The 288,358-nt window shown below is 49.6% G+C and overlaps 3 protein-coding genes across 5 annotated transcripts in view; 2 read left to right on the plus strand and 1 right to left on the minus strand.

Annotated features, from left to right (window-relative positions):
- The window catches only part of LOC142251883 (protein transport protein Sec16A-like), a 15,137-nt gene extending 13,730 nt beyond the window's left edge, over positions 1-1,407 (plus strand). Inside the window, exon 9 of the mRNA XM_075324932.1 lies at positions 1,159-1,407. Coding sequence (XP_075181047.1) covers positions 1,159-1,407 — 249 coding nt within the window. The remainder of the gene's footprint in view (positions 1-1,158) is intronic.
- An 18,356-nt stretch (positions 1,408-19,763) lies between these two features.
- On the plus strand, positions 19,764-165,125 carry EGFL7 (EGF like domain multiple 7). 3 transcript variants are annotated; one of them, XM_075324342.1, is made up of 11 exons: positions 19,764-19,781; positions 134,713-134,786; positions 140,133-140,190; positions 147,083-147,314; positions 154,268-154,390; positions 154,599-154,705; positions 156,594-156,689; positions 160,070-160,252; positions 160,896-160,960; positions 162,235-162,394; positions 164,606-165,125. In XM_075324342.1, the coding sequence occupies exons 4-11, from the start codon at positions 147,250-147,252 to the stop codon at positions 164,626-164,628; spliced, it is 822 nt and encodes a 273-aa protein (XP_075180457.1). In that variant the 5' UTR covers positions 19,764-19,781; positions 134,713-134,786; positions 140,133-140,190; positions 147,083-147,249; the 3' UTR covers positions 164,629-165,125. The 3 variants fall into 3 exon arrangements, with proteins under 3 accessions (XP_075180457.1, XP_075180456.1, XP_075180458.1); XM_075324341.1 differs by lacking the exons at positions 19,764-19,781; positions 134,713-134,786 and adding an exon at positions 136,957-137,099; XM_075324343.1 differs by lacking the exons at positions 19,764-19,781; positions 134,713-134,786; positions 140,133-140,190 and adding an exon at positions 143,698-143,718.
- A 1,485-nt stretch (positions 165,126-166,610) lies between these two features.
- Positions 166,611-197,329, minus strand: AGPAT2 (1-acylglycerol-3-phosphate O-acyltransferase 2). Its single transcript, XM_075324340.1, has 6 exons — positions 196,187-197,329; positions 176,016-176,149; positions 171,436-171,611; positions 170,420-170,515; positions 169,841-169,913; positions 166,611-168,492 (listed from the first exon to the last, which is right to left on the minus strand). Exons 1-6 carry the CDS (start codon positions 196,372-196,374, stop codon positions 168,329-168,331), a joined length of 831 nt encoding a protein of 276 aa, XP_075180455.1. The 5' UTR covers positions 196,375-197,329; the 3' UTR covers positions 166,611-168,328.
- Between the last annotated feature and the right edge of the window lie 91,029 nt (positions 197,330-288,358).

Consider the following 288,358-nt stretch of genomic DNA (forward strand, 5'->3'; position numbering starts at 1 on the left):
ATCATCAATTCAATACGAATCGACACCTTGCATACAGAAATGCTACGATATGAAACCCATGACCCCCCCCCAAAACATTGAATGCTGGTCACACATATGGCGCTCATTTAACTTTGATTCTCAGTGGCCCCCGTCAGCTGCAATGCACATCTGGACTCTGCACAGCATACTGTATCTTGCTGCACGCTGTGCAATATGGTAGGTGACACGTTTGCACAAGCGTCTGTGATACGTCGTCGTAGGTCCTGAAATGTTGGTGGAGGGGTCGCATACACCGGCTGTTTGATGTGACCTCACAGAAAGAAGTCCAATGGGGTCAGGTCAGGTGAGCGGAGGCCACTCCACACAGCCACCATACCCAATGACTTGTAGGAAGTTCTCCATGAGGTATCGCTTCACGTCCGCAGCCTTGTGAGTTTTACACGTTCTAATCATAGCATTTCTGTATGCAAGTTGGCGATTCGTATTGAATTGATGATGCCTACAACTTTGTAATTCACTTTTTTGCTCTATCTCGTTCCGTTTTCTAAATAAAAATGCTAACTCCGTTGTTTTCCACCAGGTGGCGCTATAGGTGGTTTCATTGCAAAGCGCATGGCTACTTTACTATACCTAGACACCACTTCTATGCCTATGTTCTCATGTTAATGGCGGTGGACAGGATATGGGTGGACACACTGTATAATTGCATTGAGAGCATGGACATTAGCAGGACTCGGGTTTCTCAGGTTCCTCCAATGCAATAATACGTGGTTTCAGGTGTTGGGCACGACTTTCCGGTGGCTGTGCCGGGCTCCGCATGGTCAGGGCCTGATATCGCCATGCAGGGTGATGGCGATGTCTGTCACCACTACGGGGAAGGCGACTCTTGGGTTATGTGATGGTTACATAAAACCCCGCATAGTCGGCTCTGCTGTGTGGGGCCTCATGTCAGATAACATCCTACAGATAGTAAAGTGCCCATATGTCTGGGGTTTGTCCCTGCATAATACTTTCCCCACCAGTATTTCAGCTCTTGGTGCTTGATCCATGAGACCGGACCCCATGCGTCCTGATAAATGCAAATGTCCGTTCCTTCCCACTGATTTATGACCTTTTTGCTTTCTTGAGCATTTATAGAAAATGTATTGAAAATAAACTGTGAATTCTATTAATAAGTGCGGAGTTGAGGGGGACGGTGAGGGGCACGGCGAGGGGCCCAGCTGTTCTCATGGTGAATGTGAAGTCGCCCTCACAAAGAGACGTCCCATCACAGGACCTGCACCTCGGGATGTCAACTCTTACATCCAAATCACATTCTTCCATGGGAATCTGGCAAATCCTCCACCCTGCTGGAAGCCCCCTTCTCGTTCCCAAGGAGCCAGACCCCATAGCACAGGGAAAAGTGAAGGAAACCAGCAGCTCTGAGACATTCTCTGCTCTTGACCTCGGCCTTGGGTGGATGTGCTGCCAACTTTCCTGGGAAATCTCATGCCAGGGGGCAAACATCTGCAGATCTCGTGTAAGCATGAAATCCTCTGCAGGTAGCAGCATCCAACCAGACACCTGACTGCTGCTTCATTAGGGCAGGATATCGAGTAATGAGGGCTGCAGACCAAAAATGCCCGAAATCCCAGGAGTCTGACGTGGAAGGAGGAGGGAAGTCTCCGAGGTCACTTCATCTACCGTATGTGGAAGGAGAAACATCAGCAGCTTCTGCCCAGTGCGTCTACACTGCCCCAAACCATTGAGAGTAGACGTTTTATCCATCGATTGTCAAGTATCAGGTTGCAGATCACTACAGAAAGCCCGACCTCTGTACCCCCGGATTATCCGTCCATCATTGTGGATAAGGCTGGGCGTCGCTGATCACTGCTCAATATATACAATATCTGATCCTATATATTCACCGTATTATGAATGCATTGCATCTGCCTTCTGGCATAACCCCTTTACAAATGACTTTTTTTATGTTCTTTGATCTTTGGCTGATTTTACTGAGTGTTTTCAGTGTGCTTTTTACTGTTTGGCTTCTTTGGAAACCTGAAACAGTTAAAAGATGCTGAAAAGACTGAAGATCTGAACAGGTCGTTTTGTATAATGTATTAATTTGGGGTCTGTTTTTTCTATTGGGTGTCTAGTCACTTCTTCAGGCAGCTTTCAGTCTGGGCCGTCTCCAGAGAGGACGTAATGTGGATTCCCTCTATTGGGCGTTTCTCAGCTCTTCAGGCAGCTTTCAGTCCGGGCCGTCTCCAGGCAGGACGTTATGTGGATTCCTTCTATTGGGCGTTTCTGAGCACTTTTTCAGGCAGCTTTCAGTCTCAACCGTCTTCAGGCAGGATGTGACATGAATTCCCTCTATTGGGCGTTTCTCAGCACCTCTTCAGGCAGCTTTCAGTCCGTGTCGTCTCCAGGCAGAACGTGACGTGGATTCCCTCTATTGGGCGTTTCTGAGCACTTCTTCAGGCAGCTTTCAGTCTCAGCCGTCTCCAGGCAGGACGTGATGTGGATTCCCTCTATTGGGCGTTTCTCAGTTCTACTTCAGGCAGCTTTCAGTCTGGGCCGTCTCCAGGGAGGATGTGACGTGGATTCCTTCTATTGGGCATTTCTCAGCTCTTCTTCAGGCAGCTTTCAGAGTGCCCGTCTCCGGGCAGAACATGACGTGGATTCCCTCTATTGGGCGTTTCTGAGCACTTCTTCGGGCAGCTTTCAGTCTCAACCGTCTTCAGGCAGGATGTGACATGGATTTCCTCTATTAGGCGTTTCTCAGCACCTCTTCAGGCAGCTTTCAGTCCGGGTCGTCTCCAGGCAGGACATGACATGGATTCCCTCTATTGGGCGTTTCTCAGCTCTTCTTCAGGCTACTTTCAGTCTGGGCCATCTCCAGGCAGGATATGATGTGGATTCCCTCTATTGGGCGTTTCTCAGCTCTTCTTCAGGCAGCTTTCAGTCCGGGCCATCTCCAGGCAGGACGTGGTGTAGATTCCTTCTATTGGGCGTTTCTCAGCTCTTCTTCAGGCAGCTTTCAGTCTGGGCCATCTCCAGGCAGGATGTGACGTGAGCATTGCCTGTATGTTACCTGCTCCTATAAGTGTCGGCCCCTAAACGCTGTCCTGTCGTTCTCAGCAGAGGTTTTTCCCACGTCCATTATTTACCTACGTCGCTATGAAAGGGCCGCATTGTACAACTTGCTTTAGAATATTTTGTTTATTTGCCTTCTGCCGCTTATCTTTGTTTGCGTGAGATAGGTGCTATCATAGTGAACCAGACAAAATGGTGTATCGCCAGGAATGGATTTCATAAACCGCACGCTTTTATTGTAGATGGTGTGCAGGACCCTCTGTAGAGAACATCGGGGGCTGCGATTAGGAGAAATGTGCGGAGACCGTGAGCGATTTGGTCTTGGCAGGACCCGGTCGTCGTCCATACACCGTCAATGGGACCCGGGGTTCAGTGTTGTACGTATACATTATACGAGGGGCGATCCAAAAGTAATTATAATCGGTTATTTCTATTGCACACAGAAATTAAAATAAAATATTTTCTTCTCTCTTAAGGTCCAGTCACACTAAGCAACTTACCAGCGATCCCAACAACGATAGGGATCGCTGGTAAGTTGCTAGGAGGTTGCTGGTGAGATGTCACACTGCGACGCTCCAGCGATCCCACCAGCAACCTGACCTGGCAGGGATCGCTGGAGCGTCGCTACACAAGTTGCTGGTGAGCTCACCAGCAACCAGTGACAAGCCCCCAGCGCCGCGTGGAAGATGCTGCGCTTGGTAACTAAGGTAAATATCGGGTAACCAACCCGATATTTACCTTGGTTACCACCGCACGGAGCTACACGTGCAGAGAGCAGGGAGCAGCGCACACTGAGCGCTGGCTCCCTGCTCTCCTAGTTACAGCACACATCGGGTTAATTACCCGATGTGTGCTGCAGCTAAATGTGCACAGAGCAGGGAGCAGCGCACACTGCTTAGCGCTGGCTCCCTGCTCTCCTAGTTACAGCACACATCGGGTTAATTAACCCGATGTGTGCTGCAGCTACATGTGCACAGAGCAGGGAGCAGCGCACAATGCTTAGCGCTGGCTCCTTGCTCTCCTAGTTACGGCACACATCGGGTTAATTAACCCGATGTGTGCTGCAGCTACATGTGCACAGAGCAGGGAGCAGCGCACAATGCTTAGCGCTGGCTCCTTGCTCTCCTAGTTACGGCACACATCGGGTTAATTAACCCGATGTGTGCTGCAGCTACATGTGCACAGAGCAGGGAGCAGCGCACAATGCTTAGCGCTGGCTCCTTGCTCTCCTAGTTACAGCACACATCGGGTTAATTAACCCGATGTGTGCTGCAGCTACATGTGCACAGAGCAGGAGCCGGCACTGACAGTGAGAGCGGAGGAGGCTGGTAACAAAGGTAAATATCGGGTAACCAAGGACATGGCTTCTTGGTTACCCGATGTTTACATTGGTTACCAGCCTCCGCAGAAGCCGGCTCCTGCTGCCTGCACATTTAGTTGTTGCTGTCTCGCTGTCACACACAGTGATCTGTGCTTCACAGCGGGACAGCAACAACTAAAAAATGGCCCAGGACATTCAGCAACAACCAACGACCTCACAGCAGGGGCCAGGTTGTTGCTGGATGTCACACACAGCAACATCGCTAGCAACGTCACAAAAGTTGTTCGTTAGCAGCGATGTTGCTAGCGATGTTGCTTAGTGTGACGGGGCCTTTAGGTACCCACTAGTCCAGGATAAAAAAATCACTTAAATTGGCCACGATTCCCGGGAGCTACATTCATTTGAATATGAACTGCCGAGGAGTGAACATCAAAATGGAAAAAAAACGAGCTCAGAGCTGTCATCAAATACCTCTGCTTGAAAAAAATGACTACCAAAGACATACACAGCGACTTGGTGGAAACATTGGGGGACTCTTCTCCCCCATATTCCACAGTTGCACGCTGGGCCAAGGAATTTAAGCTGGGAAGAACATCGACAGAAGATGACCATCGTCAAGGACGCCCATCCACGTCCCTCAATGAAGAAAACGTGAAAAAAGTTGAGGACGTTGTATTGGCAGATGGAAGAGTGACTATCAGGCATGTAGCTGAGGTCACAGGGATCTCATATGGCAGTATTCAAAGAATCCTTGCAAAAGAATTGCATATGAGAAAGGTCTCCGTGCGTTGGGTGCCAAAAATGTTAACCGACGAGCAACAGAAGAAACGAGTTAACATTTCAATAGCAAATCTCGAAAAGTTCCAAGCAGACAAGGAGAATTTTTTTGTCACGTTTTTTGACCATGGACGAGACCTGGATCCACCACTGATCCCGAAACTAAACAACAATCGATGACATGGAAACGAGCTGACGAACCGCCGCCGAAGAAATTCAAAGTGTCAAGCTCAGCAGGAAAGGTTATGGCGTCCGGTTTTTGAGACGCTGAAGGAATTATTATGGTGGACTATTTGGAGATGGAAGCCACTATTACGGGTTCCTACTACGCAGAACAAATAAGAAGATAGCGGGAGGCTATCAAGGAGAAAAGGCGCGGCAAAATGCGGGCTGGAGTGCTGTTTCACCAAGATAACGCGCCGGCTCACAAAGCTGCAGTTGCCATGGCAACCAATTCAAGAAGCGGGCTTTGAACTGGTGGAACACCCCCCCCCCCCCCCCCCCCCTCCCTATTTGCCAGATCTAGCCCCCAGTGACTTCTTTCTCTTTCCTCACCTCAAGGAACACCTCCGGGGCAAGAAATTTGACAACAATAGCGACGTGATAACCTCTGTTGGGGATTTTTTTTGAGGGTCAAGATCAAGAATTTTTTTCGAAGGAAATTCTAAGTTTAGCAAAGAGATAGACTAAATGTATAGACTTGTTAGGAGACTATGTAGATATTTTTTTTTTTTTTTTTAATATATTCATTGTGTTTTATTATTGATTATCATTACTTTTGGATCGCCCCTCGTATCTACCGTTAGCTCTGCTGTGTGGGGCATGGTCAGGGGCTCCGGAGCAGTCTGGGTATTGTTGGGTTGGGTTTGGCATTGCCTCCCCTCGGAGGGGGCGCAGCGTAGCCCTCGGTCTCTTCATGTCTCCTCTGCTCCATCATGATGAAATCATGTCAGTGATAACAAGCAAATAAGCCCGAGAATAATTATTTTTGTTGCATCACCAGAAACTGGATTAAGACGACTTCAGGTTTGAACCTGCTCCTTGCGCTTCCAAGAGTGCGTTCCCATGAGTCTCCTACTGTCATCATGACTAACCGAAAAAGCCTGTATGTAAACATGAGATGCCGGGGCTTGTCCCCGAGTCATGTACGGCCGGTGTATAAATCGTCAACAGGTGCCGAGCTCGAGGAGCACTGGAAGGATTCCCTCACATCTCAGGAGAAAAAGCCGGACGATTGTCATCCAGAAAAGTCGTGTGAAATCCGTTTAGTATTCTGTATGTCGTTCGGGTGATAGACCCGTGTACGTGTGTACATGCCCCTGAGCTGCACCTGCCCCCGTACAGAGGGGTCTACATGCCCCTGAGCTGCACCTGCCCCCGTACAGAGGGGTGTACAGGCCCCTGAGCTGCACCTGCCCCCGTACAGAGGGGTGTACATGCCCCTGAGCTGCATCTGCCCCCGTACAGAGGGGTGTACAGGCTCCTGAGCTGCACCTGCCCCCGTACAGAGGGGTGTACAGGCCCCTGAGCTGCACCTGCCCCACGTACAGAGGGGTGTACAGGCCCCTGAGCTGCACTTGCCCCTGTACAGAGGGGTGAACATGCCCCTGAGCTGCATCTGCCCCCGTACAGAGGGGTGTACAGGCTCCTGAGCTGCGCCTGCCCCCGTACAGAGGGGTGTACAGGCCCCTGAGCTGCACTTGCCCCCGTACAGAGGGGTGTACAGGCCCCTGAGCTGCACCTGCCCCCGTACAGAGGGGTGTACAGGCCCCTGAGCTGCACCTGCCCCCGTACAGAGGGGTGTACAGGCCCCTGAGCTGCACCTGCCCCCGTACAGAGGGGTGTACAGGCCCCTGAGCTGCACCTGCCCCCGTACAGAGGGGTGTACAGGCCCCTGAGCTGCACCTGCCCCCGTACAGAGGGGTGTACAGGCCCCTGAGCTGCACCTGCCCCCGTACAGAGGGGTGTACAGGCCCCTGAGCTGCACCTGCCCCCGTACAGAGGGGTGTACAGGCCCCTGAGCTGCACCTGCCCCGTACAGAGGGGTGTACAGGCCCCTGAGCTGCACCTGCCCCCGTACAGAGGGGTGTACAGGCCCCTGAGCTGCACCTGCCCCCGTACAGAGGGGTGTACAGGCCCCTGAGCTGCACCTGCCCCGTACAGAGGGGTGTACAGGCCCCTGAGCTGCACCTGCCCCCGTACAGAGGGGTGTACAGGCCCCTGAGCTGCACCTGCCCCCGTACAGAGGGGTGTACAGGCCCCTGAGCTGCACCTGCCCCGTACAGAGGGGTGTACAGGCCCCTGAGCTGCACCTGCCCCCGTACAGAGGGGTGTACAGGCCCCTGAGCTGCACCTGCCCCCGTACAGAGGGGTCTACATGCCCCTGAGCTGCACCTGCCCCCGTACAGAGGGGTGTACAGGCCCCTGAGCTGCATCTGCCCCCGTACAGAGGGGTGTACAGGCCCCTGAGCTGCACCTGCCCCCGTACAGAGGGGTGTACAGGCCCCTGAGCTGCACCTGCCCCCGTACAGAGGGGTCTACATGCCCCTGAGCTGCACCTGCCCCCGTACAGAGGGGTGTACAGGCCCCTGAGCTGCATCTGCCCCCGTACAGAGGGGTGTACAGGCCCCTGAGCTGCACCTGCCCCCGTACAGAGGGGTGTACAGGCCCCTGAGCTGCACCTGCCCCGTACAGAGGGGTGTACAGGCCCCTGAGCTGCACCTGCCCCCGTACAGAGGGGTGTACAGGCCCCTGAGCTGCACCTGCCCCCGTACAGAGGGGTGTACAGGCCCCTGAGCTGCACCTGCCTCCGTACAGAGGGGTGTACAGGCCCCTGAGCTGCACCTGCCTCCGTACAGAGGGGTGTACAGGCCCCTGAGCTGCACCTGCCTCCGTACAGAGGGGTGTACAGGCCCCTGAGCTGCACCTGCCTCCGTACAGAGGGGTGTACAGGCCCCTGAGCTGCACCTGCCTCCGTACAGAGGGGTGTACAGGCCCCTGAGCTGCACCTGTCTCTGTACAATCCTGTCCTGTGCTCCTCTTATAAGATGCTCCTGACCTGAGCTGTGTGGGTAGTAATAAAGCATTAGATGGAGATTGTCATCAGCGTGTGATTTAGAGTCCTCCACCCAGATGTACAGGTAAAGCCAGAATTGTGGGACTTGGTGCTTCCCATGCTGTGTCACATCTGCTGCTGTCATTGTATGTGATGTAACCCTCATCCTCTGCTCATCCTCTGCTGGATACAGACGTGGGGACAGCGCTGCTCATCCTCTGCTGGATACAGACGTGGGGACAGCGCTGCTCATCCTCTGCCGGATACAGACGTGGGGACAGCGCTGCTCATCCTCTGCTGGATACAGACGTGGGGACAGCGCTGCTCATCCTCTGCTGGATACAGACGTGGGGACAGCGCTGCTCATCCTCTGATGGATACAGACGTGGGGACAGCGCTGCTCATCCTCTGCCGGATACAGACGTGGGGACAGCGCTGCTCATCCTCTGCCGGATACAGACGTGGGGACAGCGCTGCTCATCCTCTGCTGGATACAGACGTGGGGACAGCGCTGCTCATCATCTGCCGGATACAGACGTTGGGACAGCGCTGCTCATCCTCTGCCGGATACAGACGTGGGGACAGCGCTGCTCATCCTCTGCCAGATACAGACGTGGGGACAGCGCTGCTCATCCTCTGCTGGATACAGACGTGGGGACAGCGCTGCTCATCCTCTGCCAGATACAGACGTGGGGACAGCGCTGCTCATCCTCTGCTGGATACAGACGTGGGGACAGCGCTGCTCATCATCTGCCGGATACAGACGTGGGGACAGCGCTGCTCATCCTCTGCCATATGCACCGACTTCACACTCAGGAATATTTTTCTTTGCAAATTGTGATGGAAAGCAGAATCCCAGGACATCATCAGTGGATTCTATCAGCGGCTGAGGACGGTGTTATGGATGGGAATACTTGTGTGCCTGACACCGGCTTGATCTGATGATGCATCTGGATGATGGGACTGCAGACATCCCGGATCTGATTATATGGACCATCTTACTCCGTACCAGTGATGGAGCACCAGAAGATATCTCCTGGATCTGATATATATGGATAGTTATTTATATATATATATATATATATATATATATATATATATATATATATATATATATATATATATATAAATATAAATAAATATACACCTTGTGCTCTGTGAGCAGCAGATACTGAACTCACAGATATTTTGTGCAGCAGAAACTTTCACTGGAAAGTGTATATTTACCGTCCATCACCTGCACAGAGGAGAATGCTACAAATGGTGGGGGACGAGGGCCGGAGACCTTTATCACTGACGTCTCCGGAGGGTCCAGCATCTGTGGCGTTGCTGGATGAGCTGATGTGCACTGTGATCTGTGGAGTGTACATACTGTATATATGTAGAAATGGCAGATATCGTACAAGTGGCTGCCCCTTCTTGTTTGCAATTTTCCCTTGTTTCCACCCTTTGGTGGACGCTGCTTCTGCCACTGTCTTTATGTCACTGTTTTTCGGCAACGTGCGGTGATGGTCGGCTCTGGTGCTTGGCCGGCTGTGGTCTGGTTAGACTCAGCAATCCTGCCGATGTGATATTGTATATACCTTATATATACATTTACTATGTTCTCTGTTCTCCATGGACATTAATCTTGTTTTCTTACTATTTATCTATCTAACCTTTTGCAACTTCCTAAATTTATACATTAACTAGCTGTAGTACCCGGGCGTTGCCCCGGATAGTGACTGTCTCTCTGTCAGTCTCTGTCTGTTTGTCTCTGTGTGTCTGTCTCTGTGTGTCTGTGTCTGTCTCTTTACCTGTCTGTCTCTGTGTGTCTGTGTCTGTCTCTGTCTCTTACCCTGTCTGTCTCTGTCTCTTTCCCTGTTTGTCTGTGTCTATCTTTGTCAGTCTGTCTGTGCCTCTCTGTATCAGTCTCTGTGTCTGTCTGTCTCTCTCTCTGTGTCTGTCTCTCTCTGTGTCTGTCTCTTTCCCAGTCTCTCTTTCATTGTCTCTGTTTCTTTCCTTGTCGCTGTCTCTTTCCCTGTCTCTTTCCCTGTCTCTTTCCCTGTCTCTTTCCCTGTCTCTTTCCCTGTCTCTTTCCCTGTCTCTTTCCCTGTCTCTTTCCCTGTCTCTTTCCCTGTCTCTTTCCCTGTCTCTTTCCCTGTCTCTTTCCCTGTGTCTTTCCCTGTCTCTGTCTTTTTCCCAGTCTGCCCGTCTCTTTCCCTGTCTGTCTGTCTGCCTCTTTCTTTTTGACTGTCTCTCTCTCTCTCTGTCTCTTTCCCTGTCTGTCTGCCTGTGACTGTCTCTTTGACTGTGTGTCTCTCTCTATCCGTCTCCCCACCGACATCATATTACCTCACACAGAAGCTTCTTATACTAACAATTTATTTTGTTCCTATAGCAACCACTATTAGCTGCTATTAATAACCTGTAGCTCGCAGCTCTATTGACTTTAATGTAGGCAGGTTTTTTGGAGAGTAACTGTAAAGCGCAGGGTTATATTTTCCCATCAAAACATAGTCTATGACGTTCCCTGAGTCACACGAGGCGTATGTGCAAAATTTTGTGGTTGTTAATGCGACAATGCGGATTCCTTTAGCAGACATACATATATATATATATATATATATATATATATATATATATATATATATATATATATATATATATATATATATATATATATATATATATATATATATATATATATATATATATATAAACACACACACACACACACACACACACACACACACACACCTTTATAGATTAAATTACTAAAAAATGTTGACTGATTAAGTAAGAGCTATAGACCAACCTAAAGTTATAAGATACTGACATGTCATGTATAATCACAGGACAGGGGGAAAGTAAGTGCACCCATATTTTCCCCCAAACCTTTTCTGTAGCTGAACACGATTTGCACAATGTTATAGAATTTGATCATTTTATTACTTTATGGGGTGCAGCGTCTCTGGAGGGGTCGGGGGCACAGAGTCTCTGGAGGGGTCGGGGGCACAGAGTCTCTGGAGGGGTCGGGGGCACAGAGTCTCTGGAGGGGTCAGGGGCACAGAGTCTCTGGAGGGGTCGGGGGCACAGAGTCTCTGGAGGGGTCGGGGGCACAGAGTCTCTGGAGGGGTCGGGGGCACAGAGTCTCTGGAGGGGTCGGGGGCACAGAGTCTCTGGAGGGGTCGGGGGCACAGAGTCTCTGGAGGGGTCGGGGGCACAGAGTCTCTGAAGGGGTCGGGGGCACAGAGTCTCTGGAGGGGTCGGGGGCACAGAGTCTCTGGAGGGGTCGGGGGCACAGAGTCTCTGTAGGGGTCGGGGGCACAGAGTCTCTGGAGGGGTCGGGGGCACAGAGTCTCTGAAGGGGTCGGGGGCACAGAGTCTCTGGAGGGGTCGGGGGCACAGAGTCTCTGGAGGGGTCGGGGGCACAGAGTCTCCGGAGTGTCATGGTCAGGACTCGGTCAATACAAGGCACAGGTTTTCTTTTCCGTCCGTTCTTTGTGTGTTAGGGCATTGTCTTTTGGATGGTTGTTTTCATAACCTTGTACATTTGTTGTTCCTTCACTGATTTGTCCAATGTTCAGGCCGGTGCCGTCCTCCGCCGGCTCCACATGGAGGGTTGTTTTCTCCTCTGCCCATAGGACATTATCCAGGACTCTGGAGGCCGATGCTCCTTCTTCCCTTAGTCCTGGCTCCTGCAGGTCTCCACGTTGTGTATTTTCCGCGTGTTTTCAGCTGTGAATTCGGATGCTGACGTGACCCTCATGTATTGCAGCTCCTGCAGAGTGGAGGAGAGGTGTAGAAACCTGGCGCCCTCTCTGCAGAAATCACTGTGCGGCGTCCTCCGCAGCCGACCATTCTATTAGGGGATGGGAAGGTCGTGAATCCGCACATGACTTATCCATAAAGTCTTATGAAAACTCGGTAATTGAGAAAATGAGACGCCTCCATGACTAACTAGCTTTATTTGTCAATTGTGGCCTGCACAGATCGGGCTCGGGTGACGGTGGGTGCAGTCTGACACTCACGGACTGACCGATGGGAAACGATGGTGAATCGTTGTTTGTTTTTTTTGTTCTCCACCTCCGAGAAAAACAGACCCCGCTGTGATTAGGACAATCGTTCTTCTCCAGTGCAGAAGATCCGGTCCGGAGAGCCCAGCCCAAGACCAGACGGGCTATGGGGCCACCACAGATGGCCATCGTTCGGGGCGCTACATATCTGGTTTGGCCATAATGGGATCATCTTTCTGCTAATAAGCTGCTGAACAAGTCATTAAAGGGGTATTCCCATCTCCACGATGTAGTAGGTGTAATATTAGCAAATATCTCTAATTAGAAATGTAGTATAGTTCTCCTGATTAGCTATGTCTCTTACCTCATGTGCAGGGCATTGCAGGAGCTTAGGTGTCCATGGTTATGACCACGAGCAACTGACATTATATGAGTGGTCTTAACCTTGATTACCTAAGCTACTGCAATGCCCTGCACATGAGGTAAGAGACATCAGGAGAACTATATTATATATCTAATTGGAGGTATTTGCTAATATTACATATTGATAAGGATAACTGTGGAAAAAAAAGGCGCAAAATAGGGTCTTACCCGGTATGACACGTGGGGGCAAGTGTGGGTTAGTACACTCACCTGAAGGGGTTGTGCAAGTCACAACCCCTATGAAGGCACGTAATAAATGTGGAAGGCAGCGGTCCCGCAGTATAGATGTATTCCAAAAAGGTAGAGCAGAAAGCAGGTTTCAAAGTCCGCGCCAGACCACAAAGAATCTAGATGCTTGTCAGTAAATTCTTTCTTTATTTATTTTTTCACAGGTCTACGCGTTTCGAGGACATATCTGTCCTCATCATCAGGACAAAGTACAAAGAAAGACTATAGTCTTTCTTTGTACTTTGTCCTGATGATGAGGACGGATATGTCCTCGAAACGCGTAGACCTGTGAAAAAATAAATAAAGAAAGAATTTACTGACAAGCATCTGGATTCTTTGTGGTCTGGCGCGGACTTTGAAACCTGCTTTCTGCTCTACCTTTTTGGAATATTATTACATATTGGGAGAGGATCATGGAGATGAGAATAACTCTTTACCCCGAGGGTCACTTCTTTGCCCTCAACTGTAGACGTGTAGTGGATGTGCCCAAGAAAAGTCAGGATTGTACAATTATTATTATTACATTGGTTGCATTAGATTTGTCTGTGGATTGTTACTTAGATGCAATCAGATCCGTTGTATTAGTGATCAATGCAGAAATCCAGCTGATTCCAAAGGGTTCACTTACTTTTCCTAGTACCTGTCCTGCCTGGGATTTGTAGTTTGTGCCTGGGGAGACACCCGGCAGATACAGGCGTGATTCGGCTGGGGGCGCCCCGAGGCCGGAGCTGTCAGAGGTAATGGAGGTGGGATCGTGAGGCTGGAGCTGTCAGTGGTAATGGAGGTTGGATCGTGAGGCCGGAGCTGTCAGTGGTAATGTAGGTCGTATCGCGAGGTCGGGGCTGTCAGAGGTAATGGAGGTGGGATCGTGAGGCTGGAGCTGTCAGAGGTAATGGAGGTGGGATCGTGAGGCTGGAGCTGTCAGAGGTAATGGAGGTCGGATCGTGAGGCCGGAGCTGTCAGTGGTAATGTAGGTCGGATCGCGAGGTCGGGGCTGTCAGAGGTAATGGAGGTCGGATCGTGAGGTCGGAGCTGTCAGTGGTAATGGAGGTCGGATCGTGAGGCCGGAGCTGTCAGTGGTAATGGAGGTCGGATCGTGAGGCTGGAGCTGTCAGATGTAATGGAGGTCGGATCGTGAGGCTGGAGCTGTCGGTGGTAATGGAGGTCGGATCGTGAGGCTGGAGCTGTCGGTGGTAATGGAGGTCGGATCGTGAGGCTGGATCTGTCAGTGGTTATGGAGGTCGGATCGTGAGGCTGGAACTGTCAGTGACTATGGAGGTCGGATCGTGAGGTCGGATCGTGAGGCCGGAGCTGTCAGAGGTAATGGAGGTGGGATCGTGAGGCTGGAGCTGTCAGTGGTAATGGAGGTGGGATCGTGAGGCCGGAGCTGTCAGAGGTAATGGAGGTCGGATCGTGAGGCCGGAGCTGTCAGTGGTAATGGAGGTCGGATCGTGAGGCCGGAGCTGTCAGTGGTAATGGAGGTCGGATCGCGAGGCCGGAGCTGTCAGAGGTAATGGAGGTCGGATCGTGAGGTTGGAGCAGTCAGTGGTAATGGAGGTCGGATCGTGAGGCCGGAGCTGTCAGTGGTAATGGAGGTCGGATCGTGAGGCCGGAGCTGTCAGTGGTAATGGAGGTCGGATCGCGAGGCCGGAGCTGTCAGAGGTAATGGAGGTCGGATCGTGAGGTTGGAGCTGTTGTAGGTAATGGAGGTCGGATCGTGAGGCCGGAGCTGTCAGTGGTAATGGAGGTCGGATCGTGAGGCCGGAGCTGTCGGAGGTAATGGAGGTCGGATCGTGAGGTGGAGGCTGCAGCTGTACAGTCGTTATATGGAGAAATGGGAAAAGTAAAAGTAAAGCCTCACATCTAGATTTCCCTTCAGTTTATGTCTTCATTTATCTGCATTTAGTGGCAGAACATTTGTGACTGCGAGGAATGACAGCGCGGTCACGGCAGCTTTATAATTAGATCAGGCCTGAGGGACGCGGCGTCCTCTGCACCGGTCAAGTAGCGCAGAAATCCAGTGATAAGACGGGTCAGATACTGGGCAGAGCGATAACTGAGGCATCTGGCAGCCGCTGCGTCACTCCGGGATGTAATATATAAGGGACGTGGCATCTGGCAGCCGCTGTGTCATTGCGGGATGTAATATATACGGGACGTGGCATCTGGCAGCCACTGTGTCACTCCGGGATGTAATATATAAGGGACGTGGCATCTGGCAGCCGCTGTGTCATTGCGGGATGTATTATATACGGGACGTGGCATCTGGCAGCCGCTCTGTCACTGCGGGATGTAGTATATAAGGGACGTGGCATCTGGCAGCCGCTGTGTCATTGCGGGATGTAATATATACGGGACGTGGCATCTGGCAGCCGCTCTGTCACTGCGGGATGTAATATATAAGGGGCGTGGCATCTGGCAGCCGCTGTGTCATTGCGGGATGTAATATATACGGGACGTGGCATCTGGCAGCCGCTCTGTCACTGCGGGATGTAATATATAAGGGACGTGGCATCTGGCAGCCACTGTGTCATTGCGGGACATAATATATAAGACGTGGCATCTGGCAGCCACTGTGTCACTCCGGGATGTATTATATAACGGATGTGGCATCTGGCAGCCGCTGTATCACTTTGGTATATAATATATAAGGGACTTGGCATCTGGCAGACCCCCACCATAGTCTGGAGCACACGGTGTGTTGGGAGGGTTGTTACTGTATAGTATAATGAGCACACTCCTCTGTGCCCCTGTTCCATTACTATTGGTGGTGATGAGACCCCCGCCATAGTCTGGAGCACACGGTGTGTTGGGAGGATTGTTACTGTATAGTATAATGAGCACACTCCTCTGTGCCCCTATTCCATTACTTTTGGTGGTGATGAGACCCCCGCCATAGTCTGGAGCACGCGGTGTCTAGGTAGGGTTGTTTTTGTGGACACAAATGTTGCAATCTTTTATTGCTCCATTTATCTCTAACATTCAGAAGCTTGTGGAGAAAGTTGTTGGACTTGTATTTAGATGTAATTGAGATGTGAGCTGTGAAGTGTTTATACATACACAGCAGTAAAGGGACTGGAGCCGGCCGGTTCCTGCCCGCGGATAGCGGCTCCACCGTCATGGCCACGTATAGATCACCTCAATCTGCAGCTGTAATATCCACCAACGAATGTCCCCAGAGAAGGGGATAGTGCCAATGTAATATGGAAGAGCTTATCGTAGTGTCACCTCCAGCAGATATCGTGGGGACCTGACCAGTGCTGCGGTTCTGTCCTCCCAGTGGCTTCACCAGTGCTGCAGTTCGTCTTTCCAGTGCCCTGACCAGTGCTGCCTTCTGTCCTCCCAGTGCCCTGACCAGTGCTGCCTTCTGTCCTCCCAGTGCCCTGACCAGTGCTGCCTTCTGTCCTCCCAGTGCCCTGACCAGTGCTGCCTTCTGTCCTCCCAGTGCCCTGACCAGTGCTGCCTTCTGTCCCCCAGTGTCCTGACCAGTGCTGCCTTCTGTCCTCCCAGTGGCCTGACCAGTGCTGCCTTCTGTTCTCCCAGTGCCCTGACCAGTGCTGCGGTTCTGTCCTCCCAGTGGCCTGACCAGTGCTGCCTTCTGTCCTCCCAGTGCCCTGACCAGTGCTGCGGTTCTGTCCCCCCAGTGTCCTGACCAGTGCTGCCTTCTGTCCTCCCAGTGCCCTGACCAGTGCTGCCTTCTGTCCCCCCAGTGCCCTGACCAGTGCTGCCTTCTGTCCTCCCAGTGCCCTGACCAGTGCTGCGGTTCTGTCCCCCCAGTGTCCTGACCAGTGCTGCCTTCTGTCCTCCCAGTGCCCTGACCAGTGCTGCCTTCTGTCCTCCCAGTGCCCTGACCAGTGCTGCCTTCTGTCCCCCCAGTGCCCTGACCAGTGCTGCCTTCTGTCCTCCCAGTGCCCTGACCAGTGCTGCCTTCTGTCCCCCCAGTGCCCTGACCAGTGCTGCCTTCTGTCCCCCAGTGCCCTGACCAGTGCTGCCTTCTGTCCCCCCAGTGCCCTGACCAGTGCTGCCTTCTGTCCTCCCAGTGCCCTGACCAGTGCTGCCTTCTGTCCCCCCAGTGCCCTGACCAGTGCTGCCTTCTGTCCTCCCAGTGCCCTGACCAGTGCTGCCTTCTGTCCTCCCAGTGCCCTGACCAGTGCTGCCTTCTGTCCCCCAGTGCCCTGACCAGTGCTGCCTTCTGTCCTCCCAGTGCCCTGACCAGTGCCGCGGTTCTGTCCCCCCTGTGCCCTGACCAGTGCTGCCTTCTGTCCTCCCAGTGCCCTGACCAGTGCTGCCTTCTGTCCCCCAGTGCCCTGACCAGTGCTGCCTTCTGTCCCCCCAGTGCCCTGACCAGTGCTGCCTTCTGTCCCCCCAGTGCCCTGACCAGTGCTGCCTTCTGTCCTCCCAGTGCCCTGACCAGTGCTGCCTTCTGTCCCCCCAGTGCCCTGACCAGTGCTGCCTTCTGTCCTCCCAGTGCCCTGACCAGTGCTGCCTTCTGTCCTCCCAGTGCCCTGACCAGTGCTGCCTTCTGTCCCCCAGTGCCCTGACCAGTGCTGCCTTCTGTCCTCCCAGTGCCCTGACCAGTGCCGCGGTTCTGTCCCCCCAGTGCCCTGACCAGTGCTGCCTTCTGTCCTCCCAGTGCCCTGACCAGTGCTGCCTTCTGTCCCCCAGTGCCCTGACCAGTGCTGCCTTCTGTCCTCCCAGTGCCCTGACCAGTGCTGCCTTCTGTCCCCCAGTGTCCTGACCAGTGCCGCGGTTCTGTCCCCCCTGTGCCCTGACCAGTGCTGCCTTCTGTCCTCTCAGTGTCCTGACCAGTGCTGCCTTCTGTCCTCCCAGTGCCCTGACCAGTGCTGCCTTCTGTCCTCCCAGTGCCCTGACCAGTGCTGCCTTCTGTCCTCCCAGTGCCCTGACCAGTGCTGCCTTCTGTCCTCCCAGTGCCCTGACCAGTGCTGCCTTCTGTCCTCCCAGTGCCCTGACCAGTGCTGCCTTCTGTCCTCCCAGTGCCCTGACCAGTGCTGCCTTCTGTCCTCCCAGTGCCCTGACCAGTGCTGCCTTCTGTCCTCCCAGTGCCCTGACCAGTGCTGCCTTCTGTCCTCCCAGTGCCCTGACCAGTGCTGCCTTCTGTCCTCCCAGTGCCCTGACCAGTGCTGCCTTCTGTCCTCCCAGTGCCCTGACCAGTGCTGCCTTCTGTCCTCCCAGTGCCCTGACCAGTGCTGCCTTCTGTCCCCCAGTGCCCTGACCAGTGCTGCCTCCTGTCCTCCCAGTGCCCTGACCAGTGCCGCGGTTCTGTCCCCCCTGTGCCCTGACCAGTGCTGCCTTCTGTCCTCTCAGTGTCCTGACCAGTGCTGCCTTCTGTCCTCCCAGTGCCCTGACCAGTGCTGCCTTCTGTCCCCCCTGTGCCCTGACCAGTGCTGCCTTCTGTCCTCTCAGTGCCCTGACCAGTGCTGCCTTCTGTCCTCCCAGTGCCCTGACCAGTGCTGCCTTCTGTCCTCCCAGTGCCCTGACCAGTGCTGCCTTCTGTCCTCCCAGTGCCCTGACCAGTGCTGCCTTCTGTCCTCCCAGTGCCCTGACCAGTGCTGCCTTCTGTCCTCCCAGTGCCCTGACCAGTGCTGCCTTCTGTCCCCCCTGTGCCCTGACCAGTGCTGCCTTCTGTCCTCCCAGTGGCCTGACCAGTGCTGCCTTCTGTCCTCCCAGTGCCCTGACCAGTGCTGCCTTCTGTCCTCCCAGTGCCCTGACCAGTGCTGCCTTCTGTCCCCCCAGTGCCCTGACCAGTGCTGCCTTCTGTCCTCCCAGTGCCCTGACCAGTGCTGCCTTCTGTCCTCCCAGTGGCCTGACCAGTGCTGCCTTCTGTCCCCCCTGTGCCCTGACCAGTGCTGCCTTCTGTCCTCCCAGTGCCCTGACCAGTGCTGCCTTCTGTCCTCCCAGTGCCCTGACCAGTGCTGCCTTCTGTCCTCCCAGTGGCCTGACCAGTGCTGCCTTCTGTCCTCCCAGTGCCCTGACCAGTGCTGCCTTCTGTCCTCCCAGTGCCCTGACCAGTGCTGCCTTATGTCCCCCCTGTGCCCTGACCAGTGCTGCCTTCTGTCCTCCCAGTGGCCTGACCAGTGCTGCCTTCTGTCCTCCCAGTGCCCTGACCAGTGCTGCCTTCTGTCCTCCCAGTGGCCTGACCAGTGCTGCCTTATGTCCCCCCTGTGCCCTGACCAGTGCTGCCTTATGTCCCCCCTGTGCCCTGACCAGTGCTGCCTTATGTCCTCCCAGTGCCCTGACCAGTGCTGCCTTATGTCCCCCCTGTGCCCTGACCAGTGCTGCCTTCTGTCCTCCCAGTGCCCTGACCAGTGCTGTATAAGAGGATTCACTTTGCTTTTTACTTTTGATCCCGTCTTTCCCTCGTCTCATGGCACGCGCAGAACTTGTTGATGGAAGAGGCCGAGCCTTGTATGTTAATGGGAATTTGAGGAATCCTTTTAGGATCAGTAACACCTGGAGTCCTGAGTATACAGAGGAGGACAAAGCCAGGCATTAAGGCACAACGGAGGGCTAAGCCCTGGTGGCGTTGTCAGCGGCCGTGCCGGGGTCTCCGCACGTGTCCGGTCGTGCCTGCCGATCACACCCGGTCTGCGGGCAGGTGCACCTCCTCAGGTCATGTCAGATCACTTTACGTCACTCTCCAGCCAGAATCCGCTTCACGTAGCGACATGAACGGCAAACACCTTATTTCTAAATTTACTCAACCACATCTGGCAGGAAGATAAAAGATTTGTCCCCTCCGCTCCCGGTGCAGCCAGAGGACAGACGTTTCCCACATTGAAGGTGCTTTTATTACAACAATGGTCCATAGTGTAAATCAAGACTAAGACACTGGGTAATAATCCTTAATAGAAGCTTTTCTGGGGCCGTGGGACGTGGCGGGCTCGTTCCCGCACTGGCGGTGAGTACATTCTCCACTAATGTGATCTAGTGTGTACACACGTGATCTCTACACACAATGCGCTGTGACCACGTCTGCTCTGCCAGGAACACATGGGATTAGCCATCTATTATTATTAAACGCTGCTCACTAGGCCATGACAAGGGTGGTACTCTGGGAGGAGAGGAATGTGCCCCCGACCGATGCCCGCAGCGATGTCTGGGATCGGAGTGGAGATATGGGATTACTGCAAAGCCCGATCGCTGTGCACTGAAAGGGTTAATCAGATCTGTGAATTCTCTTTCCTCTGGTTCTGGATGAGCTGGGAAATGAGCATTATTCTAGGGCAATACCTTGGGGTGCCTAAACTCGTACGGAAACGGGGGAAGGGGAAGATCCCACTCGATAGATGTCACATTTGCAAAGCACAGGTATTAATTAGGGCCTTCAGCTAGGAAAGGCGAATTTTTACATTTCCCGCCTGAAGGTCCGGACTGTATAAGACTGTACACCCCCTTCACTGCGAGTCCACCACAAGGACTACTCAAGATGTCCTGTTTGGATTCTCCATTGCTCAATCTTGGAGTAGATATGTGTGACCATAATTATCCCCTCCTGCAGCCTTTCTGCTGAGCCGCCAGACCAATACCGAGGTCAGTATCTGCACATCCAGTATCCTCCTATACCGAGGTCAGTATCTGCACATCCAGTATCCTCCTATACTATGGTCAGTATCTGCACATCCAGATCTGCTCTTCTCCTTCTGACTGGCAGTATCTTCCTATACTATGGTATCTGCACATCCAGATCTGCTCTTCTCCCTCTGACTGGCAGTAACCTCCTATACTAAGGTCAGTATCTGTACATCCAGATCTGCTCTTCTCCCTGTGACTGGCAGTATCCTCCTATACTATGGTATCTGCACATCCAGATCTGCTCTTCTCCCTCTGACTGGCATTATCCTCCTATACTATGGTATCTGCACATCCAGATCTGCTCTTCTCCCTCTGACTGGCAGTATCCTCCTATACTATGGTATCTGCTCATCCAGATCTGCTCTTCTCCCTCTGACTGGCAGTATCCTCCTATACTAAGGTCAGTATCTGCACATCCAGATCTGCTCTTCTCCCTGTGACTGGCATTATCCTCCTATACTACGGTATCTGCTCATCCAGATCTGCTCTTCTCCCTCTGACTGGCAGTATCCTCCTATACTATGGTATCTGCTCATCCAGATCTGCTCTTCTCCCTCTGACTGGCAGTATCCTCCTATACTAAGGTCAGTATCTGCACATCCAGATCTGCTCTTCTCCCTGTGACTGGCATTATCCTCCTATACTACGGTATCTGCTCATCCAGATCTGCTCTTCTCCCTCTGACTGGCAGTATCCTCCTATACTATGGTATCTGCTCATCCAGATCTGATCTTCTCCCTGTGACTGACAGTATCCTCCTATACTAAGGTCAGTATCTGCACATCCAGATCTGTTCTTCTCCCTGTGACTGGCAGTATCCTCCTATACTATGGTATCTGCTCATCCAGATCTGCTCTTCTCTCTCTGACTGGCAGTATCTTCCTATACTATGGTATCTGCTCATCCAGAGCTGATCTTTTCCCTGTGACTGGCAGTATCCTCCTATACTAAGGTATCTGCACATCCAGATCTGTTCTTCTCCCTCTGACTGGCAGTATCCTCCTATACTATGGTATCTGCACATCCAGATCTGCTCTTCTCCCTCTGACTGGCAGTATCTTCCTATACTATGGTATCTGCTCATCCAGATCTGCTCTTCTCCCTGTGACTGGCAGTATCCTCCTATACTATGGTATCTGCACATCCAGATCTGCTCTTCTCCCTCTGGCAGTATCCTCCTATACTATGGTATCTGCACATCCAGAGCTGCTCTTCTCCCTCTGGCAGTATCCTCCCATACTATGGTATCTGCTCATTCAGATCTGCTCTTCTCCCTCTAGTTTGAGGTATCCTCCTATACTGAGGTCAGTATCTGCACATCCATATCTGCTCTGCATATACATGTAAGGGTTGAATGCCGCGCTGCCGTAGTAAGGAACAATAATGGATTCTTTAGTAGTGATTTTATTGCCTTGCGTTTCAGAGAATCTTTCCCCTTCTTCAGGACACGTTGTGTGACAGGAGAAGACGTCTCCAGGTCCTATCGTCCAGTTCGCAGAATAGCCACTTTCATGTCATGTAGATGGATGAAGTGGAGGAATCTGGCCCTTCTACAAACCAGCGGAGGATGATTGTTCCCGGGATTTGCAGGGAATTTCATTTGTATGTAAAGAGCTTTGTGTAACAGATTTTGTTCCTGGGACATGTCTGGACATAAATCTCCGTGCACTTCTCAATGGAGATGAAGACTGGTGCTGCAGATCTGAATGCTGAGCCGAGGAATGGGGGTCCTGATCACCCCAAATCCTGGTCACCCCTTCTCCAGTCACTTGTTCTTACATACAGCCTGTGAGGGAGGGTACGTCACCCAAAAACAGCAGCGTCGCCTGCAAGTTATGGAAGAACAGGGGGACCGGAACGACTGACAAAAAAGGATGCTGGCCACATTATTGCCTTCCTGATAGCAGGTAGAGATGAGCGAGGTCCAGGCTTCGTCAGCAGTCTGAGCCCCGGTGTACCTGCCGACATCCTAGCGCCGTCCCACAGAAGATCCCTGCAGGTACGAGGGTCCCGTCCGGCAGCCTCATCTTTGGATTCTCTCCTCTCTAATCCAGGGCCATTACCACCCGGCTTACAGGTCATGCCCATGTCACTAGACCGGACGGGCTACTGGGCACCTTCTCCGGTCACCGCTCGTTCTCCTATCACACGACATATGACCATGCTTGTTCACGTTGCGATTAGCCCGTGACATTCTCACGTCTTCAGACGACGCTTTGTCACAATGAACTTTACTGATATTTGCTGCAGAATTTATCATTGACCTTCCTGCTTTGTAACAAGCTGTAAACTCTTAGGCGGGCTTTGCACGTTGCGACATCACAAGCCGATGCTGCGATGTTGCACACGATAGTCCCCGCCCCCGTCGCAGGTATGATATCGTGTGATAGCGTAGCGTAAATTATCGCTACGCCAGCTTCACATGCACTCACCTGCCCTGCGACCGTCGCTCTGGCCGGAGACTCGCCTCCTTCCTAAGGGGGCGGGTCGTGCGGCGTCATAGTGACGTCACATGGCAGGCGGCCAATAGCGGTGGAGGGGCGGAGATAAGCCGGATGTAAACATCTCGCCCACCTCCTTCCTTCCGCATATCCTACGGAAGCCGCGGTGACGCCGGTAGGAGATGTTCCTCGCTCCTGCGACTTCACACACAGCGATGTGTGCTGCCGCAGGAGCGAGGAATAACATCAGACCGTCGCATCAGCGTAATTATGGATTACGCCGACGCTGCACCGATGATACGATTACGACGATTTTGAGCTCATTAATCGTATCATCTAGGCTTTACACACTACGATGTCGCATGCGATGCCGGATGTGCGTCACTTTCAATTTGACCCAACCGACATCGCACCTGCGATGTTGTAGTGTGCAAAGCCCGCCTTAGGTTATGTGCGCACACTGCATTCTGGCTTGACAAATAAATTGCAGGGTTTTGACAACTGTAAACGCTGCATTTGACAAAAAAAAATGCATCCACAACGCATGCATTTTGGATGCATTTTGAATGCGTTTTGAATGGATTTTGGATGCATTTTTGACAGTGCGTTCCCACTCGGCTCTGCTACATCCCCATAGAGCATGGCTGGCTGCGAGACAGAGCCGCGCGATCAGAATGAGCTCGGATGAACTTCACCCGACTTCATTGTCATCTCGCGGCTCTGTCTCTGTGCTGCAGCCTGATTTGCGGTCACCGGTGAAGGACTGACCGGTGACCGCAAATCACCTGAGTGACTGAAGTGAGCCGCACGATCAGCGGTGCTATCACTCATGTTACCCGCAGCCAGCTGGAGTCCTCTACGCAAGACCGCAAATCATCGGAGTGAGAGCACTGCTGATCACTTCAGTCACTTGGACGACTTGCTGTCACAGTTGGAAGATCCAGCGGTGGCCGCATGTAACCTGAATGACGTCACCGCTGACAGAGCGATTCACTTCAGTTGCTCTGTGTAGCTCACAGAGAGCGGTCGTGCTATACGGCCGCTCCTGTCGGCTTCATGTAGCAGAGCTGAAAGTGTCGTGGGACCTCGTGTGGATTACGCCGGACCTGGAGGGCTATTTGGGGGTTAATAAAGTGGTGAAAGAGGGTGATTTTTTTTTGTCTTTTATTCCAAATAAAGGATTTTTTGGGTGTATGTGTTTTATTTTCTTTAACTTACAGGTTAATCATGGAAGTTATCTCGGGGAGACTCCTGCCATGATTAACCTAGGACTTAGTGGCAGCTATGGGCTGCCATTAACTCCTTATTACCCCGATTGCCACCGCACTAGGGCAATTTGGGATGAGCTCGGTAGAGTCCCTGGGCTGTCGCATCTAATGGATGCGGCAATTCCGGGCGGCTGCTGGCTGATATTGTTAGGCTGGGGGGCTCCCCATAACGTGGGGCTCCCAATCCTGAGAATACCAACCTTCAGCCGTGTGGCTTTACCTCGGCTGGTATCAAAATTGGGGGGACCGCACATTGTTGGTTTTTTTTAATTATTTATTTCACTGCACGATATAGACCCGCCCATCGGCAGCTGGGATTGGTTGCAGTGAGACAGCTGTCACTCAGCGTGGAGTCGCGTCTGATTGCAACCAATCATAGGTGCCGGTGGGCGGGGGAAGCAGGGAATACGAGATGGAATAATGAGCGTCCGGCATTTTCAAAGCAGGAGAAGCTGCGGGAGCTTTGTGACAGCCGTGCAGCGCCGCGCTGGTGATCGGTGAGTATGAGAGAGGGAGAGACCGACCGACAGAAAGACCGTCATCTATTTCAATGGGTGGAAAATGCAACCAAAACGCACAAAAGAAGTGACATGCTGCTTTTTTAAACGCGTCGATTTTGTCAAATATTTGGCATCCAAAACGCTGCGTTTAAAAAAGCAACGTGCGGATGGAATTTGCTGATTTCTCATAGACTTTGCTGGGGAAGCAGAACGCATGCATTTACTCTGCAGTTTAAAACGCTGCGTAAACGCATGAAAAACAGCATCGTGCGCACACAGCCTTATTTGTAGCAATTCAGGCTGTTTCCAAAATTGAGAGGAAAAAAAAAGTGTGCCTCCAATTTACAGCTACACTACGGCCCACAGCTTTGTACACGGCCCTGTGACACCAAAGGAAGGGGTTTATATAAGTGGCACCCAGAATTGGGCTATATGAAGGGTCGGGGCAGGACTGAAAAGCCCTTATAAGCATGCATTAACCCCTTCAGTCCCCCAGGTATGTAGGTAGGTTGTAGATAAATGTGTTGTATCCTCTGCGACCCTCTGTGACTTGTGGTTCTGCTGTGCGTTGGCTATGTATGTTAGCGCTATATAAAAATATATAAAAATAAAGATTTATAAGAAATGTGCAGCCGTGTCCCCCCCCCCCCCCCCCGGCAGCTGTCGGGGTGCTGCACCCTGACGTGTAGGAGATCTGTATCTGATCCTTCACGCTCGTGACTGCAGGTTGGTATTTTTCTCACGCTCTTGGTATTGGCACTTGACGGCGCGGCGATGTCTCGACTTGCAGTGAGTGAAATGATTTCCAGCAGTTACAGAGCAGAATTTCGTGTAGAGACAGAGCAGCTCTCATCATAGCGTCATTACAAAACAGGTTGAAGTTCTGCCCCAGGCTTTTTCCCATCGAAAAGAAGAGCATTAAACAGGCTCGTCCTGATGATTAAGAGCAATCCGCGGCCGAGCCAGGCAAGGTGCAATCAAAACTATTCCAGTTACAGTTTTGACCTGAAGTGATACTTCACCATCTAACCCTGGAGAAGCCCTGAATGCGACACTCTGGGTTCATCGCACTGTTGACTTAAAGGGGTTGTTTGATTCCGAAATATATAAAAAAAAACATACTTGCACCATCTTTGTACTTGCACCCTCTTTGTACTTGCACCCTCTTTGTACTTGCACCCTCTTTGTACTTGCACCCTCTTTGTGTTTGCACCATCTTTGTACTTGCACCATCTTTGTACTTGCACCATCTTTGTACTTGCACCATCTTTGTACTTGCTCCATCTTTGTACTTGCTCCATCTTTGTACTTGCTCCATCTTTGTACTTGCTCCATCTTTGTACTTGCACCCTCTTTGTACTTGCTCCATCTTTGTACTTGCACCCTCTTTGTGTTTGCACCATCTTTGTACTTGCACCATCTTTGTACTTGCACCATCTTTGTACTTGCACCATCTTTGTGCTTGCACCATCTTTGTGCTTGCACCATCTTTGTACTTGCTCCATCTTTGTACTTGCACCATCTTTGTACTTGCACCATCTTTGTACTTGCTCCATCTTTGTACTTGCACCATCTTTGTACTTGCACCATCTTTGTGCTTGCACCATCTTTGTACTTGCACCATCTTTGTACTTGCACCATCTTTGTGCTTGCACCATCTTTGTGCTTGCTCCATCTTTGTACTTGCACCATCTTTGTGTTTGCACCATCTTTGTACTTGCTCCATCTTTGTACTTGCACCATCTTTGTACTTGCTCCATCTTTGTATTTGCACCCTCTTTGTGTTTGCACCATCTTTGTACTTGCTCCATCTTTGTACTTGCTCCATCTTTGTACTTGCTCCATCTTTGTACTTGCTCCATCTTTGTACTTGCACCATCTTTGTACTTGCACCATCTTTGTGCTTGCTCCATCTTTGTGCTTGCTCCATCTTTGTGCTTGCTCCATCTCTGTACTTGCACCATCTTTGTACTTGCTCCATCTCTGTACTTGCACCATCTTTGTACTTGCACCATCTTTGTACTTGCACCCTCTTTGTACTTGCACCCTCTTTGTACTTGCTCCATCTTTGTACATTCTCCATCTTTGTACATGCTCCATCTTTGTACATGCTCCATCTTTGTACTTGCTCCATCTTTGTACTTGCACCCTCTTTGTACTTGCACCCTCTTTGTACTTGCACCCTCTTTGTACTTGCACCCTCTCTGTACTTGCACCCTCTTTGTACTTGCACCATCTTTGTACTTGCACCATCTTTGTACTTGCACCATCTTTGTACTTGCTCCATCTTTGTACTTGCACCCTCTTTGTACTTGCACCCTCTCTGTACTTGCACCCTCTCTGTACTTGCACCATCTTTGTACTTGCACCCTCTTTGTACTTGCTCCATCTTTGTACATGCTCCATCTTTGTACTTGCTCCATCTTTGTACATGCTCCATCTTTGTACTTGCTCCATCTTTGTACTTGCACCCTCTTTGTACTTGCACCCTCTTTGTACTTGCACCATCTTTGTACTTGCACCATCTTTGTACTTGCACCATCTTTGTACTTGCACCATCTTTGTACTTGCACCATCTTTGTACTTGCACCATCTTTGTACTTGCACCATCTTTGTACTTGCTCCATCTTTGTACTTGGACCCTCTTTGTACTTGCTCCATCTTTGTACTTGCTCCATCTTTGTACTTGCACCCTCTTTGTACTTGCACCCTCTTTGTACTTGCTCCATCTTTGTACTTGCTCCATCTTTGTACTTGCTCCATCTTTGTACTTGCTCCATCTTTGTACTTGCTCCATCTTTGTACTTGGACCCTCTTTGTACTTGCACCCTCTTTGTACTTGCTCCATCTTTGTACTTGCTCCATCTTTGTACTTGCTCCATCTTTGTACTTGCTCCATCTTTGTACTTGCTCCATCTTTGTACTTGCTCCATCTTTGTACTTGGACCCTCTTTGTACTTGCTCCATCTTTGTACTTGCACCCTCTTTGTACTTGCTCCATCTTTGTACTTGCTCCATCTTTGTACTTGCTCCATCTTTGTACTTGCACCATCTTTGTACTTGCACCATCTTTGTACTTGCTCCATCTTTGTACTTGCTCCATCTTTGTACTTGCTCCATCTTTGTACTTGCTCCATCTTTGTACTTGCTCCATCTTTGTACTTGCTCCATCTTTGTATTTGCACCCTTGTCTTCATGCAATGATTGTGAATTCTTGTCCAATTTTTTCCAAAACCGTAACTGTTGGATACGTTAAAACATGCATACTGTAGATGCTCCACACAAGCGTAGTTATGTCTCTATATACAGGTCACACTTAGAATACAGTGTGCTCCTGTGTATAAGAACAGAGCGGCACTAGAGCCGCCCACAGAAGAGCCACCAGGAGTATTCAGGGAGTAGATAACAGCAGGAGACGGGTTCTCACTCTGCCGGATATTTACTATGGAAAAACAATGGTTTATTACAGGGTACATATACAGTGAGGTTCACAAATCTATGTCCAGTGACCTTATCTTTGTGATTTCAGCTCTGCAGGCCATGATTGTTTTATGTAAAATGAAACCACTGAGATGCAATTGAAACTTTTTGGTTGAAAGGGGTTGTACAAAAGTATCCTGTGAAACGTTTAGGAATTGCAGACAGTTTTCATTTCCCATAAATAAAATGTTAATTTTTAGCCCTTTGTAGAGGATCCTTTGCAGCAATGACTGAAGGCTTTCGGCCATAGACGTCTGTTACATCTCGTGGCTCTCCTGAGGCAAGGACTGAGGCAGTCTCCCATTCCTTGCCTGCCACGAGCACTCCTGCTCAGCAGCGCCGAAGGTCTGCCAGACTGCGCAGTGTGCAGGAGATACCTTCTCAGAGAGGCAGCAGAAGGGTGACACCTAGTGGTTCTCCTGTTACAAGGAGTGAAGCGGTCTCCCATTCCTGGCCTGCCGCAGACTCTCCTGCTCAGCGGCCCCGAAGGTCTGCGAGGCTGCGCAATGTGCAGAGGGTTACTGCTCAGGGAAGCAGTGAGATTCCCGTTATCTCTGCACATTGTGAGACCGAGGATCCCGCCTCTAGTTCCCAGAGGCAGGAGGGTGAGCATGTGCAATGCGTGGTGGGTCCTGATTCGCTCACTGACGTCACACGGTTTGATGACAAGGCTGGTGACGTGGTGAATCCTGACTGGCCAGGCTGGGACGTCGTGGACCCTGATTGGGTCAAGTCCGTCATCTCCGCCTCGCGCCCGCCCTCGGGTGGAGCTGCACCTCCTTAAAAGCTCCCCCTGCCATCATGGCGGCGCGCGACCGTCCTTCTATGTTTGGATGTCTGGCAGCGTGCTGCCACGCCACTGCTCAGGCATTACTGTCTCTTGTGGGCTTGGCCCTTGCTGCTCCGGCAGTACCTCGTTTGCAGGCCGTGTTCCTGCCTTGCTGCTCCGGCAGTACCCCCGTCAACAGGCCGTGTTCCTGTCCCAGGTGAGCTCCTCAAGTCTCCATTGGACTCACCTGGTTATTGAAAGCACACGTGCGTGGGCACCTCTGTGCTACCCTCGTGCCATATTCTCGTGACTTCCACTGGCACACGTGCGCGGGCACCTCTGTGCTTCCCCGTGCAACAGGTACACCGAGCCGTGAGATCTGTGCCATACAACCCTCACGGGTTAGGGCAGATCGGTGTACATAGATCGTCTGTGACATTCCAGACGATCGCTAGCAGCAACCCGCTCACTCTTCACCCACCATAGCGGCGGTCCCTTACACCGCACAGTGGACCTTGACCGGCGGAAGCAGTCCATTTCCCATCTTGGCACGCTTCCCCGGGTCCCCCTCGTAACATTACGGTCGCGCCAAAGGTCTGGCTATGGCTGAAGAGCAGCAGCAGTTGCTGCGTTATGTGCAGCTGTTGGAGTCACGATTGGCAGCAGTGGAGCAGTCTTCCTCCGATAAGACTACTCTGACGACAGTCGCCACCCAGGCGGCTACCCAGGCTGTGCTATTGGGCGGAAGGTCTCCTCGCCTTGCGCTTCCAGAGCGCTTTAGCGGCAACAGCTCTGAGTGCCGTGGGTTTATAAACCAGGTTACCACCTACTTAGAGCTGTCCGCGACTCTTTACGCTACCGAGAAGGCGAAGGTAGCCTTCGTCCAGTCCCTGCTCACAGGGAGAGCGCTGAAGTGGTCCACGCCGTTGTGGGAGCGCGGAGATCGTGTGGTGAATAACTTAGCAGCTTATCTTGGGGCCATGAGAATGGTGTTCCTCGGGCCTCAAGTCACCCACGATTCCGCGCTGCGCCTCCTACGACTTCGGCAAGGGTCTGCTTCAGTCGGGGACTTTGCTGTACACATTAGGACACTGGCCGCAGAGCTGGACTGGCCGGATAAGGTCCTTATCCCTGTGTTTTGGGAGGGCCTGGCAGGGTTTGTCAAAGACGCACTGGCCACACGTGAGGTGCCTGCCACTTTAGAGTCCTTGATTCAGGTTGCCTCTCGCATAGACATCCGCCAGGCGGAGCGAAGGCTCGAGGTCTCTTCAGCACCCACGTCTTCTCGGCCTAAAAAGCGTCTGACTCCCGTCTTCCATCAGACAGGTCCCCCAGCCAGTCCTGTAGGCGACTCCGTGGAGTCAATGGAGGTGTCCAAGGTGGTCTCCTCTGCCCCAGGTTCTCGGTCTTGTGTCATCTGCTTTTCCTGTGGGCAGAGGGGACACATAGCTACCCTATGTCCCAAACCGTCGGGAAAAGACAGCGTCTAGTTTCTATCAGGGGGGGGACTCTAGACGCTACTTCTCCCTCTAGGTTGACTATCAGCGCCCAGTTGCAGTTCGGCACTACTCTCTTCTCTGCCCTGGCTTGCTTGGACTCAGGCGCTGAAGGCAATTTCATCTCGACCTCCCTGGCAACCCGATACTCAGTTCCCCTGGTTCTGTTGCCCAAGCCACTCAGGGTCCGGGTAGTCGACGGGTCCATGCTACTCGATCCTATCACCCAGATCACCATCCCTCTCAGGATGGATGTACCACCGGGACACCATGAGCAGGTGTCCTTCCTGGTGCTTCCAGGGGGGACGGATGAGATCCTACTGGGCCTTCCCTGGTTGAGACAGCATGCTCCTATACTCAACTGGGCAACAGGGGAAATATCATCCTGGGCAGGATCCTGTAGAGAGCACCTCGTGACTACCGAACCACCCGCTACCATTAGGTCGGTTGGGTCCTCAGGGAATACTGAGGGGCCGGGTTTACCGACACCTTATGAGGCCTACAGGGATGTCTTTTCCAAAAGGGCCGCAGATACTCTTCCTCCCCACCGGCCATATGATTGCCGAATAGACCTGAAGCCAGGCTCCGAGCCCCCTAGGGGCAGAGTGTATCCACTCTCTGCTCCAGAGACGGAGGCTATGTCCAAATATATTCAGGACAGCCTGGCGAAGGGGTTCATTCGCAAGTCTATTTCACCGGCTGGTGCAGGGTTCTTTTTTGTGCAGAAGAAGGAAGGGGATCTGCGCCCCTGTATCGATTACAGGGGATTAAATGCAATCACAATCAAGAACAAATACCCTTTGCCCCTCATTACTGAGCTATTTGATCGATTCCGCGGGGCAAAGGTCTTCACAAAGCTGGATCTACGCGGGGCGTATAATCTAGTGCGAGTCCGAGAGGGCGATGAGTGGAAGACCGCCTTTAACACCAGGGACGGTCACTACGAGTATCTAGTAATGCCCTTCGGACTCTGCAATGCCCCCGCCGTATTTCAAGACTTTGTGAATGACATTTTCCGGGATTTGTATCTTTCCGTGGTTGCATACCTGGATGACATTCTTATCTTCTCCCCCGATCTTACCACCCATCGGAGGGATGTCATCCGAGTACTTAAGAGGCTCCGCACCCATTCGTTATATGCTAAGCTGGAAAAGTGTGTTTTTGAACAGGAATCCTTGCCGTTCCTGGGGTACATAGTGTCCAGTCAGGGGTTAGCAATGGATCCGGGGAAGTTGGAGACAGTGATGAACTGGCCTGAGCCCCGCTCGCTGAAGGCGATCCAGCGATTCTTGGGGTTTATCAATTATTATCGCCAGTTCATTCCCAACTTCTCGACAGTGGCAGCACCCATCATTGCCCTTACCCGCAAGGGCGCTAATCCCAAAGCATGGACACGGGAAACGGTAGAGGCATTTCACACTCTCAAAACTCACTTCTCCAGAGCTCCCATCCTTCATCGTCCAGACATCTCCAAACCCTTCCTACTGGAGGTAGACGCCTCTTCGGTCGGTGCAGGTGCAGTCCTGTACCAGAAAAACGAACGAGGAAGGAAACATCCGTGTTTCTTTTTCTCCAAGACCTTTTCTCCGGCCGAGAGGAACTACTCCATAGGGGATAGGGAGTTACTGGCGATGAAACTAGCATTCCAGGAATGGCGGCATCTCCTGGAGGGTGCGAAGCATCCATTTGAGGTTTTTTCTGACCACAAAAACCTCACATACCTCCAGACAGCACAACGCCTGAACCCAAGGCAGGCCCGTTGGTCTTTATTCTTCTCCCGGTTCCGCTTTATTATCCGCCACCTGGCCGGTGAGAAGAACGTACGGGCCGATGCCTTGTCACGTTGTATGGTTGTGTTGGAGGAGGACGAGGAGGAGCCTCATCTTATACTACCCCCGGACAGCTTGAGGATGGTCACTCCCACTTCTTTGGACCAGGTGCCACCTGGCAAAACCCTCGTTCCCCCTGAACTACGGAACGAGGTGCTATCGTGGGCCCATGCCTCCAAGGTCGGGGGTCACTTCGGGGTCAAAAGGACCAGAGACCTGGTGACCAGGCATTATTGGTGGCCGAGACTACCCCAGGACATACAGGAATATGTGGGAGCCTGTATGTCGTGTGCTCGGAATAAGCCGTCCCGGCAGAGACCGGCAGGTCTTCTTCACCCACTGCCAGTGCCGGATCGTCCCTGGGAAGTGGTAGGGATGGACTTCCTGGGAGATCTGCCCAAGTCAGCAGGGCACAAGGTCGTATGGGTCATCACGGACCACTTCTCTAAAATGGTCCACTTGGTGCCTCTCCCACGACTCCCGACGTCACGTGCTCTCGCCACCTTGTTCATTCGGCATGTATTTAGGTTGCATGGCATGCCTGACAAGGTGGTGAGCGACCGGGGTCCCCAGTTCGCGTCTCGCTTCTGGAGAGAGCTCTGTAAGCTCCTGCAGATAGAGCTGAACATCTCCTCCGCATACCATCCCGAGACCAATGGACTAGTGGAGAGGACTAATCAGACCTTGGTAACTTACCTCCGCCATTTTATATCCGCGCACCACGACAACTGGGCTAACCTCCTTCCTTGGGCCGAATTTGCCATTAACAATTCGGTCCATGAATCCTCTGGCCAGACTCCGTTCCTACTCAATAACGGACAACATCCCAGAATCCCGGTTCCGATGCCCATTACGTCACCCGATACTAGAGTGGAGGATTGGGCGACCAAGGCCCGGGAGATCTGGGATGACACCCAAGAGGCTCTTAAAAGGGCTAAAGACCGGATGGTGATAACGGCTGATGTTCGCCGCCGCCCTGCACCATCCTTCGCCCCTGGTGACCTAGTATGGCTGTCCTCTAAGAATGTTAACCTACGGGTACAGGCAGCCAAATTCGCCCCTAGGTATCTGGGTCCATTTAAAGTACTACAGCAGGTAAACCCAGTGGCATATCGACTCCAGCTCCCTCCACGCTGGGCTATAGCCAACACCTTTCACGTGTCCCTCCTGAAACCCGTACGACTTAATAAATTCTCGGGGTCCCTGCCGGCTCAAACCGACTCCCCGTCCGACGACCCTGAGGTGGCAAAACTTGTGGAGACAAAAGTCATACAGGGCAAGAGGTACTACCTCGTCCGGAGCATAGATCCTGGGAGTTGGAGGATCATATCCGCGCCCCGGGTTTGATAGCGGCCTTCGAGCACGGACAGGGGGGGGGGGCCTAGACGGGGGGGTAATGTTACATCTCGTGGCTCTCCTGAGGCAAGGACTGAGGCAGTCTCCCATTCCTTGCCTGCCACGAGCACTCCTGCTCAGCAGCGCCGAAGGTCTGCCAGACTGCGCAGTGTGCAGGAGATACCTTCTCAGAGAGGCAGCAGAAGGGTGACACCTAGTGGTTCTCCTGTTACAAGGAGTGAAGCGGTCTCCCATTCCTGGCCTGCCGCAGACTCTCCTGCTCAGCGGCCCCGAAGGTCTGCGAGGCTGCGCAATGTGCAGAGGGTTACTGCTCAGGGAAGCAGTGAGATTCCCGTTATCTCTGCACATTGTGAGACCGAGGATCCCGCCTCTAGTTCCCAGAGGCAGGAGGGTGAGCATGTGCAATGCGTGGTGGGTCCTGATTCGCTCACTGACGTCACACGGTTTGATGACAAGGCTGGTGACGTGGTGAATCCTGACTGGCCAGGCTGGGACGTCGTGGACCCTGATTGGGTCAAGTCCGTCATCTCCGCCTCGCGCCCGCCCTCGGGTGGAGCTGCACCTCCTTAAAAGCTCCCCCTGCCATCATGGCGGCGCGCGACCGTCCTTCTATGTTTGGATGTCTGGCAGCGTGCTGCCACGCCACTGCTCAGGCATTACTGTCTCTTGTGGGCTTGGCCCTTGCTGCTCCGGCAGTACCTCGTTTGCAGGCCGTGTTCCTGCCTTGCTGCTCCGGCAGTACCCCCGTCAACAGGCCGTGTTCCTGTCCCAGGTGAGCTCCTCAAGTCTCCATTGGACTCACCTGGTTATTGAAAGCACACGTGCGTGGGCACCTCTGTGCTACCCTCGTGCCATATTCTCGTGACTTCCACTGGCACACGTGCGTGGGCACCTCTGTGCTTCCCCGTGCAACAGGTACACCGAGCCGTGAGATCTGTGCCATACAACCCTCACGGGTTAGGGCAGATCGGTGTACATAGATCGTCTGTGACATTCCAGACGATCGCTAGCAGCAACCCGCTCACTCTTCACCCACCATAGCGGCGGTCCCTTACACCGCACAGTGGACCTTGACCGGCGGAAGCAGTCCATTTCCCATCTTGGCACGCTTCCCCGGGTCCCCCTCGTAACAGACGTCTCCATCGCTGGTCTCCTCCGGTCTCAGGCTTTCAAGCATGGACATCTCCATCGCTGGTTTTCTCTTGTGTGAAGCTTCCGATTATGGACGTCTTTTTCGCTGGTGTCCTGTGGTGTGAGACTTTCAGCCATGGACGTCCAAATCTCTGGTCCCCTTTGGTGTGAGGCTTTCGGCCATGAACGTCTCCATCGCTGGTCCTCTTTGGTGTGAGGCTTTCGGCCATGAACGTCTCCATCGCTGGTCCTCTTTGGTGTGAGGCTTTCGGCCATGCACGTCTCCATCGCTGGTCCCCTTTGATGTGAGGCTTTCGGTCATGGACGTCTCAATCGCTGGTTCCCTTTGATGTAAGGCTTTCGGCCATGGATGTTTCCATCGCTGGTCCCCTTTGGTGTGAGGCTTTCGGCTATGGACGTCTCCATCACAGGTCTCCTTCAATGTGAGGCTTTCGGCCATGGACGTCTCCATCGCTGGTCTCTTACCTTGTGGGGCTTTTGGGCATGGATGTCCTCATCGCAGGTCTTCTCCGGTTTGAGGCTTCCGGCCGTGGACATCTCCATCGCTGATCTCCTCCGGTGTGAGACTTTGCCGCCTTTACTGTGGTAATTCAGTTGTTTCTTGCTTGTGGCTCTTTTTGTCTTTACTTTTGTCTTACTCCTGTGAGGTGCAGCTCAATGTTCTGAGATCTTGTGAGGACACAGCTATTGCAGCATACTACACATTTTCTTTTGCAGGATGTTTTGGGTCATTGTCCATCTGTCTGTCCAATCATTGCTGCATTTGATTGAATGTGAGCAGAAAGTCTCATCCTGTGACTTCAGAATTCATTCGGCTCCATCTGTCCTCAGTCCCATCATCAATAACTACTAGTCCCCCAGGGCCATTGTTAGCCCTGCATGCCCGGACAGAAAGACTCCTCCATCATCAATAACCACTAGTAGTGACCCAGGGCCATTTGGAGCCCTGCATGTCCGGCCAGCACACCGCCTCAGTCATCCTTGTGGTGACCCCTCTGTATTTGCCCCTTGTGGTGACCCCTCTGTATTTGCCTCTTGTGGTGACCCCTCTGTATTTGCCCCTTGTGGTGACTCCTCTGTATTTGCTCCTTGTGGTGACCCCTCTGTAGTTGCACCTTGTGGTGACTCCTCTGTATTTGCACCTTGTGGTGACCCCTCTGTATTTGCACCTTGTGGTGACCCCTCTGGATTTTCTCCTTGTGGTGACCCCTCTGTATTTGCCTCTTGTGGTGACCCCTCTGTATTTGCCCCTTGTGGTGACCCCTCTGTATTTGCCTCTTGTGGTGACTCCTCTGTATTTGCCCCTTGTGGTGACTCCTCTGTATTTGCTCCTTGTGGTGACCCCTCTGTAGTTTGACCTTGTGGTGACTCCTCTGTATTTGCACCTTGTGGTGACCCCTCTGTAGTTGCACCTTGTGGTGACCCCTCTGTATTTGCACCTTGTGGTGACCCCTCTGTATTTGCACCTTGTGGTGACCCCTCTGTATTTGATCTCATAATGTCTTCTCTATATGGTTGACTTAGATCCTGAAGCATCGGCCTCCTGAAGAGTGATCTTCACTTGGGGGGATGTTGTGAAGATTTTTCTTCACCATGGAAAGAATTCTGTGATAATCCACCTCTAGTATCTTTCGGGGACGCCCCGGCCTTTCTCAGTTCCCGTCTCACCAGTGCGCTCTGTTTTGCAGGATTTACCAAACTGTTGATTTTGGCCGCTCCTCACTTTTCTGCTCTCTGGTGGATTTCTTCAGCCTAATGGTGGTCGGTTTCTCTTCCTCTGACCACATGTTATGAGTTCACAGCAACATCTCTAATTGTAAATGCTGCACCCGGAATCAGCTCCAGACCTTTCACCTGCTTAATTGATGAGGGAATCGCCCAATAAAAAGCTTCTGAGAGAATTGTCCTACTACTTTAAGTTACTTGAAAAAGTGACATTTTAAAGAACCGTGATTCCTAAACGTTCTTCCAATTAGGATGTGAATCCCTCTAATTAAAGCCGAGAGCCGGCACTTTAAGCCAAGATTGATAGAACTGGATCTGGAATATGCTTCAGTACAAAACTAAAATGCCAAAACTGTGTCACCGTCCAAATATTTCTGGACCTATCTGCATGAGAGCACAATACAGAGGTCTTTGTACTTATAGGTCTGCCAGATGACATAAAGCATCCTCTACATCTAGATGGTGATTCTTTCCTATACCGGCAGTGAGACACTGGATGCTGTACTGTTTGAGCAGTGAGACTGTGGATTCTTTACTGTACGAGCAGTGGGACTATGGGCTCCATAACGAGGGGTTCACTGATGTATTCTCTGGAAGAGGGGTTCCTGCCCTATTCCAGACTACCTATTTGAGCCAAATGTTGGCCGTCATCTATTCATTTATCCATGTGACATGGCCGTTAGGATGTGAACACAATGGGCAGGTAATAATATGTGGGAACGCCGCATCATCAGTCACTTATATGCGGATACAGAAGTCTAATAAATCTGCAGTCACCTCCCCATTATCAGGCAGAGAGGTGACTGATTCAGGCTATTTTCTTCCTTTTATAGCTTCGGCTCTAGGTTTGGGCAGGTTACTTTCGTATTCCGGCTACCCTCGTGCTTTTCTGCGGTCACTCTCTAGGTTTGGGCAGGTTACCCTCGTATTCGGGCTACCCTCGTGCTCTTCTACGGTCTCTCTCTAGGTTTGGGCATGTTACCCTCGTATTCCGGCTACCCTAGTGCTGTTTTGCGGTCACTCTCTAGGTTTGGGCAGGTTACTCTCGTATTCGGGCTACCCTCGTGCTTTTCTGCGGTCACTCTCTAGGTTTGGTCAGGTTACCCTCATATTCCGGCTATCCTCGTGCTGTTCTGTGGTCACTCTCTAGGTTTGGGCAGGTTACTCTCGTATTTCGGCTACCCTCGTGCTGTTTTGCAGTCACTCTCTAGGTTTGGGCAGGTTACTCTCGTATTCGGGCTATCCTCGTGCTGCTTTGCGGTCACTCTCTAGGTTTGGGCAGGTTACTCTCGTATTCGGGCTATCCTCGTGCTGTTCTGCGGTCACTCTCTAGGTTTGGGCAGGTTACCCTTGTATTCCGGCTATCCTCGTGCTGTTCTGCGGTCACTCTCTAGGTTTGGGCAGGTTACCCTTGTATTCTGGCTACCCTCATGCTGTTTTGCGGTCACTCTCTATGTTTGGGCAGGTTACCCTCGTATTCCGGCTACCCTCGTGCTGTTCTGCGGTCTCTCTCTAGGTTTGGGCAGGTTACCCTTGTATTCCGGCTACCCTCGTGCTGTTCTGCGGTCACTACCCTCGTGCTGTTCTGCGGTCACTCTCTAGGTTTGGGCAGGTTACCCTTGTATTCCGGCTACCCTCGTGCTGTTCTGCGGTCATTCTCTAGGTTTGGGCAGGTTACCCTCATATTCCGGCTACCCTTGTGCTGTTCTGCGGTCACTCTCTAGGTTTGGGCAGGTTACCCTCGTATTTCGGTTACCCTCGTGCTGTTCTGCGGTCACTCTCTAGGTTTGGGCAGGTTACCCTCATATTACGGCTACCCTCGTGCTGTACTGCGGTCACTCTCTAGGTTTGGGCAGGTTACCCTTGTATTCCGGCTACCCTCGTGCTGTTTTGCGGTCACTCTCTAGGTTTGGGCAGGTTACCCTCATATTCCAGCTACCCTCGTGCTGTTCTGCGGTCATTCTCTAGGTTTGGGCAGGTTACCCTCATATTCCGGCTACCCTTGTGCTGTTCTGCGGTCACTCTCTAGGTTTGGGCAGGTTACCCTCGTATTACGGCTACCCTCGTGCTGTACTGCGGTCACTCTCTAGGTTTGGGCAGGTTACCCTTGTATTCCGGCTACCCTCGTGCTGTTCTGCGGTCTCTCTCTAGGTTTGGGTAGGTTACCCTTGTATTCCGGCTACCCTTGTGCTGTTCTGCGGTCTCTCCCTAGGTTTGGGCAGGTTACCCTCGTATTCCGGCTACCCTCGTGCTGTTCTGCAGTCACTCTCTAGGTTTGGGCAGGTTACTCTTGTATTCCGGCTACCATCGTGCTGTTCTGCGGTCTCTCTCTAGGTTTGGGCAGGTTACTCTTGTATTCCGGCTACCCTCGTGCTGTTCTGCGGTCTCTCTCTAGGTTTGGGCAGGTTACCCTTGTATTCCGGCTACCCTCGTGCTGTTCTGCAGTCACTCTCTAGGTTTGGGCAGGTTACTCTTGTATTCCGGCTACCCTCGTGCTGTTCTGCGGTCTCTCTCTAGGTTTGGGCAGGTTACCCTTGTATTCCGGCTACCCTCGTGCTGTTCTGCAGTCACTCTCTAGGTTTGGGCAGGTTACCCTTGTATTCCGGCTACCCTCGTGCTGTTCTGTGGTCTCTCTCTAGGTTTGGGTAGGTTACTCTTGTATTCCGGCTACCCTCGTGCTGTTCTGCGGTCACTCTCTAGGTTTGGGCAGGTTACTCTCATATTCCGGCTACCCTCGTCCTGTTCTGCGGTCTCTCTCTAGGTTTGGGTAGGTTACCCTTGTATTCCGGCTACCCTTGTGCTGTTCTGCGGTCTCTCCCTAGGTTTGGGCAGGTTACCCTCGTATTCCGGCTACCCTCGTGCTGTTCTGCAGTCACTCTCTAGGTTTGGGCAGGTTACTCTTGTATTCCAGCTACCATCGTGCTGTTCTGCGGTCTCTCTCTAGGTTTGGGCAGGTTACTCTTGTATTCCGGCTACCCTCGTGCTGTTCTGCGGTCTCTCTCTAGGTTTGGGCAGGTTACCCTCGTATTCCGGCTACCCTCGTGCTGTTCTGCGGTCTCTCTCTAGGTTTGGGCAGGTTACTCTTGTATTCCGGCTACCCTCGTGCTGTTCTGCGGTCTCTCTCTAGGTTTGGGCAGGTTACTCTTGTATTCCGGCTACCCTCGTGCTGTTCTGCGGTCTCTCCCTAGGTTTGGGCAGGTTACCCTCGTATTCCGGCTACCCTCGTGCTGTTCTGCAGTCACTCTCTAGGTTTGGGCAGGTTACCCTCGTATTCCGGCTACCCTCGTCCTGTTCTGCGGTCTCTCTCTAGGTTTGGGTAGGTTACCCTTGTATTCCGGCTACCCTCGTGCTGTTCTGCGGTCACTCTCTAGGTTTGGGCAGGTTACCCTCGTATTCCGGCTACCCTCGTGCTGTTCTGCGGTCTCTCTCTAGGTTTGGGCAGGTTACTCTTGTATTTCGGCTACCCTCGTGCTGTTCTGCGGTCTCTCCCTAGGTTTGGGCAGGTTACCCTCGTATTCCGGCTACCCTCGTGCTGTTCTGCAGTCACTCTCTAGGTTTGGGCAGGTTACCCTCATATTCCGGCTACCCTCGTGCTGTTCTGCGGTCATTCTCTAGGTTTGGGCAGGTTACCCTCATATTCCGGCTACCCTTGTGCTGTTCTGCGGTCACTCTCTAGGTTTGGGCAGGTTACCCTCGTATTTCGGTTACCCTCGTGCTGTTCTGCGGTCACTCTCTAGGTTTGGGCAGGTTACCCTCATATTACGGCTACCCTCGTGCTGTACTGCGGTCACTCTCTAGGTTTGGGCAGGTTACCCTTGTATTCCGGCTACCCTCGTGCTGTTTTGCGGTCACTCTCTAGGTTTGGGCAGGTTACCCTCATATTCCAGCTACCCTCGTGCTGTTCTGCGGTCATTCTCTAGGTTTGGGCAGGTTACCCTCATATTCCGGCTACCCTTGTGCTGTTCTGCGGTCACTCTCTAGGTTTGGGCAGGTTACCCTCGTATTACGGCTACCCTCGTGCTGTACTGCGGTCACTCTCTAGGTTTGGGCAGGTTACCCTTGTATTCCGGCTACCCTCGTGCTGTTCTGCGGTCTCTCTCTAGGTTTGGGTAGGTTACCCTTGTATTCCGGCTACCCTTGTGCTGTTCTGCGGTCTCTCCCTAGGTTTGGGCAGGTTACCCTCGTATTCCGGCTACCCTCGTGCTGTTCTGCAGTCACTCTCTAGGTTTGGGCAGGTTACTCTTGTATTCCGGCTACCATCGTGCTGTTCTGCGGTCTCTCTCTAGGTTTGGGCAGGTTACTCTTGTATTCCGGCTACCCTCGTGCTGTTCTGCGGTCTCTCTCTAGGTTTGGGCAGGTTACCCTTGTATTCCGGCTACCCTCGTGCTGTTCTGCAGTCACTCTCTAGGTTTGGCCAGGTTACCCTTGTATTCCGGCTACCCTCGTGCTGTTCTGCAGTCACTCTCTAGGTTTGGCCAGGTTACTCTTGTATTCCGGCTACCCTCGTGCTGTTCTGCGGTCTCTCTCTAGGTTTGGGCAGGTTACCCTTGTATTCCGGCTACCCTCGTGCTGTTCTGCAGTCACTCTCTAGGTTTGGGCAGGTTACCCTTGTATTCCGGCTACCCTCGTGCTGTTCTGTGGTCTCTCTCTAGGTTTGGGTAGGTTACTCTTGTATTCCGGCTACCCTCGTGCTGTTCTGCGGTCACTCTCTAGGTTTGGGCAGGTTACTCTCATATTCCGGCTACCCTCGTCCTGTTCTGCGGTCTCTCTCTAGGTTTGGGTAGGTTACCCTTGTATTCCGGCTACCCTTGTGCTGTTCTGCGGTCTCTCCCTAGGTTTGGGCAGGTTACCCTCGTATTCCGGCTACCCTCGTGCTGTTCTGCAGTCACTCTCTAGGTTTGGGCAGGTTACTCTTGTATTCCGGCTACCATCGTGCTGTTCTGCGGTCTCTCTCTAGGTTTGGGCAGGTTACTCTTGTATTCCGGCTACCCTCGTGCTGTTCTGCGGTCTCTCTCTAGGTTTGGGCAGGTTACCCTCGTATTCCGGCTACCCTCGTGCTGTTCTGCGGTCTCTCTCTAGGTTTGGGCAGGTTACTCTTGTATTCCGGCTACCCTCGTGCTGTTCTGCGGTCTCTCTCTAGGTTTGGGCAGGTTACTCTTGTATTCCGGCTACCCTCGTGCTGTTCTGCGGTCTCTCCCTAGGTTTGGGCAGGTTACCCTCGTATTCCGGCTACCCTTGTGCTGTTCTGCAGTCACTCTCTAGGTTTGGGCAGGTTACCCTCGTATTCCGGCTACCCTCGTCCTGTTCTGCGATCTCTCTCTAGGTTTGGGCAGGTTACCCTTGTATTCCGGCTACCCTCGTGCTGTTCTGCAGTCACTCTCTAGGTTTGGGCAGGTTACCCTTGTATTCCGGCTACCCTCGTGCTGTTCTGTGGTCTCTCTCTAGGTTTGGGTAGGTTACTCTTGTATTCCGGCTACCCTCGTGCTGTTCTGCGGTCACTCTCTAGGTTTGGGCAGGTTACTCTCATATTCCGGCTACCCTCGTCCTGTTCTGCGGTCTCTCTCTAGGTTTGGGTAGGTTACCCTTGTATTCCGGCTACCCTTGTGCTGTTCTGCGGTCTCTCCCTAGGTTTGGGCAGGTTACCCTCGTATTCCGGCTACCCTCGTGCTGTTCTGCGGTCACTCTCTAGGTTTGGGCAGGTTACTCTCATATTCCGGCTACCCTCGTCCTGTTCTGCGGTCTCTCTCTAGGTTTGGGTAGGTTACCCTTGTATTCCGGCTACCCTTGTGCTGTTCTGCGGTCACTCTCTAGGTTTGGGCAGGTTACTCTTGTATTCCGGCTACCCTCGTGCTGTTCTGCAGTCACTCTCTAGGTTTGGGCAGGTTACTCTTGTATTCCGGCTACCATCGTGCTGTTCTGCGGTCTCTCTCTAGGTTTGGGCAGGTTACCCTCGTATTCCGGCTACCCTCGTGCTGTTCTGCGGTCTCTCTCTAGGTTTGGGCAGGTTACTCTTGTATTCCGGCTACCCTCGTGCTGTTCTGCGGTCTCTCTCTAGGTTTGGGCAGGTTACTCTTGTATTCCGGCTACCCTCGTGCTGTTCTGCGGTCTCTCCCTAGGTTTGGGCAGGTTACCCTCGTATTCCGGCTACCCTTGTGCTGTTCTGCAGTCACTCTCTAGGTTTGGGCAGGTTACCCTCGTATTCCGGCTACCCTCGTCCTGTTCTGCGGTCTCTCTCTAGGTTTGGGCAGGTTACCCTTGTATTCCGGCTACCCTCGTGCTGTTCTGCAGTCACTCTCTAGGTTTGGGCAGGTTACCCTTGTATTCCGGCTACCCTCGTGCTGTTCTGTGGTCTCTCTCTAGGTTTGGGTAGGTTACTCTTGTATTCCGGCTACCCTCGTGCTGTTCTGCGGTCACTCTCTAGGTTTGGGCAGGTTACTCTCATATTCCGGCTACCCTCGTCCTGTTCTGCGGTCTCTCTCTAGGTTTGGGTAGGTTACCCTTGTATTCCGGCTACCCTTGTGCTGTTCTGCGGTCTCTCCCTAGGTTTGGGCAGGTTACCCTCGTATTCCGGCTACCCTCGTGCTGTTCTGCGGTCACTCTCTAGGTTTGGGCAGGTTACTCTCATATTCCGGCTACCCTCGTCCTGTTCTGCGGTCTCTCTCTAGGTTTGGGTAGGTTACCCTTGTATTCCGGCTACCCTTGTGCTGTTCTGCGGTCACTCTCTAGGTTTGGGCAGGTTACTCTTGTATTCCGGCTACCCTCGTGCTGTTCTGCAGTCACTCTCTAGGTTTGGGCAGGTTACTCTTGTATTCCGGCTACCATCGTGCTGTTCTGCGGTCTCTCTCTAGGTTTGGGCAGGTTACTCTTGTATTCCGGCTACCCTCGTGCTGTTCTGCGGTCTCTCTCTAGGTTTGGGCAGGTTACCCTCGTATTCCGGCTACCCTCGTGCTGTTCTGCGGTCTCTCTCTAGGTTTGGGCAGGTTACTCTTGTATTCCGGCTACCCTCGTGCTGTTCTGCGGTCTCTCTCTAGGTTTGGGCAGGTTACTCTTGTATTCCGGCTACCCTCGTGCTGTTCTGCGGTCTCTCCCTAGGTTTGGGCAGGTTACCCTCGTATTCCGGCTACCCTCGTGCTGTTCTGCAGTCACTCTCTAGGTTTGGGCAGGTTACCCTCGTATTCCGGCTACCCTCGTCCTGTTCTGCGGTCTCTCTCTAGGTTTGGGTAGGTTACCCTTGTATTCCGGCTACCCTCGTGCTGTTCTGCGGTCACTCTCTAGGTTTGGGCAGGTTACCCTCGTATTCCGGCTACCCTCGTGCTGTTCTGCGGTCTCTCTCTAGGTTTGGGCAGGTTACTCTTGTATTTCGGCTACCCTCATGCTGTTCTGCGGTCACTCTCTAGGTTTGGGCAGGTTACTCTTGTATTCCGGCTACCCTCGTGCTGTTTTGCGGTCACTCTCTAGGTTTGGGCAGGTTACCCTCGTATTTCGGCTATCCTCGTGCTCTTCTACGGTCACTCTCTAGATTTGGGCAGGTTACTCTTGTATTCCGGCTACCCTCGTGCTGTTCTGCGGTCACTCTCTAGGTTTGGGCAGGTTACTCTTGTATTTCGGCTATCCTCGTGCTGTTCTGTGGTTACTCTCTAGGTTTGGGTAGGTTACTCTTGTATTTCGGCTACCCTCGTGCTGTTCTGCGGTCACTCTCTAGGTTTGGGCAGGTTACTCTTGTATTTCGGCTATCCTCGTGCTGTTCTGTGGTTACTCTCTAGGTTTGGGCAGGTTACTCTTGTATTCCGGCTACCCTCGTGCTGTTCTGCGGTCACCCTCTAGCTTTGGGCAGGTTACTCTCGTATTCCGGCTACCCTCGTGCTGATTTTCCGGGTATCTCCTAGTCCTGGAATTCTCGGTATTTCTCTTTCCATTATGATAGTGGAGATCTGACGGAGACACTTGTGTGATGATCACAGGAGGCCGCTCACCTCCTCCATTGTCCTCTCTGCTATTTAGGCCACATTAGCTCCCACTCATCGTTAGTGTGACACTCGGTGGTGTGTAATAAGTGACCTGTACCATGTACACATGGCGGAGGTGAGCGGCCAGAATCAGGGACTTGTCTATTGCACGTTCCTTGGTCTCGTCGTGTATTACACGGCTGTGTCCCTGCACATCTGTATCCACCGGTCTGTTTCCTACTGGCAGAAGACCACCTCATAGGAAACAATATGGCAGGACCCCTGAGCTGTGGCTCCTGATGTCAGCGCCGTGTGTGGCCGTACCGGATCGCTACTCCCATTGGTCGGCACAAGGGAATGATTTTTCCTTCTGGTGGGGAAGGAGTTATTGTCCAGTGCATTATACTCGGGGGGGGGGGTCAAGTCTTATGGAGATAACTCAGAACTAGTGGGGTCCGTTCTGTGGCTTGTCAGTGGTGAATGGAAACCGTCTCATGTACATCCCGAGTGTGACGACCTGTCCTGATCATGTCCACATCACTCAGCTGCAGGGGTGGTCACAGGGGCAGGTTTCTGGTGGTCGCAGGGGCAGGTTCACACACGGCAGGTTTCTGGTGGTCGCAGGGGCAGGTTCACTCGTGGCAGGTTTCTGGTGGTCGCAGGGGCAGGGTCACATGTGGCAGGTTTCTGGTGGTTACAGGGGCAGGTTCACTCGTGGCAGGTTTCTGGTGGTCGCAGGGGCAGGGTCACACACGGCAGGTTTCTGGTGGTCACAGTTTCAGGTTCACACACGGCAGGTTTCTGGTGGTTACAGGGTCAGGTTCACACGCGGCAGGTTTCTGGTGGTCGCAGGGGCAGGTTCACTCGTGGCAGGTTTCTGGTGGTCGCAGGGGCAGGGTCACATGTGGCAGGTTTCTGGTGGTTACAGGGGCAGGTTCACACGCGGCAGGTTTCTGGTGGTTACAGGGTCAGGTTCACACGCGGCAGGTTTCTGGTGGTTACAGGGGCAGGTTCACACGCGGCAGGTTTCTGGTGGTTACAGGGGCAGGTTCACACGTGGCAGATTTCTGGTGGTCGCAGGGGCAGGGTCACACGCGGCAGGTTTCTGGTGGTCGCAGGGGCAGGTTCACTCGTGGCAGGTTTCTGGTGGTTACAGGGGCAGGGTCACATGTGGCAGGTTTCTGGTGGTTACAGGGGCAGGTTCACTCGTGGCAGGTTTCTGGTGGTCGCAGGGGCAGGGTCACACGCGGCAGGTGTCTGGTGGTGGCAGGGGCAGGGTCACACGCGGCAGGTTTCTGGTGGTGGCAGGGGCAGGGTCACACGCGGCAGGTTTCTGGTGGTGGCAGGGGCAGGGTCACACGCGGCAGGTGTCTGGTGGTGGCAGGGGCAGGGTCACACGCGGCAGGTTTCTGGTGGTGGCAGGGGCAGGGTCACATGTGGCAGGTTTCTGGTGGTTACAGGGGCAGGGTCACACGCGGCAGGTGTCTGGTGGTGGCAGGGGCAGGGTCACACGCGGCAGGTTTCTGGTGGTGGCAGGGGCAGGGTCACACGTGGCAGGTTTCTGGTGGTGGCAGGGGCAGGGTCACACACGGCAGGTTTCTGGTGGTCACAGTTTCAGGTTCACACACGGCAGGTTTCTGGTGGTTACAGGGTCAGGTTCACACACGACAGGTTTCTGGTGGTTACAGGGTCAGGTTCACACACGACAGGTTTCTGGTGGTTACAGGGGCAGGTTCACACGCGGCAGGTTTCTGGTGGTTACAGGGGCAGGTTCACACGCGGCAGGTTTCTGGTGGTTACAGGGGCATTACTTACAGCAAGATGGAATTGCAGCTGTATATTGCTCAGGCCAAAAGACTACTACTACTCCAGCAGGATACAGCTAAACCCCCACTAGGTGGAGCCATTCACACTCACTTCCAAATATGGAGGAGGTGATGGCTGGATGGTAAAACTGCACACTGGTGGCTTGCATAGAGCACTGTTCACACTAGCAGACGCACAGTCACAAACCCGCAGCCTATTAGGTGACGCCCATACTATTAGATCAGGCGGGCTGCCAAGCCGTACCCCCACTGCGCGCTACGTAGGGACAGAAGCTCTAATAGCAAGGCCTAACAAAAAGGGGCCTGGCTGTATCCTGTACAAAAAAGTTTTTGAGGTTTTTTGTTAGCGTTATGGCCATAAGACGTAAGCCTACAACCCTCGTCACGGGAACCTCATGCTTGTAGGTCCCTACACTATATATAATATAAAAAAACAAAAAAGAAAATATCATTACTTACAGCAAGATGGAATTGCAGCTGTATATTGCTCAGGCCAAAAGACTACTACTACTCCAGCAGGATACAGCTAAACCCCCACTAGGTGGAGGCAACACAGGTGCAGGTGGAGCCATTCACATTTGTTTTTTTATATTATATATAGTGTAGGGACCTACAAGCATGAGGTTCCCGTGACGAGGGTTGTAGGCTTACGTCTTATGGCCATAACGCTAACAAAAAACCTCAAAAACTTTTTTGTACAGGATACAGCCAGGCCCCTTTTTGTTAGGCCTTGCTATTAGAGCTTCTGTCCCTACGTAGCGCGCAGTGGGGGTACGGCTTGGCAGCCCGCCTGATCTAATAGTATGGGCGTCACCTAATAGGCTGCGGGTTTGTGACTGTGCGTCTGCTAGTGTGAACAGTGCTCTATGCAAGCCACCAGTGTGCAGTTTTACCATCCAGCCATCACCTCCTCCATATTTGCAAGTGAGTGTGAATGGCTCCACCTGCACCTCCACCTAGTGGGGGTTTAGCTGTATCCTGCTGGAGTAGTAGTAGTCTTTTGGCCTGAGCAATATACAGCTTCAGTTCCATCTTGCTGTAAGTAATGATATTTTCTTTTTTGCTTTTTTATATGGTTACAGGGGCAGGTTCACACGTGGCAGATTTCTGGTGGTCGCAGGGGCAGGGTCATACGCGGCAGGTTTCTGGTGGTCGCAGGGGCAGGTTCACACGCGGCAGGTTTCTGGTGGTCGCAGGGACAGGGTCACACGCGGCAGGTTTCTGGTGGTCGCAGGGGCAGGGTCACACGCGGCAGGTTTGTGGTGGTCGCAGGGGCAGGTTCACACGCGGCAGGTTTCTGGTGGTCGCAGGGACAGGGTCACACGCGGCAGGTTTCTGGTGGTCGCAGGGGCAGGGTCACACGCGGCAGGTTTCTGGTGGTCACAGGGGCAGGTTGACACGCGGCAATTTCTGGTGGTCACAGGGTCACACGTGGTAGGTTTCTGGTGGTCGCAGGGACACACGCGGCAGGTTTCTGGTGGTTACAGGGGCAGGGTCACACGCGGCAGGTTTCTGGTGGTTACAGGGTCAGGTTCACACGCGGCAGGTTTCTGGTGGTTACAGGGGCAGGGTCACATGCGGCAGGTTTCTGGTGGTTACAGGGGCAGGGTCACACGCGGCAGGTTTCTGGTGGTCACAGGGGCAGGGTCACACGCGGCAGGTTTCTGGTGGTCACAGGGGCAGGTTGACACGCGGCAATTTCTGGTGGTCACAGGGTCACACGTGGTAGGTTTCTGGTGGTCGCAGGGACACACGCGGCAGGTTTCTGGTGGTTACAGGGGCAGGGTCACACGCGGCAGGTTTCTGGTGGTTACAGGGGCAGGGTCACATGCGGCAGGTTTCTGGTGGTTACAGGGGCAGGGTCACACGCGGCAGGTTTCTGGTGGTCACAGGGGCAGGGTCACACGCGGCAGGTTTCTGGTGGTTACAGGGGCAGGGTCACACGTGGCAGGTTTCTGGTGGTTACAGGGGCAGGGTCACACGTGGCAGGTTTCTGGTGGTCACAGGGGCAGGTTGACACGCGGCAATTTCTGGTGGTCACAGGGTCACACGTGGTAGGTTTCTGGTGGTCGCAGAGGGAGGGTCACACGTGGCAGATTTCTGACCACCCTGCAACTGTGCGGTGTCCGCGCTGCCATATGTGAGGATTGTTATATTGGATTGAATCCGCCGCTGACGGCCGTGGTTCTTATGTCCGTCCTCCATTATTTCAGGCCAGTGTACATGGACGCAGGTTTGTGTCTGCAGTGTGTTCTATATTTTGTGTGCCCGCTCAGCCAGACGTGGCCTCTTACCTCTGACCTCCCATTGTCCGTGCAGCCAGATGTGGCCTCTTCCCTCTGACGTCCCATTTCACGTGGAGCCAGGCGGGGAGTGGCAGGATGCTGGCTTTGGTGGCTCTTCTACCACTGGTCCGTGGTTTATGTAGCATGTCCGCTGCAGAACAGAAATGTGTGACTTTACCTTCTGGAGACGTTAATCTGAGGATTCACGTGACCGTATTCATGGCTTATTCCCAGGATGTAATCTGACCGCTGGGACCTCCAGAGATCCCAAGGATTAGAGACAGCAGCCCTGTCCTGAAAGGAGCATAAAGCGGCCGTGCTCCACCTCCGCTCTAATCATTGTCTATGGGACTTCTGGAGCAAGGTGAGTGCCGCTATTCCCATAGACAATGAATAGAGCGGAGGCTTTGCGTGGCCGCTCTATGCTCTGCTCAGGACGGGGCTGCTGAGTGCTCGGGGATGGCAATGCTGGTTATGCCCATGGTCTCGCTCATTAGAGGGCCACACACATCGCTGTCCTGTATGTGCCCCCCACGTCATCACCCACCGGGAGCACACCCCAGGACGTGGATCTCGGGGTCCCTGCTCTCAGCCCCGGGTCCCCCATCTGCTCTGTGTCCAGTTTCCATGCTGTGCTCTTGTGATAGGGACGTGTCGCTGGATCCCTCTTCCCGGGAGGCAGAGACCTCCAGTCGAGGATATGCAGTATCTCGCGCTGTCAGAGGCCTAATGTGTTGGGTGAAGCCGCCCGAGCTGCTCTTTGATGCATCATTGGGTCCTGATAACAGTGAATGATCTCATGGCCGCCCCCGGTATCGGACTCTCCGGCCCCCAGCAGCGCGGACACAGGCCCTTGTGGAGGTAATCACCATTACTTGACATGAGGCTGAAGCTTGGAGGCCGGATCCGATATCACAGGAATGGAGGCACAAGTGAGTGTGATGAGCAGACGCCTGCGATGCTGCAAATCCTGCGCCACTTCATCCAGTGATGCCCGGATTAAAGGGACAGTCACACTCTGCCTGCAGGTGAGGGAATTGCACTGCTAGTAATTCCCCTGTCTACGTCTATTACTAATCATATACATTCACATTGCTGCAGTCATCAGAATATAGAGGTTTAAATTCTTCCGTCCCATCTTATATCGTATGTGATATGCTCCCAGAAGACCCCCATACTCCACTGATGTCCTACCAGGGCCCCCTATGCCTGTCACAAAGACTGCACGGGGCTGGGATCCAGTAATAGTCATCACAAGTGACTGAAAATGTGTTTTATCTGGCAGCGGTCAATGAAAAGATAAACATTAGTCTCACAGCTTTATAATGGAGGACTCTGCGCTCGGCGCTCGGGTCTGTAGTCTGCGCTCGGGTCTGTAGTCTGCGCTCGGGTCTGTAGTCTGCGCTCGGGTCTGTAGTCTGCGCTCGGGTCTGTAGTCTGCGCTCGGGTCTGTAGTCTGCGCTCGGGTCTGTAGTCTGCGCTCAGGTCTGTAGTCTGCGCTCGGGTCTGTAGTCTGCGCTCGGGTCTGTGCTCCGCAGGCTTTATCCAAGGTCTGCATTGACCATTCGCCTCCATTAATGATTTTCTCACTGCACTGCTTCTCATGGTCGGCTAATTACTCCCCACCGAGAGCACGGGCCGCGGTCAGGGCCAACTGAACACATTAACCAGAAAGTGTGGCCTATTCTTTACCTGATTGGTCCCATGTAAGCAGCCTGCGGGTATATATATAGATAGATAGATATACATACACACACATATATAATGTGTGAGTGTATATGTGTATATGTATATACATATATATATATATATATATATATATATAATTATATATGTATATACATATATATTATTATATATGTATATACATATATAATTATATATATATATATATATATATATATATATATATATATATATATATATACTGCACAGTACCACTGCACCTGTCCTGTATACTGGGTATAATCCTCAGTACCTGTATTATTCTGTATATATACACTGCACAGTACCACTTCTCGTGTCCTGTATACTGGGTATAATCCTCAGTATCTGTATTATTCTGTATATATGCACTGCACAGTACCACTTCTCCTGTCCTGTATACTGGGTGTAATCCTCAGTATCTGTATTATTCTGTATATATACACTGCACAGTACCACTTCTCCTGTCCTGTATACTGGGTGTAATCCTCAGTATCTGTATTATTCTGTATATATACACTGCACAGTACCACTTCTCCTGTCCTGTATACTGGGTGTAATCCTCAGTATCTGTATTATTCTGTATATATACACTGCACAGTACCACTTCTCCTGTCCTGTATACTGGATATAATCCTCAGTTTCTGTATTATTCTGTATATATACACTGTACCTTACCACTTCTCCTGTCCTGTATACTGGGTGTAATCCTCAGTATCTGCATTATACTGTGTATATATACACTGCACAGTACCACTTCTCCTGTCCTGTATACTGGGTGTAATCCTCAGTATCTGCATTATACTGTGTATATATACACTGCACAGTACCACTTCTCCTGTCCTGTATACTGGGTGTAATCCTCAGTACTTGTATTATTCTGTATATATACACTGCACAGTACCACTTCTCCTGTCCTGTATACTGGGTGTAATCCTCAGTACTTGTATTATTCTGTATATATACACTGCACAGTACCACTTCTCCTGTCCTGTATACTGGGTATAATCCTCAGTATCTGTATTATTCTGTATATATACACTGCACAGTACCACTTCTCCTGTCCTGTATACTGGGTGTAATCCTCAGTATCTGTATTATTCTGTATATATACACTGCACAGTACCACTTCTCCTGTCCTGTATACTGGGTGTAATCCTCAGTATCTGTATTATTCTGTATATATACACTGCACAGTACCACTTCTCCTGTCCTGTATACTGGGTGTAATCCCCAGTATCTGTATTATTCTGTATATATACACTGCACAGTGCCACTTCTCCTGTCCTGTATCCTGGGTGTAATCCTCAGTGTCTGTATTATTCTGTATATATACACTGCACAGTACCCGTTCTCCTGTCCTGTATACTGGATGTAATTCTCAGTATCTGTATTATTCTGTATATATACACTGCACAGTACCACTTCTCCTGTCCTGTATACTGGGTGTAATCCTCAGTATCTGTATTATTCTGTATATATACACTGCACAGTACCACTGCTCCTGTCCTGTATACTGGGTGTAATCCTCAGTATCTGTATTATTCTGTATATATACACTGCACAGTACCACTTCTCCTGTCCTGTATACTGGGTGTAATCCTCAGTATCTGTATTATTCTGTATATATACACTGCACAGTACCACTGCTCCTGTCCTGTATACTGGGTGTAATCCTCAGTATCTGTATTATTCTGTATATATACACTGCACAGTACCACTTCTCCTGTCCTGTATACTGGGTGTAATCCCCAGTATCTGTATTATTCTGTATATATACACTGCACAGTGCCACTTCTCCTGTCCTGTATCCTGGGTGTAATCCTCAGTGTCTGTATTATTCTGTATATATACACTGCACAGTACCCGTTCTCCTGTCCTGTATACTGGATGTAATTCTCAGTATCTGTATTATTCTGTATATATACACTGCACAGTACCACTTCTCCTGTCCTGTATACTGGGTGTAATCCTCAGTATCTGTATTATTCTGTATATATACACTGCACAGTACCACTTCTCCTGTCCTGTATTCCTGTATACTGGGTGTAATCCTCAGTATCTGTATTATTCTGTATATACACTGCACAGTACCACTTCTCCTGTCCTGTATACTGGGTGTAATCCTCAGTACTTGTATTATTCTGTATATATACACTGCACAGTACCACTTCTCCTGTCCTGTATACTGGGTATAATCCTCAGTATCTGTATTATTCTGTATATATACACTGCACAGTACCACTTCTCCTGTCCTGTTTACTGGGTGTAATCCCCAGTACCTGTATTATTCTTTATATATACACTGCACAGTACCACTTCTCCTGTCCTGTATACTGGGTGTAATCCTCAGTATCTGTATTATTCTGTATATATACACTGCACAGTACCACTTCTCCTGTCCTGTATAATGGGTGTAATCCTCAGTATCTGTATTATTCTGTATATATACACTGCACAGTACCACTTCTCCTGTCCTGTATACTGGGTGTAATCCTCAGTATCTGTATTATTCTGTATATATACACTGCACAGTACCACTCCTCCTGTCCTGTATACTGGGTGTAATCCTCAGTACCTGTATTATTATATATACACTGCACAGTACCACTTCTCTTGTCCTGTATACTGGGTGTAATCCCCAGTACCTGTATTATTCTGTATATATACACTGCACAGTACCATTTCCCCTGTCCTGTATACTGGGTGTAATCCCCAGTACCTGTATTATTCTGTATATATACACTGCACAGCACCACTTCTCCTGTCCTGTATACTGGGTGTAATCCTCAGTATCTGTATTATTCTTTATATATATACACTGCACAGTACCACTCCTCCTGTCCTGTATACTGGGTGTAATCCTCAGTACCTGTATTATTCTGTATAAAGACACTGCACAGTACCACTCCTCCTGTCCTGTATACTGGGTGTAATCCTCAGTGTCTGTATTATTCTGTATATATACCCTGCACAGTACCACGTCTCCTGTCCTGTATACTGGGTGTAATCCTCAGTATCTGTATTATTCTGTATATATACACTGCACAGTACCACTTCTCCTGTCCTGTATACTGGATATAATCCTCAGTGTCTGTATTATTCTGTATATATACACTGCACAGTACCACGTCTCCTGTCCTGTATACTGGGTGTAATCCTCAGTACTTGTATTATTCTGTATATATACACTGCACAGTACCACTTCTCCTGTCCTGTATACTGGGTGTAATCCTCAGTACCTGTATTATTCTGTATATATACACACTGCACACTACCACTTCTCCTGTCCTGTATACTGGGTGTAATCCTCAGTACCTGTATTATTCTGTATATATACACAGCACAGTACTACTTCTCCTGTCCTGTATACTGGGTGTAATCCTCAGTATCTGTATTATTCTGTATATATACACTGCACAGTACCACTTCTCCTGTCCTGTATACTGGGTGTAATCCTCAGTATCTGTATTATTCTGTATATATACACTGCACAGTACCACTTCTCCTGTCCTGTATACTGGGTGTAATCCTCAGTATCTGTATTATTCTGTATATATACACTGCACAGTACCACTTCTCCTGTCCTGTATACTGGGTGTAATCCTCAGTATCTGTATTATTCTGTATATATACACTGCACAGTACCATTTCCCCTGTCCTGTATACTGGGTGTAATCCTCAGTACCTGTATTATTCTTTATATTTACACTGCACAGTACCACTTCTCCTGTCCTGTATACTGGGTGTAATCCTCAGTATCTGTATTATTCTGTATATATACACTGCACAGTACCACTTCTCCTGTCCTGTATACTGGGTGTAATCCTCAGTATCTGTATTATTCTGTATATATACATTGCACAATACCACTTCTCCTGTCCTGTATACTGGGTGTAATCCTCAGTATCTGTATTATGCTTTATATATACACTGCACAGTACCACTTCTCCTGTCCTGTATACTGGGTGTAATCCTCAGTATCTGTATTATTCTGTATATATACACTGCACAGTATCACTTCTCCTGTCCTGCATACTGGGTGTAATCCTCAGTATCTGTATTATTCTGTATATATACACTGCACAGTACCACTTCTCCTGTCCTGTATACTGGGTGTAATCCTCAGTATCTGTATTATTCTGTATATATACACTGCACAGTACCACTTCCCCTGTCCTGTATACTGGGTTTAATCCTCAGTATCTGTATTATTCTGTATATATACACTGCACAGTACCACTTCTCCTGTCCTGTATACTGGGTGTAATCCTCAGTATCTGTATACTGTATACATACACTGCACAGTACCACTTCTCCTGTCCTGCAGGGCTGTGGAGTCGGAGTCGGAGTCGTGGAGTCGGAGTCGGAGTCGGAGCTCATTTTGGTGGAGTCGGAGTCGGTATAAAATGCACCGACTCCGACTCCTAAAATATATAATAAATTGGGGACAGGAGTGCAATGCAGAATGTGCTGAATATTTTACTAAATAATAACATTTAGTATAATGCTTATATTTAAGTGAAAAATGTATTGTAGTACAATGTGAACATCAGACATTTAATTGTTTTTATGATACAATAATCAAGATATTTGGATAGAACATAAAATATATTTATTGGAATACAACTTTAGAACACAAAAAACTGTAATAAATTGTAAATATGTAATACACTATGTAATATACAGTAGATTACATATATATCTTGTGTGTGTATATACACTGTATATACATATATATATATATATATACAGTGTATATACAAACACAAGATATATATGTAATCTACTGTATATTACATAGTGTATTACATATTTACAATTTATTACAGTTTTTTGTGTTCTAAAGTTGTATTCCAATAAATATATTTTATGTTCTATCCAAATATCTTGATTATTGTATCATAAAAATTATTAAATGTCTGATGTTCACATACACATATTCATGTACTACAATACATTTTTCACCTAACTATAAGCAATATATGTAGGAGTCGGAGTCGAAGGTTTGGCTTACCGACTCCACAGCCCTGCTGTCCTGTATACTGGGTGTAATCCTCAGTATCTGTATACTGTATATATACACTGCACAGTACCACTTCTCCTGTCCTGTATACTAGGTGTAATCCTCAGTACCTGTATTATTCTGTATATATACACTGCACAGTACCACTTCTCTCCTGTCCTGTATACTGGGTGTAATCCTCAGTACCTGTATTATTCTGTATATATACACTGCACAGTACCACTTCTCCTGTCCTGTATACTGGGTGTAATCCCCGGTACCTGTATTATTCTGTATATATACACTGCACAGTACCATTTCCCCTGTCCTGTATACTGGGTGTAATCCTCAGTATCTGTATTATTCTTTATATATACACTGCACAGTACCACTTCTCCTGTCCTGTATACTGGGTGTAATCATTAGTGTCTGTATTATTCTGTATATATACACTGCACAGTACCACTTCTCCTGTCCTGTATACTAGGTGTAATCCTCAGTACCTGTATTATTCCGTATATATACACTGCACAGTACCACTGCTCCTGTCCTGTATACTGGGTGTAATCCCCGGTACCTGTATTATTCTGTATATATACACTGCACAGTACCATTTCCCCTGTCCTGTATACTGGGTGTATGCCTCAGTATCTGTATTATTCTGTATATATACACTGCACAGTACCACTTCTCCTGTCCTGTATACTGGGTGTAATCCTCAGTATCTGTATTATTCTGTATATATACACTGCACAGTATCACTTCTCCTGTCCTGTATACTGGGTGTAATCCTCAGTATCTGTATTATTCTGTATATATACACTGCACAGTATCACTTCTCCTGTCCTGTATACTGGGTGTAATCCTCAGTATCTGTATTATTCTGTATATATACACTGCACAGTACCACTTCTCCTGTCCTGTATACTGGGTGTAATCCTCAGTATCTGTATTATTCTGTATATATACACTGCACAGTACCACTTCTCCTGTTCTGTATACTGGGTGTAATCCTCAGTATCTGTATTATTCTGTGTATATATACACTGCACAGTACCACTTCTCCTGTCCTGTATACTGGGTGTAATCCTCAGTATCTGTATTATTCTGTATATATACATTGCACAATACCACTTCTCCTGTCCTGTATACTGGGTGTAATCCTCAGTATCTGTATTATTCTGTGTATATATACACTGCACAGTACCACTTCTCCTGTCCTGTATACTGGGTGTAATCCTCAGTATCTGTATTATTCTGTATATATACACTGCACAGTACCACTTCTCCTGTCCTGTATACTGGGTGTAATCCTCAGTACCTGTATTATTCTGTATATATACACACTGCACAGTACCACCCCATCTCCTGTAAGTCTCAGGATCTCTATTATTATTCCAAAGACATACTAATAGGGACTTTAGATTGTGAGCCCCAATGGGGACAGTGTTCCTGATGTATGTATTCGCTGCGGAATATGTTAGCGCTATATAAAAATAAAGATTTTATTTTTTTAATTATATAAATGTATTTGTGTTACTGGTGACTGTACAGAGTTTATGTAGTTAGAGGATCTGCTGACAGCTTTTGTTTAGAGGTCGCACTGCCCCCTGCTGGGGAGGTCACTACAACTGCAGCCTTACTGCTCATACAGCAATGTGTTTCTATTTCTGTGATGTTCAGGAATCTCATCAATTATCAATCAAATAATGCCATTGAACAACTATAGGAAACTTTACAAACAAGTGTTCATCACCTTTTTTTTTATATCCTTTGTAAATGGCAAGTTAACCAATGTTGACTTACATAGTGAATTTTCATGAATCATTTCCATCTCCTGGTGTAGTCTGTGCTGCTCTTGTACATAGCTGTCTGTGCCGCTCTCATACATAGCTGTCTGTGCTGCTGAAGTCTGTGCCGCTCCTGTACATAGCTGTCTGTGCCGCTCTCATACATAGCTGTCTGTGCTGCTGTAGTCTGTGCCGCTCCTGTACATAAATGTTTGTGCTGCTGTAGAATCTGCGCCGCTTTTATACATAGCTGTCTGTGCTGCTGTAGAGTCTGTGCCGCTCTCATACATAGCTGTCTGTGCCGCTCCTGTACATAACTGTCTGTGCTGCTGTAGAGTCTGTGCTGCTCCTGTACATAGCTGTCTGTGATGCTGTAGTCTGTGCTGCTGTAGTCTGTGTCGCTCCTTTACATAGCTGTCTGTGCTGCTGTAGAGTCTATGCCGCTCTCATACATATCTGTCTGTGCTGCTGTAGAGTCTGTGCTGCTCCTGTACATAGCTGTCTGTGCTGCTGTAGTTTGTGCCACTCCAGTACATAATTGCCTGTGCTGCTGTAGAGTCTGTGCCGCTCTCATACATAGCTGTTCCGCTCTCATACATAGCTGTGCCGCTCCAGTACATAACTGTCTGTGCTGCTGTAGAGTTTGTGCCGCTCTCATACATATCTGTCTATGCTGCTGTAGAGTCTGTGCTGCTCCTGTACATAGCTGTCTGTGCTGCTGTAGTCTGTGCCGCTCCTGTACATAAATGTTTGTGCTGCTGTAGAATCTGCGCTGCTCTCATACATAGCTGTTTGTCGCTCCTGTACATAGCTGTCTGTGCTGCTGCTCCTGACATGGCTCTTGCCCCACGCTGCTGATTGTACCCTGTCTCTACTCTCTCCCCTCCATTCTTAGCATGAGAGAGGTTTTGTGCAGCATACCAGAATGTGGAAAAGAAGAAAGCATCCAAGTCCTCAGGGAGGGCAGGTCACACATGCTGTTGATAGAGGGGAAAGTGCATACAAAGCATCTGCAGGAAAGATCACGCAGGCTGTATTTCTATTCAGAAAGTAGAGCCCCCGGAGTAGACTGTGTAGGGGGAATGGGGGGCATAGTCCTCAGCATGGGTGTCTGTGGGCACGGGGCACAGGAGATCCCTCATGGCTGTGAAGGCGGATGATACGTGAGAGTTGGGCAGCCACACCGAGCACACATCCAGCAGTCGTTCACATTGATGTCTGCTCACGCTGTATGGACGACTGAGTAACACCGCAGTGATCTTTAGACCGTGGGCGAGAGCAAGACCCCCTGGTACCCCAAATAACACACCCACGCCGTCCTATACATTGTCACATAACTCACAGTATCACTACATACGCTTAGTGTGATTGTGTATTCCATGTAGACGTGCTGCCCCCTGCTGGCCGCTGGTGGTATTCTTACTGTTATAATTAATGCAGGACATGGGTTAACGCTCGATGTTTGCATCTATGTCTGCCTGATAAATGGTCGTCCTAAGCTTATTGGTGAATGCAGGATGAGCCTACTTGTTGATTGTTTCCAGTTAGAAAAAATATTTTAATTTATATTGCAAAAAGTAAGAAAAACAAACGCAACAACTTCCAATGCAGATATCAGGGGCTTACAGGCACGGTAATGAGGCTGGAGGGGACATTTCTGGACTAAGTAGTGAATATTAATCATAGCTAAGACTGTATACCACCCTGTGACATCGGAGGAGGTCTTCGCTCCGCGGCGCTCATTCTTCTGTGCTTCCTCCTTTATAGCCGGGGTCCCATGATGACTTCTCACCTGCCCATAACATCTGTGGGATTGTCGGAGGACACGTGCTCCTATTAAGGCTCTCTGTCCTCCATGAAATAAGATCAGCCCACCAGTATACATTCCCCGTGTCTCATTTGGTGGCCGCTGTCCTGATCCACGGCATTAACCTGGGGATCGTAATAGGGTGTGGTGCTGGATGGAAGGTACATTTTTCCCAGTAAGTGTCTTTCACACTGGTGAGCAGCAGGGATGGAGGTCACACCTGGCCTGGACCTTCTCTGGTAGTCCGGGTTTTTGGGTCACTGCCCAAGGTGCACAGCTACAGGATTCAGACAGCATAAATGGGCGGCCCTAACTCCTCAGTGTGTGTGTGTGGGTGGTTAGGCAGGAAAGCTAAAGTAGGTTTTGTGGTAATTCATACCTGAATGGACTGGCAGGTCCGGACCTGAATGGACTGGCAGGTCCGGACCTGACGACTGGCAGGTCCGGACCTGAAGGGACTGGCAGGTCCGGACCTGACGACTGGCAGGTCCGCACCTGACGACTGGCCGGTCCAGGACTTTTGCTGTGCTGTCTGACCAGCTGGACTTTTCCTTTGCATGCCTGTCTGCAGTACGACTGTTATTTTTTTTTAATTTATCAGCATCAATAAAACCCTTTTTTTTTTTTTGTTTTTTAATTGTAACTGAAAACCTATGTGCTCCTCTTTACAGCGTCCCTGCCATCGCCTACCAGAGCTCACTCCCTGCATTTGGTGGAGAATGCGGGCACACTCAGTGAGGCTGGCACTAATGTTTTGGGGGCATTGTTGGCTAGGTGCCAGTATACGTCTTGGGTAAAAGGATTGTCGTAAACTCAGTCCAGGATATCTGTGGAGATGGAGGCCGTGGTGAAAGGAGCGAAGAAAACCGGTACAGATCTACCATATTAATTTGCTGAAGCCCTGGAAGGATCACTACCTCAGTGGTGGGGACAATCTGCTCCTGCTCAGTTATCTCCTGAGGTTTTGGGAGAAGCATCCGCCTTAGTAAAATTAGTGGAAACCTTGTCCCTTAAACAGGTTCAGGAGGCCCGGGAGTTTGTTAGTTGGAATACTGATGACTTCTCTGACCTCCCTGGATGTCCGTCCATAATCCAACATGGCATCATCACTGAGCCCCAGGCTAAAGTCCAATTAAAGCCGTATCGAGTACCTGAGGCTCGGTGAGAAGCCGTCCCAGAGGAGGTGAAATCAATGCCACAGCTAGGGGTCATTGGGGAGTCCTGGAGTGAGTGGGCTAGCCCGATAGTCCTCATACCTAAACCAGATGGACGCTACTATTCTGTAATGACTTCCTGAACCTTAATGAAATGTCAGAATTTGATGCCTACCCCATGCCTGGGTGGATAGGTTACGAGAGGTTATGGAAAGCTCAGTACTTTTCGACCCTGGACCTCACAAAGGGGTACTGGCAGGCGCCCCTGACGGAGGCCGCCAAGGAGAAGACGACCTTGGTAACGCCTGAAGGGCTGTATAAGGTATTACGTTTTGGCTTCCATCACGCACCAGCAACAGTTAGTGGATGTCATCCTCTTTCCCCATCACCGATACACCCCAGCATTTCTCCATGACCTTGTGGTATTTAGTGCGGTTTGGGAGACTTACTTACCAGAGGTTCAGGCAGTGGTGGACTCTCTGACAAGCGGGGATAACAAGGTGGAGAAAGCTTGGTACCTTGGGTATGTCATTGGGCGAGGAGTCATCAAACCCCAAGTAAACAAGGTAGAGGCGACTCAGAATTGGCCCCGTCCCCTCAAAAAGAAGCAAGTGAGATCTTTCTTTGGTTTAGATGGTTATTACGGTGGTTTATTCCTGATGTTGCCACACTGTCCGCTACATTGATGGACTGTCTACAGGGGAGGAAGTCCATGATGGTCTTCTGGAATGATGAGGCTGAGGAGGCTTTCATGTCATCAATGTCCGTGTTGTGTGGAGCGCCTGCTCTGATTACACCCGACTCCAAAAGGTCATCGTGCACACAGGCGCATCTGAGGTGGTCTAGGTCTAGTGTGGTCTCAATAGATTAGTGAGGAAGAGCATCCCGTCGTTTTCCTGAGCCAAAAGCCTACCCCAGCCGAAACCAGGTACAGTATAATGGAGAGGCAGCATCTCGTTATTAAGTGGGCACTCCAGTCTCTCCGCTATTATTTACTGGAGGGAATGTTCTGCTTGGTGACCCATCATTCCCCTCATACATGGATGAGTCAAGTCATGGAGAGGAACACTCGGGTCACCAAGTGGTGCCTGTTCCTGCAGAATATCAAGTTTACAGTGGAACATTGGGCAGACGGCTGCGGGGAAATGCAGATGCCCTGTCCCGAGTCCACTGTTTGGCATGTGTCCACCCCCCAGGTTTTAACAAAGGTGGGGGGTATGTAGCATAGTGAAGGGTGTGGTGCTGGATGGAGGGTACATTTCTCCCAGCAAGTGCTTTTCACACTGGTGAGAAGGAGGGAAGGAGGACAAACCTGGCCTGGACCTTCTCTGCTAGTCCGGGTTTTTGGGGGCAACTCTCAAGGTGCACAGCTACAGGATTAGGGCAGAATAAATGGGCAGCCCTAACACCTCAATGTGTGGGTGGTTGGGCTGGAAAGCTGAAGCAGGTTTTGTGGTAAATCATACCTGAATGGACTGACAGGTCCGGACCTTTGCAATGCCTTTGCATGCCTGTCTGCAGTATGACTGTGGTTTTTCCTATTTGTTATCAGGATCAATAAAACACTGACTTTTTTGGACTGATCACCTGTGTGCACCTCTTTACTTACGGTACATCCCTGTCATGGCCTACCAGAGCTCATTCCCTACGGGCTGTAAAGTCCCCTCCGTGCGGTCGCACCAATGAAGACGTCCATGAAAAGGGATTTTCAGTACAATCCGTTATTGGTGCTGTATTTACACAGACAGAGACAATAGTGCATTGTTCTTACCTGGAGTCTAAAGTCACTAAAATACATCCATCTGAATGAGGCCGCGGCTTTGCTATTGTGATAATATCTGCGCATCCAGTCCTATAATATGTGATACAATTTGCTGAGTTTCTGTATCTAATCCCATCATGTGTGATACTGTCTGCTAAGGTGTGTATCTAATCCTGTCGCCATCTTTAAATAGTGGGTACAAATAATGAAATAATCCACCCCCAACCAATAACTCTTTGTGGTGCTAGAGGCGACTCACACCAGATCCATAGAAAAAGGACTGATGTGAAGAAAAACATCCCAAAGAAAAAAAAAAAATCTCAAAAAGAGAATTAATATTTGAATTTATGATACAAAAAAAAATATATTGTTCATCTCTCTCGACAAACCGTCTATACAATATACTGATTCTCAAACGTCCTTAGGCCCCCGTCACACCCACGTGTCTCCAGTACGTGTTAGGGCCATTCCTGCACGTACCGCAGACACGGGCACACGTAGACCCATTAAAATCAATGGGTCTGCGCACACGTGCGTGTTTTGCCATGGAACGTGTGCACGTATGGAGCATATGCGTGTCTGTGTGTTCCACACGTAGACATGTCCTTGTTTTCTCCGGCATCACAGGTGTCACACGTCCCGCATACGGACCACACGGATGTAGTGTGGATGTGGTCCTGTGTGACACGCGCCGGAGAAAACTCACGTGTCATAGTAAAAAAACAAATCTTTACTCACCTTCTCCAGCGCTGCTGTCTCTGCCGCTGCTGTCACTTGCTGCTGACCGCCGCTCATTATGCTCATTTAATATTCACTTCACTGCGGCCGGAAGCAACAGCAGCGGGGAGTCAGCAGGACCGGAGACCGCAGATCAGCACCACGGACAGGTGAGCTGAAAGTTTTCGTTCTCCGTGTGTTATCACGGAGAACACACGTAGTGCCATAAACACGGCTCACGGAGGGGAAAACACACGTTTGACACGTCCGTGATTTTCACGGACGTGTGAAGGGGGCCTTAGACTGCAAAATATACAGTGTGTCCACTGATATCCTGTCCACCGCCATTAACTTGAGAACGGCGGCAGCTATAGGCATAGAAGTGGTGTCTAGGTATAGTAAAGTAGCCATGTTTTACGCAATGAAACCACCTATGGCGCCACCTGGTGGAAAACAACGGAGTTAGCATTTTTATCTCGAAAACGGAACGAGATAGAGAAAAAAAGTGAATTACAAAGTTGTAGGGCATCATCAATTCAATATGAATCGACACCTTGCATACAGAAATGCTATGATATGAAACCCATGCCCACCCCCCCCCAAAAAAAAACATTGAATGCTGGTCAGGCATATGGCACTCATTTAACTTTGATGCTCTTGGTGGCCCCCGTCAGCTGCAATGCACATCCGGCCTCTGCACAGCATACTGTATATTGCTGCACGTTGTGCAATATGGTAGGTGACACGTTTGCACAAGCGTCTGTGATACGTGGGCGTAGGTCCTGCAATGTTGGTGGAGGGGTCGCATACACCTGCTGTTTGATGTGACCTCACAGAAAGAAGTCCAATGGGGTCAGGTCAGGTGAGCGTGGAGGCCACTCCACACAGCCACCATACCCAATGACTTGTAGGAAAGTCTCCATGAGGTAACGCTTCAAGTCCGCAGCCTTGTGAGGTTTACACGTTCTAATCATAGCATTTCTGTATGCAAGGTGTCGATTCGTATTGAATTGATGATGCCCTACAACTTTGTAATTCACTTTTTTGCTCTATCTTGTTCCGTTTTCGAGATAAAAATGCTAACTCCATTGTTTTCCACCAGGTGGCGCTATAGGTGGATTCATTGCGTAGCGCATGGCTACTTTACTATACCTAGACACCACTTCTATGCCTATAGCTGCCGCCGTTCTCAAGTTAATGGCGGACAGGATATGGGTGGACACACTGTATATGGAGAAAGGGCGTGAGCCGCCTGAAGCACATACAGTAATCTATATATTCTAGTGAACAGGAGAAAAACGGCAATCTATAAGTTACTTGTTCTCAATAACCTCTACACATTCGAATATACATGGTCTTCTTTTTCCAATAAATTGATCATATAATTTGCAAATGTAATGCATAAACCACAATAAATATAACTATAACATCCCTTCAAGACCGCAGCTGCGCTTTATAACAAACAGCAATTAATGTCATTTATTATATGGGAAAACCGCCAGGAGCATTATATGTCAGGATCACACTCCTGATAATACAGCAATCTCTCATCATCATCATCACAATGGCCTGGGTCCCTCTTTTTCCACTAATCTGTCTGTAAAAAGTAGTTTTTTAGTCACATTAGTGGAAAAAGGCCAACTAATAATTTGGTAGCAGATCTATCTAGAAAGACTGGCGATAGAAGTAATCTTTACATGTCACTAGTAATCATCCTCCTCCTCTCAGAAAAGCTCCTCCATTTCCTCAGTTTCAGCGAGTCACTCATTGTGTCCAGGGATGAAAGAATAGAGACAAATTTGGATGACGTGGTGTCAAGTATTGTACATCGTGGTTATAGTTGGAAATGATTACAGAAGGAACGTGCTAAACAGTCTTCCTTTAATCCAAATAAACAGGATCTTCAACGGATAACCTTTGTTAATAAATTTCATCCGTGGTCCCAATGCGTTCATCTAATATATAAAGCTGAGTGTATGTGTGTGTGTATGTCCGCTAAAGGAATCCGCACCGTCGCATTTACAATCACAAAATTTTGCGCAGACACCCCATGTGACTCAGGGAATGTCATAGACTATGTTTGGACCGGAAAATTTAACCCCGCGCTTTACAGTTACTCTCCAAAAATCCTGACTCCATTAAAGTCAATGGAGCTGTGAGCTACAGGTTATTAATAGGAGCTGTGAGTGGTTGCTATAGGAACAAAAAACGTTGTTAGTATAAGAAGCTTATGTGTGAGGTAATAAGATGTCGTTGGGGAGACGGATAGAGAGAGACAGACAGAGAGACAGTCAAATAGACAGACAAATCAAAAAGGTCCGTGGAGCCTCTGTTAGGAGTCTCAACACAGAAACCAGCCAGATATCCCTCCGGGAAGCACCCAGCCAAGGAGTGGCTCTTTTTAGGAGACCACCATAATCACCATATTAAGTGGCCCTTTTAGTCAATATCCAACTTTTTGACAAGTTTAAAGATATGACAAGGGAAATACCAAGGCCAGGTATCCATCCACAGACAGCTGTTTTGGGGTATTACCCCTCATTAGTGCGGAGTAGGATTCTGGCTAGGTGGGAGCAATGCCTAGTAGACCAGCAAGACAAAACAATCACTGATCTGGGGGAGACCAGCCAGAAAAAACACTGCCGGCAGCCAGCGAGGGCGCTCAACACAGTGAAATCCTAGGTACATTGCCCCCTGGGAAATATGCAAATCAAAAAAGTCCATGGAGCCTCTGTTAGGAGTCTCAACACAGAAACCAGCCAGATATCCTTCCGGGAAGGACCCAGCCAAGGAGAGACAGACAGACACAGACAAGGAAAGAGACAGCCAGACCGGGAAATAGACAGACAGTCAGACAGGGAAAGAGACAGACAGAGAAAGAGACAGAGACAAGGAAAGAGACAGACAGGGAAAGACAGGCACACAGAGAAAGAGACAGACAGAGAGACAGACAGACTGGGAATGAGACAGAGACAAGGAAAGAGACAGAGACCAGTAACTAGACAGGGAAAGAAACAGAAACAAGTAAAGAGACAATGAAAGAGACAGACTGGGATCGAGACAGAGACTGGGATCGAGACAGAGACTGGGATCGAGACAGAGACTGGGATCGAGACAGAGACTGGGATCGGGACAGAGACTGGGATCGGGACAGAGACTGGGATCGGGACAGAGACTGGGATCGGGACAGAGACTGGGATCGGGACAGAGACTGGGATCGGGACAGAGACGGGGATCGGGACAGAGATGGGGAGTAGACGGGGATCGGCACAGAGACGGGGATCGGCACAGAGACGGGGATCGGCACAGAGACGGGGATCGGCACAGAGACGGGGATCGGGACAGAGACGGGGATCGGGACAGAGACGGGGATCGGGACAGAGACGGGGATCGGGACAGAGACGGGGATCGGGACAGAGACTGGGATCGGGACAGACAGGCAGATAGAGAGAGACAGACAGACACAGAAGGAGAGAAACAGACAGAGAAACTGATACAGACACACAGAGACAGACACACAGAGACAGACAGAAACTTGAAGAGAGACAGACAGTTACTATCCCGGGCAACGCCAGGTACCACAGCTAGTAATATATTATAAATAAACATTGAATTGTTATTAGGTTGTGAGAGTTTCAGCATTATCCGATGTCTTGTTATCAAATTGTACCTGCGGATCTGGGGAGCAGGAGAAACGTGACACAACCGGCACATATGGATGTTGTAATGGCGTGCATTGTTCAGGGGTCGTCCCGGGTGAGTTTTTTCACCATCCTCGCACCAGAGAAAGATTTAGAATCAGGGAATACCTAACGTGTGATAGCGATTTCATGGTGTATATTCTGAAATGTCCACGCGGATTAGTCTGTGTGGGGGGAGACCACTTTGAAAATGAAGGAAAGATTATCCAAACACAAGTATACAATCCGATCACACGATCTCCCGCTCCCCATACACCCGCACAGAAATGCAAACATAATACCGTATATTGCAATTGCGCAAGACATCCAGCCGCGCAGGGGGAATTGTATTGCTATTCTGAAACGCCGGGACACATTCTGGATTGATCGCTTATAATCATTAGAGCCGATGGGACTGAACCGCGGTTTTGATATATCGTTTTTTTTTTTTATAAAATTAGATCTTATGTATGTATTTTCAAATATGTAGCTTTAAATATTGTACTTATTATGTCACTTAATGAGATTTAGATGTAGAAATATAAGGTATGAAATGTATGCCATGTTGATGTACAATATTTATTGATATTTCTTGAAATGATATACAGTACAGACCAAAAGTTTGGACACATCTTCTCATCTCTAGAACAACTGTTAAGAGGAGACTTTGTGCAGCAGCCTTCATGGTAAAATAGCTGCTAGGAAACCACTGCTAAGGACAGGCAACAAGCAGAAGAGACTTGTTTGTGCTAAAGATCACAAGGAATGGTCATTAGACCAGTGGAAATCTGTGCTTTGGTCGGATGAGTCCAAATTTGAGATCTTTGGATCCAACCACCGTGTCTTTGTAAAAAAGGTGAACGGATGGACTCTACATCGCTGGTTCCCACCGTGAAGCATGGAGGAGGAGGTGTGATGGTGTGGGGGGGGGGGGCTTTGCTGGTGACACTGTTGGGGATTTATTCAAAATTGAAGGCATACAGAACCAGCATGGCTACCACAGCATCTTGCAGCGGCGTGCTATTCCATCCGGTTTGCGTTTAGTTGGACCATCATTTATTTTTCAACAGGACAATGACCCCAAACACACCTCCAGGCTGTGTAAAGGCTAGCTGACTAAGAAGGAGAGTGATGGGGTGCTACGCCAGATGACCTGGCCTCCACAGTCACCAGACCTGAACCCAATCGAGATGGTTTGGGGTGAGCTGGACCGCAGAGTGAAGGCAAAAGGGCCAACAAGTGCTAAGCATCTCTGGGAACGCCTTCAAGACTGTTGGAAAACCATTTCCGGTGACTACCTCTTGAAGCTCATCAAGAGAATGCCAAGAGTGTGCAAAGCAGTAATCAGAGCAAAAGGGGGGATACTTTGAAGAACCTAGAATATAAGACAGATTTTCAGTTGTTTCACACTTTTTTGTTAAGTATTTCATTCCACATGTGTTAATTCATAGTTTTGATGCCTTCAATGTGAATCTACAATTTCCAGAGTCCTGAAAATAAAGAAAACTCTTTGAATGAGAAGGTGTGTCCAAACTTTTGATCAGGACTTTTTTTAAAAAAAAAAACCCAAAAACTGTAATGAAACAAATGGAATAAATTCTGCAAAAGGGAACTTTGTGAGCGCCGATCCTTTTTCCTTTCATTGATCCTTTTGTGCCTGATCCGGTCTTCTGATCTGCTGTATCTAATAGTATCACATATGATACTATCTGCTGAGCTGCTGTATCTAATCCCTTCACATGTGATGCAGTTGTGGTGGGAGCGGTACATTCCCCATCATTCTCCTGTTCGTGGTGTATTCTTGGCTTCACCACTAGGTGTCAGTGTGTGCTGTAGTATAATCCGTGGTTCACAGCTTGTAAGTCCTCGGATCAGCATCTGTTGGACGTCACATTGTGAAGCCGCTCTCTCATCACCTGTGACCTCTCTACTTTACATATAAAAACTTGTGTGCTATATAGACTAGATGTGTGAGAAACCCGTATGAGGGGAGTCTGAATCCTCAGATCATCATAGATTCTCAGACCAGATGCACTTTTTCTTTTAGAGCTTCCTTAGCCCGTAATACAGCGTGATCTAGTGGCAAGTGTCCGATCCATTAGCCAGATGTTGGTGAACGTTTCCACTGACAAAACTGTCTATAGCAACCAGACTGTCAGACATGACTGACATCATATGGTACTGACAACAAAGAGGGGAATAAGAGCTTCCAGCAGTCACTACATGCCAGCGTGTGTGTCCTCCAGAACTCGGATCATTAGAAGGTAACTGAGCATGTGTGTCCTTCAGCACTCAGCTCATTAGGAGGAGGTGACTAAGCGTGTGTGTTCTCCAGCACTTGGCTCATTAGGAGGTGGTGACTGAGCGTGTGTGTCCTCCAGGACTTGGCTCATTAGGTGGAGGCGACTGAGCGTGTGTCTCCTCCAGCACTCGGATCATTAGAAGGTGCCTGAGTATGTGTGTTCTCCAGCACTTGGCTCATTAGGGGAAGGTGACTGAGCGTGTGTGTCCTCCAGCACTAGGCTCATTAAGAGAAGGTGACTGAGCGTGTGTGTCCTCCAGCACTTGGCTCATTAGGGGAAGGTGACTGAGTGTGCGTGTCCTCCAGCACTCTGTTCATTAGGTGGAGGTGACTGAGCGTGTGTCTCCTCCAGCACTCGGCTCATTAGGAGGTGGTGACTGAGCGTGTGTGTCCTCCATCACTTAGCTCATTAGGTGGAGGTGGCTGAGCATGTGAGTGGCTGAGCATGTGTGTCCTCCAGCAGTCGGCTCATTTGGTGGATGAGAGTGAGCGTGTGTGTCCTGCAGCACTTGGCTCATTAGGTGGAGGTGACTGAGCGTGTGTGTCTTCCAGCACTCGGCTCATTAGGTGGAGGTGACTGAGTGTGTGTGTCCTCCAGCACTCGGCTCAGTAGGTATGAGCACAGTGCGAAGACCCGGTTGCACCATTCTTTGTGTCAGAACTCAAATTTATGATCTGTCCAATAGAGGTGAGATTTTGTCCTGGGACTGCCCATTTTACATGGACCTGCACATCTCTCAGATGCCGAACTATTGGCAATCTAGTTTTGGTACAATGATTTTTAGTTCTTGTCCGCAGGGAACCTGCAGTTACACCTGAATATTAGGTTTGTGTAGAAATAAAGGATTTCCAGGAGCTGAAGATTAACATCGGCTGTAAAAATTGATTTTCCCTGCGAAATGGAAAACTGTGAATATAAAGTGCAGAATAATTACAGTCAGAATCACCAGACGAGATGGAGATGTATGTACAGAGCCTGGATACACGTATATAATATATACAGGAGATGCCCTGGTTATACCGGCTGTACATATATAATTATATACAGGAGATGCCCGGGTTATACCGGCTGTACATATATAATTATATACAGGAGATGCCCAGGTTATACCAGCTGTACATATATAATTATATTCAGGAGATGCCCAGGTTATACCAGCTGTACATATATAATTATATACAGGAGATGCCCAGGTTATACCAGCTGTACATATATAATTATATTCAGGAGATGCCCAGGTTATACCGGCTGTACATATATAATTATATTCAGGAGATGCCCTGGTTATACCGGCTGTACATATATAATTATATACAGGAGATGCCCAGGTTATACCAGCTGTACATATATAATTATATTCAGGAGATGCCCAGGTTATACCGGCTGTACATATATAATTATATTCAGGAGATGCCCAGGTTATACCAGCTGTACATATATAATTATATACAGGAGATGCCCAGGTTATACCAGCTGTACATATATAATTATATTCATGAGATGCCCAGGTTATACCGGCTGTACATATATAATTATATACAGGAGATGCCCAGGTTATACCAGCTGTACATATATAATTATATACAGAAGCTACCCAGGTTATACCGGCTGTACATATATAATTATATATAGGAGATACCCAGGTTATACCGGCTGTACATATATAATTATATACAGGAGTTGCCGGGGTTATACCGGCTGTACATATATAATTATATACAGGAGATGCCCAGGTTATACCGGCTGTACATATATAATTATATACAGGAGATGCCCAGGTTATACCAGCTGTACATATATAATTATATACAGGAGATGCCCAGGTTATACCAGCTGTACATATATAATTATTTACAGGAGATACCCAGGTTATACCAGCTGTACATATATAATTATATACAGAAGCTACCCAGGTTATACCGGCTGTACATATATAATTATATACAGGAGATGCCCAGGTTATACCAGCTGTACATATATAATTATATACAGAAGCTACCCAGGTTATACCGGCTGTACATATATAATTATATATAGGAGATACCCAGGTTATACCGGCTGTACATATATAATTATATACAGGAGATGCCCGGGTTATACCGGCTGTACATATATAATTATATACAGGAGATGCCCGGGTTATACCGGCTGTACATATATAATTATATACAGGAGATGCCCGGGTTATACCGGCTGTACATATATAATTATATACAGGAGATGCCCGGGTTATACCGGCTGTACATATATAATTATATACAGGAGATGCCCGGGTTATACCGGCTGTACATATATAATTATATACAGGAGATGCCCAGGTTATGCCAGCTGTACATATATAATTATATACAGGAGATACCCAGGTTATACCAGCTGTACATATATAATTATATACAGAAGCTACCCAGGTTATGCCGGCTGTACATATATAATTATATACAGGAGATGCCCAGGTTATACCGGCTGTACATATATAATTATATACAGGAGATGCCCGGGTTATACCGGCTGTACATATATAATTATATACAGGAGATACCCAGGTTATACCAGCTGTACATATATAATTATATACAGAAGATGCCCAGGTTATACCGGCTGTACATATATAATTATATACAGGAGATGCCCAGGTTATACCAGCTGTACATATATAATTATATACAGAAGCTACCCAGGTTATACCGGCTGTACATATATAATTATATACAGGAGATGCCCGGGTTATACCGGCTGTACATATATAATTATATACAGGAGATGCCCGGGTTATACCGGCTGTACATATATAATTATATACAGGAGATGCCCGGGTTATACCAGCTGTACATATATAATTATATACAGGAGATGCTCAGGATATACCGGCTGTACATATATAATTATATACAGGAGATGCCCAGGTTATACCAGCTGTACATCTATAATTATATACAGGAGATGCCCAGGTTATACCGGCTGTACATATATAATTATATACAGGAGATGCCCAGGTTATACCGGCTGTACATATATAATTATATACAGGAGTTGCCGGGGTTATACCGGCTGTACATATATAATTATATACAGAAGATGCCCAATTTATACCGGCTGTACATATATAATTATATACAGGAGATGCCCAGGTTATACCGGCTGTACATATATAATTATATACAGGAGATGCCCAGGTTATACCAGCTGTACATATATAATTATATACAGAAGCTACCCAGGTTATACCGGCTGTACATATATAATTATATATAGGAGATACCCAGGTTATACCGGCTGTACATATATAATTATATACAGGAGATGCCCGGGTTATACCGGCTGTACATATATAATTATATACAGGAGATGCCCGGGTTATACCGGCTGTACATATATAATTATATACAGGAGATGCCCGGGTTATACCGGCTGTACATATATAATTATATACAGGAGATGCCCAGGTTATACCAGCTGTACATATATAATTATATACAGGAGATACCCAGGTTATACCAGCTGTACATATATAATTATATACAGAAGCTACCCAGGTTATACCGGCTGTACATATATAATTATATACAGGAGATACCCAGGTTATACCAGCTGTACATATATAATTATATACAGGAGATGTCCAGGTTATACCGGCTGTACATATATGATTATATACAGAAGATGCCCAGGTTATACCGGCTGTACATATATAATTATATACAGAAGATGCCCAGGTTATACCGGCTGTACATATATAATTATATACAGGAGATGCCCGGGTTATACCAGCTGTACATATATAATTATATACAGGAGATGCTCAGGATATACCGGCTGTACATATATAATTATATACAGGAGATGCTCAGGATATACCGGCTGTACATATATAATTATATACAGGAGATGCCCAGGTTGTACCGGCTGTACATATATAATTATATACAGGAGATGCCCAGGTTATACCGGCTGTACATATATAATTCTATACAGGAGATGCCCAGGTTGTACCGGCTGTACATATATAATTATATACAGGAGATGCCCAGGTTATACCGGCTGTACATATATAATTCTATACAGGAGATGCCCAGGTTATACCGGCTGTACATATATAATTATATACAGGAGATGCCCAGGTTATACCGGCTGTACATCTATAATTATATACAGGAGATACCCAGGTTATACCGGCTGTACATATATAATTATATACAGGAGATGCCCAGGTTATACCGGCTGTACATATATAATTATATACAGGAGTTGCCGGGGTTATACCGGCTGTACATATATAATTATATACAGAAGATGCCCGGGTTATACCGGCTGTACATATATAATTATATACAGGAGTTGCCGGGGTTATACTGGCTGTACATATATAATTATATACAGGAGATGCCCAGGTTATACCTGCTGTACATATATAATTATATACAGGAGATGCCCGGGTTATACCGGCTGTACCTATATAATTATATACAGGAGATGCCCATGTTATACCAGCTGTACATATAGAATTATATACAGGAGATGCCCAGGTTATACCGGCTGTACATATATAATTATATACAGGAGATGCCCAGGTTATACCGGCTGTACATATATAATTATATACAGGAGATGCCCGGGTTATACCGGCTGTACATATATAATTATATACAGGAGATGCCCATGTTATACCAGCTGTACATATATAATTATATACAGGAGATGCCCAGGTTATACCGGCTGTACATATATAATTATATACAGGAGATGCCCAGGTTATACCAGCTGTACATATATAATTATATACAGGAGATGCCCAGGTTATACCGGCTGTACATATATAATTATATACAGGAGATGCCCAGGTTATACCAGCTGTACATATATAATTATATACAGGAGATGCCCAGGTTATACCGGCTGTACATATATAATTATATACAGGAGATGCCCAGGTTATACCGGCTGTACATATATAATTATATACAGGAGATGCCCGGGTTATACCAGTAGCCTGGTGGGTGTTTGGGATAACCCTGGTTCCTCCTGTGTCCGGGCAGTCTGGGATCTGGAGGAGATTGGGGGCTGTCACTGATGGCGGGGGGTGTGATCCTCCGTCTCTTGCACCACGTACTGTTTGCTGCTCTTGCGTGTCACTGGAAAGTCGCAGTGGCGTCACGTGGAGGTGATGTGCTGCCACACACAACATACACAGAACGTGGCTATTTTCCATGACAGGTGCCACACCTAAACGCGCTGCCTGCTCCGCTGGGGACGTGGCGCATCCTCTGACACAGAGCTCCCCACCTCCGTCCTCTGGCCTCCAGCGCTGTGTGCTCCGGATCGCCTTAGTGCAGGACTGGTGCCCGAGGACTGGAGTTGGGGCGCTCTGCTCTGATGACCGGATACAGGATTGATGAGGGCCCATTGTGTTTTGGGGTTTGCTTGGACGCCATGTTGGAGTATGGGGCGCTGCTGCAGTGGTTTTTGTAGGTGAGATATGGCACCTTTTCTACAGGTGGTAAAGAGTAGAGCCCGGATTACATGGACCTGTAGCCACAGTCCAAGGTAAGTGACGTGACCGCACGTTGTGACTTGGTCCATCACATCAGACGTATTATGGACGTTTCCTCTATTGATTACATTAGTTCAGGAGCACAATACAGTGATTATGGCGGCACAACGCTGCCATACTGAGCCATAGGGACTGTGCCACCTGTGTCTCTACCAATACCGCCTACATGAGCACATGTATAAAGACGCTCTTCTATACTCCTGACCCCAGATTTACCTGACAATGTGTAGACAGAATCTTTTTCGGCTGAAGTTCGGGTCTTCTCCGTTACCAGGTAATTACCGGTCGCGGTGATCGGTTTATTAATAAAGGCCTCGTTTACTCCGAGCGTCTCGTTTTGTGTGAGGCTGAGAAGTTTCCTCGGGTCCCAGGAGGCCAGAACATGAAAGCCGACCCTGATCCTGCAATGTAAACCGCGACAACAAGCAGCAGAACCAGGAAATTAAACCTCGCTATTAGCGCTTTTCATCAAAGGGAACGCGGGTTAATTAAATATAACACTTGGCAGCTTTCAATTAGCGGCTTATTAATGGCGAGTAATGAAATTCCTTCAATATCCAGCCAAGGCCCGCAAGAGACAGGCTGGTGAGCGCACAATGGAGATTGGTTATGTGCGGAGCGTTCATGCCCCCGGGGTCTCCAAAGCCTTGTGTGAGGCCGGCACAATCCATGCACTATAGCAATGCACGGAGCAACGGTCCCAGCCCTGAACCAGAGAGGTGGAAAAGCTCTGCATCTCCCATGATGCACTGCAGCAATGTACGGAGCAACGGTCCCAGTCCGGAAACAGAGAAGCAGAAAAGCTCTGTATCTCCCATTATGCACTGCAGCCCTGGTTCTGGGCCTGGGGATTGTTCTACGCCTGGTGTTTGCTCTGGATCTGGACCTGGTGCTTGTTTTGTTTCTTGTCCTGGTGATTGTTCTGGGCCTTATGCTTGGCCTAGTAATTGTTCTGGTCCAGGGCGTGTTGTTTGTTCTGGTCCAGGGCCTGGTGATTGTTCTGGTTCTGGGCCTGATGTTTGTTGTGTTCCTTGTCTTGGTGATTGTTCTGTGTCTTGTGCTTGTTCTGGTCCTTGTCCTGGTGACTTCTCTGGTTGTGCGTCTGGTGATCTGGTTCTTGGCCTAGTCACTTCTTGTCCTTGTGCTTGTCCTTGTCCTAGTGCTTGCTCTGGTTCTTGTCCTGGTGCTTGTTCTGTTCCTTGTCCTGGTGCTTGTTTTGTGACTGGTGCTTGTTCTGTTCCTTGTCCTGGTGCTTGTTCTGGTCCTTGTCCTGGTGCTTTTTCTGTTCCTTGTCCTGGTGCTTATTCTGTTCCTTGTTATGGTCCTTGTGCTTGTTCTGGTCCTTGTCCTGTTGCTTGTTCTGGTGCTTGTTGTGTTCCTTGTCCTGGTGCTTATTTTGTTCTTTGTTTTGGTCCTTGTCCTGGTGGTTGTTCTGGTCCTGGTCCTGGTGCTTGTTCTGTTCCTTGTCCTGGTGCTTGTTCTGTTCCTTGTCCTGGTGCTTGTTCTGGTCCTGGTGCTTGTTCTGTTCCTGGTCCTGGTGCTTGTTCTGTTCCTTGTCCTGGTGCTTGTTCTGTTCCTTGTCCTGGTGCTTGTTCTGTTCCTTGTTCTGGTCCTTGTCCTGGTGCTTGTTCTGGTCCTGGTGCTTGTTCTGGTCCTGGTGCTTGTTCTGTTCCTTGTCCTGGTGCTTATTTTGTTCTTTGTTTTGGTCCTTGTCCTGGTGCTTGTTCTGGTCCTTGTCCTGGTGTTTGTTCTGTTCCTTGTCCTGGTGTTTGTTATGTTCCTTGTCCTGGTGCTTATTTTAATCTTTGTTTTGGTCCTTGTCCTGGTGCTTGTTCTGGTCCTTGCCCTGGTGTTTGTTCTGTTCCTTGTCCTGGTGCTTGTTTTGTGACTGGTGCTTGTTCTGTTCCTTGTCCTGGTGCTTGTTTTGTGACTGGTGCTTGTTCTGTTCCTTGTCCTGGTGCTTGTTCTGGTCCTTGTCCTGGTGCTTTTTCTGTTCCTTGTCCTGGTGCTTATTCTGTTCCTTGTTATGGTCCTTGTGCTTGTTCTGGTCCTTGTCCTGTTGCTTGTTCTGGTGCTTGTTGTGTTCCTTGTCCTGGTGCTTATTTTGTTCTTTGTTTTGGTCCTTGTCCTGGTGGTTGTTCTGGTCCTGGTCCTGGTGCTTGTTCTGTTCCTTGTCCTAGTGCTTGTTCTGTTCCTGGTCCTGGTGCTTGTTCTGTTCCTTGTCCTGGTGCTTGTTCTGTTCCTTGTTCTGGTCCTTGTCCTGGTGCTTGTTCTGGTCCTGGTGCTTGTTCTGTTCCTTGTCCTGGTGCTTATTTTGTTCTTTGTTTTGGTCCTTGTCCTGGTGCTTGTTCTGGTCCTTGTCCTGGTGTTTGTTCTGTTCCTTGTCCTGGTGTTTGTTCTGTTCCTTGTCCTGGTGCTTATTTTGTTCTTTGTTTTGGTCCTTGTCCTGGTGCTTGTTCTGGTCCTTGTCCTGGTGTTTGTTCTGTTCCTTGTCCTGGTGCTTGTTCTGTTCCTTGTCTTGGTGGTTGTCCTTGTCCTGGTGCTTGTTCTGGTCCTTGTCCTGGTGCTTGTTCTGGTCCTTGTCCTGGTCCTTGTCCTGGTCCTTGTCCTGGTGCTTGTTCTGTTCCTTGTCCTGGTGCTTGTTCTGTTCCTTGTCCTGGTGCTTTTTCTGTTCCTTGTTCTGGTCCTTGTCCTGGTGTTTGTTCTGGTCCTTGTCCTGGTACTTGTTCTGGTCCTTGTCCTGGTGCTTGTTCTGTTCCATGTCCTGGTGATTGTTCTTTTCCTTGTCCTGGTGATTGTTCTGGTCCTTGTCCTGGTGATTGTTCTGGTCCTTGTCCTGGTGATTGTTCTGGTCCTTGTCCTGGTGATTGTTCTGGTCCTTGTCCTGGTGCTTGTTTTGGTCCTTGTCCTTGTTCTGTTCCTTGTCCTGGTGCTTGTTCTGTTCCTTGTTATGGTCCTTGTCCTGGTGCTTGTTCTGTTCCATGTCCTGGTGATTGTTCTTTTCCTTGTCCTGGTGATTGTTCTTTTCCTTGTCCTGGTGCTTGTTCTTTTCCTTGTCCTGGGGATTGTTCTGTTTCATGTCCTGGTGCTTGTTGTTTTCCTTGTCCTGGTGATTGTTTTGGTCCTTGTCCTGGTGATTGTTCTGATTTTTGTCCTGGTGATTGCTCTGGTCCTTGTCCTGGTGCTTGTTCTTTTCCTTGTCCTGGTGCTTGTTCTTTTCCTTGTCCTGGGGATTGTTCTGTTTCATGTCCTGGTGCTTGTTGTTTTCCTTGTCCTGGTGATTGTTCTGGTCCTTGTCCTGGTGATTGTTCTGATTTTTGTCCTGGTGATTGCTCTGGTCCTTGTCCTGGTGCTTGTTCTTTTTCTTGTCCTGGTGCTTGTTCTTTTCCTTGTCCTGGTGCTTGTTCTTTTCCTTGTCCTGTTGCTTGTTCTTTTCCTTGTCCTGGTGCTTGTTCTTTTCCTTGTCCTGGGGATTGTTCTGTTTCATGTCCTGGTGCTTGTTGTTTTCCTTGTCCTGGTGATTGTTCTGGTCCTTGTCCTGGTGATTGTTCTGGTCCTTGTCCTGGTGATTGCTCTGGTCCTTGTCCTGGTGCTTGTTCTGGCTGATTTCACAATGTTCTCTGCGGTCATTTCCCACAATATTGTATTACTACATGTATGTGTGCAGTAGGCGTTGGCTTTGTTCACACCGAGATTGAGGGTTTTTTTGTCCAAATCAAAAATGCATGAATATCTCTTCCCGCTCAGTGCCGCGTTCTTTCTCTTTGCTGCCCATTTATTGGTGTTTTGTGCGGTTTTTATCTCTTCAGGTTTTGAAAAATGTCTGATGGGAAAAATAAAGCGCAGGTGACTTTTCTGAGGAGCATTCAGTGTGGAATTGGCTCCAAATTTGACGCATCAAGTCGAGTGAAAAAATGTTTCAGGAAAATAAAAACCCTAGAAATGGGGTTCCTTCCTGAAAACTTTGCACCTCTCAAAAAAATCCCATTATCCTCCACCTCGTCATTCCCTCTGCTCTGCATTTGTGCTCCGCTCTAGTCTGGTCCTTGCAGTCGATCCAGACCGCCTGATTTACATCATTGACAGTGAGAGACCCACAGGCGAGAATAAGACGTCTGCACAGAGCTGCGTACAGGAATGGGATCAATAATTACCGGCTGTAGGGATGATTGACCAGATAGTGAGGACGTCTAGAGCCAAGGAGGGAGAATATGCCCCAAAAAGAGCTGCGGCGCAGCTCTGGGGCACAGCTCTGGTCGCAGCTCTAGGGCACAGATCTGGGCACAGCTCTGGGTATAGCTCTGCGGCACAGCTCTGGGGCGCAGTTCTAGGCACAGCTCTGGGGCACAGTTCTAGGCACAGCTCTGGGGCGCAGTTCTAGGCACAGCTCTGGGGCGCAGCTCTGGGGCACTGCTCTGGGAATAGCTCTGGGGCACAGCTCTGGTTGCAGCTCTGGGCACACCTCTGGGGCACAGCTCTGGACATTGCTCTGGGCACAGCTTTGGGTATAGCTCTGGGGCACAGCTCTGGTCGCAGTTCTGCGGCACAGCTCTGGGGCGCAGTTCTAGGCACAGCTCTGGGGCGCAGCTCTGGGGCACACTTCTGGGCACAGCTCTGGGTATAGCTCTGGGGCACAGCTCTAGGCACAGCTGTGGGGCGCAGTTCTAGGTACAGCTCTGGGGCACAGCTCTGGACACCGCTCTGGGCACAGCTCTGGGTATAGCTCTGGGGCGCAGTTCTAGGCACAGCTCTGGGGCGCAGTTCTAGGCACACCTCTGGGCACAGCTCTGGGTATAGCTCTGGGGCACAGCTCTGGGTATAGCTCTGGGGCACAGCTCTAGGCACAGCTCTGGTGCGCAGTTCTAGGCACAGCTCTGGGGCACAGCTCTGGACACAGCTCTGGGCATAGCTCGGGCACAGCTCTGGTCGCAGTTCTGCGGCACAGCTCTGGGGCGCAGCTCTGGGGCACACCTCTGGGCACAGCTCTGGGTATAGCTCTGGGGCACAGCTCTGGGCACAGCTCTGGGTATAGCTCTGGGGCACAGCTCTGGTTGCAGCTCTGAGGCACAGCTCTGGGTATAGCTCTGGGGCACAGCTCTAGGGGCACAGCTCTGGGGCACAGCTCTGGGTATAGCTCTGGGGTGCAGTTCTCGGCACACCTCTAGGGCACAGCTCTAGGCACAGCTCTAGGCACAGCTCTGGGACGCAGCTCTGGGGCGCAGCTCTGGGTATAGCTCTCGGGCACAGCTCTAGGCACAGCTCTGGGGCGCAACTCTGGGCACAGCTCTGGGGCACAGCTCTGGGTATAGCTTTGGGTATAGCTCTCGGGCACAGCTCTAGGCACAGCTCTGGGGCGCAGCTCTGGGCACAGCTTTGGGGCACAGTTCTGGGGCACAGCTCTGGGGCGCAGCTTGGGGCACAGCTTGGGGCACAGCTCTGGGGCACAGCTCTGGGCACACCTCTAGGCAAAACTCTAGGGGCACAGCTCTGGGTATAGCTCTAGGGGCGCAGCTCTCGGGCAGAGCTCTAGGCACAGCTCTGAGGCACAGCTCTGGACACCGCTCTGGGTATAGCTCTGGGTATAGCTCTGGGGCACAGCTCTGGTCGCAGTTCTAGGCGCAGCTCTGGGGCACACCTCTGGGCATAGCTCTGGGGCACAGCTCTGGGGCACAGCTCTGGGTATAGCTCTGGGGCACAGCTCAAGGCACAGCTGTGGGGCGCAGTTCTCGGCACAGCTCTGGGGCACACCTCTGGGGCACAGCTCTAGGCACAGCTCTGGGCACACCTCTAGGCAAAGCTCTAGGGGCACAGCTCTGGGTATAGCTCTAGGGGCGCAGCTCTCGGGCAGAGCTCTAGGCACAGCTCTGGGCACACCTCTAGGCAAAGCTCTAGGGGCACAGCTCTGGGTATAGCTCTAGGGGCGCAGCTCTCGGGCAGAGCTCTAGGCACAGCTCTGGGCACACCTCTAGGCAAAGCTCTAGGGGCACAGCTCTGGGTATAGCTCTAGGGGCGCAGCTCTCGGGCAGAGCTCTAGGCACAGCTCTGGGTATAGCTCTCGGGCACAGCTCTAGGAACAGCTCTGGGTATAGCTCTCGGGCACAGCTCTGGGTATAGCTCTGAGTATAGCTCTCGGGCACAGCTCTAGGGCGCAGCTCTGGGTATAGCTCTCGGGCACAGCTCTAGGCACAGCTCTGGGGCACAGCTCTGGGTAAAGCTCTAGGCACAGCTCTGGGGCGCAGCTCTGGGGCACAGTTCTGGCGCTCAGCTCTGGGGCACAGCTCTGGCGCTCAGCTCTGGGGCACAGCTCTGGCGCTCAGCTCTGGGGCACAGCTCTGGGGCACAGCTCTGGGACGCAGATCTGGGGCGCAGCTCTGGGTATAGCTCTGGGGCACAGCTCTGGGTATAGCTCTGGGGCACAGCTCTGGGTATAGCTCTGGGGCACAGCTCTGGGGCACAGCTCTGGGTATAGCTCTGGGGCACAGCTCTGGGGCACAGCTCTGGGTATAGCTCTGGGGCACAGCTCTGGGTATAGCTCTGGGGCACAGCTCTGGGGCACAGCTCTGGGTATAGCTCTGGGGCACAGCTCTGGGGCACAGCTCTGGGGCACAGCTCTGGGCAGGTTGGCAGCCGCTCAGCTTTTTCCGTCATGGATATAACTTAAGGTTGAGTTTCTAACAAGCTGATGGAAGCCTGTGGACAGTAGCGGATGAGGGACAGTCTGTGATTGTGCTGCTTGTCCTGTCCTCGTCTCTCCACAGCTGCTCCTTGTCGTTAGTCCTGAGTGATCTGTGATTAATGGGCAGCGGATTCCTCTTCAGAATGGCGGCTTCAGATCCAGGGATGTTTTACAGGAAGAAGAGTCTCGGAGGATGTCTGGCAATAATCACTTTTATCTCCGTGTCTCAGGTTAATGTCTCGCTCACTTCTGGATCACTTAGTGCACTTTACAGGTCTGGATCTGACAGTAATGTAGTGTCCTGTACTCCAGCTGTAACATCCCATAATATAACACCACTACAGCCTGCAGTAACCCTCCGTCCTCCATATCACCGCACGACCATTTCCACCCTCATCTACTGTATCCTCACCCATCCTCTCTAGACTGTGAGCCCTCGCGGGCAGGGTCCTCTCTCCTATTGACTATAAGCTTCGTTGGCAGGGTCCTCTCTCCTCCTGTAGACTGTGAGTCCTCGCAGGCAGGGTCCTCTCTCCTCCTGTAGACTGTGAGCCCTCGTGGGCAGGGTCCTCTCTCCTTCTGTGGACTGTGAGCCCTCGCGGGCAGGGTCCTCTCTCCTCCTGTAGACTGTGAGCCCTCGCGGGCAGGGTCCTCTCTCCTCCTGTGGACTGTGAGTCCTCGCAGGCAGGGTCCTCTCTCCTCCTGTAGACTGTGAGTCCTCGCAGGCAGGGTCCTCTCTCCTCCTGTGGACTGTGAGTCCTCGCAGGCAGGGTCCTCTCTCCTCCTGTAGACTGTGAGCCCTCACGGGCAGAGTCCTCTCTCCTATTGACTATAAGCTTCGTTGGCAGGGTCCTCTCTCCTCCTGTAGACTGTGAGCCCTAGCGGGCAGAGTCCTCTCTTCTCCTATTGACTATAAGCCTCGCAGGCAGGGTCCTCTCTCCTCCTGTAGACTGTGAGTCCTCGCAGGCAGGGTCCTCTCTCCTCCTGTAGACTGTGAGCCCTCGTGGGCAGGGTCCTCTCTCCTCCTGTGGACTGTGAGCCCTCGCGGGCAGGGTCCTCTCTCCTCCTGTAGACTGTGAGCCCTCGCGGGCAGGGTCCTCTCTCCTCCTGTGGACTGTGAGTCCTCGCAGGCAGGGTCCTCTCTCCTCCTGTAGACTGTGAGCCCTCACGGGCAGAGTCCTCTCTCCTATTGACTATAAGCCTCGTGGGCAGGGTCCTCTCTCCTCCTGTAGACTGTGAGCCCTCGCGGGCAGGGTCCTCTCTCCTCCTGTAGACTGTGAGTCCTCGCAGGCAGGGTCCTCTCTCCTCCTGTAGACTGTGAGCCCTCGCGGGCAGGGTCCTCTCTCCTCCTGTAGACTGTGAGCCCTCGTGGGCAGGGTCCTCTCTCCTCCTGTGGACTGTGAGCCCTTGCGGGTAGGGTCCTCTCTCCTCCTGTGGACTGTGAGCCCTCGCAGGCAGGGTCCTCTCTCCTCCTGTAGACTGTGAGCCCTCGTGGGCAGGGTCCTCTCTCCTCTCCTGTAGACTGTGAGCCCTCTTGGGCAGGGTCCTCTCTCCTCTCCTGTAGACTGTGAGCCCTCGTGGGCAGGGTCCTCTCTCCTCTCCTGTAGACTGTGAGCCCTCGCGGGCAGGGTCCTCTCTCCTCTCCTGTAGACTGTGAGCCCTCGCGGGCAGGGTCCTCTCTCCTCCTGTAGACTGTGAGCCCTCGCGGGCAGGGTCCTCTCTCCTCTCCTGTAGACTGTGAGCCCTCGCGGGCAGGGTCCTCTCTCCTCCTGTAGACTGTGAGCCCTCGTGGGCAGGGTCCTCTCTCCTCTCCTGTAGACTGTGAGCCCTCGCGGGCAGGGTCCTCTCTCCTCTCCTGTAGACTGTGAGCCCTCGCGGGCAGGGTCCTCTCTCCTCTCCTGTAGACTGTGAGCCCTCGCGGGCAGGGTCCTCTCTCCTCCTGTACCTGTCTGTTTTTGCAATGTTCATGAGTGTTTTACCTTTCCCTATTATGTATACCCCTTTCACATGTAAAGAGCCATGGAATAAATGAATAAATGGTGCTATAATAATTACACTGTAATCAGACATGAGATCCACGCATATTCTTCCATAGTCCACTACTCATCTGTTACTGCTGACAATCAGCCGGTATATCATATGTGAGAGCTTGTCAGCCCCATCCAGCCCCTCCCCCACAGTATATAACATCTGGCCCATTGCCCACGGTGAATAATATCTAGGTCCTCGCCCCTGGTATATAACAATCTGCCCCTTGTCATGCCGTGGAGTGACGGATCGCACTTCTCTATCTGCATCTGATGGAGGAGTCTGGGTTTGGTGATGGAGGACGTTACCCCCTGACTGCATTGTGGCCGCTGTAGATGGAGGAGGAGGATGATGCTCCGGATGTTATCAGGGGGCGGCCGCGGCCTCTTACACCAGTGAGGGGAAATCGTGATCCTCAGCACAAGACATTGAGGACAATTGTAGCTTCAGCTTTATGGGAACAGTTTGGGGACCGGCCTGTTCTGTTCCCCATGACTGTGCCCAGTGCACAAGGTAAAATAGAAGAGAAAGGTGATACATTGTATAAGGAGAGACCATCAACATGGAAACAAAGGAACGTATCAACGAAGTGTGCAAAAGTGCGTGTCCGAAATGCAGCACCCAAGGATAAAGTGCTGGTGCGGGACCGGTAACCTGCGTGACTGTGACATGGGCGGTGTGCGCCGTGTCTGAGGGCATAATAAGAGGACGTGCAGCACCCAAGGATAAAGTGCTGGTGCCGGGCCGATAATGTCACCTGTGTGACTGTGACATGGGCGGTGTGCACAGTGTCTGCGGGTAGGATAAGAGGACGTGCAGCACCCAAGGATAAAGTGCTGGTGCGGGACCGGTAACCTGCGTGACTGTGACATGGGCGGTGTGCACCGTGTCTGAGGGCATGATAAGAGGACGTGCAGCACCCAAGGATAAAGTGCTGGTGCAGGACCGGTAACCTGTGTGACTGTGACATGGGCGGTGTGCACCGTGTCTGAGGGCATGATAAGAGGACGTGCAGCACCCAAGGATAAAGTGCTGGTGCAGGACCGGTAACCTGTGTGACTGTGACATGGGCGGTGTGCACAGTGTCTGAGGGCATGATAAGAGGACGTGCAGCACCCAAGGATAAAGTGCTGGTGCAGGACCGGTAACCTGTGTGACTGTGACATGGGCGGTGTGCACCGTGTCTGAGGGCATGATAAGAGGACGTGCAGCACCCAAGGATAAAGTGCTGGTGCAGGACCGGTAACCTGTGTGACTGTGACATGGGCGGTGTGCACCGTGTCTGAGGGCATGATAAGAGGACGTGCAGCACCCAAGGATAAAGTGCTGGTGCAGGACCGGTAACCTGTGTGACTGTGACATGGGCGGTGTGCACAGTGTCTGAGGGCATGATAAGAGGACGTGCAGCACCCAAGGATAAAGTGCTGGTGCAGGACCGGTAACCTGCGTGACTGTGACATGGGCGGTGTGCACCGTGTCTGAGGGCATGATAAGAGGACGTGCAGCACCCAAGGATAAAGTGCTGGTGCGGGACCGGTAACCTGTGTGCGCGGTGTCTGAGGGCATGAGAAGAGGACGTGCAGTGATATATTAGAGAGGATAATTTAATGACTGGTAACCAGTATGGATTGATGGGAGATCAGCCGCGTCCCACCATTAGTGTTCCCGGGTCAGTGAGAGGGTTGTGGTGACAGGGCGCAAGGGCTGGGGGATCGGCCATTACACGGTCCACCCTCTGCTGGAATCCTGTCATCAAACACCATTTATAGCCCCTTGTCAGGTTTGTGGTTGTCACATAAGAGGACACATCTGTGCTATGTGATTATGGAGGGAGCGCGCCAGCACTGCCATTGTACGCTGTGCGTCATCTGTAGGGGCGATCGTTGCCCCCCCCCCCCAACACCAGAAAACAGGGTGTATGCCCCAAATATCAGATGTGACTTCATCTCTCTCCGCTTCATTATTGTAATATAAGGCAACCCCATCATCACTGCTCCCCATCATCACTGCTCCCCATCATCACTGCTCCCCAACATCACTGCTCCCCAACATCACTGCTCCCCAACATCACTGCTCCCCATCATCCCTGCTCCCCATCATCACTGCTCCCCATCATCACTGCTCCCCATCATCACTGCTCCCCATCATCACTGCTCCCCAACATCACTGCTCCCCATCATCCCTGCTCCCCATCATCACTGCTCCCCATCATCACTGCTCCCCATCATCCCTGCTCCCCATCATCACTGCTCCCCATCATCCCTGCTCCCCATCATCACTGCTCCCCATCATCACTGCTCCCCAACATCACTGCTCCCCAACATCACTGCTCCCCATCATCCCTGCTCCCCATCATCACTGCTCCCCATCATCCCTGCTCCCCATCATCCCTGCTCCCCATCATCACTGCTCCCCATCATCACTGCTCCCCAACATCACTGCTCCCCAACATCACTGCTCCCCAACATCACTGCTCCCCATCATCACTGCTCCCCATCATCCCTGCTCCACATCATCACTGCTCCCCATCATCACTGCTACCCAACATCACTGCTCCCCATCATCACTGCTCCCCATCATCACTGCTCCCCATCATCACTGCTCCCCAACATCACTGCTCCCCATCATCCCTGCTCCCCATCATCCCTGCTCCCCATCATCCCTGCTCCCCATCATCACTGCTCCCCATCATCCCTGCTCCCCATCATCCCTGCTCCCCAACATCAATGCTCCCCATCATCACTGCTCCCCATCATCACTGCTCCCCATCATCCCTGCTCCCCATCATCCCTGCTCCCCATCATCACTGCTCCCCATCATCCCTGCTCCCCATCATCACTGCTCCCCATCATCACTGCTCCCCATCATCACTGCTCCCCATCATCCCTGCTCCCCATCATCACTGCTCCCCATCATCACTGCTCCCCATCATCACTGCTCCCCATCATCCGTGCTCCCCATCATCACTGCTCCCCATCATCCCTGCTCCCCATCATCCCTGCTCCCCATCATCCCTGCTCCCCAACATCACTGCTCCCCATCATCACTGCTCCCCAACATCACTGCTCCCCAACATCACTGCTCCCCATCATCCGTGCTCCCCATCATCACTGCTCCCCATCATCCCTGCTCCCCATCATCCCTGCTCCCCAACATCACTGCTCCCCATCATCACTGCTCCCCAACATCACTGCTCCCCAACATCACTGCTCCCCATCATCACTGCTCCCCAACATCACTGCTCCCCATCATCCCTGCTCCCCATCATCACTGCTCCCCATCATCCCTGCTCCCCATCATCCCTGCTCCCCATCATCACTGCTCCCCATCATCCCTGCTCCCCATCATCACTGCTCCCCATCATCACTGCTCTCCAACATCCCTGCTCCCCATCATCCCTGCTCCCCATCATCCCTGCTCCCCAACATCACTGCTCCCCAACATCACTGCTCCCCATTATTACTGCTCCCATCATTGTTCCACATCATCACTGCCCCCATCATCACTGCTCCCCATCATCACTGCTCCCCATTACTTCCCCCGATCATTGCTGCCCTCTTGGGTGGGGGATGCCTGTGCCACATCCCTCTGCTCTGGCTGATGGAGGGAATCCCCAGTCGTGTAACATGGGACATAAGGATAGAGGATGCAGGCAGACGTTCCATGTTCTTTATCTGATCTCTGCAGATATCGGGCTTCCTCCTGCGCCGTCACCTCTGCTTCTCACATCTGTTTCCTCGGGGTCACGGCTCGGGGTCCGTCTGCTTTTTGCATTTTGCTTAAGCGTTGCATTTCATTCTCCTAGAATAGATCCTGACCATAGGATATTCCTGCAGATGTTCCTGTGACCTTGTACTGCCATGAAATGAGGGGTCTTCACCCCGGAGGCAGAGACCACTGTCCACCGTGACATTTTTAATCTGTGCAAACCGCAGCATGGCCGAGTCCAGACCTCAGCTATGTTCCCAGCTGTGGATCAGGGTCAGACGATGTGCACATGTGCACGCCCGCCACACCGTGCAGTATCGCCATACAACTGCCTATGCCACATCATGAAGTATCGCCATACAGCTGCCTATGTCACACCGTGCAGTATCGCCATACAACTGCCTATGCCACACCGTGCAGTATCTCCATACAGCTGCCTATGCCACACCGTGCAGTATTGCCATACAGCTGCCTATGCCACATCATGAAGTATCGCCATACAGCTGCCTATGTCACACCGTGCAGTATCGCCATACAACTGCCTATGCCACACCGTGCAGTATCTCCATACAGCTGCCTATGCCACACCGTGCAGTATTGCCATACAGCTGCCTATGCCACACCGTGCAGTATCTCCATACAGCTGCCTATGCCACACCGTGCAGTATCTCCATACAGCTGCCTATGCCACACCGTGCAGTATCGCCACACAGCTGCCTATGCCACACCGTGCAGTATCTCCATACAGCTGCCTATGCCACACCGTGCAGTATCTCCATACAGCTGCCTATGCCACACCGTGCAGTATTGCCATACAGCTGCCTATGCCACACCGTGCAGTATCTCCATACAGCTGCCTATGCCACACCGTGCAGTATCTCCATACAGCTGCCTATGCCACACCGTGCAGTATCTCCATACAGCTGCCTATGCCACACTGTGCAGTATCTCCATACAGCTGCCTATGTCACACCGTGCAGTATCTCCATACAGCTGCCTATGCTATACCGTGCAGTATCTCCATACAGCTGCCTATGCCACACCGTGCAGTATCTCCATACAGCTGCCTATGCCACACCGTGCAGTATCTCCATACAGCTGCCTATGCCACACCGTGCAGTATCGCCATACAGCTGCCTATGCCACACCGTGCAGTATCTCCATACAGCTGCCTATGCCACACCGTGCAGTATCGCCATACAGCTGCCTATGCCACACCGTGCAGTATCTCCATACAGCTGCCTATGCCACACCGTGCAGTATCTCCATACAGCTGCCTATGCTATACCGTGCAGTATCTCCATACAGCTGCCTATGCTATACCGTGCAGTATCTCCATACAGCTGCCTATGCCACACCGTGCAGTATCGCCATACAGCTGCCTATGCCACACCGTGCAGTATCTCCATACAGCTGCCTATGCCACACCGTGCAGTATCTCCATACAGCTGCCTATGCCACACCGTGCAGTATCTCCATACAGCTGCCTATGCTATACCGTGCAGTATCTCCATACAGCTGCCTATGCCACACCGTGCAGTATCTCCATACAGCTGCCTATGCCACACCGTGCAGTATCTCCATACAGCTGCCTATGCCACACCGTGCAGTATCTCCATACAGCTGCCTATGCTATACCGTGCAGTATCTCCATACAGCTGCCTATGTCACACCGTGCAGTATCTCCATACAGCTGCCTATGCCACACCGTGCAGTATCGCCATACAGCTGCCTATGCCACACCGTGCAGTATCGACCATACAGCTGCCTATGCCACACCGTGCAGTATCGCCATACAGCTGCCTATGCCACACCGTGCAGTATTGCCATACAGCTGCCTATGCCACACCCTGCAGTATCGCCATACAGCTGCCTATGCCACACCGTGCAGTATTGCCATACAGCTGCCTATGCCACACCGTGCAGTATTGCCATACAGCTGCCTATGCCACACCGTGCAGTATTGCCATACAGCTGCCTATGCCACACCGTGCAGTATTGCCATACAGCTGCCTATGCCACACCGTGCAGTATCGCCATACAGCTGCCTATGCCACACCGTGCAGTATTGCCATACAGCTGCCTATGCCACACCCTGCAGTATCGCCATACAGCTGCCTATGCCACACCGTGCAGTATTGCCATACAGCTGCCTATGCCACACCGTGCAGTATTGCCATACAGCTGCCTATGCCACACCGTGCAGTATTGCCATACAGCTGCCTATGCCACACCGTGCAGTATCGCCATACAGCTGCCTATGCCACACCGTGCAGTATTGCCATACAGCTGCCTATGCCACACCGTGCAGTATTGCCATACAGCTGCCTATGCCACACCGTGCAGTATCTCCATACAGCTGCCTATGTCACACCGTGCAGTATTGCCATACAGCTGCCTATGCCACACCGTGCAGGGTTGCCATACAGCTGCCTATGCCACACCGTGCAGTATCGCCATACAGCTGCCTATGCCGCACCGTGCAGTATTGCCATACAGCTGCCTATGCCACACCGTGCAGTATCTCCATACAGCTGCCTATGCCACACCGTGCAGGGTTGCCATACAGCTGCCTATGGCACACCGTGCAGTATCTCCATACAGCTGCCTATGCCACACCGTGCAGTATCGCCATACAGCTGCCTATGCCACACCGTGCAGTATCGCCATACAGCTGCCTATGCCACACCGTGCAGTATCGACCATACAGCTGCCTATGCCACACCGTGCAGTATCGCCATACAGCTGCCTATGCCACACCGTGCAGTATTGCCATACAGCTGCCTATGCCACACCGTGCAGTATCTCCATACAGCTGCCTATGCCACACCGTGCAGTATCTCCATACAGCTGCCTATGCCACACCGTGCAGTATCGCCATACAGCTGCCTATGCCACACCGTGCAGTATCTCCATACAGCTGCCTATGCCACACCGTGCAGTATCTCCATACAGCTGCCTATGCCACACCGTGCAGTATCGCCATACAGCTGCCTATGCCACACCGTGTAGTATCGCCATACAGCTGCCTATGTCACACCGTGCAGTATCGCCATACAGCTGCCTATGTCACACCGTGCAGTATCGCCATACAGCTGCCTATGCCACACCGTGCAGTATCGCCATACAGCTGCCTATGCCACACTGTGCAGTATCTCCATACAGCTGCCTATGCCACACCGTGCAGTATCGCCATACAGCTGCCTATGCCACACCGTGCAGTATCGCCATACAGCTGCCTATGCCACACCGTGCAGTATTGCCATACAGCTGCCTATGCCACACCGTGCAGTATCTCCATACAGCTGCCTATGCCACACCGTGCAGTATCGCCATACAGCTGCCTATGCCACACCGTGCAGGGTTGCCATACAGCTGCCTATGCCACACCGTGCAGTATCGCCATACAGCTGCCTATGCCACACCGTGCAGTATTGCCATACAGCTGCCTATGCCACACCGTGCAGTATTGCCATACAGCTGCCTATGCCACACCGTGCAGTATTGCCATACAGCTGCCTATGCCGCACTGTGCGTGAGTGTAAGGATGGAGCAGTGCAGAGAAGGGCACAAAGGTTACCCACCCTGGGGTTACTGGACAATCAGAGATGATCTGATTATAATGTACAAATCCAGCGCTGTGCAAAAGTCCTAGGCGGGGGATAAATGCTGCAAAGTAAGAAGCCACACAGGGGTCTCAAACTCAGCTGGATGTATGGGCTGCATATAGAAGAAAAATCGAGAGGGGACGCATTCTTTGCAGGACAAAGTGACATTTTTAATGAATCCATGTTTTTTTTCTATACATCTTTGCATCACTTTTTTTGAATATTTTTTGCTTGTTTATTAGAACAAACCTGCACTTTTTTGTTTAGTTAAGTTTTTATATATATATAGGCATTTTTAATGTCGCAAAAAAAAAATTCATGCTTTATTTTTTTAATTTGATCATTTTCTTGTAATATTGTTTTAAAATTAGCAGCATCATATAGTAACCTTAGCTAACATATTGTAGTAGTGTGCTCCATCCTCCATCCATTCTGCCTAGTAGTATTCTGCTCATCCTTTTTAATATTGTACCCAGTAGTATTGTGGCCATCCTTTTAATATTGTACCCAGTAGTATTGTGCCCATCCTTTTAATATTGTACCCAGTAGTATTGTGCCCATCCTTTTAATATTGTACCCAGTAGTATTGTGCTCATCCTTGTAGTATTGTGCCCATCCTTGTAATATTGTGCCCAGTAGTATTGTGCCCATCCTTGTAATATTGTGCCCAGTAGTATTGTGCCCATCCTTGTAATATTGTTCCCAGTAATATTGTGTCCATTCTTGTGTCCTGCAGTACTGTGCCCATCCTTGTAGTATTGTGCCCAATAGTATTGTGCCCTTCCTTGTGGCCTGCAGTATTGTGTCCTACAGTACTGTGCCCATCCTTGTAGTATTGTGCCCAGTAGTATTGTGCCCATCCTTGTACTATTGTGCCCTTGCTTGTGGCCTGCAGTATTGTGGCATGCAGTATTGTGTCCTGCAGTACTGTGCCCATCCTTGTAGTATTGTGCCCAATAGTATTGTGCCCTTCCTTGTGGCCTGCAGTATTGTGTCCTACAGTACTGTGCCCAGTAGTATTGTGCCCATCCTTGTAGTATTGTGCCCTTCCTTGTGGCCTGCAGTATTGTGGCATGCAGTATTGTGTCCTGCAGTACTGTGCCCATCCTTGTAGTATTGTGCCCTTCCTTGTGGCCTGCAGTATTGTGTCCTACAGTACTGTGCCCATCCTTGTAGTATTGTGCCCAGTAGTATTGTGCCCATCCTTGTACTATTGTGCCCTTGCTTGTGGCCTGCAGTATTGTGGCATGCAGTATTGTGTCCTGCAGTACTGTGCCCATCCTTGTAGTATTGTGCCCAATAGTATTGTGCCCTTCCTTGTGGCCTGCAGTATTGTGTCCTACAGTACTGTGCCCAGTAGTATTGTGCCCATCCTTGTAGTATTGTGCCCTTCCTTGTGGCCTGCAGTATTGTGGCATGCAGTATTGTGTCCTGCAGTACTGTGCCCATCCTTGTAGTATTGTGCCCTTCCTTGTGGCCTGCAGTATTGTGTCCTACAGTACTGTGCCCATCCTTGTAGTATTGTGCCCAGTAGTATTGTGCCCATCCATGTAGTATTGTGCCCTTCCTTGTGGCCTGCAGTATTGTGGCATGCAGTATTGTGTCCTGCAGTACTGTGCCCATCCTTGTAGTATTGTGCCCTTCCTTGTGGCATGCAGTATTGTGTCCTGCAGTACTGTGCCCATCCTTGTAGTATTGTGCCCTTCCTTGTGTCCTGCAGTACTGTGCCCATCCTTGTAGTATTGTGCCCAATAGTATTGTGCCCTTCCTTGTGGCCTGCAGTATTGTGTCCTACAGTACTGTGCCCATCCTTGTAGTATTGTGCCCAGTAGTATTGTGCCCATCCTTGTACTATTGTGCCCTTGCTTGTGGCCTGCAGTATTGTGGCATGCAGTATTGTGTCCTGCAGTACTGTGCCCATCCTTGTAGTATTGTGCCCAATAGTATTGTGCCCTTCCTTGTGGCCTGCAGTATTGTGTCCTACAGTACTGTGCCCAGTAGTATTGTGCCCATCCTTGTAGTATTGTGCCCTTCCTTGTGGCCTGCAGTATTGTGGCATGCAGTATTGTGTCCTGCAGTACTGTGCCCATCCTTGTAGTATTGTGCCCTTCCTTGTGGCCTGCAGTATTGTGTCCTACAGTACTGTGCCCATCCTTGTAGTATTGTGCCCAGTAGTATTGTGCCCATCCTTGTAGTATTGTGCCCTTCCTTGTGGCCTGCAGTATTGTGGCATGCAGTATTGTGTCCTGCAGTACTGTGCCCATCCTTGTAGTATTGTGCCCTTCCTTGTGGCATGCAGTATTGTGTCCTGCAGTACTGTGCCCATCCTTGTAGTATTGTGCCCTTCCTTGTGGCATGCAGTATTGTGTCCTGCAGTACTGTGCTCATCCTTGTGGAATTGTGCTCATCCTTTAGTAATACGGAAAAAAAAAAAATTCTCCTCCCCTTTCTTCCGTTCCCTGCGTGCCCACGATCAGCGTCCAAAACTCTGCAGTGTACTGTACAAGCAGAGATGGGATTTTTGAAAAATCCCATGCTCACTGTGCGTGTGCGGTCACAAGTGAAAACTGACCTGCTGTGCAGCTTGCAGAGGCCACAGCATGTGAATTTATGCTGTGGAGTTGCTTGCCCTCCCTAGGGAGAACACAGCAAGGAGACCGCAGCGCTCCGAACCCTGACCGTGGGCACGGGCAGATACGGTCTCCTAAGGAAGAGACTAGCGGACGAAGGGGGTCCTGATCGTGAGCACGTACCTGCTTGCTGCGGCCCGTGACGATCGCAGCTCTATGCCTGGGGACCGGCGCCAGCACGAATTTACTACCATTGAATCATTTGATGTGCCGCGCAGAGGAGCTGTCTGCGTTATTACCAATGGCTACAGCCGGCCAATCAGATGGAAGTAAGTGACGTCATACAACGTCACCTCCTATAATATTACAGAGCTGGTCCCTGGCTGCACCCAATATTAAGAATACAGAGGCGATCCCTGGCTGCACCCAATAATGATAATACAGAGCCGGTCCCTGGCTGCACCCAATAATAATAATACAGAGCTGGTCCCTGGCTGCACCCAATAATGATAATACAGAGCCGTTCCCTGGCTTCACCCAATAATAATAATACAGAGCCGGTCCCTGGCTGCACCCAATAATAATAATACAGAGCTGGTCCCTGGCTGCACCCAATAATGATAATACAGAGCCGGTCCCTGGCTGCACCCAATAATAATAATACAGAGCTGGTCCCTGGCTGCACCCAATAATGATAATACAGAGCAGGTCCCCAGCTGTACCCAATAATGATAATACAGAGCCGGTCCCTGGCTTCACCCAATAATGATAATACAGAGCCGGTCCCTGGCTGTACCCAATAATGATAATACAGAGCCGGTCCCTGGCTGCACCCAATAATGATAATACAGAGCCGGTCCCTGGCTGCACCCAATAATGATAATACAGAGCCGGTCCCTGGCTGTACCCAATAATGATAATACAGAGCCGGTCCCTGGCTTCACCCAATAATAATAATACAGAGCCGGTCCCTGGCTGCACCCAATAATAATAATACAGAGCTGGTCCCTGGCTGCACCCAATAATGATAATACAGAGCCGGTCCCTGGTTGCACCCAATAATGATAATACAGAGCCGGTCCCTGGCTGCACCCAATAATGATAATTCAGAGCCGGTCCCTGGCTGCACCCAATAATGATAATACAGAGCCGGTCCCTGGCTGCACCCAATAATGATAATACAGAGCTGGTCCCTGGCTGCACCCAATAATAAGAATACAGAGCCGGTCCCTGGCTGCACCCAATAATAAGAATACAGAGCCGGTCCCTGGCTGCACTTAATAATAATAATACAGAGCTGGTCCCTGGCTGTACCCAATAATAAGAATACAGAGCCGGTCTGTGAGGTAAATCCGGAGATATGACGATAAATCATGATATTCAAGTTATGTCAGGAAGCCCTCTCCTGGTGTCACCCCCCCTTTCCTTCACACAACTTGTTTAGCAACCCATCCCATGGCCATCTCCTGTGATATGGAAATTAGGTGATGTGGGAACAAAGGACACAGGATGACTCCCTGCCGTCACCCTGTAACAAGAGTTGTATCTCATTATAAGGCTCTGGAACTAGCCAGACAGAACGACTCCAGTAAAAAATGGTTCATATCTCGCAAGCCATATTTCCGATAAATACGGCAACCATAAAAATGGTGTTTTCGCATGCGGACGATGCTGGCACACCTTTTTTATGGGAGCGGGAGCTTGGGAAATACCCCAGGCGTGATATCAGCCAATGTGGAACTAGTAGACAAGTCATGAAACCTCTCATTCTGTAGCTAAATTCATAACTGTCACAATGAGAGCATTGGCGTCCGCCTACGACGCTCCCAGGCCAAGTTATGGCCATATTCCATGTTGTGGATTTTGTCCATAACTCCAGCCAGGGGTGGAGCAGTGCTCCCTCTGAGGTCACGAAGGTAGGAGGGGACCTGGATTTGCCCAGGTTGATAACCCTACTTCGGCCATTTTCCAGTGTTCTTTCGCTGGGGGTCACGTGTAGGAAACATCTGTGGGAGTTCCTGGAAACCTGGTCTACAGCGCCCCCCTGTGGCCAGACGCACAAGGTAACTGATTGAATTGCATACCTGTTTGTAAACCATGCTTTATCTGTAACTGTACTCTGACCTATGTATATTCTGTAGATTCCCTATTGTATGTATTGTAGTTTCTAGTGTGGCTTTAGGCTGATTAAATTATATAATTAATCTTGGGCTGTTCTGTTATCTCGATCTTGAATCCCACGTCTGTGTGTTCGGCTAATAGTTACCGTGAAGCGGTTGGTGGCAGCGAGTTGTGCCAAGGATTATTGTGGGGAGGCCAGTGAGATTCGGGGAGATTTTATATATTCCGCCCGCGGAGGTCGGGGGAATATATACCCTACTCTCACCGGGGACCCTTCAATAATCGGCATAAGTAGTACAGCGGCCTCATAATTGGCCTGACTATAAGAGGGGCGCTAGAGAGCGCATCACGTGCTCTGTCGGTCGGGAGGTATAAAGGAGGGGTGACCCCCACTTGTTACCCCCCGATTGTGACGTACTGGTAGCCAGCGCGGGGGATTTCTGAGTGACCCCCCCGGTGGTTCGTGACATATTGGTGGCAAGCGGTGGGATCGAGATAATAGTGTGTGTGAGTGTGAGACCCATACTCCCAGACACTAAAGACTGCCTGCAGCAGCTGTGGCTGCTGGGGTCTTCAGACTAGCTCAACACTAGAGTGTCAGAGTGCAGATACTGTAAGGTGTGTGGAGGCATCAGGTGTCAGTTCTGTGTCAGTGACCAAAAGTCTGCAAGAATGGCTGAGAGCACCAGGAGCAAAGCCAAAGGAATGGCCGATGCTCAGGCCAGAGACGATGAGGAGGTTGTCCACGAGCCCTCCAAGAGCCCGACGCCAGAGAACAGCTCTGCAGAGGACATCGCACAACCTGGCACTGCTGGACAAAATGAGGAGGAGCTCGCCCAAGGGTCCTCAACGAGCCAGATGCCAGCCCTCCGCTCTGCAATGGACAGTGAATCACCAGGCTCCGCAGCGGGCCGCAGATCACCACGTGCCATTCCACCGAGCCTGGGAGGCTCGGATAGCCTTCTTCAAATGGCTATGGCCCTTCTCCAGGCTGGAGACCAGGAGGGCTACAAGGAACTCCTGGCAGAGCGCAGGGCAGAGCGGCAGGCAGCGCGTGACGCTGAGGCTGCGGAGCGGCAAGCAGTGCGTGAGGCTGCGGAGCGGCAGGCAGCACGTGAAGAGCGACAGCAACAGGCCGAGCGTGACTACCAGCTGCAGCTAGCTCAGCTCCGGCCCTCATCAGCCACACGTGACCTTCAAGACACCAAACTTCCAAAGGTCCGTGTTGAGGACTTCCCAGTGCTGGAGAAGGATGGAGACTTGGACTCTTTCTTGACTGCTTTTGAACGGACTTGCTTGCAGCACCATCTGGACAAGGAGCAGTGGGCCAAATACCTGACCCCCCGTTTAAGGGGTAAGGCCCTGGAAATCCTTGGGGACTTGCCTGCTGAGGCAGATCAGGGCTACGACACCATCAAGCGGGCCCTGATCCAACAGTACAACCTCACTCCGGAGTCCTACCGCAAGAAGTTCCGGACCCTGCAGAAGGGACCAAAGGACTCCTGGGCTGACCACCGGCGGGCACTTGCCCGAGCTGCCGACCACTGGACCCAAGGCCTGCAGCTTTCCACCGGACCAGAGATCCTGGACTTGGTCATCACGGAGCAACTCTTGTGGAACTGCCCTGAGGATCTCCGCCAGTTCATCCGAGACCAGAAGCCAAAGGGGTCCACGGCTACAGCTGCCCTGGCCGATGACTACACCAACAATCGGGCTCCTGAAGCCAGGAGAGCAGCCACCAGCAGCACCTGGAGAGGGGGTAAGATGAACTCTGCGACTGCCCCACCTGCCCCTAGACTGCAGGGGGTGTCCCCCTCAACTCCCCTCTCCAGGCCCGTGGCAGAACCAAGACGGTGCCACCAGTGCAACCTACCTGGACACTTCAAGGCCATGTGCCCTCAGCGTCCCAAGGCCCCGGCTCCGTCCCCGTCCCAAGGGCCGCCCAAGGTGTATTGTGTGGGTGGGGGTGGTGGTAGGTCCCTGGACAGCTTCCAACCTGTCACCGTCGGCCGGTCTGTGACCATGGGACTGCGAGACAGCGCCTCGGAGGTGACTCTGGTGCGGCCTGAGATGGTGTCCCCCCAAGACTTGATCCCTGGAAAAACCCTCGCTGTCTCCGGGATTGGAGGCATTGACCCGGCGCTGCCTGTTGCTGACATTTATGTGGACTGGGGCGCAGGGCGAGGGGTGAGGGAGGTGGGGGTAACTGATCGGATCCCCGCAAACGTGCTACTTGGGACAGATTTGGGGCAGATAACCTCCCAGTTTGGGCCCCAACCAAGGGCTGAACCTTCAGCCAGTACTGACATGCCTCCGGACAATGTTAATGTGTTATCTATGAATGATGTAAGGGAGGAGGGAGTGAACTCTGATATTTCTGCTTGCATAGACACCATAGACACACACACAGCTGCAGCTGTGACAGGGGAGGGGGTCAGAGAAAGGTGTGACAATGCCTCTACAAGTAATCAGCCTGTGAGCTGGGATCTGTTGCCCTCTGCAGGGATAAGCAGAGAGCAGGGTGCTGCAGGGGGAGGACCAGTGTGTGGGGTGGGGGCTACCACAGCAAATGTGGGGTCCCCAGAGATTTCACAGCGGGGTTCTGTTGCTGCAGGAGGGGAACAGGCAGGTGAGATTGGGGCCGGTCCAGGAGCGGAAGTGCTCCCAGGTAAGATCTCGGTGCATGGTTCCCCCACAACCGGGGTGTCAGGAAGCCAGGTAGGTCTGCCTGAACCGGCGACTTGGTCAGGAACGGAGGAGGAGCAGGCACGACCCACGGTCGCAGCGGCTGTGGCCGCTGTCACCCGCAGTGGGAGTGCTGGAAGCCAAGGGGCCTCCCGGAGGTCCGATAGCTCTTCCCCTTCTGACCAAGTGGCAGCCGAGTCAGGTGGAGGCCAGGACACAGGTCCCGGGGTACTGACCGAAGATGTGACAGTCTCGTCGATTCTGGCCACATCTAGTCAGGGGTTTCAGGCAGCGTTAGAAGCTGACGACAGCCTGAAAGCTCTTAAGGAGCAGGCGGCCCAGCCTCCCTCGGACTCGGACCCGGAGCGAGTGGTCTGGGACCAAGGACGGCTGTACCGGGCCACGGTCCAGCAGGGTTCACCGGAGGCGTGGCCCAGGGACCGACAGTTGGTGGTACCCTATCCGTTCCGGACGGAGTTGTTGCGGATCGCACATGAGATTCCGATGGCCGGACACCTAGGGATCGCTAAGACCAAGGCCAGGTTAAACCAGCATTTCTACTGGCCAAAAATGGGGGCCGATGTGGCTGCCTACTGCCGTTCGTGTGAAACCTGTCAGAGAGTGGGGAAGGCGGGGCCACACCCCAAAGCCCCACTAGTATCTCTGCCAATCATCGATGAGCCTTTCAGGAGGGTGGCTGTGGATCTGGTCGGCCCGCTGGCCATCCCCAGCAGCTCCGGGAAACGCTTCATACTGACGGTAGTGGACTATGCCACCCGGTACCCAGAAGCAGTGGCCTTGTCGTCCATTCGGGCTGACAAGGTGGCCACCGCCTTGCTGGAGATTTTCTCCCGAGTGGGTTTTCCCCAGGAAATGCTCACTGACCGGGGGACCCAATTCATGTCCCAGCTGATGGAGGCCCTCTGTAAGCAGGTCCAGGTGCGACATCTGGTGGCCAGCCCGTACCATCCACAGACTAATGGCCTGTGCGAGCGGTTCAATGGCACCTTAAAGCAGATGCTTAAGATGTTGGTCGACTCCCATGGGCGTGACTGGGAGCGGTATCTCCCACACCTGTTATTTGCTTACCGGGAGGTTCCACAGGCCTCAACAGGATTCTCACCGTTTGAGCTCCTGTACGGGCGACGTGTGCGGGGCCCCCTGGCTCTGGTGAAAGAGGCTTGGGAAGGGGATTTGGCCACCCCTGGAGTGTCGGTTATCGAGTATGTCATGCGCTTCCGGGACAAAATGCAGGCCTTGACGCAACTGGTACACGACAATATGGCTCAAGCCCAGGCCGATCAGAAGCGTTGGTACGACCAGAACGCTTGTGAGAGGACCTACCAAGTGGGTCAAAAGGTGTGGGTACTGGTCCCCGTACCACAGGACAAGCTTCAGGCAGCCTGGGAAGGCCCATACCTCGTGTACCAGCAGCTCAACCCTGTGACGTACCTGGTCACCCTGGACCCTGCCCGTGGAAGGCGGAAGCCCTTCCATGTGAACATGATGAAGGCACATCATGAGCGGGAGGCATGTGCGCTCCCCGTGTGCAACCTGCCCGAGGAGGGAGAAGCGGAAACCCTCTTGGATATGCTAGCCCAGGTTAGGGCAGGCGGATCCATTGAGGATGTGGAGGTTGGCCACCAGCTCTTGGAGGACCAACGGTCCCAGCTGTGGGCCACCCTACACCCCTTCCGGGGGTTGTTTACCAACCAGCCCGGAAGGACTGACTTGGCTGTCCATCACGTGGACACTGGGGATCATCCCCCGATCCGGCGTTCAGCATATCGGGTCTCCCTGGAGGTGCAGCAACACATGCGCCAGGAGATTGACGAGATGCTGAAGCTGGGGGTGATCCAGGCATCCAACAGCGCTTGGGCCTCGCCTGTAGTCCTCGTCCCTAAGAAGGACCGAACCACGCGGTTCTGCGTGGACTACAGGGGGCTCAATGCTGTCACGGTCGCCGATGCGTACCCAATGCCACGCATCGATGACCTGCTCGATCAGTTGGCCGGGGCTCAGTACCTGACCATCATGGACCTGAGCCGGGGATATTGGCAGATCCCCCTGACTCGCAAGGCCAGGGAACGCTCTGCCTTTATTACCCCATTTGGACTGTACGAGTCCACGGTGATGCCATTCGGGATGAGGAATGCCCCTGCCACTTTCCAGCGGATGGTCAACACCCTGCTCAAGGGACTTGAAGGGTACGCGGCCGCGTACCTCGATGACATTGCCGTCTTCAGTCCCACCTGGGAAGATCACCTAGAGCATCTAGCACAGGTGCTCAGGCGGGTCCACCGGGCAGGTTTGACCATCAAGCCGGGCAAGTGTCAGCTGGCCATGAGCGAGGTCCAGTACCTCGGTCACCGGGTAGGCGGGGGAACACTGAAGCCCGAGCCTGAGAAAGTGGAGGCCATCGCATCCTGGCCCACCCCCAGGACCAAGAAGCAGGTGATGTCCTTCTTGGGGACCGCTGGGTACTATAGGAGGTTTGTTCCATGCTATAGTAGCCTGGCAAAGCCCCTGACGGACCTCACCAAGAAGAAGCTGCCCTCTGCAGTCGATTGGACAATGGACTGCGAGACAGCCTTCCGGGCCCTAAAGGACGCCCTGTCCAGCCCGCCCGTGCTACAGGCAGCCGACTTCACGCGGCCGTTTGTAGTACAGACCGACGCCAGTGACTTCGGCCTCGGTGCGGTGCTCAGCCAGGTGGACTCTGCGAGCCAAGAGCACCCAGTCTTGTACCTGAGCAGGAAGCTGTTACCGAGGGAAGTGGCCTATTCCACAATGGAGAAGGAGTGCCTGGCCATAGTGTGGGCCCTGCAGCGTCTGCAACCCTATCTATACGGGCGCCACTTCATCGTGGAGACGGACCACAACCCCCTCAGCTGGTTGCACACCGTCTCTGGGACGAATGGGCGACTGTTGCGATGGAGCCTTGCGCTCCAGCAATACAACTTCACCATTCGCCACAAAAGGGGCCGTGACCACGGTAACGCAGACGGGCTGTCCCGACAAGGAGAGGTCGCGGACGGGCGCACGGGGGAACACCGGAGTGTGCTGCCCCCTAGCGCCCTCAAAAGGGGGGAGGTGTGAGGTAAATCCGGAGATATGACGATAAATCATGATATTCAAGTTATGTCAGGAAGCCCTCTCCTGGTGTCACCCCCCCTTTCCTTCACACAACTTGTTTAGCAACCCATCCCATGGCCATCTCCTGTGATATGGAAATTAGGTGATGTGGGAACAAAGGACACAGGATGACTCCCTGCCGTCACCCTGTAACAAGAGTTGTATCTCATTATAAGGCTCTGGAACTAGCCAGACAGAACGACTCCAGTAAAAAATGGTTCATATCTCGCAAGCCATATTTCCGATAAATACGGCAACCATAAAAATGGTGTTTTCGCATGCGGACGATGCTGGCACACCTTTTTTATGGGAGCGGGAGCTTGGGAAATACCCCAGGCGTGATATCAGCCAATGTGGAACTAGTAGACAAGTCATGAAACCTCTCATTCTGTAGCTAAATTCATAACTGTCACAATGAGAGCATTGGCGTCCGCCTACGACGCTCCCAGGCCAAGTTATGGCCATATTCCATGTTGTGGATTTTGTCCATAACTCCAGCCAGGGGTGGAGCAGTGCTCCCTCTGAGGTCACGAAGGTAGGAGGGGACCTGGATTTGCCCAGGTTGATAACCCTACTTCGGCCATTTTCCAGTGTTCTTTCGCTGGGGGTCACGTGTAGGAAACATCTGTGGGAGTTCCTGGAAACCTGGTCTACAGCGCCCCCCTGTGGCCAGACGCACAAGGTAACTGATTGAATTGCATACCTGTTTGTAAACCATGCTTTATCTGTAACTGTACTCTGACCTATGTATATTCTGTAGATTCCCTATTGTATATATTGTAGTTTCTAGTGTGCTTTAGGCTGATTAAATTATATAATTAATCTTGGGCTGTTCTGTTATCTCGATCTTGAATCCCACGTCTGTGTGTTCGGCTAATAGTTACCGTGAAGCGGTTGGTGGCAGCGAGTTGTGCCAAGGATTATTGTGGGGAGGCCAGTGAGATTCGGGGAGATTTTATATATTCCGCCCGCGGAGGTCGGGGGAATATATACCCTACTCTCACCGGGGACCCTTCAATAATCGGCATAAGTAGTACAGCGGCCTCCTTGCTTATTGTCGGGCAATTCCATAATTGGCCTGACTATAAGAGGGGCGCTAGAGAGCGCATCACGTGCTCTGTCGGTCGGGAGGTATAAAGGAGGGGTGACCCCCACTTGTTACCCCCCGATTGTGACGTACTGGTAGCCAGCGCGGGGGATTTCTGAGTGACCCCCCCGGTGGTTCGTGACATCCCTGGCTGCACTTAATAATAATAATACAGAGACGGTCCCTGGCTGCACCCAATAATGATAATACAGAGCTGGTCCCTGGCTGCACCCAATAATGATAATACAGAGCTGGTCCCCAGCTGCACCCAATAATAATAATACAGAGCTGGTCCCTGGCTGCACCCAATAATGATAATACAGAGCTGGTCCCTGGCTGCACCCAATAATGATAATACAGAGCTGGTCCCTGGCTGCACCCAATAATGATAATACAGAGCTGGTCCCTGGCTGCACCCAATAATAATAATACAGAGCTGGTCCCTGGCTTCACCCAATAATGATAATACAGAGCTGGTCCCTGGCTGCACCCAATAATAATAATACAGAGCTGGTCCCTGGCTGCACCCAATAATGATAATACAGAGCCGGTCCCTGGCTTCACCCAATAATAATAATACAGAGCTGGTCCCTGGCTGCACCCAATAATAATGATAATACAGAGCAGGTCCCTGGCTGCACCCAATAATGATAATACAGAGCTGGTCCCTGGCTGCACCCAATAATGATAATACAGAGCTGGTCCCCGGCTGCACCCAATAATAATAATACAGAGCTGGTCCCTGGCTGCACCCAATAATGATAATACAGAGCTGGTCCCTGGCTGCACCCAATAATGATAATACAGAGCTGGTCCCTGGCTGCACCCAATAATGATAATACAGAGCTGGTCCCTGGCTGCACCCAATAATAATAATACAGAGCTGGTCCCTGGCTTCACCCAATAATGATAATACAGAGCTGGTCCCTGGCTGTACCCAATAATGATAATACAGAGCCGGTCCCTGGCTTCACCCAATAATAATAATACAGAGCCGGTCCCTGGCTGCACCCAATAATAATAATACAGAGCTGGTCCCTGGCTGCACCCAATAATAATACAGAGCCGGTCCCTGGCTGCACCCAATAATGATAATACAGAGCCGGTCCCTGGCTGCACCCAATAATGATAATACAGAGCCGGTCCCTGGCTGCACCCAATAATAATAATACAGAGCCGGTCCCCGGCTGCACCCAATAATAATAATACAGAGCTGGTCCCTGGCTGCACCCAATAATGATAATACAGAGCTGGTCCCCGGCTGCACCCAATAATGATAATACAGAGCTGGTCCCTGGCTGCACCCAATAATGATAATACAGAGCCGGTCCCTGGCTGCACCCAATAAAGATAATACAGAACCGGTCCCTGGCTGCACCCAATAAAGATAATACAGAGCTGGTCCCTGGCTGCACCCAATAATGATAATACAGAGCCGGTCCCTGGCTGCACCCAATAATGATAATACAGAGCTGGTCCCTGGCTGCACCCAATAATGATAATACAGAGCTGGTCCCTGGCTGCACCCAATAAAGATAATACAGAGCTGGTCCCTGGCTGCACCCAATAAAGATAATACAGAACCGGTCCCTGGCTGCACCCAATAAAGATAATACAGAGCTGGTCCCTGGCTGCACCCAATAATGATAATACAGAGCCGGTCCCTGGCTGCACCCAATAAAGATAATACAGAACCGGTCCCTGGCTGCACCCAATAATGATAATACAGAGCTGGTCCCTGGCTGCACCCAATAAAGATAATACAGAGCCGGTCCCTGGCTGCACCCAATAATGATACTACAGAGCCGGTCCCTGGCTGCACCCAATAAAAATAATACAGAACCGGTCCCCGGCTGCACCCAATAATAATAGTACACAGTCGGTCCCTGGCTGCACCCAATAATAATAATACACAGTCGGTCCCTGGCTGCACCCAATAATGATAATACAGAGCTGGTCCCCGGCTGCACCCAATAATAATAATACACAGTCGGTCCCTGGCTGCACCCAATAATGATAATACAGAGCTGGTCCCCGGCTGCACCCAATAATAATATTACAGAGCCGGTCCCTGGCTGCACCCAATAATAATAATACACAGTCGGTCCCTGGCTGCACCCAATAATGATAATACAGAGCTGGTCCGCGGCTGCACCCAATAATAATATTACAGAGCCGGTCCCTGGCTGCACCCAATAATAATAATACACAGTCGGTCCCTGGCTGCACCCAATAATGATAATACAGAGCTGGTCCCCGGCTGCACCCAATAATAATAATACACAGTCGGTCCCTGGCTGCACCCAATAATGATAATACAGAGCTGGTCCCCGGCTGCACCCAATAATGATAATACAGAGCCGGTCCCCGGCTGCACCCAATAATGATAATACAGAGGCGATCCCCGGCTGCACCCAATAATAGTAATGCACAGTCGGTCCCCGGCTGCACCCTATAATAATAATAATACACAGTCGGTCCCTGGCTGCACCCTATAATAATAATAATACACAGTCGGTCCCTGGCTGCACTCAATAATGATAATACAGAGCTGGTCCCCGGCTGCACCCAATAATAATAATACACAGTCGGTCCCTGGCTGCACCCTATAATAATAATAATACACAGTCGGTCCCTGGCTGCACCCTATAATAATAATACACAGTCGGTCCCTGGCTGCACCCTATAATAATAATAATACACAGTCGGTCCCTGTCTGCACCCGCCTCTTCCCTCCTAATCCAGCTCGAGTTCCATCCTGGCCTCTCTGCCTCCTCTTCCAGTAAGGATGATCATGTGACTTCTGCAGCCAATTGGGAACCACCACTCTCACCGAGACACCTGCTATGAATGGACATGTGACTGGCTGCAGCGTTCTCCTGCCAGTCCTGGGGGAAGAGAAAGCGCAGAGACCAGTGGAGGATCAGGAAGAGAAGTGTAGGATGGTTTTTCGATCTTATTGCATCATTTGTGTGGGGGTATTTTTGTTTTTTATTTAGGGACAGACAAATTCTTTTTACAATAGGTCACTTTTTAGAGTCAGAATTTCTGCATCCACACGTCCTCACGTCCTCTGAGAAGGATGCACTTTGTGCATATGGAGGATGACTTGTTATTTCACGGCCAGACATATGATTTTAGGGTTGTTCTCCATATTTTATGTAGAAGTGAATTATTCCAGGAATGAAGCTTGAGTTGTCGCTGGCTGCACGGGGACCGGTCTGGATTGTGTCGGCAGCTTGTAAGAAGCCGTGTAAGTGACATCCCTCATATACAGGGAAGGATGGACGGCCGTGGCTGCGAGAGGACCATGGGATTGTCCTGGGAATTCAGGGTATTTACACTCCATGATATTCACTCTCCTCATAGGCAATCAATCACATGGATAGAGAGACAAGCCAAGATTACAAGCCAAATGGCCAAAAACCTCTGTCTCAATCCACTTCATGACCTAAGAGGTCCCAGCCCATAACCCTGTAGTGAAAATGGCTATTAAGCTTAATAACCAATCAATACATCTCATCTACTGCAGGGTAGTATCAGCATGCGAGCACCGCTCAGGGAATAAGGCCAGAGACCCAAGTAATGCGATTCCACAGTAATTATAGCACCATGTATAATTATTGACTGGCAGCACTGTCAGTATAGTTAATAAATAAGTAAATGAAAAACACAACATAGGGTCCCGGTTAAGGTAAAGAAGACAATAGGGAGCTGGTATTATCAGGCTGGGGGGGCCCAAGGTTATTTGGCCCTTCCCAGCCTAAAAATATCAGCCCACAGCCACCCCAGAATTGGCACATTGATAAGATATTCTAATTCTGGCTCTTTCCGATGACCCTAGTGCAATGTTAATTGGGATAATACTTGTTGGGTTGATGTCAGCTGTGAAATGTCAGCTGGCATCAAGCCCCAGGGGTTAGTAATGGAGAAGGAGTCTATCAGACACCGGTATTACTAACCCATTAAGTTAAAAGAAAAAAGATGCACACAATTTTAAAAAAACACCGCTCTCGCCAGGTCACACAGAGGTCAGCACCAAACCTGGGCTGTCTCGCGAGTGGTGACATCAGTAACTCCATGATGTCATCAGACATTACGGGTCTCGTGCTGCCTCTGTGTCATCCGGTGATGACGAGCGCTAATGTTACTGACGTAATCACCGTTCATCAAAGATTTGTGAGATGTCGTGGGAACGCTATGGACTATGTCGCAGCTGCGGGGATAGTCTCTCGTTTATACTTCTGTCTTTTTAGGTCTTTCAGGTTCCCATTGTGGACTATGTCGGATTTGGTGGACTACTTTAGAGCTGCATGGCTTTTTTTTTTTATTGCTGAACCAGGGCAAAAGTCAGGGTTTTTTTGTGCGTGTTTTTTGCTTTTTACTTTCTGGGTTAGTAACGGGGGTGTCTCATAGAGGCCTCTCCATTACTAACCCTTGGGCTTGATGCCAGCTGACATTACACGGCTGACACCAACCCCAAATATCATTACCCCGGTTGTCACCGCACCAGGGTAATCAGGAAGAGTTGAGGTTAGGTTAAGTGCTAGAATTGGATCATCTAATGTGATGCACCTCTTCTGGGCCGGCTGTGGGCTGCTATTTTTTGGCTGGGCGGGCCCCAGTAACTGTGAACTTTTCCAACTTGGTTATCAAAAATGGGGTAACTCCATGTGTTTTTTTTTTTTAATTATTTGTTTACGAGGTTAAACAAGGCTAAATACACCCTTTAAAGCCACAAGAAAGGCATTAATGGTGCAAGTGTAAAAACCGTGGTGATTAAGCTCTCCCTCTGCTGTGTGTCCAGAGGACAGTGTGTGGAGCCTAACGTCAGAGTAAGGACACAGAGTCCGAAACTAGTCCTTGTTGTTATTATTCATTGGATCCTAACATGGACTTTAAAAATGGATGGGATTTTTAAACTTTGAATAAATATTTGCATTTTAAATATGACCAGAATGTGACTGCTGAAATCCTATCTGAACTGCGCTGTGTGACTGCTCTTCTATATCCGTGCACCGTTCAGCCGAGGGATCTCCAGAGGACTGAGTGAACTGGATTTTTTTTTTCCTTTGTCTGCTGAGCTGTGTATCTAATCCTCTCCTGTATGATACTATCTGCTGAGCTGTGTATGTGTATCTAATCCCGTCCTGTGTGATACTATCTGCTGAGCTGTGTATCTAATCCCGTCCTGTGTGATACTGTCTACTGAGCCGTGTATCTAATCCTATCCTGTGTGATACTGTTTGCTGAGCTGTGTATCTAATCCTATCCTGTGTGCTACTGTCTGCTGAGCTGTGTATCTAATCCTCTCCTGTGTGATACTGTCTGCTGAGCTGTGTATCTAATCCTATCTTGTGTGATACTGTCTGCTGAGCCGTGTATCTAATCCTCTCCTGTGTGATACTGTTTGCTGAGTTGTGTATCTAATCCTATCCTGTGTGATACTGTGCTGAGCTGTGTATCTGATCCCGTCCTGTGTGCTGAGCCGTGTATCTGATCCCGTCCTGTGTGCTACTGTCTGCTGAGCTGTGTATCTAATCCCATCCTGTGTGCTACTGTCTGCTGAGCTGTGTATCTAATCCTCTCCTGTGTGATACTGTCTGCTGAGCTGTGTATCTAATCCTATTTTGTGTGATACTGTCTGCTGAGCCGTGTATCTAATCCTCTCCTGTGTGATACTGTCTGCTGAGCTGTGTATCTAATCCTATCTTGTGTGATACTGTCTGCTGAGCCGTGTATCTAATCCTCTCCTGTGTGATACTGTCTGCTGAACTGTGTATCTAATCCTATCCTGTGTGATACTGTCTGCTGAGTTGTGTATCTAATCCTATCCTGTGTGATACTGTGCTGAGCCGTTTATCTGATCCCGTCCTGTGTGCTGAGCCGTGTATCTGATCCCGTCCTGTGTGCTACTGTCTGCTGAGCTGTGTATCTAATCCTATCCTGTGTGCTACTGTCTGCTGAGCTGTGTATCTAATCCTCTCCTGTGTGATACTGTCTGCTGAGCTGTGTATCTAATCCTATCTTGTGTGATACTGTCTGCTGAGCCATGTATCTAATCCTCTCCTGTGTGATACTGTCTGCTGAGCTGTGTATCTAATCCTATCTTGTGTGATACTGTCTGCTGAGCTGTGTATCTAATCCTATCCTGTGTGCTACTGTCTGCTGAGCTGTGTATCTAATCCTCTCCTGTGTGATACTGTCTGCTGAGCTGTGTATCTAATCCTATCTTGTGTGATACTGTCTGCTGAGCCATGTATCTAATCCTCTCCTGTGTGATACTGTCTGCTGAGCTGTGTATCTAATCCTATCTTGTGTGATACTGTCTGCTGAGCCGTGTATCTAATCCTCTCCTGTGTGATACTGTCTGCTGAGTTGTGTATTTAATCCTATCCTGTGTGATACTGTCTGCTGAGTTGTGTATTTAATCCTCTCCTGTGTGATACTGTCTGCTGAGTTGTGTATCTAATCCTATCCTGTGTGATACTGTGCTGAGCTGTGTATCTGATCCCGTCCTGTGTGCTGAGCCGTGTATCTGATCCCGTCCTGTGTGCACGGTGTCCGGTGAGGCATATGGTGATTTGCACACTGATTACCACTGGGGGGCGCTCTTGATGAATGGTACCGTAGTACTGTAGTTGCTTTTTGGCTGTGCAGGAGCAGCAGACTTCATTGATACTGATCCCGCAGGTGTGGAGATATTCGTTGTTGGTGCAGGGGTTAATCAGGCGTCCTCCAGGAATGTCCATTGTAAGGAGCTGGACATGAGACCTTTCCTTTGCTGGCCGGTGCTGTGTGTTGGCAGCGGGTGTCGGAGGTGTATGGGCGAGCGATGGAGGACCGCTGGGATTCCAGGATGCCGGAACAGGCCTAGGTGACCCTCCACCATGAAAGGTGGTGTCCACGTAGTCCTCTCTGGCCTGCTATAGACTATTGAGGGCCATGGTGCATTAATCATCGAGTGCTGGACACCTGGATATTGAGAGAATGAAGCGCCACAAGGATCATCTCTACAAACTGCTGGTAGATCCATGCAATCTGCTAATCCCTGGGATATGCTCCTAATCTGCTCTATACATTTACAGAAGATTCACCAATCCCAGCAGCTGAGACACATCACACCCAAGACTTGTCAGGAATACAGTCTCCAGACAAGCCGCACACGTATAAGCCATGTACACGGCGTGTATACAGATATGGCCGGAGTAGACTCCTAATAGAGCAGCCGAAGGATGAACATAGAGGCTCCGGGATTATCCACCAGCGACAGTTTTACTGGAGAAAAAGTCATAGTGTCTTGTGTGTTATACTCAAGAGCTGCACTCACTATTCTGCTGGTGCAGTCACTGTGTACATACATTACTGATCCTGAGTTACCTCCTGCCTCTGGAGTGACTGCCCTGATGACGAGGAGGCCTCAGGAGTGACTGCCCTGACGAGGAGGCCTCAGGAATGACTGCCCTGACGAGGAGACCTCAGGAGTGACTGCCCTGACAAGGATGCCTCAGGAGTGACTGCCCTGACAAGGAGGCCTCAGGAGTGACTGCCCTGACAAGGATGCCTCAGGAGTGACTGCCCTGACGAGGTGGCCTCCGGAGTGACTGCCCTGACGAGGTGGCCTCAAGAGTGACTGCCCTGACGAGGAGGCCTCAAGAGTGACTGCCCTGATGAGGAGACCTCAGGAGTGACTGCCCTGACGAGGAGGCCTCAAGAGTGACTACCCTGACGAGGAGACCTCGGGAGTGACTGCCCTGACGAGGAGGCCTCAGGAGTGACTGCCCTGACGAGGAGGCCTCAGGAGTGACTGCCCTGACGAGGAGGCCTCAGGAGTGACTGCCCTGACGAGGAGGCCTCAGGAGTGACTGCCCTGACGAGGAGGCCTCAGGAGTGACTGCCCTGACGAGGAGGCCTCAGGAGTGACTGCCCTGACAAGGAGGCCTCAGGAGTGACTGCCCTGACAAGGAGGCCTCAGGAGTGACTGCCCTGAAGAGGAGGCCTCAGGAGTGACTGCCCTGATGACGAGGAGGCCTCAGGAGTGACTGCCCTGATGACGAGGAGGCCTCAGGAGTGACTGCCCTGACGAGGCCTCAGGGGTGACTGCCCTGACGAGGTGGCTTCAGGAGTGACTGCCCTGACGAGGCGGCCTCCTGATGACGAGGAGGCCTCCTGATGACGAGGAGGCCTCCTGACGACGAGGAGGCCTCAGGAGTGACTACCCTGACGACGACGAGGCCTCAGGAGTGACTGTCCTGATGAGGAGGCCTCAGGAGTGACTGCCCTGATGACGAGGAGGCCTCAGGAGTGACTGCCCTGACGAGGAGGCCTCAGAAGTGACTGCCCTGATGACGAGGAGGCCTCAGGAGTAACTGCCCTGATGACGAGGAGGCCTCAGGAGTGACTGCACTGACGAAGTGGCCTCAGGAGTGACTGCCCTGATGAAGTGGCCTCAGGAGTGACTGCCCTGATGAAGAGGCCTCAGGAGTGACTTCCCTGACGAGGTGGCCTCAGGAGTGACTGCCCTGACGAGGAGGCCTCAGGAGTGACTGCCCTGACGAGGAGGCCTCAGGAGTGACTGCCCTGACGAGGTGGCCTCAGGAGTGACTGCCCTGATGAGGAGGTGGCCTCAGGAGTGACTGCCCTGACGAGGTGGCCTCAGGAGTGACTGCCCTGATGAGGAGGTGGCCTCAGGAGTGACTGCCCTGACGAGGAGGCCTCAGGAGTGACTGCTCTGATGACGAGGAAGCCTCAGGAGTGACTGCCCTGATGACGAGGAGGCCTCAGGAGTGACTGCCCTGACGAGGAGGCCTCAGGAGTGACTGCCCTGATGAGGAGGCCTCAGGAGTGACTGCCCTGACGAGGAGGCCTCAGGAGTGACTGCCCTGATGAGGAGGTGGCCTCAGGAGTGACTGCCCTGATGAGGAGGTGGCCTCAGGAGTGACTGCCCTGATGAGGAGGTGGCCTCAGGAGTGACTGCCCTGATGAGGAGGTGGCCTCAGGAGTGACTGCCCTGATGAGGAGGAGGCCTCAGGAGTGACTGCTCTGATGACGAGGAGGCCTCAGGAGTGACTGCCCTGATGAGGAGGTGGCCTCAGGAGTGACTGCCCTGATGAGGAGGAGGCCTCAGGAGTGACTGCTCTGATGACGAGGAGGCCTCAGGAGTGACTGCCCTGACGAGGAGGCCTCAGGAGTGACTGCCCTGACAAGGTGGCCTCAGGAGTGACTGCCCTGACAAGGTGGCCTCAGGAGTGACTGCTCTGATGACGAGGTGGCCTCAGGAGTGACTGCCCTGACGAGGTGGCCTCAGGAGTGACTGCCCTGACGAGGAGGCCTCAGGAGTGACTGCCCTGACGAGGAGGCCTCAGGAGTGACTGCCCTGACGAGGAGGCCTCAGGAGTGACTGCCCTGACGAGGAGGCCTCAGGAGTGACTGCCCTTACGAGGAGGCCTCAGGAGTGACTGCCCTTACGAGGAGGCCTCAGGAGTGACTGCCCTGACGAGGAGGCCTCAGGAGTGACTGCCCTTACGAGGAGGCCTCAGGAGTGACTGCCCTGATGAGGAGGAGGCCTCAGGAGTAACTGCCCTGACGAGGAGGCCTCAGGAGTGACTGCCCTGATGAGGAGGCTCATGGTTGGGTACAGATGTGTCCTAGCCTCTTTTATACAGTACTACATTACTATACAGGGTGATGGATGTCGTTCAGAGCAGTAAATCAAAGATTTGCCTTATTGTTAGTATCAGTCAAGAATCCGAGCACTGATGTGTAATTCCAGTGTTCTCCAGTAGGGGGCGGTGGCGCTCACATCATTGCCTATAGACCAGCAGAGAACGCCAGGAATGAGAGGTGATAGTATAATGTGTGAGAGTCGCCATATTTCCCTCAGCCTGCAGTCACATGTAATAATGCAGTCCCATGTAAGAATGCAGTCACCAGGTCCATTACTGATGTAGCAGAGCTGAACTTGTGGTGTGATTGTTCCTGTAAATCATGTGACACATAATTACCCCGGCAGCTCCTGCAAAATGAGGTGCACGCTGCGGCCATGCTCCGAGCAGAACCTATATACTGGGTCATACAGAACCTATATACTGGGTCATACAGAACGTATATACTGGTGTATACAGAACCTATATACTGGGTCATACAGAACGTATATACTGGTGTATGCAGAACCTATATACTGGGTCATACAGAACATATATACTGGTGTATACAAAACCTATATACTGGGTCATACAGAACCTATATACTGGGTCATACAGAACATATATACTGGTGTATACAAAACCTATATACTGGGTCATACAGAACCTATATACTGGGACATACAGAACGTATATACTGGTGTATACAGAACCTATATACTGGGTCATACAGAACCTATATACTGGGTCATACAGAACCTATATACTGGGTGATACAGAACCTATATACTAGGTCATACAGAAGCTATATACTGGGTCATGCAGAACCTACAGTCATATGAAAAAGTTTGGGCGCCCCTATTAATGTGAACCTTTTTTCTTTATAACAATTTGGGTTTTTGCTATTTCAGTTCCATATATCTAATAACTGATGGACTGAGTAATATTTCTGAATTGAAATGAGGTTTATTGTACTAACAGAAAATTTGCAATCTGCATTTAAACAAAATTTGACAGGTGCAAAAGTATGGGCACCTCAACATAAAAGTGACATTAATATTTTGTAGATCCTCCTTTTGCCAAAATCCCAGCCTCTAGTCGCTTCCTGTGGCTTTTAATGAGTTCCTGGATCCTGGATGAAGGTAGATTTGACCATTCCTGTTTACAAAACAATTCCAGTTCAGGTAAGTTTGATGGTCGCCAAGCATGGACAGCCGCTTCACATCATCCCACAGATTTTCAATGATATTCAGGTCTGGGGACTGGGATGGCCATTCCAGAACATTGTAATTGTTCCTCTGCATGAATGCCTGAGTAGATTTGGAGCGGTGTTTTGGATCATTGTCTTGCTGAAATATTCATCCCCTGCGTAACTTCAAGTTCGTCACTGATTCTTGCACATTATTGTCAAGAATCTGCTGATACTGAGTTGAATCCATGCGACCCTCAACTTTAACAAGATTCCCGGTGCCGGCATTGGCCACACAGCCGCAAAGCATGATGGAACCTCCACCAAATGTTACTGTTGGTAGCAAGTGCTTTTCTTGGAATGCCGTGTTTTTTTGCCTCCATGCATAACGCCTTTTTGTATAACCAAACAACTCAATCTTTGTTTCATCAGTCCACAGGACCTTCTTCCAAAATGTCACTGGCTTGTCCACATGTGCTTTTGCATACCTCAGGCGACTCTGTTTGTGGCGTGCTTGCAGAAACGGCTTCTTTCGCATCACTCTCCCATACAGCTTCTCCTTGTGCAACGTGCGCTGTATTGTTGACCGATGCACAGTGACACCATCTGCAGCAAGATGATGCTGCAGGTCTTTGGAGGTGGTCTGTGGATTGTCCTTGACTGTTCTCACCATTCTTCTTCTCTGCCTTTCTGATATTTTTCTTGGCCTGCCACTTCTGGGCTTCACAAGAACTGTACCTGTGTTCTTCCATTTCCTTACTATGTTCCTCACAGTGGAAACTGACAGTTTAAATCTCTGAGACAACTTTTTGTACCTTCCCCTGAACAACTATGCTGAATAATCTTTGTTTTCAGATCATTTGAGAGTTGTTGTGAGGAGCCCATGATGCCACTCTTCATAGGAGATTCAAATAGGAGAACAACTTGCAAGTGGCCACCTTAAATACCTTTTCTCATGATTGGATACACCTGCCTATGAAGTCCAAAGCTCAATGAGGTTACAAAACCAATTTAGTGCTTTAGTAAGTCAGTAAAAAGTAGTTAGGAGTGTTCAAATCAAGAAATTGATAAGGGTGCCCATACTTTTGCACCGGTCAAATTTTGTTTAAATGCGGATTGCACATTTTCTGTTAGTACAATAAACCTCATTTCAATCCAGAAATATTCCTCAGTCCATCAGTTATTAGATATATGAAACTGAAATAGCAAAAACCCAAATTGTTATAAAAAACAAAGGTTAACATTAATAGGGGTGCCCAAACTTTTTCATATGACTGTATATACCGGGTCATGCAGAACGTATATACTGGGGTATACAGAACCTATATACTGGATCATACAGAACCTATATACTGGGGTATACAGAACCTATATACTGGGGTATACAGAACCTATATACTGGGGTATACAGAACCTATATACTGGGGTATACAGAACCTATATACTGGGGTATACAGAACCTATATACTGGGGTATACAGAACCTATATACTGGGTCATGCAGAAGCTATATACTGAGTCGTACAGAACCTATATACTGGATCATACAGAACCTACAGTGCCTACAAGTAGTATTCAACCCCCTGCAGATTTAGCAGGTTTACACATTCGGAATTAACTTGGCATTGTGACATTTGGACTGTAGATCAGCCTGGAAGTGTGAAATGCAGCAAAAAAGAATGTTATTTCTTTAAATTGTGAAAAGTTAATTCAGAGGGTCATTTATTATTCAACCCCTCAAACCACCAGAATTCTGTTTGGTTCCCCTAAAGTATTAAGAAGTATTTCAGGCACAAAGAACAATGAGCTTCACATGTTTGGATTAATTATCTCTTTTTCCAGCCTTTTCTGACTAATTAAGACCCTCCCCAAACTTGTGAACAGCACTCATACTTGGTCAACATGGGAAAGACAAAGGAGCATTCCAAGGCCATCAGAGACAAGATCGTGGAGGGTCACAAGGCTGGCAAGGGGTACAAAACCCTTTCCAAGGAGTTGGGCCTACCTGTCTCCACTGTTGGGAGCATCATCCGGAAGTGGAAGGCTTTTGGAACTACTGTTAGCCTTCCACGGCCTGGACAGCCTTTGAAAGTTTCCTCCCGTGCTGAGGCCAGGCTTGTCCGAAGAGTCAAGGCTAACCCAAGGACAACAAGGAAGGAGCTCCGGGAAGATCTCATGGCAGTGGGGACATTGGTTTCAGTCAATACCATAAGTAACGTACTCCACCGCAATGGTCTCCGTTCCAGACGAGCCCGTAAGGTACCTTTACTTTCAAAGCGTCATGTCAAGGCTCGTCTACAGTTTGCTCATGATCACTTGGAGGACTCTGAGACAGACTGGTTCAAGGTTCTCTGGTCTGATGAGACCAAGATCGAGATCTTTGGTGCCAACCACACACGTGACGTTTGGAGACTGGATGGCACTGCATACGACCCCAAGAATACCATCCCTACAGTCAAGCATGGTGGTGGCAGCATCATGCTGTGGGGCTGTTTCTCAGCCAAGGGGCCTGGCCATCTGGTCCACATCCATGGGAAGATGGATAGCACGGCCTACCTGGAGATTTTGGCCAAGAACCTCCGCTCCTCCATCAAGGATCTTAAGATGGGTCGTCATTTCATCTTCCAACAAGACAACGAAAACCAAGGCCTGGTTCAAGAGGGAAAAATCAAGGTGTTGCAGTGGCCTAGTCAGTCTCCTGACCTTAACCCAATTGAAAACTTGTGGAAGGAGCTCAAGATTAAAGTCCACATGAGACACCCAAAGAACCTAGATAACTTGGAGAAGATCTGCATGGAGGAGTGGGCCAAGATAACTCCAGAGACCTGTGCTGGCCTGATCAGGTCTTATAAAAGACGATTATTAGCTGTAATTGCAAACAAGGGTTATTCCACAAAATATTAAACCTAGGGGTTGAATAATAATTGACCCACACTTTTATGTTGAAAATTTATTAAAATTTAACTGAGCAACATAACTTGTTGGTTTGTAAGATTTATGCATCTGTTAATAAATCCTGCTCTTGTTTGAAGTTTGCAGGCTCTAACTTATTTGCATCTTATCAAACCTGCTAAATCTGCAGGGGGTTGAATACTACTTGTAGGCACTGTATATACTGGGGTATACAGAACCTATATACTGGGGTATACAGAACCTATATACTGGGGTATACAGAACCTATATACTGGGTCATGCAGAACCTATATACTGGGTCATGCAGAACCTATATACTGGGTCATGCAGAACCTATATACTGGGTCATGCAGAACCTATATACTGGGTCATGCAGAGCCTATATACTGGGTCATGCAGAACCTATATACTGGGTCATGCAGAACCTATATACTGGGTCATACAGAACCTATATACTGGGGTGTACAGAGCCTATATACTGGGTCATGCAGAGCCTATATACTGGGTCATGCAGAGCCTATATACTTTGTCATGCAGAGCCTATATAACTGGGTCATACAGAACCTATATAACTGGGTCATACAGAACCTATATACTGGGTCATGCAGAAGCTATATACTGGGTCATGCAGAACCTATATACTGGAGTATACAGAGCCTATATACTGGGGTATACAGAGCCTATATACTGGGTATACAGAAGCTATATACTGGGGTATACAGAGCCTATATACTGGGTATACAGAAGCTATATACTGGGGTATACGCTGTGTATAGATTCCCATTCTCCAGGCCTGTTTTATGCAGCAGTTCCTTATGTTGTGGCTTCTCTGCACCTCGCCACCCCCTGAGGCATCGCTGCACAGATTTAGTAGATCCCTGCACCCCCGGGTGTGTCCTGAAGACCGGTCAGACATTTTTGGGGTCCATGCCCCATAGACCCTGGAACGAGGGGCCCGGGGTCACCTGTCAGCGCCCGATCGTAGGCAGACATAGCCGCCTGGTGTCATGGCCCGCGTGTCCTCGGAGGCTCAGGAGACCGCTGCTTCCAGTTTGTTTGTTCTGTTTGTTCGTTTGGGGTCTTCTCCGGTGGTCTACCTGCCCCGGCTTTTCCTGGTCGTTATCGCTGTGTATGTCTCCGTCCCTCACGCAGACAGATTCCTCTTTCCTCTCCATTCATTACTGGTGCGGGGCATGAATCTGTCATTGTGGTGCATTGTCCGGAAGCTGCTCCCCTAGATTATCCGGACTTCCTCCTCCAGTCCCCGCCGTGGTCGGAGCCACGTCCCCAGAAGTCACCGGCGCCTGCCAGCAGTGGACGTCCAGCCACGTACACGGCTCCACGGGTGGCCTCGTCATATGGGGACACTACAGAAAATGCCCGGTATCAGGGCTGATTCCAGTCATTAAAATGTGTCCGGGGATTGCAGGTCATGCGATTGTCCTATAGGTCACACCGCGGCGATGACCCCATAGATGCACAGTGATTAGCGCCTTCTGTGACGGCTACAGAATTAGCCACATTAATCTGTATATACGCTCTCCACAAACACGCCAAATAAAACCTCATAGACTTTGCTGGGGAAGGAAATTCATGCAGCGCGGGACCAAAACTGCACCCGAAAAACGCAGCGTGCGCCCATAGCCTCCATGTGACCATAGACATGGCGAGAGCTGTTCATTGCCTCACACGTCTGCAGCCTCCGTTTTGACACGTCTGCGGCCTCCGTTTTAACACGTCTGCGGCCTCCGTCTTAACACGTCTGCGGCCTCCGTTCTCACACGTCTGCGGCCTCCGTTCTCACACGTCTGCGGCCTCCGTTCTCACTCGTCTGTGGCCTCTGTTCTCACTCGTCTGCGGCCTCCATTCTGCATCTTCCATTGTTACATGTCTGCGGCCTCCGTTCTCACACGTCTGCAGCCTCCATTCTGCATCTTCCATTGTCACGTGTCTGCGGCCTCCATTCTCACACGTCTGCTGTCTCCATTCTCACACGTCTGCTGTCTCCATTCTCACACGTCTGCTGTCTCCATTCTCACACGTCTGCGGACTCCATTCCCACATGTCTGCGGACTCCATTCCCACACTCCCACACGTCTGCGGACTCCATTCCCACAGGTCTGCAGACTCCATTCTCACACGTCTGCGGCCTCCATTCTCACATGTCGATGGCCTCCATTCTCTTGTGGCCTCCATTCTCTTGTGGATATGGCCTCTCATCTTGACCTTACACTTCTTTAGCCTCACTTCATGACCTCACACGTCCGCGGCCTCTATTCTCACACGTCTGCGGCCTCCATTCTCACGTGTTTGCGGCCTCCATTGTCACGTGTCTGCGGCCTCCATTCTCGCGTGTCTGCGGCCTCCATTCTCGCGTGTCTGCGGCCTCCTTTCTCACGTGTCTGCGGTCTCCATTCTCACGTGTCTGCGATCTCCATTCTCACGTGTCTGCAGTCTCCATTCTCACGTGTCTGCGGTCTCCATTCTCACGTGTCTGCGGCCTCCATTCTCACGTGTCTGCGGCCTCCATTCTCACGTGTCTGCGGCCTCCATTCTCACGTGTCTGCGGCCTCCATTCTCACGTGTCTGCGGCCTCCATTCTCACGTGTCTGCGGCCTCCATTCTCACGTGTCTGCGGACTCCATTCTCACACGTCCGCGGACTCCATTCTCACACGTCCGCGGACTCCATTCTCACACGTCCGCGGACTCCATTCTCACACGTCTGCGGCCTCCATTCTCTTGTGGCCATGGCCTCTCATCTTGCCCTTACACTTCTTTAGCCTCACTTCATGACCTGACACATCTGTGGCCTCCATTCTAACACGTCTGCAGCCTCCTTTCTCACGTCTGCGGCCTCCGTTTTCATGTGTCCGCGCACTCTCATCCTGATCTCACGTTTCTCAGTTGGGCCTTTCTGTCATCTTAGGGTTAATGCTGTTATTTGTGCCATGAAGCCGACAATTCCTTTCTGGCAGAGGCCGAGCTGCTCAGGAAGGACCCCGCATATCCAGGGACAAAGGGCGGAAGTGCTGCCGGTGATACGCACCCTTATCTCTGCTCCGCACCCGCCACATTGTGATGACGGCTCTTTTTTCTCTCTTTGCAGGAAACACTCATTCATTTATTTTTTACTTTTTTTTTTCTTCTTCCTCTGAGATCCCAATTAGTAAGTGATTATGTATAGAGACTGCAGAGCGTGATACATGTATACAGGGACCCCCAGCTTCTGTAAATGATGGGGGTACCGATGTGCAGGTCACCACACAATGTAATCCACCGCCCGGTTATGAAGCCGCACTGATTGTGAATCAATGTCTCCTGCTGCTGTGGAAATGGAACACACAACAGCTAGAAATGATCCGCAAGTAACAGGACGCCCCCTATAAAGGAGCGGTTCTCAGCATTTTTGGCTTTTGTTTTGGTCACTTTTGCCTTTTGTCATTGCTCTCACCCATAGAGGTAGCATGAGGCAGAGTCTACAACCTACAGAAGTGGCACAGGTAGTGCAGATCATCCACGACGGCACATCAATGGGAGCTGTGGCCAGAAGATTAGCTGTGTGTGTCATCACAGTGTCCAGAGTATGGAGCAGATACCAGGAGACGTGGAGGGGTCTGCAGGAGGGCAACAACCCAGCAGTAGGACCACTACCTCCTCCTTTGTGCCAGAACCCTACAAAATGACCTCCAGCACACCACTAATATCCATGTGTCTGCTCAATCTGTCAGTTACAGACCCCATGATGGTGGTATGAGGCCCGACGTCCACAAGTAGATGTCTTTACAGCCCAACAACGTGCGGAGCGATTGGCATTCTCTTGAGACCATCCAGATTGTCAGATTCGTCACTGGCCCCCTGTGGCCTTCTCAGATGACAGCAGGTTCACACGGAGCACATGTGACAGACGTGAGATTGTCTGGAGACGCCGTGGAGAACGTTCTGCTGACTGCAATATCCTCCAGCATGACCAGTTTGGCATTTCTTTGGAGGGCCGCACACCTGTCCATGTGCTCACCAGAGGCCCCCTGACTGCCATTAGGTACCGAGATGAAATCCTCAGACCCATTGTGAGACCATATGCTGGTGCTGTGGGCCCTCAACTCCTTCTGATGAATGACAATGCTAGGCCACATGTGGCTCAAGTGTATCAGCAGTTCCTGCATGATGAAGACATTGATGCTATGGACAGCCCTGCTCGGTCCCCAGACCTCAATCCAATCGAGCACATCTGGGACATTATGTCTCTTACCATCCACCAACACCACATTGCACCACAGACTGTCCAAGAGTTGACTAATGCTTTAATCCAGGTCTGGGAGGAGATCCCTCTGGAGAACATCCGCCGTCTCATCAGGAGCATGTCCAGGTGTTCTAGGGAGGTCATACAGGCATGTGAAGGCCATACACACTACTGGGCCTCATCAAGAACATGCCCAGGCGTTGTAGGGAGGTCATACAGGCACGTGGAGGCCACACACACTACCTAGCCTCATCAGGGGCATGCCCAGGCTTTGTAGGGAGGTCATACAGGCACGTGGAGGCCACACACACTACTGAGCCTCATCAGGGGCATGCCCAGGCGTTGTAGGGAGGTCATACAGGCACGTGGAGGCCACACACACTACTGAGCCTCATCACAGGCATGCCCAGGCTTTGTAGGGAGGTCATACAGGCACGTGGAGGCCACACACACTACTGAGCCTCATCAGGGGCATGCCCAGGCTTTGTAGGGAGGTCATACAGGCACGTGGAGGCCACACACACTACTGGGCCTCATCAGGAGCATGCCCAGGCATTTTAGGGAGGTCCTACAGGCATGTGGAGGCCACACACAAGACTGAGCCTCATCAGGCGCATGCCCAGGCGTTGTAGGGAGGTCATACAGGCATGTGGAGGCCACACACACTACTGAGCCTTATTTCCTTGTCTTGAGGCATTTTCACTGAATTTGGATCAGCCTGTAATTTATTTTCCATTTTGATTTTGAGTATCATTCCAATAAAACGTCAGGTAGTGTACAAGGCGGATGACGTCAGGTAATGTACAAGGCGGATGACGTCAGGTAGTGTACGAGGCGGGTGACGTCAGGTAGTGTACAAGGCGGATGACGTCAGGTAATGTACAAGGCGGGTGACGTCAGGTAGTGTACGAGGCGGGTGACGTCAGGTAGTGTACAAGGCGGGTGACGTCAGGTAATGTACAAGGCGGATGACGTCAGGTAATGTACAAGGCGGGTGACGTCATCCGCCTTGTACACTACCTGACGTCATCCGCCTTGTACACTACCTGACGTCATCCGCCTCGTACACTACTTGACGTCAGGTAGTGTACAAGGCGGATGACGTCAGGTAGTGTATAAGGCGGATGACGTCAGGTAGTGTACAAGGCGGATGACGTCAGGTAATGTACAAGGCGGATGACGTCAGGTAGTGTACAAGGCGGATGACGTCAGGTAGTGTACAAGGCGGATGACGTCAGGTAGTGTACAAGGCGGATGACGTCAGGTAGTGTACAAGGCGGGTGACGTCAGGTAATGTACAAGGCGGGTGACGTCAGGTAGTGCACAAGGCGGGTGACGTCAGGTAGTGCACAAGGCGGGTGACGTCAGGTAGTGCACAAGGCGGATGACGTCAGGTAGTGTACAAGGCGGGTGACGTCAGGTAATGTACAAGGCGGGTGACGTCAGGTAATGTACAAGGCGGGTGACGTCAGGTAATGTACAAGGCGGGTGACGTCAGGTAATGTACAAGGCGGGTGACGTCAGGTAATGTACAAGGCGGGTGACGTCAGGTAATGTACAAGGCGGGTGACGTCAGGTAGTGTACAAGGCGGGTGACGTCAGGTAGTGTACAAGGCGGGTGACGTCAGGTAATGTACAAGGCGGGTGACGTCAGGTAATGTACAAGGCGGGTGACGTCAGGTAATGTACGAGGCGGGTGACGTCAGGTAGTGTACGAGGCGGGTGACGTCAGGTAGTGTACGAGGCGGGTGACGTCAGGTAATGTACGAGGCGGATGACGTCAGGTAATGTACGAGGCGGATGATGTCAGGTAATGTACGAGGCGGATGACGTCAGGTAGTGTACGAGGCGGGTGACGTCAGGTAATGTACGAGGCGGGTGACGTCAGGTAGTGTACAAGGCGGATGACGTCAGGTAGTGCACAAGGCGGATGACGTCAGGTAGTGTACAAGGCGGGTGACGTCAGGTAGTGTACAAGGCGGATGACGTCAGGTAATGTACAAGGCGGATGACGTCAGGTAGTGCACAAGGCGGATGACGTCAGGTAGTGCACAAGGCGGGTGACGTCAGGTAGTGTACAAGGCGGATGACGTCAGGTAATGTACAAGGCGGATGACGTCAGGTAGTGTCAGTGCAGACATCGCCCGGTGATGGCAGGTCGGTTTTCGTGCGGACTATTTGAGGTGTTTGGCTGTAAGACACTATGGATTTTCCATCCACAAATCAGGACAGAAATCTGCAGCGTTTCCGCTGACATTGCTGAGGAGACGCGGTTCTGGTCTCAGTGAATCGCAGCCATTGTTGCGTGATAACTGATGACTTCCAGGGGACACAGAGCCCCCCCGCCCTGACCGCTGTGTCCCCCGCTCATCTCCTCATCCTGTGCAGCTTCCGCCTTTACAAGTGTCAGATATCACAGAGGAGCGTCGTCCTCCGGAGGTTTCTCGGCCGGACTCCTCAGATTTAGCGCGTTTTTTCATTTTGTCTTATAAATCATTATTGGATGGGAACTGCTAAATGTTCGGCCTCACACGGTTTATAGAGTAAAGCGCCATCACCAAACCCGGCAAAAAATGAAAAAAGCTGCCAAGTACAGGTATGAAACGGCCATAAGCCAAAAGTCACAGGATGGTGGCCGCAGCCTTCTGTTACAGTGTGTCGGCCCGTACAAGTGGTGACGCCGTGCAGTAATGTCCGCCATCTCTGACCCCGGTGTACACAGGAGGCGGCGTGGAATTCTTCATTCTTTGGAAAAACAATCTTCATTTTATTTTCTCATTTCCATGGTGAATACAGTGTAGCACAAAAGTGAGTACACCCCTCACATCTCTGTAAATATGGACAGCCCTGCAGATGTGACCCTGTGATACAATGTGCAGTGTCAGTGTGCAGCTTGTATACAATGTGCAGTGTCAGTGTGCAGCTTGTATACAATGTGCAGTGTCAGTGTGCAGCTTGTATATAATGTGCAGCGTCAGTACGCAGCTTGTATACAAGGTGCAGCGTCAGTGCGCAGCTTGTATACAAGGTGCAGCGTCAGTGCGCAGCTTGTATACAATGTGCAGCGTCAGTGTGCAGCTTGTATACAATGTGCAGCGTCAGTGTGCAGCTTGTATACAATGTGCAGTGTCAGTCCGCAGCTTGTATATACGTAATGTGCAGTGTCAGTGTGCAGCTTGTATATAATGTGCAGCTTCAGTGCGCAGCTTGTATACAAGGTGCAGCGTCAGTGCGCAGCTTGTATACAATGTGCAGCGTCAGTGTGCAGCTTGTATACAATGTGCAGCGTCAGTGTGCAGCTTGTATACAATGTGCAGTGTCAGTGCGCAGCTTGTATATACGTAATGTGCAGTGTCAGTGGGCAGCTTGTATACAATGTGCAGCGTCAGTGCGCAGCTTGTATACAATGTGCAGCATCAGTGCGCAGCTTGTATACAATGTGCAGCGTCCGTGTGCAGCTTGTATACAATGTACAGCGTCAGTGCGCAGCTTGTATATAATGTGCAGTGTCAGTGCGCAGCTTGTATACAATGTGCAGTGTCAGTGCGCAGCTTGTATACAATGTACAGTGTCAGTGCGCAGCTTGTATACAATGTGCCGTGTCAGTGCGCAGCTTGTATACAATGTGCCGCGTCAGTGCGCAGCTTGTATACAATGTGCAGTGCCAGTGCGCAGCTTGTATACAATGTGCAGCGTCAGTGCGCAGCTTGTATACAATGTGCAGCGTCAGTGTGCAGCTTGTATACAATGTGCAGTGTCAGTGTGCAGCTTGTATAACAGTTAACTCATCACAGCCATTAATGTCTAAACCGCTGGCAACTAAAGTGAGTACACCCCTAAATGACAATGACCACACTGTGCCCTTGGTGTGAATATTTTGTGCGGCCGCCATTATTTTCCAGCACGGCCTTCCCTCGAGCCTGGAGGTCACTAGATCTTCACAGGAGCTGCTGGATCCTCTTCATCCTCCATTATGACACCTTGGAGCTGGTGGATGTTACAGACCTCGCGCTCCTCCACTTTCCATGTGAGGAGGCCCAAAAGATGCTCCATAGGGTTTAGGTCTGGAGACGCACAGCCAGTCCAGCTCCTTCACCCTCAGTTTCTGTAGCGAGGCAGTGGTGGTCTTGGAGGTGTTTGGGGTCGTTATCACAGAGAAATATGAAGGGATGGGATCCTGCTCTGCTTCAGTCACAGGACATGTTGGTATTCATAGTTCCCTCAATGATCTGTAGGCCCCCGCACCCGGCAGCACTCATGCAACCTCGAACCATGACCCTCCACCACCATGCCTGACTGGGTGGCATATGGTCTCAGCACTGACAGGTGGACTCCCCACTCCTGTAACCTCTGCACTGTGTGGTGCATGGTCTGAGCACTGACAGGCGGACCCCTTCCCCCCCCTGTAACTTCTGCAGTGTGTGGCATATGGTCTGAGCACTGACAGGTAGACCCTCACCCCTGTAACCTCCGCAGTGTGTGGTGTATGGTCTGAGCACTGACAGGCGGACCCCCCACCCCTGTAACCTCCGCAGTGTGCGGCGTATGGTCTGAGCACTGACAGGCAGACCCCCCCACCCCTGTAACCTCCGCAGTGTGCGGTGTATGGTCTGAGCACTGACAGGCGGACCCCCCACCCCTGTAACCTCTGCAGTGTGCGGTGTATGGTCTGAGCACTGACAGGCGGACCCCACACCCCTGTAACCTCTGCAGCAATGCTGGCCGCATTCATACATCTATTCTGAACAGACAATCTCTGGATATGATGCTCGTGCACTCAGCTTCTGTGGTCGGCCATGGCGCGGCTGCTCTGAATGGATCCTGACTGGTTATACCTCTGTATGGTCTTGGCCACCATGCTCAGTATCAGGATGTAGTCTTGTTATAGCCTCGGCCATCTTTATGTAGAGCAACAATTAATTTTTTTCAGATTCTCAAAGAATTCTTTGGCATGAGGAGCCATAATGAAATTCCAGTCGCAGAAATCTTCCAGTTTCAGTAGTTTCTACAGCCCAGGCAAAAGAAGCCCGCTGGAGAGTTTTGTCGGGTAAAAATGGTGGAATGTGAAGACCATGATGCTGCGAGTTATGGTCGTGTCTGGACACTTTATTGCCTCTAGTGCGGTTTATTTAGTCAGGATCCCTCACGGCTCTGTTATTCCATCACATTTGTTTGGCTCCTTGGAAGCGATATCACAAGTGTCATGGGCAGGAAGCATAAAGCCAAGGTAAGACTCTGCCAGGAAATCCTGCTACTACAGGGTCATGGGAAGACGATGGTGACAAACACAGCAATTCCTGATCTCTCAGGCAAAACCACCGATTGTACCACCACTGGAACAGACTCCTGAGTGGTCAGAGCCATTGACACTACACACAACATGGAGCTGCTCGTACACATTAGACAGCTGAACGCTCATTGGCAGCAATGTCTCCTGACTGTTATCGATGACTCCACGGAGAACAGATGACCGGGTGCTGAAATTCAGTATCCAGGATCGTTCTCACCATTGACACTATTAGATGGCCGGCTGATCCCTGTTGGCTCCCTACACTTTACTCTGTGAGTGGTGGCCTTCAAACTCTCAACACACTGGGAAACTATACAATGTATTAAATGGGGGGCCTCCCGGATCTCCCCAACAGATAGTGTTAGGGAGAGGAGGTTCAAGGTCTGTAGGAAGGAAAAAGGAGTATAAAGATTGGGGACAAAGTCTGGATGGGGAGAATGAAGATAGTGGAGTCTGGAAGAGGAGAGGTGGACAAAGAAGAATGGGACAGAGTAGTAGAGTAAGAACAGGATTCTGAATGTGGAGAATAAGAACAGAGGAATCTGGAGGAGGAGAATGGGACCAGAGGAGTCCAGAGGAGGAGAATGGTGCCAGAAAAGTCTGGAGGAGGAGAATGGGGCCAGAGGAGTCTGGAGGAGGAGAATGGGGCCAGAGGAGTCTGGAGGAGGAGAATGGGGCCACAGGAGTCTGGAGGAGGAGAATGGGGCCAGAGGAGTCTGGAGCAGGAGAATGGGGCCAGAGGAGTCTGGAGGAGGAGAATGGGGCCAGAGGAGTCTGGAGGAGGAGAATGGGGCCAGAGGAGTCTGGAGGAGGAGAATGGGGCCAGAGGAGTCTGGAGGAGGAGAATGGAGCCAGAGGAGTCTGGAGGAGGAGAATGGGGCCAGAGGAGTCTGGAGAAGGAGAATGGGGCCAGAGGAGTATGGATGAGGAGAATGAGGGCAGAGGAGTCTGGAGAAGGAGAATGGGGCCAGAGGAGTCTGGAGGAGGAGAATGGGGCCAGGGGAGTCTGGAGGAGCAGAATGGGGCCAGAGGAGTCTGGATGAGGAGAATGGGGCCAGAGGAGTCTGGAGAAGGAGAATGGGGCCAGAGGAGTCTGGAGGAGGAGAATGGGGCCAGAGGAGTCTGGAGGAGGAGAATGGGGCCAGAGGAGTCTGGAGGAGGAGAATGGGGCCAGAGGAGTCTGGAGGAGGAGACTGGGGCCAGAGGAGTCTGGAGGAGGAGAGTGAGGCCAGAGGAGTCTGGAGGAGGATAGTGGAGTGTAGCTCAGAGGGGAGCACTCAGCAAACATCTATCTTAAGTGTTGAGATATATGGGCTGTAAGGCTGTGTGATTTAGTACTGGGACCCCTGTATACACAGAGGTAAGGTGCGGAGGTGACCCTCTTGTGGATCCAGCCACCCTGATATTTCCTTTTTGTTCTTCTCTCTCGCTCCTTGTGATGGACACCGGTGGTCAGAGAAGATCCTTCAGACTGGAAGACTCCTCTCTCCCGTCACCCTGACCATACGTTGCTCTGCGGACATGTATGATGCTGCACACTCCACCCCGGGCCCCATTATTGGGTTGGATATCGTGCAGCGGTCAGTCATCATCTCTCCTGTCCCCCACGTGACTCCTGAGCCCGCGCTCCCTGCTATAACACAATGGCCGCCGCATTCACCGTCCATCAGGAATTTGTATTCTTTGAGGAATTCTTAGTAAAGGTCATTCTCTCATCCCTTCCAGAAATGTGCGCTTCCGTTTGACGCACGTCCGTTTTCCTGCCAGAAGGAGCTTTCCATTGTTCTGCAGCGCGCAGACCTCCATCTTTCTGCTGCACTCACTTCCTGCTTCCTGTCCGAGAGGAAGTCCAGATTTGTGACCCATGTGAACCTCAGCTCCATGGAGAAGGAAAGCTGGAGGCTGCGCGGGCGCGATGTTCTGCAGGGTTATCCTGTCACTCCTATCGCTGCTCTATAAATGTGCACTATTGGTTCCTCGAAGACTCGTGAATGTTTCTGGTGGGGATTGGTGATCGGATCTGCGGAGTTTATCAGGGGACACTGGGCGATGGGGGGCACAAACTATTTTGGGTCGAGTGTTTTACTGAACAAAGGCTTTTCCGGAGTTTCCTTTTCCTGAAAGATTAAACAAAACGGAGCTGGTTGGGAGTGAGCGGCCGGGGAACATGGACCTGTGAAGTGGGGGAAGGGAACGTGGACCCATCAATGGGGGAGGGGAACGTGGACCCGTCAATGGAGGAGAGGAACGTGGACCCGTCAATGGGGGAGGGGAACGTGGACCCGTCAATGGGGGAGGGGACCATGGACCCATCAATGGGGGAGGGGAACGTGGACCCGTCAGTGGGGGAGGGGAACATGGACCCGTCAATGGGGGAGAGGAACGTGGACCCGTCAATGGGGGAGGGGAACGTGGACCCGTCAATGGGGGAGGGGAACGTGGACCCGTCAATGGGGGAGGGGAACGTGGACCCGTCAATGGGGGAGGGGACCGTGGACCCATCAATAGGGGAGGGGAACGTGGACCCGTCAATGAGGGAGGGGAACGTGGACCCGTCAATGGGTGAGGGGAACGTGGACCCGTCAATCTAAAGAACATTTCCCCCAAATCTACAATAAATAAAAGCCCTCGTACTAATCAGCCAATTCCAGCTGCAGCGGACTCTAGGAAAGCTGGGGGACTCTTGTAACTAATATTAAACTTTCCAGCCCATTTGTCACCCAACTTCCCGAAAACTTAGTGCAAATGCATTTATGAGGAGGGGATGGATGTCTAGCAGGATGGCGGGAAAGCGGGCGACCGAATTAATGAGGCGATCCTGGACCTCACCCACCTATTCCAGGAACACGGAAAACCTGGGGATGACTGTGACTAATACTGAGATACTGTATCTAATCTGTGTGATACTGTCTGCTGAGCTGTGTATCTAATCCTATCCTGTGTGATACTGTCTGCTGAGCCGTGTATCTAATTCTCTCCTGTGTGATACTGTCTGCTGAGCTGTGTATCTAATCCTCTCCTGTGTGATACTCTCTGCTGAGCTGTGTATCTGATCCTATCCTGTGTGATATTGTCTGCTGAGCCGTGTATCTAATCCTCTCTGTGATACTGTCTGCTGAGCTGTGTATCTAATCTTCTGTGTGATACTGTCTGCTGAGCTGTGTATCTAATCCTCTCCTGTGTGATACTGTCTGTTGAGCCGTGTATCTAATCCTCTCCTGTGTGATACTGTCTGCTGAGCTGTGTATCTAATCCTCTCCTGTGTGATACTGTCTGTTGAGCCGTGTATCTAATCCTCTCCTGTATGATACTGTCTGTTGAGCTGTGTATCTAATCCTCTCCTGTGTGATACTGTCTGCTGAGCCGTGTATCTAATCCTCTCCTGTGTGATACTGTCTGTTGAGCCGTGTATCTAATCCTCTCCTGTGTGATACTGTCTGTTGAGCTGTGTATCTAATCCTCTCCTGTGTGATACTGTCTATTGAGCCGTGTATCTAATCCTCCCCTGTGTGATACTGTCTGCTGAGCCGTGTATCTAATCCTCTCCTGCGTGATACTGTCTGCTCAGCTGTGTATCTAATCCTCTCCTGGGTGATACTGTCTGCTGAGCCGTGTATCTAATCCTCTCCTGTGTGATACTGTCTGCTGAGCTGTGTATCTAATCCTCTCCTGTGTGATACAGTCTGCTGAGCTGTGTATCTAATCCTGTCCTGTGTGATACTGTCTGCTCGGCTGTGTATCTATGCCTGTCGTACGCTCGGTGCTGGGATGTGTCTTCCATGCTGTGGAGCACGGTACGGACATCAAATCGCTGGTGATCATTACTGCTGTTGCCAGGTTTGTTTCTGCACAAGTAGCGCCTCCCGCCGCTCATGGGTTGTGTCTGGAACTGCAGCTTAGCCCCATTTACTTCCATGTACTCTACAGTTCAAAGGTTTGGGGTCACCCAGACAATTTTGTCTTTTCCATCCTACTTTTATTTATCACATGAGTTGCATAATGAATAGAGAATATCGTCCAGACAGTGACGAGGTTAGAAATAATGATTTTTACATGAAATAATTTTCTCTTCACACTTTGCTTTCGGCACAGAATGCTCCTTTGCAGCAATTCCAGCTTTGCAGAGCTTTGGCATTCGAGCTGTTAATTTGCGGAGGTAATCTGAAGATATTTCACCCCATGCTTCCCCCCTCCACAAGTTGGATTGGCTTGATGCGCACTTTTTGGCACCATACGGTCAAGCTGCTCCCACAACAGCTCTATAGGGTTGATGTCTGGTGACTGGGCCCCTCCATTACAGATAGAATATCTGCTGCCGGCTTCTTGCCTAAATAGTTCATGCATAATTTGGAGGTGGCTTTGGGTCATTCTCCTGTTGTAGGTTGAAATTGGCTCCAATCACGCGCTGTCCACAGGGTATGGCATGGCGTTGTAAAATGGAGAGATAGCCTTCCTTATTCAAAATCCCTTTTACCTTGTACAAATCTCCCACTTTACTAGTACCAAAGCAACCCCAGACCATCACGTTACCTCCACCATGCTTAACTGATGGCGTCAGGCACTCTTCCAGCATCTTTTCAGTAGTTCTGCGTCTCACAAATGTTCTTCTGTGTGATCCAAACACCTCAAATTTCGATTTGTCTGTCCATAACACTTTTTTCCTCTGTGCAATGTCTGTGTTCTTTTGCTCATTTTAATCTTTTCCTTTTATTAGCCAGTCTCAGATATGGCTTTTTCTTTGCCACTCTGCCCTGAAGGCCAGCATCCCGGAGTCGCCTCTTCACTGTAGACGATGACACTGGCGTTTTGCGGGTGCTAATGAAGCTGCCAGTTGAGGACCTGTGAGGCGTCGATTTCTCACACTAGAGGCTGTAATGTCCTTGTCTTGTTGCTCAGTTGTGCAGCGCGGCTCCCTCTTCTCTTTCTACTCTGGTTAGAGCCTGTTTGTGCTCTCCTCTGAAGGGAGTAGTACACACCTTTTGTAGGACATCTTCAGTTTCTTGACAATTTCTCGCATGGAATATGCTTCATTTCTAACAACAAGAATAGACTGTCGAGTTTCACAGGAAAGTTCTCTTTTTCTGGCCATTTTCAGAGTTTAATGGAACCAACAAATGTAATGCTCCAGATTCTCAACTAGCTCAAAGGAAGGTTGGTTTTACAGCTTCTCTAATCAGCAAAACTGTTTTCAGCTGTGCTAACATACTTGCACAAGGGTTTTCAAGGGATTTCTAATCATCCATTAGCCTTCTAACACAGCAAACACAATGTACCATTAGACACTGGAGTGGTGGTTGATGGAAATGGGCCTCTATCCACCTATGTAGATATTGCATTAAAAACAGACGTGTGCAGCTAGAATAGTCATTTACCGCATTACAATGTATAGAGGGGATTTCTGTGTAATTTAATGTAAGCTTCATTGGCAAAAAATAAGGAAATATCTAAGTGACCCCAAACTTTTGAACTATAGTGTACCTATAGCCTCATTCACACATCCGTGTTTCCGGTACGTGTTCTGTCGCTTTTTTAAGGGATTCCACATGTAATAATCTGTGGTGCCGCTCACATGCCGATTATTGCCAGCAGCGCAGATGACGAGGTCCAATACAATTCAGTGGGTCTGTGGAAAACACGTAGATCACACCGTACACCGGTGGTGACACCAGTACCATTTTTTGTATGTGTTTAGGCACACACATGTGAACGAAGCCTAAGCTGTTTTTCCAGGCGCGGCCTGTGCACAGGTGCGGTGCTGTGTTGTCCTGCGCTGACATCTGCATTAGCGGCCATGTTTCCTCTGACCCAGCTTTCCCAGGTTCTGCAGGGCTCGTCTGTGCGGCCGCTCCTGATCCGCTCACAGTCCTGGTTCTTCCTAATTAGATTCCTCCCTGATTGGTGGAAATTCCCGGAATTCCCCAGCGATTATGTCCCCGGGAATAGCAGCGCTCAGTTATACAATGACCGTCCGGCAATCATTATCCGCTGTACAAGCGAGCGAGGTGGAACTAATAAGCAGGTGAGGAATGTGCAATACAAGGGTCACACAAATGGGGGATCATCAGAAGAGGCTGCTACAGGCACATTCACCGTGCAGGATCCCGGGCCAGCTGAGTGCTCACAAGAAGACATTAAAGGGCCAGTCCCCCAGGCGTATTGTGTGGCGCTGGCGGTAATAAGAAACGGTTTGTCGTGTGGTTTCCAGGCTGTAATTTGGTGCAATCAGTGCAGGTTATTAATGCCACATGTGAAGCCGCCACGTGTAACCGCATCCGATGTGTGTATTACTGTAATGGACGGGTAATGGCCGAAGCCTCAGAACAATCCCCGCAGCTCACAGGCGATACCGAAAATCACCGCCAAGAACCGATCACTGAAGACCCTCCTGTGTGATACTGTCTGCTGAGCCGTGTATCTAATCCTCTCCTGTGATACAGTCTGCTGAGCTGTGTATCTAATCCTCTCCTGTGTGATACCGTCTGCTGAGCTGTATATCTAATCTTCTGTGTGATACTGTCTGCTGAGCTGTGTATCTAATCCTATCCTGTGTGATACTGTCTGCTGAGCTGTGTATCTAATCTTCTCCTGTGTGATACTGTGTGCTGAGCTGTGTATCTAATCCTCTCCTGTGTGATACTGTCTGCTGAGCTGTGTATCTAATCCTCTCCTGTGTGATACTGTGTGCTGAGCTGTGTATCTAAACCTATCTTGTGTGATACTGTGTGTTGACCTGTGTATCTAATCCTCTTCTGTCTGATACTGTCTGCTGAGTTGTGTATCTAATCCTCTCCTCTGTGATACTGTCTGTTGAGCTGTGTATCTAATCCTCTCCTGTGTGATACTGTCTGCTGAGCTATGTATCTAATCCTATCCTGTGTCATACTGTCTGCTGAGCTATGTATCTAATCCTCTCCTGTGTGATACTGTTAGCTGAGCTATGTATCTAATCCTCTCCTGTGTGATGCTGTCTGCTGAGCCGTGTATCTAATCCTCTCGTGTGTGATACTGTCATGTGGCCGCCATCATGTCTTGCACTGTCACTCAGCTTTCCCAGACCTCTGATGGACATAATATCATTGATGTAGTGACCGGTCAGTAACTGCTGATGGAGCTGCGGGTACTGAGGATTTGCTGTCCTGTGTCTGTGTAGATTATAGCGCGCCCTGTGGCTCACCTTGTGGGGCGCACGGAGCCAGGTCTGGTATCACTAATGTCAGTGGCAGCTCCTGGACCCAGAGCCCCCCGTGTCATTCCCCATGATGGGGGTCCCTACTATTTCTGCACCCTTCTCATATTTATTTCCAGGGTCTCTGGAGTTACTTTCTATTATATGCAAATAAAATGATAAAACCAAGACCCCCTTCCCTCGTGTGATCAGAGACCCTCGATGTCTGCACTCACCTGTCCTGTTGATAGTGCAGCGTCTGGTGCGAGGACACTATCAGGGCCGCTTTATGAGGCTGCGGCAAATTTCACCTTAATTCTGCACTGAAACCAGCGTCACATCTAATAACAGAGAGAATCCCGGCAATGTAAGTAATAATAATAATAATTTTATTCATTTATATAGCGCTATTAATTCCACAGCGCTTTACATACAATGGCAACACTGTCCCCATTGGGGCTCACAATCTAGAGTCCCTATCAGTATGTTTTTGGAGAGTGGGAGGAAACCGGAGAACCCAGAGGAAACCCACGCAAACATGGGGAGAACATACAAGTAAGTGGTCTTTACTCCTTATATATAGTAGTTTGCTGCAGGTACGGTATACGGCCGTGTGCTGCCCGCTGCAGGTACGGTATACGGCCGTGTGCTGCCCGCTGCAGGTATGGTATACGGCCATGTGCTGCCCGCTGCAGGTATGGTATACGGCCGTGTGCTACCCGCTGCAGGTACGGTATACGGCTGTGTGCTGCCTGCTGCAGGTATGGTATACGGCCGTGTGCTGCCCGCTGCAGGTATGGTATACGGCCATGTGCTGCCCGCTGCAGGTATGGTATACGGCCGTGTGCTACCCGCTGCAGGTACGGTATACGGCTGTGTGCTGCCTGCTGCAGGTATGGTATACGGCCGTGTGCTGCCCGCTGCAGGTACGGTACGGTATATGGCCATGTGCTGCCCGCTGCAGGTACGGTACGGTATACGGCCGTGTGCTGCCTGCTGCAGGTGTGGTATATACAATCCTCAAAATTGAAATTACATCAACAAGAAGGGAAATTCGTGGGCTGATTGGGCCAGAGATGTTACTGATCTGCAAATAATGATAAAATGGAGACAACATTTTCACAACATCTCCTGACTTGTCTCTCCTGGCTGCAGCGTCTCTGAACTTGTCTCCTCTCACTGCAGTATCTCCGGACTTGTCTCCCAGGGCTGCAGCATCTCCGGACTTGTCTCCCGGGGCTGCAGCATCTCCGGACTTGTCTCCCGGGGCTGCAGTATCTCCGGACTTGTCTCCCGGGGCTGCAGCATCTCCGGACTTGTCTCCCGGGGCTGCAGCATCTCCGGACTTGTCTCCCGGGGCTGCAGCATCTCCGGACTTGTCTCCCGGGGCTGCAGTATCTCCGGACTTGTCTCCCGGGGCTGCAGCATCTCCGGACTTGTCTCCCGGGGCTGCAGCATATCCGGACTTGTCTCCCGGGGCTGCAGCGTCTCTGGACTTGTCTCCTGGGGCTGCAGCGTCTCTGGACTTGTCTCCTGGGGCTGCAGCATCTCTGGACTTGTCTCACGGGGCTGCAGCGTCTCCGGACTTGTCTCCTCTCTCTGCAGAGTCTCTGAACTTGTCTCCCCTGGCTGCAGCGTCTCTGAACTTGTCTCCCCTTGCTGCAGCGTCTCCGGACTTGTCTCCCGTGGCTACAGCATCTCCGGACTTGTCTCCCGTGGCTGCAGCATCTCCGGACTTGTCTCCCGTGGCTGCAGCATCTCCGGACTTGTCTCCCGTGGCTGCAGCATCTCCGGACTTGTCTCCCGTGGCTGCAGCATCTCCGGACTTGTCTCCCGTGGCTGCAGGGTCTCCGGACTTGTCTCCCGTGGCTGCAGCGTCTCCGGACATGTCTCCCCTGGCTGCAGCGTCTCTGGACTTGTCTCCTGGGGCTGCAGCATCTCTGGACTTGTCTCACGGGGCTGCAGCGTCTCCGGACTTGTCTCCTCTCTCTGCAGAGTCTCTGAACTTGTCTCCCCTGGCTGCAGCGTCTCTGAACTTGTCTCCCCTTGCTGCAGCGTCTCCGGACTTGTCTCCCGTGGCTACAGCATCTCCGGACTTGTCTCCCGTGGCTGCAGCATCTCCGGACTTGTCTCCCGTGGCTGCAGCATCTCCGGACTTGTCTCCCGTGGCTGCAGCATCTCCGGACTTGTCTCCCGTGGCTGCAGGGTCTCCGGACTTGTCTCCCGTGGCTGCAGCGTCTCCGGACATGTCTCCCCTGGCTGCAGGGTCTCTGGACTTGTCTCCATCAAGCACATCTGGATGTCATTGGTCGGAGATTACAAAGGAGCTGCCGGCAGCGGATCCTGATGATTCGTACGGCCATCGGTAGACCCTTCCGACCATTAACTCTAAGCTTACGAGCGCGGCCCTCACTCTTCTTGGTATCTTAATTTTGTTATTTGTATTGGCTCATATTGTCTGTACATGTCCCCTCTGAATTGTAAAGCGCTGCAGAATATGTTGGCGCTATAGAAATAAAACTTATTATTATTATTAATAACCTCAGTGATGGCGGCCGAGGCTGGAGGTGCGGGGATTTCTGCACGAGGCTCAGACTCCAGATTGGAGAAGTCCAGAGGTTGTGATGATGATTTCATTTTCTCATTCTTTACAGATCGGTGATGTCTCCGTCCTGCGATCTTCATCACTCCACGACTTTTCTTTCTTGGGGATTTCACATGGTATCAGGTAACAGTATATATCTGTGTATATACAGTATATGTGTATATACAGTATGTGTATATACAGTATATATGTATGTATATATACAGTATACAGTGCTGGCCAAAAGTATTGGCACCCCTGCAATTCTATCAGAGAATACTCAGTTTCTTCTTGAAAATGATTGCAATCACAAATTCTTTGGTATTATTATCTTCATTTAATTTGTCTTCAATAAAAAAAAAAAATTGGCATAAAGCCGAATTGAATATAATTCCACACCAAACATAAAAAAGGGGGTGGACAAAAGTATTGGCACTGTTTGAAAAATCATGTGATGCTTCTCTAATTTGTGTAATTAACAGCGCCTGTAACTTACCTGTGGCACCTAACAGGTGTTGGCAATAATAAATCACATTTGCAGCAGGTGACATGGATTAAAGTTGCCTCAACCTCTGTCCGGTGTCCTTGTGTGCACCACATTGAGCATGGAGAATAGAAAGAAGACCAAAGAACTGTGTGAGGACTTGAGAATCCAAATTGTGAGGAAGCATGAGCAATCTCAAGGCTACAAGTCCATCTCCAAAGACCTGAAAGTTCCTGTGTCTACGGTGCGCAGTGTCATCAAGAAGTGTAAAGCCCATGGCACTGTGGCTAACCTCCCTAGATGTGGAAGGAAAAGAAAAATTGCCGAGAGATTTCAGCGCAAGATTGTGCAGATGGTGGTTAAAGAACCTCGACTAACATCCAAACAAGTTCAAGCTGCCCTGCAGTCCGAGGGTACAACAGTGTCACCCATACTATCCGTCGGCGTCTGAATGAAAAGGGACTGTATGGTAGGATACCCAGGAAGACCCCACTTCTTACCCCGAGACATAAAAAAGCCAGGCTGGAGTTTGCCAAAACTTACCTGAGAAAGCCTAAAACATTTTGGAAGAATGTTCTCTGGTCAGATGAGACAACATAGAGTTTACAGGAAATAAAAAGAGGCATTCAAAGAAAAGAACATGGTCCCTACAGTCAAACATGGCGGAGGTTCCCTGATGTTTTGGGGTTGCTTTGCTGCCTCTGGCACTGGACTGCTTGACCGTGTGCATGGCATTATGAAGTCTGAAGACTGCCAACACATTTTGCAGCATAATGTAGGGCCCAGTGTGAGAAAGCTGGGTCTCCCTCAGAGGTCATGGGTCTTCCAGCAGGACAATGACCCAAAACACACTTCAAAAAGCACTAGAGAATGGTTTGATAGAAAGCACTGGAGACTACTAAAGTGTCCAGCAACGAGTCCAGACCTGAACCCCATAGAACACCTGTGGAGAGATCTCACAATGGCAGTTTGGAGAAGGCACCCTTCACATCTCAGGGACCTGGAGCAGTTTGCCAAAGAAGAATGGTCTAAAATTCCAGCAGAGCATTGTAAGAACCTCATTGATGGTTACCGGAAGCGGTTGTTCGCAGTTATTTTGGCTAAAGGTTGTGCAACCAAGTATTAGGCTAAGGGTGCCAATACTTTTGTCTGGCCCATTTTTGGAGTTTTGTGTGAAATGATCAATGATTTGATTTTTGTTTCATTCTCTTTTGTGTTTTTTCATTGCAAGCAAAATAAATGAAGATAATAATACCAAAGAATGTGTGATTGCAATCATTTTCAGGAAGAAACTGAGTATTCTCTGACAGAATTGCAGGGGTGCCAATACTTTTGACCAGCACTGTATGTGTATATACAGTATATGTGTATGTGTATATACATTTTACTCTCTTACACACAGACTTGTACCCGGTCGTGTGTTTTACCCTGGAGACCCCCGGCCGCCTCTGCAGGGTCATTGTATGTCTGTCAGTGCCAGCCGGTGACCTGTAGAGGATATCCATCCCATAATAGCAGCAGCTGAGGTTTGGGCTCTTCCTGTGATCTTAGGTGATTGACAGCTCATCTATGTGACTTGCCATCATGGTAGCCGGCCCGTATGGCCAACACTTCCTGGAAATCCCATTCTCTATAACCCACCCCATCCATGGCGCTGGCTGCAGCCGGGGCGGAGTACAATCTCATCAGGACCTCGTCCACCAAAGTGTTTGTTCTACCAGAAAAGCTTTATCAGCCCCAAACACACACAGGATTTCCTCCCCGAGCGTCCAGCCCAGTCCTGATTTATACAGGAAGACGCCGCATAAAAAGATCCTTACAGACATTTAAAGTAACACAAGTGAGGCTTTACAGCAGATCTAGGGCGGGAGGAGAGCAGACCTCAAGGATCTCCGAAGAAGCATCTTCTCCTTCCAAGATGAACAGGTCCAAGGAGCCTCCAGAGTCCCGGGGGCCAGCGCCTCTCCCGGCAGGTAATGTTACCCTCCTGCCTCCTTCTGTGCCGTCTCCGCAGCTCTGCCTCCTTCTGTGCCGTCTCCGCAGCTCTGCCTCCTTCTGTGCCGTCTCCGCAGCTCTGCCTCCTTCTATGCCGTCTCCGCAGCTCTGCCTCCTTCTGTGCCGTCTCCGCAGCTCTGCCTCCTTCTGTACCGTCTCCGCAGCTCTGCCTTCTTCTGTGCCGTCTCCGCAGCTCTGCCTTATTCTGTCCCCTCTCCGCAGCTCTGCCTCCTTCTGTACCGTCTCCGCAGCTCTGCCTTCTTCTGTGCCGTCTCCGTAGCTCTGCCTTATTCTCTCCCCTCTCCGCAGCTCTGCCTCCTTCTGTGCTGTCTCCGCAGCTCTGCCTCCTTCTGTGCAGTCTCCGCAGCTCTGCCTCCTTCTGTGCCGTCTCCGCGGCTCTGCCTCCTTCTGTGCCGTCTCCGCAGCTCTGCCTCCTTCTGTGCCGTCTCCACAGCTCTGCCTTATTCTGTGCCATCTCCGCAGCTCTGCCTCCTTCTGTGCTGTCTCCGCAGCTCTGCCTCCTTCTGTGCCGTCTCCACAGCTCTGCCTTATTCTGTGCCATCTCCGCAGCTCTGCCTCCTTCTGTGCCGTCTCCGCAGCTCTGCCTCCTTCTGTGCCGTCTCCGCAGCTCTGCCTCATTCTGTGCCGTCTCCGCAGCTCTGCCTCATTCTGTGCCGTCTCCGCAGCTCTGCCTCATTCTGTGCCGTCTCCGCAGCTCTGCCTCATTCTGTGCCGTCTCCGCAGCTCTGCCTCATTCTGTGCCGTCTCCGCAGCTCTGCCTCATTCTGTGCCGTCTCCGCAGCTCTGCCTCATTCTGTGCCGTCTCCGCAGCTCTACCTCCTTCTGTGCCGTCTCCGCAGCTCTGCCTCATTCTGTGCCGTCTCCGCAGCTTTGCCTTCTCCTCTACTGTTTTCGCAGCTCTGCCTCATTCTGTGCAGTCTCCGCAGCTCTGCCTCCTTCTGTGCTGTCTCCGCAGCTCTGCCTCCTTCTGTGCCGTCTCCACAGCTCTGCCTCCTTCTGTGCCGTCTCCGCAGCTCTGCCTTATTTTCTCACGCGCTGGAGGAGACTTTAGTGCAGCATTTACACCGGAGTCTTCACATGACGTCTCCAATTCAATTACTGCGAGCGACATTTAATTACGAGTCTCTCTCTGCGGGCGCAGCGTAGCGGCTTTTTTCTCATTGTTTCTTTTTCTTACGGGTTTTTTTGTCTTTCTATCACAGAGCGGCCACCGTCCAGCTCACCTGCTCCGTCCTTTACACATCTGCATTACTGTAAAATATCATTTATTGTCCTGATCGGTGACAACATTTTATCTGTTATTGATTGAAATTGTATATCTCTGCAGAAAATACAGTATATAAAGCTCTGCGGCCAATCAGCAGTCGGCATCCCGGGAGTGCGCAGTGCAGCACGGTGCTGCGCAGCCAACGCTCCCCTCTGATTGGCTTCAGACCCTCAGTGTCACAAAATTATATTTTATACAGAACAGAGTTACGATCTCTGCCTGGTGATTTGAGCCTCAGTGAGATAATATCTCTGCTCTCTGATCCCAGGGTAGGTCAGTGCTCAGATATCTCTGCCTGGTGACCTGATCCTCAGTGAGATAATATCTCTGCGCTGTGATTCCAGGGTAGGAGGTCAGTGCTCAGAGATCTCTACTTGGTGATCTGAGCCTCAGTGAGATAATATCTCTGCTCTCTGATTCCAGGGTTGAAGGTCAGTGCTCAGAGATCTCTGTCCAATGATCTGAGCCTCAGTGAGATAATATCTCTGCGCTGTGACTCTAGGGTAGGAGGTCAGTGCTCAGAGATCTCTGTCCAATGATCTGAGCCTCAGTGAGATAATATCTCTGCGCTCTGATTCCAGGGTAGGAGGTCAGTGCTCAGAGATCTGTGCCCGGTGATGTGAGCCACAGTGAGATAATATCTCTGCTCTCTGATTCCAGGGTAGGTCAGTGCTCAGAGATCTGTGCCCGGTGATGTGAGCCTCAGTGAGATAATATCTCTGCGCTGTGACTCCAAAGTGGAAGGTCAGTGCTCAGAGATCTTTGCCCAATGATCTGAGCCTCCGTGAGATAATATCTCTGCTCTCTGATTCCAGGGTAGGAGGTCAGTGCTCAGAGATCTCTGCCCAATGATCTGAGCCTCCGTGAGATAATATCTCTGCGCTGTGACTCCAGGGTAGGAGGTCAGTGCTCAGAGATCTCCGCAGTCGCAGTTATCATCTCAGGATGTCCTTTGGTTTTTCCTCGGCTTCTTCTCGTTAATTCCCCTTTATTAGATGTACATCCAGTTTCTTTGCTCTCCCACCACATCCCGGCCCTCATGGTGGATGATATAGGCGAATCCTCCCCTGATTGATCCCATATCTGCGCCCCCCCCCCCCCCTCCGCTTTGTGGGACCCTTATTGTGGACACAATTTTCCATTAACCGTTCGTTCACTTTCCACCTGGTGAAATTCTCTGCAGGTTTTATGAGGTTAAGTGGAGGGGGACGAGAGGGATAGGGGACGAGAGGGACGGGGGCGAAGAAACAACAAACCACCCCAAGGGGGAATTATGTGACATTATCAGCCCCAGTGCATGTCTGCACCCCGCAGCGCTGTCGTTACAGTGTCGCAGTGTGTGACCAGGTAGTTATTTGATAATGACTGCCTGCTCTCTGGCATACAAGCAATACCTGGCACAGCCTGTAGACAGGGGGGGCGCTGCTTCTGGTGGTCCCTTCACATGCCGCTTTCTCTGCTGTACAGTGGGCAGTGTCTTCTTTAGGGTCCGGCTGTAGACGGCCATGGACGGTGTGACGCTTTTCTGCAGTTTCTCTCCATAGAAGTCAATAGACTTTCTCATTAATATCTCCATAGATTTCTATGAAGCTCATGTCAGGATAGTCACCGGCCCCTCGTGTCCTGTAGACCCCACACGTTGATGTTAACCCTTCGTCTTCCACTGTAAATCCTTTCCCAGGCTGTGAACATTAGTAACGTTTTCTCCTTTCCTCCCCTGCAGTCACATGAGAGGGAGCCGGACCCGGCGCCATGAGCCGAAATTCCTGGGAAAGTGCGAGGTGAGTGCGAGTTTATTATACACCCGGCTGGTTATGAATGTGATGAGGGGCAGATGTGTGAAGGTGGAGACCCCGGAGCGATGTGCGTGATACAGGCAGCAGTTATGTGAAGGTGGAGACCCCGGAGCGATGTGCGTGATACAGACAGCAGATATGTGAAGGTGGAGACCCCGGAGCGATGTGCGTGATACAGACTGCAGATATGTGAAGGTGGAGACCCCGGAGCGATGTGCGTGATACAGACAGCAGATATGTGACGATGGAGACCCCGGAGCGCGGGCGATGTGCGTGACACAGACAGAAGATATGTGAAGGTGGAGACCCCGGAGCAATGTGTGTGATACAGACAGTAGATATGTGAAGGTGGAGACCCCGAAGGGGGGGTGATGTGTGTGATACAGACAGCAGATATGTGAAGGTGGAGACCCCGGAGCAATATGTGTGATACAGACAGTAGATATGTGAAGGTGGAGACCCCAGAGCGATGTGCGTGATACAGACAGCAGATATGTGAAGGTGGAGACCGCATATGGGGGGGTGATGTGTGTGATACAGACAGTAGATATGTGAAGGTGGAGACCCCGGAGGGGGGGGTGATGTGCGTGATACAGACAGCAGATATGTGAAGGTGGAGACCCCGGAGCGATGTGCGTGATACAGACAGCAGATATGTGAAGGTAGAGACCCTGGAGGGGGGGTGATGTGTGTGATACAGACTGCAGATATGTGAAGGTGAAGACCCCGGAGGGGGGGTGATGTGTGTGATACAGACAGCAGATATGTGAAGGTGGAGACCCCGGAGCAATGTGTGTGATACAGACAGTAGATATGTGAAGGTGGAGACCCCAGAGCGATGTGCGTGATACAGACAGCAGATATGTGAAGGTGGAGACCGCATATGGGGGGGTGATGTGTGTGATACAGACAGTAGATATGTGAAGGTGGAGACCCCGGAGGGGGGGGTGATGTGCGTGATACAGACAGCAGATATGTGAAGGTAGAGACCCTGAAGGGGGGGTGATGTGTGAGATACAGACTGCAGATATGTGAAGATGGAGACCCCGGAGGGGGGGTGATGTGTGTGATACAGACAGCAGATATGTGAAGGTGGAGACCCCGGAGCGATGTGTGTGATACAGACAACAGATATGTGAAGGTGGAGACCCCGGAGGGGGGGTGATGTGTGTGATACAGACAGCAGATCTGTGAAGGTGGAGACCCCGGAGTGGTGTGTGTGATACAGACAGCAGATATGTGAAGGTGGAGACCCCGGAGCAATGTGTGTGATACAGACAGTAGATATGTGAAGGTGGAGACCCCAGAGCGATGTGCGTGATACAGACAGCAGATATGTGAAGGTAGAGACCCTGAAGGGGGGGTGATGTGTGAGATACAGACAGCAGATATGTGAAGGTGGAGACCCCGGAGGGGGGGTGATGTGTGTGATACAGACAGCAGATATGTGAAGGTGGAGACCCCGGAGCGATGTGTGTGATACAGACAACAGATATGTGAAGGTGGAGACCCCGGAGGGGGGGTGATGTGTGTGATACAGACAGCAGATATGTGAAGGTGGAGACCCCGGAGCGATGTGCGTGATACAGACAGCAGATATGTGAAGGTGGAGACCACGGAGGGGGTGATGTGTGTGACAGACAGCAGATATGTGAAGGTGGAGACCCCGGAGGGGGGGTGATGTGTGTGATACAGACAGCAGATATGTGAAGGTGGAGACCCCGGAGGGGGGGTGATGTGCGTGATACAGACAGCAGATATGTGAAGGTGGAGACCCCGGAGCGATGTGCGTGATACAGACAGCAGATATGTGAAGGTAGAGACCCTGGAGGGGGGGTGATGTGTGTGTGATACAAACAGCAGATATGTGAAGGTGGAGACCCCGGAGTGATGTGCGTGATATAGACTGCAGATATGTGAAGGTGGAGACCCCGGAGGGGGGGTGATGTGTGTGATACAGACAGCAGATATGTGAAAGTGGAGACCCCGGAGCTATGTGTGTGATACAGACAACAGATATGTGAAGGTGGAGACCCCGGAGGGGGGGTGATGTGTGTGATACAGACAGCAGATATGTGAAGGTGGAGACCCCGGAGTGATGTGCGTGATATAGACTGCAGATATGTGAAGGTGGAGACCCCGGAGGGGGGGTGATGTGTGTGATACAGACAGCAGATATGTGAAAGTGGAGACCCCGGAGCTATGTGTGTGATACAGACAACAGATATGTGAAGGTGGAGACCCCGGAGGGGGGGTGATGTGTGTGATACAGACAGTAGATATGTGAAGGTGGAGACCCCGGAGGGGGGGTGATGTGTGTGATACAGACAGTAGATATGTGAAGGTGGAGACCCCAGAGGGGGGAGATGTGTGTGATACAGACAGCAGATATGTGAAGGTGGAGACCCCGGAGCAATGTGTGTGATACAGACAGTAAATATGTGAAGGTGGAGACCCCAGAGGGGGGGTGATGTGCGTGATACAGACAGCAGATATGTGAAGGTGGAGACCCCAGAGCGATGTGTGTGATACAGACAACAGATATGTGAAGGTGGAGACCCCGGAGCGATGTGCGTGATACAGACAGCAGATATGTGGAGGTGGAGACCCCGGAGCAATGTGTGTGATACAGACTGCAGATATGTGGAGGTGGAACAAACATTTATCAGAATTGGGTCCCTAATATCCTTATTATACAGCGTCACACGGAGGCCGGGAATGTCCAGGGGAGGAAGGCCACATCTCCAGAGCTTGGTGTAGTCCTCAGGGCAGCCTCCGTGTACCGTCCGCTCATAGGGGAGCATTTACCAGATCCATGTCCGTACGGTCGGAGGGGGAAGGGGGCGAGCACCGGACTAGTGCACAGTACTCGGTGAGCATGATCTGATCACGGAGAGTTCACTCATCACTGATGAGTCCTGGCAGGTCCTCGGTGGTCGCTCTCCTGGAAGTATCTCAGCCTCCTACTATTAATATTATTATTCAGAGCCACCGTGTTCTGCAGCGACGTACAAAGAGGGGAGTAAAGAGACTCCTGCCCCCAAGAGCTTACAATCTAAGTGATACTTTACTTCTGGTATTGCTCTGTCCCCTCTAACCCCTGACTGTGATATCCTGCAGATCATTGCACACTGCCCCCTCTGCAGACCATTAGCCGTCTCACGTACCCTGTGATCAGATCTGGTGGTGTGGATTCTGCAGGTTGGGGTCTTCCCATCCTCGGCGCGGGGGTCCAGGCTGCTGCCCCCTGCCAGGGTCGGTGGTCGGAGGAGGGAGCCCAGGTGATCGCATCTGTGTGATGTCACGAAGTGCTGGGCCCCATCCAATGGGAAATTGGGAGGAGGAGGGGGGCATTCCCACTGCACGTGGGGGAGGGGGGCCCCAAACTCCCTGTCACTTTCCACTACACATCAATGTATAGTTCACTCCATGGATTAAATACAAGCAGCAACCTAAAGCTTTCCCATCTGCAGGGCCTGAGCCCGGGGTGACTGTGCTGCGCCCGGAGTAACAGTGAGTACCATCCACATCCATGTGAGCCGGCAGTGCAAGGGTTACAGCTTGTACTGACTCCAACTACAACACCCAGCATGCACCAGGGCACAGTGGGATGGGTAGTCCAATAGTAGATCCCCTGGGCTGACAGGGCTAATGCTGGGACTTGTACTCCCCCAGGGGTCCAGCCCCCCATTATTAGGGGTCAGATCAGTACATGATGATTTCACGCATTCTGTGTCGTTATTTCTACAGTTTTCTCCAGAGCTGAACTCTCGCTGCTCTGTCCTGAGCTCTGATAATCTATCCCCCCGGGGTCTTACATTTACAGTGAGGCCACAAGAATATTTACTGCACCTCATCAAAGGGTAAAAACCGCAAAAGTGCCTCATGGGATCCGCTCAGGGGTTCACCTGTGCCCGTCCTCTGGGAGAGAAGAGGTTAAATATGTCCGTTATTGGGGGGAAAAGAAGACAAGATCCTTCACAATAATGTGTGTGTATGTATATATATATATATATATATATATATATATATATATATATATATATATATATATATATATACACTGCATGTACTGTGGTCAGTGTGCTGCGCGGGTCAGATACATGGTATCAGTACATTGTGGAGGGGAGAGGAATGTGCTGTCCCAGCAGAACTGTGAGCGCAGCTCCTGAGCAGCCACCGCCACCTGCTGGTTGTTGGGAGAGATTACATCTTCAGACAACAAGAGGTTAATTCTCCAATATTTCAATACCTAAGATATCATTATAATAATATAATATTTATTAATTTATATAGCGCTATTAATTCCATAGCGCTTTACATATATTGGCAACACTGTCCCCATTGGGGCTCACAATCATTGAGCCCAAAACTGCTGCCCCCAACACACAAAGCCAGCAGCCCCCTCCTCTCACCCATCGTCCTCCGTTCTGTGATCCCCGGTATTGGGTGGTCTCACATGTCAGGGGCTCTATCCTCAGATCTGCCAATTACAGGCCCAGAACTACTCATCCATCATCCACTGCCCAAGTACTGATGATGAGAAACAATCCTATTCTGTGTGATACTGTCTGCTGAGCTGTGTATCTAATCCTCTCCTGTGTGATACTGTCTGCTGAGCTGTGTATCTAATCCTATCCTGTGTGATACTGTCTGCTGAGCTGTGTATCTAATCCTATCCTGTGTGATACTGTCTGCTGAGCCGTGTATCTAATCCTATCCTGTGTGATACTGTCTGCTGAGCCATGTATCTAATCCTCTCCTGTGTGATACTGTCTGCTGAGCTGTGTATCTAATCCTCTCCTGTGTGATACTGTCTGCTGAGCTGTGTATCTAATCCTCTCCTGTGTGATACTGTCTGCTGAGCTGTGTATCTAATCCTATCCTGTGTGATACTGTCTGCTGAGCTGTGTATCTAATCCTATCCTGTGTGATACTGTCTGCTGAGCTGTGTATCTAATCCTCTCCTGCGTGATACTGTGCTGAGCTGTGTATCTAATCCTATCCTGTGTGATACTGTCTGCTGAGCTGTGTATCTAATCCTATCCTGTGTGATACTGTCTGCTGAGCTACAGTGCCTTGTGAAAGTATTCGGCCCCCTTGAATTTTTCAACCTTTTCCCACATTTCAGGCTTCAAACATAAAGATAAAAATGTTAATGTTCTGGTGAAGACTCAACAACAAGTGGGACACAATTGTGAAGATGAAGGAAATTTATTGCTTATTTTAAACTTTTATAAAAATAAGTAACTGAAAATCGGGGCGTGCAATATTATTCATCCCCTTTACTTTCAGTGCAGCAAACTCCCTCCAGAAGTTGATTGAGGATCTCTGAATGATCCAATGTTGTCCTAAATGACTGATGATGATAAATATAAGCCCCTGTGTGTAATCAAGTCTCCGTATAATGCCCCTGCTCTGTGATAGTCTCAGGGTTCTGTGTAAAGCGCAGAGAGCATCATGAAGACAAAGGAACACAACAGGCAGGTCCATGATACTGTTGTGGAGAAGTTTAAAGCCAGATTTGGTTACAAAAAGATTTCCACAACTTTAAACATCCCAAGGAGCACTGTGCAAGCGATCATATTGAAATGGAAGGAGAATCATACCACTGCAAATCTACCAAGACCCGGCCGTCCATCCAAACTGTCATCTCACACAAGGAGAAGACTGATCAGAGATGCAGCCAAGAGGCCCATGATCCCTCTGGATGATCTGCAGAGATCTACAGCTGAGGTGGGAGAGTCTGTCCATAGGGCAACAATCAGTCCTACACTGCACAAATCTGGCCTTTATGGAAGAGTGGCGAGGAGAAAGCCATTTCTTAAAGATATCCATAAAAAGTGTTGTTTAAAGTTTGCCACAAGCCACCTGGAGACACCAAACATGTGGAAGAAGGTGCTCTGCTCAGATGAAACCAAAATCACACTATTTGGGCACAATGCCAAACGATATGTAACAGCAACACAGCTCATCACCCTGAACACACCATCCCCACTGTCAGACATGGTGGTGGCAGCATCATGGTTTGGGCCTGCTTTTCTTCAGCAGGGACAGGGAAGATGGTTAAAATTGATGGGAAGATGGAGCCAAATACAGGACCATTCTTGAAGAAAACCTGTTGGAGTCTGCAAAAGACCTGAGGCTGGGACGGAGATTTGTCTTCCAACAAGACAATGATCCCAAACATAAAGCAAAATCTACAATGGAATGGTTCACAAATAAACATATCCAGGTGTTAGAATGGCCAAGTCACAGTCCAGACCTGAACCCAATCGAGAATCTGTGGAAAGAGCTGAAAACTGCTGTTCACAAACGCCTCCATCCAACCTCACTCAGCTCCAGCTGTTTACAAAGAATGGGCGAGAATTTCAGCCTCTCCATGTGCAAAACTGATAGACACATACCCCAAGCGACTGCAGCTGTAATCGCAGCAAAAGGTGACGCTACAAAGTATTCACTTACAGGGGATGAATAATATTGCACGCCACCATTTTCAGTTATTTTTTTTTTTACAAAAGTTTAAATTTCCTTCATCTTCACAATTGTGTCACTTGTTGTTGATTCTTCACCAGAACATTAACATTTATCTTTATGTTTGAAGCCTGAAATGTGGGAAAAGGTTGAAAAATTCAAGGGGATGAATACTTTCACAAGGCACTGTATGTATCTAATCCTCTCCTCTGTGATACTCTGGCTGGGCTGTATATCTAATCCTGTGTGTGGTCATGGCTGGGTGGTCTTGCAGTGATGATACAGATCCCGTTATAGAGGGTCCCTGCACAACTCGTGTGATCCGCGGGGGGGGGGGATTGGCTCGTTTTTCTCTCGGTGGTGAATGTGATTGTACTGATGTCTGGTGCGCTTTGTGTTTCAGGATTTCCATCAGAGTCTGGCGCAGCCGAGCACCGGGGACCCTCAGCCGAGCACCGGGGACCCTCAGCCGAGCACTGAGGACCCTCAGCCGAGCACCGGGGACCTTCAGCCGAGCACCGGGGACCTTCAGCCTCTCCACAATAACTCTCAGCAGGACACCAGAGGAGGATGTGGGGAGTCATCTGCCTGCTAATCTTGGAGGTCACGGCTGCAGATTTCCTGTACCGTTCAGGGTAAGACCCTCGTTCTGTATTAGTGGGGGTCCCGTCCTCATACAGGGACTGATCCCATCGTCAGTATCCAACCAGTGGTGACTGAAAAGTCAGGGCTGTGATGCTTTGCAGGAGGCTGAGCTACTACAGGGACAGAGGATACAACCCGTCCTCAGAAGTCTGCCGGTGTATGGCCGCCCTGAGGACGGATTGTCACCAGCCAGCTCCTCACCTGAGGTCCATACACCCTGCCGGCTCTTCTCCACAGCTCGGGTTGAATTGCTGGGGGTTGTAGTTCTCCGGCACTGGAGTTATGTTCATCTCACACTGATGTAACTTATTGCACACGATGGATAATGAAGACGCACAGATATAAAGGGACAGCGAATTCAGCTCACAATTATAGGGAATCTGTCACCAGGTTTTTGTTACCTAATTTCACAGCAGCATAATGTAGGGGCAGAGCTCCTGATTCCAGTGATGTCCCTTACTGGGCTGCTTAGTGTAGTTTTGATAATCTCCTGCTAATTAATCAGTGATTTTATCATTACAGGACTACGTGGCTGCTGCAGGTAGTCCAGCATATTCATGAGCTCTGTATAATTGCTAGATCTGCAGCAGAGGAGACAGCTCAGTAAGTGACACATCATTGGAATCAGAGTCTCTGCCCCTACATTATGCTGCTGTCAGCTTAGATGGCAAAAAACTGGTGACAGATTCACATTAGTACCCGATTATAATCTGCAGTTAATGGTGGAGAGATATTGGACAGCCTGAGGCCTGACAGGAGCAGAGCCTGCGCCCCGAGTGGTGTCGGGATCCCACAACTATCTCCAAGCTGTGCCCTTCAGACCCGCTCCACCCTCTGTGGTTGTATTGATTATCAGCCTCATTAGATGCTCATTGCCGCCGTCTTCTCCTCCCTCGGTGGCCACCGTCTTCCCCTCCCTTGGTCCCTGCCGTCTTCCCCTCCCTCGGTCCCCGCCGTCTTCCCCTCCCTCGGTCCCCGCCGTCTTCCCCTCCCTCGGTGGCCACCGTCTTCTCCTCCCTCGGTGGCCACCTTCTTCCCCTCCCTCGGTCCCCGCCGTCTTCTCCTCCCCTCGGTGGCCACCGTCTTCCCCTCCCTCTGTCCCCGCCGTCTTCTCCTCCCTCGGTCCCCGCCGTCTTCTCCTCCCTCGGTCCCCGCCGTCTCCCCCTCCCTCGGTCCCCGCCGTCTCCCCCTCCCTCGGTCCCCGCCGTCTCCCCCTCCCTCGGTCCCCGCCGTCTTCCCCTCCCTCGGTGGCCAACGTCTTCCCCTCCCTCGGTGGCCACCTTCTTCCCCTCCCTCGGTCCCCGCCGTCTTCCCCTCCCTCGGTCCCCGCCGTCTTCCCCTCCCTCGGTCCCCGCCGTCTTCCCCTCCCTCGGTCCCCGCCGTCTTCCCCTCCCTCGGTCCCCGCCGTCTTCCCCTCCCTCGGTCCCCGCCGTCTTCCCCTCCCTCGGTCCCCGCCGTCTTCCCCTCCCTCGGTCCCCGCCGTCTTCCCCTCCCTCGGTCCCCGCCGTCTTCCCCTCCCTCGGTCCCCGCCGTCTTCCCCTCCCTCGGTCCCCGCCGTCTTCTTCTCCCTCGGTCCCCGCCGTCTTCCCCTCCCTCGGTCCCCGCCGTCTTCCCCTCCCTCGGTCCCCGCCGTCTTCCTCTCCCTCGGTCCCCGCCGTCTTCCCCTCCCTCGGTCCCCGCCGTCTTCCCCTCCCTCGGTCCCCGCCGTCTTCCCCTCCCTCGGTCCCCGCCGTCTTCCCCTCCCTCGGTCCCCGCCGTCTTCCCTCTTCTTCTCCCTCGGTCCTTGCCGTCTTCTCCTCCCTCGGTCCTCGCCGTCTTCTTCTCCTTCGGTCCCTGCCGTCTTCCCCTCCCTCGGTCCCCGCCGTCTTCTCCTCCCTCGGTCCCCGCCGTCCTCCCCTCCCTCGGTCCCCGCCGTCTTCTCCCTCGGTCCTTGCCGTCTTCTCCTCCCTCGGTTCCCGCCGTCTTCTCCTCCCTCGGTCCCCGCCGTCTTCTCCTCCCTCGGTCCCCGCCGTCTTCCCCTCCCTCGGTCCCCGCCGTCTTCTCCTCCCTCGGTCCCCGCCGTCTTCCCCTCCCTCGGTCCCCGCCGTCTTCTCCTCCCTCGGTCCTTGCCGTCTTCTCCTCCCTCGGTCCCCGCCGTCTTCCCCTCCCTCGGTCCCCGCCGTCTTCTCCTCCCTCGGTCCTTGCCGTCTTCCCCTCCCTCGGTCCCCGCCGTCTTCTCCTCCCTCGGTCCTTGCCGTCTTCTCCTCCCTCGGTCCTTGCCGTCTTCTCCTCCCTCGGTCCCCGCCGTCTTCTCCTCCCTCGGTCCCTGCCGTCTTCTCCTCCCTCGGTCCCCGCCGTCTTCCCCTCCCTCGGTCCCCGCCGTCTTCTCCTCCCTCGGTCCCCGCCGTCTTCTCCTCCCTCGGTCCCCGCCGTCTTCTCCTCCCTCGGTCCCCGCCGTCTTCTCCTCCCTCGGTCCCCGTCGTCTTCCCCTCCCTCGGTCCCCGCCGTCTTCTCCTCCCTCGGTCCCCGCCGTCTTCTCCTCCCTCGGTCCCCGCCGTCTTCCCCTCCCTCGGTCCCCGCCGTCTTCTCCTCCCTCGGTCCTTGCCGTCTTCTCCTCCCTCGGTCCCTGCCGTCTTCTCCGGAGTCTGATCCGTCTCGTTCCTCGGTGACATGTGGTTTCCATTACAGTGATCTGTATGGATCGGTCACCTCGGACGCCCCGCTGGGAGGTGAGGGGTTAACCCTGCGGGTGTCTCCACCTTCTCCCTACTAATTAATGGTGTCACAATTAGTTTTTATGGCCCATATAAATCTGCGGTGATTGCGGTGCGGACCCCCGGACCCCCATTGCTGCAGAAGGTGAGGGGGGATCGGGTTTGCAGAGATACAGCGCTCAGTGAGGGGCTTCACATTCCGATGGGGGGGATTGTTCCTGGCGTAGATTGTGCTCCGAAGCGGGGGACAGGGGCGATGGGGGCTGCAAAAGGGTTTTATGGGAAATCTGCATTTTTATAAGCGTGTGATTGGACAGGACGTTAAGGGGAACCATACGCGGGGTCTGTGGAGGAGGAGGGGGGTCACGGTCAGGGCTGCGCTCAGTATCTGCGGTCATGTCGGCAGTCAGCCAATATTAACCCTACAGAATGTGACGCTACATAACCCCCATCCTCCGCCCTCTGCAGAAAGTAACCCCCATCATCTCCCCTCTACAGAACGTAACCCCCAACCTCTGCCCTCTACAGAAAATAACCCCCATCCTCCGCCCTCTACATAAAATAACCCCCGTCCTCCGCCCTCTACAGAAAATAACCCCCATCCTCCGCCCTCTACATAAAATAACCCCCGTCCTCCGCCCTCTACAGAACGTAACCCCCATCCTCTGCCCTCTACAGAAAAGGACCCCTGTCCTCCCCCTCTACATAAAATAACCCCCATCCTCACCCTCTACATAAAATAACCCCCATCCTCCGCCCTCTACAGAAAATGACCCCCGTCCTCCGCCCTCTACAGAAAATGACCCCCGTCCTCCGCCCTCTACAGAAAATGACCCCCGTCCTTCGCCCTCTACAGAAAATGACCCCCGTCCTCCGTCCTGTACAGAAAATGACCCCCATCCTCCGCCCTCTACAGAAAATGACCCCCATCCTCCGCCCTCTACAGAAAATGACCCCCGTCCTCCGCCCTCTACAGAAAATGACCCCCGTCCTCCGCCCTCTACAGAAAATGACCCCCGTCCTTCGCCCTCTACAGAAAATGACCCCCGTCCTCCGCCCTGTACAGAAAATGACCCCCGTCCTCTGCCCTGTACAGATACTAACCCCCATCATCCCCCCTCTACAGAACATAACCCCCATCCTCACCCTCTACATAAAATAACCCCCGTCCTCCGCCCTCTACAGAAAATGACCCCCGTCCTCCCCCTCTACAGAAAATAACCCCCATCCTCTGCCCTCTACATAAAATAACCCCCGTCCTCCGCCCTCTACAGAAAATGACCCCCGTCCTCCGCCCTCTACAGAAAATGACCCCCGTCCTCCGCCCTCTACAGAAAATGACCCCTGTCCTCCCCCTCTACATAAAATAACCCCCATCCTCCGCCCTGTACATAAAATAACCCCCATCCTCCCCCTCTACAGAACATAACCGCCATCCTCCGCCCTCTATAGAAAATGACCCCCATCCTCCGCCATCTACAGAAAATGACCCCCGTCCTCCGCCATCTACAGAAAATGACCCCCGTCCTCCGCCCTCTACAGAAAATGACCCCCGTCCTTCGCCCTCTACAGAAAATGACCCCCGTCCTCCGCCCTGTACAGAAAATGACCCCCGTCCTCCGCCCTCAACAGAAAATGACCCCCGTCCTTCGCCCTCTACAGAAAATGACCCCCGTCCTCCGCCCTCTACAGAAAATGACCCCCGTCCTTTGCCCTCTACAGAAAATGACCCCCGTCCTTCGCCCTCTACAGAAAATGACCCCCGTCCTTCGCCCTCTACAGAAAATGACCCCCGTCCTCTACAGAAAATGACCCCCGTCCTCCGCCCTCTACAGAAAATGACCCCCGTCCTCTACAGAAAATGACCCCCGTCCTCCGCCCTCTACAGAAAATGACCCCCGTCCTCCGCCCTCTACAGAAAATGACCCCCGTCCTCCGCCCTCTATAGAAAATGACCCTCATGATGACACAACAGATCATCATAACAAAGAGGTTCTGCAGCGCCTTTCTGATAGACATCCCCTGACCAGTGTGGTCCCTGCGGTATAAGCTCAGGGTCCTCACACCTGCGGGGTCTTCTCCTGCTCCTCTCCTGCTGGACGGACACTACAACTCCCAGCAATCTAGGAACATATCTGCCTCTACCATCTGTGTCTCCCCGGCCTCCGGTGTCTGTCACCATCGCACAAGTGCGGCCTCTCACATTCGGTCATAGTTAATTATTGATGAAATGCAACTTGTGTGAACAACCGCAGACTGACGGGACACAGAGAGTGGAGGGGTGTTACATAGGACTGCAGGTGACTTCCACTGCATCATAGGACTGCTCTGAGAACTACTACATTATATGTTCCCAGGGAGTTGTCACCTGCAGTCCTATGTAACACCACAGATAACACAGTGATATCTCTCTGAGAAGATAAAATACACCGTGTGCAGAATTATTAGGCAAATGAGTATTTTGATCACATGATACTTGTTATACATGTCGTCCTACTCCACGCTGTATAGGGCTGAGATCCAACTACCAATGAAGTAAATGCGGTGATGTGCATCTCTGTAATGAGGAGGGTGCGGTGTAATGACATCAACACTCTATATGAGGTGTGCTTAATTATTAGGCAACTTCCTTTCCTTTGGCAAAATGGGTCAGAAGAGAGATTTGACGGGCTCTGAAAAGTCCAAAATTGTGAGATGTCTTGTAGAGGGATGCAGCAGTCTTGAAATTGCCAAACGTTTGAAGCGTGATCACCGAACAATCAAGCGTTTCATGGCAAATAGCCAACAGGGTTGCAAGAAGCGTGTTGGGCAAAAAAGGGTGCAAAATAACTGCCCATGAATTGAGGAAAATCAAGCGTGAAGCTGCCAAGAGGCCATTTGCCACCAGTTTGGCCATATTTCAGAGCTGCAACGTTACTGGAGTATCAAAAAGCACAAGGTGTGCCATACTCAGGGACAGGCCAAGGTAAGGAAGGCTGAAAAACCACCACCTGTGACCAAGAAACAGAAGATAAAACGTCAAGACTGGGCCAAGAAATATCTTAAGACTGATTTTTCACAGGTTTTATGGACTGATGAAATGAGAGTGACTCTTGATGGGCCAGATGGATGGGCCAGAGGCTGGATCAGTAAAGGGCAGAGAGCTCCACTCCCACTCAGACGCCAGCAAGGTGGAGGTGGGCACTGGTATGGGCTGGGATCATCAAAGATCAACTTGTGGGACCTTTTCGGGTTGAGGATGGAGTGAAGCTCAACTCCCAGACCTACTGCCAGTTTCTGGAAGACAACTTCTTCAAGCAGTGGTACAGGAAGAAGTCGCTATCGTTCAAGAAAAACATGATTGTCATGCAGGACAATGCTCCATCACATGCATCCAACTACTCCACAGCCTGGCTGGCCAGTAAAGGTCTAAAAGATGAAAAAATAATGACATGGCCCCCTTGTTCACCTGATCTGAACCCCATAGAGAACCTGTGATCCCTCATAAAATGTGAGATCTACAGGGAGGGAAAGCAGTACACCTCTGGGAGCAGTGTCTGGAGGCTGTGGTGGCTGCTGCACGCAATGTTGATCGTAAACAGATCAAGCACCTGACAGAATCTATGGATGGAGGCTGCTCAGTGTCATCAGAAAGAACGGGGGCTATATTGGTCACTCATTTTTTTGGGTTTTGTTTTTGCATGTCAGAAATGTTTATTTCTAAATTTTGTGCAGTTATATTGGATTACCTGGTGACAATAAACAAGTGAGATGGGGATAGATTTGGTTTTTATTAAGTTGCCTAATAATTCTGCACAGTAATAGTTACCTGCACAAACAGATCTCCTCCTAAGATAGACAAATCTAAAAAAAACCCTCCAACTGCCAAAAATATTAAGCTTTGATATTTATGAGTCTTTTGGGTTGATTGAGAACATAGTTGTTGAGTAATAATAAAAAAAAATCCTCTAAAATACAACTTGCCTAATAATTCTGCACACGTTGTAGTAGATGTCACCTGCAGTCCTATGTAACTCCACAGATAACACAGTGATAGCTCTGAGTACAGATAATGTAGATGTCACCTGCAGTCCTATGTAGCACCACAGCTAACAGTATATCTCTGAGTACAGATAATGTAGGAGATGTCACCTGCAGTCCCATGTAACACCAGATAACCCTGATATTTCTTGTGTTGTACGTTATGGGTGGATATAACACCGGAGCTTTTGTCCGCTGCTTTCTTCTCAGTGTCCTCTTTTCTGTTGCAGGAGGAGGATCTGTTCTTCCGGCGGCCATACTGGGATTGTGTCGGTGGCGCAGTCGTACGTTCAGCCGGTTCACAAGCCGCTAATCACGGTGTGCGAGGGGCAGAGGGTCTGCAGCACCTACAGGTCAGTGAGTGGCCATTACCGTATTCAGCGCTGGCTGAGATCAGTGGTGTGAGGTGCGGGGGCTTCTGTGCCGCACTGTTGTGTGAGGTGCGGGGGCTTCTGTCCCGCACTGTTGTGTGAGGTGCGGGGGCTTCTGTGCCGCACTGTTGAGTAAGTTATGGGGGTTCTGCGCCGCTGTTTAAATGCGCCATTTTGTTTTCATTTGTAGAACAACATACAAGATTTCCTACAGACAAGTAGCTAAGAAAGCCTCGCTGCCGCTGTACACCTGCTGCCCGGGCTGGAGGAGGGCAAACACCCACAGCTGCAATAATGGTAACCAACCTGGCACTGGATATACGGGGGGGGGGGCAGATGCTGCTATAGGCCCCGCACGTGCCGGTGATGACCACCGCCATTAACTTGAGAACGGCGGCAGCTATAGGCATAGAAGTGGTGTCTAGGTATAGTAAAGTAGCCATGCGCTACGCAATGAAACCACCTATAGCGCCACCTAGTGGAAAACAACGGAGTTAGCATTTTTATCTCGAAAACGGAACGAGATAGAGAAAAAAAGTGAATTACAAAGTTGTAGGGCATCATCAATTCAATACGAATCGACACCTTGCATACAGAAATGCTATGATATGACCCCCATGACCCCCCCCCAACACATTGAATGCTGGTCACGCATATGGCGCTTATTTAACTTTGATGCTCTTGGTGGCCCCCGTCAGCTGCAATGCACATCTGGCCTCTGCACAGCATACTGTATCTTGCTGCACGTTGTGCAATATGGTTGGTGACACGTTTGCACAAGCGTCTGTGATACGTCGTCGTAGGTCCTGCAATGTTGGTGGAGGGGTCGCATACACCTGCTGTTTGATGTGACCTCACAGAAAGAAGTCCAATGGGGTCAGATCAGGTGAGCGTGGAGGCCACTCCACACAGCCACCATACCCAATGACTTGTAGGAAGGTCTCCATGAGGTATCGCTTCACGTCCGCAGCCTTGTGAGTTTTACACGTTCTAATCATAGCATTTCTGTATGCAAGGTGTCGATTCGTATTGAATTGATGATGCCCTACAACTTTGTAATTCACTTTTTTTCTCTATCTCGTTCCGTTTTCAAGATAAAAATGCTAACTCCGTTGTTTTCCACCAGGTGGCGCTATAGGTGGTTTCATTGTGTAGTGCATGGCTACTTTACTATACCTAGACACCACTTCTATGCCTATAGGTCCTGCCATTGACAGGATATGGGTGGACAGGATATGGGTGGACACACTGTATACAGGGGGCAGCTGCTGCCTTATGCCACACACATGTGCCAGTGATGACCGCTGATTATCGGGCAATGTATATACTGGTGTTAGTTGCGGCTTTAGGCCCCGCACGTGCCGGTGATGACCACTGATTATCCGGCACTGTATATATGGGGGTAGCTGCGGCTTTAGGCCCCGCACGTGTCGGTGATGACCGCTGATTATCCGGCATTATATATATGGGGCAGCTGCCGCTTTAGGCTGATAATCTGGCATTGTATATACGGGGGCAGCTGCTTCTTTAGGCTGATTATCCGGCATTATATATATGGGGGCAGCTGCCGCTGTAGGCTGATAATCCGGCACTGTATATACGGGGGCAGCTGCCGTAGTAGGCTGATAATCCGGCACAGCTGTACAGTGTCGCACTGATCGCTCCCATCCTGCAGACATCTGTTGCGGATTATTCTGCGTATTTCTGGGGTTATATTGTTGCCTCGAGGGTCCAAGATGTGTCCTGTTGTGTCACGGACAATTAGACTCAGCCCCTCGGAAATGGCTACAAAGTGTCTGAGTCATAAAAGTGTTTGATGTTGAGTGGATGATTACAGTGCGCAGCATCGCTCCATCCGACCCGGGAGGGAAGGGCCCGAGCGGCAGCCGCTTCCCAGGAACATTGGGGGGCGGGTTGGGGGGAATATTTGGCTTTCAAGGTCTTCAGTGCCTGGTGTGAAAATGAAAGATGATCTGATGTTACAGATGCAGTTATTACATCTGTCACATTCACTGACAGGGTTAACAAGAGCTTCTGCAGCAGCTGAATGAAGTTTGTACAGGTCACCTGCCTGAGATTAGTAACAGCGACACCTAGAGGCCAGTCATTGAGCAAAAGCTGTGAGAATAGAATTACTGAGACTCGGCTGCCGGTGATTGACGTCGCGCTCATTCTTGTATTTCAGTGTCCTGTCGCCTGCAGTGTCAGAACGGCGGAACGTGCGTTGCCTACAACAAGTGTCAGTGCCCCGAGGGCTGGAGCGGAAATCACTGCCAGACAGGTAACGCCGGACTATAGGGCATGTACTATATCTAATATATAAAGCTGTGTGTGTGTGTGTGTGTGTGTGTGTGTGTGTCCGGGATTGGCATCCGCACAGTCGCAGCTACAGCCACAAAATTTTGCACACTCACACGTATGGACCCTGAGAGCGTCATGGGCTATGTTTCGAGGGGAAATTTTAACCCCGTGCTTTACAGTTATTCGCCAAAAAACCTGCCTCCAATAAAGCGAATGGAGCTGGGAGCCACAGTGCAGCCAGAATTTCAGAAGAATGCGCAGCCGCGCCCTTATATGGAATGTTGGCGTGTCACAATGCAGCCAGGGAAAGAGACAGACACAGACAGGGAAAGAGTAAGAAACAGACATAGACAGGGTAAGAGACAGACACAGACAAAGAGACAGACTGACAGGGAAAGAGAGGGAAAGAGACAGACAGGGAAAGAGAGGGAAAGAGACAGACAGGGAAAGAGAGGGAAAGTGACAGACAGGGAAAGTGACAGACAGGGAAAGAGATTGAGACAGACGGAGAAAGAGATAGACAGGGAAAGAGACAGACATACAAAGAGATAGAGAGACAGAAACCTATATACAGAGGGGGAGAGAAACAGAGAGACAGTTACTATCCCGGGCAGCACCGGGTGCTATGTTGTGAGGCGAAATTTTAACCCCGCGCGTTCCAATTTACCAATCAATTTGCCCCTATCTACATAATGGGGAAAAAGTGAAACTAAAAGTGTTGGGGGCAAATTGACAGCTGCCAGATGTGAACAAGGGGGACTTAAAGAATTAGAGCGATGGCGCCAAAGAGAATATACCGTACAGATGCTAAGGTGGGGCCCCGACATGGGATACTCACCACACTCGGGGATATAAACACACACACAATGCGCCACACACTACCACGTGCTTGAACACACATACCACCCTCAGCACACATCTCACCACACATACACCAACCTCGCCACATAATCGCCCTAAACACACACAAGTCTGGTATTATCCTTCACAAATAAAAATCTGATTAATAAGCAGCCAAACTACAAGAACAACAAATGTACCACATAGGAAATACGGCAGCTGTCAGTCACATGACCTGTCTATATGTGTATGTGTGAGCTAATATATACTGTCAGGGGGAGGGCTTTCTGTTGCCTGGAGATTTATCAGGCTGCCAATAGCAACCAATCACAGCTTAGCTTCTATTTTGCTACAGTTAATTAATCTGAGCTCTGATTGGTTAATATAGGCAGCAATTTAATAATTACATTTCTATCTATTTGTTTTGTGGTTTTTGTGTGCAGAATACATTTTTGTTAATACATTCTATTTTGTTAACAGCAGTTATTAACCCGGGCGAAGCCGGGTAGTACAGCTAGTATATATATATATACATACACTAGCTGTACTCCCCGGCTTCGCCCGGGTTAATAACTGCTGTTAACAAAATAGAATGTATTAACAAAAATGTATTCTGCACACAAAAACCACAAAACAAATAGATAGAACTGTTTTAATAATTACATTTCTGTCTCTTTCCCCGTCTGTCTCCCCGTCTCTTTGTCTGTCTCTTTCCCTGTCTGTCTGTCTCTATTTCTCTGCCTCTTTCCCCGTCTGTCTCTGTCAAGGTCTGTCTCTTTCCCCATCTATCTTTGTCTGTCTCTCTGGCTGTCTCCGCCTTCCCTGTCTGTCTGTCTCTTTCCAGGTCTGTCTCTTTCCAGGTCTGTCTCTTTCCAGGTCTGTCTCTTTCCAGGTCTGTCACTTTCCAGGTCTGTCACTTTCCAGGTCTGTGTCTCTCCAGGTCGTTCTCTTTCCAGGTCGGTCTCTTTGTCTTTCCCTGTCTGTCTCTCTGTCTCTCTCTATCCGTCTCCCCACCGACATCTTATTACCTCACATATACGCTGCTTATACTATGATTGGTTGCTATAGGAACAAAACACAATCATAGCTCCTACTAATAACCTGTAGTTCCAGGCTCCATTTACTTTAATGAAGGCATGTTTTTTGGAGAGTAGCTGTAAAGCACGGGGTTAAATTTTCCTGTCAAAACATAGTCTACGATGTTCCCTGGGTCACATGAGGTGTCTGTGCAAAATTTCGTGATTGTAAATACGACGGTGTGGATACACTTTTCGTTTCACTTTTTCCCCATTATGTAGATAGGGGCAAAATTGATTGGTAAATTGGAATGCGCGGGGTTAAAATTTCGCCTCACAACATAGCCTATAACGCTCTCGGGGTCCAGACGTGTCAGTGTGCAAATTTTTGTGGCTGTAGCTGCGACGGTGCAGATGCCAATCCCGGACATACACACATACATACATACATTCAGCTTTATATATTAGATTTACACCGTACTGACCAAAAGTTTGGACACACCTTCTCATTCTAAGAGGTTTTTTTATTTTCAGGACTCTGAAAATGGTAGATTCACATTGAAGGCATCAAAACTATGAATTATCACATGTGGAATGAAATACTTAACAAAAAAGTGTGAAACAACTGAAAATATGTCTTATATTCTAGGTTCTTCAAAGTAGCCGGCTTTTGCTTTGATTACTGCTTTGCACACTCTTGGCATTCTCTTGATGAGCTTCAAGAGGCAGTCACCGGAAATGATTTTCCAACAGTCTTGAAGGAGTTCCCAGAGATGCTTAGCACTTGTTGGCCCTTTTGCCTTCACTCAGCGGTCCAGCTCACCCCAAACCATCTCGATTGGGTTCAGGTCTGGTGACTGTGGAGGCCAGGTCATCTGGCGTAGCACCCCATCACTCTCCTTCTTAGTCAGATAGCCCTTACACAGCCTGGAGGGGTGTTTGGGGTCATTGTCCTGTTGAAAAATAAATGATGGTCCAACTAAATGCAAACCGGATGGAATAGCACGCCGCTGCGAGATGCTGTGGTAGCCATGCTGGTTCTGTATGCCTTCAATTTTGAATAAATCCCCAACAGTGTCACCAGCAAAGCCCCCCCACACCATCACCCCTCCTCCACCATGCTTCACGGTGGGAACCAGCCATGTAGAGTCCATCTGTTCACCTTTTCTACAAAGGCACGGTGGTTGGATCCAAAGAGCTCAAATTTGGACTCATCAGACCAAAGCCCAGATTTCCACTGGTCTAATGTCCATTCCTTGTGTTCTTTAGCCCAAACACGTCTCTTGTGCTTGTTGCCTGTCCTTAGCAGTGGTTTCCTAGCAGCTATTTTACCATGAAGGCTGCTGCACAAAGTCTCCTCTTAACAATTGTTCTAGAGATGAGAAGGTGTATCCAAACTTTTGGTCTGCACTGTATATATATAATATATATATATATATTTTTTTTTATATGTGTGTGTAAATCCTTCTCCTCGGGATACTTAGAACAATTGTGTTTTCTCCAGATGTGGACGAGTGTGCAAGCGGACAGCACCGGTGCTCACAAAGCTGCATCAACACCTCCGGAAGCTTCCGCTGCGGCTGCCATGAAGGATTCAGCCTCTCCAGTGGGGGGACGTCTTGTCATAAAGTGGAGAAAGCGACAAGTGCTCCCGCAGCCCCCCCACAGCCCTCAGCGAGCAGCACGGGTCAGTATACTGCCACCTTGTGGTCAGATCCCAGCGCTGCCTCGTGCAGGATTGGGCCGGGTTCTGGTGCAGATTTTCTGTGCGTTTCCTTCTCACTTTGATGCAGGTTTATATTCCGATTACTCACATCATCGATTACAGCTTCTGCCGGTGTGAGAGGAGATGATGGGAGTTGTAGTGCAGCACCGGATCCTGGAGAGCCGCGAGGTTGGTGGCGGCACATTATTACTTTTGGTACGCGCTGTGACACATCAAACTCGTACCGTGAGTAATAATGCGCGGCTGCCGGCACAAGCAGCGGCGATTTACAGGATGCGTCACCCGAGACGTCAATGTCAGCAGATCTGTCAGTACCGGCATTGGACTGGTGGTCACCCAGCTTTCCCAGGCAAGGAGATTTCTGTGTAGATGGCGACTGATGCCAATATTTGGATGATAAGTATTCGACCACCAGGCACTCACTAATCCTTTCTGGTGACGGTAAATCTGCTGGTTTGTGGCTGAATGTGAGCGGTGGAATGTAGCCTGGGAAAGCTGGGTGACCGCTCATCTCACAACAGCCATATCTCTGGCCTCTCGCCTTTCCCAAAACAGCTGAATATTAACGGATGATGTTTATTCACTGCGTTTTCTGTTCTTTTAGTGGAAACAGAAACTATGAAGCAAGAAATGCGAGAACTTAGGAGCAAGGTTGAGGTTCTGGAGCAGGTGAGGCCCGGTGTACCAGGTCCTGCCGTCGTGTCGGGGGGGAAAGACCCGGTGTACCAGATACTGCCGACGTGACGGGGGTGAGACCCGGTGTACCAGATCCTGCCGTCGTGTCGGGGGTGAGGCCCGGTGAGCCAGATCCTGCCGTTGTCGGGGGAGAAGCCCGGTGTAGTCAGAACCTGCCGTCGTGTCGGGGGCGAGGCGCGGTGTAGCCAGATCCTGCCGTTGTGTCGGGGTTGAGGCGCGGTGTAGTCAGATCCTGCCGTCGTGTCGGGGGCGAGGCGCGATGTAGCCAGATCCTGCCGTTGTGTCGGGGTTGAGGCGCGGTGTAGCCAGATTCTGCCGTCGTGTCGGGGGCGAGGCGCGGTGTAGCCAGATCCTGCCGTTGTGTCAGGGTTGAGGCGCGGTGTAGCCAGATTCTGCCGTCGTGTCGGGGGCGAGGCGCGGTGTAGCCAGATCCTGCCGTTGTGTCGGGGTTGAGGCGCGGTGTAGCCAGATTCTGCCGTCGTGTCGGGGGCGAGGCGCGGTGTAGCCAGATCCTGCCGTTGTGTCAGGGTTGAGGCGCGGTGTAGCCAGATTCTGCCGTCGTGTCGGGGGCGAGGCCTGGTGTAGTCAGACTCTGCTTTAATGTTGGGGGTGAGGCCCGGTGTAGCCAGATCCTGCCGTTGTATTGGGGGCGCGGCGTAGTCAGATCTTGCCGTCATGTCGGGGGGGAGGCGCGGCGTAGTCAGATCCTGCCGTCCTGTTGGGGGTGAGGGTTCTGACGCAGGTTGTAGTATCGGTGCTGCTTTCATCCTCATGGTGAGATTGTGGACTTGTCAGTAGAGGAAGTGCACATGCCGGCAAGTGTCACAAAAGCCAGTGTATGTATGACGGAGGAAGATACAATGGACGTTCATGCATGCAGTCCATCTCCCCCACATCCCTCCGTCATCACACGGGTGTATACTTGTGCACCATGTGGCCGATACACAGTGTCCATGCCACACAAGAGTCCATCCCCCCGTGGTCCGATCACTGTAAAATTTGTGGCTTCAATTACTTTTAGTCATGTGACCGCGCTGCAGAAACCACCGTCATTAGATGAGTGAACAGTTGGGGGCGCCACTACTGATCTGGATGGAGATATATGCGTCATAGTGTGACCATTTCACCACCACAGAGACAGCACCGGGGGTCAGGGCCGATCTTTGGAGAATTCCTGCCTGTGGCTGCTTATAGCTTTAATGACGGACGTGTCTCGCTGAATGATTCCCTGTGTACTCTCCCCACAGAAACTGCAGTTGATTCTGGCTCCATTGCATAGTCTGTCAACCGTGGCCCCTGAGGACGGCCTGGGCCCCGGCACCTTCCTGACACATTCCCTCCGGCAGCTGGACAGGATAGACTCCCTCAGCGAGCAGATCTCCTTCCTAGAAGAGCGTCTGGAGACGTGTGAGTACGAGGCGCGGGGGGGGGGGCGCCCCGTCATCTGCAGAGACAAAGGTGCAGAGACCTCCCCGCTCACATGTGGGGGTCGCCCCTACACGGACAGACACACGGCAGGACATGAGGGAATGGGCTCACATTGTAGAATATGAATCCTCCCAAAAGCCTAGAGAAGATTATGGAATTGTCATTTAAGCAAAGCTGCAACCTCACTTTACAACTGCTGCAAAATTAAAAATTACTTAGGGCCATAAAAATTATACAGTGAGGCCCAGCAACTCCTCTGCATCATCCGGTCAGTCCCCTCAGTAAGTGCGAAGGGGGGTGTACTGTGGAAAAGTCAGCTACTCCTTCTCCTTGAGAGGCAGGTTATTAAAGGGAATCTGTCAGCAGGATTTTGACACTTAATCCAAGAGCAGCATAATATAGGGGCAGAGACCTTGATTCCAGTGACGTGTCCCTTACTGGGCTGCTTAGTGTAGGTGTGATAAAATCACTGTTTAATCAGCAGGAGATTATCATTACAGGACTACTTGGCTGCTGCAGGTAGTCCAGCACATTCATGATCTCTGTATAACTGTGAGATCTGCAGCAGAGGAGACGGCAGACAGCTCAGTAAGTGACACATCACTGGAATCAGGGGCTCTGCCCCTACATTATGCTGCTCTCAAATGAAGGAGAAAAATCCTGTTAACAGATTCCCTTTAATATCCTCGGTGCCCTTTACATCGGCCATGTCTATGGTGGTGTCCGATCCTCCCCGGATTTGTTACTGTGCCGGTTCCTCTCGGTCCGGTTGGGCAGTGGCTTCTTGTGTTATTGGGTCGTTCACTTCAGTCTATTTTTACTGGGCGCTTTAATGAGTGATAACTATAAAAATCTCCTTTCCGTCGTCTCTTGTCGATGTTTATAAAGTCTCCCGTCGTTCCGGGATCAGAACGCATAGCATCGGTCCGGGATCATGATGCACAGCGTCGGTCCGGGATCACGACGCACAGCGACGGTCCGGGATCACGACGCACAGCGTCGGTCCGGGATCACGACGCACAGCGCCAGTCCGGGATCGTGACGCACAGCGCCGGTCCGGGATCGCGACGCACAGCGCCGGTCTGAGATCGCGACGCGCAGCGCCGGTCCGGGATCGCGACGCGCAGCGCCGGTCCGGGATCACAATGCGCAGCGCCGGTCCAGGATCGTGACGCGCAGCGCCGGTCCGGGATCACAATGCGCAGCGCCGGTCCGGGATCGTGACGCGCAGCGCCGGTCCGGGATCACGATGCGCAGCGCCGGTCTGAGATCGCGACGCGCAGAGCCGGTCCGGGATCACAATTCGCAGCGCCGGTCCGGGATCGTGACGCGCAGCGCCGGTCCGGGATCACAATGCGCAGCGCCGGTCCGGGATCGTGACGCGCAGCGCTGGTCCGGGATCACGATGCGCAGCGCCGGTCCGGGATCACAATGTGCAGTGCCAGGATGATGATGCGCAGCGCTGGTCCGTGATTGCGACGCATAGCGCCGGTCCGGCCGCACTGTCCGTTTCTTAGTCATTAGGGCCTGACGTTACCGTCCTCGTCACGGCCACGTGTTTATTTCAGCCTCACATCCAGTTTTACACTCGGAGGTCTCTGCGCTCATTAAGACGGCGTCCAATAATGAGAAATCACAATCTGTCCTTGATCTTAATCCAGATCTGGTCACGGTTAATGAAGCGTCTGACTCGTCGGAGAGGATGTGGGGGCCGCGCTCAGCACAGGTTTAAATATCCCATTAGACATGACAATTATTGAATATTTTCCCAACAGCGATCTCCACGGGGCTGGAAACGATAAACTCCTGGAATTCATCTCCTCCACAATAGATTCTCCCCTCCTAAGACGGCGGCCGAGCGCGGCGCACGAGTAATTACCGTCATACGCAGAAAAGGCATCGGCTCGATTATGGGCCGGACCCCTCGCCCGTGCCGCCCCTCACTACCCGTCAGTGTTCAGTCCTTGTATACAGAGCGCCAGAGCCGTATGAAAAGCACAAACCGTACACCCCTGTATGAGATAATAACGGGAGACCCCCCCAAAAGCATATTAAGATAGGACGCCCAGCATTGTACATGTTAGTGCCCTTATATATTATGCATTTTGGGGGTCCTGAGGTCGTACGGACCCTATTTCCCTTTATTTTCTGAAATTCCTGCTACGATAACATCTGTTTTTTTTATTTTAGGTTCCTGCAAGAATGAATTGTGATGACCTCGAAAAATTGGAAACGTGAGTGACGTTGCTGAGAGTCCAGTTCAGGAGGACCCTCGCCCACCAACCATTGTAATAAGAATACTGGACGTGTACTGCGCAGATGTGGCCGGATCACTCCTCTGTGCGCTGGTACCACGGCATAGACCTGAGAAGACCATGCTGGTGCTGCCTCCTCCAGACCCGCCACACACTGCTCCGGGGAATCCTACACTACAGGGGGTCCCACGGCAGCAAACTGCAGATTTAGCTCTTCCCTAAATCACAGACAACAAAAAACCTGAAGTTGTAAAATGTTACTACGATTGGGTCACAGAAAAAGGAAAAGTGACCAATGACGACCGCAAACATGAGCGTAATGAGGTCAGAAGCGCGGCCACGACGGGCGCACACTCCCCTGATCACCATCGCTGCACGGTACCGGACTCAGTGCTGTACAATTAAAGTGTTTTATAAAGGATTTTTGTTTCAATGTTTTGCTGCATAATAATAAAAAATAATTTATACCCAGCAATGAGCGGAGCCAGGAGACGGGTGAGCGATGGGTGCACATGGCCGCTGGACAGGACGAGCGCCTCTCCTGATTAGTAACACGAGTGCGAGCGTCCATCCGGCCATAGCACAATACACACAATACGTTATCAGCTCCTCTGTGGTCACAGGTGAGGCGCGGACCCTCGGGACGGCCGGTGTCCCCCTATAGGGCATGTGACATCATTACACACCGGGCACTCGCATGATGCTGGAGGAAAACGCCCGCGCTGCTCTCCTGGAGATTGCTTGCAGGGGAGTTTTGCGCCAGCAGCAGGTTTTCTGGAACTTTTCTATATAAAATAGTGAGAGACATGAACGAAGTTGGGGGTCACTTCTTTTTTTTCTAGCTGTAGCTTTTATTGGGGTCACTTTTTATAGCTGTAGTTTTTATTGGGGGTCACTTTTTATAGCTGTAGTTTTTATTGGGGATCACTTTTTATAGCTGTAGTTTTTATTGGGGGTCACTTTTTATAGCTGTAGTTTTTATTGGGGTCACTTTTTATAGCTGTAGTTTTTATTGGGGTCACTTTTTATAGCTGTAGTTTTTATTGGGGTCATTGTTTTTTGGGTTTAGTTTTTATTGTGGTCACTTTTTGTATAACTATTTTTTATTGGGGTCACTTTGTATAGCTTTAGTTTTTATTGGTCACTTTTTGTATAACTAGTTTTTATTGGGGGTCACTTTTTATAGCTGTAGTTTTTATTGGGGGTCACTTTTTTTTATAGCTGTAGGTTTTATTGGGGGGGTCACTTTTTATAGCTGTAGTTTTTATTGGGGTCACTTTTTATAGCTGTAGTTTTTATTGGGGTCACTTTTTATAGCTGTAGTTTTTATTGGGGTCACTTTTTATAGCTGTAGTTTTTATTGGGGTCATTGTTTTTTGGGTTTAGTTTTTATTGTGGTCACTTTTTGTATAACTATTTTTTATTGGGGTCACTTTGTATAGCTTTAGTTTTTATTGGTCACTTTTTGTATAACTAGTTTTTATTGGGGGTCACTTTTTATAGCTGTAGTTTTTATTGGGGGTCACTTTTTTTTATAGCTGTAGGTTTTATTGGGGGGGTCACTTTTTATAGCTGTAGTTTTTATTGGGGTCATTTTTTATAGCTTTAGTTTTTATTGGGGGTCACTTTTTATAGCTGTAGTTTTTATTGGGGGTCACTTTTTATAGCTGTAGTTTTTATTGGGGGTCACTTTTTATAGCTGTAGTTTTTATTGGGGTCACTTTTTATAGCTGTAGTTTTTATTGGGGTCACTTTTTATAGCTGTAGTTTTTATTGAGGTCATTTTTTATAGCTTTAGTTTTTATTTTATCATATAACGTGTACGCTCATTTTTGTGACGTTTCTTTAGCGCTATTTCAGGCGGATTACGCAGGGGACTCCTCTGAAAAAGGCAGAGTGTGGACATTCCCGTAAAGCACAGAGGCGACACAACAAACGGCGGCATTTGGGTTGTTTAATGAAGGCACTTTGGTTTTATGAACATTTCTTACAAGTCTCCACTAAATGATTGGAAATTTGTGTACGATCCCAGCACAGGACCCCCAGCCCGATGCCACAGGACCCCACTAGGGTCAGTACAGACAGCGCAGCCTTTAGTCCCTTCAGGGCACATTTTTCAATTTAGATTTTTCCTCTTTTCTTCTAAGAGTCAAAACTTTACCATATAATATACCAAAAAGTGAAGAAAAAGAAATTGCAAGAGGGATAAAAAAACCCCAAACATTAACCTGCCGGGGCGAATGGGAGAGAGAGAGAGAGAGTGCATCATGTCACTGCTGGTCTCAAAGAATAATGGGGGCAACAGCAGCGATCAGAGCTCGGCACCCACCGCCTGTGCAGGGAGCCCTCTCCGCACAGGACCCCATGGACGCCTCCACCAGGGAAGGGGGTCCGCAGCCTCACTGAGGGATGGAGCATGGACGCCTCCACCTGGGAAGGGGGTTCGCAGCTTCACTGAGTGATGGAGCATGGACGCTTCCACATGGGAAGGGGGTCCACAGCCTCACTGAGGGATGGAGCATGGACGCCTCCACCTGGGAAGGGGGTTCGCAGCTTCACTGAGTGATGGAGCATGGACGCTTCCACCTGGGAAGGGGGTCCACAGCCTCACTGAGGGATGGAGCATGGACGCCTCCACCTGGGAAGGGGGTTCGCAGCTTCACTGAATGATGGAGCATGGACGCCTCCACCTGGGAAGGGGGTCCACAGCCTCACTGAGTGATGGAGCATGGACGCTTCCACCTGGGAAGGGGGTCCACAGCCTCACTGAGTGATGGAGCATGGACGCTTCCACCTGGGAAGGGGGTCCACAGCCTCACTGAGGGATGGAGCATGGACGCCTCCACCTGGGAAGGGGGTCCACAGCCTCACTGAGGGATGGAGCATGGACGCCTCCACCTGGGAAGGGGGTCCACAGCCTCACTGAGGGATGGACCATGGACGCCTCCACCTGGGAAGGGGGTTCGCAGCTTCACTGAATGATGGAGCATGGACGCCTCCACCTGGGAAGGGTTCTGCCCGTACAGCAGCCCCTCGAGGTGCCTCCACGAGGCAATAGTCCTATAGGGAAACCATATGGAAGCTGATATCTCGTGACATTCATGGCCCAGGCACTACATTGCTGATCATATTGGGGCCTCGTTCGCAGCAGCTCCTCATTCAATACATTTGTGCCCCCCGTGACAGAGTCTATTAAATAATAAAACATACATATAGAGCGTTGGTGACTGGGGACCCCCACTCCGCTCTGTGCTGGCATCTAATAAGTCAGTGCAAGTCTGGCATCACATAGGCCTTGCTGGGGTCCCCACAGTCGGGAGTTGTGGGGGTCTCACCTTTCAGGCATTAGCGCTGTTTGGCACCTCAGGTCTTCACGTCGGAGAAATGTGACTTTTGTGCAAGAATTTGGTTCAGTCTCAAACACTTGAGAATACAGGAGCCATTCCTATGGCCGACAACAGACGTACAAGGGAAACGTTTTACCCGCAGGAGGGGAACAAGTCCACAATCGGTGATGACACGACTAACTGAGTGCAATGTTCCCACACCACAATGAAGCAGCGTGGATTATTTTGTACCATCCGTGGTACATGAGGCCGTGGTGCCACCTCCGATTCCTCGTCCTGGGTGGCGGGGTCTCAGTCTCTTATCACCGCATCTATTGGCTTGAAGTGCTTTGTTTGGGGGGAGGTAACGGTTTACCCGAGAGTCTGAAGAAGACCTGCCTCATCTCATGGAAGCATCGCTCTGACAAGGCAGAGACGTCCTCGTCCTTCAGGTTTGAAATCTCTATTTTCGGAAGGATTTCTACTTTGATTATCCCTGAAAATATAAGGAAGCATAAGATTACGAAAACCAAACATATCATGGGGCAAATCACCAGAGAAACTGAAGTCTCCAGGGCATTCGACTACTGAAAAGTGGCAGCAGGACAGGCAGATTCCATCGTAGACAGAGGTGGCTTTGGCGAGGCCCGGTGTAGTGACCCGGCCGGTGGCCCAGACCCTGGTGTGATCATTCCCAGGAATATAAACATAACAAAGGCTGCAGACTATGGGAAAATAATGGCGCCCTCTACAGGGAGTACACAGCTGGTCGTCACATGGACAGGTAAGCAGGACACGCATCAATACCTCTCTACAACTGGGTTTGTACCACCTAAATATGTAGTGCCATCTACTCGTACTCCACGGAACAAGAATCAGATGGCAATGACCCCTGGATCCAGCATCTCTACTGATGATGGGGGTTACATCCGAAGATGGACTGTTTAGGATGAAGACATAACCCTTATCACGAGTTACGCACTCATCTGCCCCCGATAACGGAATATCTTGCAAAATCTCATCCATAGGGTAAAGATCCCGGCAGTTTGTGTGTCCAGTAATAGGTGATGTGTGTAAGAAGTGTCAGGGTCCAGCAGGGGGCAGCCATCCTCCGCTCATCTCCCTTCCCCGGCTCCACAGCCAGGGACCCTCCTGTATCTGAGTGTGAGACAAATATTCGCAGTCCCTCCAATCTCTCAGTGTGATCACGACACCACAAGCCACAGAAAGCAGAGAATCCCCCCACCTCAAAGAGGGAGAACAGACGCCACCCACAAAGCAGGCGGAGGAGCTAAAGCTGGTGTGCTCAACACACAATCTGATCACACACAATCCCGGTAGCTCCTCACACACAATCTGTGATTTGTAACACAATCTCGGTGGCTCGTCACACATAATCTGATCACACACAATCTCGGTGGCTCGTCACACACAATCTCGGTGGCTCGTCACACGCAATCTCGGTGGCTCGTCACACGCAGTCTCGGTGGCTCGTCACACGCAGTCTCGGTGGCTCATCACACGCAGTCTCGGTGGCTCGTCACACGCAGTCTCGGCTCGTCACACGCAATCTCGGTGGCTCGTCACACGCAGTCTCGGTGGCTCGTTACACGCAGTCTCCGCGGCTCGTCACACGCAGTCTCCGCGGCTCGTCACACACGGTCTCCGCGGCTCGTCACACACGGTCTCCGCGGCTCGTCACACACGGTCTCGGTGGCTCGTCACACACAGTCTCGGTGGCCAGTCACACGCAGTCTCGGTGGCCAGTCACACGCAGTCTCGGTGGCTCGTCACACGCAGTCTCGGTGGCTCGTCACACCCAGTCTCCTTGGCCCATTACATACCGCCTGTGAATAAATTCTTCTTCCGGTCATAGAAGCTGGTGAGGGAGGAATACACCACTGGGATGATGGGAGCCTAGAAAAGCACAAAGAACCAGAAAGAATTAAAGGGACTGGAAATCTAAAACTAGAAAGTGTGTGATACTGTATAAAGAACCGTGTATCTAATACTCTTTTGTGATACTGTATAATGAGCGGTGTATCCAATCCTATTGTGTGATACTGTCTGCTTACCTGTGTATCTAATGTGTATGAGATACAGTTGTGGAGAACCAGACACTACATTCCCCATCTTGAATTCTTACTGAATTTTATGACTTATTAGGTCGCTGCCACCACTCGCTGAACAGTAGCACTGCCACGTCTGTGATGACTGAGGTGTGGTGCTGGACGCAGCTGGTGCTGAGCTAATGTATCAGTCGCCAGAACATGGTGATGGTAACAGAGTGGTCCGTCTTCCCTGCCTGTCCCTGCACTGCCTCCCATACACAACATTCTCCAAGCCCCATTCATAGTCCGACCAAAAACAGTCCCCGTACTGAACTTATGAAGCAGCCACGGTGATTGTCACCAGGTTCTCACCTTTGCCTGAAGAGCGAGATGAAAAGCTCCTTTCTTGAATGGCAGCAGATCTCCGCTGTTATTCCGGGTGCCCTCAGGATACACCCAAACCTTCAGCTGCAGGAGATGAAGAGGTCAGTGCTGAGATCCACTGAAGACACAGGAAGCAGCGCGCAAAGAAGAGACAGAAGTCAGGAGAGGAGACAGAAGTCACCGAGCAGAGAGGAGACAGAAGTCACCGAGCAGAGAGGAGACAGAAGTCAGGAGAGGAAAGAGAAGTCAGGAGAGGAGACAAAAGTCAGGAGAGGAGACAAAAGTCAGGAGAGGAGACAAAAGTCAGGGGAGGAGACAAAAGTCAGGGGAGGAGACAAAAGTCAGGGGAGGAGACAAAAGTCAGGGGAGGAGACAAAAGTCAGGGGAGGAGACAAAAGTCAGGGGAGGAGACAAAAGTCAGGGGAGGAGACAAAAGTCAGGGGAGGAGACAAAAGTCAGGGGAGGAGACAAAAGTCAGGGGAGGAGACAAAAGTCAGGGGAGGAGACAAAAGTCAGGGGAGGAGACAAAAGTCAGGGGAGGAGACAAAAGTCAGGGGAGGAGACAAAAGTCAGGGGAGGAGACAAAAGTCAGGAAAGGAGACAAAAGTCAGGGGAGGAGACAAAAGTCAGGAGAGGAGACAAAAGTCAGGAGAGGAGACAAAAGTCAGGAGAGGAGACAAAAGTCAGGAGAGGAGACAAAAGTCAGCGAGCAGAGAGGAGACAAAAGTCAGCGAGAGGAGACAAGAAGTCAGCGAGAGGAGACAGAAGTCAGCGAGAGGAGACAGAAGTCAGCGAGAGGAGACAGAAGTCAGCGAGAGGAGACAGAAGTCAGCGAGAGGAGACAGAAATCAGTGACAGGAGACAGAAGTCAGCGAGAGGAGACAGAAGTCAGCGTGCGGTAAACATTTTGTGAATCGAGGATTTGTGTCACCGCGGTTTAAGTCCTCACAGGGTGGAGAGACGAATCAGACGGTCGGTGATATATACATTAACTGTTCGCTTACATTGTCATCAGTCATGGCTTTTGCCACCCCGGCCATGATCGTCTTGGCGTCACGCGTTTGCTTCCTGTTGATGTAAATGACCCCTCCGAGGTAGGTGGCAAGCCCCACAGAGCCGGCGAATAACAACTCCTTCTTGGCGATCTGCACGCAGCGATCCGGCAGGATTTCCATCAGACCTGCACGAAACATAAAGATACATAAATGTCACGACATCCGGGCGACACATTCACATCCTCATTGCCCCTCAGCTCGCGATCAGAGCGCATCATGATGGAAAATCAGTGGGCCGATGATTTGTCCGATCCGACACGGCCATCATTTTTCTGAGACAGGTCGGTGTCTCCGTGTAAATAAATCGTCACCATCAATTGCAATTCCGCTTTTTCATTCCTCATCATTTTCAAGATCTCTGCTTGTTCCCAGTTTACATTCAGAAGCTGAAAACCTGCAGAGCTCTGATCATCCTCACAGCGCATGGTTTGTTACAATGTGTCAGTGAACACCATCACAACTAAAGACAGCAGGATATATCAGTCCAGGGCTACAGAACACATAGCCACAGCAGCACAGAGTATTTACAGGCTACCAAAGGTATGTGCAGTACAACAGCCAACGATGATGTAAAATTCCAATAATCCAGCAAGTCTGGAGATGCCAGATTACCAGAATCCCGGGTGCTGGACAAGTGTATGCCGTCTCTACCCGCGCTGATCTTTCCCGTTGCTGGATTATCAGACGGTCTGGAATATCAGACTGATACCATTATACAGTCATATGAAAAAGTTTGGGCACCCCTATTAATGTTAACCTTTTTTCTTTATAACAATTTGGGTTTTTGCTATTTCAGTGTCATATATCTAATAACTGATGGCCTGAGTAATATTTCTGGATTGAAATGAGGTTTATTGTACTAACAGAAAATGTGCAGTCCGCATTTAAACAAAATTTGACCGGTGCAAAAGTATGGGCACCTCAACATAAAAGTGACATTAATATTTTGTAGATCCTCCTTTTGCAAAAATCCAGCGCCTCTAGTCGCTTCCTGTAGCTTTTAATGAGTTCCTGGATCCTGGATGAAGGTAGATTTGACCATTCCTGTTTACAAAACAATTCCAGTTCAGGTAAGTTTGATGGTCGCCGAGCATGGACCGCCGCTTCACATCATCCCACAGATTTTCAATGATATTCAGGTCTGGGGACTGGGATGGCCATTCCAGAACATTGTAATTGTTCCTCTGCATGAATGCCTGAGTAGATTTGGAGCGGTGTTTTGGATCATTGTCTTGCTGAAATATCCATCCCCTGCGTAACTTCAACTTCGTCACTGATTCTTGCACATTATTGTCAAGAATCTGCTGATACTGAGTTGAATCCATGCGACCCTCAACTTTAACAAGATTCCCGGTGTCTGCATTGGCCACACAGCCCCAGAGCATGATGGAACCTCCACCAAATGTTACTGTGGGTAGCAAGTGCTTTTCTTGCAATGTCGTGTTTTTTTGCCTCCATGCATAACGCCTTTTTGTATGACCAAACAACTCAATCTTTGTTTCATCAGTCCACAGGACCTTCTTCCGAAATGTAACTGGCTTGTCCAAATGTGCTTTTGCATACCTCAGGCGACTCTGTTTGTGGCGTGCTTGCAGAAACGGCTTCTTTCTCTTCACTCTCCCATACAGCTTCTCCTTGTGCAACATGCGCTGTATTGTTGACCGATGCACATTGACAGCATCTGCAGCAAGATGATGCTGCAGGTCTTTGGAGGTGGACTGTGGATTGTCCTTGACTGTTCTCACCATTCTTCTTCTCTGCCTTTCTGATATTTTTCTTGGCCTGCCACTTCTGGGCTTAACAAGAACTGTACCTGTGTTCTTCCATTTCCTTACTATGTTCCTCACAGTGGAAACTGACAGTTTAAATCTCTGAGACCACTTTTTGTACCTTCCCCTGAACAACTATGTTGAATAATCTTTGTTTTCAGATCATTTGAGAGTTGTTTTGAGGAGCCCATGATGCCCCTCTTCATAGGAGATTCAAATAGGAGAACAACTTGCAAGTGGCCACCTTAAATACCTTTTCTCATGATTGGATACACCTTCCTATGAAGTTCAAAGCTCAATGAGGTTACAAAACCAATTTAGTGCTTTAGTAAGTCAGTAAAAAGTAGTTAGGAGTGTTCAAATCAAGAAATTGATAAGGGTGCCCATACTTTTGTACCGGTCAAATTTTGTTTAAATGCGGATTGCACATTTTCTGTTAGTACAATAAACCTCATTACAATCCAGAAATATTACTCAGTCCATCAGTTATTAGATATATGAAACTGAAATAGCTGCTGCAAAAACCCAAATTGTTATAAAGAACAAAGGTTAACATTACTAGGGGTGCCCAAACTTTTTCATATGACTGTATATGCAGCTGTGGATCCGATCCCGTCTCTACTGTACCATCCATTATAGAACCTAATAAATGGTTCCTCCTCCCTTAAATCTATCCCCATATAATGCCAAACGCGGCCGCAGTCTATTATATATATACCTTTCAAAACTCAGAGACAAAAATCAATGGTTTCTTAGTGTAGAGGCGAGGATCAGAGCGGCAGCGCCCCCCGGAGACACATTCGTTTTAATCACCTGGACAGATAATATCTTAAATGTTGGTTGCAGTCGAACAAATCAGCGCAATCTAATAAAACGAAGCAGAAATGATGGGAGGGGGGAGTAATGTATGTGCTGTACCCCAGCGAGCCGCACATAGCTGTGGGGCCGGGGGCAGAGGTGATGGGGAGGGGGGAGTAATGTATGTGCTGTACCCCAGCAAGCCGCACACAGCTGAGGGCCGGGGGCAGAGGTGATGGGGAGGGGGGAGTAATGTATGTGCTGTACCCCAGCGAGCCGCACACAGCTGAGGGCCGGGGGCAGAGGTGATGGGGAGGGGGGAGTAATGTATGTGCTGTACCCCAGCGAGCCGCACACAGCTGAGGGCCGGGGGCAGAGGTGATGGGGAGGGGGGAGTAATGTATGTGCTGTACCCCAGCGAGCCGCACACAGCTGAGGGCCGGGGGCAGAGGTGATGGGGACGGGTGAATAATGTATGTGCTGTACCCCAGCGAGCCGCACACAGCTGAGGGCCGGGGGCAGAGGTGATGGGGAGGGGGGAGTAATGTATGTGCTGTACCCCAGCGAGCCGCACACAGCTGAGGGCCGGGGGCAGAGGTGATGGGGACGGGTGAATAATGTATGTGCTGTACCCCAGCGAGCCGCACACAGCTGAGGGCCGGGGGCAGAGGTGATGGGGACGGGTGAATAATGCATGTGCTGTACCCCAGCGAGCCGCACAGCTGAGGGCCGGGGGCAGAGGTGATGGGGTGGGGGGAGTAATGTATGTGCTGTACCCCAGTGAGCCGCACACAGCTGAGGGCCGGGGGCAGAGGTGATGGGGACGGGTGAATAATGCATGTGTTGTACCCCAGCGAGCCGCACAGCTGAGGGCCGGGGGCAGAGGTGATGGGGAGGGGGGAGTAATGTATGTGCTGTACCCCAGCTAGCCGCACAGCTGAGGGCCGGGGGCAGAGGTGATGGGGAGGGGGGAGTAATGTATGTGCTGTACCCCAGCTAGCCGCACAGCTGTGGGGCCGGGGCAGAGAACATTCATTGGTCCTGAAGCTTTAAACTGAAGACAAGAACCATGGAGACTCCAGAGAGTGCGCAGACCGTAGATGGATACGAGTCGTCTCCGCACGTCCAGAGCCATTATGGAAAACGTGCAGTGATGAGAGACGGGTTATATTATATGGACACATAGGAGGTGGGGGCGCTGTAACATAGCTGTCAATGGGAAGAGATACCTATTGCTAATGGTGATGAGCGGTACTGCAAGTTACAATTATATAGTACTGTGTTATAAGAGGGGCTGATATCAGTCACATATGTAATGTCTGGAGGTTATATCAGTACTGGAGCGTAATAAGAGGCGGATATCAGTCACATATGTAATGTCTGGAGGTTATATCAGCACTGGAGCGTAATAAGAGGCTGATATCAGTCACCTATGTAATGTCTGGAGGTTATATCAGCACTGGAGCGTAATAAGAGGCTGATATCAGTCACCTATGTAATGTCTGGAGGTTATATCAGCACTGGAGCGTAATAAGAGGCTGATATCAGTCACCTATGTAATGTCTGGAGGTTATATCAGCACTGGAGCGTAATAAGAGGCTGATATCAGTCACCTATGTAATGTCTGGAGGTTATATCAGCACTGGAGCGTAATAAGAGGCTGATATCAGTAACATATGTAATGTCTGGAGTTATATCAGTACTGGAGCATTATAAGAGAGGCTGATATCAGTCACATATGTAATGTCTGGAGGTTATATCAGTACTGGAGCGTTATAAGAGGCTGATATCAGTAACATATGTAATGTTTGGGGTTATATCAGTACTGAAGCATTATAAGAGAGGCTGATATCAGTAACATATGTAATATCTGGAGGTTATATCAGCACTGGAGCGTTATAAGAGGGGCTGATATCAGTCACATGTAATATCTGGAGGTTATATCAGTTTCTCCGGTCTTACCCATCATGTCCAGGATGCTCTGATGATTGGAGATGATGACGCAGGGTTCATCAATCTGAAAGTTCTCCAAACCTTTCACCTGAAAGCGCACGCCATATGCATACTTCATGGTTCGCACAAACGCCCGGATTATCCTAGGTGAGGAAACAAACGATATCTGAGTATTGTACGTCTCGTATACCAGATGATTCATGAGCAAATTATAAAATGCACTAAAGAGAAATCTGCTTGTGTCATGTAACAGAATAAGCCCCCACTAATCAATTATAATCAGACGCTATGCCCTCGTTTTAATGTCCACTAATCCTTCCACAGACGCCATTCCCAGAAGATATATCAGAGAATTCTCTAGTGGTAAATCCCATCTCATATCTCCGGTGATAAATGTATTCAGGACAATGAGACAGACGACATCTCTGCTGCCACCTGGTGGTCTGGGGTGGTACATGAGGGTCGCGCGGTTATCACTGGTATATAGTGATGTTGGTGCCCGCACTTTTATATAAAGTTCATGGAGCTGATTACATGTGTGACGCTGGTTTTGCAGGACTGGCTGCAGTTTCCAAGATATTTAATAAATAACACATCTCAATTGAAAATCATCATTATTATTACTATTATTATTACTCTTACTATTATTATTATTATTATTATTATTATTACTACTATTATTTTTAATGTAGGATTTGATTTAATACAATATTAGTTATTAAAAGTCATTAATGGCAAAGCTTCAAAAAACTCTGTTTCTGCGATTTCCTTCACTGTGTTATCAGGATATCACATAGGAGATTCCTGCTGTCACGTGCGCATCCCGTCTGGTGCAGTCACGTGCGAGACCCGTCTGGTGCCGTCACGTGCGCGTCCCGTCTGGTGCCGTCACGTACGCGTCCCGTCTGGTGCCGTCACGTGCGCGTCCCGTCTGGTGCCGTCACGTGCGCGTCCCGTCTGGTGCCGTCACGTGCGAGACCCGTCTGGTGCCGTCACGTGCGAGACCCGTCTGGTGCCGTCACGTGCGAGACCCGTCTGGTGCCGTCACGTGCGAGACCCGTCTGGTGCCGTCACGTGCGAGACCCGTCTGGTGCCGTCACGTGCGAGACCCGTCTGGTGCCGTCACGTGCGAGACCCGTATGGTGCCGTCACGTGCCAGACCCGTCTGGTGCCGTCACGTGCGAGACCCGTCTGGTGCCGTCACGTGCGAGACCCGTCTGGTGCCGTCACGTGCGAGACCCGTCTGGTGCCGTCACGTGCGAGACCCGTCTGGTGCCGTCACGTGTGCTTCTCGCCTGCTGTCACGTATGTTTCCCATCCGCGTTGATATCTCTCCACTATCACCTTCATATCCTGGTGGAACTTCTCGCCTTGTTCCTTCCTGAAGTCTTCAGGGGTTCTCTGTGTAAATGGCTGTAGAGATCGTGCATCTTTATGCTCATACTAACTCCCACATCTCTGAGGCTAGCGAGCATGTCTTGCACCAATTCTTCGTAATTGTCTGCTCTGTGATTACCCAAGTGCTTCTTCACAACAGAGACACACCTCTTCCAGGCCGAAGCCTCGGAGTCATTCATGTATGTGGTAAAATTGGAATCATTCATGAGTTTACAAATACGAGGACCATCAAGGACTCCGGCTTTTGTTTTTTCCAGGCTCAGTCCAGGGAGTGATCTACAAATGTACTTGAAGCAATTTCCCGATCTGTCCAAAGCCGGAACAAATTTCTTCACTAATCCTAGCGTAATCGGACGCGGTGGAGAATGATATTGTTCTTGTCCACCAGTAGCGCGATGATGATATTTGCAGAGGCATCATTTCTTGCCTTGTCGGCCATGACACTTTTGTCCAATGATCTTTCTTTGCCGGATATCCTGAAGCCATGATCTTGTGTATATCCAGATTGGTGTCCAAGAGAAGAAGAACACCATCTTCAGATCGACCCCTGATGTTCATGAGAACGGATTTTCTGTAATACGATTTTCACATTTTTACGTTTTGCTGAGTGACAACGTGAAGAGACGCAGAACGGCTACCATTGTGCAGGACACATTTCAAGCTTGTAATGGAGCCGTCTATAAAAACCGCCAATCTTCTGCTCCATATTCCGTTAGTCCCGTTTGAAGTAAAATTCCCAGAATCTCAGTGCAGGACACAAGTTCTTCATCTTAGAATGTTAAAATGTTTGAGAAGCCTCTCCTCTCTTCTCTTGTCTGACTGTTTAACTTCTGCCTTTATAAGATTTTATTCATTAAGTCTGGACGCTAAAAGTTCAGGTGCTTGCTAGTCTCGAATCAGGTCATAGAGTTCTTTTTGGCTTAATGTTAGAGGCCTGGAAGAGCTTCCCTCAGATTCCTTCCACAGCTCTTACTGGCCATCCACCCCAATCCTGGCCACTCCTCACAGTCTGAGAGTGGATGGTCTGGTCATCGGGTAATCACTGGTCTGGGAACATCATCGGCACGTGGAAGAGGTCATCTGGTAATCACTGGTCTGGGAACATCATCGGCACGTGGAAGAGGTCATCTGGTAATCACTGGTCTGGGAACGTCATCGCCACGTGGAAGAGGTCATCTGGTAATCACTGGTGGGAATATCATCACCATGTGGAAGAGGTCGTCTGGTAATCAGTGGTGGGAATATCATCACCATGTGGAAGAGGTTGTCTGGTAATCACTGGTGGGAATATCATCACCATGTGGAAGAGGTCGTCTGGTAATCACTGGTGGGAATATCATCACCATGTGGAAGAGGTCGTCTGGTAATCACTGGTGGGAATATCATCACCATGTGGAAGAGGTCGTCTGGTAATCACTGGTCTGGGATCGTCATCGCCACGTGGAAGAGGTCATCTGGTAATCACTGGTGGGAATATCATCACCATGTGGAAGAGGTCGTCTGGTAATCACTGGTGGGAATATCATCACCATGTGGAAGAGGTTGTCTGGTAATCACTGGTGGGAATATCATCACCATGTGGAAGAGGTCGTCTGGTAATCACTGGTCTGGGAATGTCATCGCCACGTGGAAGAGGTCATCTGGTAATCAGTGGTGGGAATATCATCACCATGTGGAAGAGGTCGTCTGGTAATCACTGGTGGGAATATCATCACCATGTGGAAGAGGTCGTCTGGTAATCACTGGTGGGAATATCATCACCATGTGGAAGAGGTCGTCTGGTAATCACTGGTCTGGGATCGTCATCGCCATGTGGAATAGGTCATCTGGTAATCACTGGTGGGAATATCATCACCATGTGGAAGAGGTCGTCTGGTAATCACTGGTGGGAATATCATCACCATGTGGAAGAGGTCGTCTGGTAATCACTGGTGGGAATATCATCACCATGTGGAAGAGGTCGTCTGGTAATCACTGGTCTGGGATCGTCATCGCCATGTGGAATAGGTCATCTGGTAATCACTGGTGGGAATATCATCACCATGTGGAAGAGGTCGTCTGGTAATCACTGGTGGGAATATCATCACCATGTGGAAGAGGTCGTCTGGTAATCACTGGTGGGAATATCATCACCATGTGGAAGAGGTAGTCTGGTAATCACTGGTGGGAATATCATCACCATGTGGAAGAGGTCGTCTGGTAATCACTGGTGGGAATATCATCACCATGTGGAAGAGGTCGTCTGGTAATCACTGGTGGGAATATCATCACCATGTGGAAGAGGTCGTCTGGTAATCACTGGTGGGAATATCATCACCATGTGGAAGAGGTAGTCTGGTAATCACTGGTGGGAATATCATCACCATGTGGAAGAGGTCGTCTGGTAATCACTGGTGGGAATATCATCACCATGTGGAAGAGGTCGTCTGGTAATCACTGGTCTGGGATCGTCATCGCCATGTGGAATAGGTCATCTGGTAATCACTGGTGGGAATATCATCACCATGTGGAAGAGGTCGTCTGGTAATCACTGGTGGGAATATCATCACCATGTGGAAGAGGTCGTCTGGTAATCACTGGTGGGAATATCATCACCATGTGGAAGAGGTCGTCTGGTAATCACTGGTGGGAATATCATCACCATGTGGAAGAGGTTGTCTGGTAATCACTGGTGGGAATATCATCACCATGTGGAAGAGGTCGTCTGGTAATCACTGGTGGGAATATCATCACCATGTGGAAGAGGTCGTCTGGTAATCACTGGTCTGGGATCGTCATCGCCATGTGGAATAGGTCATCTGGTAATCACTGGTGGGAATATCATCACCATGTGGAAGAGGTCGTCTGGTAATCACTGGTGGGAATATCATCACCATGTGGAAGAGGTCGTCTGGTAATCACTGGTGGGAATATCATCACCATGTGGAAGAGGTCGTCTGGTAATCACTGGTCTGGGATCGTCATCGCCATGTGGAATAGGTCATCTGGTAATCACTGGTGGGAATATCATCACCATGTGGAAGAGGTCGTCTGGTAATCACTGGTGGGAATATCATCACCATGTGGAAGAGGTCGTCTGGTAATCACTGGTGGGAATCTCATCACCATGTGGAAGAGGTTGTCTGGTAATCACTGGTGGGAATATCATCACCATGTGGAAGAGGTTGTCTGGTAATCACTGGTGGGAATATCATCACCATGTGGAAGAGGTCGTCTGGTAATCACTGGTGGGAATATCATCACCATGTGGAAGAGGTCGTCTGGTAATCACTGGTGGGAATATCATCACCATGTGGAAGAGGTCGTCTGGTAATCACTGGTCTGGGATCGTCATCGCCACGTGGAAGAGGTCATCTGGTAATCACTGGTGGGAATATCATCACCATGTGGAAGAGGTCGTCTGGTAATCACTGGTGGGAATATCATCACCATGTGGAAGAGGTCGTCTGGTAATCACTGGTCTGGGAATGTCATCGCCACGTGGAAGAGGTCATCTGGTAATCAGTGGTGGGAATATCATCACCATGTGGAAGAGGTCGTCTGGTAATCACTGGTGGGAATATCATCACCATGTGGAAGAGGTCGTCTGGTAATCACTGGTGGGAATATCATCACCATGTGGAAGAGGTCGTCTGGTAATCACTGGTCTGGGAACATCATTGCCATGTGGAAGAGGTCATCTGGTAATCACTGGTGGGTATGTCATCACCATGTGGAAGAGGTTATCTGGTAAACACTGGTCAGGAAACGTCATCGCCACGTGGAAGAGGTCGTCTGTGAACTTCATCGCCACATGGAATAGGTCGTCTGGTAATCACTAGTCTAGGAACGTCATCGCTATGTGGAAGAGGTCATCTGGTAATCACTGGTCTGGGAACGTCATGTGGAAGAGGTCATCTGGTAAACACGGGTCAGGAAACGTCATCGCCACGTGGAAGTGTCTTCTGGGAATGTCATCGCCACATGGAATAGGTCATCTGGTAATCACTGGTGGCTATGTCATCACCATGTGAAAGAGGTCATCTGGTATTCACTGGTCTGGGAATGTCATTGCCATGGAGTAAAGGTTGTCTTGTTGATTTGTAATCAGGATAATTCCCCTGAGCTTTATTGTAATGATTAAAGCCTTTAATCTTTACAACAGAAAAATAATTGTCATGGTGGTATTTCGGTTCTCTCCATACCATCGGCACACCAAAGTTTAGACTTTTTATTCACCATTTGTCCACTGTCGGTGATGCTCCAGACGTGTTCTGTAAACCATATGTGGAAACCAAGACGTATCCTGGTCTCCAAGCTGTACCCCAAAATCAGCCAGGTCTACTCCATGCTCTACATGGCATATTTCTTTTGTTTTTCACCCTCTCCTCTCCACAGATGGAGCAGAAGACATCAGGATTGTTCTGGCTCTTCTTGATGAAGTCATCATTTTTGCATGTAATTATAGACTTTTTTTTATATCAGAAATTTTTCGGTATAAACCAAGACTTAGTTGACAAACTTTTACTGTAGCCGATGTCTTTCCTCAGCAAATTGGAATTCTGTCTTTTATGATATTGTAGGCTGTGTATACAGAGAGTAAAGCCAGTATATCCAGGGATTCCTTCACAATGCAGGCGGTACAATATGCAACCTGCCAAGAAAAGGGCAATGCTAAGAACAAGTGGCACTTGGCTCTGGGATTAGGATGGTAGCAGACACTTGGCTCCGAGATGAGGATGGTATCAGACACTTGGCTCTGGGGGTAGGATGGTATCAGACACTTGGCTCTGGGGGTAGGATGGTATCAGACACTTGGCTCTGGGGGTAGGATGGTATCAGACACTTGGCTCCGAGAGAAAGATGGTATCAGACACTTGGCTCCAGGGGTAGGATGGTATCACACATTTGCCTTGGGTGATAGGATGGTATGAGACACTTGGATCTGGGATTAAGATGGTATCAGACACCTGGCTCCGGGGGTAGGATGCTATCAGACACTTGGCTCCGGGGGTAGGATGGTATCAGACACTTGGCTCTGGGGGTAGGATGGTATCAGACACTTGGCTCCGAGAGAAAGATGGTATCAGACACTTGGCTCCAGGGGTAGGATGGTATCACACATTTGCCTTGGGTGATAGGATGGTATGAGACACTTGGATCTGGGATTAAGATGGTATCAGACACCTGGCTCCGGGGGTAGGATGCTATCAGACACTTGGCTCCGGGGGTAGGATGGTATCAGACACTTGGCTCTGGGGGTAGGATGGTATCAGACACTTGGCTCCGAGAGAAAGATGGTATCAGACACTTGGCTCCAGGGGTAGGATGGTATCACACATTTGCCTTGGGTGATAGGATGGTATGAGACACTTGGCTCTGGGATTAGGATGGTATCAGACACCTGGCTCCGGGGGTAGGATGCTATCAGACACTTGGCTCCGAGAGAAGGATGGTATCAGACACTTGGCTCCGGGGGTAGGATGGTATCAGACACTTGGCTTTGGGGGTAGGATGGTATCACACATTTGCCTTGGGTGATAGGATGGTATGAGACACTTGGATCTGGGATTAAGATGGTATCAGACACTTGGCTCTGGGATTAGGATGGTATCAGACACTTGGCTCCGGGGGTAGGATGGTATCAGACACTTGGCTACGGTGGTAGGATGGTATCAGACACCTGGCTCTGGGGGTAGGATGCTAACAGACACTTGGCTCCGAGAGAAGGATGCTATCAGACACTTGGCTCCGGGGGTAGGATGGTATCAGACACTTGGCTTTGGGGGTAGGATGGTATCAGACACTTGGCTTTGGGGGTAGGATGGTATCACACATTTGCCTTGAGTGATAGGATGGTATGAGACACTTGGATCTGGGATTAAGATGGTATCAGACACTTGGATCTGGGATTAAGATGGTATCAGACACTTGGCTCCGGGGGTAGGATGGTATCAGACACTTGGCTCCGGGGGTAGGATGGTATCAGACACTTGGCTCCGAGAGAAGGATGCTATCAGACACTTGGCTCTGGGGGTAGGATGGTATCAGACACTTGGCTCCGAGAGGAGGATACTATCAGACACTTGGCTGCGGGGGTAGGATGGTATCAGACACTTGGCTCCGAGAGGAGGATAGTATCAGACACTTGGCTCCGGGGGTAGGATGGTATCAGACACTTGGCTTTGGGGGTATGATGGTATGAGACACTTGGATCTGGGATTAAGATGGTATCAGACACTTGGCTCCAAGAGGAGGATGGTATCAGACACTTAGCTCTGGGGGGTAGGATGGTATCAAACACTTGGCTCCGACAGGAAGATGGTATCAGGCACTTAGCTCCTGAGCTATGATGGTATCAGACATCTTGTTCCTGTAGTAGGATGGTATCTGGGATTAGGGATTGTATTACACATTTGGCACCGGGGGTAGGATGGTATCACACATTTGGTTCTGGGGATAGGATGGTATCAGAAACTTGGCTCCTGAGGATGGATGGTATCAGACACTTGGCTCCGGGGGTAGGATGGTATCACACATTTGGCTCTGGGGGTAGGATGGTATCAGACACCTTGTTCCTGGAGTTAGATGGTATCAGACACTTGGCTCCGGGGGTAGGATAGTATCAGACACTTGGCTCCTGAAGATGGATGGTATCAGGCACTTGGCTCTATGGGTAGGTTGGCATGATATGATAGGCTCATGTCACTTTTCTTTATGACTTTTAGAACTTTTGATTATACAAATCAACTTTGTTTGCAGAAACCTGTGTTTCCTTTTAGCCTTAATTGAAAATTCTTTTTATCCGTTCCCTGTACACCAGTCTGGCACCTGCTATCAGGACAGTATGTCATGGCCACCTACCTGCCACTGACCACCACTTCTGACACGGCACACTGCACACTGGTGAATTCTCAGCGCGTTTCATGTCATTCTCAGATCCCTGAAGAACTGGGCGCTGAGCTCTTACAGAATTGCAGAAAGCCCGGAACGTTAATTGCCTTCCAAATAATTTCCTTCACGCTGTGTAAATTTGCAGACACTCGGCAGAAGAATGTTTGCCCAATTACTTTCAGTAAATGACCATTAAATATTTCATCTTTTTCTCTTCTCGAGCTGTGAAGTGATTTCTGGAGATGAGGATGTGAGAAAGTTGTATTTTTCCGGCACTTTGTCATTTGACAGGACATTTTCTGTTACCTCTTCAGATTATTGTAGGAAAATCTCTCACTCGTAAAGGAGAATATTGCCAGGTGGTGTGGATGGTGAACACCGGTGATCATTAGCCGGACGTGACCCCAACCTCTGTGGATCCTCGTATAATCACCCACACGGTTGATGACTTTATACTAGATTTTTCCTAAGCTTTGCCCTCCTTTTCTTGAGACAAAAAAAGCAGCTGTGGGATTTTCTCACGTGCTGCACCAGCAATCCTGTATAGAAAGCTATTGTGGCCCTTTCCACACCTGTCCTGACCAGATAGCGGGTTGGCTGGTGACCTATGACGACCTCACCAACCTGCTGAACGCCCAGCGATGACACGCCAGCGCCCTGCTCCACAGACCCTGCCTCTACTCCAGCACATGGCTAATTTGCACGCAAATTAGCCATGTGTTGTGAACACATTTGGACTGGGTACCGGTTTGGGGCTCCCTCTTGTGGCCAGTGCTGGTAATAGAGTTGGTCTGCTTAACAGAAGCCAGACAGCTGATGATGATTGGAAATCAGGCTGCTCAGATTGGGCCTATATAACTGAGTAGTGTTCTCTTGGTCTGGGCCGGTGATCAATGTTGTCTCTTGTGGAGCTGTGGACATTCTGGAGCCTGCCCTATCTTCTGTTTCTACCTTCTATTCCGTGCTGGGAATGTCTGTGTACCTTGCGCCATATTCTGCAATGTAGTCTTGTTTTGTCATGCTTGGTATTAATTTCAGTCCTTCTTCTATATTAGTGTTTTGCTTGGATCCCAGTAACACCAAAGTACTGATATAGTGGGGGAGAGGCCGTGTGGTCTCCGCTTTTTTCATATCAGGTGTGTTGGTTTTTTTAAGGTATTGCGCGGCTGCAAACAGTGCTCTTTTCTGTCCTTTTCTATATAGATAGTTTGAGCCTCATCTTTGCTGAATCTGTTTTATACCTGTGTACTGTGTTTCATCTTGTCTCCCCGGCTTTACATGTTTGTTGGCTATCTATATCTTTGGGGGACTGCTCCGAGGCAGATTAGCTTTCCTTGTTTTTCTCTTTTTAGGAATAATTAGCTCTCCGCCTGTGTCGAGGCGACTAGGTCATCGTAGGCACGTCCCACGGCTACTTCTAGTTGTGTTGTCAGTTAGAGGTCTGCAGTCTGCTGAGTTTCCAACCACTCTGGTGATTCTCTTGGTTTCCTAGTTTTTGCCCCTTTTTGATCCTCCTCAGTCACTGAATCATAACAGCCATGTATAGTAGCCAAAGCAACACTGCCGTGCCCCTCTGCTGCGGCTTTGACTGGGGCCCGGTGAAGAAGGCCACGGTAAAGCTAAATAATTGCCGCGGACCCAGCCGAGCTCCCCCTCTTCACCGGCAACATACACCAGTTATGGTTGTAATGCACTTTATGGGATTTGCCAGCACATTTTTGGGGAGGACATATAATCGGCTGCCGCAGAGATTAGCGCGGGTGTGGTGTGTAGCTCAAGCCTTTGCGTGAATACGCAGAATGTATGCCGAGAAGGTTTAGACATAAAGTCCAATTCACTGACATCCATGAGAGAAAAAATTGAGGATAATCTGCGAAACCTTTCATGACCCGGTACCGACGCTCGGGGATGGGTCTAGTCCTTATCAGTTAATCACGGCAGACGACGCACATCAGGATTTACTTTTTGCAGCTGGATCATTGCTCCGGAAAGGCGATGCCGAATACACAGCAACTGGCCGACAACCGCAGATAAGTGGATTGTGTGTTCACTGGTCAGAAACGTAATATAAAGCCACCGGGCCTGATAAGAAGCCGGCCAAGGAAGCGGCTCCGGCAGAAGATGGACTTAAAGGGGCTTCCAGAACCATGCATCAGAAGTCTCAGTGAGGATAACCCCCATCATCCTGGTGTCTCATCTCGTCCAGCTCCATCAAATCCTATGAGATGTATAAATTCCATATAAAGGCTGCAGAGCGTACAGAGAAGTTGTGAAGTCAGCACACGGCGTGCGGCCACGTGACCAGCTCCACTAATTATAAAGTGGCATAGACGAGCGGAGATCATTAATACTCTGCTGCTTATCTCCCGACTATTCCTGGAGCGCAGCCTTGACTTTAGACCTTTGTAACTACGCCTCGTTCCTCTCCTCACCTTCAGGTGGAGTTTAATCTATGGACGCCCACAGCCATGCGGTAAATATTCAAGAGGCCCAGGAGGCTATTAGGATGCAGAGCCATGATGAGAGCGGAGGAAAGGGGGAGTAGTGGTTAATATGAGAAGACGTGGCTGAGGAGAGCCGCTATAAGGCAAGAAGCTGCGTGATTGTATCTGTGCACCTGTAGAAAGAAATGATGGAATTTGTGTCCAGGCCCCCCACCCCCTAAAGAGCAGAGACCACCATCCGAGTCTACGCTCTACAGAACCATGTCCACCCCCTGCAGAGTGGACATCACCATCCGAGTGTACGCTCTACAGAACCGTGTCCATCCCATGCAGAGCAGAGACCACCATCCGAGTCTACGCTCTACAGAACCATGTCCACCCCCTGCAGAGCAGAGACCACCAGCCGAGTCTACACTCTACAGAACAGTGTCCACCACCTGCAGAGCGGACATCACTATCCGAGTCTATGCTCTACAGAACCGTGTCCACCCCCTGCAGAGCGGACATTACTATCCGAGTCTACGCTCTACAGAACCGTGTCCACCCCCTGCAGAGCAGAGACCACCATCCGAGTCTACGCTCTACAGAACCGTGTCCATCCCCTGTAGAGCAGAGACCACCATCCGAGTCTATGCTCTTCAGAACCGTGTCCACCCCCTGCAGAGCGGACATCACTATCCGAGTCTACGCTCTACAGAACCGCATCCACCCCTCACAGAGCGGACATCACCATCCGAGTCTACGCTCTACAGAACCGCCCCCACAGAGCAGAGACCACTATCCGAGTCTACGCTCTACAGAACCGTGTCCACCCCCTGCAGAGCAGAGACCACTATCCGAGTCTACGCTCTACAGAACCGTGTCCACCCCCTGCAGAGCAGAGACCACCATCCGAGTCTACGCTCTACAGAACCGTGTCCACCCCCTGCAGAGCGGACATCATCATCCGAGTCTATGCGCTACAGAACTGTGTCCACCCCTTGCAGAGCAGACATCACCATCCGAGTCTACGCTCTGCAGGACCGTGTCCAGCCCCCCACCCCTTGCAGAGCAGAGACCACCATCCCAGAGGCAGATGAGTGGTGCGCTCCTGAATATTGAAGATTCAAGAATGCCTTTAAGGAGGGGTTCACTAAAATAACCAAAGCTCATGGCTGTAATACAGGACTTAGTTCTAGGGGTCCCACTATAATGAATGTAACTTAAAGGGCCTCTGTCAGCACAGAATGACTGGTCTAACCAAGCCCAGGTGCTCGTGCATCATGGCGGCCAGTCATTTATATGCTCCTCCCCACCTGCTTGTTCTTCTACTATCTCCGCCCTTCTGTGCTCTATGAAGGCACGGCTATCAACCACAGAAGGGGGTGAAGATGGAGGCAATATAAGTAGGCGGGAAGGTGCATGGAGATGACTGGTCGCCATGATGGCTGAGCGCCTGGGCTTGGTTAGTACAGTCGGTCTGTGCTGACAGAAGCAATTTAATGTAAGACTTATATGGAATCTAAGGGACAAGGAATATTCCGGTACAGAAAGATGACAGTGCCACACTACGGCAGCACAAGGGGGCAGCACATGGCAGCAGCAGCACATGAGGGCAGGACATGAGGGCAGCACACGGCAGGAGAACGCGAGGGCAGCACACGGCAGGAGAACGCGAGGGCAGCACACGGCAGGAGAACGCGAGGGCAGCACACGGCAGGAGAACGCGAGGGCAGCACACGGCAGGAGAACGCGAGGGCAGCACACGGCAGGAGAACGCGAGGGCAGCACACGGCAGGAGAACGCGAGGGCAGCACACGGCAGGAGAACGCGAGGGCAGCACACGGCAGGAGAACGCGAGGGCAGCACACGGCAGGAGAACGCGAGGGCAGCACACGGCAGGAGAACGCGAGGGCAGCACACGGCAGGAGAACGCGAGGGCAGCACACGGCAGGAGAACGCGAGGGCAGCACACGGCAGGAGAACGCGAGGGCAGCACATGGCAGGAGAACGCGAGGGCAGCACACGATGGCAGGAGAACACGAGGGCAGCACACGGTGGCAGGAGAACACGAGGGCAGCACACGGTGGCAGGAGAACACGAGGGCAGCACACGGTGGCAGCAGAACACGAGGGCTGCACATAGCGGTGGCAGCACACGGCGGCAGCACCATGCTGAGAGACTACCCACACACAGGGTTTTCATGTGTATGAGCCGCTTGAGTTATGAGGAGACGCCCAGAGAGGAAAATATTGTGATTTCTAGAAGAGGAGTACAATGACCCAAATTATTAAACGACTCATCTTCCGCCAGACTCGCTGGGATGGAAAGTATCACACAATATGGGCAGAGGCAGTTATTCATCCCCCACACGTGTGAGAAGTGAACATTCAACTGCACTTTTGTTACAATGTGTCAGTGTATGGATTAGCAGTTATCAGCTATCCCCCCCAATACTGACAATGGATACGGGGCCACCGCTCTAATTCAGAGCTCCGCCCTCAGGACTAGTGGATCTCAACAGTCAGACACTTAGTGAGACCGTGCAGTCAGGAATATCCCAGTAAATGTGAGTACAGGAGAGGAGACATTTGCTCCGCACTTGGCTCACAGAGGACAGTCTGCACTGACACAATGTAACGTACCCTCAGCGGTGTGAGCAGGGCCTGGTCCACAGTCTTAAGAGGTGAACTGGATTTTTTTGTATTCACTGAAAACAGTAAGAAAAGGAGATCAAAAGCATAAAAGAGACCTGCAGCCGTTCTCCACATCACCGGGCAGAGGCCTCGGAGAGAAGCCGTCACTTCCACGTCCTCTTAGCCCCTTATGGATGCAGCAGATTTTGGAAGTGGCACGTGTGACTTTACGTGGAAAACCTCTGTAACGCATTCACTTATGCAAGCGATTCCAATGTATCCAGGTAACACGCGAGTTATGGAAACCGTAGCGCAGTCCGTATCTGGGTAACATGCGAGTTATGGAAACCGTAGGACAGCCCGTATCCGGGTAACATGCGAGTTATGGAAACCGTAGGACAGCCCTATCCGGGTAACACGCGAGTTATGGAAACCGTAGGACAGCCCGTATCCGGGTAACATGCGAGTTATGGAAACCGTAGGACAGCCCGTATCCGGGTAACACGCGAGTTATGGAAACCGTAGCGCAGTCCGTATCTGGGCAACAGGCGAGTTATGGAATCCGTAGCGCAGTCCGTATCCGGGTAACAGGAGATTTATGGAAACCATAGCACAGCCCATATCCGGGTAACACGCGAATTATGGAAACCGTAGCGCAGTCCATATCTGGGTAACATGCGAGTTATGGAAACCGTAGGACAGCCCGTATCCGGGTAACACGCGAGTTATGGAAACCGTAGGACAGCCCATATCCGGGTAACACGCGAGTTATGGAAACCGTAGCGCAGTCCGTATCTGGGCAACAGGCGAGTTATGGAATCCGTAGCGCAGTCCGTATCCGGGTAACAGGAGATTTATGGAAACCATAGCACAGCCCGTATCCGGGTAACAGGCAAATTATGGAAACCGTAGCACAGCCCGTATCCGGGTAACAGGCAAATTATGGAAACCGTAGCACAGCCTGTATCCGGGTAACAGGCAAATTATGGAAACCGTAGCACAGCCCGTATCCGGGTAACAGGCAAATTATGGAAACCGTAGCACAGCCCGTATCCGGGTAACAGGCAAATTATGGAAACCGTAGCACAGCCCGTATCCGGGTAACAGGCAAATTATGGAAACCGTAACACAGCCTGTATCCGGGTAAAAGGAGATTTATGGAAACTGTAGCACAGCACAATCAGGTGTTTCCAGAGTCTCGCCCTTCTGTAGGCGGCAAACAGACAGATATTCACATGTCTGCCGTTAACGACCGTGATGGGAATATCCCGCTCATTGGTGATTTACACAGCATTGCTGAGATGGAATAATAATAATAATAATATCTTGTAATTTTTCCATAGCTTTGCCATCTCAGTGCCCAGTATGTCACGTTCACCTTGTGCCACCAGAAACCCCCCACAATAAATTCTGCCATATCGGGCACAGTGCAGACTCTTATAATGATCCCTACCGCCTTTTAGGTTTTGTAACATACCGTAGTCAACAAATCCCTTAAAGTGACAGTCCATGTGTAATAATGGCCTTATTAGTTATCAGCCGCAGTCCCAGAAAAAGTTATGTGACTGAAACCCTCTGGCAGCAGGTTGTCCTGATGAAGGCCAAAAGGGAGACGCTATCAGCCATAGCAAGAGAAGTTGGTTGTTCTAAGTCTGTGATTTCGAGAATATTGCATCTCTACAACATTAACCCCTTCAGCCCCCGGGCACTTTCCGTTTTTGCGGTTTTGTTTTTTGCTCCCCTTCTTCCGAGAGGCGTAACTTTTTTATTTTTCCATCAATCTTGCCATATGAAGGCTTGTTTTTTGCAGGACGAGTTGTACTTTTAAATGAAACCATAAATTTTACCATACAGTGTACTGGAAAACGGCAACAAAATTCCAAGTGCGGAAAAATTGCAAAAAAAGTGTGATCGTACAATAGTTTTTGGGATATTTTATTCACTGTGTTCACTATATGGTAAAACTGAGATATCTATGTGATGCCTCAGGTCAGTGCGAGTTTGTAGACACCAAACATGTATAGGTTTACTTGTATCTAAGGGGTTAAAAAAAATTCACAAGCTTGTCCAAAAACGTGGCGCACGTTTTGCACCATTTTGCAAAACCCGTAGCGTTCTCATTTTTCAGGATCTGATGCTCAGTGATGCCTTATTTTTTGCGTCTCGACCTGACGTTTTTAACGGTACCATTTTTGCGCAGATGCTACGTTTTGATCGCCTGTTATTGCATTTTGCGCAAAATTTGCGGCAACCAAAAAACGTAATTTTGGCGTTTGGAATTTTTTTGCCGCTACGCCGTTTACTGATCAGATTAATTGATTTTATATTTTGATAGATCGGGCATTTCTGAACGCGGCGATACCAAATATGTGTGTATTTTGTATTTTTTTAACCCTTTAATTTTCAATGGGGTGAAAGGGGGGTGATTTGAACTTTTAGGTTTTTTTTATTTTTTTAAATTTTTTAACACTTTTTTTTTATTTTACCAGTCCCCCTAGCGGGCTATAGCGATCAGCAATCCGATCGCTCTGAACTATCTGCAGATCTCAGCTACACAGCTGAGATCTGCAGATTTGCTGCTTTACTTTCAATGCCGGCTGTATTCCGGCATTGAGAGGAAGTGAGTCATGTTAGCTGCAGGCGTCATCACATGACCCTGTGCTACCATGGCAACCACCGAAAGTCACGTGATCATGTCACGTGACTTCTGGTGGGGGCGGGGTAAGTGACTGTCATGGCGGCGCCCATATACATATCGCTGCCAGATTTTGGCAGCGAAATGTAAGGGGTTAATGGCCGCGGGTGGAAGAGATTCCACCCGCGGCTAGCAGGCACATGTCAGCTGTTGATAACAGCTGATATGTGCGCGGATCGCGGCCGCCTGCCGGCGGCAGGGGGCGGGGCTTACCGGCACACGATCCATGACGTACCCAGTACGTCATGGGTCGTTAAGGGGTTAAAAACTCTTTCAAGTCCCCCAAGAAGGTTGGTCGCCCTTGAAAGACAAATGCAAGAGAGGACAGGATAATGGGGAGAATCTCCATGGGTAATCATTTCCACACTGCAGCTGGAATTGCTTCCAGTTCAGCACTGAACAGGGTAAGGGTCTGTCTTGTCATACAGGGTCACGACGTGTAAGAGCATTTGGACTGAAAGCCAACTTTGCAGTGACCAAACCTCATTAGCAGAAAGAATCACCATGCTAGACTCACCTTTGGTGAGGAGCATGTTGTGTGGACAGAGGAGAAGTGTCCACAGCTCATTTTACTGATGAAGGCAAATTTAATGTATCTGGGTCTGATGGGAAACATTATGTTCATAGACAAACTGGGGAAAGACTGAACCCAAAGTGTGTTAAGAAGTCAGTGAAAGGCGGTGGACGAAGGGTCATGGTTTGGGGAATGTTTTGCAGCAGGAGTTGGACCTCTCATACAGCTACATGGCAGAGTAAATGCAAGTGTGGATCATAACCTTCTTCACAACACGCGGCTCCTTACTTGTGTTCATCACTCAATCAGCAAGCAATTTCCATGCAGAACAATGCCCCCTGTCACACAGCAAAACGGGGAAAGCCAATCCTGGAAACAATGAAATGGCCACAGCCCAGAGTCATGATCTAAACCCAATAGAAACCTCTGGAAAATCCTTGGTGACAAAGCTATGGCCAAGAAACACACAACAGTCAAAGAACTGTGGAAGACACTGAAACAAGAGTGGGCCAAAATCCCCCTAGAGCAGTGTGAGACTAGTGATGTCCTGTGGAAGAGACTGGAAGAAGAGTGGGGCCAAAATCCCCCCAGAGCAGTGTGAGAGACTAGTGATGTCCTGTGGAAGAGACTGGAAGAAGAGTGGGCCAAAATCCCCCCAGAGCAGTGTGAGAGACTAGTGATGTCCTGTGGAAGAGACTGGAAGAAGAGTGGGGCCAAAATCCCACCAGAGCGGTGTGAGAGACTAGTGATGTCCTGTGGAAGAGACTAGAAGAAGAGTGGGGCCAAAATACCCCCAGAGCAGTGTGAGACTAGTGATGTCCTGTGGAAGAGACTGGAAGAAGAGTGGACCAAAATCTCCCCAGAGCAGTGTGAGAGACCAGTGTTGTCCTGTGGAAGAGACTGGAAGAAGAGTGGGGCCAAAATCCCACCAGAGCAGTGTGAGAGACTAGTGATGTCCTGTGGAAGAGACTGGAAGAAGAGTGGGCCAAAATCCCACCAGAGCGGTGTGAGAGACTAGTGATGTCCTGTGGAAGAGACTGGAAGAAGAGTGGGGCCAAAATCTCCCCAGAGCAGTGTGAGAGACTAGTGATGTCCTGTGGAAGAGACTGGAAGAAGAGTGGGGCCAAAATCTCCCCAGAGCAGTGTGAGAGACTAGTGATGTCCTGTGGAAGAGACTGGAAGAAGAGTGGGGACAAAATCCCCCCAGAGCAGTGTGAGACTAGTGATGTCCTGTGGCCGCAGATGTGCTGAAGTCATTCACAGCGACGGCCGGTAAATGTCCTACTGATTGTGACTGTTGTCACCCGCAGAACATTTTATATATATAAATATTATATATATATATATATATATATATATATATATATATATATATATATATATATATATATATATATATATATATATATATATATATACATACAGTGCTGGCCAAAAGTATTAGCACCCCTGCAATTCCATCAGATAATACTCAGTTTCTTCCTGAAAATGATTGCAATCACAAATTCTTTGCTATTATTGTCTTCAATGAAAAAAAATAAAAAAAAAATGTTATAAAGCCAAATTGGATATAATTCCACACCAAACATAAAAAAGGGGGTGGACAAATGTATTGGCACTGTTTGACAAATGATGTGATGCTTCTCTAATTTGTGTAATTAACAGCGCCTGTAACTTACCTGTGGCACCTAACAGGTGTTGGCAATAACTAAATCACACTTGCAGCCAGGTGACATGGATTAAAGTTGACTCAACCTCTGTCCTGTGTCCTTGTGTGTACCACATTGAGCATGGAGAAAAGAAAGAAGACCAAAGAACTGTCTGAGGACTTGAGAATCCAAATTGTGAAGAAGCATGAGCAATCTCAAGGCTACAAGTCCATCTCCAAAGACCTGAAAGTTCCTGGGTCTACGGTGCGCAGTGTCATCAAGAAGTGTAAAGCCCATGGCACTGTGGCTAACCTCCCTAGATGTGGAAGGAAAAGAAAAATTGACGAGAGATTTCAGCGCAAGATTGAGCGGATGGTGGATAAAGAACCTCGACTAACATCCAAACAAGTTCAAGCTGCCCTGCAGTCCGAGGGTACAACAGTGTCAACCCGTACTATCCGTCGGCGTCTGAATGAAAAGAGACTGTATGGTAGGATACCCAGGAAGACCCCACTTCTTACCCCGAGACATAAAAAAGCCAGGCTGGAGTTTGCCAAAGCTTACCTGAGAAAGCCTAAAACGTTTTGGAAGAATGTTCTCTGGTCAGATGAGACAACATAGAGTTTACAGGTAAAAAAAGAGGCATTCAAAGAAAAGAACACGGTCCCTACAGTCAAACATGGCGGAGGTTCCCTGATGTTTTGGGGTTGCTTTGCTGCCTTTGGCACTGGACTGCTTGACCGTGTACATGGCATTATGAAGTCTGAAGACTACCAACAAATTTTGCAGCATAATGTAGGGCCCAGTGTGAGAAAGCCGGGTCTCCCTCAGAGGTCATGGGTCTTCCAGCAGGACAATGACCCAAAACACACTCCAAAAAGCACTAGAAAATGGTTTGATAGAAAGCACTGGAGACTACTAAAGTGGCCAGCAATGAGTCCAGACCTGAACCCCATAGAACACCTGTGGAGAGATCTCAGAATGGCAGTTTGGAGAAGGCGCCCTTCATATCTCAGGGACCTGGAGCAGTTTGCTAAAAAAGAATGGTCTAAAATTCCAGCAGAGCATTGTAAGAAACTCATTGATGGTTACCGGAAGCGGTTGTTTGCTGATATTTTGGCTAAAGGTTGTGCAACCAAGTATTAGGTTAAGGGTGCCAATACTTTTGTCTGGCCCATTTTTGGAGTTTTGTGTGAAATGATCAATGATTTGATTTTTGTTTCATTCTCTTTTGTGTTTTTTCATTGCAAGCAAAATAAATTAAGATAATAATACCAAAGAAAATGTGATTGCAATCATTTTCAGGAAGAAACTGAGTATTATCTGACAGAATTGCAGGGGTGCCAATACTTTTGGCCAGTATTATATATATATATATAATGTATTAGTCTTTCTTATTTTGTATATTGAAATTTTGCATATTGCAATACATAGGTGAAAGTACCGACATAGCCGCCGTGAGGGTCTTCGACAGACCCTCACCTATCATGGCAGCCCATCAGAAAACCTATATCATGGGTTCCCAGAATCGATGAGAGCTTTCATACACGTCGCTCCTGAGCTTGATCCATACATCCGCACCTCGAGAAGGGGTACAATGGTTATTTGCAGCCTTCAGTGATCAGCTGTGCACAGCTTGTGGGGGTCCGATCGATGGTGCCCTCGCTGATGCCAAGAATGAGGTTCTGAAATGCCCCTTCATAATGATGGCCTCCATCCATTTATTGCCTAGAGAACTCCATCCTGGGGGAACATATCAGAACCCTGCTCTCGAGAACAGTGGAGGTCCCAGTGTTTGGACCACCTACCGGTCCACAATTTACCACCAAAATTTTCTGACCTTTTTAACTACAGGATTAAACCCCCTAGTGACCCCATTGTCATGGTGAGCCGGCGGTGTCACCTGTGCACGATCATCTCCTGCGTTACCTCTATAACACTCCACCCTACATTTTTTTCAAATGAGCAAAAAAATGACTTCTACCGGCTCACCTCATATTGTCCACCGTCCGGCCTCCATTTTTCAGCAGGCAGACGGGCACTGCCAGCGCAGACAGGGTGAGACAGAAGACGCAATAGGAGAAGATTTTCACGTGGAATTTAAAGGTGCTGCTGATTTGCATCAGAAGAAAGGGGGCGAGGAGGACCATTGTGTACAAAAACACCCACCACAGGTCCATCCTGGGACCTGGACCCACAGGACAAGGGGGAGTACGGGGTCAGAATAGGAGCTGCCAGGATAAAGGGAGCAGGCAAGGAAGGCTTATGGCAAAGCCTGGCCACAGACAGTTACAAGTTGTGATTAGGGGCAGTTGGGAGGAGAGATGGAAATCTCTAGGCAGGTGGGGCAGGTATGCAGGGGAAAGGTGTGCAGGGGCGGGAGCTACCAAACAACAGCAGCAGCAGCAGGGGCGGGAGGCAGAAAACAACAGCAGCAGTAGGACCAGGAGGCACCACAAACAGCAACAGGGGCAGGAGGCACCACCAACAGTAGGACCAGGAGGCACCAACAGCAGGAGGCACCAACAGTAGGACCAGGAGGCACCAACAGTAGGACCAGGAGGCACCAACAGCAGGGGCAGGAGGCACCAACAGCAGGGGCAGGAGGCACCAACAGCAGGGGCAGGAGGCACCAACAACAGAGACAGGAGGCACCACAAACAGCAACAGGGGCAGGAGGCACCAGCAACAGGGGCAGGAGGCACCACCAACAGTAGGACCAGGAGGCACCAACAGCAGTGGCAGGAGGTACCACAAACAGAAGCAGGGGCAGGAGGCACCACAAACAGCAGCAGGGACTGGCAGCAGACTCGGGGCCACTGGTGTCAGCACAGAAAATAGAGGAGAGTATAAAGTCTGCAGGAGAGTAACCCTCAGCGTGGAGCACCGGGGGGAGGCTGGCCAGGTGGAGGCTGGGGCAGGTGGAGGCTGGGCAGGCAGCAGCAGGTCCTCTCCACCCAGGGAAGCTCTGGCACCTGTCAGATGAACGTCAGGGTGGGCTTCCGTCGCAAAGGGGGCACAGCTCTCATCTCCAGTGACCCTGGGACTGGAAAAACATAAAACACATGAAAGTAAAAGTTGTGCCGCTGAGATCAGGAAGAATCATGAGGAGGAGGAGGAGAGAGGCCGGAGGCTGGGAGGAGCAGTCTAATGAGAGGGAGGCTGCAAACTGTCACACAGGGAGCGTCAGAGAGGAGAGTCAAGAGCAGTGTGACAGGACTGAGGTCATATCACCAGTCATATGATTCATAGAGGACAGAGGCTAATGAGAGAGGGTCTCACGAGAGGTGGGAGCAGTCTAATGAGAGGGTGCAATGAGATTAGAGAGAGGACACAGTCTCAGGACAGGGTGCAATAAGATTAGAGAGGCAGCAGTCTAATGAGAGAGTGCAATAAGATTAGAGAGCCAGCAGTCTCAGGAGAGGGTGCAATAAGATTATAGAGCCAGCAGTCTCAGGAGAGGGTGCAATAAGATTAGAGAGCCAGCAGTCTCAGGAGAGGGTGCAATAAGATTAGAGAGGCAGCAGTCTCAGGAGAGGGTGCAATAGGATTAGAGAGGCAGCAGTCTCAGGAGAGGGTGCAATAAGATTAGAGAGCCAGCAGTCTAATGAGAGAGTGCAATGAGATTAGAGAGCCAGCAGTCTCAGGAGAGGGTGCAATAAGATTAGAGAGGCAGCAGTCTCAGGAGAGGGTGCAATAAGATTAGAGAGGCAGCAGTCTCAGGAGAGGGTGCAATAAGATTAGAGAGCCAGCAGTCTAATGAGAGAGTGCAATGAGATTAGAAAGCCAGCAGTCTCAGGAGAGGGTGCAATAAGATTAGAGAGCTAGCAGTCTCAGGAGAGGGTGCAATAAGATTAGAGAGCCAGCAGTCTCAGGAGAGGGTGCAATAAGATTAGAGAGCCAGCAGTCTCAGGAGAGGGTGCAATAAGATTAGAGAGAGGACACAGTCTCAAGAGAGGGTGCAATAAGATTAGAGAGGCAGCAGTCTAATGAGAGAGTGCAATAAGATTAGAGAGCCAGCAGTCTCAGGAGAGGGTGCAATAAGATTAGAGAGGACACAGTCTCAAGAGAGGGTGCAATAAGATTAGAGAGGCAGCAGTCTCAGGAGCGGGTGCAATAAGATTAGAGAGGACACAGTCTCAAGAGAGGGTGCAATAAGATTAGAGAGGCAGCAGTCTCAGGAGAGGGTGCAATAAGATTAGAGAGCCAGCAGTCTCAGGAGAGGGTGCAATAAGATTAGAGAGGACACAGTCTCAAGAGAGGGTGCAATAAGATTAGAGAGGCAGCAGTCTCAGGAGAGGGTGCAATAAGATTAGAGAGAGAGGACACAGTCTCAAGAGAGGGTGCAATAAGATTAGAGAGCCAGCAGTATCAGGAGAGGGTGCAATAAGATTAGAGAGAGGACACACTCAGGAGAGGGTGCAATGAGATTAGAGAGCCAGCAGTATCAGGAGAGGCAGAGAGCTGTCGAATGAGAGGTTGCAGTCTCAAAAGTGACGACCTTCTTGTGTGTTTTGTATTACTATGCTTATTTGCTGTTTCCCCTTATTATATCAGTGTCTATGCACCATGTGTATCTTGTGTTGCAGCTGTCACGTGTCTTCCCACCTGTTGGTTGCAGCAGTCTCTTCTCCTTTCTACCTTCCTCCTTCCCCTCCTTTTCCTCTAGTTACATTTTTCTTCCTTTCCCTCCTCAGTGTTTTACTCTAGAGCTTCTATTATAATTGTACAATAATTTTGCTTTCCTTTTCCAAATAAAACCAATTATATTATTGATAGACGTGAAGCCGGGAGCAGAGGAGAGTGCAGGAGATGGGAGCAGTGTAATGAGTGTCCAGTATATATACTGTAATTAGAGAGCATGCCGTCTCAGGGATGAGAGGTCTGGCACTGGACGCTGTCACCCTGAGGACACTGTCACCCTGAGGACACTGTCACCATGAGTTTACAGTCACCCTGAGGACACTGTCACCCTGAGGACACTGTCACCCTGAGGACACTGCCACCCTGAGGGCACTGTCACCCTGAGGGCACTGTCACCCTGAGGACACTGCCACCCTGAGGACACTGCCACCCTGAGGACACTGTCACCCTGAGGACACTGTCACCCTGAGGACACTGCCACCCTGAGGGCACTGTCACCCTGAGGACACTGCCACACTGAGGGCACTGTCACCATGAGGTCACTGTCACCATGAGGTCACTGTCACCCTCAGGGCACTGCCACCCTGAGGACACTGTCAACCTGAGTGCACTGCCACCCTGAGGACACTGCCACCCTGAGGACACTGTCAACCTGAGTGCACTGCCACCCTGAGGGCACTCACCATGAGTTTACTGTCACCCTGAGGGCACTGTCACCCTGAGTACACTGTCACCCTGAGGACACTGCCACCCTGAGGACACTGCCACCCTGAGGACACTGCCACCCTGAGGACACTGTCACCCTGAGGACACTGCCACCCTGAGGACACTGCCACCCTGAGGACACTGTCACCCTGAGGGCACTCACCATGAGTTTACTGTCACCCTGAGGACACTGCCACCCTGAGGACACTGCCACCCTGAGGACACTGTCACCCTGAGGGCACTGTCACCCTGAGGGCACTGCTACCCTGAGTTCACTGTCACCCTGAGTTCACTGTCACCCTGAGGACGCTGCCACCCTGAGGACGCTGCCACCCTGAGGACAACGTCTCCTCCGCTGCACCAATGCTCCAGATCATAGGCAGGGGGTGAATTTTCTGCCGCTGGTTTCAGCACTATTCTGTGCCCACAGTCACTGGTTTCGGCACTATTCTCTGCCCACAGTCACTGGTTTTGGCACTATTCTCTGCCCACAGTCACTGGTTTCAGCACTATTCTCTGCCCACAGTCACTGGTTTCAGCACTATTCTCTGCCCACAGTCACTGGTTTCAGCGCTATTCTCTGCCCACAGTCACTGGTTTTGGCACTATTCTCTGCCCACAGTCACTGGTTTCAGCGCTATTCTCTGCCCACAGTCACTGGTTTTGGCGCTATTCTCTGCCCACAGTCACTGGTTTTGGCGCTATTCTCTGCCCACAGTCACTGGTTTTGGCACTATTCTCTGCCCACAGTCACTGGTTTTGGCACTATTCTCTGCCCACAGTCACTGGTTTCGGCTCTATTCTGTGCCCACAGTCACTGGTTTCAGCACTATTCTCTGCCCACAGTCACTGGTTTCAGCACTATTCTCTGCCCACAGTCACTGGTTTCAGCACTATTCTCTGCCCACAGTCACTGGTTTCAGCGCTATTCTCTGCCCACAGTCACTGGTTTTGGCGCTATTCTCTGCCCACAGTCACTGGTTTTGGCGCTATTCTCTGCCCACAGTCACTGGTTTTGGCACTATTCTCTGCCCACAGTCACTGGTTTTGGCACTATTCTCTGCCCACAGTCACTGGTTTCGGCTCTATTCTGTGCCCACAGTCACTGGTTTCAGCACTATTCTCTGCCCACAGTCACTGGTTTTGGCACTATTCTCTGCCCACAGTCACTGGTTTCAACACTATTCTCTGCCCACAGTCACTGGTTTCAGCACTATTCTCTGCCCACAGTCACTGGTTTCAGCACTATTCTCTGCCCACAGTCACTGGTTTTGGCACTATTCTCTGCCCACAGTCACTGGTTTTGGCACTATTCTCTGCCCACAGTCACTGGTTTTGGCACTATTCTCTGCCCACAGTCACTGGTTTTGGCGCTATTCTCTGCCCACAGTCACTGGTTTTGGCACTATTCTCTGCCCACAGTCACTGGTTTTGGCGCTATTCTCTGCCCACAGTCACTGGTTTCAACACTATTCTCTGCCCACAGTCACTGGTTTTGGCACTATTCTCTGCCCACAGTCACTGGTTTCAGCACTATTCTCTGCCCACAGTCACTGGTTTCAGCACTATTCTCTGCCCACAGTCACTGGTTTTGGCACTATTCTCTGCCCACAGTCACTGGTTTTGGCGCTATTCTCTGCCCACAGTCACTGGTTTCGGCACTATTCTCTGCCCACAGTCACTGGTTTCGGCTCTATTCTCTGCCCATAGTCAATGGTTTTGGCACTATTCTCTGCCCACAGCCACTGGTTTTGGCACTATTCTCTGCCCACAGTCACTGGTTTTGGCGCTATTCTCTGCCCACAGTCACTGGTTTCAGCACTATTCTCTGCCCACAGTCACTGGTTTCAGCACTATTCTCTGCCCACAGTCACTGGTTTTGGCGCTATTCTCTGCCCACAGTCACTGGTTTCAGCACTATTCTCTGCCCACAGTCACTGGTTTCAGCACTATTCTCTGCCCACAGTCACTGGTTTCAGCACTATTCTCTGCCCACAGTCACTGGTTTTGGCGCTATTCTCTGCCCACAGTCACTGGTTTCGGCACTATTCTCTGCCCACAGTCACTGGTTTCGGCTCTATTCTCTGCCCATAGTCAATGGTTTTGGCACTATTCTCTGCCCACAGTCACTGGTTTTGGCACTATTCTCTGCCCACAGTCACTGGTTTTGGCACTATTCTCTGCCCACAGTCACTGGTTTTGGCACTATTCTCTGCCCACAGTCACTGGTTTTGGCACTATTCTCTGCCCACAGTCACTGGTTTTGGCACTATTCTCTGCCCACAGTCACTGGTTTTGGCACTATTCTCTGCCCACAGTCACTGGTTTTGGCACTATTCTCTGCCCACAGTCACTGGTTTTGGCGCTATTCTCTGCCCACAGTCACTGGTTTTGGCACTATTCTCTGCCCACAGTCACTGGTTTTGGCACTATTCTCTGCCCACAGTCACTGGTTTCAGCACTATTCTCTGCCCACAGTCACTGGTTTCAGCACTATTCTCTGCCCACAGTCACTGGTTTTGGCTCTATTCTCTGCCCACAGTCACTGGTTTTGGCACTATTCTCTGCCCACAGTCACTGGTTTTGGCACTATTCTCTGCCCACAGTCACTGGTTTCGGCTCTATTCTCTGCCCACAGTCACTGGTTTTGGCTCTATTCTCTGCCCACAGTCACTGGTTTCAGCACTATTCTCTGCCCACAGTCACTGGTTTCAGCGCTATTCTCTGCCCACAGTCACTGGTTTCAGCACTATTCTCTGCCCACAGTCACTGGTTTCAGCACTATTCTCTGCCCACAGTCACTGGTTTCAGCACTATTCTCTGCCCACAGTCACTGGTTTCAGCGCTATTCTCTGCCCACAGTCACTGGTTTTGGCACTATTCTCTGCCCACAGTCACTGGTTTTGGCTCTATTCTCTGCCTACAGTCACTGGTTTCAGCACTATTCTCTGCCCACAGTCACTGGTTTCAGCACTATTCTCTGCCCACAGTCACTGGTTTCAGCACTATTCTCTGCCCACAGTCACTGGTTTCAGCACTATTCTCTGCCCACAGTCACTGGTTTTGGCACTATTCTCTGCCCACAGTCACTGGTTTCGGCACTATTCTCTGCCCACAGTCACTGGTTTCAGCACTATTCTCTGCCCACAGTCACTGGTTTCAGCGCTATTCTCTGCCCACAGCCACTGGTTTCAGCGCTATTCTCTGCCCACAGCCACTGGTTTCAGCGCTATTCTCTGCCCACAGCCACTGGTTTCAGCGCTATTCTCTGCCCACAGTCACTGGTTTTGGCACTATTCTCTGCCCACAGTCACTGGTTTTGGCACTATTCTCTGCCCACAGTCACTGGTTTTGGCACTATTCTCTGCCCACAGTCACTGGTTTCAGCACTATTCTCTGCCCACAGTCACTGGTTTTGGCACTATTCTCTGCCCACAGTCACTGGTTTTGGCACTATTCTGTGCCCACAGTCACTGGTTTCAGCACTATTCTCTGCCCACAGTCACTGGTTTCGGCACTATTCTCTGCCCACAGTCACTGGTTTTGGCACTATTCCCTGCCCACAGTCACTGGTTTCAGCACTATTCTCTGCCCACAGTCACTGGTTTCAGCACTATTCTCTGCCCACAGTCACTGGTTTCAGCACTATTCTCTGCCCACAGTCACTGGTTTCAGCACTATTCTCTGCCCACAGTCACTGGTTTCGGTGCTATTCCCTGCCCATAGTCACTGGTTTTGGCACTATTCTCTGCCCACAGTCACTGGTTTCAGCACTATTCTCTGCCCACAGTCACTGGTTTCAGCGCTATTCTCTGCCCACAGTCACTGGTTTTGGCACTATTCTCTGCCCACAGTCACTGGTTTCGGCTCTATTCTCTGCACACAGTCACTGGTTTCAGCACTATTCTCTGCCCACAGTCACTGGTTTTGGCTCTATTCTCTGCCCACAGTCACTGGTTTTGGCTCTATTCTCTGCACACAGTCACTGGTTTCAGCACTATTCTCTGCCCACAGTCACTGGTTTTGGCACTATTCTCTGCCCACAGTCACTGGTTTCGGCTCTATTCTCTGCACACAGTCACTGGTTTCAGCACTATTCTCTGCCCACAGTCACTGGTTTTGGCACTATTCTCTGCCCACAGTCACTGGTTTTGGCTCTATTCTCTGCCCACAGTCACTGGTTTTGGCACTATGCCCACAGTCACTGGTTTTGGCTCTATTCTCTGCCCATAGTCAATGGTTTTGGCACTATTCTCTGCCCACAGTCACTGGTTTCAGCACTATTCTCTGCCCACAGTCACTGGATTCGGCGCTATTCCCTGCCCATAGTCAATGGTTTTGGCACTATTCTCTGCCCACAGTCACTGGTTTTGGCACTATTCTCTGCCCACAGTCACTGGTTTTGGCACTATTCTCTGCCCACAGTCACTGGTTTCAGCACTATTCTCTGCCCACAGTCACTGGTTTCAGCACTATTCTCTGCCCACAGTCACTGGTTTCAGCACTATTCTCTGCCCACAGTCACTGGTTTCAGCACTATTCTCTGCCCACAGTCACTGGTTTTAGCACTATTCTCTGCCCACAGCCACTGGTTTCAGCGCTATTCTCTGCCCACAGTCACTGGTTTCAGCACTATTCTCTGCCCACAGTCACTGGTTTTGGCACTATTCTCTGCCCACAGTCACTGGTTTCAGCGCTATTCTCTGCCCACAGCCACTGGATTCGGCGCTATTCCCTGCCCATAGTCAATGGTTTTGGCACTATTCTCTGCCCACAGTCACTGGTTTTGGCACTATTCTCTGCCCACAGTCACTGGTTTTGGCACTATTCTCTGCCCACAGTCACTGGTTTTGGCACTATTCTCTGCCCACAGTCACTGGTTTTGGCACTATTCTCTGCCCACAGTCACTGGTTTTGGCACTATTCTCTGCCCACAGTCACTGGTTTTGGCACTATTCTCTGCCCACAGTCACTGGTTTTGGCACTATTCTCTGCCCACAGTCACTGGTTTTGGCACTATTCTCTGCCCACAGTCACTGGTTTTGGCACTATTCTCTGCCCACAGTCACTGGTTTCAGCACTATTCTCTGCCCACAGTCACTGGTTTCAGCACTATTCTCTGCCCACAGTCACTGGTTTCGGCACTATTCTCTGCCCACAGTCACTGGTTTTGGCACTATTCCCTGCCCACAGTCACTGGTTTCAGCACTATTCTCTGCCCACAGTCACTGGTTTCAGCACTATTCTCTGCCCACAGTCACTGGTTTCAGCACTATTCTCTGCCCACAGTCACTGGTTTCGGTGCTATTCCCTGCCCATAGTCACTGGTTTTGGCACTATTCTCTGCCCACAGTCACTGGTTTCAGCACTATTCTCTGCCCACAGTCACTGGTTTCAGCGCTATTCTCTGCCCACAGTCACTGGTTTTGGCACTATTCTCTGCCCACAGTCACTGGTTTTGGCACTATTCTCTGCCCACAGTCACTGGTTTCAGCACTATTCTCTGCCCACAGTCACTGGTTTTGGCTCTATTCTCTGCCCACAGTCACTGGTTTTGGCACTATTCTCTGCCCACAGTCACTGGTTTTGGCACTATTCTCTGCCCACAGTCACTGGTTTCGGCTCTATTCTCTGCCCACAGTCACTGGTTTTGGCTCTATTCTCTGCCCACAGTCACTGGTTTCAGCACTATTCTCTGCCCACAGTCACTGGTTTCAGCGCTATTCTCTGCCCACAGTCACTGGTTTTGGCACTATTCTCTGCCCACAGTCACTGGTTTTGGCACTATTCTCTGCCCACAGTCACTGGTTTCAGCACTATTCTCTGCCCACAGTCACTGGATTCGGCGCTATTCTCTGCCCACAGTCACTGGTTTTGGCTCTATTCTCTGCCCACAGTCACTGGTTTTGGCACTATTCTCTGCCCACAGTCACTGGTTTTGGCACTATTCTCTGCCCACAGTCACTGGTTTCGGCTCTATTCTCTGCCCACAGTCACTGGTTTTGGCACTATGCCCACAGTCACTGGTTTTGGCTCTATTCTCTGCCCACAGTCACTGGTTTCAGCACTATTCTCTGCCCACAGTCACTGGATTCGGCGCTATTCCCTGCCCATAGTCAATAGTTTTGGCACTATTCTCTGCCCACAGTCACTGGTTTTGGCACTATTCTCTGCCCACAGTCACTGGTTTTGGCACTATTCTCTGCCCACAGTCACTGGTTTTGGCACTATTCTCTGCCCATAGTCAATGGTTTTGGCACTATTCTCTGCCCACAGTCACTGGTTTTGGCACTATTCTCTGCCCACAGTCACTGGTTTTGGCACTATTCTCTGCCCACAGTCACTGGTTTTGGCTCTATTCTCTGCCCACAGTCTCTGGATTCGGCGCTATTCTCTGCCCACAGTCACTGGTTTTGGCACTATTCTCTGCCCACAGTCACTGGTTTTGGCACTATGCCCACAGTCACTGGTTTTGGCACTATTCTCTGCCCATAGTCACTGGTTTCGGCTCTATTCTCTGCCCACAGTCACTGGTTTCAGCACTATTCTCTGCCCACAGTCACTGGATTCGGCGCTATTCTCTGCCCACAGTCACTGGTTTTGGCTCTATTCTCTGCCCACAGTCACTGGTTTCAGCGCTATTCTCTGCCCATAGTCACTGGTTTTGGCTCTATTCTCTGCCCACAGTCACTGGTTTCAGCGCTATTCTCTGCCCACAGTCACTGGATTCGGCGCTATTCTCTGCCCACAGTCACTGGTTTTGGCACTATTCTCTGCCCACAGTCACTGGTTTCGGCACTATTCTCTGCCCACAGTCACTGGATTCGGCGCTATTCTCTGCCCACAGTCACTGGTTTTGGCACTATTCTCTGCCCACAGTCACTGGTTTTGGCACTATGCCCACAGTCACTGGTTTTGGCACTATTCTCTGCCCATAGTCACTGGTTTTGGCTCTATTCTCTGCCCACAGTCACTGGTTTCAGCACTATTCTCTGCCCACAGTCACTGGTTTCAGCACTATTCTCTGCCCACAGTCACTGGATTCGGCGCTATTCTCTGCCCACAGTCACTGGTTTTGGCACTATTCTCTGCCCACAGTCACTGGTTTTGGCACTATTCTCTGCCCACAGTCACTGGTTTTGGCACTATTCCCTGCCCATAGTCAATGGTTTTGGCACTATTCTCTACCCACAGTCACTGGTTTTGGCACTATTCTCTGCCCACAGTCACTGGTTTTGGCACTATTCTCTGCCCACAGTCACTGGTTTTAGCGCTATTCTCTGCCCACAGCCATTGGTTTCGTCACTATTTTCTGCCCACAGTCACTGGTTTCGGCGCTATTCTCTGCCCACAGTTACTGGATTCGGCACTATTCTCTGCCCACAGCCACTGATTTCGGCGCTATTCTCTGCCCCCACTCACTGGTTTCGGCACTATTCTCTGCCCACAGTCACTGGTTTCGGCACTATTCTCTGCCCACAGTCACTGGATTCGGCGCTATTCTCTGCCCACAGCCACTGGTTTCGTCACTATTCTCTGCCCACAGCCACTGGTTTCGTCACTATTCTCTGCCCACAGCCACTGGTTTCGGCACTATTCTGTGCCCACAGCCACTGGTTTCGGCACTATTCATTTGCCCGTGTTCTGGGCCACTGTGACAGGAATGTCGCTTCCTCTGGGGATTTTATTGCATATTTTTACATGACGTAGAAGGCTCTGTATCAGGATCTCTAGATGCTGCTTCATAGTGATGATTTTATATCATACGAGGGGATTTAGAACAATAACTCCTCCAGAAAATGTTCCCAAAACGTACGTCTGTCCCACCCTCCCCGGCGTATAGCTTCTTACATGACGATGTAATGGGACAGGGGCGGCCAGCATCTGGTCATTTTAGCTGTAGTGATTGTCTGCGGTGACATCATTATAGTGACGTCACTCACAGCCGTAATCATGTGACATCATAAGATATAATCACGTCAGCCATGGAGTTCGGAGACCTAGAAAGCACAAGAGGCGCCGAGGATGCCGGACACAGTAGTGAAGACTACCCGTGCCCGGCTGCCATAAAGGACCTGCCTGGATGTCGGTCTAAGGGCTCTCTTAGCTCAACTCTTCTGGCTACACTACCTGACCAAGGCAGAAGAGGAGGCAGTCACAGCTGCCACCAGATTCCTAAAGACGCTGGGGGTCAAAAACCTTCCACTGCACAATGCCTGCAGAGAGAATATGGTGGCAGCAGTTTGTCACATGCTAAACTGTGACAATCTCAGAGCCCGAACTCCAAGACGTCACCTTTACTGACCAAAAAACAGAACAAGGCTCTGTAGGAGGAAGAATGAAGACTGCTGACAACTTGCCTATAATGAAGCATGTCGGGGGCTCATTGATATCTACAGTGAATCACGTCGGGGGCTCGGTGATGTCTACAAGTGAAGCACAGCAGGGGTTTGGTGATTTCTATAGTGAAGCACGTCGGGGGCTCGGTGATGACTACAGTATAGATCAGCGGGGGCTCGGTGATGTCTACAGTGGAGCACGGCGGGGCACAGGGATGTCTACAGTGAAGCACAGCGGGGGCTCGGTGACGTCTACAGTGAAGCATGGCGAGGGCTCGGTGATGAGAACAGTGAAGCACGGTGGGGGCTTGGCAATTTCTACGGTGAAACACAGCAGGGATTCGGTGATGACTACAGTGAAGCACAGAGCGGGGGCTCAGTGATGTCTACAGTAAAGCATGGCGGGGGCTCAGTGATGTCTACAGTGAAGCACAATGGGGGCTCGGTGATGTCTAGAGTGAAGCACGGCGGAGGCTCGGTGATTTCTACAGTGAAGCACGGCGGGGACTCGGTGATGTCTACAGTGAAGCACGGCGGGGGCTCGGTGATGTCTACAGTGAAGCACGGCGGGGGCTTGGTGATGCCTACAGTGAAGCACATCGGGGGCTCGGTGATGTCTACAGTAAAGCCCGGCAGGGGCTCGGTGATGACTATAGTGAAGCACGGCGGGGGATCGGCGATTTCTACGGTGAAGCCCAGTGGGGGTTCGGTGATGTCTACAGTGAAGCACAGCGGGACACATTGATATCTACAGTGTAGCACAGCAAGGGCTCAGTGATGACTACAGTGGAGCATGGCGGGGGCTCGGTGACATCTACAGTAGAGCACGGCGGGGGCTCGGTGACGTCTACAGTGAAGCATGGTGGGGGCTCGGTAATGATTACAGTGAAGCACCGCGGGGGCTTGGCAATTTCTACGGTGAAGTACGGCAGGGGCTTGGTGATATCTACATTGAAGCACGACGGGGGCTCATTGATATCTACAGTGAAACAAGGTGGGGGCTCGGTGATGTGTACAGTGAAGCACGGCAGAGCTCATTGATATCTACAGTGAAGCACGGTTGGGGCTCAGTGATGTCTACAGTGGAGCACAGCGGGGGATCGGTGATATCTACAGTGGAGCACGGCGGGGGCTTGTGATGACTGCAGTGAATCATGGCGGGGGGCTCGGTGCTGACTGCAGTGGAGCACGGTGGGGGCTCAGTGATGACTGCAGTGAAGCATGGGGGGGGGGCTGATACTTAAGCATTGACTTTCCAACAAGATAACAATCTCAGCACCTTACAGTCCACAAAGGCTTCATTTTGGATGAAATTCTGGAAGATTCTGGAGCGCCCGTCAGCTACGGACTTAAACCGTAAAGATAATCTTTGGTGGAATGTGAAGAATATAGTGGCAGCTGCAAATTAAAAAAAAAAAAAACAAGTGACCTGGAGGCCATTGCCCAAAAAGACTGGACCAAGATTCCTCAGGTACACTGCCAGAAGCTGATGTCTGGTGATACATCATGTTTTCTGCAGGTTATAACAGCCAGAGGAGCCCAACTAAGTGCTAAAGACACTGGTCATGAAGGGGTGAATAATCATGAGACTGAAGAAGTCAGTTAAAATAACAATCTGTACTTCATTTGGCAAAACTACTAGTTTTATTTGTTGTACTTGGTTATTTACTTTGCAATAAACGAGTGACACAAGAACAAACAGCACAAAGTTTGTATCATCTACAGTATATATCAAGCAGAAAATCTGTGTGGAGCCATTGAGCACAAAAACACAGTTTTAACCCGAAATTTTGCACGGCTTGTCTCTAACACCAGACTAAAAATTCGGAGAACTAAAACTCGAAATCTCCCCCACCCTTCACAGGATTTGTCCCCCCAAAATTAGGCTCTATAGAAATAAAAGGAGAAAATGTCAACAACCAGTGCAGAAATAAGTGGGGCCTCATTTATGAGAACTGCCTCACAGTAAGATCGTTCAGGTTGTCTATAGCCACTGCAGAAGTAACTGAATTCTCATTTATGAAAACTGCCTCACAGTAAGATCGTTCTGGTTCCCTATAGCCACTGCAGAAGTAAGTGGGACCTCATTTATGAGAATAGCCTCACAGTAAGATCGTTCTGGTTGCCTATAACCACTGCAGAGGTGGGGTCTCATTTATGAGAATTACTTCACAGTAAGATTATTCTGGTTGTCTATAGCCACTGCAGAAGTAACTGGGGCCTCATTTATGAGAACTGCCTCCCAGTAAGATTGTTCTGGTTGTCTATAGCCACTGCAGAAATAAGTGGGGCCTCAATCACAAGCAGCGAAAACATGGGAACACCGGGAACATCATCTTCAGGAGAAACGGAGGAAACAGGCTGAATCACAGGCAGCGAAAACATGTGAACATCGGGAACATCATCTTCAAGAGAAACGGAGGAAATAGGCTGGATCACAGGCAGCGAAAACATGTGAACACTGGGAAGATCGTCTTCAAGAGAAACGGAGGAAATAGGCTGGATCACAGGCAGCGAAAAACATGTGAACACCGGGAACATCGTCTTAAGGCGAATCGGTGGAAACAGGCTGAATCACAGGCAGTGGAAGTATTTCAACATCGGGAACATCATCTTCAGGAGAAACGGATGAGTCAGGCTAAATCACAGGCAGCGAAAACATGTGAACACCGGGAACATCGTCTTCATGAGAAATAGATGAGACAGGCTGAATCAAAGGATGTGAAAACATATGAACAGCGGGAACATAGTCTTCAGGAGAAACGATGAGACAGGCTGAATCACAGGCCGTGGAAACATCTGAACACCGAGAATGTCGTCTTCAGGAGAAACGGATGAGACAGGCTGAATCAAAGGAAACATCTGAACATTGGGAACATCTTCTTCAGAAGAAACGGATGAGACAAGCTGAATCACAGGCAGTGGAAACATCTGAACACTGGGAACATAGTCTTCAGAAGAAACAGATAAGACAGGCTGAATCACAGGCAGCGGAAATATCTGAACACCGAGAATGTCGTCTTTAGGAGAAACGGATGAGACATCCTAAATCACAGGCAATGGAAACATCTGAACACCGGGAACATCGTCTTCAGGAGAAACAGATGAGACATCCTAAATCACAGGCATTAGAAACATCTGAACACCGGGAACGTCGTATTTAGAAGAAATGGATGAGAGGCTGAATCACAGGCAATAGAAACATCTGAATATCGTCTTTAGGAGAAACAGATGAGACAGGCTGAATCACAGACAGCGGAAACATCTGAACACTAGGAACGTCGTCTTCAGGAGAAACAGATGAGACATCCTAAATCACAGGCAATGGAAACATCTGAACACCGGGAACATCGTCTTCAGGAGAAAAACAGATGAGACATCCTAAATCACAGGCATTAGAAACATTTGAACACCGGGAACATCGTCTTCAGGAGAAACGGATGAGACATCCTAAATCACAGGCATTAGAAACATCTGAACACCGGGAACGTCGTATTTAGAAGAAATGGATGAGAGGCTGAATCACAGGCAATAGAAACATCTGAATATCGTCTTTAGGAGAAACAGATGAGACAGGCTGAATCACAGACAGCGGAAACATCTGAACACTAGGAACGTCGTCTTCAGGAGAAACAGATGAGACATCCTAAATCACAGGCAATGGAAACATCTGAATACTGGGAATGTCGTCTTCAGGAGAAACGGATGAGACAGGCTGAATCACAGGCAGTAGAAACATCTTAACACCGGGAACATTATCTTCAGGAGAAATGGATGAGACAGGCTGAATCACAGGCAGGGGAAACATCTGAACACCGGGAACGTCAACTTCAGGAGAATCGGAAGAGACATCCTGAATCACAGGCAGTAGAAACATCTGAGCACCGGGAACATCGTCTTCAGGAGAAACGGATGAGATGTCCTGAATCACAGGCAGTGGAAACAACTGAACACTGGAAACGTCGTCTTCAGGAGAAACAGATGAGACAGGCTAAATCAAGAGACATGGAAACATCTGAACACTGGGAATGTCATCTTCAGGAGAAACGGATGAGACATCCTGAATCACAGGCAGTGAAAACATCTGAACAAGTAAACGTCATCTTCAGAAGAAACAGATGAGACAGGCTGAATCAAAGGCAACAGAAACATCTGAATACTGGGAATGTCGTCTTCAGGAGAAACGGATGAGACAGGCTGAATCACAGGCAGTAGAAACATCTGAACACCGGGAATGTCGTCTTTAGGAGAAACGGATGAGACATCCTAAATCACAGGCAATGGAAACATCTGAACACCAGGAACATCGTCTTCAGGAGAAACGGATGAGACGTCCTAAATCACAGGAATTAGAAACATCTGAACACCGGGAACATCGTCTTCAGGAAAAACGGATGAGACAGCCTAAATCACAGGCATTAGAAACATCTGAACACCGGGAACGTCGTCTTTAGAAGAAATGGATGAGATAGGCTGAATCACAGGCAATAGAAACATCTGAACATCGTATTTAAGAGAAACAGATGAGACAGGCTGAATCACAGACAGCGGAAACATCTGAACACTAGGAACGTCATCTTCAGGAGAAACAGATGAGACATCCTAAATCACAGGCAGTAGAAACATCTGAACACCGGGAACATTATCTTCAGGAGAAATGGATGAGACAGGCTGAATCCCAGGCATTAGAAACATCTAAACACCGGGAACGTCAACTTCAGGAGAATCGGAAGAGACATCCTGAATCACAGCCAGTGGAAACATCTGAACACCGGGAACATCGTCTTCAGGAGAAACGGATGAGACGTCCTGAATCACAGTCAGTGGAAACATCTGAACACTGGAAACGTCGTCTTCAGAAGAAACAGATGAGACAGGCTGAATCACAGACAGCGGAAATCTCTGAACACTGGGAACGTCGTCTTCATGAGAAACGGATGAGACAGGTTGAATCAAGCGAAGCGGAAACATCGGAACACTGGGAACGTCGTCTTCAGGAGAAACTGATGAGACAGGCTGAATTAAGGGAAGCGGAAACATCTGAACAAAAGGATGAACGTTGTCTTCAGGAGAAACGGATGAGACAGGTTGAATCACGGGCAGCAGAAACATCTGAACACTGGGAACGTCATCTTCAGGAGAAACTGATGAGACAGGCTGAATCAAGGGATGAGGAAACATCTGAACAAAAGGATGAACGTCGTCAAAATGACCTCATACGACAAATGCAACTTATGTAAAGATGTAGGCAGGCTGACTTGAGTTTGGAAGCGTTTCACTAGGACCCAATTCAGGACTATAGGTCACATTTAAAAGCCATAATAGGCAACATAGACGTGTTAGGACATATCTGTAAAAATAAATGACTGTTAACACAAAAGAAGAGTTAAAAAAAAAAAAATTAAATGCTGAAAATGTCAATTTCAAGGTGAAACTAAAACTGCAACCTTAGCAAGTAAGTAGTAACCAACAATGTAACATATTTTCTATAAGAGAAGCTGTAGGTACTGTATTGTGCTAATTTACTAATAAATGGAGAGGGGAGAAGTAATTGTGGTTCCAACTGTATAATTATTTGTTAGGGGATTGGAGGGGGGGGGCATCATTTTATGGCTTTGAACTCAATATAAATAATCAGATGCTAAAATATCTAATGTACAACACGGAGCGCTGCCTAAAAGCATCAATAAAGCCACATAATCCCCATAATACATCCTTGAAATAGCTTCCAGAGATCCCGTATAATCCCAAAATACACAGCAGTGCCCAACCTGGGGGAAAAAAACCCCACACAACATGGTTCTCAGTAATTCACTGCTCAATCTGCTTTTATAGATATTAGTCATTTATTTGCCCTGGAAGGAGGCCTTGAATCTCAGGCACCGGTGGATCTGACAGTGGATGGATGATTAATGGTGGCTAGCTCGCAGCTTCTGTAAAGCTGGCGCGTCACGGCTGTGTGTGCTCCATAAAGAAATGCATTGTTGATGGTGGAAACAAATGACCAGACCTGCAGTGTAAAGGATGGTGGATAGAAAACCCTGGTGAACCTCTTATCAGAACAGGTGGAATTTAGACTACATCAGAGTCCAATAGGCAATGCAGCGGAGCTGACGTATTCCCCTTATGTGCCAAAGTTGAGATCTTTAGGATGTGTATAGAGGTACGAGCTTGAGACAATGATTCACCAGTCCTCTCCGTGCGGAACTCTTCTTTTTGACCCATTGAGATAGAATGACATGAACTTTGATCTTCAGAAGATAAGAGTCATATAGGGTCATTATAATAACCTGAGAAGGGTGTAAACTCCATTTACAGCCGTGATAACGAGATCTAGACATCCTGGGAATGACAAGGGCCTACGGTCAGAGACACATAATGTCCCATCTAATGAGAATTCATACCCGCCTGTATAACGAGCCCACAGCTCAGGCAGCAATCACACACGCCGGCTTCTGAGGAATGTAATGGAAATCATAAATGAAGGAAAGAGTCTTCAAAATCCCCGCTGGATACACTTCTGGTTTTGGCTCAAAATGCACCAAAAAATTCTTGTGTTTTCCAACCTTACAGGTGCATCTCCATAAATGAGAATATCATCAAAAAGTTCATTTATTTCAGTAATTCGACACAAAAACGCATATATTATATAGAGTCATTACACACAGAAGGATCTATTCCTATATATTATATAGAGTCATTACACACAGAGGGGTCTATTACACACAGGAATCTATTCCTATATATTATATAGAGTCATTACACACAGAGAGATCTATTCCTATATATTATATAGTCATTACACACAGAGGGATCTATTTGTATATATTATATAGAGTCATTACATGCAGGAATCTATTCCTATATATTATATAGAGTCATTACACACAGAGGGGTCTATTCCTATATATTATATAGAGTCATTACACAGAGGGATCTATTCCCATATATATTATATAGAGTCATTACACACAGAGGGATCTATTTCTATATAGTATATAAAGTCATTGCACACAGAGGGATCTATTTGTATATATTATATAGAGTCATTACACACAGAGAGATCTATTTGTATATATTATATAGAGTCATTACACACAGAGGGATCTATTCTTATATATTATATAGAGTCATTACACACAGAGAGATCTATTTCTATATATTATACAGAGTCATTACAAACAGAGGGATCTATTTCTAGATATTATATAGAGTAATTACACACAGAGGGATCTATTTCAAGTGTTTATTTCTGTTAATGTTGATGATTATGCATTAGCGCCAATGAAAACCCAAAAGTCATCATCTCAGAAAAAATAGAATAATTACCACAAAACTCCTGCAAAGGCTTCTTAAGCATTTAAAATGGTCCCTTAGTCTGGTTCAGTAGACTACACAATCATGGGCAAGACTGCTGACGTGACAGATGTCCAGAAGGCAGTCATCGACACACTCCACAAGGAGGGTAAGCCACAAAAGGTCATTGCTAAAGAAGCTGGCTGTTCACAGAGCAATGTATGCCAACATCTTATTGGAATGTTGAGAATATTGAGATGCACCTGTAAATTGTTTTCTCTAGGAGGTGGGAAAAACCCCTCAACCTTGCAGATCCCCCGGTGATTCTCTACTGGTCTCCAATTCCAGGGCTGGCCTTGAAATGACTGCGCTGTCACCGCTGTGACCACCGATGGGATAAACGGGTGTTTCCTATGGGCTGCAGTGCGATGAGGGGTTTGGGGAGGGGGCATCAGTGTGGGAAAACTTTAAAAAAAAATAAATAATAAACTACTCTGAGATCTTTGCAAAAAACAAAATCCACACTGCCCGACCCCTCTAGGCTGCCTTTAGTGCAGAAATGAGATGAGAACAAGTTGGCAGCAACAGATTTTCCCTCAGAATTGAGAATTGTGACAATGACGGATCAATTCTTGCAGAGGAAGAAGCAAATCTGTTAGATAAGATTATTACACAGTCGCCTATTTTCATGCGCACTATTGCTTTATGAAATAATAATGCCGGTTACGCTTTATTAGTAGACTAGCTGTACTGCCCGGCTTCACTCAGGTTAATAGCTGTTGTTAACAAAATAGAATGTATTAATAAAAATATATTCTGCACACGATATCCGCTGCCCGGGATAGTAACTGTCTCTCTGTTTCTCTCCCATTCTCTGTCTGTCTCCCCCTCTGTATATATTTCTCTGTCTCTCTATCTCTTTGTCTGTCTGTCTCTTTCCCTGACTGTCTGTCTCTTTCTCCGTCTGTCTCAATCTCTTTCCCTGTCTGTCTATCTATCTCTGTCACTTTCCCTGTCTGTCTCTTTCCCTGTCTGTCTCTTTCCCTCTCTTTCCCCATCTGTCTCTTTCCCTCTCTTTCCCCGTCTGTCTCTTTCCCTCTCTTTCCCCGTCTGTCTCTTTCCCTCTCTTTCCCAGTCTGTCTCTTTCCCTCTCTTTCCCTGTCTGTCTCTTTCCCTCTGTCTCTTTGTCTTTCTCTTTACCTGTCTTTGTCTGTCTCTTACCCTGTCTGTCTCTTTCCCTCTCTTTCCATGGCTATCTGTTTCCCTGTGTCTGTCTCTTTGTCTGTCTCTTTAGCTGTCTGTCTGTCTCTTTCCCTGTCTCTCTCTCCCTGTCTGTCTCTTTCCCTGTCAGTCTGTCTCTTTGTCTGTGTCTGTCTCTTTGTGTCTGTCTCTTACCCTGTCTATGTCTGTTTCTTACCCTGTCTGTGTCTGCCTCTTTCCCTGTCTGTGTCTGTCTCTTTCCCTGGCTGCATTGTGACACGCCAATATTCCATATAAGGGCGTGGCTGCGCATTCTTCTAAAGTTCTGGCTGCACTGTGGCTCCCAGCTCCATTCGCTTTAATGCAGGCAGATTTTTTGGTGACTAACTGTAAAAATTTACCCTCAAAACATAGCCTATGACGCTCTCGGGGTCCAGAAGTGTGTGTGCAAAATTTTGTGGCTGTAGCTGCGACGGTGCAGATGCCAATCCCGGACACACACACACACACACACACACACACATTCAGCTTTATACCGTATATGAGATATTCCTTTTCAGAAGATTTGCATATTGGGTGAGTAAACGCTAAAAAGAAAGAAGAGCTCTTTATTGACCACAAATATGGATGGAGCCGTTGTGTTGCGTTCCCTCCATATCCCGCCAGCAGCTTTTGTAGTGGACTCGGCTGGAACACATTCTGTACGGGGATCTGAATATGGAGTCAGATTAAAGCTCCGCGCCGCTCTTTGAAGATGAGCTACAGAAGCAAAATGATTTTCAGCAAACGGTCCCTGAATTTCACACTCCGCTTTGTGGCTGGATGTGAAATGTCTTCCCCTGGTGAAGCAAGATCTCTGCCTGCCAAAGTCTCAAGTGTTTAGTCATTTGTTCCTTTAAGGATCCTGCCGGTGGCCGCCTCAGCAAAGAATCCACAACCAATTAAGGAGGAGAAAAATACAGAACAAGAGGCTGAATTTCCGTAAATGCAAAAGAAGAATCGCAGAAATATGGGGGAAGGGTAATACTATGAAGCAGAAGAGCTCATACTACGTTTCTTATATTCATAATGGAAGGAGACAGGTGATACAATGTATCAAGGTGTGAAATATCGGGGTCAGATCACCGTGTTATATATCTGCTCTGCCAGAAACAATTGTATATGTTTTACTATGTATCCTCTGACCAATAATGATAGGCTACATAAAGAAATTATAACCAGGCTATCCTCATTCAATACACATTCAATGACATATCTGGAGGTGCCCCAGCAGTCCACGGGGAGGTGCCCCAGCCGTCCACGGGGAGGTGCCCCAGCCGTCCACGGGGAGGTGCCTCAGCCATCCCAGCCGTCCCCGGGGAGGTGTCTTTGCCATCCTTGGGGAGTTGTCTCAGCCGTCTCATGGGAAGGAGGTGTCTCAGCCGTCTTGGGGAGGTGTCTCAGCAGTCTTAGGGAGGTGTCTCAGCTGTCCCCGGGGAGGTGTCTCAGCTGTCCCCTGGGAGGCAGGTGTCTCAGCCGTCTTGGGGAGGTGGCCCAGCCGTCCACGGAGAGGTGCCCCAGCCGTCCATGGAGAGGTGCCCCAGCCGTCCACGGGGAGGTGCCCCAGCAGTCCACAGGGAGGTGCCCCAGCCGTCAACGGAGAGGTGCCCCAGCCGTCAACGGAGAGGTGCCCCAGCCGTCCACGGGGAGGTGCCCCAGCCGTCCACGGGGAGATGCCCCAGCCTTTCACGGAGAGGTGACCCAGCGGTCCATGGAGAGGTGCCTCAGCCATCCATGGGGAGGTGTCTCAGCCGTCCCCGGGGAGGTGTCTCAGCCGTCCCCGGGGAGGTGTCTCAGCCGTCCCCGGGGAGGTGTCCCAGCGGTCCACGGAGAGGTGCCTCAGCCATCCATGGGGAGGTGTCTCAGCCGTCCCCGGGGAGGTGTCTGAGCCGTCCCCGGGGAGGTGTCTCAGCCGTCCCCGGGGAGGTGTCCCAGCGGTCCACGGAGAGGTGCACCAGCCGTCCACGGGGAGGTGCCCCAGCCGTCCACGGGGAGGGGCCCCAGCCATCCACGGGGAGGGGCCCCAGCCATCCACGGGGAGGTGTCTCAGCCATCCCAGCCATCCCCGGGGAGGTGTGTCTGCCGTCCTTGGGGAGTTGTCTCAGCTGTCCCCGGGGAGGTGTCTGAGCCGTCCCCGGGGAGGTGTCTCAGCCGTCCCCGGGGAGGTGTCTCAGCCGTCCACGGGGAGGTGCCCCAGCCGTCCACGGGGAGGTGCCCCAGCCGTCCACGGGGAGGTGCCCCAGCCGTCCACGGGGAGGGGCCCCAGCCATCCACGGGGAGGGGCCCCAGCCATCCACGGGGAGGTGTCTCAGCCATCCCAGCCATCCCCGGGGAGGTGTGTCTGCCGTCCTTGGGGAGTTGTCTCAGCTGTCCCCTGGGAGGAAGGTGTCTCAGCAGTCCCTGGGGAAGTGTCCTAGCTGTCCCTGGGGAGGTGTCTCAGCCGTCTTGGGGAGGTGTCTCAGCCGTCTTGGGGAGGTGTCTCAGCCGTCCCCGGGGAGGGAGGTGTCTCAGCCGTCCCCTGGGAGGGAGGTGTCTCAGCCGTCCCCTGGAAGGGAGGTGTCTCAGCCGTCCCCTGGAAGGGAGGTGTCTCAGCTGTCCCCTGGGAGGGAGGTGTCTCAGCCGTCTCCTGGGAGGGAGGTGTCTCAGAGGTCCCCTGGGAGGGAGGTGTCTTAGCCGTCTTGGAGAGGTCCCTCAGCCGTCTTGGGGAGGTCCCTCAGCCGTCTTGGGGAGGTGTCCCAGCAGTCTTGTGGCGGTATGTAACCAGTATGGTGGGATTAGTTGCTCACTGTGACGTAAACCCTGAAAATCATTACGCACCGCAATACAGCAAAGGACAAGAGCGGTGCCGAGTCTGGGCGCAATCACCTCAATTTGTGTCATAAGACCACTAGGGGTGCATGAATATCTATTGTGGTAAAGGCTCTGTGACAACCCCTAATATCCTGTTCCCTTGACAAGTAGACTGCTAGTAATTTTATGAGGTGGATAAGGATCTCATATTCTCCTAACCCACTGGCGAACACAGACAGGAGAGGGCCCCTGTGCAAGAACAATGCATGGGCCCATTGCAAGCCAATATCTCATCATAATACACAATTTCCCCTGCTGTGGAGGTAGAAGAGGACCTCCTTACCAGCCGGGTCCCTGTGTGGCTGCACAGGTTCAGATAACGATGTGTGAGTCCGTCCTAACCACCAGCCAGAAATCATCGGTAAAATACAGACAGCATCTACGGTGGATCATATTTGACTAATATACTGTGCTAATGGCTCTGTGACATAACACAGATTGCTGTAGATTGTGGCTGCTGATGACACCTGAGGAGCAGATATAGGAGATATCCCTGAGGGTTAGTATATGAATGCTGTCCCCTAAAACTGTAAGGCTAGGTTCACATTTCCGTTGTTTTCCATCAGTCACATGCGTTGCTTGACGCTTGTGACTGATGCGTTGTACAACGGGTGACAAGAATAAGAATTCATTGTTGGACTCCGTTGTAAAGCATGAGAGAGAGAACGAGAACGGCAGCCGGCCGCCGGGTGATCAGCTAATCGCTCACAGAAGGCGGCTGCCAGGTGATCAGCTGATCGCTCACAGCAGCCGGACGCCGGGTGATCAGCTGATCGCTCACAGCAGCCGGCCGCCGGGTGATCAGCCGATCGCTCACAGCAGCTGGCCGTCGGGCGATCAGCCGATCGCTCACAGAAGGCGGCTGCCGGGCGATCAGCTGATCGTTCGGCCGCCAAGAGAGAGCATGCGTAACGGAATCAAAAGGATTCCGCTGCTCAAAAAACGCTACATGCTGCGTTCCTACCGCCCGATGGTCAGTCGTTCCACGACTGATCAGTCTGGCGGCGGATGCAACGCAGCGTCATCAGTCACAAGTCTATGGGAACAACGGAATCCGCCAAACGGATTCCATTGTTTACCAGAGCCGCGGATTGTGACTGATACAAATTGACGGAAATGTGAACCTAGCCTAACACATCCAATTATATCATCCATGCTCTGCATACACAATACACTGCTGACCCGGCGGCTAATCTTCATCATCCCTGTATCATCACTATCTGCCATCGCCTTTGTGTTCTCCAATCTGAGGATTCATAAGATGACTCAGTCTTCATGGAGAATTTGTCTTCTCCTGACATTGTGCCCGGCTGCAGACTTGTTTCCACCTGAAGTAATATAGTTATGGAGGAGAATGTGAGTTGTCAGAAGGCGCACACACCCATCCAGCCGCAGGCGACAAATTGATTTTTTCTCATACTTATAAACAGTCTTCACCACGGACATTGAGCAGAGGAATGAAATTACATTATCAGCCTGAGCTCTTCCCGGAGCAGGGGGCAGGTCAAGGCACCAGCCGAGGAGGTAAGGAGCCCAGGAGACTTTCCCTTGGCTTCAGTCTGAATCTTGGCAAGAGCAGCGGAGGTCACATAAAACTATTCATATCACAGAAAAAGTGAGCGAACTGCAGAGTAAACCAACCGCGAAACCTCTGTACGCATGAACCGAAAGCTAATATATAACACATCTACTGATATCACTATACCCAGGTTATACCGGCTGTACATATATAATTATATACAGGAGATGCCCGGGTTATACCGGCTGTACATATATAATTATATACAGGAGATGCCCAGGTTATACCAGCTGTACATATATAATTATATACAGGAGATACCCAGGTTATACCGGCTGTACATATATAATTATATACAGGAGATGCCCAGGTTATACCGGCTGTACATATATAGTTATATAGAGAAGCTACCCAGGTTATACCGACTGTACATATATAATTATATACAGGAGATACCCAGGTTATACCGGCTGTACATATATAATTATATACAGGAGATGCCCAGGTTATACCAGCTGTACATATATAATTATATACAGGAGATGCCCGGGTTATACCGGCTGTACATACATAATTATATAATTATATACAGGAGATACCCAGGTTATACCGGCTGTACATATATAATTATATACAGGAGATGCCCAGGTTATACCGGCTGTACATATATAATTATATACAGAAGCTACCCAGGTTATACCGGCTGTACATATATAATTATATACAGGAGATGCCCAGGTTATACCGGCTGTACATATATAATAATATACAGGAGATGCCCGGGTTATACCAGCTGTACATATATAATTATATACAGGAGATGCCCAGGTTATACCAGCTGTACATATATAATTATATACAGGAGATGCCCAGGTTATACCGGCTGTACATATATAATTATATACAGGAGATGCCCAGGTTATACCGGCTGTAAATATATAATTATATACAGGAGATGCCCAGGTTATACCGGCTGTACATATATAATTATATACAGGAGATGCCCAGGTTATACCGGCTGTACATATATAATTATATACAGGAGATGCCCAGGATATACCAGGTGTACATATATAATTGTATACAGGAGATGCCCAGGTTATACCGGCTGTACATATATAATTACGTATATACAGGAGATGCCCAGGTTATACCGGCTGTACATATATAATTATATACAGGAGATGCCCAGGTTATACCGGCTGTACATATATGATTATATATAGAAGCTACCCAGGTTATACCGGCTGTACATATATAATTATATATAGGAGATGCCCAGGTTATACCGGCTGTACATATATAATTATATACAGGAGATGCCCAGGTTATACCGGCTGTAAATATATAATTATATACAGGAGATGTCCGGGTTATACCGGCTGTACATATATAATTATATACAGGAGATGTCCGGGTTATACCAGCTGTACATATATAATTATATACAGGAGATGCCCAGGTTATACCGGCTATAAATATATAATTATATACAGGAGATGTCCGTGTTATACCAGCTGTACATATATAATTATATACAGGAGATGCCCAGGTTATACCGGCTGTACGTATATAATTATATACAGGAGATGCCCAGGATATACCAGGTGTACATATATAATTGTATACAGGAGATGCCCAGGTTATACCGGCTGTACAAATATAATTACGTATATACAGGAGATGCCCAGGTTATACTGGCTGTACATATATAATTATATACAGGAGATGCCCAGGTTATACCGGCTGTACATATATAATTATATAGAGGAATTGCCCAGGTTATACCAACTGTACATATATAATTATATACAGGAGATACCCAGGTTATACCGCCTGTACATATATGATTATATACAGAAGCTACCCAGGTTATACCGGCTGTACATATATAATTATATACAGGAGATGCCCAGGTTATACCGCCTGTACATATATGATTATATACAGAAGCTACCCAGGTTATACCGGCTGTACATATATAATTATATACAGGAGATGCCCAGGTTATATCGGCTGTACATATATAATTATATACAGGAGATACCCAGGTTATACGGGCTGTACATATATAATTATATACAGGAGATGCCCAGGTTATACCGGCTGTACATATATAATTATATACAGGAGATGCCCAGGTTATACGGGCTGTACATATATGATTATATACAGGAGATGCCCAGGTTATACCAGCTGTACATATATAATTATATACAGGAGATGCCCAGGTTATACCAGCTGTACATATATAATTATATACAGGAGATGCCCAGGTTATACCAGCTGTACATATATAATTATATACAGGAGATGCCCAGGTTATACGGGCTGTACATATATGATTATATACAGAAGCTACCCAGGTTTTACCGGTTGTACATGTACAGTGAGGTATTTCGTACTCTGCCGATTTTGCAAGTTTTCCCGCTACAAAGAATGGAGAGATCTGTAATTTTTATTGTAGGAAACTTACAGAATAAAAATAAAAAGTCCAGAGAATTCCATTGTAGGATTTATAAATAGTGAATTTGCATTTGTCGCGGGCGGGGAGGAGGGTGTCGGCACACTACGCTCACCCCTTCTGCTCGGGTCCGGCAGCTGCTCAGTGGTGGCTCGAGCCGTGGGCCGGATCCCGGGGTTTCTCGAGCGACACTCCTCGCCCGTGAGTGAAAAGGGGTTTGTGGTTGGGTGTGGGGATTGTTATAGTTCGTGACGCCACCCACGGTTGTGGTGATTTCACCACCGCTGCTCTGTACGGGGCTCCCGGGGATGGTGATGCGGAGCAGCCAGGTGTTGTGTTGCCCCTCCGTGGGTAGGGGTTGGTGATCCCGGGGCCCAGTGACAGGGTGGATAAAAATCTTGATTTTTTTAAAAAAATCAAAAAAATCAGATTTTTTTGATTTAAATCAGATTTTTTTGATTTAAATCATTTGATTTAAATCAGATTTTTTAATCAAGTTGTACACAAGCAAAACTTTGTCTTTTTGCAAATCTAATTGTTTTACACAAATAAAAATATTAAAACAGTTGATTATGAAACCTAATAATTTTTATTTGCACTATTAAACACTCAGAATTGAACTACAGAGAGTAAAGGTCCAGTCACACTAAGCAACTTATCAGCGATCCCAACAACGATAGGGATCGCTGGTAAGTTGCTAGGAGGTTGCTGGTGAGATGTCACACTGCCACGCTCCAGCAATCCCACCAGCAACCTGACCTGGCAGGGATCGCTGGAGCATCGCTACACGAGTTGCTGGTGAGCTCACCAGCAACCAGTGACCAGCCCCCAGCGCCGCGTGGAAGATGCTGGGCTTGGTAACTAAGGTAAATATCGGGTAACCAACCCGATATTTACCTTGGTTACCAGTGCACGGAGCTACACGTGCAGAGAACAGGGAGCACCGCACACTGAGCGCTAGCTCCCTGCTCTCCTAGTTACAGCACACATCGGGTTAATTACCTGATGTATGCTGCAGCTAAATGTGCACAGAGCAGGGAGCAGCGCACACCGCTTAGCGCTGGCTCCTTGCTCTCCTAGTTACAGCACACATCGGGTTAATTAACCCGATGTGTGCTGCAGCTAAATGTGCACAGAGCAGGGAGCAGCGCACAATGCTTAGCGCTGGCTCCTTGCTCTCCTAGTTACAGCACACATCGGGTTAATTAACCCGATGTGTGCTGCAGCTACATGTGCACAGAGCAGGAGCCGGCACTGACAGTGAGAGCGGAGGAGGCTGGTATCAAAGGTAAATATCGGGTAACCAAGGACAGGGCTTCTTGGTTACCCGATGTTTACATTGGTTACCAGCCTCCGCAGAAGCCGGCTCCTGCTGCCTGCACATTTAGTTGTTGCTGTCTCGCTGTCACACACAGCGATCTGTGCTTCACAGCGGGACAGCAACAACTAAAAAATGGCCCAGGACATTCAGCAACAACCAACGACCTCACAGCAGGGGCCGGGTTGTTGCTGGATGTCACACACAGCAACATCGCTAGCAACGTCACAAAAGTTGTTCGTTAGCAGCGATGGTGCTAGCGATGTTGCTTAGTGTGACGGGGCCTTAAGTACTTTTTAACAATAGCCTATCTCTAACGTTTGAAGTAAGCAAACATCTTCAGTGAATACATCAGTCCTTTAAGCCTACTGTTTATTTAGGACTTTTAATAGGAAAACCAGTTGTCCTGCTTTAGCAGTTCCTAAGCGGCTTCGGACTGTTGTGTGCACAAAACTAAATGAAGACCTACCTATTGCCATATAGTAAAACAAAAAAGATTTTTACTTACTTTGGGGTCCCCCCCTCACCCTGGCGTTAGATCGTTGCCCCTAGTTTCGTCCGTGTAACTATGGGCGCACATACACACTGCTCTCACTTCTCATTTTAATCGTGATTTATATTAAAAAAAAACCTTTTGATTTAAATCAGTGATTTAAATCATGATTAAAATCATGATTTAAATCGATCCGATTTAAATAGAAAAAAATCTTTTGATTTAAATCGTGATTTAAATCATGATTTAAATCGGCGTGATTTAAATCAATCCACCCTGCCCAGTGATGGAGAAGTAGGTGCGGGGCCTGATGGGCGCAGGGACGCGGGGGGCAGCGCTGTGCCTTGCGGCACTGTGGTACTCACTCAGCCTGAGACGTGGACACAGTTTGTACGGTAAACCAAACGGCTGGTAGGACGGTCCCACAGACGGCTGCACCTGCACTCCCGGTAGGTGACGGTGATGTCCCTCTTCCTTGCACCTATGGTTGACTTGTGGTAGCGGTGGATTCCCTCCGGTTACCCGCTCCCCGACTGCAATCTGGGCCGGAGGAGCTCTACACTTTGCCCGCAGGCGCTGGCCCTGAGAAACTGGTGCCGTGGCAGTGTCTCTCTGCTTCAGGTTGGGCTGTTGCCTTCAATCGGGACTTGGTTGTTGGGGGATCTGCGTCCCCGTCACTGACGGATTCGGCAAATTTGGCGACTCCTAGCCTTGCCGGGGTCCGAGAGGCCCCTGCCCTGGTGCTGACTGTCCTTCGGAACACTGTTCCAGACCACCGGGCACACAGCCAACGGGGTCCTTCCAGGAACTTCCAAACGGTCCCCCTCCAGACAGTCACCGCCGTCGCTGACCTTGCTGATCTGGCCCTACACAAAGCTGGACCCTTCAGGCTTTCTTTCTCTTCTGTCACTTCACTTGCTTTCCTCTTTTTCCACTTTTCTACTTTCACTTTCACTTTCTTAACTCCTCTACTTAGCTCCTCACTCCTGCTCCTCCCTGAGCTCTCTCTGTTCTGCCTGGTTTTCCCGCTTTCAGGGTTGTGAGCTCCTCGGTGGGCGGAGCCAACCGCCTGGCCCACCCCCTGGTGTGCATCATCAGACTCCTGGAGGAAGGCAACAAGGATCTGTAGTTTAGCTGTGATATGCCTACCTGGAGTGTGGGGTGTGATGGTGGTGTGACCTATGACCCCTGGCTTGCCCAGGGCGTCACATTCCCCCTTAGCAAAATGCAGACCGTCCGCGGGCTGCCGTCCTACACCGGTTTTATTTTTCTGTAAAAGGGGGTAACAAGGTTAAGAAAACATGAATAACATTTTTAATAACTCTTCCCAAGCCGGGAGGCACATTTACTTAAACGTTGCAACGGTTTACGGTCACGGTTTCCGCTCTCTCCCACCCAAGCAACCTGGCCCTGATGCTGCCCCTAAAACCCAGGCAGCACCCCTTGACCCACAGTCCAGCACAAGTTACCCGAGCGGGATCTGTCCTTCCCCTCCAGAGGGTAGCCACCGGTTCCTTTGGTGGCTGGGCCCTAGCCTGCTCTGCTCAGGGCCCTCCCTCCAACCTGCCTCTCCGGAGGCGGCATGCGGAAACAGTAACGGTAACCAACATATTTACAAGCCACTTAACGTTTGTGGTGCCCTGCAAGTTCACGGGCTTGTCCATGGATAGTTCCCATGCAAATAAACTTTAAACGGTCCCCACGGGGACAACGGTGCCGGCTCCAGCCGGTTCAATCACAAAGGCAAATCAGATTAAACTTCGGTATCATTTTTCATTTTCATCAAAACTTTTAAACAAACAAACTGGTGGTCCCAACGGGGACTGTGCAGCGGGCATCCGCTGCCCTACTCCGGATATTCAGCTAACGCAGCTCCATCCCCCTCCACCAGCATATCCAACATGCACTGACATGCCTGTGGTGACAGGGGCACCCGGTACCCATTTCCACCGGTACACGGGGCATGGACGACCACTGGGACTCCTACACAGTGGGAACACTCACTTGCTCCTTCAACTGCAACAGGGGACCCGGAGCTGGGGCAGGAGTCGTCATCACTTGTTTCTGTGTCAGGCGGGTTGCCGCCAGCTGTCGCAGCCTCCCGGCCTCCAACATCCAGTACTTCAGCCCCTTCTGCGGTAGCATGGAGCATCAGATTAGGCGAGCTGACATTAAGGCGCCTCATAAGTAACGGCAAGGGTGATGCATAGGCCGAGACTAGGCCGGGCCCCTCAGCCGCAGCGGCCGGTCCTGGTAGGACATAGGGACGTGGGTCACCAGTCGGTTCTGCTGCATCCATTCCCCCTCCGTACCTCGGGGCAGTTGTAAGCAGCTCCTCCACTTCGTTGGTCCACTGCTCCATCATCCGGAAGATCTGATCCTGCTGACGCTGGTGGAATTGCATCACCCGGGCCTTCATCCAGGCCACGGTCTCGAGCTCAGGGTCTGGCACAGTCTCTACTGGGACTTCCGGCACCATGTTGTTAATGGGTCGCGGTTCCAGCGGTTCCCCTTGGTACACTTCAGGACCGTCTTGGACATCTGCAGTCGGCTGGTCCGCCGAAGCGGCTGGGCAGGGTATCGCTACCGGTTGGGCAGGTAGCGGGCCTAATGGCGGTGCGGCAGCAGCTATTACGAGTAGCAGGGAGAGAGGCAGGGTGAGCGGAAGCCGGCCGGGCCCCTCAGCTCCAACGGCCGATCCCTCAGGAATACAGGGGCGTGGGTCGCTTACCCGCTCCTCCAAATCCTCTTCTGCCTCGCGTCTCCACATAGCAGCCACCACGTCCGCTATGTCGGTCTCCCACTCCTCCAGGAGGAGTTGCATATGAGCCTGCAGATGGTTACTCAGCGGGACGGTCCGGTCCCTCAACCACGTCACCGTGCCGGGCGCGGGGACTTCCTCGTTGGGAGTTGGGTTGTACATCTTGGCAATCGTGCCTTCCAGGAACCCAGTATTGCTGCAGAGTACTGGCGTCTCTGCTTTTATAGCTGCAGCTACATGCGTCCAGCCGCCATCGCGTCCCCCTTAGCTCTTTCCGGCCCCTCCTCTCTCGGGGCGGGGTTTTGGCCTTCGCACCTCTACTGCTCGAGAAGACGCTCGAGCGGGAACTTTTCGCGCCAAAGATGGCGGCTTCTGAAATTTTTCTGCCGGATACCTCCGGCGGTAACAAGGCGCACCTCTACCTAACGGCAGAGCGGTAAGATCCTGTTCGTGACGCCAAGTTGTCGCGGGCGGGGAGGAGGGTGTCGGCACACTACGCTCACCCCTTCTGCTCGGGTCCGGCAGCTGCTCAGTGGTGGCTCGAGCCGTGGGCCGGATCCCGGGGTTTCTCGAGCGACACTCCTCGCCCGTGAGTGAAAAGGGGTTTGTGGTTGGGTGTGGGGATTGTTATAGTTCGTGACGCCACCCACGGTTGTGGTGATTTCACCACCGCTGCTCTGTACGGGGCTCCCGGGGATGGTGATGCGGAGCAGCCAGGTGTTGTGTTGCCCCTCCGTGGGTAGGGGTTGGTGATCCCGGGGCCCAGTGATGGAGAAGTAGGTGCGGGGCCTGATGGGCGCAGGGACGCGGGGGGCAGCGCTGTGCCTTGCGGCACTGTGGTACTCACTCAGCCTGAGACGTGGACACAGTTTGTACGGTAAACCAAACGGCTGGTAGGACGGTCCCACAGACGGCTGCACCTGCACTCCCGGTAGGTGACGGTGATGTCCCTCTTCCTTGCACCTATGGTTGACTTGTGGTAGCGGTGGATTCCCTCCGGTTACCCGCTCCCCGACTGCAATCTGGGCCGGAGGAGCTCTACACTTTGCCCGCAGGCGCTGGCCCTGAGAAACTGGTGCCGTGGCGGTGTCTCTCTGCTTCAGGTTGGGCTGTTGCCTTCAATCGGGACTTGGTTGTTGGGGGATCTGCGTCCCCGTCACTGACGGATTCGGCAAATTTGGCGACTCCTAGCCTTGCCGGGGTCCGAGAGGCCCCTGCCCTGGTGCTGACTGTCCTTCGGAACACTGCTCCAGACCACCGGGCACACAGCCAACGGGGTCCTTCCAGGAACTTCCAAACGGTCCCCCTCCAGACAGTCACCGCCGTCGCTGACCTTGCTGATCTGGCCCTACACAAAGCTGGACCCTTCAGGCTTTCTTTCTCTTCTGTCACTTCACTTGCTTTCCTCTTTTTCCACTTTTCTACTTTCACTTTCACTTTCTTAACTCCTCTACTTAGCTCCTCACTCCTGCTCCTCCCTGAGCTCTCTCTGTTCTGCCTGGTTTTCCCGCCTCCAGAGTTGTGAGCTCCTCGGTGGGCGGAGCCAACCGCCTGGCCCACCCCCTGGTGTGCATCATCAGACTCCTGGAGGAAGGCAACAAGGATTTGTAGTTTAGCTGTGATGTGCCTACCTGGAGTGTGGGGTGTGGTGGTGGTGTGACCTGTGACCCCTGGCTTGCCCAGGGCGTCACACATTTTATTGCACAAAATAAATATTTGATACAATAGAAAAACAGAACTCAATATTTGGTAGAAACCTTTGTTTGCACTAAGGCCATGTGCCCACGGGAGCTTTTTGCTGCGGAGTTTGCCACGGAAAACCTGCGGATTTTTCTGGATTTTCCAGATAGATCCGCAGGTTCTAGCATGTACAGGCACTCCCCATGTTATCCTATGGGACATGGGGAGTGTCTGTGTCCACGCTGCGGAAAGTGCGGCTGCGGAATCTCCTGCGGAGATCCCTCAGCCGCACCTAACTGCATGTCAATTATTCATGCGGATTTACTTGCGGAGATCCCGGCCCTCCACTATGGAGATAGAGGCCGGGATGTCCGCAGGTAAATCGCGTGAAACTCCGCATGTTTCCCGCAGCTATTCCGCTGGAAACTCGCAGCTAAAAATAGCTGTGGCTGCCGGCGGGAAGCTGCGGGAAACATGCGGCCGTACCTGCGAATATATCCGCAGGTACGAGCGTCCCGTGGGCACATGGCCTTACAGAGGTCGGACGTTTCAGGTCATCTTGACCAGATTTGTACACACTGCAGTAGGGATGTCAGCCCACTCCTCCATACAGATCTTCTCCAGATCTTTCAGGTCACTCCTCCATACAGATCTTCTCCAGATCTTTCAGGTCACTTCTCCATACAGATCTTCTCCAGATCTTTCAGGTCACTCCTCCATACTGATCTTCTCCAGATATTTCAGGTCACTCCTCCATACTGATCTTCTCCAGATATTTCAGGTCACTCCTCCATACAGATCTTCTCCAGATCTTTCAGGTCACTCCTCCATACAGATCTTCTCCAGATCTTTCAGGTCACTCCTCCATACAGAACTTCTCCAGATCTTTCAGGACACTCCTCCATACAGATCTTCTCCAGATCTTCCAGGTTACTCCTCCATACAGATCTTCTCCAGATCTTTCAGGTCACTCCTCCATACAGATCTTCTCCAGATCTTTCAGGTCACTCCTCCATACAGATCTTCTCCAGATCTTTCAGGTCACTCCTCCATACAGATCTTCTCCAGATCATTCTGGTCACTTCTCCATACAGATCTTCTTCAGATCTTTCAGGTCACTCCTGAATACAGATCTTCTCCAGATCTTTCAGGTCACTCCTCCATACAGATCTTCTCCAGATCTTTCAGGTCGCTCCTCCATACAAATCTTCTCCAGGTCTTTCAGGTCGCTCCTGCATACAGATCTTCTCCAGATCTTTCAGGTTGCTCCTCCATACAGATCTTCTCCAGGTCTTTCAGGTCGCTCCTCTATACAGATCTTCTCCAGGTCTTTCAGGTTGCTCCTCCATGCAGATCTTCTCCAGGTCTTTCAGGTCGCTCCTCCATACAGATCTTCTAGAGATCTTTCAGGTCGCTTCTCCATACAGATCTTCTCCAGATCTTTCAGGTCGCTCCTCCATATAGATCTTCTCCAAATATTACAGGTCACTCCTCCATACAGATCTTCTCCAGATCTTTCAGGTCACTCCTCCATACAGATCTTCTCCAGATCTTTCAGGTCACTTCTCCATACAGATCTTCTAGGTCACTCCTCTATACAGAGCTTCTCCAGATCTTTCAGGTTTAGGGGCTGTCACTGGGCAACATTGAGTTTCAGCTCCCTCCAAAAAATTTCTATTGGGTTCCGGTCTGCAGACTAGCTAGGCCTCTCCAGGACCTTGAAATACCGGTCCTTAGTTGCCCTGGCTGTGTGTTTAGTTTCATTGTCATGCTGGAAGACCTAGCCATGACCCATCTTCAATGCTCTTACTGAGGATGTCGGCCAAAATCTTGCGATACATGACTCCATCCCAATCCCAAGATAAAAATTACAGACCTCTTCATTTTTTGTAGGTGGGAAAACTAACAAAATCAGCAGTGAATCAAATACTTATTTTCCCCACTGTTTAATTATATAAAGGAAACACCCAGGTTATAACAGCTGTAGATATACAGCACACACAAAAAGATAGCAATATTTGACTTTTGAGTGAAATTTCGTGATGACCCTAAACTGCCCTCTGACCTTTTCCTGTGACCTTAGTGTGACCTTCTCTGCTCTTTTTGATGCTCATGTCCAACTGTTCAATGTTTCAGGACTTTTGCACAACTCGCTGTTCTCAAATCAGGAGCTTAATGGTAAAATTCACATCAGGTGTTTTATCCATGAATCGCCCAATACATTTCGGGGTTCAGTTAGCATTGGTATTAAACAGTCCTCGTCATCGTGCTGTTCATATTTTAACATCATGAGACCAAGCTGACTCCCGACAATTGATCAGCAGCACCGCGCCATTGTGAAGCTTCAAGCACCGATGTTCTCAGACGGAAGTGGCCACTGAGCTTAGAGCATTACAGAGTATCATCAGCAGGTTGGACAGAGATACAGAGAGACTGGAAGAGTCACAGAAAGGCAGAGAAGTGGCCACTGAGCTTAGATCATTACAGAGTGTCACCAGAAGGTTGTAAAGAGACACAGACAGACTGGAGAAGTCACAGAAAGGTAGAGAGTTGGACGTTCTCAGGCCACATCCCACATCCCACATTGATGACCGCTTCATTGTCAACAATGCCCTTCAGAACCGGATGATGAATGTCACACAACTCCACGCACATTTAAGGGATACGAGAGGCCCCAAGTATCATGTCATGAAACTGTTCACATCAGTGTAGTCTGCGTGCCAGATGACCTGCAAAGTCTCTGACCACGCCACCAGGCATAGGCATCATCTACGTACCTGACCACACCAGCAGGCATAGGCGTCATCTACATATCTGACTGCACCACCAGGCACAACAGGCGTAAACTGAGTGGTCCTCAGTGCTGGTCACTGATGAAAGTCTATAAATACTGAGCAGAAATGATGGCCACCAACGATGGCGGAAATGTCAAGTACAGCGCTGTGCATCAGCCACTATTGCCGACAGACGAGCCTTTGGTGGTGGTGGTGTGACAGTGGGGGTCGGTGTGTCTTGTCAGAACAGAACGGCTCTACACTATGTGATGGTACAGTGACAATCCCCTACTCCAAGAATAACATCATTAATCCAGTCATTGTGCCTCTGCATGAACAGCACCGACTAAATTTCATCTTCATGGAGGACAATGCTCCAGATCATCGAGGTCAGATCATTAGAGAACGGCTGCTGAAGACTGGAGGACCTCAAATGGAGCGGCTGCACTCTCTCCAGACCTGAATCCCATAGAAACCGATGAAATCAGTTGAGTCTCCGTGTAGTGGCCATAACTCTGTACCCCAGAACCTTAATGACTTGAGGACTGCTCTTCAAGAAGAGTGGGACACCGGCCTCCACAGACAATAACTCCACTTCTGGCCAGCAGGAGGCATCATCAGCTGGAATTGACGCTCACAGCCACATGACAAGTTATTGAGATTTTGGGGGTATACCCACCACGGTTGTTGGCTTTTGTTTTAATAAATTGTTTGAGACAAGGAAATGACCATTGCTGCTTCTCCTTACATGCCCACCGTCCTGACAAAATATCGCTGTAGTGTGAACTTTTTACATTTTACATAAATTTTACCCAAAAAAAAAAATATCCCAAACTTTTTGTGAGTCGTATATAATATATAGTGATGTTCCTATCACTATATGCAGGTAATATTACATCATTTCTACAACCTCCGCCCTGATATTTCCATTAATGGTTGAGGAGCCTGGAGACGAGGTCACAGTTGCATGTCAACCATCGCGGTCATCACAGGTGCCGGACAATAAGAGTAATGAGGGATTCCTTTTAGAAGTGCGTAATGCATAAACTAAATACTTGACAGTAAATAAAATCCCTTCGGCCTGCGCCTACTCTCTGCAGGTCTCTTGTGCAATAAAGCCGTATAATTGTATTATTTCCTTTCTGTTGTGCTCATGGTGAATACAGCAGAAATAGCCGGTCACCAAGCTCCAAATTTAATTACCCAGTTCCCAAAAAAGCACCTGGCTGCCGAGAAGGAGCTCTATGATTCAATTATTGTGATTTTAGTGATTGGATGTGGTTCAGGCGAAAAGTACACAGTTACATTTAAGGGTTTGTAGCAGTGCCACCCTGCTATAGAGGATGGCGCTCCGCAGAAGAAGAGGCGTTTGTGCTGAAGCCCCTTCCTCCCATCGATAATGCTTATGAAGCCTCCTGGTCCACAAAAAATGGAGATGTGAACAGCCACCTGGACTATAATGGATATGTGGCACCCCAGAGGCTTCAGTCGCCACAGGGTACTGCACCTCACTTAAGGTGCGGTACTCATCCCGGGTTTTGAGGAGGTCGGTGCCGGTTCCACATCCAAAAATTCCATAAATACACAGCAGGTATCTCTCCCAATGGGGACCGGGATAGGGTCGGATCTTAAGGTTACCATCCAAACACTTGGGCAGCCACCCACTAGCGACAGGTACTCAGGGGAGGAGTGACCACCAGGGGAAGTTAGGAGCACAGACACACAAAGTGAGAGTTAGCTTGGGGAAGCAAACAGTGGAAGAGCTGGCTTAGGCTAGGTTCACATTTCCGTTGTTTTGCATCAGTCACATGCGTTGCTTGACGCTTGTGACTGATGCGCTGTACAACGGGTGACAAGAATTGAAATTCATTGTCACAAGAAAGTGGATTCCGTTGTAAAACGAGTGATCGTTCACAATAGGGAGATCAGCTGATCGCTCTCAAAAGCCGGCGGCCGGCTTCTGTGAACGATCAGCTGATCGGTCGGCTATTGTGAGCGATCAGCTGATCTCTCGGCCGCTGGCTTTTGAGAGCGATCAGCTGATCTCCCGGCCACCGGCTTTTGAGAGCGACTGATCACTCTCAAAAGCCGGCGGCCGAGAGATCAGCTGATCGCTCACAGAAGCCTGCGGCCGGGCGATCAGCTGATCGTTCAGCCGCCCGAGAGAGAGCATGCGCAGCGAAATCAAAAGGATTCCGCTGCTCAAAAAACGTTACAAGCTGCATTCCTGCCGCCCGACGGTTAGTCGTTCCACGACTGATCAGTCGGGCGGCGGATACAACGCAAGGGCATCAGTCACAATCCGCCGCTCATACAAATCCATAGGAAACAACGGAATCCGCCAAACGGATTGCGTTGTTTATCAGAGCGGCGGATTGTGACTGATAATAAACAACGGAAATGTGAACCTAGCCTTACTGGTAGCTCCTGTGGGACGTAGGAGAAACACGGTTGCTGAGGGGAGAGCTTAATTGCTCCCTTGGAACCAGCGCCGTTCAGGGTGCAGAGCCATAGGGTGGTGCATACTTCAAGTTGCGCCACCAGAATATGCCGGACAGGGGAATTTCTTGTCCCTCAGGCCACCACAGGATCCTGGAGCACAGTAGCAACATAGAGCCCGGAGTCGTGATCAGGGTCAGGCGGGCCCCAAGAGGAATCGCGCTGCCTGCACACGGGACAGGAACTTTAATACCAAAGCACTTCAGGTCACGGGGATCCACACTAAAAAGTGCAAGAAGGAAGGGCCCACAGACTACCGTACCGATTCTGACTTTAGACCAATCTGGGATCGGCTGAAGCCTATCACGGCGGAGACCGGCACCTCCGGGCAGCCCACGGACAGTGAGTAAAGACCTGGAACCGCAACTACTGTGTCACTCCTTCATTGCCGTCGCTGTCGCCCTGCGCTTCGGCGCCAACGGTCACTACTACCTCCATCATCCTCCCTGGGGCCTAGCTTCACCTGCGGGATGCTGAACTATCCTAGCTGCAACACCACCCGCCCCAGAGGACAGTGACCGCAGCGGCGGCTGATCCCTGGCCGCTTACCGTGTGGCATCACGAGACAACTACTACTCCAACATCCTTCATCCCCTTTTGGTGTACATTTCAGGGCCACGAAGCCGGGCAAGGCCATCCGTGACATCCCAGACCCGACATCACCGACCCGGTGACGAGTATTTTAACCCCTGTCCCGTGGGTGCTACAGATACATGGGCTGACCATGAGAAATATGGAGAGAACACATCTGATAAAAATGGAAAGATGCCGGGTACTTTCACACTTGCGTTATTTTCCTTCCGTTACAATCCGCCCTTTTGGGAAACAGCGGAATCCGTTAACGGATTCCGCTGTTTCCCATAGACTTGTATGGTTGACGGATTGTACCAAAAGGAGCTGCGTTGCTTCCGCTGGGCGACGCTCCGTTGCTTCCGCCCAGCGGGAGGAACGCAGCATGTAACGTTATTTTGAGCAGCGGAATCCTCTGGATTTCACTGCGCATGCTCTTTTTTTTTTTTTTTTTTTTTTTTTTAAATCAAACTTTATTTTGGCTCGCGGTGGCCGAACGTTCAGCTGAGCGCCCGGCCGTCGGCAAGCGACAGCGCTCAGCTGAATGACCGGCCACCAGCATGCCCGGCCGCCGGCAAGTCACAGCGCTCAGCTGAGCGCCCGCCCGCCGGCATGCCCGGGCGCCGGCAAGTGACAGCGATCAGCTGATCACCCGGCGGCCGGCTGCAGGGAGCGATCAGCTGATCACCCGGCGGCCGGGAGCGATCAGCTGATCACCCGGCAGCCGGCTGCAGGGAGCGATCAGCTGATCACCCGGCAGCCGGGAGCGATCAGCTGATCACCCGGCGGGCGGGAGCGATCAGCTGATCACCCGGCGGCCGGCTACTGGGAGCAATCAGCTGATCACCCAGCGGCCGGCTGCAGGGAACGATCAGCTGATCGTTCACTATAGTCTGCCGCTGGTAAAACCGGGAAAAAAAAAAAAAAAAAAATCAAAACGAATTGCGCTGTTTTGCAGCATCCGTTGCATCCGTTGTGTCACTATATGCAACACATCCGTTGCATCCGTTACACAACGCAATGCAACGGATACCGTTCAACGCAAGTGTGAAAGTAGCCTTAGTCGTGGCCAGAGTTATGTCTCAGACCCGCTAATCCCAAACTGCACCCCTTTCCTGAAATAACTGAGGTGTGCACAAGGCACGGCTCGCCTCCATCATGTGATAACAAGAAAACAGATTTATGAGATTACCAATGTACAAATCAGATTCATCAGACTAACGGTATATACTGAGTTACAGGACCGTAGGGTTACTATGCAGCCCCAAAGCCACAAAATAACATTCACCTCTGCTACATCTGACAGCAGCAGCGCTGTACAGCTTCATCCCATACGTGAGAGGTCAGATTGCCATTTTCCAGGCTTCTAGGTTCAACCTTTAATCAGGCGTAAAGCAATATTGGACATTGTATCTCCCATTGCACAATGCTGTTGACACGAGCTTTGTCTCAGCTGCAGGACTCACCTTTTACACAGTGTCGGTACTGTGCAGACTGTGGGGTGATCAGAGAACCCGGCCTTGTCCTCTAGTAACCCACAAGCCAGTGTGAAGAGTTACAATCCAGTGATAGAGGTCACACCATCAAATACACGGACAATGGAGTCTGGGAATGATTTTGCTCATTAAGGCTTTTGCATTAAATGAACCTGTCCCTTTATAATAACACATCGTAGAATAAGAATTCTGTGTCTCGATCACAAAAAAAACCCCAAAGCTTTCCAAAGTAAACTTTACTTATCCCACATTGCAGAACACATTGTACCATCAATAACCATGAGGGACAGCAGTGATATGCTGAGTCCTGAGAGATAACAACAAAACAGCAGTGATATGCCAGGTCCTGAGAGAGAACAACAAAACAGCAGAGACAGCAGTGATATGCTAGGTCCTGAGATAACAACAAAACAGCAGAGACAGCAGTGATATGCCAGGTCCTGAGAGAGAAGAAGAAATCAGCAGAGACAGCAGTGATATGCCAGGTCCTGAGAGAGAATAACAAAACAGCAGAGACAGCAGTGATATGCCAGGTCCTGAGAGAGAACAACAAAACAGCAGAGACAGCAGTGATATGCCAGGTCCTGAGAGAGAACAACAAAACAGCAGAGACAGCAGTGATATGCCAGGTCCTGAGAGAGAACAACAAAACAGCAGTGATATGCCAGGTCCTGAGAGAGAACAACAAAACAGCAGAGACAGCAGTGATATGCCAGGTCCTGAGAGAGAACAACAAAACAGCAGAGACAGCAGTGATATGCCAGGTCCTGAGAGAGAACAACAAAACAGCAGAGACAGCAGTGATATGCCAGGTCCTGAGAGAGAAAAACAAAACAGCAGAGACAGCAGTGATATGCCAGGTTCTGATAGATAACAAGAAATCAGCAGAGACAGCAGTGATATGCCAGGTCCTGAGAGAGAAGAACAAAACAGCAGAGACAGCAGTGATATGCCAGGTTCTGATAGATAACAAGAAATCAGCACAGACAGCAGTTATATGCCAGGTCCTGAGAGAATACAACCAAACAGCACAGACAGCAGTGATATGCCAGGTCCTGAGAGATAACAACAAAACAGCAGAGACAGCAGTAATATGCCAGGTCCTGAGAGAGAACAACAAAACAGCAGAGACAGCAGTGATATGCCAGGTCATGAGAGAGAAAAACAAAACAGCAGGGACAGCAGTGATATGCCAGGTCCTGAGAGAGAACAAAAAAACAGCAGAGACAGCAATGATATGCCAGGTCCTGAGAGAGAACAACAAAACAGCAGAGACAGCAGTGATATGCCAGGTCCTGAGAGAATACAACAAAACAGCAGAGACAGCAGTGATATGCCAGGTCCTGAGAGATAACAGTAAATCAGCAAAGACAGCAGTAATATGCCAGGTCCTGAGAGAACAACAAAACAGCAGAGACAGCAGTGATATGCCAGGTCCTGAGAGAGAACAAGAAATCAGCAGAGACAGCAGTCATATGCCATGTACTGAGAGAGAAGAAGAAATCAGCAGAGATAGCAGTGATATGCCAGGTCCTGAGAGAGAAGAAGAAATCAGCAGAGACAGCAGTGATATGCCAGGTCCTGAGAGAATACAACCAAACAGCACAGACAGCAGTGATATGCCAGGTCCTGAGAGATAACAACAAAACAGCAGAGACAGCAGTAATATGCCAGGTCCTGAGAGAGAACAACAAAACAGCAGAGACAGCAGTGATATGCCAGGTCCTGAGAGAGAACAACAAAACAGCAGTGATATGCCAGGTCCTGAGAGAGAACAACAAAACAGCAGAGACAGCAGTGATATGCCAGGTCCTGAGAGAGAACAACAAAACAGCAGAGACAGCAGTGATATGCCAGGTCCTGAGAGAGAACAACAAAACAGCAGAGACAGCAGTGATATGCCAGGTCCTGAGAGAGAAAAACAAAACAGCAGAGACAGCAGTGATATGCCAGGTTCTGATAGATAACAAGAAATCAGCAGAGACAGCAGTGATATGCCAGGTCCTGAGAGAGAAGAACAAAACAGCAGAGACAGCAGTGATATGCCAGGTTCTGATAGATAACAAGAAATCAGCAGAGACAGCAGTGATATGCCAGGTCCTGAGAGAGAAGAACAAAACAGCAGAGACAGCAGTGATATGCCAGGTTCTGATAGATAACAAGAAATCAGCACAGACAGCAGTAATATGCCAGGTCCTGAGAGAGAACAACAAAACAGCAGAGACAGCAGTGATATGCCAGGTCATGAGAGAGAAAAACAAAACAGCAGGGACAGCAGTGATATGCCAGGTCCTGAGAGAGAACAAAAAAACAGCAGAGACAGCAATGATATGCCAGGTCCTGAGAGAGAACAACAAAACAGCAGAGACAGCAGTGATATGCCAGGTCCTGAGAGAATACAACAAAACAGCAGAGACAGCAGTGATATGCCAGGTCCTGAGAGATAACAGTAAATCAGCAAAGACAGCAGTAATATGCCAGGTCCTGAGAGAACAACAAAACAGCAGAGACAGCAGTGATATGCCAGGTCCTGAGAGAGAACAAGAAATCAGCAGAGACAGCAGTCATATGCCATGTACTGAGAGAGAAGAAGAAATCAGCAGAGATAGCAGTGATATGCCAGGTCCTGAGAGAGAAGAAGAAATCAGCAGAGACAGCAGTGATATGCCAGGTCCTGAGAGATAACAACAAAACAGCAGAGACAGCAGTGATATGCCAGGTCCTGAGAGAATACAACAAAACAGCAGAGACAGCAGTGATATGCCATGTACTGAGAGAGAAGAAGAAATCAGCAGAGACAGCAGTGATATGCCAGGTCCTGAGAGAGAACAAGAAATCAGCAGAGACAGCAGTCATATGCCATGTACTGAGAGAGAAGAAGAAATCAGCAGAGACAGCAGTGATATGCCAGGTCCTGAGAGATAACAACAAAACAGCAGAGACAGCAATGATATGCCAGGTCCTGAGAGAGAACAGGAAATCAGTAGAGACAGCAGTGATATGCCAGGTCCTGAGAGAGAACAAGAAATCAGCAGGGACAGCAGTGGTATGCCAGGTCCTGAGAGAGAACAAGAAATCAGCAGAGAAAGTAGAGATATGCCAGGTCCTGAGAGAGAACAAGAAATCAGCAGAGACAGCAGTCATATGCCATGTACTGAGAGAGAAGAAGAAATCAGCAGAGATAGCAGTGATATGCCAGGTCCTGAGAGAGAAGAAGAAATCAGCAGAGACAGCAGTGATATGCCAGGTCCTGAGAGAGAAGAAGAAATCAGCAGAGATAGCAGTGATATGCCAGGTCCTGAGAGAGAACAACAAAACAGCAGGAACAGCAGTGATATGCCAGGTCCTGAGAGAGAACAACAAAACAGCAGAGACAGCAGAGATATGCCAGGTCCTGAGAGAGAAAAACAAAACAGCAGGGACAGCAGTGATATGCCAGGTCCTGAGAGAGAACAAAAAATAGCAGAGACAGCAGTGATATGCCAGGTCCTGAGAGATAACAAGAAAAAAAGCTGAGACAGCAGTGATATGCCAGGTCCTGAACGATAACAAGAAAAAAGCAGAGACAGCAGTAATATGCCAGGCCCTGCTTGATAACAACAAAAGAGCAGAGACAGCAGTGATATGCCAGGTCCTGAGAGAACAACAAAACAGCAGCGACAGCAGTGATATGCCAGGTCCTGAGAGAGAAGAACAAATCAGCAGGGACAGCAGTGATATGCCAGGTCCTGAGAGATAACAGTAAATCAGCAAAGACAGCAGTGATATGCCAGGTCCTGAGAGAACAACAAAACAGCAGAGACAGCAGAGATATGCCAGGTCCTGAGAGATAGCGAGAAATCAGCAGAGACAGCAGTGATATGCCAGGTCCTGAGAGAGAACAAGAAATCAGCAGGGACAGCAGTGATATGCCAGGTCCTAAGAGAGAACAAGAAATCAGCAGAGACAGCAATGATATGCCAGGTCCTGAGAGAGAACAAGAAATCAGCAGGGACAGCAGTGATATGCCAGGTCCTGAGAGAGAACAAGAAATCAGCAGAGACAGCAGTGATATGCCAGGTCCTGAGAGAGAAGAACAAATCAGCAGGGACAGCAGTGATATGCCAGGTCCTGAGAGATAACAGTAAATCAGTAAAGACAGCAGTGATATGCCAGGTCCTGAGAGAACAACAAAACAGCAGAGACAGCAGTGATATGCCAGGTCCTGAGAGAGAACAAGAAATCAGCAGGGACAGCAGTGATATGCCAGGTCCTGAGGGAGAACAAGAAATCAGCAGAGACAGCAATGATATGCCAGGTCCTGAGAGACAACAAGAAATCAGCAGGGACAGCAGTGATATGCCAGGTCCTGAGAGAGAACAAGAAATCAGCAGGGACAGCAGTGATATGCCAGGTCCTGAGAGAGAACAACAAAACAGCAGAGACAGCAGTGATATGCCAGGTCCTGAGAGAGAACAAGAAATCAGCAGAGACAGTAGAGATATGCCAGGTCCTGAGAGAGAACAAGAAATCAGCAGAGACAGCAGTGATATGCCAGGTCCTGAGAGAGAACAAGAAATCAGCAGAGACAGTAGAGATATGCCAGGTCCTGAGAGAGAACAAGAAATCAGCAGAGACAGCAGTGATATGCCAGGTCCTGAGAGAGAACAACAAAACAGCAGGAACAGCAGTGATATGCTAGGTCCTGAGAGAGAACAACAAAACAGCAGGGACAGCAATGATATGCCAGGTCCTGAGAGATAACAAGAAAAAAGCTGAGACAGCAGTGATATGCCAGGTCCTGAACGATAACAAGAAAAAAGCAGAGACAGCAGTAATATGCCAGGCCCTGCTTGATAACAACAAAAGAGCAGAGACAGCAGTGATATGCCAGGTCCTGAGAGAACAGTAAAACAGCGGAGACAGCAGTGATATGCCAGGTCCTGAGAGAACAACAAAACAGCACAGACAGCAGTGATATGCCAGGTCCTGAGAGAGAACAACAAAACAGCAGAGATAGCAGTGATATGCCAGGTCCTGAGAGAGAACAACAAATCAGCAGGGACAGCAGTGATATGCCAGGTCCTGAGAGATAACAGTAAATCAGCAAAGACAGCAGTGATATGCCAGGTCCTGAGAGAATAACAAAACAGCAGAGACAGAAGTGATATGCCAGGTCCTGAGAGAATAACAAAACAGCAGAGACAGAAGTGATATGCCAGGTCCTGAGAGAGAACGAGAAATCAGCAGAGACAGCAGAGATATGCCAGGTCCTGAGAGATAGAGAGAAATCAGCAGAGACAGCAGTGATATGCCAGGTCCTGAGAGAGAACAAGAAATCAGCAGGGACAGCAGTGATATGCCAGGTCCTGAGAGAGAACAAGAAATCAGCAGAGACAGCAATGATATGCCAGGTCCTGAGAGAGAACAAGAAATCAGCAGGGACAGCAGTGATATGCCAGGTCCTGAGATAGAACAAGAAATCAGCAGAGACAGCAGTGATATGCCAGGTCCTGAGAGAGAACAGGAAATCAGCAGAGACAGCAGTGATATGCCAGGTCCTGAGAGAGAACAATAAATCAGCAGGGACAGCAGTGATATGCCAGGTCCTGAGAGAGAACAAGAAATCAGCAGAGACAGCAGTCATATGCCATGTACTGAGAGAGAAGACAAAATCAGCAGAGATAGCAGTGATATGCCAGGTCCTGAGAGAGAACAACAAAACAGCAGAGACAGCAGTGATATGCCAGGTCCTGAGAGAATACAACAAAACAGCAGAGACAGCAGTGATATGCCAGGTCCTGAGAGATAACAGTAAATCAGCAAAGACAGCAGTAATATGCCAGGTCCTGAGAGAACAACAAAACAGCAGAGACAGCAGTGATATGCCAGGTCCTGAGAGAGAACAAGAAATCAGCAGAGACAGCAGTCATATGCCATGTACTGAGAGAGAAGAAGAAATCAGCAGAGATAGCAGTGATATGCCAGGTCCTGAGAGAGAAGAAGAAATCAGCAGAGACAGCAGTGATATGCCAGGTCCTGAGAGATAACAACAAAACAGCAGAGACAGCAGTGATATGCCAGGTCCTGAGAGAATACAACAAAACAGCAGAGACAGCAGTGATATGCCATGTACTGAGAGAGAAGAAGAAATCAGCAGAGACAGCAGTGATATGCCAGGTCCTGAGAGAGAACAACAAAACAGCAGAGACAGCAATGATATGCCAGGTCCTGAGAGAGAACAGGAAATCAGTAGAGACAGCAGTGATATGCCAGGTCCTGAGAGAGAACAAGAAATCAGCAGGGACAGCAGTGATATGCCAGGTCCTGAGAGAGAACAAGAAATCAGCAGAGACAGCAGTCATATGCCATGTACTGAGAGAGAAGAAGAAATCAGCAGAGATAGCAGTGATATGCCAGGTCCTGAGAGAGAAGAAGAAATCAGCAGAGACAGCAGTGATATGCCAGGTCCTGAGAGAGAAGAAGAAATCAGCAGAGATAGCAGTGATATGCCAGGTCCTGAGAGAGAACAACAAAACAGCAGGAACAGCAGTGATATGCCAGGTCCTGAGAGAGAACAACAAAACAGCAGAGACAGCAGAGATATGCCAGGTCCTGAGAGAGAAAAACAAAACAGCAGGGACAGCAGTGATATGCCAGGTCCTGAGAGAGAACAAAAAACAGCAGAGACAGCAGTGATATGCCAGGTCCTGAGAGATAACAAGAAAAAAAGCTTAGACAGCAGTGATATGCCAGGTCCTGAACGATAACAAGAAAAAAGCAGAGACAGCAGTAATATGCCAGGCCCTGCTTGATAACAACAAAAGAGCAGAGACAGCAGTGATATGCCAGGTCCTGAGAGAACAACAAAACAGCAGCGACAGCAGTGATATGCCAGGTCCTGAGAGAGAAGAACAAATCAGCAGGGACAGCAGTGATATGCCAGGTCCTGAGAGATAACAGTAAATCAGCAAAGACAGCAGTGATATGCCAGGTCCTGAGAGAACAACAAAACAGCAGAGACAGCAGAGATATGCCAGGTCCTGAGAGATAGCGAGAAATCAGCAGAGACAGCAGTGATATGCCAGGTCCTGAGAGAGAACAAGAAATCAGCAGGGACAGCAGTGATATGCCAGGTCCTAAGAGAGAACAAGAAATCAGCAGAGACAGCAATGATATGCCAGGTCCTGAGAGAGAACAAGAAATCAGCAGGGACAGCAGTGATATGCCAGGTCCTGAGAGAGAACAAGAAATCAGCAGAGACAGCAGTGATATGCCAGGTCCTGAGAGAGAAGAACAAATCAGCAGGGACAGCAGTGATATGCCAGGTCCTGAGAGATAACAGTAAATCAGTAAAGACAGCAGTGATATGCCAGGTCCTGAGAGAACAACAAAACAGCAGAGACAGCAGTGATATGCCAGGTCCTGAGAGAGAACAAGAAATCAGCAGGGACAGCAGTGATATGCCAGGTCCTGAGGGAGAACAAGAAATCAGCAGAGACAGCAATGATATGCCAGGTCCTGAGAGACAACAAGAAATCAGCAGGGACAGCAGTGATATGCCAGGTCCTGAGAGAGAACAGGAAATCAGCAGAGACAGCAGTGATATGCCAGGTCCTGAGAGAGAACAAGAAATCAGCAGAGACAGTAGAGATATGCCAGGTCCTGAGAGAGAACAAGAAATAAGCAGAGACAGCAGTGATATGCCAGGTCCTGAGAGAGAACAACAAAACAGCAGGAACAGCAGTGATATGCTAGGTCCTGAGAGAGAACAACAAAACAGCAGGGACAGCAATGATATGCCAGGTCCTGAGAGATAACAAGAAAAAAGCTGAGACAGCAGTGATATGCCAGGTCCTGAACGATAACAAGAAAAAAGCAGAGACAGCAGTAATATGCCAGGCCCTGCTTGATAACAACAAAAGAGCAGAGACAGCAGTGATATGCCAGGTCCTGAGAGAACAGCAAAACAGCGGAGACAGCAGTGATATGCCAGGTCCTGAGAGAACAACAAAACAGCACAGACAGCAGTGATATGCCAGGTCCTGAGAGAGAACAACAAATCAGCAGAGATAGCAGTGATATGCCAGGTCCTGAGAGATAACAGTAAATCAGCAAAGACAGCAGTGATATGCCAGGTCCTGAGAGAATAACAAAACAGCAGAGACAGAAGTGATATGCCAGGTCCTGAGAGAGAACGAGAAATCAGCAGAGACAGCAGTGATATGCCAGGTCCTGAGAGAGAACAAGAAATCAGCAGGGACAGCAGTGATATGCCAGGTCCTGAGAGAGAACAAGAAATCAGCAGAGACAGCAATGATATGCCAGGTCCTGAGAGAGAACAAGAAATCAGCAGGGACAGCAGTGATATGCCAGGTCCTGAGAGAGAACAAGAAATCAGCAGAGACAGCAGTGATATGCCAGGTCCTGAGAGAGAACAGGAAATCAGCAGAGACAGCAGTGATATGCCAGGTCCTGAGAGAGAACAATAAATCAGCAGGGACAGCAGTGATATGCCAGGTCCTGAGAGAGAACAATAAATCAGCAGAGACAGCAGTGATATGCCAGGTCCTGAGAGAGAACAATAAATCAGCAGGGACAGCAGTGATATGCCAGGTCCTGAGAGAGAACAAGAAATCAGCAGAGACAGCAGTCATATGCCATGTACTGAGAGAGAAGACAAAATCAGCAGAGATAGCAGTGATATGCCAGGTCCTGAGAGAGAAGAAGAAATCAGCAGAGACAGCAGTGATATGCCAGGTCCTGAGAAATAACAGGAAATCAGCAGAGACAGCAGTGATAATGCCAGGTCCAGAGAGAGAACACAAATCAACAGAGACAGCAGTGATATGCCTTGGTCCTGAGAGGTAACAGCAAATCAGCAGAGACAGCAGTGATATGCTAGGTCCTGAGAGAGAACAACAAAGCAGCAGAGACAGCAGTGATATGCCAGGTCCTGAGAGATCACAGGAAATCAGCAGAGACAGCAGTGATATGCCAGGTCCTGAGAGAACAGAAAGGCAATAAAGACCAGCAGGCCCTAAGAGTTAACAGGGAAGTAGTAGAGGGCAGCTGTTATACGCCAGCAAGGTGCACTATTCAAGCCTTATCTGTGTGCATCTACGAGGGGCTGCTGATAAGTCTTTGGCTTTACCCAGAAAGAAACGAGATCAGATGAAACTTTCCATGTATTCCACATACTCTTCACTGATGACAACACACTCCTTACATCTGTATTCCAAGTTCTGTAAGCCTAGGAAAAAGAAGGATTTCGGTTGTGCCTCAAACCAGACATCTGTAGCAACCATGGCATCAGAAATGGTGTGACATTTGGTACCCTTGAGGTGTTTCTTTAGGTTTGGAAACAGATGATAGTCGGAGGGAGCTAGATCTGGTGAATAAGGTGGGTGGTAAACCAGCTGGAAGCCCAGCTCTCCAGTTTTGCCGAGGTCGCTTGTGCAGTGTGAGCGGAGGCGTTGTCTTGCAGGAACAAGATTCCTTTGGACATCTTGCCGCACCTTTTGACCTTCAGAGCTGCCTTCATTTGGTCCAAACGTTCAGTGTAATAATACCTTGCATTGATGGTGGAACCCTTTTGAAGGTAGTCCACTAGCAGCACGCCCTCCTTATCCCAGAACACAGATGCCATCACCTTAGTGGCTGATTTTTGCACCCTGAACTTTTTTGGATGAGGAGAACCACTGTGCCTCCACTCTTTGGACTGCTCCTTATTTCAGGGTCATACAAGTAAATCCAGGTCTCATCCATAGTGATCAGTCGATCCAGGAAGTTCTTATCAGTCCGGAAACGCTGACAAATGGACCGGGAAGTTTTCACTCGCATGCTTCTCTGCTCTGTTGTCAGACATTTGGGGATCCACTTTGCAGATAGCTTCCTCATGTCCAAATGTTCATGGATAATGACACAAACACATTCACAGGAAATCCCCATGATGTCTGCTATTGCCTTAGCTGAAATTGGTGGATTCTCCAGTATGAGGTTGTGCACAGCATCGACGATCTCCAGAATAACAACCACTCTCGGTCATCCAGAACGTTCCTCATCATTGCGGCTGAAGTGGCCCGTTTTACATTTGGCAACCCAGTTCTTAACTGTGGAATATGAAGGGCACTGATCCCCCAATGTCTGCGACATATCACCATGAATATCCTTTCCTTGCAGAAACAAGAATTTTATCCCTCCTCTGCTCTCAGGTGCTGTGAATACCGCATTAGACCATTTTGTTTTCCCGCGTGCGGAGAACACTGTTGCCATAAGCAACAAACACAACATTTTGAAAACATATATTAGATACATAAGGCTTTCATGTGATGTAACATTCGTTACCATAGAAACAAAAGAAGATCACAAAGCCAAAGATTTATCAGCAGCCTCTCGCATAATACTGAGCATGCATTCCCTCATGGATGATGGGTGTGTGAGTGCGTGTTCACCAGTATTTAATGTGGACACACGGGGGGTCAGTGGGTGTTCTCGACCGCTGGCCCGGCCGCCTTTAGAAAGACAGCGTGGCCCAGGGGTCATCCCAACTGAACGCCCGACCTCCGTAACCGTGGGCAGAACACTACTCAGACAACACAGGGTGAGGGAATAACAATATTAAGACTTTATTGGATCCCCAAACAATTAACGGCACATAACACATAACCAGCAAAACACAAATGTAACAGGCAACAGAGTCTCACCCTTCCGCTGGCTCACCAGGGATTAGAATGTCCGTGCCTCTGAGCTTCCAGGGCTACTTACTCCAATCCAGCAGCACCCCGCATTCGGCGGGCACCCACCGAGAATGGAATAATGCCAGATTTAGGAAGCAGGCTGAGGTCTGCAAAGTCTGTAGCCAGGTGACCAAATTGTCCCAACCTGGGTTTCTTCTTTAAGCAGTCTCTGGTATGATGATATAATATAATCCTGGCAGCCGGAGTCGAAATCCCTAGACTGTGGTTATGGTCTTCAATCGGAATCGAAGTCCCTAGATTGAAGCCGTGTAGCCAAGTGATCCTCTAGTCGGAGCCAAAGTCCTTAGATCGAGTCCACAAGGCATCCTGGTTCTGATCCCCTAGCCAGTTCCTAAGAGCTTAGACTGGATCATGCAACATCCATCAACCCTGGTGACTCCAAGAAGTCCCCTTTTATAGCCATAACCTTCCCTTAGGATATCCTGTGCCCTTATCGGATTGGTTGTACAAGGTTGCTTCTCTTATTGGATGAATTTCAAGCTATATTCAAATATCCAGAGTCAAAGGTGAGACAGGTAAGTTACATCACATCTAGCAATTCACTTAGTAATACAATGGGAAGTTCGCATAATTGAGTTATCTGGGTGTCTGGCCTTCATTAGCCAAGCCAATTACATGAGTCAACAAAAACTTCAATACTAAACTCCCAAGAGTCTTGTAGAACAATGAGGGATTATCCCCCATCTATAAACAAACTGTCTTCATGTCTGGCTGAATGTTAAGAAAGTTAACCCATGCTAGGCACTCAGAGTCCATGTTGTCACATTTAGCACTTCCGCTACCTCCATTTTTCATCACTGGGCCCTGCTACATCCTGCAGTGTATTGGTATTGTGACCAGATATGGCTTATGAAGCCTTTTATTCTATGATGGTTTATTTGGAATTTGGTGTCCTGCAAATTGCTTCTGGAAGTGACCAGGAAACTAGTATTGCACTTTTCACACTGCGTTCTTCTCCACGTTTGTGGGTCTCGTCGGGGCTTATGTCCGAAATCCCCGCAATACACAATTTGGACAAATGCGGCGATGCAGCCATTGACTATAATGGTACAGATGAAATCACCGATGCACAATTATTGGACCTATACACCAGTCTACTGCGTTTTGTTGAAGAGAAGAATGCAGGGTGAAAGGGCACTAGTGAGAAGCCGAGATATGTAAGGTCCGGCGAGATAATAGGAAGCCAACAGGGGGCAGCAGCATTATGCTGGCTCCTGTGTGATAATGAGAAAGCTGAAAAGTGCAGCACTGATCAGCCTGATCCTGAGAGCCAGCAGGAAAGCAGCGGAAGGCAATCTGGATATGCCAGATCCTGAGAGGTAATATTGGAGAATCCACATTATTTGTTTACTACAATAATATCCCTCCATGGAGAGGCATCGTCCTGTTTGTCTGCCGCTCCGCTGTATTTATAGCTCCGCGCTCGGATTCATATTTTCATCTCGCTGATATAATGAATAGGACTGTGTTTTGTGCGATACTTCAAAGCCGCCAGCTCATTAAACTTGTCACATTGTTTGTAGACCCCATAAAAATCGATTCATGCATGATACAAGAGCTTTTGATGGCAACAAAGGAAACGTCACCTTGTAACACTTCCAACGGCTGTGTAACCGTACGCCGAGTTCAAAGACTTCACGCCTGCAAAATCTCTGCACGCAGGGGGTTACTTATTAATCTCAGATAATGCAAATAAGGGTCGTGACGGAGATTAATGCGACGTCCCCCGGGTGCTATTAGCAGACAGCGAATATGTAATCATGACCATTGAGGAGGGACGAGGCGTGCGCGCCATTAATCCAGGACCGATGACACTTACCTGTACCCTTTCAAGATTGACCCACCCTGGTTTAGGAAATCATTCTATTTTCATTGAGTGGTCTTTCAGTGATTTTGAGGGTCTCGCTATTATCAGCTGTTATCCCAGGGAGATTCGCTCAGAGTGGTGACTTTACCTGCAACAGCTCTCTGCTCATGCTATGGCTGGATTCACTCTTTAGTGCATGCTCATTAGGCTACGCTTGGGTCAGGAGACTCCTGGAGAGTCCATACATCACGCTCCATACTTGCACTTGCACCTATGATAGTTTTTGGGGGGGTTTGAGTGTCTAATGTTTGCCTTGGACTGAGTGGTCCGCACATAAGCACAGAGACTTGTAAATAATAATCTGAGTGCTGGAACAAATTCCTCCAATATGTGTTTTTGGGTCATAATGGACAGCACTCAGAAGCCCCCGTGTGTTATCTGTTTTTCAGTTTTGACTGTTTCTATGGAGAAGCTGGAGAAACGTTATATCCCCCACCCTCCCCCATCCAAGACATTGATGAAACTCAGACCAAACTCTGATGACACTCAAATAAAAGACGCTGATGACACTCAGATCAAAGACGGTGATGACACTCAGATCAAAGACGGTGATGACACTCAGATCAAAGACGCTGATGACACTCAAAGACGCTGATGACACTCATATCAACACCGCTGATGACACTCAGATCAACACCGCTGATGACACGCAGATCAACACTGCTGATGACACTCAGATCAACACCGCTGATGACACTCAGATCAACACCGCTGATGACACTCAGATCAACACCGCTGATGACACTCAGATCAACACCGCTGATGACACTCAGATCAACACCGCTGATGACACTCAGACCAAAACTCTAATGACACTCAGATCAAAGACGCTGATGACACTCAGATCAAAGACGCTGATGAGACACAGATCAACACTGCTGATGACACTCAGATCAACACCGCTTATGACACTCAGATCAACACCGCTTATGACACTCAGATCAACACCGCTGATGACACTCAGATCAACACCGCTGATGACACTCAGATCAACACCGCTGATGACACTCAGATCAACACCGCTGATGACACTCAGATCAACACCGCTGATGACACTCAGACCAAAACTCTAATGACACTCAGATCAAAGACGCTGATGACACTCAGATCAAAGACGCTGATGACACGCAGATCAACACCGCTGATGACACTCAGATCAACACCGCTGATGACACTCAGACCAAAACTCTAATGACACTCAGATCAAAGACGCTGATGACACTCAGATCAAAGACGCTGATGACACGCAGATCATCACCGCTGATGACACTCAGATCAACACCGCTGATGACACGCAGATCAACACCGCTGATGATACGGAAATCAACACCGCTGATGACACGCAGATCAACACCGCTGATGACACGCAGATCAACACTGCTGATGACACTCAGATCAACACCGCTGATGACACTCAGATCAACACCGCTGATGACACTCAGATCAACACCGCTGATGACACTCAGATCAACACCGCTGATGACACTCAGATCAACACCGCTGATGACACTCAGACCAAAACTCTAATGACACTCAGATCAAAGACGCTGATGACACTCAGATCAAAGACGCTGATGAGACACAGATCAACACCGCTGATGACACTCAGATCAACACCGCTGATGACACTCAGATCAACACCGCTGATGACACTCAGACCAAAACTCTAATGACACTCAGATCAAAGACGCTGATGACACTCAGATCAAAGACGCTGATGACACACAGATCAACACTGCTGATGACACTCAGATCAAAGACGCTGATGACACTCAGATCAATACCGCTGATGATACGCAGATCAACACCGCTGATGACACTCAGATCAAAGACGCTGATGACACTCAGATCAACACCGCTGATGACACGCAGATCAACACCGCTGATGATACGCAGATCAACACCTCTGATGACACTCAGATCAACACCGCTGATGACACGCAGATCAACACCACTGATGACACGCAGATCAACACCACTGATGACACTCAGATCAACACCGCTGATGACACGCAGATCAACACCACTGATGACACTCAGATCAACACCGCTGATGACACTCAGATCAACACCGCTGATGACACTCAGATCAACACCGCTGATGACACTCAGATCAACACCGCTGATGACACTCAGACAGGTATTAGTATATGAGCGATCACAGACGTCTGAATGGCCCTTAGGGAGGCCTCAGTCAGGAGAGCTGTAGGAATATCTGAGACTTCTGTCTGCACTGCCGGAAGCAACCGGTAAAAAAGATGCAGGATACACAAGACCATTCTTATAGTTTATTTTTTGTGTTTCAAGGTAGATCAAGCTCTTCATCAGGAAAACAACACATTTCCTGATGATGAAGTTGGAATACCTTGAAACAGGTAGAAAATAATCCACGAGAATGGTCTCTGGTATCATGCATCCTTTTTAGCAGTTACTTCCGGCAGTGCAGGCAGTCAGGCATATTTCCCGAGGCTCCTGCTTTATTCCCCGTGTGACCGGCAGCTGCTGATTCTCTACAGTTACTGGGTGGCACAGCTACGTCTGCTGAGCACATGTCTGCTGGGTCATGGGATCACCTTATTGAGCTTCTCTTGACCCTTATTTTTTTCAGACCTCAGTCAGGACATATAAAGGGTTATCCAATGATTTCACTCCGAAATTTCATTTTCCATCTAGACTATCTCTACAAATCCTGTTTTTTGCTTAACTGGCATAAATCAAGAGTTACATTACGCCTCTCACTGCAGTCACATCCAGAGCTATGGTAACAATTCTGCAAGATCGATCAATCTTTGTCCAGGAGAAACTTCTAAGAGATTAGCAAACTCCCATAATGCACTGCACCACCACATGGACTGAGCCAGCAGGGGGCAGCAGTGTGGCGTGAGGTCCTGCAATCTGGAGATGGTGGAGCTGGGAGAATTGGGCCTGCAGCTGTGGATGTGACTGGGGTAGAATGATGCTGTGCAATCTCAGGACCTGGGGTATCACAGCTGCCCTCTGCTGCTCTTCTGTCAATCACATCTTTTCAACACGCAGTAAAGAAATCCTCACCTAAAACGCCAAATCTGTAAAGTGCAGACTTGTGGCAGTCCCAGAATGGGATTAGTTTCTCGCCCCCCACTATCTCATTAATACCAAGAATCGCTGACTGGAGATTTTACTGATCGGTTTTCGTTCTGGAAATTATATTCTAAATAATGGGAAAATGAAAATCGGCCCTGGAGTCATCAATTAGCCGCACGGTCGCCCGAGTGAAAATTAAAATAAGACATTGATAAATTTACGCAATTAACCTAGTTTACTCCGGCCTCTGGGAAGTCTCATACTGTCTAATGTTAGGAATGAAGGACGTCGGACTGTCGGCTCTAGAGACGGAGGGCTTGTAAGGCAGGGCTCCCACCCGGGACATGTCTGACCCATCCATGAGACGTCAGACGTTTGTGGTACCACAGGTTACAGGTGTCAGGACGGGGCGTGCTGTGCAGATATACATCCAATGTTACTGATCAGTCAGATACAGGCGGGAGGGTTTCCTGACACTGATCACATGTAGCCCACGAGCAATCAGTCACCAGTCTGAGCAAGGTATGTGACGAGAGGCCAGATGGCTACTCAAACCGAGCAACGCCACATAACCGGCATCCAGGTTTCACAACTAGTCACAGAGGTGACTCCCCCGCCACAAAGGATTCACAACTAGTCACAGAGGTGTCTTCTCCGCCACAAAGGATTCACAACTAGTCATAGAGGTGACTCCCCCACCACAAACGATTCACAACTAGTCACAGAGGTGTCTACTCCGCCACAAAGGATTCACTACTGGTCACAGAGGATTCACAACTAGTCACAGAGGTGTCTCCTCCGCCACAAAGGATTCACTACTGGTCAAAGAGGTGACTCCCCCGCCACACAGGCTTCACAACTAGTCACAGAGGTGACTCCCCCACCACAAAGGATTCACAACTGGTCACAGAGGTGTCTCCTCCGCCACAAAGGATTCACAACTGGTCACAGAGGTGACTCCGCTGCCACAAAGGATTCACAACTAGTCACAGAGGTGACTCCCCCACCACAAACGATTCACAACTAGTCACAGAGGTGACTCCCCCACCACAAAGGATTCACAACTAGTCACAGAGATGTCTCCCCCACTACAAAGGATTCACAACTGGTCACAGAGGTGTCTCCCCCACCACAAAGGATTCACAACTAGTCACAGAGGTGTCTCCCCCGCCACAAAGGCTTCCAGTGATTGGGATTATTATTATTAGAGGTAGTGACAAATGTGGGAAAGAGGGTGGTTGTGAGGTCTCGAGAGGAGCAGTCTAGAATATGGTTCAAGTGTGAGAAGATGTGGCCTCGGTGTTAGGGCTAGTAAGGGACATCTGAAGTATCCTCGAGAGGTTTGGAGCCTACGGCTCACCCCGGGGGTTAAGAGAGTCATCCAGCTAGAGACCCAGACGCTGAGACCCAGAAGAGGACAAAGATGAACAGAGTCAGGAGCAAGGAGACACAGACTCCGAAGCTTGAGGGCGAGATTCAAGATAACAGAAGGGACAGGTCGAGAGGTAGCACCTCACACTGAGAGGAAGGAAGTAAAGGAAGGCCATGTCTGTCATATCGGTTCGAAGTGAACTTTCTGGTTGGCTAAGTGAGCTCTGATGTTGCATGGGTTACTACAGCAAGAGGGGTGACGGACACCGGCCTGAAGAAACCAGTAACTGTCCTCCCGCCTGAAGTCCCATGACACCCAGCGTCTCCTTAGCACAGGTGTGCAGCGCCCGTATGGCCCGGGGCCGGCACCTTCATTCATATACACATGTTCAGTGTGAAATCCTTACAGAGAGACATGATTTCCATTACAAGGAGGACAGAATGATCCTAAGCTCCACTGAGCAGAGGAGGCTTCAATGGGAGGCAGACCGCAGATTGGCTTTCATCATTCTCTGCACCCATCTCCTAAACACAACCTGCTGCCAGACTCAGTTCCCATTTATTCAGATCACTGGATCTCCAGGGTTGCTTCTGAAATATCCTTTGGTTACAATACACGCTTGTGATGGAAAGCATTTCACTGCTGTCCTCAGATATGAAGCGAGGATACATCACTCGGCTTTGGTACAAAATTGCAATGCCCAGCTTAGGAGGACACCATGATAGGACTGATAATTTATCTTCACACCCACTAAGATGCAAAAAAAATTGCATAATAAACTGCAGATCTGATGCAATTCAGTAACAGTGAATATAAACCAGCAGCTTTCTTCAAGATGACATGACCAAGACAATGTCAGCATCAAAGGGGTTGTCTTATCTTCTAAGAGATTTGATTGCAATATTAGGCTTTTTAAAAATCCTCTCTGCTCCCAAGGACAGAACTATTTTTAATGGTATACCCAACTGCTTGTTGCCTAGGTTACCGGCCATCTCTGCTGTCTCTCAGTGGTGGCCTGTTTTCTAAGCAGTAGCACATTTACAAGCTGTTAGCTCTCCAGCTGGGAAGCGCTGCCCTGCAGCTGCCAAATTGCTGGTCCTGCCGGCCTCACTGCCCTGCTGCTCTTTCGATCCTGCAGAGGTAATGCACTAAGCGTTACTGGGAGGAAGGGAAGCGGTGCACTCCTGACCACCCTGTTACTTGCTGAGCTTAGCATTACTAGGAGGAAAGGAAGCGGTGCACTCCTGACAACCCTGTTACTTACTGAGCTAAGCTTTACTGGGAGGAAGGGAAGCGGTGCACTCCTGACCACCCTGTTACTTACTGAGCTAAGCTTTACTGGGAGGAAGGGAAGCGGTGCACTCCTGACCACCCTGTTACTTACTGAGCTAAGCGTTACTGGGAGGAAGGGAAGCGGTGAACTTCTGACAACCCTGTTACTTACTGAGCTAAGCTTTACAGGGAGGAAGGGAAGCGGTGCACTCCTGACCACCCTGTTACTTACTGAGCTTAGCGTTACTGGGAGGAAGGGAAGCGGTGAACTTCTGACAACCCTGTTACTTACTGAGCTAAGCTTTACAGGGAGGAAGGGAAGCGGTGCACTCCTGACCACCCTGTTACTTACTGAGCTAAGCTTTACTGGGAGGAAGGGAAGCGGTGCACTCCTGACCACCCTGTTACTTACTGAGCTTAGCATTACTGGGAGGAAGGGAAGCGGTGCAATCCTGACCACCCTGTTACTTACTGAGCTAAGCTTTACTGGGAGGAAGGGAAGTGGTGCAATCCTGACCACCCTGTTACTTACTGAGCTAAGCTTTACTGGGAGGAAGAGAAGCGGTGCACTCCTGACCACCCTGTTACTTACTGAGCTAAGCTTTACTGGGAGGAAGGGAAGCGGTGCACTCCTGACCACCCTGTTACTTACTGAGCTTAGCATTACTAGGAGGAAGGGAAGCGGTGCACTCCTGACCACCCTGTTACTTACTGAGCTAAGCGTTACTGGGAGGAAGGGAAGCGGTGAACGTCTGACAACCCTGTTACTTACTGAGCTAAGCGTTACTGGGAGGAAGGGAAGCGGTGCACTCCTGACCACCCTGTTACTTACTGAGCTAAGCGTTACTGGGAGGAAGAGAAGCGGTGCACTCCTGACCACCCTGTTACTTACTGAGCTAAGCGTTACTGGGAGGAAGGGAAGCGGTGCACTCCTGACCACCCTGTTACTTACTGAGCTAAGCATTACTGGGAGGAAGGGAAGCGGTGCACTCCTGACCACCCTGTTACTTACTGAGCTAAGCTTTACTGGGAGGAAGGGAAGCGGTGCACTCCTGACCACCCTGTTACTTACTGAGCTAAGCTTTACTGGGAGGAAGAGAAGCGGTGCACTCCTGACCACCCTGTTACTTACTGAGCTAAGCTTTACTGGGAGGAAGGGAAGCGGTGCACTCCTGACCACCCTGTTACTTACTGAGCTTAGCATTACTAGGAGCAAGGGAAGCGGTGCACTCCTGACCACCCTGTTACTTACTGAGCTAAGCTTTACTGGGAGGAAGGGAAGCGGTGCACTCCTGACCACCCTGTTACTTACTGAGCTAAGCTTTACTGGGAGGAAGGGAAGCGGTGCAATCCTGACCACCCTGTTACTTACTGAGCTAAGCATTACTGGGAGGAAGGGAAGCGGTGCACTCCTGACCACCCTGTTACTTACTGAGCTAAGCTTTACTGGGAGGAAGGGAAGCGGTGCACTCCTGACCACCCTGTTACTTACTGAGCTAAGCTTTACTGGGAGGAAGGGAAGCGGTGCACTCCTGACCACCCTGTTACTTACTGAGCTAAGCTTTACTGGGAGGAAGGGAAGCGGTGCACTCCTGACCACCCTGTTACTTACTGAGCTAAGCTTTACTGGGAGGAAGAGAAGCGGTGCACTCCTGACCACCCTGTTACTTACTGAGCTAAGCTTTACTGGGAGGAAGGGAAGCAGTGCACTCCTGTCCACCCTGTTACTTACTGAGCTAAGCTTTACTGGGAGGAAGAGAAGCGGTGCACTCCTGACCACCCTGTTACTTACTGAGCTAAGCTTTACTGGGAGGAAGGGAAGCGGTGCACTCCTGACCACCCTGTTACTTACTGAGCTAAGCATTACTGGGAGGAAGGGAAGCGGTGCACTCCTGACCACCCTGTTACTTACTGAGCTAAGCTTTACTGGGAGGAAGGGAAGCGGTGCACTCCTGACCACCCTGTTACTTACTGAGCTAAGCTTTACTGGGAGGAAGAGAAGCGGTGCACTCCTGACCACCCTGTTACTTACTGAGCTAAGCTTTACTGGGAGGAAGAGAAGCGGTGCACTCCTGACCACCCTGTTACTTACTGAGCTTAGCATTACCAGGAGGAAGGGAAGCGGTGCACTCCTGACCACCCTGTTACTTACTGAGCTAAGCTTTACTGGGAGGAAGGGAAGCGGTGCACTCCTGACCACCCTGTTACTTACTGAGCTAAGCATTACTGGGAGGAAGGGAAGCGGTGCACTCCTGACCACCCTGTTACTTACTGAGCTAAGCATTACTGGGAGGAAGAGAAGCGGTGCACTCCTGACCACCCTGTTACTTACTGAGCTTAGCATTACTAGGAGCAAGGGAAGCGGTGCACTCCTGACCACCCTGTTACTTACTGAGTTAAGCTTTACTGGGAGGAAGGGAAGCGGTGCACTCCTGACCACCCTGTTACTTACTGAGCTAAGCTTTACTGGGAGGAAGGGAAGCGGTGCACTCCTGACCACCCTGTTACTTACTGAGCTAAGCTTTTCTGGGAGGAAGGGAAGCGGTGCACTCCTGACCACCCTGTTACTTACTGAGCTAAGCATTACTGGGAGGAAGGGAAGCGGTGCACTCCTGACCACCCTGTTACTTACTGAGCTAAGCTTTACTGGGAGGAAGGGAAGCGGTGCACTCCTGACCACCCTGTTACTTACTGAGCTAAGCTTTACTGGGAGGAAGAGAAGCGGTGCACTCCTGACCACCCTGTTACTTACTGAGCTAAGCTTTACTGGGAGGAAGAGAAGCGGTGCACTCCTGACCACCCTGTTACTTACTGAGCTTAGCATTACCAGGAGGAAGGGAAGCGGTGCACTCCTGACCACCCTGTTACTTACTGAGCTAAGCTTTACTGGGAGGAAGGGAAGCGGTGCACTCCTGACCACCCTGTTACTTACTGAGCTAAGCATTACTGGGAGGAAGGGAAGCGGTGCACTCCTGACCACCCTGTTACTTACTGAGCTAAGCTTTACTGGGAGGAAGGGAAGCGGTGCACTTCTGACCACCCTGTTACTTACTGAGCTAAGCTTTACTGGGAGGAAGAGAAGCGGTGCACTCCTGACCACCCTGTTACTTACTGAGCTTAGCATTACTAGGAGGAAGGGAAGCGGTGCACTCCTGACAACCCTGTTACTTACTGAGCTAAGCTTTACTAGTAGGAAGGGAAGCGGTGCACTCCTGACCACCCTGTTACTTACTGAGCTAAGCTTTACTGGTAGGAAGGGAAGTGGTGCACTCCTGATAACCCTGTTACTTACTGAGCTAAGCTTTACTGGGAGGAAGGGAAGCGGTGCACTCCTGACAACCCTGTTACTTACTGAGCTAAGCTTTACTGGGAGGAAGGGAAGTGGTGCACTCTTGACCACTCTTTGCTAAGCTTTACTGGTAGGAAGGGAAGCAGTGCACTCCTGACCACCCTGTTACTTACTGAGCTAAGCTTTACTGGGAGGAAGGGAAGCGGTGCACTCCTGACAACCCTGTTACTTACTGAGCTAAGCTTTACTGGGAGGAAGGGAAGCGGTGCACTCTTGACCACTCTTTGCTAAGCTTTACTGGTAGGAAGGGAAGCGGTGCACTCCTGACCACCCTGTTACTTACTGAGCTAAGCTTTACTGGTAGGAAGGGAAGCGGTGCACTCCTGACCACCCTGTTACTTACTGAGCTAAGCTTTACTGGGAGGAAGGGAAGCGGTGCACTCCTGACAACCCTGTTACTTACTGAGATAAGCTTTACTGGGAGGAAGAGAAGCGGTGCACTCCTGACCACCCCGTTACTTACTGAGCTAAGCTTTACTGGTAGGAAGGGAAGCGGTGCACTCCTGACAACCCTAGCTTTACTGGGAGGAAGGGAAGCAGTGCACTCCTGACCACCCTGTTACTTACTGAGATAAGCGTTACTGGGAGGAAGGGAAGCGGTGCACTCCTGACCACCCTGTTACTTACTGAGCTAAGCTTTACTGGGAGGAAGGGAAGCGGTGCACTCCTGACCACCCTGTTACTTACTGAGCTAAGCTTTACTGGGAGGAAGAGAAGCGGTGCACTCCTGACCACCCTGTTACTTACTGAGCTTAGCATTACTAGGAGGAAGGGAAGCGGTGCACTCCTGACAACCCTGTTACTTACTGAGCTAAGCTTTACTAGTAGGAAGGGAAGCGGTGCACTCCTGACCACCCTGTTACTTACTGAGCTAAGCTTTACTGGTAGGAAGGGAAGTGGTGCACTCCTGATAACCCTGTTACTTACTGAGCTAAGCTTTACTGGGAGGAAGGGAAGTGGTGCACTCTTGACCACTCTTTGCTAAGCTTTACTGGTAGGAAGGGAAGCGGTGCACTCCTGACCACCCTGTTACTTACTGAGCTAAGCTTTACTGGGAGGAAGGGAAGCGGTGCACTCCTGACAACCCTGTTACTTACTGAGCTAAGCTTTACTGGGAGGAAGGGAAGCGGTGCACTCTTGACCACTCTTTGCTAAGCTTTACTGGTAGGAAGGGAAGCGGTGCACTCCTGACCACCCTGTTACTTACTGAGCTAAGCTTTACTGGTAGGAAGGGAAGCGGTGCACTCCTGACCACCCTGTTACTTACTGAGCTAAGCTTTACTGGGAGGAAGGGAAGCGGTGCACTCCTGACAACCCTGTTACTTACTGAGATAAGCTTTACTGGGAGGAAGGGAAGCGGTGCACTCCTGACCACCCCGTTACTTACTGAGCTAAGCTTTACTGGTAGGAAGGGAAGCGGTGCACTCCTGACAACCCTAGCTTTACTGGGAGGAAGGGAAGCGGTGCACTCCTGACCACCCTGTTACTTACTGAGATAAGCGTTACTGGGAGGAAGGGAAGCGGTGCACTCCTGACAACCCTGTTACTTACTGAGCGAAGCTTTACTCCGACCATGGCACAAACAAAATTATATAAAAAGCTTAAAATGTGAATATAAACCTGGAACATGAAAGAGGATGATGGGAATCTACAGCATAAAAACTTTTAATAAGACGGAATCAGAAGCCAAGAATATAACTCGGTCTCTGGCAGCGATAACTCTACACGGAGCCATATACACAGGGACCAGACGGGTAAAAGCACACAATATTAATGATAATGGGGTGCAAAGCCCCTTCCAACAGGGACAATAGAGGCCGTCGGTGGAAGGGGTGACAACTTACTAAATATAATGCCGGATGAACTGCGGCTTTATGTCACTTAAGTGCTGTATATCACACAAGGGCCAGGAACAGAGTAAAGGATTAATAGCGGTATAATGTCAGCCGCGACTAAGCCCAGAGACCTGGGAGTAATTATTTCACATGATGGAAAAGTAGGCAAGCAGTGTGACACCGCGCGGGAGCTGCGGAGCCTATAGGGACGGCAAAAGTTATAGAGAGGGAAATGGCGCAAATATATGACTTATCAAGAAGATGAAGTAACCACAAAGCTCAGAGGGAAGGGATTGTAAAAGAAAGAAGGTAGTATGATATCCAGGGGCTATTACAGTACATACTGACCAGGACCGGACAATAAGAAGAGGCCACTGTGCAAGAGCAGTATACGGGTTACTGTGCAAGAGCAGTATATGGGCCCTGTGCAAGAGCAGTATACGGGCCCTGTGCAAGAGCAGTATACGGGCCCTGTGCAAGAGCAGTATACGGGCCCTGTGCAAGAGCAGTATATGGACCCTGTGCAAGAGCAGTATACGGGCCCTGTGCAAGAGCAGTAGACGGGCCCTGTGCAAGAGCAGTAGACGGGCCCTGTGCAAGAGCAGTAGACGGGCCCTGTGCAAGAGCAGTATATAGGGTCTGTGCAAGAGCAGTATATGGGCCCTGTGCAAGAGCAATATATGGGCCCTATGCAAGAACAGTATACGGGCCCTGTGCAAGAGCAATATACGGGCCCTGTGCAAGAGCAGAATACGGGGTACTGTGCAAGAGCAGTATACGAGCCCTGTGCAAGAACAGTATACGGGGTACTGTGCAAGAGCAGTATACGGGGTACTGTGCAAGAGCAGTATACGGGCCCTGTGCAAGAGCAGTATATGGGCCCTGTGCAAGAGCAGTATACGGGCCCTGTGCAAGAGCAGTATACGGGCCCTGTGCAAGAGCAGTATACGGGCCCTGTGCAAGAGCAGTAGACGGGCCCTGTGCAAGAGCAGTATACGGGCCCTGTGCAAGAGCAGTAGACGGGCCCTGTGCAAGAGCAGTAGACGGGCCCTGTGCAAGAGCAGTATACGGGCCCTGTGCAAGAGCAGTATACGGGCCCAGTGCAAGAGCAGTATACGGGCCCAGTGCAAGAGCAGTATACGGGCCCAGTGCAAGAGCAGTATACGGGCCCAGTGCAAGAGCAGTATACGGGCCCAGTGCAAGAGCAGTATATGGGCCACTATATCATATTCCCTATATCATACTATTCCTAGATGGGGTAGCCTGTTAGGGTTGTGGCTTGTTCACGATCATCCTAAAAAAGGCCGGGTGATGCAAATTTCACAGCTTTATAAAAATCCAGCCTCCTCCAACTTTGTGCCAAAAAAACCCTAGAAGACATATGTTATTCTAAGCAGCTGCCTAGCACTCTGAAAATTAAAATGGTGGAGGCCCACAGAGCAGAAGGCGGCTATAAGAAGATAGCAAAGCGTTTTCAAGTTGCCCTTTCCTCAGTTCGAAATGTAATTAAAAAATTGGCCATTACCAGGAACAGTGGAGGTCAAGATAAGGTCTGGAGGACCAAGCAAAATGTCAGTGAGAGCTGCTGGTAGGAGTGCTAGAGAGGCAAATCAGATCCCCTGCCTGACTGCAAAAGACCTTCAGGAAGATGTAGCAGACTCTAGAGTTGTGGTACTATGACGCCCCTGACTATATCAGGGTGTCACAGGGAAATGCATCCTCTCCTTTCATGGTGCAGGGCCCACCCCCCATGGTTCCAGGAACCCAGATACAGGTGGCATACCATCTTCACTACAAATCCCAACATGCACCTCACACCATGACTGTCAGGCAGACTATTGGTAGGAATCAAGTCAGACAGTGTAGAGAGCTCCCGAAGTGTGAGGAGCTGGAGGGAGTTGGAGCTCCCTGAAGTGACTTGTGTTGGGTCGCAAGCAGTGACCCAGGGCCAGAGGAAACGGTAGCCAGCCTCGGCTAGCGAGAACGACTGACTGGTGCCGAGCACGACAGGGTGCCAGGACCCTAGATTGGGGAGAACCTCTATTTCACCCAATAATTGACCTGCGGTGGAAAGGGGCCTTCAGGGACCTTCTCCATGAGCCCAGAAGTTGGGGGCGACAGCACACTGAGGGTGACGGGGTCTCCTATACAGACAGCCCACTAAGGTCCCGTATGCCAGCTCCCAAGGGCAAGGACTTCGCCTAATAACAGAAGAACCGTTCCTGATAGTTTCAGACTATAGGGACTCCAGACAGAAACACTGTGCACGGAAGCAGTCACTGCACGGGACCTGGACGTGTTCCCTAAGAGCAGCAGTGACTCACAGAGACTTGGTTCAGCAGCGTGTGTGCCTCTTTTATTCTGCGGTACTGTGGATCCAACAGTGAGTAAAACCCTGCCCCTGTACCCAGCCTCCCATCCACTCCACCCGAGCACCGGGGCCTCCCTACCTGCGGAGGGACCTGCCATCCAGCTGCTCCACACCATTTGCCCCGGTCCTCCATACATAGCGGCGGTACTCCCCTTTACAGCAACCAGCAGGTGGCATCACAAACTCTCCTTGTAAATATCCCCCCTTTACATCGAAGTGGCCACTGAGCCCTGGGTCTGGGGACCCTCGAGCCACAGCAAAACCCTTGGATCCGAGCAGTCCGACTGCTGCAGGGAAAGACACCTGCACAAATATGACCTTCATGGCAGAGTCATCAGAGGAAAACCTCTTCTCCATACTCACCATAAAATTCAGCATCAGAAGTCTGTAAAAGAACATCTAAACAAGCCTGATAAATTCTCGAAACAAGTCCTCTGGACTGATGAGGTTAAAATAGAACCCTGGCCACAATGATCAGGGGTATGTGTGGAGAAAAAAGGGCACAGAATTTCAGGAAAATAACTCGCCAACCATTAAGCATGGGGATGGATCAATCATACTTTAGGGTTGTGTTGCAGCTAATGGCACAGGGAACATTTCACGGGAAGAATGGAGTCAATGAAATTTCAATAAATGTTTAATGCAAACTTAACATCATCTTTTAAAAAAAATGAAGTTGAAAAGAGAAGAAAAGGGAAGAAAAGGGGATCGCTTCAACAGATGGATAATGATCCTAAGCACACGTCAAAATCCACAATAAACGACTTCAAAAGGCGCAAGCTGAACATCATTGAAAATCAGTGGCCAGACCTCAAAAGAGAAGAGGATGCAAGACGAGCCAGGAATCTCACAGAACTGGAAGACATCTCCAAGGAAGAATGCAGGAAAATCACTCAAACAAGAATTGAAAGACTCTTGGCTGCTACAAAAAGAGCTTACAAGCTGTGATACTGCCAAAGGTGGTGCTACTAGATACTAACCTTGCTATAGTATGCAAAATAATATAACTACTATAATACTGCCCCTATATACAAGAATATAACTACTATAATACTGCCCCTATATACAAGAATATAACTACTATAATACTGTCCCTATGTACAAGAATATAACTACTATAATACTGTCCCTATGTACAAGAATATAACTACTATAATACTGCCCCTATATACAAGAATATAACTACTATAATACTGTCCCTATGTACAAGAATATAACTACTATAATACTGTCCCTATGTACAAGAATATAACTACTATAATACTGCCCCTATGTACAAGAATATAACTACTATAATACTGCTCCCTATGTACAAGAATATAACTACTATAATACTGCTATGTACAAGAATATAACTACTATAATACTGCCCCCTATGTACAAGAATATAACTACTATAATACTGCCCCTATGTACAAGAATATAACTACTATAATACTGCCCCTATGCACAAGAATATAACTACTATAATACTGCCCCTATGTACAAGAATATAACTACTATAAGGCCATGTGCGCACGTTGCGTACTAGCCCTGCAGAAATTTCTGCAGCGATTTAAAGAGCACACGTGCGCTTCAAATCGCTGCAGAAACAGTCCGTAATGAAAAAAAAAAAAAGCCGATTCCATGCGCTCTGACTGCAGCCCCTCCCATAGACAGGGTGGGGGATGCAGGCAAAGCGCAGGAAAGAAGTGACATGTCACTTCTTAGAACGCGCTTCGGGTAGCAGCCGAAGCGCTGCGCTCTAATACGCCACGTGCGCACGTCTCCTGCACAATCTCCTTAGATTGTGCAGGGGACGCAGGACGCATGCAGTTACGCTGCGGATCGCAGCGTAACTGCATGCAATTACGCAACATGCGCACATAGCCTAATACTGCCCCCTATATACAAGAATATAACTACTATAATACTGCCCCTATGTACAAGAATATAAATACTATAATACTGCCCCTATATACAAGAATATAAATACTATAATACTGCCCCTATATACAAGAATATAACTACTATAATACTGCCCCCTATATATAAGAATATAACTACTATAATACTGCCCCTATATACAAGAATATAAATACTATAATACTGCCCCTATATACAAGAATATAACTACTATAATACTGCCCCCTATATACAAGAATATAACTACTATGTTTAAACTGTGTTTATTAAGCAATATCGTACAAAGGAATATCAGTACAATATGCATATATATTTTTCCATGAAATACAGAAAAGAGAAACAAACTTATTACTTGAGAACCTTTCTGTATAATTGTGCTTGATTAGCAACTTATTCTTTACCTTTTCAGTGATACCCAAGGTACTAAAAGACCTTAAATAAGTATTGGCGCCAGAGGTAAACAACTTATCCTCTATTGTTTCGGTAATGTCCAAAGTATCTAAAAAACCTTGACTACAAAAAAAATTAAATAACAGACTAGAGAAAAGAGGAAAAGGGTCTGATTGAAGAGATGAAAATAGATAAAGAAAAAGTGAAGAAGATAAGGGAGGGAAGAATGAAAGAAGAAGAGGGAAAGATGAAAAAAAAGGGAAAAAAAAGAGAGAAAAAGGGAAAAAAAGGGGGGGGGGGGAGGGGAAGGGGAATGGGAATAAAGTCTCCTCTTCCACTCACACCCTTTCAAGTACCTTCCTGAATTCTGGGGAGTCCAGATACACAATCCAAGGTCCCCAGAGCCGAGCAAATTTATCACCTGTACCATCCCTCTCCGCAGTGAGGTCTTCCATCCTCTGAAGGCTGACCATCTAAGAATATAACTACTATAATACTGCTTCTATATACAAGAATATAACTACTATAATACTGCCCCTATATACAAGAATATAACTACTATAATACTGCCCCTATGTACAAGAATATAACTACTATAATACTGCCCCCCATGTACAAGAATATAACTACTATAATACTGCCCCCTATGTACAAGAATATAACTACTATAATACTGTCCCTATGTACAAGAATATAACTACTATAATACTGCCCCTATATACAAGAATATAACTACTATAATACTGCCCCCTATGTACAAGAATATAACTACTATAATACTGCTCCTATGTACAAGAATATAACTACTATAATACTGCCCCTATATACAAGAATATAACTACTATAATACTGCCCCCTATGTACAAGAATATAACTACTATAATACTGCCCCTATGTACAAGAATATAACTACTATAATACTGCTCCTATGTACAAGAATATAACTACTATAATACTGCCCCTATATGCAAGAATATAACTACTATAATACTGCCTCTATGTACAGGACTATAACCACTATAATACTGCCGCTATGTACAAGTATATAACTACTATAATACTGCCCCCTATGTACAACAATATTACTACTATAATACTGCCCACTATGTACAAGAATATAACTACTATAATACTGCCCCCTATGTACAAGAATATATTTACTATAATACTGCCCTTATATACAAGGATATAACTACTATAATACTGCTCCCTATGTACAAGAATATAACTACTATAATACTGCCCCCTATGTACAAGAATATAACTACTATAATACTGCTCCCTATATACAAGAATATAGCTACTATAATACTGCCCCCTATGTACAAGAATATATTTACTATAATACTGCCCCTATATACAAGAATATAACTACTATAATACTGCCCCTATGTACAAGAATATAACTACTATAATACTGCCCCTATGTACAAGAATATAACTAATATAATACTGCTCCTATGTACAAGAATATAACTACTATAATACTGCCCCTATGTACAAGAATATAACTACTATAATACTGCCCCTATGTACAAGAATATAAGTACTACAATCCTGCCCCTATGCACAAGAATATAACTACTATAATACTGCCCCTATGCACAAGAATATAACTGCTAGAAAACTATTTAAGCATGAAGTGTAAACTACAGGGCAGTAATTGTGAGGTTTTGTCCTTGCTTACACCTAGAGATGAGATATATACACATGCAGCTTTCTGGCTTCATTTAATGTCAGGACAGACCACAAATTGGTCTTATTAAGCTGCAGGAACGACAGCTTTATGGCGGCATAAACTCCCTTCATCTCTAAAATTATAACTTGTCAGCTCTTCTTCTGCCTTTAAAAGATTGGTTCCTTTTATGCTAATCGGCTCCTTCATCAGGGTTTCCTCGCAGACATTAATCTGGGTTATTTATTCAGATTTTGAAAGATAAGAACTCACAGAGTTTCCTGAGTAATTGCAGCCGTCTGAGAGCGGTGGTGGCCGGCCATCACTGTGCGGGGCAGCAGGAGAAACGTTCCTCACAGTCCATCAAAGAGGACTAGTGACCGGTCATAAGTGGCCAGTTTTTGTTCTTATTTTATGCTCGCTGCTCCCCTTGTTATTCTGTTTTGTTTTTGTAAATCCACCATACGGTATAAGAGATATGGGTCTTTGCTTCATACGTACCGAGGCTCCGTCATGGCGGCACACAGCTTCCACGTTGCGCATTCACTTCCAGTGCCGCGCATTAAGCTAATCACATATGCACTGCTTTCCCCGCCCACTGGCCGTTTGGGAGTCTTTGATTGGCTGCCGTCAGACGCTGTCACACAGACTGGGGGTGCGTCTGACTGCAACCAATCACAGGCTATTTGTACAGATAAAGTAAATAAAAATATTTGGCGTAGGGTCCCCCTGTATTATGATACCCAGCACAGATAAAGCATATGGCTAAAGGCTGCGGCCTCCAGCCCTGCACTCATCTTGGCTGGGTATCAAAATAAGAGGAACCGCATGCGACTTATTTTTTTAATTATTTAAATAAATAATTAAAAAAAAGACAGTGCAGTCCCCCCAATTTTAATACCCAGCCAAGATAAAGCCCCACAGCTGGGGGCTGGTATTCTCAGACTGGGGAGATCCATGCTTATTGGATCGCCCCCAGCCTAAAAATAGCAGCTGGCAGCCACCCCGAAATTGTCCCATCTATTGGATGCGATAAGTCCGGCGCTTTACCCAGCTTTTCCTAATTGCCCTGGTGCGGTGGCAATCAAGGTAATCAGGAGGTTAATGGCAGCCCACAGTAGCCACTAAGTCCTAGTTTGGTCATGGCAGGTGTCTATGGGACCCCCACATCACTAATCTGTAAGTGAAAGTAAATAAACAGAAACACCGAAAAAATCCTTTTCTTGGAATAAAAGACAAAAAACACCCTCTTTCACCACTTTATTAACCTAAAAACATCCAGATCTGATGTAATCCAGATGAGGTACCACGATAATTAAGCTCTGCTACATGTAAGTCACAGCAAGCGCTATAGAACATGACTGCTCGCTGTGAGTGCAGACAGAGAATGACTAATCCGAGATCAGTGGTGACGTCACTCTAGTTATTAGCGGTCACAGCTGGACATTCCCTAGGTTCTCCACCTGTTACAGCGAGTAACCTAACCTCAGGTGACCTCAGTAATGTCAGTGACCTCATCTCACGTAAGACCTGCATCTCTTGGCAGAAAAACTCAGGGTTTTTTTGACAAGAGATGTAGATTTGGTGCTCAAAATTTTACACCATATTCCTGCACCCAATCTACACCTCCTGACAAAATAACCCGTTTTTTTGGTACTTTTTTTTGCTGCGGTTTTGATGCAGTTTTCTGCCAGGAGGTACAAATTTGGTGATGACATTTTTATACCATAATCCTGCACCCATTCTACACCTCCTGGTACAAAAAAAATACATTTTTTTTTTCCGTATTTTTTTAATGCAGTTTTTTTTTTTCGCTGTTTTGATGCAGTCTTCTGTCAGGAGGTGCAAAGGTGGTGCTGAAATGTCTGCACCAAATTTCAGCACCAAATTTGCACCTCCTGGTAGAAAAAATGTGAGGGTTTTTTTTTTGCATTTTTGGGCCAAGAGGTTCAAATTTGGTGTTTACATTTTAACATTATACTCATGCACCCAATCTACACCTCCTGGCAAAAAAAACACATCAAAACCACATGAGGTATGATCCGGTAGTGATGCGACTTTTTTGCCAGGAGGTTTAGAATGGGTACGGGAATATGGTGTAAAAATGTCAGCACCAAATCTGAATTTCTGGGCAAAAAAACCAAATGCTATTTTCTGCCAGAATATGCAGGTGAGTTCACTGTGTTTAATGAGGTCATTAGAGGTCCCCTGAGGTCAGGTTACCTGCGGTCACAGATGGACGACTCCAGCTGTGACTGCAACTAGCCTGAGTGACGTCACCACTGATCGCTGCAGCTCATTCATTCTCTGGAGCTCACACTAAGCAGTGATGTTCCATGATCGCGTGCTGTGAGGTTCAGATGTAGCATAGCTGAATCGTCGTGGGACCCTGTGTGGATTAGTTCAGACCTGCAGGGGTGTTTTGGGGTTAATAAAGTGGTGAAAGAGGGTGTTTTTTGTCGTTTATTCCAAATAAAGGATTTTTACGGTGTTTGTCTTTATTTCTTTTCACTTACAGATTAGTGAATGGGGTGTCTCATAGACACCTGCCATGACTAATCTAGGACTTAGTGGCAGCTGTGGGCTGTCATTAACCTCCTCATTACCCCGATTGCCACCGCACCAAGGCAATTGGGAAGAGCCAGGTAAAGCGCCGGGATTGTCGCATTTAATGGATGGAGGCGGCTGGAGGCTAATATTTTTAGGCTGGACCTCCCCAGCTTGAGAATACCAGCCCCCAGCTGTTGGGCTTTATTTTGGCTGGGTGTTAAAATTGGGAGGGACAGCATGTCGTTTTTTTTTTAAATATTTATGTAAATAATGAAAAAAAAGAAAAAAAAAACAGCATGCGGTTCCTCTAATTTTGATACATAGCTAAGATGAGTGCAGGGCTGGAGGCTGCAGCCTGTAGCCGTGGGCTTTATCTGTGCTGGTATCATAATACGGGGGGGGGGGGGGGGGCCCTATGCCTATTGTTTTATTTATTTTTATACCACGATACTTAGCCGCAGACACTTGCACTGCTTTCTCCGGCCACCGGCTGTCCTGATGCCTGTGATTGGTTGCAGTCAGCTGACACGCTGCCATTCAGGGTGGGGCGCGTCTAACTGCAACCAATTATACGCGTTGGTGGATGGGGAAAGCAGTGAATATTCAATGAGTGTTGTCAGCACTGGAAGGGAATGCGTGACCTGGAAGCACTGTGCCGCCATGATGGATCCACCATAAGTAGAGCGCACGCGTTCCTACCCTTCTTCCCTTCTACCAACATTTTTATCTCCGGATTCTGGTCCCATAGACTTCTATCAGGACCAGATCCGAACCGGAACTGGATTTTTGAAAAAAAGAGAACAGGGACTCCCCGATCTCAGTTATCTGTGAGTCCGCTCATCTCTAGTCTTTGCTATTTTTTTTTAAGCCTGTAAAAGGGGCGTGGCTAACAATTCTCAGGGGCGTGTCTAGACTGCTTTGTATAATTGCCATAATAAAATAATGAATGAGCTCCATTAGAGAAATGGTTTCTAGCACCTGTACAGCAATTCTAACCATTTTCCCAGTTTCTTTGGAGAATAAGGTTATCTTTCTGAGCAGCACCCCACCTCCCGCTCCACATTGATCTGTATTGTGATGGAGGCCTTGAGGGTCAGATTCCCAAGGATAAGGGGGCATATTATGGAGCATTGGGGCCACAGTGATAGAAGCTTACACCATAGAGTCAGTTCTTCCCGAGCTCCCTGCATGAGGTGGGATGAGCACAGCTTGGCCAGGGGGATGTGCGGCGCTCGACCAGTCGGATTACGATTTAATTAAAACTTAATGATAACCCTGGGCCGGCGTTCTTTAGCCTGAATGTTCTTCCAGGAGATTTTCTGTCTATTTCTTATCACAAGAGCAGATTCTTTAATGCACAAGTGCAGGAATGAAGAGGTTTAGCAGAAGCGACTATTGTGCGAGCCCTGACTCCGCAGGTGAACGGCCGTATATCATCTCTATTCTTCTCACCATAATGCCGGCGCCTTACCTGGACTTTTATTCTCCGCCGGTGGAGCGGGTACGCTTTGTTCTGTGCAGATTATATTAGAATTATACATCACATTCAGCTCATTTTAATAATAGATCAGCAGGATAGCACTGCGGGGTCCGGCACTCGCTCTGCTCCTCTGTAATGGGGCTGCTCATATTTAATGGATTACATAGGATCAGTCTAATCCAGATACAATGAACATTTCTGCAAGATTCAGAGGTTTTTTTAGGTTGAAGATAAAGTTCATCAAGTACAATCCAACCCATAGTCGAACATGTGGATCCAGAGGAACCAAAAGCCCCAAGAGGCAGATAATTGTGGAAAAAATCCTTCTCAACTCAACATGCGACAATCAGAGGAGTTCCCTGGATCAGCGACCCATCACAGAATCAACTACCCAAAACGGGTCAGATTAGATTTTTCAAGAAAGGTGTCCAGGCCTCTGGGTAATTCTACACTGAATCATCCATTACAACATATGTGGCATTCAATTCCAGAGTCTCACTGCTCTCACAGTAAAGAATCCAGAGTTTCACTGCTCTTACAGCAAAGAATCCAGAGTCTCACTGCTCCAACAGAAAAGAATCCAGAGTCTCATTGCTCCAACAGTCAAAAATTCAGAGTCTCATTGCCTTTACAGCAAAGAATCCAAGGTCTCACTGATCTTACAGTAAAGAATCCAGAGTTTCACTGCTCTTACAGCAAAGAATCCAGAGTCTCACTGCTCCAACAGAAAATAATCCAAGGTCTCAGCGCTCCAACAGTAGAGAATCCAAGGTCTCATTGCTCTTACAGTAAAGAATCCAGAGTCTCATTGCTCTTACAGCAAAGAATCCAGTCTCCCTGCCTTTACAGCAAAGAATCCACGCTCTCACTGCTCCAATAGTAGAGAATACAGAATATTACTGCTCTTACAGCAAAGAATCCAGAGTTTCATTGCTCTTACAGTAAATAATCCACAATCTCACTGCCTGCAGAGGAACTTGCTGGGAGATCTAGGGTCTGAGGACAGTAACAAGAGAGAGAGTTGTGTCGTCATGAGGTGGCCACGAGACCTGTGACAGTGGAAGATATAACCAATCCTTTGGCGGACATGGAAAATAGCGTCTATGCAAAGTTTCAAGTTCAGTGCCTCCTCCTGGAAGATTCCTGATAACACATCTGTTGCTCTGTAGTTTTCTGTTGGGGTTCCCAGGGTGACGGTCAGTTACTCACGCGCCTTTTTCATACAGTAACAACCTATAAGGATGTATTTTGATTACTTTTAAATGTACATTACTATTGCTGACTCCTGAAGAAGGAGCATGCTGGCTCCGAAACGCGTAGATTCTATTTGCTTAGCGCGGCATTACAACCTCGCTTTCCTGCCTCACTGAATGACATCCTGAAATATCCACATCTTGCTCCCTTTCCATCCCAGAAGCTCACGTGATAAACTCCTCAGGTTGACTCTTGTTTGGTCAGATAAATCAGAGGGCGCATGAGAGGAGAAAGCAGCAGATGCTCTCAGCACCAATCTCTACAAAAAGCTGCAACACCTGATACAAGACAAGCCCAAAGAGAAAGACGCCATGGCTTCTCATAACTCTGTTGCTTAGCTTTCAAGGCAATACCTGGGTCCGTTAGCGTGCCATTTTTCGTTAGGCATGCGCAGAGGTGAGGACAATGGCAGTAATCAGCAGGCTGCAGTGGAGGGAACAGGTTAATCCGTTTTCCCGGCGGCCGCACGTTTCCATGTTCTGTGGATCCTTGCAGTCTTTTATCACGTTCCTCCAGGTACAATGCATCAGGGCTGTCAGCGGCGCTGTATAATCACGCTCTCCTCTGCCGTCTACATTCCGATAACCCAGCTTCACTTTTCCATTTTAGAAGCCATCGGCGGCGGAGCAATTTATTTACTGTCCTCTATAGATCCATCATGACTGCGCGCTTGGTTTTAATATGGAACTGAATTGAGAACGGCCTGTGGGAAAGTATAACAGCGCTGTCTATGGGGCGAGGCCCTGTATCCTCAGGAGCTGCTGTGCATCATCCCCACAGTAACATGGCGCGGCTGATGTCGCTGAGCAATCATCCCCACAGTAACATGGCACCACTGACGCCGCTGTGCAATCATCCCCACAGTAACATGGCACCACTGACGCCGCTGTGCAATCATCCCCACAGTAACATGGCGCCGCTGATGCCGCTGTGCAATCATCCCCACAGTAACATGGCGCCGCTGATGCCGCTGTGCAATCATCCCCACAGTAACATGGCGCGGCTGATGTCGCTGAGCAATCATCCCCACAGTAACATGGCACCACTGACGCCGCTGTGCAATCATCCCCACAGTAACATGGCACCACTGACGCCGCTGTGCAATCATCCCCACAGTAACATGGCGCCGCTGATGCCGCTGTGCAATCATCCCCACAGTAACATGGCGCCGCTGATGCCGCTGTGCAATCATCCCCACAGTAACATGGCGCCGCTGATGCCGCTGTGCAATCATCCCCACAGTAATATGGCGCGGCTGATGTCGCTGAGCAATCATCCCCACAGTAACATGGCACCACTGACGCCGCTGTGCAATCATCCCCACAGTAACATGGCACCACTGACGCCGCTGTGCAATCATCCCCACAGTAACATGGCACCACTGACGCCGCTGTGCAATCATCCCCACAGTAACATGGCGCCGCTGATGCCGCTGTGCAATCATCCCCACAGTAACATGGCGCCGCTGATGCCGCTGTGCAATCATCCCCACAGTAACATGGCGCCGCTGATGCCGCTGTGCAATCATCCCCACAGTAACATGGCGCCGCTGATGCCGCTGTGCAATCATCCCCACAGTAACATGGCGCCGCTGATGCCGCTGTGCAATCATCCCCACAGTAACATGGCGCCGCTGATGCCGCTGTGCAATCATCCCCACAGTAACATGGTGCCGCTGAAGCCGCTGTGCAATCATCCCCACAGTAACATGGTGCCGCTGATGCCGCTGTGCAATCATCCCCACAGTAATATGGCGCTGCTGACGCCGCTGTGCAATCATCCCCACAGTAACATGGCGCCGCTTACGCCGCTGTGCAATCATCCCCACAGTAACATGGCACCACTGAAGCCGCTGTGCAATCATCCCCACAGTAATATGGTGCCGCTGACGCCGCTGTGCAATCATCCCCACAGTAATATGGCGCCGCTGACGCCGATGTGCAATCATCCCCACAGTAATATGGCGCCGCTGATGCCGCTGTGCAATGATCCCCACAGTAACATGGCGCTGCTGAGCAATCAGCCCCACAGTAACATGGCGCTGCTGACGCCACTGAGCAATCATCCCCACAGTAACATGGCGCTGCTGAGCAATCATCCCCACAGTAACATGGCGCCGCTGACGCCGCTGTACAATCATCCCCACAGTAATATGGCGCCGCTGATGCCGCTGTGCAATCATCCCCACAGTAACATGGCGCCGCTGATGCCGCTGTGCAATCATCCCCACAGTAACATGGCGCCGCTGAAGTACACGGCTCTGCCGCCATCCTAGAGCTGTCTGCCGGTCAGGACTCGGCTCTGCCGCCAACCTAGAGCTGTCTGCCGGTCAGGACTCGGCTCTGCCACCATCCTAGAGCTGTCTGCCGGTCAGGACTCGGCTCTGCCACCATCCTAGAGCTGTCTGCCGATCAGGACTTGGCTTTGCCGCCATCCTAGAGCTGTCTGCCGGTCAGGACTCGGCTCTGCCGCCAACCTAGAGCTGTCTGCCGGTCAGGACTCGGCTCTGCCGCCATCCTAGAGCTGTCTGCCGATCAGGACTCGGCTCTGCCGCCGTCCTAGAGCTATCTGCCGGTCAGGACTCGGCTCTGCCGCCATCCTAGAGCTGTCTGCCGGTCAGGACTATGGAGACGGCCGATATCAACCACTTAAGGCCGCTTTATACGGGACGATTTATCGTGCGTTCGCATGTGCGATCGCACCCGGCCCCATCGTTTGTGTGTTGCGGACAATTTGTTGCCCATGTCACACAAAGTCGTTAACCCCCGTCACACGTACTTACCTCCCGAACAACCTCGCTGTGGGCGGCAAACATCCTCTTCCTGAAGGGGGAGGGACGTTTGGCGTCACAGCGACGTCACACAGCGGAGGGGCAGAGATGAGCGGGACGTAACATCCGCCTACCTCCTTCCTTCCGCATTGCCGGCGGGATGCAGGTAAGCTGTGTTCATCGCTCCCGGGGTGTCACACGGAGCGATGTGTGCTACCTCGGGAACGATGAACAACCGGCGCGCAGAAGGACGATCGATTTTTTGAAAATGAGCGACGTGTCAACGAGCAACTATAAGGTGAGTATTTTTGCTCGTTCACAGTTGCTCGTAGCTGTCACACACTACGATATCTCTAACGATGCCGGATGTGCGTCACTAACGACGTGACCCCGACAACATATCGTTAGATATATCGTAGCGTGTAACGGGCCTTTACATACTGGAGGTGCAGGAGATTCTTGGATAGGACGTCCAGGTTTTGCTCAAGGCCTTGTGACTATTTGTTAAGTCACCTGAAATGTTGAGGAGGATCCAAAAACCCCTGGACATCACAGAAGCCGGACCCCAGCATTATTATTTCCGTGACGCTGAACTCCGGCATAATCCTCGATCTCATAGAAAATAATGTATAAAAGTAGCCAAGTAATGGTTGACTTTCTGTGACGTGTTTTCTATACATCCTATACAGTGCCTACAAGTAGTATTCAACCCCCTGCAGATTTAGCAGGTTTACACATTCGGAATTAACTTGGCATTGTGACATTTGGACTGTAGATCAGCCTGGAAGTGTGAAATGCAGCAAAAAAGAATGTTATTTCTTTTTATTTTTAAATTGTGAAAAGTTTATTCAGAGGGTCATTTATTATTCAACCCCTCAATCCACCAGAATTCTGTTTGGTTCCCCTAAAGTATTAAGAAGTATTTCAGGCACAAAGAACAATGAGCTTCACATGTTTGGATTAATTATCTCTTTTTCCAGCCTTTTCTGACTAATTAAGACCCTCCCCAAACTTGTGAACAGCACTCATACTTGGTCAACATGGGAAAGACAAAAGGAGCATTCCAAGGCCATCAGAGACAAGATCGTGGAGGGTCACAAGGCTGGCAAGGGGTACAAAACCCTTTCCAAGGAGTTGGGCCTACCTGTCTCCACTGTTGGGAGCATCATCCGGAAGTGGAAGGCTTATGGAACTACTGTTAGCCTTCCACGGCCTGGACAGCCTTTGAAAGTTTCCTCCCGTGCTGAGGCCAGGCTTGTCCGAAGAGTCAAGGCTAACCCAAGGACAACAAGGAAGGAGCTCCGGGAAGATCTCATGGCAGTGGGGACATTGGTTTCAGTCAATACCATAAGTAACGTACTCCACCGCAATGGTCTCCGTTCCAGACGAGCCCGTAAGGTACCTTTACTTTCAAAGCGTCATGTCAAGGCTCGTCTACAGTTTGCTCATGATCACTTGGAGGACTCTGAGACAGACTGGTTCAAGGTTCTCTGGTCTGATGAGACCAAGATCGAGATCTTTGGTGCCAACCACACACGTGACGTTTGGAGACTGGATGGCACTGCATACGACCCCAAGAATACCATCCCTACAGTCAAGCATGGTGGTGGCAGCATCATGCTGTGGGGCTGTTTCTCAGCCGAGGGGCCTGGCCATCTGGTCCGCATCCATGGGAAGATGGATAGCACGGCCTACCTGGAGATTTTGGCCAAGAACCTCCGCTCCTCCATCAAGGATCTTAAGATGGGTCGTCATTTCATCTTCCAACAAGACAACGACCCAAAACACACAGCCAAGAGAACCAAGGTCTGGTTCAAGAGGGAAAAAATCAAGGTGTTGCAGTGGCCTAGTCAGTCTCCTGACCTTAACCCAATTGAAAACTTGTGGAAGGAGCTCAAGATTAAAGTCCACATGAGACACCCAAAGAACCTAGATAACTTGGAGAAGATCTGCATGGAGGAGTGGGCCAAGATAACTCCAGAGACCTGTTCCGGCCTGATCAGGTCTTATAAAAGACGATTATTAGCTGTAATTGCAAACAAGGGTTATTCCACAAAATATTAAACCTAGGGGTTGAATAATAATTGACCCACACTTTTATGTTGAAAATTTATTAAAATTTAACTGAGCAACATAACTTGTTGGTTTGTAAGATTTATGCATCTGTTAATAAATTCTGCTCTTGTTTGAAGTTTGCAGGCTCTAACTTATTTGCATCTTATCAAACCTGCTAAATCTGCAGGGGGTTGAATACTACTTGTAGGCACTGTATGTGCGGCTGATGCCAGGATGTGCACTGATCCGGCCATTTCTCCGATGATATCTTGGACGATTCCGGATGTGCAGGAATATTCCACTTTCCTGGATACAAATACAGTGGAGCCTTGGATGACGAGTGTAATTGGTTCCAGGAGTGTGCTCTTAAACTAAGTTACTCTTATATCAAAGCGAATTTTCCCATAGGAAATAATTGAAACACAGACAATTCATTCCACAACCCAAAAATATTTACTGTATTTATACAAACCTATTACAGTAATACAGAATAATGTCCTGTATTCATATAAAATTATTAGTCACTAATACTGTGCAGTAAAAAAACATATAAAGCAAATTAAACTGTACTTTAGCTTACAATAAAATTTTTGGTGAGCGAGAGGTACAGTATAAGTAATGGGCTGCACTGGTTATCAGAAAGAAAGTACAATACTGTATCCATAAATGTAAATTGATAGACATGCTATATAGTATATCCTGTACTGTACAATGGTATACAGTATACTGTATATGTACAGAAAGTTACCTCCAGAGCGCGGTGAAAGGACAGAACCGGACGTGTGCACGGTGAGAATTTGCTCTTATTGCAAATCATTGCTCTTAAACCAAGTTACAAATTTTTTAAAAGCTTTGCTTGTCTTGCAAAACGCTCTCAAACCAAGTTACTCTTAATACAAGTGTCACGGGCGGGGAGGGGACGCTGCGCTCACCACGCTCGGGTCCGGCACTGCTGCTGCTTCGCTTGCTGCTCGGTCGGTGGCTCGAGCGATGGGCCGGATCCCGGGGACTCGAGCGGCGCTCCTCGCCCGTGAGTGAAAAGGGGAATGGTTTTGGGGATTTATTGTCCGTGACGCCACCCACGGTTGTGGTGAGGTTGTGACACCACCGCTGCTCTGGACAGGGATCCCGGGAGCGATGACAGGGAGCAGCTTAGATGTTGTTCTTCCCCTCCGTGGGTAGGGGGTTGGTTGTCCCAGGGCCCGGTGAGGGAGGAATGGCAGGCGTTTTACGGGGCCTGGTGAGGTGCAGGGTCGCGGGGGCAGCGCGGTGCCGCATGGCACGGTGGTACTCACTCAGCCAATGATGAATGCAAAGTCTCCGGTAAAACAACCGACTGGATGGACGGGTCCCACAGATGGCTGCGGTGGTTCTTCTCCCGGTAGGTTGGCGGTGACTGCCTTTCCCTGCACCTGTGTTATGTTCTCGGTTCTGGTGGCTTCCCACCAGTAACCCGCTCCCCAGCTTGGATGGATGCTGAGGGAGCCCCTTTAGCCCGCAGGCTCTGGCCCTGGGAACTGTAGCCTTGGCGGTGACTGTATTTCCCTTCACGGTTTGAGCGGTTGCCTTCAATCGGGTCTTGACTGCTGGGAAACCCCGGAGGTTCCCTTCGCTAACGGATTTGACCGGTTTTACGGCGACTCCAAGCCTGGTCGGGGTCCGTAGGCCCTGCCGAATGGTGCTGGCTTCTCTTCGCTCCCCGATCCGGTACCGGCGGGCCACTGCCCGTCCCCGGTCCTTACGGTTCACGTCAATCAGCGCCTCCTGCAGACGGTCACCACCGTCTGCCAACCTTGCTGTATGTGCCCGGGCCACGCACCCGGACACGGTCAGTCTGCTCCACTACCACCTCACTCTTCCACTCTCCAAACTGAACTCTACTCTCCCCTTCCTTTTCCCGCCTCCAGGACTGTGAACTCCTCAGTGGGTGGGGCCAACCGCCTGGCTCCGCCCCCTGGTGTGGACATCAGCCCCTGGAGGGAGGCAACAAGGATTTTTGTCTGACTTTGATGTGCCTAGCCGGGGTGTGGGGTGTGTTGTTGCAGTACCTGTGACATCCTGGCTTGTCCAGGGCGCCACACAAGGTTCCACTATCCACTGTACTGGAATATGACTTATTTTCAGCAGCCTCAGGATGTTTCATGCCCTTCACAGGTCTATATGATGCGCCACTGCGCATGTCGCCACCATTTCTGACCTTTTCCGGTCACTTCTTTCCAAATCTGGAGAATTTGAAAAGTTCATCAATACAAAACTACACAGAGCGAGCCGAATATCTGTTACCGCCTGTTTGGGGGCTTCTATAACAATCAGATAACGGGAGCGTGGAATGTGCTCCTAATTGAATGAATTAGTTGATATAATTATCTGCAGATAACATTGCGGAGTGATGATAGGATCGTGTCACGATCGGCCCGGCTTAATGGGCTTATAATAGATTTCCAGTTATTTGTGCAATGTTTCTGGAGCCTCGAGGAGCACAAATAAATCTCATCCCCGGTGGGAGGGAGGGGGGGTGCTTTTTATGACACGCCGGGGTCTCGATGGTTCTTACCCCGTATTGGGACTTTATTTGCACAGTAGTTTCATTAGTAATTGCACAATTACAGCAGACATTATGGCCGTTCTTATCGTCACATACAGCTATGGGGGGTCTGTTGTGAATGTCATCCAAGGGGGTGATGGTTTGGAGCTCCCTCTGGTGGTCAGGACTGGGGGTGAAGCTGACTGTGACTCAACAGGTGTGGGAGTTAATTGGGAGTTTGGGAAGCCCAATTGCAGATCAGCCTGGCCTATATAGTAGAGCAGTGTCTGCTGGCTGGGGCCGGTGATAGATGTTTGTCCTCAGTCTCTGAATTGGCTTGGAGTTTGTCCTTCCATTTATCCTTTGCCTGTCCCATTCCAGATAAGTTGCAAGTTCTTTGCTTTATTGCCTGATCCACACCTAAGGATGTTTGTTTTTCTTTTTGTTTTGCTTAAAGTCTGATTTCTTGCAGGAGAGGAATTGTCTGTTTTGATGAGCATGGGGGTTCCCCATCTGCAGTCCCCAATGCAAGAAAAGGGGGATTCTCCCTGTTCTATTTGATTATTTGCACTTTTGTATTTCTTGTGGTTTTTTTTGGTATTTTGTTTCTCCCATTAGTTACAAAAGTACCTGATATAGTGGGGGAGAGTCCGTGTGGTCTTAGTATTTTTTTTATCATCAGGAGATTGGTATTTTTGCAGGTTTTTTTGCTGGCCGCAATCAGTTTTCTGTCCTGTCCTATTTAGGAAGTCGGGCCTCGCCTTTGCTAATCTATATTTCCTATCTGTGTATTGTGTTTTCTTACATCACCGTTGGCTTTATATGTTTGGGGACTACTCTGAGGCAAGATACAGTACAGACCAAAAGTTTGGACACACCTTCTCATCTCTAGAACAACTATTAAGAGAAGTCTCTGTGCAGCAGGCCTTCATGGTAAAATAGCTGCTAGGAAACCACTGCTAAGGACAGGCAACAAGCAGAAGAGACTTGTTTGGGCTAAAGAACACAAGGAATGGACATTAGTCCAGTGTAAATCTGTGCTTTGGTCTGATGAGTCCAAAAATTGAGATCTTTGGATCCAACCACTGCGTCTTTATAGAAAAGGTGAACGGATGGACTCTACATGGCTGGTTCCCACCGTGAAGCATGGAGGTGGAGGTGTGATGGTGTGGGGGGGGGGGCTTTGCTGGTGACACTGTTGGGGATTTATTAAAAATTGAAGGCATACAGAACCAGCATGGCTACCACAGCATCTTGCAGTGGCATGCTATTCTATCCGGTTTGCGTATAGTTGGACCATCATTTATTTTTCAACAGGACAATGACCCCAAACACACCTCCAGGCTGTGTAAGGGCTATTTGACTAAGAAGGAGAGTGATGGGGTGCTACGTCAAATGACCTGGCCTCCACAGTCACCAGACCTGAACCCAATCGAGATGGTTTGGGGTGAGCTGGACCGCAGAGTGAAGGCAAAAGGGCCAACAAGTACTAAGCATCTCTGGGAACTCCTTCAAGACAGTTGGAAAACCATTTCCGGTGACTACCTCTTGAAGCTCATCAAGAGAATGCCAAGAGTGTGCAAAGCAGTAATCAAAGCAAAAGGCTACTTTGAAGAACCTAGAATATAAGACATATTTTCAGTTGTGTCACACTTTTTTAATTATTTCATTCCACATGTTTTCATTCATAGTTTTGATGTCTTCACTGTGAATCTACAATTTTTAGAGTCATGAAAATAAAGGAAACTCTTTGAGAACTTTTGGTCTGTACTGTAGGTTTCCTCATTTCCATCTGTGAGTAGTGAGTTTCTCCGGCTGTGACGAGGCATCTAGGTGTGTTTAGGAACGCTACACGGCAACTTCTAGTGTGATTGACAAATAGGGGATTGTGGTCAGCTCAGGTTCCAACTACTCTTGTGTTTTTCTGCTGATGGAATTTTTGTGATCGTCCACAGTGACCAGATCATTACAGGGGTCCCCGGATGTTTAATGTTTAATAACCATTTCTATTCCCTCAATATTTTTGCAAACATTCAACAGTAAAACTAAACCAATATGATGCAAAGTGAACAAGTCACAAAATCGATTTTTGTTAATAAAATCAATGTTTTTTTGCAGATCCTGCTGGACAATACATGCCCCTGCACCTGCATTCCCTCCCCGCCATAGATTAGGCCCCTGTTTTATGCTGGGGTTTATGTAGAGACGTGATCGGCTGTCAGGCGCCCTCTCTCTCTATAAGGAGACTTTATACTGGGGAATATGGATGACAAGCACTCCACATCAAAACCTTCATAAATATTCAGTGTCCTATATTTTTTTCTTTATCTTTTGGCCTTAGATCTCGTCACATGATGAGCGCTGGGTCTTCAAGGACATTTTGGAGGTAAATTTATGGCAATGCTACATTGTCATTTACATGCAGCGATGTATCAAAGTGCTTGTGATTCATTGCCATCAAATTACTGCTATAAAAGAAAAATAAATCAGATTATTTACAAATAGAAAAATAAAATTAAAATGGGGATATAATAATGTCATGTTACAGCTGGAGAAGAAATGGAAATAGATAAAAGCCCATCAAAGAGAATTGCTACTAAAGAAAGGAAAGTTGCTAAGTCCTTGTGGCGTCCTCTTATGTGCGGCTGGTGAGATCGCTGGAAAGTCACTAATATTAAAGGAACATCCAAAGATTATGGCTCCCACAGGACGTCACCCAGCTTTTCCAGACTCCTGAGCAGCAGATCAGCCTGTCAGTCCTGCAGATGTCTTTTGGATGGTCATTTTGTCCCCGGCCTCTCTGAACTGTTTTTTCCCAGTAACATCAGCAGCGATTCACAGTGAAACATTTCTGTTCGGAGCCGGTTTCCGATTCATGATCCAGACAGAGTGAATAATGTGACAGGGAAACCAACAGCTGAGACTTTACTCCAGTCACATCCAGAGCTGTATTCACAATTCTGCAGGTTTCCTTTTATCCCAGAGAAATGCATTGTGCCAGATTAATAAAAATGAAAGCGTCACAAGACTGTCTACAACCAAATCTGACAGGTCCCAAAGAGCAGTTTACTAGTAGCTTTCCTTCCATAAGACAGCAGCATATATTAAAGCGCACCAATCCCCAGGATTTTCCTATATAGCCTATAGCCAGTGCTATACTGGCGCTATCAGGCTGATTCTATACATACAGTGCTATACTGGCACTATCAGGCTGATTCTATACATACAGTGCTATACTGGCACTATGAAGCTGAGTCTATACATACAGTGCTATACTGGCACTATCAGGCTGAGTCTATACATACAGTGCTATACTGGCACTATCAGGCTGATTCTATACATACAGTTCTATACTAGCGCTATCAGGCCGATTCTATACATACAGTGCTATACTGGCACTATCAGGCTGAGTCTATACATACAGTGCTATACTGGCACTATCAGGCTGATTCTATACATACAGTGCTATACTGGCACTATCAGGCTGATTCTATACATACAGTGCTATACTGGCACTATCAGGCTGATTCTATACATACAGTTCTATACTAGCGCTATCAGGCCGATTCTATACATACAGTGCTATACTGGCACTATCAGGCTGAGTCTATACATACAGTGCTATACTGGCACTATCAGGCTGATTCTATACATACAGTGCTATACTGGCACTATCAGGCTGATTCTATACATACAGTTGTATACTAGCGCTATCAGGCCGATTCTATACTGGCACTATCAGGCTGAGTCTATACATACAGTGCTATACTGGCACTATCAGGCTGATTCTATACATACAGTGCTATACTGGCACTATCAGGCTGATTCTATACATACAGTTCTATACTAGCGCTATCAGGCCGATTCTATACATACAGTGCTATACTGGCACTATCAGGCTGAGTCTATGCATACAGTGCTGTACTGGCACTATCAGACTGATTCTTTACATACAGTGCTATACTGGCACTATCAGGCTGAGTCTATACATACAGTGCTATACTGGCGCTATCAGGATGATTCTATACATACAGTGCTATACTGGCACTATCAGGCTGAGTCTATACATACAGTGCTATACTAGCGCTATCAGGCCGATTCTATACATACAGTGCTATACTGGCACTATCAGGCTGAGTCTATGCATACAGCTATGCATACAGTGCTATACTAGCGCTATCAGGCTGATTCTATACATACAGTGCTATACGGGCACTATCAGGCTGATTCTATACATACAGTGCTATACTGGCACTATCAGGCTGATTCTATACATACAGTTCTATACTAGCGCTATCAGGCCGATTCTATACATACAGTGCTATACAGGCACTATCAGGCTGATTCTATACATACAGTGCTATACTAGCGCTATCAGGCCGATTCTATACATACAGTGCTATACTGGCACTATCAGGCTGAGTCTATACATACTGTGCTATACTGGCACTATCAGGCTGAGTCTATACATACAGTACTATACTAGCGCTATCAGGCTGATTCTATACATACAGTGCTATACTGGCGCTATCAGGCTGATTCTATACATGCAGTGCTATACGGGCACTATCAGGCTGATTCTATACATACAGTGCTATACTGGCACTATCAGGCTGATTCTATACATACAGTGCTATACTGGCACTATCAGGCTGATTCTATACATACAGTTCTATACTAGCGCTATCAGGCTGAGTCTATACATACAGTGCTATACTGGCGCTATCAGGCTGATTCTATACATACAGTGCTATACTGGCACTATCAGGCTGAGTCTATACATACAGTGCTATACTGGCACTATCAGGCTGATTCTATACATACAGTGCTATACTGGCACTATCAGGCTGATTCTATACATACAGTTCTATACTAGCGCTATCAGGCTGATTCTATACATACAGGGCTATACTGGCACTATCAGGCTGATTCTATACATACAGTGCTATACTGGCACTATCAGGCTGATTCTATACATACAGTTCTATACTAGCGCTATCAGGCCGATTCTATACATACAGTGCTATACTGGCACTATCAGGCTGAGTCTATACATACAGTGCTATACTGGCACTATCAGGCTGATTCTATACATACAGTGCTATACTGGCACTATCAGGCTGATTCTATACATACAGTTGTATACTAGCGCTATCAGGCCGATTCTATACTGGCACTATCAGGCTGAGTCTATACATACAGTGCTATACTGGCACTATCAGGCTGATTCTATACATACAGTGCTATACTGGCACTATCAGGCTGATTCTATACATACAGTTCTATACTAGCGCTATCAGGCCGATTCTATACATACAGTGCTATACTGGCACTATCAGGCTGAGTCTATGCATACAGTGCTGTACTGGCACTATCAGACTGATTCTTTACATACAGTGCTATACTGGCACTATCAGGCTGAGTCTATACATACAGTGCTATACTGGCGCTATCAGGATGATTCTATACATACAGTGCTATACTGGCACTATCAGGCTGAGTCTATACATACAGTGCTATACTAGCGCTATCAGGCCGATTCTATACATACAGTGCTATACTGGCACTATCAGGCTGAGTCTATGCATACAGCTATGCATACAGTGCTATACTAGCGCTATCAGGCTGATTCTATACATACAGTGCTATACGGGCACTATCAGGCTGATTCTATACATACAGTGCTATACTGGCACTATCAGGCTGATTCTATACATACAGTTCTATACTAGCGCTATCAGGCCGATTCTATACATACAGTGCTATACAGGCACTATCAGGCTGATTCTATACATACAGTGCTATACTAGCGCTATCAGGCCGATTCTATACATACAGTGCTATACTGGCACTATCAGGCTGAGTCTATACATACTGTGCTATACTGGCACTATCAGGCTGAGTCTATACATACAGTACTATACTAGCGCTATCAGGCTGATTCTATACATACAGTGCTATACTGGCGCTATCAGGCTGATTCTATACATGCAGTGCTATACGGGCACTATCAGGCTGATTCTATACATACAGTGCTATACTGGCACTATCAGGCTGATTCTATACATACAGTGCTATACTGGCACTATCAGGCTGATTCTATACATACAGTTCTATACTAGCGCTATCAGGCTGAGTCTATACATACAGTGCTATACTGGCGCTATCAGGCTGATTCTATACATACAGTGCTATACTGGCACTATCAGGCTGAGTCTATACATACAGTGCTATACTGGCACTATCAGGCTGATTCTATACATACAGTGCTATACTGGCACTATCAGGCTGATTCTATACATACAGTTCTATACTAGCGCTATCAGGCTGATTCTATACATACAGGGCTATACTGGCGCTATCAGGCTGATTCTATACATACAGGGCTATACTGGCAATATCAGGCTGATTCTATACATACAGTGCTATACTGGCACTATCAGGCTGATTCTATACATACAGTTCTATACTAGCGCTATCAGGCTGATTCTATACATACAGGGCTATACTGGCGCTATCAGGCTGATTCTATACATACAGGGCTATACTGGCAATATCAGGCTGATTCTATACATACAGTGCTATACTGGCACTATCAGGCTGATTTTATACATACAGTGCTATACTAGCGCTATCAGGCTGATTCTATACATACAGGGCTATACTGGCGCTATCAGGCTGATTCTATACATACAGTGCTATACGGGCACTATCAGGCTGATTCTATACATACAGTGCTATACGGGCACTATCAGGCTGATTCTATACATACAGTGCTATACTGGCACTATCAGGCTGAGTCTATACATACAGTGTTATACTGGCACTATCAGGCTGATTCTATACATACAGTGCTATACGGGCACTATCAGGCTGATTCTATACATACAGTGCTATACTGGCACTATCAGGCTGATTCTATACATACAGGGCTATAGTGGCGCTATTAGGCTGATTCTATGCATACAGGGCTATACTGCCACTATCAGGCTGATTCTATACCTACAGTGCTATACTGGCACTATCAAGCTGAGTCTATACATACAGGGCTGTACTGGCACTATCAAGCTGAGTCTATACATACAGTGCTATACTGGCACTATCAGGCTGATTCTATACAGACCTGTAGTTGTCAGCTCGGATGTATAGCTTTTGAAACACAAGAAAGTAAAGTTTATAAAATGAGCATCTTTTGCATTGGCAGCAGCTGCCGATCAGCTGATAGCTGGGGTGGATATTCATAGTTATCCCCACCCTCCTGCCAGTTGTCCTTCCCCTTGTTATTTATGCTAATTCTATTATAGAATAGTTTTACTAACTGACTAGAAGGACCTATGCTGATGTCATACCCATGTGACCAAAAGGGGCGGGTCTTCAGCCAACATAGCTGATACCAGAAAGCAACATTATTTTTCTGTTGTCTGAGGCCCCACCCCTTCTGGTCACATGGGAATGACATCAGCACAGGTCCTTCTAGTCACAGTAAAACTATTCCATAATAGAATTAGCTTAAATAACAGGGAGGATGGACGGGCAGGTGGGCGGGAATCACTATGAATACCTTTCCCAGTTATCAGCAGATCAGCAGCTGCTGACAATCAAAAAGCTGCTGATTTTACAAACTTTACTTGCTTGTGTTTCAAAACCTATATATCCGAGCTGAACACTACAGGTAGGTATAGAATCAGCCTGATAAAGCCAGTGCTATACTGGCACTATGTTATATAGGAAAATCCTGGGGATTGGTGCGCTTTAAGCAGACCCTGTATGAATGAATACAGCTGGGTGGTGGGAGGGTGATAAATCCTCCATATTCTTCAGGTATTGGGTCGGTATGAGCCGTCACCTGTGCACCTTATACAGACAGCGGTGCGGCCTCACTGCCGCACTATATTTATTACGTGCACAGTTCATACTGAGCAGAATCTGCATTATATCGTTACGAAGCTCTACAGATTAATCCACAATCAGCAGCTACTTACAACTTCTACACTTTATCCGTCTATCCGATTATTACACATTTGTAAATATATAACGTTCCTTATTTTCCCTATTGAATGGTAAAATGATCGGTGTCTCACACAATACAAGTCTCATACGGCTCCGTGGACGCAAATATAAACTTATGGCTCGTGAAAGAAGAGGAAGGGAAAGCAAAATCTGCTGAAGTCAAATACATTAGGCAATTTTTAGGAAAAGTAAAGCTCTTGGCATGAGATGGATGGGTCTGTTGTCTGGCAGAGTAAGGCGGGCTTTGCACGTTGCGACATCGCAAGCCGATGCTGCGATGTCGCACGCGATAGTCCCCGCCCCCGTCGCAGGTACGATATCTTGTGATAGCTGGCGTAGCGAACATTATCGCTACGCCAGCTTGACATGCACTCACCTGCCCTGCGACCGTCGCTCTGGCCGGCGACCCGCCTCCTTCCTAAGGGGGCGGGTCGTGCGGCGTCATAGCGACATCACACGGCAGGCGGCCAATAGGAGCGGAGGGGCGGAGATAAGCAGGATGTAAACATCCCGCCCACCTCCTTCCTTCTCATTGCAGCCGGGAGGCAGGTAAGGAGATGTTCCTCGCTCCTGCGGCTTCACACACAGCGATGTGTGCTGCCGCAGGAACGAGGAACAACATCGTACCTGTCGCGGCAGCGTAATTATGAAAAAGTCGGAGTCTGCACCGATGATACGATAACGACGCTTTTGCGCTCGTTAATCGTATCATATAGGCTTTACACACTACGATGTTGAAAGTGACGCCGGATGTGCGTCACTTTCGATTTGACCCCACCGACATCGCACGTGCGATGTTGCAACGTGCAAAGCCGCCCTAAGAACTGCATGGTGGTTTTCAGGTGTAACGTGAACAGTGGCTTAGCCACATTTACTACCTGCACAGTTTTTGTATATTCTTTGTCTCACATGTTGTAGTGATGACATTACACATATAGACTCCGCAGACCCCTGACCCTGGCTGGTCCTGTTGTGACGCCCTGGCCTATCAGGTCGTCACAGGGTATTGTGCAATCTGCCCTCCCGCACAGTATCC

The sequence above is a fragment of the Anomaloglossus baeobatrachus genome, chromosome 9 (genome assembly GCF_048569485.1).
Source record: "Anomaloglossus baeobatrachus isolate aAnoBae1 chromosome 9, aAnoBae1.hap1, whole genome shotgun sequence".
Taxonomy (NCBI): Eukaryota; Metazoa; Chordata; class Amphibia; order Anura; family Aromobatidae; genus Anomaloglossus; species Anomaloglossus baeobatrachus.

Coding starts and splice junctions, on each gene's coding strand:
- AGPAT2 (XM_075324340.1), bottom strand. CDS start 196,374: ATGGACCTGTGGTGGGTGTTTTTGTACACAATGGTCCTCCTCGCCCCC. Junction 170,516..171,435: donor AAGCCATGACTGATGACAAT/GTAAGCGAACAG, acceptor CATCTCCTGCAG/CTGAAGGTTTGGGTGTATCC. Junction 168,493..169,840: donor GAAGAATTTATTCACAGGCG/GTATGTAATGGG, acceptor TTATATTTTCAG/GGATAATCAAAGTAGAAATC.
- EGFL7 (XM_075324342.1), top strand. CDS start 147,250: ATGTGGGGAGTCATCTGCCTGCTAATCTTGGAGGTCACGGCTGCAGAT. Junction 147,315..154,267: donor GATTTCCTGTACCGTTCAGG/GTAAGACCCTCG, acceptor TTTCTGTTGCAG/GAGGAGGATCTGTTCTTCCG. Junction 162,395..164,605: donor AGAAGAGCGTCTGGAGACGT/GTGAGTACGAGG, acceptor TTTTTATTTTAG/GTTCCTGCAAGAATGAATTG.